Source organism: Ochotona curzoniae, unplaced genomic scaffold (genome assembly GCF_017591425.1).
Source record: "Ochotona curzoniae isolate NIBS_2020 unplaced genomic scaffold, NIBS_Ocur_1.0 contig_3819, whole genome shotgun sequence".
In the NCBI taxonomy this organism is placed as follows: Eukaryota; Metazoa; Chordata; class Mammalia; order Lagomorpha; family Ochotonidae; genus Ochotona; species Ochotona curzoniae.
In genome coordinates, this window is record NW_024466004.1 from 31,891,327 (window position 1) to 32,179,684 (window position 288,358).

Here is a 288,358-nt window from a genome sequence, read left to right on the forward strand (position 1 = left end):
AGTGTATCTTATACTGACAAAATGTTTGTCTTAAAGCAATCACCACTTTGGGAGATTGGGTGTTTTCCTGTAGAAGTGATTTCTGGATCTGGAAATGGAGGTGAATAAACAGCACAAGAGAGGCAGAAATTCAGGATACAATAGGAGACTAGGAAAATCCCCAGGGGTTTCCTCCCAGCCAGAGCAGAGTCTAGCAAACAGGCTTTCTGTTAGGATGATAGTTCCCAGGGAAACCTTATTTAGGAACCTAAAGGGATTTGTGGAGCCAAGAATTCTGGAGTTTTAGGGAGTTTTGAGTTTCCAGGTGGACTCTTGTTTGGGAGTTTAATGGTGGCACATTGCGTTAGCAGACTTCATATCATAATGGAAAGAGACAACTGAAGTCAACAGAGCATCTGATTGTAACAGGTGTTATGTTGGCAGTTTGCAGAATTTCCTCACAGGAAAAATTTGTCTTGGGATGTAGGGGCGGGAAAAAAAGGTATATTTTGTTTACTCTAGTGAGCTGACTTTAGACCCATGAATTATTGACACATCTTTTTGTTGTTGAATGTTTGTACCTCAATCCAGATCAAATAATGTTGTCAGCAGTTAGTGCTGTGTCAGACCGTTCTGAATTTCAATCTGCAGAATCATGTTTGGTCAGAACAACCGAAAAAATTCCCAAATTTGCTCATTTCAACTTATTTCAATGTACTGTAAAAATGTATTCTAATCACAAAGGTGTTTTCTTAGGAATCGTATAACTCTCATTTCAAACTACCAAAGCAAAATACTTGATATGTTTTAAGTGGCTAAGGGGTGAGAATATATATTTTAAAAATAATCTGCCTTTGTGTATATGTGAAATATCTTTATGATTTTATAAAATATATTTGAATTGAACCAAGTTATTTTACTAGGAATATCAGAGATGCAGGCTTGGTTCAATTTTTTTCTTAGCAATAGCAATCATAATATATATTTCTGTTAAATAGACAATTATCATCACTGGGAAAGTAAACGTTTGGGTAAAGTACTAAATAAATTATTAAACAAAATTTTTCCTAATCATTCAGTAGCTGCATTTTGGATTCAGTGTATCAAGGAAATATTAGTCAGTTAATGATTGAGTGAATAAAGGGCAGAGATCATAAAATGAGGATTATTTGGTCCAGGGAAGTTCCAAGACTCATTTCTCCCACTCCTTCTCCAAATATATATTCTAAGAGAATAGCTAAAACACTAAAACTAGTGTTGATAATTAATAACAAACATGTCTTAAATGCTCACTATTTGTCAGATATTTTATAAGAGCTATTTAACAATGATGAGCATTAGTCTTTTTAACAATCCTTTGAGGCTATTACTAATCTGTTTTGCAAGTCTTGGATGAAGTAAAATGTGGATTACTATGAGTCACTCATTGGGAAGACATAGCAGGATTGAGCCTGCAGGATTCTCTGCTCTGAATTCTGGGGGCTTAGCTCCCTGCTACTCAGTTCGCTTGAAGTGTGTCTGTTTATTCAGGCCATCAGGGCCTTTTAGGTGGAGGCTGGAATAAGAGAATATGACCCTCAAAAAACTTAGTTCTACTGGAAAGCAAAGACAAAATGGTATAGTGGTCTGGCGTTGGGTACTCCAGCTGGAGCTGGGAGAAAAGAAAATTGCAGTGGATTAAGACAGAGGCCTGTGGGGAGAGATGGATTTTCATTTATGCCTTGTTTTCAGAGTCTTGCCACAAAATACAGTTCAGGTTCTGATAAGAATTTTATGAATGGCACCTTCATAGGGTGACTTGCTTATGTTTAAGGATGTTCTTTGTAAAAATAGTTAAAATAAATGTTTACTTCTGATGTTGTAGGTCGCCTCTGAAAACAGAATTAACTGCTTATCTCCTCCAAAATGTGGAAGCAATTAATACTGATTTATGAATATTGTCTTTTGTATATTTGTAGAAGAAGCAGTTGAGAAAGGTGTTTTAGGTAGAACTGAAAGGTGGTATTTGTAGAACACAGAACAATACTTTTGAAAGATAACTTTCTGCACTGTAATTATAGTGAATGCTTCATTTCTTTGGCTATTGGGTTGGTTGAACTATAATAACTACATTAATTACTTAGTAAAATCATCTTGACCATTGTTTTTCAATCTTATCTAAGATCAGTCAAGTATACAAAATAAAATCCTTAAAAACACATGTATTTACATGTAATACTAAAAAAAAAAGTTTACTTACTTTTAGAATGGCAGAGTTAGAAGGAAAGAATCTTCCATTCACTTCCCAAATTGCCATAGTCCCTATTGATTCAGGTTCCCAGTGTGTGTGGTAGGCTCTAGGCACTTGGGCTATTTTTTGCTACATTCACAGCCATATAAGCAGGTAGTAGATTGAAAACAAGACATCTTTGACTGGAACAAGTGCTCCTCTGGGATGCCAGTATGACAGGTGGCATCTTTACCTGGTGTACTGAATTTTTGTTGCAATTTTTTTTTTCAAATCATGAAAGAGGGAGAGAGGGAGACAGACAGAAGTCTTAGACCCACTGGTCCTCTCCCTGCTACAATGTCTGGAGTTGGCCAGGCTGAAGTGAAGAGCCAGCAGCTTCTTTAGGTCTCCTATAATGGTGTACCTGAGCATGTGAGCCACCCTCTTTTGCTTTTCCAGCTACACCAGGGAGATGTATCAGAACTAGAGCAGCTAGAATCTATGGTCGTACCTGCCTGAACGCGCCCAATCTTGTCTTATCTCGGAAGCTAAGCAGGGTCGGGCCTGGTTAGTACTTGGATGAGAGAAGTAGAGCAGCTAGAACCAGTCTGGCACCCATATGGGATGTTGGTCTACAGGTGGTAACTTACCAGCCATACCACAGCCTTGGCCCATTGCGTATTTCCCTACTCTTTATGTGAATGTCTAGTTTATACATATCTCCTTCCTTTTTTTAGCTAATGAATTTTCTTCTGTTGACCTATAGATACTGCTTAGTTACCATAAAAATTTACTATTTTATGTATGTGTTAAAATATCTCTGTGTAGGATATAGCTTTTTTTTTTTTTTTTTTTTTTTTTGCTTTTTCTGGTGTCTTTTGATGAATAGAAAATTTTAATTGTGTTTGCGTTAAGTTTATAATTTTTGCTTTTTCTTTTATATCATGTATTATAGTTTTAAAAGTTTCATATTAAGGTAATGAAATTCATTTACAAGTGCTTTTAAAAGGCGTTTCAGATGCTACTGGTGAAAAGCTTAATAAACATTTAGAAATTCAGAATTAGCTCACATGTAGTCAGAATGTCCTGTAGCTGCTATTTTATTCTAAATTGACACTAGTACCATACCATAAATAATCTATATACATACAAATCTTTATATAAATTTACTGCTCAAAATAATATGAATTTTTAAGGATGGGAAGGTATGGATAGGATACAGTTTTTCACAATAGTTGTTTATGGGTTGATTTAATAATTAAAAACCACAGGAAAATAATCATTCAGACATACCCATGTTCCTTCCTGAACAAAAAGCTCCTAGTAAAGATAAGAATTTAAATAGATCATTGCCAAATATAACAAAGGAAGACTCAGAGCCATTGAATACAATTGTAGTGAGTATAGTTCTTCTCTTGGCCTTTGCAAGCTTCTCCTTTTTTTTTTTTTTTTTGATAGGTTTGATCTTAGTTATACAATTATTTAGTGACCTCAGCTGTATAAATGTGGCTTAACTAGACAAGGTAAAATTTACCAGCTACTCACCTTAGATGATAAATTACCTTAACAGCTTGGGTGTTCAGATTGTAGAAAGAATACATTTTGTTGTGCTTCCTGCAATTACTTATCAGGAAGAGATGTTATGCAATGAGATCTTTATAAAAAAGCATTGGTTTATCTCTTGATGTGTTTTGATTCATCAGTCTGCTTTCAACTATTTACTGTCCATTTTATAATCACTATTCTTAAATCATACTTGTATTTTACTATTAATTTGTTGTATTCATTACAATGTATAATAGTAATAGTTAAATTACCACTGGATTTCAGAAGAGGACAGTGGACCCCAGTGAAGTCATCAGTAAGGTCACAAGTGACACTTGCATGCTTTGTAGAAAAGCAGTGAGTAATGTGGGTCATGACTTTTGGGCACCTTGTTATTCTCTTTCTTAGAAACATTTGAGTCTGAGTGTCATTCTTTGTACTTTGTTCATCTCTGTGATCAGATTCAATTATGCTTAAATCTCTACTTTTTTCTGACCATCACTTCCCAGCTACATTATCATGAGTTTAAGAAAATGGCGACGAATAAGTCTCACATTTTTCTGTTCACATTCTTTTTTTTTTTTTTCTTTTAACTAAATTTTTTTTTTCTTTTCTTTTTTTTTTTAATTAATAAATTTTATTTTGACATTCTTTACATAGTTAATTAGGGTAAGAAGGTTCAAGGGCTACAGGAAAGTGGATAATACTAATATGTTTTCCATATTGTTACCTTCATGTTTAAAAGGGGGGTATTAAGGGAGAAGGCCCACCCAATTTCCCACCCTCCCCAAGTCCCGGGTGTAGGGCATGCTCTGAGGTTCTTGCTCAAGTGGTTTTGATATTGCAACAGTTATGAATCGCTGTCAATCTTGCCGCTCCAAGCACTATGAGGTCTTTGAAAAATCCACTGATTGACATAGTCCATCATAGCTTAGATGGTTGGTTGACCTGTTCTGTCTTCTCTCTTTTCTTTGTTATGGTTCTGAGTCCAGCATTTAGATTAGGAAGATCTCCAAAGAAACTTCTTGTATGTGCTAACAAGTACAGGGCCTGGCACCGTCCATCGCTCCAATCAGCTGGTGGTTGCAATTCCTGGGTTGGTTCTGTTTTCACTCCCGACTTCCACTGGAACCAATGGGTGTTGCAGTCCAGTCTGGTTCTGCCCAGCACATACTTGGCCCTCACATAGACCAGCGGGAGCTGTAGCCTAGGTTGGAGCGACCCACAATAACCCCAACCAGGCCCACCCCCTACCCTGGTTTGCCAGTAAGTGTAGCAGTAATCCAGTCTGTCCCACATCCCATTCCACCCCAGCCGCTGTCTTAGTTTTATGTCCTCCCGTGGAAGTGGTAACCCAAGAGGGATGAGCCCACTATTTCCCTCCCAGGCCTCTCCCACTCCCAGATTCCAGTTGATGCTGCCCAAACAAACCTCGCCCACTTTAATTTTGTTTGCACCAGTAGGAATAATCCGCCCAGCCTGGCTTTTCCCTGATCTAGTCCACATGAGGCGCACAGGTGTGGTAGCTCTGCCTAGTCTGGTCTGCCCCCATCCCAGCCCATGCTCTCCTGCGGAAGTAGCTGTCCAGCAAAGGAACCCTCCCTTATTCCCCTGCCAGCTCTGCCCACTTCCTTTCTTGTTCTCAGGCTGGTTGGGCGCTGCGGTCCCTTCTGGTACAGGCAACCTCACCTCGGCATTCCATAATGTGCACTAGTCTTTGTTGCGACCGACCCTGGGTCGACCCACACTGGTGCCTGGATTTGCCGGTGGATGATGTGGACAGATTCAGCCTGGTCTTGCCCCCACGTCTGCCAACTGTATGCCAGTGGGTAGGTTTCCATGGCCTTTTCTGGGCTGTTTCCTATCATGTTTCTTGCGTTTACCTGCTGGGTCTGTGTCCTGCCAGAGGAGTTGCCCAGGCTCCTCCATCAGAACCTCTCCCAATGCCAGGTTTCACACTTACCAGTGGGTCCATGAGCCAACCCTACTCAGTCCACCTCCTGTCATAGCAGGAACTGTGGCTTTTCCTGACTGGCCTTCCACCCAATCTGGTTCTTGCTGTTGGATGTTCCAGCCCAGCCATGGTTTGTCCATACCCACGTATGGCTCACACATGGCTCAGTAGGGGTTTGAGACCCTGCCTAGTCCATCCCACATCTGCCCTGGTCCTCCAGAACACCAGGGGGAGTCGGGGTCCGGCCCAGTTCGGTGCATCCAATCCCAGTCCACACTTGTGCCAAGGGAGACTACAACTGTTTCCAGATCAGAACGCAGCCCCCTTCCAGGCCACGCGCCTCTTGGTGGGAACCTCAGCCCAGCTAGGGTTGTCCCCTTTGCTCCCCAACCGGGTCCGTTCCCAGGCATAGATCACATGCCTGCCAATGGATGCTCTGACTCAGCTTGGCACAGCCCCTCCCCTGTCCCGAACTCTGCCTTAGACACTGTGGCTTAGCGTCCCAGGCTCCCACAGACCACCAGGTACAAGAGCCTAGCTTGGCATGACCTCTGTTCCCTCCTGGTTTCTAGTTTTACTTGTGGGCTAAGGTTTGCTCAGTCGTGCCTAATCTACTCTGTTCCATTACCAGTTGACACATTGGCCAACTGTTGGAGCTACTTGTGCAGGGCAAGCCAAGCCATAGCTTCTGCATGACTGGTATTTGGTGCTCAGCATTATTAGTGATTACAAGTTTTACTAAGGAAGAGTTACTGCCTGTTTCAGGTACAAGAAGCACAATGGGTTCAACCTGGAGCTAATTAAGCAGCAACTCAAAGAACCAAATCCCCAGAGCTCCCCAGCCGGGCGGCCAGCAGGCGGAGCCTGGCACCAATGGCGCACTGGCCGCCCGGGGAGGACGGCTCACCATGTGCCCATGGCGGCCGTCCGGGATCCAGGCATGAGACGCCCCGTCCTGAGACCCACCAGCTCCCAGGAGGCTGCTGGAGGTTTAAATAACCCAGGCCCAAGGTCGCGCCCCTCCCAAATCCCATTCACCGCCCCATGAAGGCGGCGGGTGGGCCCCGGACCTGCCCAGTCCCGGAGGCCTCCCCCCCTCGGTCTACTCACCCCGAAGGAAGCGGCCCCCGAAACCCAGCAGGCCCGGGGAGGACGGCTCACCATGTGCCCATGGCGGCCGTCCGGGATCCAGGCATGAGACGCCCCGTCCTGAGACCCACCTCTGTTCACATTCTACCATTCTACCTTGGCTTTGGCTTTGAATGTTTTGTGAATTCCAGTGTGATTGTGAAAGTGTTGCTGTACAAAATAAGTATTGGACTGAGGAATACGATGCTTACGCTAAATGGATAAAAATGTAAGGTCCCTGAGGTTGGTGCCATGGTATAGCAGGCACCTGTGGCAACAGTGTTACATACGGATTGTAGCCTGATGGCTCCACTTCCAATCCAATTCTATTTTAATGACCTGGGGAGGCAACGGAGGATAGCCCAAATCCTTGGGCCCGTGTACACATATGGGAGACCCAGAAGAAATTCCTAGCTTCTGGTTTTGGATCAATTCAACTCCTCAGGTCATTGTGGACATTTGGGAACTGACCCAATGGATAGAAAATCTCTCTCTCTCCCTGTCTCTCTCCTCTTTGTAACTCACCTTTTCCAACAAAAATAAAATAAATCTTATTGTGAGGCCATCTTTTATTTGGAAGTAGAGATGCATATAGCAGTGTATTTCTACTTCTTGGTATGTCAACCTGTGTTATACAATTCCCCTGGATGAATATATGCATATACATGATTACCTATATATCTGTTGATTTTGAATTTTACATGAAAGGTGCCTTATGTCAGAGAGAACATATGATATTTGTCCTTTTGAGATTGACTTGTTTCACTGAGCACAATGGACTCTAGTTGGGACTATTTGGTTACAAATGATAGAATTTCATTCTTTTTAATGGCTGAGTAGTAGTCCGTAGAGTAGATGTATCAGAATTTCTTTAGCCATTCCTCTTTCAAGGGGTATCTTGGTTGCTTCTGTGTCTTTGCTATGGTAGATTGTGTTCTATAATTATAGGACTACAGGTCATTTTCTCATATGCAGATTTCATTTGCTTTTGGATATATTCCCAGAAGTGTGGTAACTGGGTCATATAGTAGATCAGTTTTCAGTTTTCTTAACACTCTCCATACTGAGTTCCAGTTCTGATCTCTCTACAGAAATGGTTTAGATACTATTATTACTAAGCTTTGTCTTCTAAACAAAACAATGCAATTAAGCCTTTTTTTTTTTTTTTTGAAGTTTCATTTCTTTTAGGTCAACCCAGTTAGACTAGAGCCAGGGCCAGGTATTATTTGGGCCAGGCCAATACAATGACTGGTGCACAGGTCAGGTCTGAGGACCTATCAGATGGGATCTTTTGGTGAATTCCCCAATTAGACCACTGCATTTGATTCCTAGACTCAGGGAAAAATCATGTGGACATGTGGTTTGACTCCAGAGCACATGTTAGAGGACTGAACTCTCTCAGTTGCCAACTCCTAAATAAGGAGAGGGAACTTACCCAGATGTATATGAAGGACAAGACAGCTGGCTCATCTAATTCAACAGACGACTTTGAGTACTTCAGAGGGTAGAGGGAAAAACAAGTTGAACAACATCCCAGGACAAGTTTTGCAACGTGCACCTACCTAACCCTATGAACAACCAACAGGATTTGGGACCCGGGGGAGCTTCCAGCTGTTTGGCAGGGCCTGGTGTATTTCTCTCTGACCACCCTGATGCTGTTTCACCCCCTGGCTGCATGGGCATTCAAGCACCCCATTAAGAATTCTGTAATCTATTGAGGCATTGTTGTTTGCCCCTGTGAGACAGTTTTTGCAACTGATGTGAGCTTGAGAGTTAATGTCACTAATAATGTCTTGGTGAGTGGGCCTTTGACAATTTACACACAGGAGCACAATTAAGCCCATGCCATTTCTGGACACCTTATTGTGTACCTACCCATTGCCCTGAAATCGGGCCCAGACATATACCATGCCTTCTGGGAAATGGCTTAATAAGAATTTTACAAAGTAATGGAAGTGATGGGAGTGAGAGCTGAAACTGCTATGGCAATAAATATAGCTATTGTTATCTCAAAGGCTAGCTTGTCTTTGCAATTTTTAGGAGTGTAGGAAATGTAATTGTTTTAACTGCTTTTATAATTTTTAGCTAGAGGAATTAAGGATGCTTTTATTTAAGAAAATGCATTTCATTGTTTGTCTTTTCACTCTAGAAAAGTTCTATAAGATTTATTATATGTTTATAAGTTTCCTTGAATGAGGATAAAAATTGACACCAGGTTGTTTTCAGAAAATTATCTTCACATTCTTCTCACTGAAAAAAGTGAATTTATAGTTTTTATTCCAATATATCTCATGGCTTAAACATCTATTTGCCCAGTTCCTTCCTAAGATCCAGGATCATTTTCCCAATTATGTTCTGTCTTGTGATACAGGCTTTTCGGAGACTTATATCATTGCCTGGCCTTTCTTTCCAGACCCTGTGTTTTTGTTTTTAACTTTCTCTGTTTATGCTAACACTATCAATGAGCTGTGCAAGGTACAAGTTTAGGGGATATTCTTGTTGTCTTCCCTTCTCTAGTGTATTGAATCTGTTGGACCACAAAGATCATTTGTTTCAACTTCAGATGTCCCTTTCTTGTCCTGACACCTCTCTCCTACCACTAATTCCACATTTACTGCTTAAATGAAAGTGGAATTATGGCAGTATTAACTTATATAGTCTTCAGTTTTGGCCTCTTTATTTCTCCATATTTCCTTACCTCAGCCTCAGTAGATTGTTTTTGAAAAGTCGAGATCAAATGCTGTATACGTGTGTGTGTGAAAAACAATTAAACTTATAATGATACAGGAAGAATAACTTTTGCCAGGAGAATATTCATGTGAGTTTCTTTTGTGAAAAAATTGACACATTAAGCAAAGTCATCAGGTCAGCCGTATTAGATGCAGATAAGCAGAGGTTAGTAGCTGGTCTTTGTTTTTATCTCAATGGCATTCCCCGCTGAGAGTGAGAGGCCATTTACTCAAGAGGTGGCTTGGTATGTTGAAGATATTAGGATGAAAGTGTGGCATTTTCAAAAGAGGATGCTATAGGACAGGTCTGTGCAGATAGAATCAAAAAGTATGACAGCAAGAGCATCAATGGACAGTTTAGAGTGAAAATTGAGATCTTAGCTCTCCAGCAAAACTGAATTCAGATCCTAGCTGTTACTTTCCTAGCTGGAGGGAAGACTTAACGTTTACAATTTTTGTTCCTGAACAGTTGAAAGGAATAATAATGTCTACTTCATCGTAATGGTGTTAAATGATAGTGAGTTAATGTCAATAATGAGTCAGATATAAGTAACATTTGTCAAATATTCACTGGTAGAATCCCTTAGGTAGAAAAAGGAATTAGTGCTTGAAGTATATTTTTACAAAGATGTGCATTGTATGAAGTGAGAGAATCTTTCTTTCTCAGTAGTTTATAAAGTCTGTATTGTTCAAAGGTTACAGTGGAATTGAGGCTTTTTTATCACAGTACACTACTGGAAATTAGTTCAAGGTGGATGGGATATCAACAGCTAAGGCAGTGTCCCAAAGGAATGTGCTTATTGAGCTGTCCAGGTGATTCCAAGATAGACCCGAATGTGATTACTACTGGAGGATGAAACAGGAGAAAGTGCTGATTCTGTTATTGCTTTGGACAGCTTTGGGATCCCTGAATTCATGAAGTGTAAATTTCCATGGTTTACCATTTTAAAATTTTTCAATTATTTATTTGAGTTAAAGCAAGTTAAAGAGACAGATTTTTTTTTCTTTTTAATTTGAAAGGCAGAGTTATAACAAAGAGAAGAGAGTCAGAGAAGATCTCTATCTCTGTTCATTCCACAAATGGCTGCAATGGCTGGAACTGAGTCAGTCTTAAATTAGGAGCTTCTGGATTTCCCATATTTGTACTTGTGCCATCATTTGCCACTTTCCCAGGTCAATAACAGGGAGCTGGATCAGTTAGGTAGAAGTCTAAAATAACAACCCAGCCCTAGAAGTCACTGGAGGGAGTGGCACACATGACTGCAAACAAGAGTCATGTGCCTAGCACAATAAATAAAATCGAATTGTAGAGCTGTATGTGACACACTTAGCAACCTACCCCAAGGAGAAGAATCTGCTAACAGAAAGTACAGTGACCAAGAGCAAAAGAAGAGACAGGCATGATGAATATTACTGAAGACTCTCCAAAAAAGGAGCAAAAGCCTTGCCAACCTCAGAGTTAATTGAGGAATACATCAAGAGAATGAGGGATGCAGAATTCAGAAAACTCATTATAAAGCTTCTTATCAACATTGAGAAACACATATAGGAGTTCGAGGAACTTAAGGAGCACGACACACAATAAATAGCAACTGGAACGAAATCAAGCCAAATTGTTGGAAATGAAGGACACAATAGAGCAAATTAAATATTCAGTGCAAAATATAATAGAATGATTGAGGCAGAAGAAAGAATCTCAGAGTTGGAAGATAGTCCTTATCACAATAAGGAAACAATCAAAAAGCTGGATTAGAGCTGGGTCAAGCTAAAAAAAGTATTCAAGAATTAAGAGACACTATTAAAAGGCCAAATATGAGTTATGGGAGTCTAGAAGGTGCCGAGAAAGAGAAGCTGATTTTAAAGTTTTATCTTATGAAATAATAAGTGAAAATTTCCCTAATCTGGAGGAAGAACTGGGAAACAAAATCTAATAGGGACACAGCATTCCAAACAGCTTTGACCAAAAGTGATCTTCACCATGACATATGATAATCAAGCTCTGTTTAATTGAACACAAGGAAGAGATCCTTAAATGTGCATGTGAAAAAAAGTCAACTGACCTATGGAGGAATGGCAATCAAGCTCACAGCTGATGTCTCAGAGGAAACACTATAGGCCAGAAGGGAATGGAGTGACATATTCCAGATTCTAAAAATAAAAATTGCCGTCCCAGAAAAACAGCTTTCCTTTGTCTTTGAAAATGAAATAAAATTCTTCCACAGTAAAGAAAAGTTCAAATAATGTGCCTCTTGCAAACCTGCCCTACAAACAATCTTAAAGATGTTCCCTTGACAGAGAAATGGAATACCATCCACCAAAACCAAAGGCAAATGTGAAGTATATCCTAGTAAAATAGCAACAGAAGACTAAATCACTGAACAACCCATTGCTAAAATGACAGGATCAAATAACCACCTATTTATATTAACCTTGCATATACATGGCTTAAACTCATCACTCAAACATCATAGATTATTAGATTAGATTATTAGATTAGATTATTGTTTAAAATAAAAAAGTCATCTGTTATTATGTACAAGAGACACATCTCACCAAGAAGTTTAGCAAAAACTATGTCTCATGGATTTTGATGTTTTTATTTTTATTTTTACTTCTTCAATAGGGTTTTTTTCTCATATTAAATTTTTCACTGACTCATAGATCATACAGTAGCATCATTTTCTTCAAGAAGGTTCTTGATTTTCTTTTTCATTTCTTCGATGACACATTAGTTATTCAGCAGCATGTTGTTTAACTTCATGGTGTTGTAAATTTCTATTTTTATCCTGTTATTGATTTTGCTTTATGGCTTTTCATTTAACAGGATGTATAGTAACTGTGTAATGGAGATTCTCATATCCACATGTGACCATAGAATGCAGTATTCATCTCTACTTCCAATCAAAAATGGACTCCCAATAAAACTGTTTACTAAACTTTGACAATAGGATGCTGGACTCTCTGCCATTGTCCATGCCTGCAATAACAGACATATGACTGTTTATGAATAACTATACTGTGGTAATAATATAGGGGAACTCAGTTGGGGAAGAGGGAATATGAGAAGGGGATTGGAAAATTCCAGGGCTTTTGGAACTGCATCATAAAATGACAATAATAATTAAAAAAAAGTGAAAAATGAAAGGTCTTCCATATAGCAAAGAAGATAGCAGAAACAGTTATCTTCTTTTTTCCCATTATCAATAGAAAATATACAATGAAAAAATTTCATAGATTTTTATAACTACAGTTCCAAGAAGACCATACATCCCTCCCACTCCCCCTCAGTTCTCCTCCCTCCTCCTTCCTTTTCTTTCTTTAATTTTTCAAAGACATAATTTTAGCTCACTCTGAATGGGTTCAGCCCAGTCATTCAGTAAGTAAAAAGTAGGAGTGCACAGTTCTGCAGAAGTGTAAGCAAAGTATGAAAGAGGATTTTTGTTTGTTTTTTTTTTAATCACAACATGTCTGTTTCATTCCTATAAATTTTTATAGTAACTGCCACATATCAGAGAAAAATATGTCTGGCTTTTATGGAATTGGCCTATTTGGACTATTTCATGAGGCATTATGATTTGCAGTTGCATCCATTTTGTTGTACAATACATGATTTCATTCTTTTTTTTTGTGCTGAATAATATTCCATAATAGTGTGTATCTACCACATTTTGCTATCCAGTCATGAGTTCATGGACATATAAATTGATTATATATCTTCATAAGTGTGAATTGACTTGTAATAGACATGCACGTTCAGATAACTTTTATATGCTGACTTTGTACCATTTGGGTAAATTCTCAGGGGTAGGATTGCTGGTCTTATGATGGATCTGTTTTCAGATTTCTGAGGCATCTCCATTCTGCCTTTCATTCTTAGTAGTTTACATTCAGAAGCAGTGTTTCTTATGTGTGGTAAGGTTTGAACAGCCAGGAGGTAAGTGTAGCCTTTTCCATCTGAGAATTATCAAAGTAGGGGAAAGCAAATACCCATCAGGGGTATTTGGTTTAACTATCTCCCCAGCGAGTACATTTTTAAAATGTGGATGAAGGATTGATTTTCTGAGCAGGGAAAGCATCTAATAAATTGGGCAGGCCAAAACATCTTTTTAGAAAGTAGATTAATTATGCATGATGATATTAGTGAATTCACTAATTAATTAGATTTGGCTGATGGTGGCTGCAAGGTCATGTGCAAAACCATGGTGCATGGGCCAACTCTGAAACTGTCCTATTCACAGTGATTGATTCTACCACAGAAACATCAAAGCTTTATATATGCGCAACATGAATTTTGCATCATTTTATTGTCATAGATTTAACCCTCTGGTCAAAAATACTAATTCATTTTATCTCAGAGCATTTAACAAAGTTTCAAAGCTACATCTAATTAGAGTTAAACTGATCATTCAAACCATTCAAAATAGGCAGAAAATACTTGCTCCTTTATGACTCAGTTAACATGTGATATTAGCATATGCACCTGTTACTTAAGACAGTTAAACAGTTGAATACATCATCGAACAAAGAGGCAAAGAGTCAGGCAGTCTTATTTTCTGGAATTTATAGATATAGGAGCTAACTGTGAAACAATTTCCTTTAATTCACATCATCTTGATCTATAGCATTTAAATTCCACAAACCTTTTACAATGTGCTTCTTCCTTATTTCATGGATTTCTTTTTCTCGTTAAGAATTCCCATAACTTTCTCTACAACTGTTTCTTCCCAGCCTCCTGCTATTCTTAGCTCTTGTTAGTACACCTCTAGAACTGTGATCTGTCTATTTTTTTACTTGTTGACTTTTATGATTAGTGGTATGTTAATCCTGTGATTATAGAAAGGATTGAAATTATTTTTAATTAAGTGCAGTTATGAAAGGAAGGAAGAGGGGGACTCATTAAGGGTGAAGGTGAGGAAGAGAAGCGAGGTTGTTGGCTTAGAATTATATCTTTGAAATACATGAAATCTGTTCTCATTGCATTAACCATTTTTTAATCCAAGAAATAAGGAAAAAGCAATTTGTGAAAGAACTGTGGAGGTTAACTGCTATGGAAGATAGTGAAGAAAGTTGTAAGTATAAAAACATACTATTGATTTTGAAAAAAGCTAAAGACAGAATGTTTTGACGGAGAATATGTTTGATAAAAAAGGAACTGAAGGGCTAAGCATGTTGTAGATTTATAGAACTTTCAGCCCCTATAATTATATTTATGAGCCAATTTAATAATGTAAAGTTTTTCAGCTTATAGATTCAGTTAATCTCTTTGTTTATTTAGACTTAATTTTTTCTGGTTTTATACTTTTTAAGGTAAAATTCTGTGATAGCAATTGTTAAATTCATCTAAAGTATTTTTATTTACATTTAGATGAAATTTTATCTGGACACATATTATGTTTTTGCAGATTACCATGTGAAATTTCTATTGTTTTTTTTTTAATTTTTTTTAAAAGATTACTTTTTTATTTTTGTTAGAAAGGCAAATATACAGAGAGGAGGAGAGACAGAGAGGATGATCTTCTGTCCGATGATTCACTCTCCAAGTGACTGCAATGGCTGGAGTTGTGCCGATCTGAAGCCAGGAACCAGGAACTTTCCTCCAGGTTTCCTATATGGGTGCAGGTCCCAAAGCTTTGGACCATTCTCAGCTGCTTTCCCAGGCCACAAGCAGAGAGCTGGATGGGAAGTGGAACAGCTGGAGTACGAACTGGTGCTCATATGAGATCCTGGCACATGCATGGAGAGGACTTTAGCCACTAGGCTACTGCACCTGGCCCCTTGGGAAATTTCTTAATGCACAGTGACTGAGAGAGAGGGAGAAGCAGAAATTTTTGATCTTCATCTTCTGTTTTACTCTCCAAATATTTGCAATATCCAGGTTTGGGTCAGGCCAAATCCAGGATCCAGGAAATCTGAGTCTTCTGTGGGGGTAGCAGAGGTCCAGGTATGTAAGCCAGCTTCTGCTGCTTTCCCAGGTGCTTCAGGAGGAAGCTCAGATCAGAAAAAGACAGGCCGGATTTGAACTTGTGCTTACTTATGGGGGATGCTTGCCTCACAGGAAGATGCTTAATGTTCCTCACGGGAAGACATCTGTCTGTCTCTCTTTCTTGCTCTCTATGTAAACTATGCCTTTCAATTAAAACTGAATAAATCCTTTAAAAATTACTTTATAATCTGGAGAGAATGTTTATATGACCAAAGAAGTAGTGAGAAAGTATAAGATAAAGATATAAATAAAAGAGTCTCTATGGATAGTTAAAAAATCTAATTATCTCTATTTCAACAAGAAGAAAATGAGAACTTTCCTGTTTTGATGAGAATAAAACAGAATTTAAAAATCAGTCTTGTTTTATCATTACCAGCCTCCCGTCATGCACAGACACTTTGCTAGAAAGTCTTTTACAGACCTCTTAATAATTAAATCTCGGTGATTCCTGATTCTGTCATGTAAAATTTCATTTGACATTAATCTGCTGAACACATCACTGTATAGAATATGCTAAAACTATAACAATAATTAGGGAAATTGTCAGCTGTATCTAATCCAAAAATTACATGTTAGATCCCATCCGCACTTTACTGAAAGTAACTGTCTTCAGAATTCTCGAGATAGCTCCCTGTTCTGGCAGAGCTGGTGCTCTGCTGTACCTGTACCTGATGAATGCAGAGGTCACCATCATGGCACATGTGGACTTCCTGCAACATTCATGCTTGGTTTGATAATCATTGTCTCAGTCATTTTCGAGGTGTTTTCCAGTGTCCTTCAGTTTCTTGCTTTACTTGTAAGGCAAGTATTTATTGCATGATTCATAGGATATTAAAATTTTATATTCTTCCTTGTACTTTACCTTTTGACTTAAAATTATACAATTTTAAGCTAGGTTTTACTTTTCTTCTACTTTCTTCACGCAGAAATTTTACTATTGTAAGTTGATGAGTGCACTACAGAGAGTGTAAATTTGGAGGATGTAGAATCACTCAAATTAGCCAAGAATTGATGCTTGCTCCCAATGAGGAGAGACATGATCTTCAGGTACCTCAGTTCTCCTCCGTTCGTCATAGTGGCATTGGGAATACAGTGATTGCTAAATATGGTTTGATCATACTGGAGAGTTTTTCTGGATACTTACAAACACCATCGTGTCATTTTAATTAGTATAACAAACAGTAAGCACCTGGATAAAGATATGTGTTTGTGTGTTTGTGTGTGTGTGTGTGTGTGCTGTAAATATATTCAAAATATTGTGTATATTCAAAGTACAATTCTTGCATTAGTATCCCACTCCTTTTACACTGTTGTTGAATTTTATTGATGTTTTGGTTTACAGTTGAAGCTGTTTCAGCTTCTGCAGCCTGGGCTTCTCATCACAGTCACCAATGATTGGTGATGGCTTCTGAGGCGTTACTCAAGACTGTTTCGCATTTCATTTACCAAAATTGAATATATCTGCAGTATTCACAGTGTGTTTTTATGTTTGTACACATTTGGAAATGATTAAAATAAGCTAATTAACATATCTATTGCCTTGTATACTGATTTTAATAGAACATTTAAAATCTACCATCAATATTCACACACACAATATTGTATTAATTATGGTCACAATATTATGCCATAGATTTCCAAAGTATTCCAGTTTTTCTAAATGAATCTGTTAGTTAACATCTTCCACTGCTTCTTACCCTAAGAACCAGGATTCTACTCTGCTTCTCCTTGTTTGGCTTTTTGGGATTTCCCAAAAAGGGGAGATATGCAGTCATATTTTTCTGTGTCTGGCTTATTTCACAGAGCATACTGCCCTCTACATTTCTTCTCAATATGACAAATGATAGAATTTTCTTTTTTAAAAAAATAAAGAATTTAAAGTACTCCATAATGCATACAAACTGCAATTTTTTAATAGGTTTGATCATATAACTCTAATTGGTTTTATTCATATGTATATGTATGTATACCAATGAAAGTTTTATTTTTATTGATTTTTATAAATTTATTTATTTTATTATTACCTGGTGCAGTTCCATAGACTCCAGGATTTCCTTTTCACCCTTCTGAAATCCGCACCCCCATGCTATGTCATTACAATGGTATAGTCCTTAACAATCAATCAGTCCCAAGACCGTCATTCTACTATTTCAGTATGTCCTGACATTGCTGGCACAGACGATGGAGACAGCCTGCACCTATTGTCAAGATACATTCAACAGTTTCATTGGGAGTCGATCTTTGATTTGAAGTGGAGATACATACTGCATTGCATCTTCACATCTGTATGTGACTTATTTTACTGAGCATAATGGTTTCTAGTTAGGATAATATGGTTGCAAATGGTAAAGTTTCATTCTTTTTAATGGCTGAATAGTATTCCATGGAGTAAATGTACCAAGGTTTCTTTAACCATTCCACTTTGGACAGGCATCTAGACTGTTTCCATATCTTTGCTATTGTAGATTGTGCTGTTGTAAATATAGGATTACAGATCCATTTTTCATATGCAGATTTCATTTCCTTTGGATATATTCCTGTAATTGTAATAGTTGGGTCATACGGCAGATCAGCTTTCAGTTTTATTGGTGTTCTCCATACCAACTTCTAAAGTGGTTGTATTAGCGTGCACTCCCACCAAAAGTGAAGGAGGGTACCTTTCTCACCCAATCCATACCAGCAGGTGTTGTTAGGAAAGGTTAGATTGTAGGAGAATCTCACTGGAGTTAGGTGGAACCTCAGTGTGGTTTTCATTTGTATCTCCCTGACAGATTCAGAACCTGAATGTTTTTTTCATGTCTGTTAGCCATTTGAATCTGTTCTTTTGAAAAATGTCTGCTCATTTTCTTTTCCATTTCTTCACAGGGTTCTTTGTTTTGCAGTTGTTGAGTTTCTGAATCTCCTTGTAAGTTCTGGATATTAGTACCTTATTGCTTGTGTAGTTCGCAAAGATCTTCTCCCTTTCCATTTGTTGTTCACCTCTTGTGCTCTACTGAAGCTTTTTAGTTTGATGTAGTCCCATTTGTTTATTTTGGCTTTGACTGCCTATTTGTTTGTTTATTTTGGCTTGTGGTGACTTTTCTAAATCTTTCCTTTGAGGGTTTTTTGAGGAATGGCTCTTAGTATTTGACCTAATGGTTAAATTAATTTGCATTCCCACCAACAGTGTGCAAGACAGATTACTTTTCTTCAATTCTTGCCAACACTTATCATTGTTTGTCTTTATTTTCTTTGCAATTGAGGAGCAAAGAGAGACCAGTGGTAGAAGGCTCCCATCAGTTGGTTCACTACTCAAATGCAGGCAATAATCCACAGCTGAGGCCAAAGCCAAGAGCCAGCATTTCAGTCCAGGTCTCCCAAGTGTCTTGGATAGTAAGAACCCAAGTCACTTGAACTCCTATCTCTGTCTCCTAGGATTCACAAGAACCAGAATCTAGCATTCGGAGTTGAGTTTACAGTCAAACTCAAACAGTCTCCCAATAAGGTATGTGAACATTTTAATTCAAATGTTAGCCATTTTTGTCTTTTTGATGATAAACGTAACAGGTATGAAACAATAGTTCATGGCAATTTTAATTTTAATTTTCCTGGTGATTAGTGTTGTTGAGCATTTTTTTATACCTGTGTTTTTTTTTTTTTTGAGAAATGTCCATTCTCCTATTTTGCCCATTAAAAAAATATTTATTTGCAAGTCGGACTGATGTAGAGACAGAGAGAAAGAAAGAGTGGGGAGAGGGATATATATGTCATCCACTGCTTTACCCCCCAGATCATTCACATCTGGGCAAGGCCAAAGCCTGGAACCTTAGTGCTCATGCAGATCCCCCCTGTGGATTGCAAGGGTTCAAATCCTTGTGCCATTATCTGCTGCTCTTCAAAGCACATTGGAAAGGAACTGGAGTAGAAGCAGAATAGCTAGAACTTGACGTGATGTTCTGATGTGAGATGCTGTCATTGTCCATAGCTGCTTCACCCAATGCACCACAGTGCCATCTCAATTTTTATGCATTTTAAATTGAGTTCTTTTCTTGCTATTGAATTTTTTTGGTTTCTTTATGTATTTTGAATGTCAGTCTGTTATCAGATGTATGATTTGAAACAATTTTGTAGTGTTGTAGGCCTTGACTCTGTTAAATGTTTGCTTTGCTTTACAGAAGTTTTTGAAAGTCAGGTATAATTCTATTTGTCTATTGTTACTTATGTTGCCAGTGCTTTGGGGATCACAGCCAAAATATCCTTGCCAGGATCAATGTCAAGAATTTCTTCTCTCATGTTTTCTTATTTTTCTTGCATAGATTCATTTATCACATTTAAGCCAATACTCTCTTTTGGGGTAATTTTTTTTACATGGGATTAGGGAAAATATCATAAAGAGAATATTTCTGTAGAGTAATACAACTCTTTTTTGCTGTCATATGATGTTGATTGTTAAAATATGGGAACTACAGAAATGTATAAGCAGTGCTTCATTCCTCAGCTCTTGCTCAGTAGGTGTTGTTAGTAAGTCCTTCTCTCCCTTCCTGTTTCTCTCCTCTTTCTTTTTGTTGTCTCCCTCTTCTTTCCTCATCTCTCATCTCTAAGTATCTGAGTAAATAGTGTCCATATGTTCATGTTGTTTTTTAAATTTATAATTTTACTACATTTGCAGTTTGTTTGTCTTTGCATTTGATAAAAGTGGGAAGAATTTTCTGTTGATTTCACTATTTTCTATTCAATTCTGTGATGTCACAACTGAATCTCAATTATTATATTTTCAATGTGGTGACAGGTTTTGTCTGTTGGTATTTGTAAACAATTTCATAAAGCTTTTTAAAGAGTGTATTATATAGGCCTGTGATAATTCTTGAAGATAAAATGTTAGAACTTCTATTTGGGGAGAAGAGAAAGCAGATGTTTTGAGGATGTTTAATTCATATAAAGAAAATATTTTCAAGAGTGATTATTTGATTTAAACATTTGCAGATGTATTATAGGAATGATCTGGGACTCTTTGAGCATAGAATATTTATAAGTTTTATGAGAGATGACCTGTAGAATCTGAGATTGCATTTTAAAATCATTTTAACAGTTTAGAGAATTTTCTAGCTAATAGAAAATCAAGGTTCAGCTCGGTTAAATGAAAGCTGAAGAAGTACAGTAGAACAAATTTTTTCCTATAGCCTTGCACCATGTCTTTCTCTGGTAAAAATACTCTCAAATGCAAAGAAAGTGAAATGCTGCTTGAACTGGTCCTTGAAAAAGACTGTTACATTTTATATTTTAAGTGATTACTAATTTAGACACTAAATACCTTCTTGGGGAAACATTAAGTCCACACTTTAATTATTTACTATAATGACTTGAACATAAAATGAATTTAGAAAAGCTTTCTGAAAATTATTACTGATTTTCTTGTTAATTAAACAGTCTAGGAAGCTGGGTGTTTTCTGGTAATAATAACTGCTCCTCTGATTTTCCAATATAAACTGGGTGTTGAACAATCTAGTTGAATTCTGACACTGACTACCTGGAGAAAGCAACATATTCCACAGGTTAAAAGGCTCAGTTTCACTAGATCATCCTTACTTCTGATGGCAGTTGCAGGTGTGGGGTCCCCAGTGAACTCAATCTTTAATCTCTCTCCCTGTCCCAAGGCTTAGGAATTGAGACTGAAAACCGTACTCTTTTGATTATGGTTTGGTTATTCTAGGAGCGGGTATCCATCCTGAAACTGTCTATGGGATTTGCTGAAAGCATGCTTGTGTGAACAAAAGAATTTCCTACCACTCATGAAATTCCAAGGGATTTAGGAGCTTTATGTCAGGAACTTAGAATAAAACTCATATATATTTTTATTATGACAGAAGCCTGGGTTTTCCTTCATGTAATTTTAGTGAGAATAGTCAGTTTTATCTTATTAATAGCAATTTGTGGAGAGAAATGCAACCTTAAAATTTAAAAAGGTTTATATTTTGTGATATGTGTATTAGGCGTATGTGTGTGTGTGTGGTCGTGTGCACACACACACACAAAGAAGTGGTTTAAAAATTGTGTTCTGTTTTGTTGTAGGTTGTGGTTCTCTGTATTTTGACTGTGGCTTATACCTTGTAGGCCATGGGAGCAGCATATCTATTAACAATTGTTTCTTCTCATTTGTGGTGCAATTCTGACATCCAAATGAGTGGCCCTGAGATAGTTATTAGAATCCGGTAGGATTTTGCAATTTGACTTTCCCTGATAGCTGGTTTTCAGCCAGATTGTAAGACTACTAACAATAACATACAATGACTTGAAAAACAGGGAACATTTAATTAATTTGATGACATCAGTTAATTAAATATCTCTGCAGAGGTCAGGGAATTTGCTGTATTTTCACTATCCAAATTACCTTGTCCTCTTGAACTACTAAACTGTAATTGAATCTGAGAATCTTTTTTGTCTGGAACATCTCTAAATAACTTATTGCCTTTGTCCTTTTCTCTTTGGATCACCAGCTTCCTTTTTTGAGGGAGGGTCATCCTTTGTCTGAGCCCTGCATACAATCCTCTTCTCTGAGAGTAACCAGTGTCAGAGTTTGCTGCTCCCGTTGTTGACACGACAGATGGAGGATGAACCAGCAAGCCAAAATAAATGGAGCTGTAATTTTAATTAGTTTGTCTATCTTACAGTATCTAGTACATGGTGTTTGCAACAGCTGGGGAAGGTTAAAAATATAGCAGCTGTACTGTTGTACTTTGATTTTGGAAGTGCCTTTTCTTTATACATTTGTAAAATTATGATTTGATGTATCATTTTAGAAAATCAGAAAATACATAAAAATCAAAGTAAGAAGCTAAAATAGCTAATAATTTTGTGCTTAGAGATAAATCCTACTTTTTTTTTTTTTACCTTTCTAGCCTTTATGTAATTAGGATTCTACTACTGTTGTACATATGAGTGTACTTGAAAAGGTAAATGGAAAATGGAATTAGAGGAAATTTATTTTGGTGCCCTCCACACAAAATTCTGAAAGCTGGTAGAAGGGTGTTGTAATGCAATGGATTAAGCCACTGCTCACTGAGTTATGATCCAGTTTCCTGCTAATGATCACCCTTGGAGGCAGCAGATGATTTCCCAAGTACATAGAACCCTTTAGTCCATGTGGGAAAAGCAGGTGAAGTTCTTGGCTCCTAACTTTGGACTTAGTCAGTTCTAGCTTCTCGGGCCTTTGAGAAGTAGGCTAATGGGTGAAAGGTCCCTCTCTCTTTTTCTTTCTGTCATTCTGCTTTTTGAAAAATTTCATGTCCTCATTTGTCTACTCAACATTTCATGAAAATTTCCCAATGAACATAAAATTTAATGATTAGATGATTTTTGTAGTCATAATATATAATTTATTATAAAATAGTGCAGCAAACAGTTGTGCACTCTTTTTTGTGTTCATCATTGCTTATAATGAAGTGGTTATACTACCTACTATATACTTTCTGTGCTAAATTATTGGATATCAGATAGGTACACACTTGCAAATGGGAATCAATCAGAAGGTTTTATGTGTTAGTGTATTTGTACTTTGTGGGGTGCATACACCGGGCTGTGACAGCTGTGATAAAGTAAGGACTGTAATAACAGCAGGCTGGGGAGGAGGGTGCAGAACCCATGAGCAAAGTTATGACTGTGAACAAGTTCAAGCTGTGAGTATCTGAGTGTTATCTAACCATGATGGAAGAATAGGCTTGAGAAAGGGGAGGAAATAAAGTTTGGAATAAAGGGTGTTAGTTAGTGTGGCAACCAAAGATTCTGAATTTTCTGGGCCACTGAACTTTAAGCTATTTTTTATTTTTTTTTTATTATTTATTGCATTTTATGTGCACAGCTCCTGTGATAATCCAGCAAAGCATTGCAGCGGCTGTAGGGGCTTCAGGAGGGATGATGCTGTTAAACCAATGAAGTGATCTGTCATATTGTCCTTGTAACTACATTCAGATTGTGAGATTGCAGTAATAAAAGTGTTCTTATAGTGGCAGTTGGAAGTCATTGAAAGCATAGAATCATAGCTGAGTCACAATTTAATTAATATAAATATTTTAAAATATTGTTTCCTGCACAGGCTGGGGGCTGGTAGAAGCAGGCATAGGAAATAAAACATTTAAGATTTAGTAGAATGAATTGGAAAAGAGAAGGTATTCAGATTGAAATGGATGATTTAATTTTGTGGTTCTGTTTATTTTGTGGACTCTTTTCAAAATATAAAACCTAGATATGCTGAATCAGAATTCTGCCAGGATGGGACTTGAAATATGTAGGAAGTTATTTTAAAAAGTTAGTGGGAAGTGGAATTAAAAAGATGTATTCATTTTGGTGTAAAATGTTATTGAGATCTATTTATGTGAATGCCTATTTACGAAGTTCTCTCAGAGAATCTGATGTGTGTGTCTGATAAGAAACGACAAAATGAATTAATGTGTGGTTTTCCCACCCTAAGAGGTTGTCAGGTTGTCTAAGCTTACTATTTTGAATCTTAAAATACTTAATATGCATTTTTCTTTGGCTCACTTTTTTTTACACTGTTTTCAATTCCTGAGAATTCTTTTTTTATTCCTTGATACCAAATTATATTATAAATGAACTAATTAGTGTTGCTCTACAAAATCAAGTTTGAACACATGAAATGCACTTTGAAGGCTAAGAGGAATTTTTGTAACTTTTTTTCTTACTAAATAGACACAGAAAAGCCACGATGGATGTGCAGGCATGGTATTTAAGAACCTCAAAGTTGGCTCTGGCCTTGGCAATTATTCGTTCGAAACCAGCAGACAAAACCAGCAAAGAATATGCAGAGCACCTTGCAATGTTGGTGTCTGAGAAGGAATCAACATGGAAATCAAAAATTGAAGTCTTAGAAGCTGAAGTTCTAGAATTACGCCAAAAACTTCTTCTAAGCAAAATTTGTTTAAGATCATGTAATGGTGGTGAGTATGTGAAACTGTCTTTGATATTGATCAATCTGTGTGTTTTTTTTTGCCAAAGTTATCTCAAAATGTATTACCAAAAATGTACAATTGTTTGGTTTCCTTGAAAATTAAAATTCTTGCTATATGATTTTTTTCTAAATCCTTAAATGTATGCTATTTTCTAATGATTAGGTCTGGTTTAGACTTTGAAATGAAACTAGAGAATAAAAGTAAACTAGATTTGAAGAAAACAGTGTTTTAAGCTTGTGGATGACTTCATTTTAAATTGTTATTCACCTTTATCATTGTACTATGTGTTTTATTTTTCTTTTTATTAAATAATTTGTCTAGTTGTCATGTACCAGCTGTGGGCCAAGATTTTAGTGGCTGGTAAAGATCCCATAAGAGTTAAAACAGATGCTGTCATGGCCATTAAGTACCTGGAATCATAGCAGGGTAATGAGTTATAAGTGATTAACCAAACTATGATAAATGTTGTATTTGAGAAATTCCTTTGGTTTGGGCATTAAAGGTCTATCCGCTTATTAAGGACGTGTAGTAAAGCATTCATCAGGAGGCACTGTTGTGCACAAAGGCACATTCTATTTGGAACACTGCCAGCATAACATTTCAAAGTGACCAGAATTCTTCTAAAGGAGAGCTGTAATGGGATTGGGAAAAAGGAAGAAATTTAGGTTTGGGATCGTCTATGGAAGAGCCTTAAATGTCTTCCTATGGAATATTTTTCTGTCTTAATAGATTGAGCTTCTTTACAATTATGTTCTCCAATAGGATCCTTGAAAGCATTGTGAATAATTGTACTAGAACAACAGGGACCATCCAGGACTCAGTTAAGCACTCTGGAACATGTGTTCACTGTGTTCTTCAGTACTCAGTGGACATTTCTGAAGGAGAAGACTGACATTGTGATTTGGAACCCTAAGTCTGGCAGTTCTATATAACTGAAATCATGTGACTCGTTTGTATAAAACTCTTCCTTGGCTGCTAATTTTGCTTCTTATTAGATTCAGACTTCTCATAGTAGCTCAAAGTGCTGCACCTGATGTCATCTCTACTCATCACTGAATTGTATCGCATTCACCATCCCTAAGATAAATGAGATGCTAACCACCATGGCTTCCTTTCAGCTCTTGAAGGATCTCTCTTACCATGGATCTCTGATGTGCTCTTTTTGATTCTCGTTGATGGTAGTGTTCTGACCCCTTAAATATAGGTTGTATCCTAAATGAGAATCGCATCAGTGAGGCCTTCCTTGACTATCCCACATATATGTCATCTTCCACTAGTTATTCCTGATAGTTATTTCTGTAGTGGATAGTACATTTATTTACATATTGACATTGTTGCTGTGACATCTCTTGAACTAGAAATAGACAGAGGAAGTATTTTTGGAATTCAGCAGGTTTTTGCTCCAAGCTGAACTGAAAGCTTGGCATGTACAAGGTATCCAGGAACATTTGTCAAATGGAAGTGTTATGAGAAGATTTTGTGGCTTTAGCAATGCTTATGGAGAGACCTGCTTTAAGACATAAATTCAAAGCCCATATGAAGCATTATGTGTTGAATTACATCTATGATAGAACTAAAATGAGAGACAATTTTGAGTCATTTCATAGACACTGTGGATGCTTGTGAATAGTTTCAGAAAGTGATTATGAGAAATATGAGTATTTAAGATGACTGAGGGTTACAGATTTGCTTATTAAGTGAATTGCTATAATTTGAAGACAATGAATATAGATGAAAACTTTAAAGGAAGAATTTTCCTGATTGTAGGCTAATCTCTGGATTATACAACAATGGCACCAATGTGATAAATGAAAGATTTATAACCATAAGTTAAGTTGTGGCAGAATTGAACTGTAAGATGTGGGGATGAGAAGTTTGTATATTCCACAATTTTAGAGGTGGGCAGATGAAGTGGAGGTATTACCACATTGGGGCTATCAGTATAGTGCATACACATGCATGCATGTAATAGAGGGCTCACTGACTTCTAAGCATGATTAGGAAAAATCAATTATTTTAAACCCAGCTATTACTAAAATCTGGTTTTACATGAGTAAAATTGGAGTCGCATAATTTGTAGCTGTATTTCAGTCTTTCAAGAATTCTTGGTAATGGTCACTTTGGTGTACTTAGTGTTTTTTTAGTATCCCTGGAAAAGCAACAGGTTCAACTTTGTTCACTTTTTCCCCCTCCACAGTTGTACTGTTAATATAATTGTGCAAATGTAAAAAATTACAGTAACCAAAAACTATGGCTATGATAAACCCCGTGATATTAAAAGTGCTGTTTGCCTTTAGGTGATTATTTGTGATGCTGATTTTATATACATATGAGAGTGACAAACAGCGCATGAGTGATAACTTGTTTTTACACTGAATACTTTTATTTACAATGCTCATAACCAAGATTTTAAAAAAATCTAACAATTAAAATAAATTTTGCTCATGTCTGGAGTTGCAGGTAAATTGTTTCAGCACAGATGTTTGCGAGTTACCTGGTTCTCCATTAAATTTAATTCCAAAAGTTAGGAATAAATGGGTAGACTCAGATAAATGAGATAACTGTCAAGCAGGAAAAAAATGTGACAACAGTTGTTAAAAGAAGAACAAAACAGCCATATTTGGAGATTTAATTTAAATATTTTTCAAACCTTGCTCTAATGAATTCCATACTTAGAAAATCAAAATATATTATAAATGTATCTGTATTATTAACCTTTTCTTACTGGAATTTTTTGGGTTTCTTTACATGTGTAGCTATTCTTGAGTGCTCAGAGACAGCAGATCCTCAATAAATGTTGAATTGAATGCTTCTTGACAGATTGAGAGGCTGGGGAACTTAATTTACAGCATCAGCTATCCATTGAAGCAATGGAGAAACCCAGAATTAAATGAAGCAGAAGTGAAATGGCAAAGTAAACAAATAAGGAACCATGATAAGGTTTATACAGCATTTTAGGAGCTCAGCTATTTCTTTACACTGATTTATTTTGTCTATAGCTTCTTAAAGTGGAATGAACCTTTTTATTGTATTTTTCAAGAAATTATATAGAAAAAGGACAAATAGAATGTGATTTTAGAATTACAGCATATTCTTATCCAAAGTAACTGGTCATTACTGGTGAAAGGAAGCCAAGGAAGAAGAGAGAAATGTTGAAAGAAAGAGGGTAGGGAATTGGCAGGGCAGGAGTGTCCAGATATTCAGCCACACATTTCAAAAAAAAAATTTTGATTACAGGTGATAGCACAGTTAATTGTCTTAGTAGGCAACCCCTTTTCTTATTATATAAACATTCAGGGTATTTTCTGGAGGGTGGGGTTGGGGCAGAAATTTTCTCATTCATGGGGGAAGGGTTAATTTGTAGTAAACAACCCTGTTTTTCCAGCATTAATCTAGGGTTAGATAGGGTCCAAATTATGGCCATTAAAGGTGAAAGTCAGTACTGGATATTTAAAAATATATTGTTTCTTATTTAGATGATGAGATGAAGGCCTATGGAAGAGAATATCTTTAAATCTATTTTACCTGTATCCTTTATTTTGTAAAACAAGACACTGCCACCTGAAGATTGATGCTTAGGACATTAATGACTATTTTGCACCAAAGAAACAATGTTGAATTTTCAATACCATTATGTAAGATAATACAATAGAAGAATGAGAAGATCTTTGGTCCTTGATGATATTGTTAAGTCTCCAGAGCAACTCTAGGATTAAAGAGCTGTAGTGGCTGAAGGCAGATGTCAGGAACTACCTCTGGGTTTTCCATGTGTGTGGCCAGGGCCCAAACATTGCAATCGTCTCTTGCTGTATTTCAAGGCACCTTTGTAGGGAGTTGGGGTGGAAGTAGAGCAGTCAGGATTTGTGCTGGTTTTACAGGTTGCCACCTATTGCACCACAATGTTGGCTTTCCAAGCCATATCTTAACATCCCTTTGTTCCTCTTCTCTGAGTGTGTTTTCCTAACTCTCATGGCAGAGGAAGGAGGAAGGGCCATTAGTGGGTTGGAATGCTACTCTTTCCCTGGACTTTCCATGTTTTAAAGCGAAGAAAAATAAAAATAAATTATTTAATGTAAAATTGCTTCCTCTTAAAGATGACTAGTAGTGTTGAAAAGGATTTAGTTTAGGTCTGAGTAGATGGGTAAAGGCGACTTTAAGTCATAGAGATTGTTAGGAAGACATTAATGGAAGCATAGCATGGGACTTTCATAAGCAGAGTGAGAATTACAATTTTGTGTGTGTTTGTAGAGGTAGAAAGAGAACAGGCAGGCAATAATGGGAATCTGAGCAGTTACTCTTGTACTTACACAATAACTTGGCATTCCCTGGAGGTAAATAGATGGATGAAATGCCTGGCATGTGATTTTTCTCTCTATAATTCTGAGTACTCAATGTTTTCCTACATGATAGAAAAGCCATTAGTTGAATAATCATCGTGTAAAGAAGATAAGAGGAAAATCAATCCAAAAAATTCTCTGATTTACATGGTAATTTAGTACATATCCATTGAGCATACAATGTTCCCAGTGCACAGTGAGATATGTTGAAACCTGGTTCTTAGATTGGGCCCAGGGAGGAACCAACCCAATAAATGGCTTTGGGAGTTTTTTTTAACCTTTGAACTGACATTGTTTAGGTCTTCCCCTGTTCTCCTTTCCTATTTGTATCCTGAAGATGGATCCATGATGTACTATTGCTCTCCAGGATGCTATCTCATCTTGTGTAAGTTTACGTTCATGAAGGTAATGGTTTTAGCTTGACGAATGGTGACACAGGAATAGAATAGAGGCTGGGTATCATAGCAGCCTGTGTCTACTTCACCAGGCTCTTTAGCCCCCTGACTACCATTTTTTTTGGTGGGTCCAGTCAGCCTCATTCCCACCTTTCTGTTCTCACTCTTATTTTGCAGATATATTGAGGAAGCATTGCAAATAACTGCCTCATAGTCATACTGTGGAGCTCAGCATTTAAAAAAGTTATAGCATTTCTTATTTTATAGATGCTAAAAAAGCATTGAAAAATTAATGCATAAGCATTTCTGTCTCAGTTTTCATATAAGCTCTTGTAACATGAATTGTCAAAAATAATAGCAATGGAAATTTGCTTAAGATTGTGTTTGATTTAAAACATATGCATAATGTACATAACCGTTGGAAAGCGTATACTCAGGAGAGATTCTAATGTTTTAAATAAGTTTAAATTTAAATAAATTTATAATTATATCATATGTAATATATTGCATAAAATAGTATTAATCTGATTAATACTAGTCTCCATCAAAAGAATTTAAAGGTTAAAAATTTCATAATATCAAATGGCTTTAATGTTTACAATGTAGTAATTTTAAATGTAAATGCCTTGATTATCATAACAAGAGGTGTCTATGCAATCTGCTGGTTTCCTAATAGAAACCACCTTCCCTCCCAGATCAGTTCTCCTGTGGCTTTGCTTCTCAGCATATGATATAACCGTCTTCTTTGTCTAACCTGTGTTCTAGGAAGATTGTTTGAAATTGCAAGTAATCCTTAAAGCTAGATGAATTTTACTTTCTGTGAATCTATGGGATCTCTCCACTTTTTTTTTTTTCCATTCCCAATGCCAGTTCCTTGATTTTGTCTAATTTAATCTATATTTGGCTGCACAACTATAGTGATAGCCTTGTCAATTTCCACTCCAGATTGTAGCCCAATATGAAAACTTAGCATTTACTTTAAGATAAAATTGAAAAGCATAAGCATGATTACATGCTATTGGTGCTGCCTTATTTGTGTAACCCAATTTCTACACAAACATGTCCTTTGCCTTCTGTGCCATGCACCACTAGACTTCCTTTAGGTACTCACACGACTGTGTTTACAGTCGGTTACAGGTTTTGCACATAGTGTTCCCTCAACCTCTGTGGTTGTGTGCTGTTCTTTTTGCTGATGTAGTTACAATCTCACTTTCGCCTTCACTGACTACTTCTAGAGATAGGATCATATTTTCCGCCTGTGAATCCATATAAATTATATAGTTTTCACAGCATATGTGAATCAATTGTTTAAGCAGTCTCTTTTCTTCATTGGACCCAAGGTTTAGTACTTGTAATGATTACATTCTTTTTTTTCTTTAAAAAAGATTAATCTTATTTTCATTGGAAAGTCAGATCTTCAGAGAAAAGGAAAGACAGAGAGAATAATCTTCCATCTGCTAGTTCACTCTGCAGATGTTTACAATTGCCAGAGCTGAGCTCATTCAAAGCCAGGAGTTTCTTCCTCGTATCCCATGTGGGTAGAGCCCCATTGAGTTGGGCCATCCTCTAATGTTTTCCCAGGAACTAGATAGGAAGTGGAATGCCTGGAACATGAACTGGCTCCCATATGAGATCCCAGTGGATGCAAGGCGAGGATTTACCAGTAGGCTACTGAACTGGGCCCCGACTATTGTGTTTGTAGTTTTGATTTCAGCATAGTGCCAATCAAAGAGGTGGTACTTGGTGAATATTTTTTGAGTACATAACTTTACTTTTGATATAAGTGTTAGTTAATACTTGGAACAAAATGGCCTCACTAGTCTGGTTTCTAGAGACAAGTAAGGGAGGTTACAAAGAGCTTGATCCAGCATCTTGGGGCGGGATGAATCTCAGGGTTATGGATAGATACAGTGTTCTAATTCAAAGAGAATAAATAATGGCCAATATTGTCAGCTTCCTATCTGTGCAACAAGTAGCAGAGCTATCCATGAGGCTGTTGCAGCTCAGTGTAGTTTTTGTTTGTTCTGTTTTGTTTTTAAAGGTTGTCGAGGAAATAATATAACACGAAGATTTTGGATTAAACATTTAAGCTCTACACATTGTGGAGTTTGTGTTTTTAGAATAAATTGGAGGTGTGGTGAATAAAATCCAAACGGATAGTTCTGAACATCACTTTAGTTTGGGGAAAAAAATATGTAATAAAAATCTGATATCCAAATTAATTTTCTCTCTTTCTTTATTTGGGAGAGGGAGGGACACGCCTCATTTTCTTACATCAACTTCAAGCAATTTTAAAGACATCTTGTGGAATAAACATTTTGAATAGGAAATCAGCACAAAAAATTCACATTCTGACTAAGTTATATAATTTTATGTTCTAAGATAATATACTAAATAACATAGCTAAAAAAATCCTTTGCTCTAAATGAATGCTAGCACATAGCAAATAAAATTTACCTGTAAGTAGTTTCATATCTCACATGTGGAACTATAAACACACTTATTTAGGTTATATTCTAAAGTAGCTAGCCTTGGTATGGTGTGAATTTGAATGAATTCTTAAGTAGAATATGCATACAGAGGTTTTATATCAGAACATTGCACTAATACAGTGTGTTTTGTGTTAGTGCTGTGGTATAAAACCAGCAGAAATTACATTGTGCATGGGAATGAATCTCTGTAGAAGGACCCCCATGTCACCTTTTCTTGATTTGTGCGGTAACACATCCTAAAGAGAAGGAATTGCTATCTTTTTCATATACAGTAAGTGTAAGTAATGATGTTTTGGAAACATAATTTATGTGAAAGTTGAGAAAGAGTTTTACTTGAAAGGGAGAGTGGGAGTGGGGGAGGGTTGAGAGAGAGATAGAACTGCCATATTCTGTCTCCTCATCGATTTCCCAAATACTCCAAACAGGCAGAGCTCAGCCAAAGCCTGGAATCAGGAATTCTTCTGAGTCTCTCATGTGGGTGGCAGGGACTGCAGTAGTCGAGCCATTTACTCTGCTTTTCTAAACCCATCAGTAGGGAATATTAATAGGGAAATAGATGGGAGGGGGAGGCAGACCAGCTTGGACTCAAAACCACACTCTGATATGGGATATCAGTGTCACAAGATGTGGCTTAAGCTGCATTGCAACACATCTGTCCCCAGGATTCTTAAAATTTTCATTGCTTGTGAATATTTTTTTAGAATTAGCATGTTAATTGAGTACTTAGAGAGTACCTCGCTGTGGCATGTTGGACATACTGTGAAGGGAACATTGTGGTGCTATGAGCTGCCGTCAGCTATGGAACAGGTCCATTGTTTCCCATCATGAATTATTTTAAAGTAAATGTGTGATAATTTTTTCTTGTACTTAGTTTCTTGAATTTTTCTCACAGCTGGGGAGAAATGCTGCTTATATATCTTTGATACATTCAGAATACATCTGCCGGTTTTGTACTTTAAAATCCAGCAGAAAAAAAGCTCATCCAAAGTAAATTGTTTCTTATGTTTTCAAAAGCCTCACTTTAAGATCTCTCATTTGTTCTTCTTGAAAATTAATATATTGCATGAATAAAACTAAATTGCTGTTGTCCATTTTGTGATACCCGTAAGGTCTGGTGTAGTAGTTTCTCAAAGATGTTTCTGGGCTTTAGTTTAAATTATTATTTTTTATTAAGCTTGTATATATAAAACAATAGATTGTTTTCAGCAGGTGTGGGAAGTTTCTTATGTAATACATACAAAATGGTAAGACTTTACATCAATGAAAAAAATATCGTTTGGTGAAAAATGACTGGTAGTAATTTAAGTAATGCTGATTCTTTTAGATACTTTCCCAATACTTGGAGATATCTAACACCTTTTTGCCCATTGTTTTTCTGACACTTTCCTCCCATTGAATTTAATGGAATTTGTACATGACTTGGTTCTTTGACCTAGTTCATATAATAAAAATAACTGGCACTTTGTATATTTAAATACCCAGTTTTGTTTTTAATGGTTTTTCTTTTTTGTGAAATATCAGTCTTTTTGTCTGATTATTTTTTATTCCATGAACCATGCAGTTCTCATGCTATCTGTAATTTCCAAGCAGAGGTTGGTCCAAAGTAGGTCAAGTCAATGCTGATTGGCTGGTGTGTGTAATTGTGTGTCTTTCTGATGTCTGACAGGAGTCAGTGGGAGCTGGACTTGGAGCACTGTGTGCCCAGTGGTTTGTCCCTTCTCAGTCCCTCGAACACTTTTCTTTTAAAATACATTGGCCCTGTACAGTCAGCTACGCTGTTAAAGACAGGTAGGCCTGACTTAGGTGCACATTGCTTTTTTTTTTTTTTTTACAGTGTATCACTTATGAATCCATGCCTTTTGAGCTTCCAAGTCTGTGTTGCTGTTAAGGACTCCGCTAAGTATGGGAGTTCAGGGAAAGCACCAATTGTAAGATTTACTTATTAATATTTTTTTTAATTTTGCAATATAAACTTTCTTCTTCAGTGTAGAAATAGACTAGAGTTATAGGAATTGTCCCTTTGCCCATTCTGTGTATTAGACTTTCTTGAAAAGTGTCAAAAGGTCTGATGCTCATGTGCACCAAGACTACCAATTTCAAAATCTCTGGGATTTGGGTGTAGGAATCAGTACTGCTTTTTGAATTTTAATTGTATTATTTTCTATATTTTTTACATGCTTTATTCTCTTTATTCAACTCAAATACCCTATTTGTCAGTTTTGATCTTTTCTGTTAAAATGTTTTAAAATTTTATTAATATAAAAAGAATGGATTTGTGCACTCTGTAGATACACTTCTGCTAAGACAACCCTACATCCCTTACTTCCTTGCTCTTTAAAAATCTCCCTCCCTGTCCTCTCTTCACTAGTTTTTGCTAAGACATGATTTTTTTGGTAATTATTTTATTTTGATAATCTTAATATAGTTGATTAGGGCACAAAGGGTCAAGGGCTAAAGGAAAGTGGATAAGACCATTGTTTCCACATTATTATGTTTTTCTGTATCTGGAATAAATCGGGAAATAAAGGGAGAAGCCCCAGCCAACCTCCCACCCATTCCAGGTCCTCAATGTGGGGCGTGCTCCAAGAGTCCTGCTCAAGTGGTTTTGATATTTCAACAGTTCTGAATTGCTGCCACTCTTTCCATTCCGATCATGATGAAAACTCTCCAGAATTTACTGGCTGACATAGTTCACCTTAGAGTCTCCATTTGCTCAGATCTTCACTATTAACACATAGCTGGGGGTAGTTGATTGATTTGTTCTGTTCTCTGTGTCCTCTGTTGTGATACCAGGTGTCCTTTGCAGGTTCTGATGGACTGCCATATCCTCCATGTGCACCTGGATATGCTGTCCACTGCTCTGTCTGAGCCTCTGAGGAGATTCAGTTTTGACATTTGCACTCCATGGTCAGACCTGGAACCTGCACTTCTTTTCATGTTTGGAGTTCTGATATCAGCAGTTCAGTTGGAGGGATCCCCAAAGAAACTTCGTCTGAGGTGATCCTAGACCTGATTCTTGTGTGTGCATGCCAGTACAGGGTCCGGCAGAGTCTGTCGACCCAATCAGCTTATGCATATGTTGGCGGTTGCAATTTCTGGATCCGTTCTGTTTCCAGCCCTGTCTTCTACATGAACCAATGGGTGTTGCAACCCAGCCCAATTCTGCCCTCCACACACTGAGCCCACACACAAACCAGTGGGAGCTGCAGCCTAGTCAGAGTGACCAGCAATATCCCCCACCATTCACTCTATACTCAGAGACTTAGTTTACCACTAAACATGCTTTTAAGAAAGTAAAAAATAGGAAGACCCCAGTTCCGTAGGAGTCTAAACAGGGACTAAACATGACAGTAATATCCCCAAATGATTATTTTCATCCTATGCATTGTTGCATTCCATCTTAGCATTGCAGAAAAAACTTGATATTTGGTCCTGGCATGATGACTCTGGTAAATCCTAGCATTGTATGAGCTAGGATGCCATGTGGGTACCAGTTCATTTCCTGGGTTCTCCACTTTCTGTGAAACTCCCTGTTTGTGGCCTGGAAAAGCAGTAGTGGATGACCCAAAGCTTTGGAGCCCTGCACTGACGTGGAAGTCTCAGAGCAAGCTCCTTGCTCCTGGCTTCAGAATGGCTCATCTTCAGCCATTGTTACCACTTGGGGTGTGAACTAACAGATGAAAGATCTTTCTCTGTTTCTCCTTTTTGTAAATCTGCCTTTCCAATAAAAAGAAAATCTTTAACCACTACAACAACAAAAAACCCAAAACAAACAACCAAAAAAATGATATTTGGGTTTTTGAAACTGGCTTATTTCGCTAAGAATAAAGGTTTTCCATTTATATCCATTTTGTTGCAGAAAACAGAAGCTAGCATTTTTATGGCTGATTATCATACTACTGTGTATCTATGCCATATTTTCTTGGGCCATCAGTTGTTGGATATATGGGTTGATTCCATATCTTAGTCATTATGATATGAGCTGCAGTGTAAGTGGGGGCATAAATGCTTTTTCATGTGCTGATTTCATGTAGATTGGAGAGATATTCCAGGGCTTAGCATCAGAAGGTGGTCATTGATCAGTTTATGAATGATCATGTGTAAATGATTAAAGAAAGGACCAGAAAAGGGAGATGGAAGCTTTATCAATGGAGGAGAAGAGTTATTGTTGAAGACATAATCTCTACACATAGGACTTACTAGATAGAGCAGGGGTTTTGTAGATAAATTTAATTTGGGTTGTACATTAGCATTAAATTCTTTTAGAAATGTCACTTACCTCTCATAATACTTTTCTGTTGTTAAAAGTGAGAAAGGAAGTGATAATGAAGATAGCAAAGTACAACAGTGAGGTTTAATGAGGAATGTTTACTACAATGCTTCCTGTCACATAAACAACAAATAGCTAGTTTTTTTTTTCATTTTGGCCTTTGTGGTCTAAAGAAGGGTGGGAGACCTTTTTTCCCCATGCTAATGGCCATTTGGATATTTATGACATCCTTCTTGGATTGTACAGTTATCAACTTAAAGTTAGCCTGCTATAGACTTAGTGAATGTTGAATGAACTTTCCTGTGGTTGCCTTGGCAGAATTAGGCCAAATGATTTCATGGGACCTTACATAGTTTGCAGGCTGCACATGCCTCATCCTAGGCCTAATAAGAAATCTTCATCAACTCTTTATACTAGAGATTTTCATAGGGATTGAGAACTTTATGGTTCAATTCTTCTTGAAAAAAAATCTCATTGTCACAAATTATATTAGTGGCATAAAGAAGAACAGGCTTAAAAATACGTGAATTTCTTCCTTTCAACAATACAGTTGAATGAGGGACATCACTGAGTTCCATCCCAGTAGAGCAAGTGTACGATCCTTAGAGTGTGATATGCGTAATAATCTGTTTCTTTGGGACAATAAAGCATGAAAATTTTGTAGAAACTTAGCTCTTATCCTGTTCAACTCTTTGGGCAATTACATTAATGGCATTTGATTTCCATTCTTTATTCTATTTCTATATTTTTTTTAAGATTTATTTTTATTATTTTTTTACTGGAAAGGCGGATATACAGAGAGGAGAGACAGAGAGGAAGATCTTCCGTCCGATGATTCACTCCCCAAGTGAGCGCAATGACCGATGCTATGCCGATCTGAAGCCAGGAGCCTCTTCTGGGTCTCCCACGCGGGTGCAGGGTCCCAAAGCTTTGGGCCGTCCTCGACTGCTTTCCCAGGCCACAGGCAGGGAGCTGGAAGGGAAGCGGGGCTGCTGGGATAGAACTGGCGCCCACATGGGATCCCGGGCGTGCAAGGCGAGGACCTTAACCACTTGCGCCATCGTGCCGGGTCCCTATTTCTATATTGTTATAAAAAGTTCTCATGTGTGTTCTATTCTTTCACATATCCCAATTATATAATTCTCTGTGCTCTTCCACTTCTACAGTGAGCCATTTGATATAATCTGTTAAACACCATCACTCCATACCCTGTTTTATGATCTCCCTATACTAAGTCCTCTGTCACTTTATTTTGTTTCTGTGGTTTCTCCCAAGACAGTTCAAGATCACCTTTTAAGTAGCAAATAGCTTTCCATTACCTTGTAGCAAACTGCACTGAAGTTCCCCTCCACCTTGAGCCTAATCTCTGATGATGCATTTCAACCTCGGATTTTTTTTTTTTGCCTTCCTAGTATGAAAGACCTTCCTAAATAATGGTCAGTGATCCCACAACATGCATATAAAATGCTAGATCTTTATAGCTTTTCCCTAGTTTGAAGTAATTCCTCTATACTCCTGTGGCATTTTACCTGTGCTTGACATAAGCACTTTTCCACCTTGTAGTAGTGGGAATTGTTGGTCTGTTATTTTCTGAGTTCCTGGATGGTAGAAGGCCATGCTTTTTTTTTTTTTTTAATCATTTGAGTCCTTTCAGCTCCTATTTCAGTGCCTTTATGTTGTAACATGGATTTGATAAATTAAATTGAAAAATGTGTAAACAATGTGAAATCATCTATTGTGAGTCAGAATATATTTAGCTTGGTTTGTTTTATCGCTGAAAATGTGTATTAATTTTATTTTACTGGTAAGAGATTATGCTGCTCTTTGGTCAAGTTTATTTAATTTCTCAGATCACTGATTTTTTCAATGAATGATAGATGAATGAACCATAATGTCACAGCTATGTTGAACAAGTTTTAAACTCATTTTTGCACATTTTAAAAGCCAAAACCTCTAAAAATTTCCAGGACTGTATTTCCAGGATCAGCACAATAGTAATTCATTAGAAATGAGTTCTATTTCTTTAGCAAAAAGCTAACTGCTAGCTTTCCTGTTTACTATTCTCATATTATTAATCATAATATAATGATTTTCTGCTAGCATCTACTCAGAGACCAGAATATTTTTCTTTTCTTTTTAGTATTTATGTTTTTCTTTTCTTATGTTAGAGGCTTTATCGGCATGTAGACTATAGTTTAAAAGAATGTTAGTTATGGAAATAAATGTATCCTGACTATAATGCATGAATGATTTTGATCTTCACAGTGAACCTGTAGTTAATTGATTCATATGTTAATGGCATATGAGGAGTTATTATACTGTCTTTCAAATGTAATATTTCATGGTGATATAAAAACATCTATATCCTGGGCTTGGTGCGGTGGCGCAAGTGGTTAAAGGTCCTCGCCTTGCACTCCCGGGATCCCATATGGGCGCCAGTTCTAATCCTGGCAGCCCCGCTTCCCTTCCAGCTCCCTGCCTGTGGCCTGGGAAAGCAGTCGAGGACAGCCCAAAGCTTTGGGACCCTGCACCCGCGTGGGAGACCCGGAGGAGGCTCCTGGCTTCGGATCGGCACAGCTCTGGCCATTGTGGTCACTTGGGGAGTGAATCATCAGACGGAAGATCTTCCTCTCTATCTCTCCTCTCTGTATATCCGCCTTTCCAATAAAAAAATAATAAAAATAAATCTTTAAAAAAAAATCTATATCCTATATTTACAAAATTAGCCAATTACATTCACCTTTTTTTTTTTCTTTCTCAGTTTCTTGTTAGTCTAGGAGTTTTGCCAATATTTCTTTTTTTTTTTAAAGATTTATTTTTATTATTATTTTTTTTTTTTGGAAAGGCAGATATACAGAGAGGAGAGACAGAGAGGAAGATCTTCCCTCTGATGATTCACTCCCCAAGTGAGCGCATCGGCCAATGCTATGCCGAGCCAAAGCCAGGAGCCTCTTCCGGGTCTCCCACGCGGGTGCAGGGTGCCAAGGCTTTGGGCCGTCCTTGACTGCTTTCCCGGGCCACAGGCAGGGAGCTGGAAGGGAAGCGGGGCTGCCAGGATTAGAACCGGCACCCATATGGGGTCCTGGGCGTGCAAGGCGAGGACCTTAACCACTTGCGCCACCGCGCTGGGCCCGCCAATATTTTCAAATATTCCATGAAGTTTTTTTTTTTTTGAAAAGTTAATTACAAGATTCCACAATAAAATAATACTTTTTCCTATAATATTTAGAGATACTTTTTTTTATTGCTTCTTGGCCTTTTGGCTCAGATCAAGTATAGAAATGCTTTATTTTATGTTAATGTAATCTAACACTCATTTAGCAGAAATGGCTGAGCTCCTATCTACAACTGGTACCATATTAAATATTTGGGATGTATTACTAAAATAAGCTTTCTCTTTGTCAGTAAAAGGCAAAGGCATAAAGTTAATGAAAACCATTAAAACCTGTTGTAGTGGAGTTTCATTTAATCTAGAAGTCCTTTTTAAAAAGAAGCATCTAAAATTAACTCAAAATTTTAATCTTTATCAACAATGATACATATGTGTATGCTACTTGTTTTAGCCTTTTATTTCAGAATAATTTTAATTTTACAAAAATTTGAGGTAGTATACAAATAGTTCCACTCAGCCTGTTTCCTATATTAACATCTTATTACTTAGTTGTAAGTTCTCAAAATATTTCACACTTTTGGAAAAAATGGATCATGTATTGAATAAGCAAACATTTAAATTTTTTTTTGGAAAATCAGATTTACACAGAGAAGGAAAGGAGAGAAATATCTACCTCTGTCTCATTTCCCCAAGTGGCCGCAGTGGCTGGAGTCAAACCAGTCTGACACCAGCAGCCAGGAGCTTCTTCCAAGTCTCCCAACCAAGTGCAAGGTCCTAAGGCTTTGTGCCATTCTTTGCTGCTTTTCCAGGCTGCACGGAAAGAGCTTCCAGGAAATGAGTTGGTCCTCATATGAGATTCCAGCACATGCAACGTGAGGACTTTGGCCACTAGACTACTGCACCGGATACTAATAAGCTAACATTTAATAGCTTATTTTTGACACTGGCAAGATGTAATGACATGTTTATCTTCCAGTGGCCTCTCCATATAAAAGAGAGAAGACCTCTAAGGTACGAGTGGTTATTTTGTAACCTCCAGGGTCAGTGAAGATCAGAGCAGAATCCCCTCACCTGAGTTGAGTTAAAAATTTATTGTGACTGCCATCATTCTGAGAGTAAATAGCAATGCATCAAGACTCTGAGAGACATTAACAGGATGCTCTGTATCGGATTAAGGCTTAACATGTAATCTTTACCATGTGGAAAATACACTATGGTTATTTGCCAGAAATTAATGGTAAGGGGTATTTTGTGAATGTTCTGTGTATTCTAGGACTCTGTGATTATTTCCTTAGAGAAATGGAGTGTCCGGGGTATGACAAGTTTGCTTGCTTAAACTGGACGTTCAGTAAGCACTCATTCCAAAGGGAACATTTGAAGTGATGCTGGAAGAGTACAGATGTCCACATTGGAAAGACAGGGCAGTGTATTGTGGAACAGAATAACGAACATTAGTTGAAATATAATATTAAGAGGAGGCAAGGGCACAGATTTAAGTAGGGCTTGTTCTAGTAAAGTAGGACTTTCCATCTAACAAAAATCGCTTGATGAATGTTAATCAGGAACTTTAAACTTGTTGCTGTATGGAAAATGTCATGTTAGTGGGAGTGTAAACAGTAATACTAAATGTGCTGATAATGGCTTAGGATAAAGTTGAACAGGACAGCTGGAATACATAAGGCTCTACTCCTGCAAAGAAGAAAATAAGAGGCTACTGTGAGCCAGCCATACAAAGAAGCGGAGCACCAGTTAGACATTGCAAGATCGAATAAGAATTAGCTTGAGCACACAGAGGAATAGGAAGATATTATGGGATTGATGAGTGTGAGGGTAGGGATGGCTTAAAGGGGGCACAACCCATATCTCTTCTATCCAAAGAGCAGCAGAATGTTTTAAGTTAATATAAGATTGTGGCTCTCTATCTGAAATTGTTATGGAGTAGACCCTAGACTCGACTTGATCCAAGTCCTTGGCTCCATATGAGAAAAGCATTCAAGGAGGAGACATATCAACGCCATGATTCTTAACTGAGCCAGGAACCTATATTCATTTAAAGGATAGTCCATAGGGAAAGCTGCAATTAACAAAGTCTGGAGTCTCCCTTTTATAGGGCAGATTGGCACCTGGGGCAATGATTAATCGAATAATCAAATGTGGCAGACTTGGGCACATGACTAGGGTACCACCCACTTCTGTGCCCACTTTCTGGAAATTTCTGAAGTTTTATGGAATCTGATTCATGATACAGGTGAAGCTCATGTGTATAATGAGGCATGGATTTGTGGAACCTACAGCAAGTGGCTCTGACTCTTAATCAGCAAATCCCAGCAGCCCCATCCACATGGAAGCGGTACTTTTTAAGTAGCACAGGGCTGTGGGCCAGATACTGCTGGAAGTTTTTGATTCCTTACTACCTGCCTACATCAAAACACCTGGCAGCTTAAAAAAAAAAAAGTTGTTGTACGGGTTTCTTAATCAAAGATTCTGAAATATTTGCTTTATGGTGTGCGCTGTATTCTGTTATTCAATTTATTAAATTTATGTTATCTATTGGAAAGCAAATTCATTTCCCAAATGCCCAATGGGTGAGGCAGAATCTGGGAACTAGTAACACAGTTGCATGTCCTATATGATTGAAAGGGACTCAGCTATGTGAATTGTCTCTCATCTCCTAACTACTTGCTACCTCCACCATGTGCCTTAGCATGAAATTGGAATAGGGTGTTATTTGTTATTTTTAAAGATATTTATTTATTGATGACTTATGAGAGAGAGAATCTGCCATTCCAAGAGCTGGAAGCTTCATCCTGTTTTTCCAGATAGGTCAGGGGCCCAAGCACTTTCCAGTGCTCTTCTAGGTACCTTTAGTAGGAACCCGGATGGGAAATTCAAGTCAGGACTTGAACAGGTGACCATATGAGATGTGCATGCTCCAGGCTGCAGCTTAACCTGCAGAGCTATGGAACTGGCTCCAATTTATTCTTGAAAGGAGTTGCTTATTTTAAAGGCTGAGTGATGATAGTGGGGTGGGAATTGAGTGGTTGGTGCCCAGAACATTGATTTTAATAAAGAGACAGAAGTGGATAAAATTGGTAGAAATCAACCCTAGTTGCCTAGTAGTGGGGCTTAAAGATTAGGTCAACCTAAAGACATATCTCAGGAGTAAGAATGGTTAGTTAGGTCTGATCCAGAACTAAGCTCCAGCCTTGGCTTCAATGGATTAGTAGCAAAGAGGCGATTTCTGTAGGACAGTGGATTATCAAAGGGAGAGTGGAGTTCTTTGGGTATCTCCACAAGGATAATAGTTGAGATTCCATTGTGGAGAATGTAATGTGGTTTGACATTCATAGCACAAACGGGGCCCTGAATGTACTTTGTTACTGGCTTTAGGGATTTTTATTGTTTTACCAATTCTTTGTGTTATTGATAGGATCTGTGCACTCAAAAATGGAATTTATGTGAGCTGATTATAGTTCACATTGTAATAGGTTGTATATCCATGGTTTGATACTGGTTTTTCAGGGTCACACAATTGGCAGCACATGGTTAAGTATTTGTCTTTTACCAATTAATTACTTCTTGTTAGGAAATGAAATGGAAATTTTCTTTTTTGGAAAGCTATTCTGCACACTTCTGCTTCTTAAATAGCAGAACATACAGTGACTTTAAGTTTTACAAATCTGTTTAGATTATGAATAGGTATTCTGGAAAATAAAGTGAAAAACTAGGTTGGAACATATTAATGTGTGTGGCAGGGGATGGAATGCGTGCTTTATTTTACATTTAGTGAAAGTGTTTACAAATTTTGTAGTATGAAAGTAGAGTTGAGAGTTGGTATTTATTAGATGTTTCCTGTAAGCTAAATATTTATGAGCTTTGAAGGACAAGATTATTTAGGTAGATTGATTGGATAATAGTTAAAAATTGTTTCGAAAGATAAGAGATTGGAGAAATGAATACCTTAGGTCTTACATTAATTACTTTGGCTTGGAAATAAAAGAGGCAATGACATTTTTTACATATCAGCTTTTATTTGTTGAGTAAATATTTGTTGAGCTCCAACTCCACATTACAAGCTCTGGGATACAGCAGTCAGCTAGAAAATGCGGAGCTTTCATCGAGCACGCATTCCTGTGGAGGAGGTCACCATATATCAATAGGAAATAATCAGCAGCGATAAGTGGTATTTACAGAATGAAAGCAGAATGAGGTGACAAAAACAGATTTGGTGGCTTTTTTAGACTGAATGGTCAAAGAAGACCTCCCCGAAGAGTTTCTGTTTAAACAGATACTTGAATTATGCAAATCTCTTTGGAGAAACAAGTTGACAGAGTATCCAAGTAGATGGAATTTTAATGCAAAATGTGAACAGACTTAGCTAATCCAAGAAACTGGATGGACAAGACAGGATCCGTGTTATAGATGGCATCCAGGAAGAGATCAATGTTGATTTTTAGGCATGAATCCCTGGAAACTAGAGGTGGAGGCATGATTATCAGGAGAATTTTCCATGTATAAGTGAACATTTGTTTTGAGAATGTGAGATTATAGGTATTGAAGTCAAATCATGTTGAAATAGAAGTAAAGCAGGAAGCTTGGTCACTTCGAGCTTAAGAGAGTGGTTGGGGTTAGAAGTACAGATTTAGGGCCTGACACGATGGCTCAGTGGCTGCATCCTCATCTTGCAAGCACTGAGATTTTGCCAAACACCAGTTAGGGTCCCAGCTGCTCCACTTCCCATTCAGCTCCCTATTTATAGCTTGGGAATGCAGTAGAGCATGGCTCAAAGCCTTGGGACCCTGCACCCTCATGCAAGACCCAGAAGAAGCTTCTGGCTCCTGGATCCTAGTTTCTGGCTTTGGATCAGCTCAACTCTGGCCATTGTAGCCTTTTGGGGATTGACCAGCAGATGGAGGAGCTTGCTGCATGTCTCTCCTTTTCTCTGCAAATCTAATCTGCCTTCCATTAAAAATAAATAAATATGTATTTGTAAAGATACAGAATGGACAATCATTTATTTCAAGGGATCATTTGATGTTGAGGGAAAGAGGAATATCTAGGAACCTGGAAAAGGGGAAGAAAGCGAAAGGTGCAAAGGTGAGGAGGTGTTATGCCACCTACAGAGAAACACACCCATCAGTCATGAAAGTCTGGAATGACTGAAACAAAATCATGCCATGGAATAATCATTCTATTAATTTGATGTTGCTGGTTCTTTTGGTGTCTTCAAACTTAGAATTGTGATCCAGACTTTGAGTGTAGTATTAAATGCAATTGAAGGATTTTCTCTGTCAACATTTTTCAGACACAGTTTTCAGTGTACTAAAACATATCATTGTAGACGTAAAAGACCAATGATTGCATTCAAGTGAAACACTCATATCAGGTTCTGTTATTTCAAACCAGCATTTCTTGTTTGACCACCAGGTGGCGAAAACATTACTTTTAAATTGGCTTGGAGAATTGGTTACATGTGAATGAGAATTAATGCTAGGAAATCATAGGTGGTAGATGTTAAGACAAAGTGTATATGTTTTTGGTGATAATTCAATGCATTTGAAGAGATGCTATTAGTCTTCATCTTTTGTTAATATATACAGGATATTTATTTATACTGACCAATATTTTCAGTACCAGCTGTGTAGAAGGGGACATTTAGGGACAGAAATACCCATGTAAGTAAACTTTGTGTCTACATTCAAAACTTTCTTTTCCATTGTGGAGCCACTACATTAAGAATGTCAAGATGAGTATAATAATACCAGACAACATAGGTCTGATTTTCTTGACTTGGGGAGATCACTAAATACAGAAGATTTGAAGCAACATTTGATTATTCAGTACATCTCTATTACAGCATAACATACCAGACAGGACAATCAATTTGTACAGATGCACAGCTGTTTGAATTACTGGGACATATTTTGATGAATTGCAAATGGTTTAGTATTATTTGCATGTATTTAGGGTTAAGGTAAGTTTGGAGAACTAGGTAGAAGTCACAACAATGAACAATATTGCAGAATGAGCTGAGAAACTCAGAAACCTCTGTCCTATAAAGGAAGGCCATGAATAATTTTAAGGATAAATGTCCTACAGTCAAGCTAATATTTTAGCAGAATGATTTGTAGGTCATTGCAGAATGTGGCATGAAGGAGTACAGAAGTAGGCTCAAATAGGTCAGCCAGATGAAATATCACATTAATCAATTCCATAAGATATTAACAATGTGAGCTAGTGTTGTAGAAGGGACTAGAGCAAATAGATTCAGACCTGTGTTGTAATACCTAATTTATATGTTTTCTTTATGGTATCATAGGGCACTCAGGTGTCAAAATAAGCATCGTTCTATATGTCTGTGACTGCATTTCAGAGGATATTAAATTGGTAGGATAATAGTGACTTCTATTGCATGTGGGGGTTAGACTTACCTTTTAGGGGTCTGATTCACCAAAAACAATAATCCTGTCTCAGATAAATGGGAATTCTTCCTGCCTGACTGAGCTGGATAGTAGCCTTCATGGTCAGAGCTGAGCTGATCCAAAGTGGCCCACTTGGCTGCAGTTGCAGGAACTGAATCTCTCTGAAGCCAGAAGCTACAAGTTTCTTCTGAGTTTCACATGCAGTTTCAGGATCCCAAGGCTTGGGACCATCCTCTGCTGCTTTTATAGACCACAAACAGGAAACTGAATGGCATGTGGAACAGCCGGGATACCAACCATCACCAATATAGGATCCCAGAGCTTGCGAGGTGAAGATGTAGCCATTGAACCAGCATGCCAGACCCAATAAATAGAACTTTCATAGGACTTGCAGTGAGTACAGCATAGAATGAACTTGGGTTGCCAAATATAGTTTTATGGGAAAGGTAGGGACTGCAGAAAAAAATAAGAAAAGACTTGAGGAATTTGTGTGGAAGTGAATGTTTTTGAGGAAAACATTAAGTGAATTTAGTATTGACTCATAGGTAGAAATTTTTAGGACAGGATGTGTGTCAGTAGGATAGAAAATTATATTTTGTCAAGGATGTTTGAGATGTACTCTGAAATGATAAATGGTTTCAAGATATAAGAAAAAGTATTTGTATTATAAACTGCAAAAATGGAATAGAGTATGTGGGATCCCAAACGTGAGGAACACATAGAACATTATGAGTAGAATCTATAGGTCTTATCAATTACAATATTTAATTTGTACGGTATGTACTTTTTCATTTAATTTCACATTTGAGCAAAATTAAGATTTATGTCATCTGTATTTCATAACAATTTATGATATTTCCTGAATACTTAAAATATTAGACTGCTTGATTTTTTGTTTATATGTGCGTGCATTTTATCTCTATTAAATCTAATGACAAATCAGTTATGTAATAAGTGAGTTTGAGACATGCTACAACTCCTTCAGCTTCATGGACAATGAAGAGAGAAATTTCAGCCTACCTATGCAAATGACGAATTAGAGAGGTTGCAGTAGTAGTATGGTTTCTTTTCCTTTTCTGTTCTTTGGGTGAGATGCTTAGTTATTCATGCTTTAGAATCTGTGTTGAAAGCAATCATCTAGGTGAATGAGTAGAATCTGACTATATTGTTGTAAGACTCTTTTAAAGCAGGAGGTATATATTATAGCACATTTCTATGCTAACTATATATTAACCTAATAAGGAAGTATTTTTAAAATCATATTTTATGATTATCTTATTTAGGTTGTGTTATCTGAGATTTCAATGCATTAATAGTCTCACTGAAAAATTTTCACCATCTCTAAGAATGCTTTTCAGAATCTTCCTTTTTCATCTTATAAGTGCTTATATCAGTCACATTTGTCCAATATTATTTACCCTATTAGACAGTGAGTGGTTTCCATTATAAGAGTATTGGTATACTCTTCCTATACTATTTGTAGTCATCAAAGCTTTCAAGTAGTGAGGACAGAGAGGGGAGAAAGTAAATTGGTTATTGATTGCAAGAGGGCCAAGGAACTGTGGAAAATTATATTATTAGCCTTTTCCTAGCAAGGTTTTATTTTTTAAAAAAGATTTATTCACTTCCTATTTGAAATACAGTGAGAGAAAGGTGATGTTAGTTAGGAGGGAGGGAGGGGGAAAGAGAGAGAGAGAGAGAGAGAGATACCTGCAACAGTAAGAGGGATCAGGCTGAAACCAGGATCTAGGAATTCCATCAGTGATTCCTCTTGGGGTGGTAAGGACCCAGATAACTTGGGCCATCATTGGATGCGTTATGATCAGAGACAGAGAGGCTGAGACTCAAACCAGTACTCTGATATGTGGTGGCCATGTTGCAACCTGTGGTTTAACCCACTTTGCAACAATGACCCCTAAATAGTTTTTTAATGTTTAAAATCATTATTGCAATAGCCATATTTCTCCTGCTTATTTACACACGCATCTATCTGTCTTTATATCTAATCTCTTAAACCTATAAAGTTGTTGTGATTTAGTGTAAGTTGTCAAGAAGTTGACCGTAGTGCTTTATAAACATTAAGATGAGAGATGATGTTTCATGGCAAGCAGCAAGTTTCAATATTAAGTGTTTTTTTTTTTTGGGGGGGGGGATAAGATATCTTCTATAGGTGATAATGTTTTCCAGTGAAAGAACTACAGAATAAATGGAGGCTTATTCTGAAGCTGCTCATAAGCACACGGATAATTAATAGAAATTGGCGGGTGATATAACAGAAAAATTACAGAAGCTGGTCGGGAAACACAGGGACTCTGGCTGTAAGGTGATTAGACTTGAAACTGAAGAATCAATTTCATGTACTGGCCATGTGTATTTTCTCAGGTCTGTGAAACAAGTTGAGCCTACATGTTGTTATGTTCAGTATCATAACAACATATATTCCATGTTTCAGTTTTGTTTATTCCATAGTTTGATTTAAATACTTTTGTGTAAAATGTCAGCCTGGTCTTCTTTTGTGAAGTTGATACATTTCAGCACTGGTGAATTTTTTCTCTGTAGGTTTTCCATATTGGCATTTTCAATAAATGACTTCATTAGATTTTTCTAAAGATGTAAGAACAAACTAGCCTTGAAGAATGGTAATCAGTGCCAAATATTCTTTCTAATGAAATATGTGGGTAGGATTACTCCTCTCAAATTTGTTCCTGTGGCACATGAAGGATGCACTAGTAATCATGGTTTGCCAAAAGATTCACTTGTGGATGTGGCTTATGGGACTATAAACCAGATATCAGCTTTTAGCTGCCAAGTGTATTAATTTACATAATTCATTTTACATTTATCATTGTATCATCACAATGAGTTTTAGCTTACTTTTATGGAAATTTAATAAAAGTATTTACTTGTTTGTACAAACCAATTATGACTTCCATGAAAGAAAAGTACAAATTTGCCTAAATACATATTACTATTTATTGTTTGTATGAAAATGGGAATGACTGACTTGAGTCACTTCGAATGTTTATTATTGCTCATGAAAGGTGTGTTGGTTTAAAATGATGTGGCATCTGGATGTTTTATATAGATGTGCCTATATGCAGCTAGTTGCTTTGCTGATAGACATGTGCATTTTAATTTTCTTGAATTATTTCCCTAAGCTTGGCATTCAGATAATTTATTTGTGATTAGCAAGTACATATCTGCACGTTTGCAGTGGTTAAAAGTGGGTACCTTTTGTACTACAGAACTCTGAAACAATACTGTATTCTATGATTCTATTTTATCATCATCTACCAATTTGTTGGGGGACAAAAGAGTAACAATTCAAGTAGCTGAACAAATATATGGTAGAGAACATAAAAAAAAATGTCACCTTTACCCTTCTTATGCTGTCTCTAGTTTTAATACAACTATGAGTCATGAGTGAATTCTCCCTAATCTTTTTGAATGATTGTGTTAGTTTTTGCCATTCTATACATTATCTTCCCATTTCCATCAGCTTCAGATGAAAATATTGATTTTCACATTACTAAAAGACCATCCATTGATTGACTCAGTCTTATGCTGTCTCTGAAACCAAGTGATGTGGCCCACTTTTCACACTTTTTTTTTTTTCAGTGAAAGACGGAATGATTGAGAAAGAGGAAGAGGCAGTGAGGGATATCCTCCATTCACTAGTTAGCTACAATTGCTACCACAGAAAAGTATGAATGAGATCAAAGCCAAAAGCTAGAAATTCTATTCTGGTTTCCTTTGTAGGGGGTAGGGACCCAAGTACTTGGATTCTCTGCTGGTGCTTTCCCGGGCACATAAGCAGGAACCTGTATTCGAAACACAGCGGCCATCGCTTAAACCAGTACTGCCATAAGGGCTGTCTGCATTGCAAGTGGCATTTTAACCAGCTGCACTAGAAGGCTTGCCCCACACCACTTTTACTTTTATAACCCCTGTTTTTCTTTTCTTTTCTTTTTTGTCTTTTCAAACTTCTTTCACTTTCTATTTGTCATGTTACATTTCTCTGTAGTTATTTCTCAAGTCCTGGGAAGAATTGGCCACTATTTGCTTATTTTCTTCCTGTTTACTCAACAGACCATTGAATTTACTCCCTTATGTGCCACCTTTTTTAAACAAAGCTGTTGTGAATAAAACTGCTATGGATTTGTTCCTGCTGATTTTCTAATTGGAAAACCTCGGTGATCTCTTTTCTGTGTTTGGTTTTATCCCACTTCTTCACTGCATTTATTTCTCCTTGAAACTGCCTCCTTGACCTTCATGACAGGTTTTTATTTTTCCTGTACCACTTTAATGTTCTTTTTTTTCCTCCTTAGTACTGTTCCCTCTATACTAGCTCTCAAATATTGGCATCCCCGAGTCTCACTTGGATTATTTGTTTTACTCACTGGTTATCGTCTTCACAAGTGATCGTAAGCATTTTCAAAGCCTGAGATATACCCTACACACTGTTGACTCTCAAAATGTGCTTTCAGTCTAGGCCAATTTTTATGTGAACTTCTCTGTATAGATATTTTCAGCAGTTACATGACCAAATATGAACTTGCTTTCATCTCTCCTAAGCAAGTTCTTTGTATTTTCAGCATTTCAGTTGCTAGCACTGTCATTTATCCAGTCACTTGAGTCAGAGCCATGGGATACATTTATTCCTACTTCTGCTACTTTACTCATATATAACCAGTAAACTGTCCTCTAGTATATATTTTGATATTTAATGCATTTCCATTCCCTAGAATAGATTGAATTCTCAATCTTCATCACATTTCCCCTGAATTTTCACTTCCTATGGACAGCTAACACGGTGATTTTTCAAATTAAATAAAAACGGTCCTGCAATACAAAATTTCACACCTAATTTCTGCCCTTGTTGCTAACAGCAACATTCCTCATGTATTTTGTATTTTTGTGTATTTGTATATTCTTTAAAATGCTGTTTGATAGCTTTTATGTTTGGTATATATGGCAACCACTTAAAAAGCACAACTTCTTTTTCCTGTTTATATATTATCTATGAATTTATGACCTAAAGTTACTAGAATTTAGCTTCCAATGCAGTGTTTCTCAAACAGTCTCAGAATATTGTAGAGGTTATGGATCCAGTTTTAGCAATTTATATTCCTACCTCTATTTGTATTTATACCACATAAATGTACACAGAAAAAAAATGAAGATTTTGTTATCTCTGTTTATTCTTACATATCAGGTACTCTTTGTATGTGTAATTTTTCCAAAGGGACTTTAATTTTTCAATTTGGGAATTCATTCTACAACCTATAGGATACATTTCAAGATTCTTAATATGTACTGTTAGATCTTTCATGATCTAGCCTCTCTATATTTTTTTCATCTTAATCTCTTGCTGTAGTCATTTGAACCACTTGTCACTTCAATAGATGCAGTTAGAGTTTCTATTTCTGAACTTTAACTTTGAACTTCTCCTTTACTTCACAAAGTAATTGAGCCATTACCTTTTCTTAGGCAATAACCTAACAAGTTGGTCTGGGCTGTCCAATGGTCTATCTTCATACTTCCCAAGGAAATATGCCTTTAAATATTCCTTATTGTTTGTTGTCACTTGCTGCTACTGTTACCAATACCAACCAATGATCTCCTTTGGTCCTGTGGCTTTACCCTCTGTATCTGTCATTAATGGCAGACATTGGACACAGTGGCTGGAAAGTAGATGGGTGACTCAGCTGTGAATTCTAGCTGTGAAGACAGGCTTTTACTATGGTCATGGTGAGCAGTTTATTTTTCACTACTGCTTGTTCAATGTTTAATATATGTTTATAATGCTTCATGTAGTGTTTTAAGTTAGAAAAATTGACACTAATTTTTAACATGTTAAAATCATGTTAGCAGATAACTGTTTTGTTCCTTTCTGTTTCAGAAAACCTGTCTTCCCAGTTGCAGGCTCAGGAACCTAACTCTGAGAATACACTAACTCCGATGGAAGATTCTGGATGTGACTTATCAAATGAACAGAGAACTGAACCTTCAGAACTATCCCAGAATTTTGTTGAAAGCTGCAACCCCACAGCTTTTCTACCACTGCCTCTTGTGAAAAGACCTTATATTACCTCAGGAAATCCTCTGTCTTCTCACATGCAGTTCTTTCAACATCTACTTGAATTAAAGAATTTGACAGAATCAGGTAGTCTGAAAACAGACTTAACCCCTTTTCAGAAAGACTCTTCCATAGTCTGTGACTCTGTTCTTCAGCTGCTAAATGGCTTGATTGCTTTTTATCGTAATCCCAAACTTCCCCTTTCAAGCTTTTGGGCAGAAGCTGTTGGCATTTTAGCTAAGCTGATCACTGATAGTAATTTATCTAAACAAATCCTTAAAAAATGTTCTGAGAAGTTGGAAGAATTTGAGAAAACTCTGATACAGGCTATTTTAGGAAACAACAATTTAAATCGGGTAAGTAGTAAATCTCTCCTATTCATGAAATAAGATGTCAGTAATATTAATAGACATTCATTCACTTTAGGTAATAATAATTTCTGTTATTTTTATTTAACCTTGTGGCCCAAGGAAGCTTTATGAAGTTATTATTTGCTGTTACATTTCCACTGTGGCTTCTCTCGCTGTGGTAAAATTCTTTCCATAGATATCTCCATTTCAAGCTAATACGTATCTACGTGAATTACTTTGTGCAGTTTCTAAAAGATATTTACTTGGAATTCAGAGTTACAGAGAGAGTGAGAGATAGAGGGAGAAGGTTCTATCCACTGCCTTACTGCCCAAATGGATGTGACCACCGGGTTGGGCCAGGGTGAAGCCAGGAGCCAACAACACCATCTGGGTCTTCTACGTGGGTGCCAGGCATTCAAGTAGTTGGGCCATCTTCAGCGGTCTTCCCAAGGTCAGCAGCAGGGAACTGAAATGAAAATGGAGCAACTGTGACTCAAACTAGTACTCATCTGTGATTCCAGCATTCACAGGCAGCAGTTTAACACACAACACTTGCCCCTAGTTTCCCCTGTTTTGTTAGTTACTTTTTTTTTTAATTAGTGTCTTCAGATTCTTTTGTTTTTTATATTTTGCCTTTATTTATTTCTGAAAGTCACTAACTTTGGTTGTTTTTCAGACTGTAGCACTTGTGAGTTCTTCATGATGGCTTGATTGCCCACGTTGCATTGATTCTGTTCTTGTTTTGTGATTGGTTAGCTAATACTTGGGGCAAAGAGAATTTTTCCTTCTTTGACTTTTGCCTTATAAATGACATACATGGCTACTTTGCAAAGATATAGGCCAGTTTAATAGTTTGGCTGAGGAATACATACTGTAAGGCTTTTTCGTTTGTTTGGCCTGGCTTAGTAAAGTTGACTCAAGGATTCTGCTTCAACAAGTGACATCAGGGTGACCTGAAGTTTTTTTGTTGTTGTTTGACTCCTGATACTACTAGGGCTTCCTTTTTTACGTTACTTTATTTCTTCCTTACAGTATTATCCTTTAGAAAACTTCAAGTGCCTTCACATTTTTAAGCCTTTATAATGGACTATTAAAAATATCACAGGCACCCAAAAGGCCTAACTTACTCTATGTTGCTATAATAAAAGAGTTGTTGGACTTGCTTTGGGGGGTGCAGGGGCATTTCATTATTAAAGATTTATCTTCAGTGCCATTCGATTTTTGTACAATGGGTTATTTTCTCCCAATTTTCAAAACTCTGATAAAATTTGAAATTGATAAAATTACTTGCTTCACATACATTTGTTCTATTCTCTATTAAGGATGATCTGATCAATATTATAGAAGGATTCTTTTTTTACTATGTTTGTAGCATTTGTGAAAGATATTGATTTTTCTCTGAGAAACTGAAATGTTTTCTGCTGGACACAGTCAATCAGGAACAACGTATTAGATTTAATAGTTGTACCTGAGGTATTGTCTTAGTCTGTTTTTTGTTGCTATATGGGTATCCTAAAGTGCATTGTTTGGCTCACTCTTTTGGAGCATGAGAACCTCAAGCGCATGGCACTGGCATCTCTCCTGGACATCTGCTGAGGTCTTTCTGGTTGGACCATAACCTGGCACAGAGCACCAACAAGATAGCAAGTGTGCTAGAACAGCTCTCTCATATTTTCTTTAAAAAAAAAAAACTGCTAATGAAAATTTCATTCTTATCCTGTATTTTACAACAAAATGGATGAGACTGGAGGCAATTATGGTTAGTGAATTAAGTTACTCCCCAAAGGGCATGTTTTCTCTGATATTTGATAGTTAATATAGAATGCAAAAAGTAAGAGAGTAAAAATGCTGTATTATAGTTTGGTCCATGTGTATAGCTTTCATCAAAATTGCTGTTGAACAGTGATCTTTGTTTTTTACTTGCTGACATTGTTGTGGCTGGTGGATTATGATTGTGATTATAAAGTAAATTGAAATTATACTACTGCAAAAATTAAATAAAAACATAAAAGGGGAATCAAGAAGTGTTGAGGGATGGAGGGAAGGAAATATGGTTATTTTAGAATAGTATACGTAAAACACATGAAACCTGTTTTTTTTTTAAATATTTATATATTTTCTAAAGCAGCTAGTGTTATTCTGGAGTCTGAATCCTCATTACATCATTTGGTCCTAAATACTTTCCAAGCATGCCTTCAGCAAAACTAGTGTCATGATAATAACAGGGAATTAGGTGGCATATTCAAATCATAGCATGCAAATACTGTTAACCATCAATTAATATCTCAAATAATTAATATTTCTTTATAGCATATAATTTTGTGTTATGCTTTTAAGAACTACCTTAAGAAGATTTTCTGAGACTTGAAACCATGCAGATAATGTCCTTTGTATTGCTTATTGCAGTTACCAGGTGATAACTGTATGTTTTCATTCTAGTCTTGGTCTGATTTAAGGTTTGCACATTGAAATGATATTTATTCAGTGGAAGCTGGAGCATGTACAGAAGTGTGCATTAATTCAGATGATTTTGAAGTGTGCATTTTTCCTATGGTTTTCTGTTGCTACAGACATTGCTTAATAATTGGTCAGCAGAGAAATATCGGACAAATGAAGTACTTTCATGTAGAAGTAGTTGTTGCATTCAGAAAAAGAATCATACTATAATTCATAAATATCACAGTTAGGATGACAATTCATAAATACATGTTAATACTATTCTGTCTGAGGATCTTTATCTCCCCCAGAAAAATCATCTTTGAATAAGTATACAAGTTTTTCTTATTGTTCTTGTCACCATTGTCAAGATATGATCACAAAACTTCTCTTTATTGGAGAAAAAGGATCAATGACAACTTTTTATAAATGCTCTATGACATTTTCCAGTTCTTGAATTAAAGTCTCAGGAGAGAATATAGTATTATATTAACTACTGTTTTTAATGATACCACACTAGATAGATTATAAAAGAAAAGACCATAGTTTTAAAAACATTACTTCTAATTAAACCCTTTGTTTATCAGATTGGGAATTTTCTAAACTGTTTTACTTAAAAACTTGAAAATTCTTATTGTTTTCCTTAAAATTAGCTTATACATACTAATATTGACAGGAAAAGTTATGGGCCTGCAAGTGGAGCGGCACTAAATTCCAAGTTAAGCAACACTGCTTCCTAACTGCTTAGAGCAGACTTTGTGCAGATCTCTATCAGCCATCTGCTTTGAAGTCATATCTTCTGTGTCCTAGAAGTATGCTACTCTAGGTTATAGTTTTCAGACCTACTCTAGTGGTAATACTCTGAAAATCTGAAATAGAGGATTTATCACATCATACAAGGACAGGCTAGCACTGTTATTTCAGTCATGTTTATTGTGCGATATATATAAAAAACCGTTGGGCTGGCTGTTTTGGCACAACTTGCAGCACTATATCCCTGGGAGTGAATCAGTGGATAAAAGACTTTTTTTTTAATTCTCTATCTCTTACTCCCTGTAACTATCTTTCAAATAAAATGAAATAGATACTTTTAAAAAAGAATTAAAAGAAAATCCAAAAGGCTGGTTGGGTTGTATAGCAAGCTGATACTCCACCTTCAGCCCTGCCATCCCATTTGGGCACTAGTTCTAGTTCCAACTGCTTCAGTTTGAATCCAGCTTCCTGTCATGGCCTACAAAAGCAGTAGAGGATGGCTTGAGTTCTTGGGCCTCTGCACATATATGGAGAGATGTGGAGGAAGCTCTTGGCTCCAGCTCAGGGTTGGCCTTTCAGCCATTTAAGGAGTTAGCTAATAGGTAAAAGACCTTTCTCTATGTCAGGATGTGAACTGTCCCATTTGGGATTCTGGCACCACAGGCAGGGGTTAGCTTGATAAGGTACCACAGTGACCCCTGTTCTTTCTTTTTTTATTGATGTAGGTGAGATTTGTACTTTTAAAATTGTTTTAAAAGTAATCACATTTACTGTCTTGTTTTTCCCTAATTTTGGTTGGTTCTATTCCTTTGTTTCTGTGATCATCTTTATTATATCCTTCCTTTTACTTACTTAGGGCATTAATTCACCAATTTTAATGTGTTTTCATTTACAATAATGGGTAGGAAATCAAGACAAAATAAATAAGAAAACTAGATCAAATGAATTTATCAGGCATATACTGACTGAGTTTTGTGCGCAAAAGCAGAATAGTGTACTTTTTGTTAAGTGTACGTGAGCTGCTCTACTGGAGAGCTCACATTTGAGTTCACAAAAAAAGCCTTAATAATTTTAGAAGTTTAAAATTATTCAAAATCTCTTTCTGACCACAGTGGGATGAAAATAGTATTCAATAGCAATGAATAAATGGGAAAATTCATAAACATATGAGCATATAGCAGCACACCATCACACAACCATTAAGTCATAGAGAAAACTGAAAGAGAACTTCAAAGATATCTCAAAGCAAATGAAAATGAGAGAAAAATTTGCTAAAACCTATGAAATGCAGCATAGTACTAACCTGCAAGGAAATAAAGACAAAACCTATGTCAAAATGGGAGAAAAATCTCAAGTGAACTACATTTCTGGTGCATTGTTTTTAAATTTCTGTCACTTATTTTTATATTTAAAATGTATGTTGTGTGAGTAGATTTCACATTTTTCACAATACAGGTTTAGATGCATAACGGCTTCCCCCTTTCTCTCCCTTTCCCTATATTTGTCTCTTACTTTTCCCCAAATTACTGTGACATCACATTCATTCACTTCACAGTAAAAAGTTTAATTTATAACTGATGATCTTATCCCTTTGTTGTATCTTGAAGTCTTTGATGTCATAACTGTATCAACCGGGGATACACATTGATGTTTAAATTTAATTCTGTCTAGGTTTCAATATTTGTTACACAGTTCTTCAATATGAATTAGGACATCATCAATAATAGCTTTCTCCCTCTTGTACTTTCCACAAAAACTGTCTTTATGCTTGTTGTTGTTTATTGTTTTTATAGCTCCCTATTCATTTCTTAAAGTTTATTTCAAGATTTTTTTAAGTTTATGAAATTATTTGAGAGGCAAAGTTACCCAGAGAAAAAGATAGGGTCCGTGTGTGTGTGTGTGTGTATGAGAGAGAGAGAGTGAGAGAGAGAAAGAAAAAGAGAGAGAGAAGACAGGGGGTGGGTGTGTGAAAGAGAGTGAGGGAGATTGAGATATTCATTGTTTCACTCCTCTAATGGCTGTAGCAGCCAGAGCTCTGGAGGCTAAAGCCAGAAGCTGAAAGCTTTGTCTGGCACTCCTGTGTTAGAGCAGTGGCCCAAATGTTTGGGCCATATTCTACTGCTTCCCAAGGTGTATTAGCAGGGAGCTGAATAAGCGTTGAAGCAATTGTTAGTCAAACTGGCACCCACATGGGATACTAGCATTGCAAGTGCCAGCTTAGCCTGATAAACAATGACGCTAGGCCATACGTTGTAACCCAATTCCATATATGTTGAGGGTACTTTTGTTTTAGAATATGTCTGTGGAAATATAAAAGTAGTCTGTGCTTAAATCCCTGTGTCCCATACACACTGTACATAGACATGTTTTGGGATAGAAAATATGAAAGAGAAATATCCCAAAGTACCCATCTCAGTCCCAGTCTTGCTCTTGTGTGTGGTGTGTGTGTGTGTGTCCTGTTTTAGCTGCCATACATTAGAATATGGAATACTTTTTGATAATGGCTTATTTTACTAAGCATAAATGGTTATTTTTAACCCAAGGTTATGCTCCAATGGAATTATGCTCTTACGGTCTTTTTACTTTTTACTTATTGAATGCTATGATTAGTGATAAATTGATTCTGTCAATATAAATGAGATAGAATTTTGACTGTGCAAATACTGATGAAGAGGGGAGGAAGGGAGGAATAACAGAGGGAAGCTAGTATGAGGGAGTGTGGTTGTCTTCTTGGAGCGGTGTCCACGGAATTAATGGAATCTCTCACTTAAAAATAAATGAGAAACAAAATAAAAAAGGAAAATCTGGGTTAATACTCCCGTAGTTTTACTGCAATTTGGTCAAAATTTACTAAACAAGTTATATACTAAACTAAAATTTGAATACTCCTTAAAATCACTGTGTCGTGAGGTAGCTCAGTCATTTCTTGGATTTCAAAAACAGTTTTTCAACTTTCAGTGCTCATGCAGAGGAAGAAGGAATATACAGAAGTAAAATTATGTAAAATTAAAATTAAGTAAAATATGAGACCTGGGTCTCATACATGCTATGTATAAGACTGTAAATATTTTTCTTTGCTAATATAATATATTTCATCATTATTTTTTTAAAAATGATCTACATATATTTCCTAAATTCAAAAGAATATAACTTCTGTTTATGAGTAAAAGTATTCATTGGAAAACAAAGACCTTAGTAATATTTCATATTTCTAAGGAGAATATTTAGAATTTGCTGAAGTATATTGGTCTTTTTTGTTCTGTGAAGAGGATTTATGCTTGTAAACAGAAAAAGGAGAAAAAATACTCTCCTATATTATAATATAGGAAAACCTTGTCTTCTTTGTTGGTTGTAAATACAAATCTGTTGGCGACTATAATTGCATCTAGAGCTAGAGAGCATTATTTTGTAACGGAGTATAAATTATGTGGTTTTGCTTTTGTCCACGTAAAAATAAAAATGTCTCCTTCTCTGATTTAACAAGTTTTTAAAGAAGCATTTTTATATTTTATAGAAACATTTTAGATGAGATTTTGAACATATCATATTTTGTTCACTTTTTCCCATTGACTTCGTAATCTTCTTAAAGTACTCCATCTCCTTCCAACGCGTAGTATTTAATAGTTTGGAAACAAGTCACATCCATCAAATGTGAATGCTGCACTATGGAAAACCAAACATTTTTATGAATATAAAGTTGCTTCTGATTTATTCTTAGGTAATAATGATGATAAAGCAGAGCATTTGCTTCAAGCATACAGCAGTTAACTATTAACCCATTTTGATTTGTTTTTTTTCTAAGGTATTTTTTTAGTCCGTAACACAAAACATGGGAGTTCTCTCATGGGTATATATTGTAACAGACTCTGTATGTGCTAAGGGTAATTAATGATGTAGTGTCCCTGAAAATGAAAATAATCTAGGTATCCATGTCATAAACAAGAAAACTTGAGATCAGCCAGTGTAAAATCAGAAAAGAACAATGTACAGTTAAGAGAGGCTTATTTTGGACTACTGTGACCTCAACCAAAGTCCTGTTATACGAAGTAGTTTTTACATAGGACAAAGTCAGGTAAGTTAAGTAAAAAAGTGAAGAGTCAAAACCTTTCAGTGATCTTACTGTACATTGCTGAGATAGACTATATCTGAGTAGTTGAAAGAAATCAGTGTGTTCGTATTGAGAGACAGTGTCAGGTTTCAGTGGTGGCTGTGACAAATTATAACAAATTCATTAGCTTGAAAACAGAAAAATGTTCTCAGTTTTGATGTCAGAATTCTGAAATAGCGTGTATACAGGTCACCATTTACACAGAGTTTGGAGGGGATGATTTTCTCTTTCCTGTTTTAGAAGAACGTAGATTGTGTAAACATTCCAGAGCTCTCCGGCTAAGGGGTAATTGTAGTCTTCTTTGCTAGAAAAGGAAATGAGGTACATTTCAGAGCGGTGGCTCTCCAAAAATGACTTCCTCTAAGCTAATTGGATTTTTTGTTCATTTTGGGGGATCATTTTTTTGGATATCATGTTATGAAATGTAAAGCTGAATTTTTTCTTCTTAAAGATTCATTTATTTTTCTTGGGAGGGCAGATTTACAGAAAGGAGACCCAGAGAAAAAGATTTTCCATCTGCTGGTTCACTCCCCAAGTGGCCGCAACGGCCAGAGCTGAGTTGCAATGAAGCCAGGAGCCAGCAGCTTTTTCAGGGTCTCCCACGTGGGGACAGGATACCAAGGATTTAAGCCATTCTCTACTGTTTTCCTAGGCCAGAAGCAGGGAACTGGAAGGGAATTAGGGTAGCCAGGATGTAGCTGGGATATGAACTGGAGCCCATATGGGATCTGGTGCATGCAAAGTGAAATCTTTAGCCTCAAGGCTAGTGTGCTAGGCGCAAAGCTAAAATTATTACTGACATTTTGTTGGCATTTATTTATTTAAGTAGTTGTATAATAAGGATAAAACTCAATGTGTCAAATCCAAAGTAGAGTAAGTTGAAGTCAACCTTGAAGCCTTTTCAATTTCTGTATTTCAAATTATATAAGAGACTTTATTTTGTTAGCATTTAAGGTTGTTTATGTGGGCTGTGTGTGGTTTGTAGCACAAAACATCTTAACTGAGTAGGTCATAACACAGGTTTGAGTTTTGCTTTATATTTGATGGAACATCATTGATCATGTTAGGTTTTGTGACATCACTTTGGATGTCATTAGGATAAACAATTTATCATGTAATAGCCAAGATGAGAAAGACAGTAACTTTCTTCAGGGGTGTTAGACGGAAGTGCAAACAACTACAAATACATTACATACAAACTGGGGAAAAATGCATATTAGCAGATTTCTCATCAAAATTGGTAGCTTAAGGATATGTTCTAATTTTTCCCCTTAAACAGTAAATATCTTTTTTTAACAAAAAGTTAAAATAGATGGAGAAAATGAGATACATTATAATGATATATTAGCAGCAAAGTATTAGAAGCTAGAAAGGACTTAGAGATAATTGGTAAATGCTTTAGAATTATAAGAAAGGAGAGGTTGATGATTTTCACAGTTCAATCTGTCATTCAGAAATGCAAGAGAGAATGGAGGTCAGGGAATGAGGCATAATGAAGGACAGTTCAGAAATGTGCATTGGGAGTGCTTGCAGCCGTTAACTCCTCTCGTACCACTTGTCCTTCTCGACTCATGGAAAGGACTGGACATTTATTATGTGAAAATTAAAAAGAAATTATCTTATGGAGGAAATTACACAGATTTGAGAAGGAAGCATCTTCACCAGCATTTGTTATTTTCTGTCTTGGATAATATGCTTTCCGAAGGGCTAAGATGATATCCCCTGATATTTTTTATATTTGAACTCCCTTATGTAGAGAATGTTACTGTGTACTTGTCTGTATTTCTCTGGTTGAAAACTGCTTGTTGATGCACTTTCCAAAGTAGATTTTCATTTTTCTGTCGTTTTGAGTTGCTTATCTATTGTGGGTATTAATCATATGACAGACAGGTAGCTTGAAAAAAATTTCCCATTGGTTGAATGTCTCTTCTATATTTGTCATTTGTATTGCTGGGCAGAAACTTTTGAATTTGATATAATTGCATTTGTCTAATTACGCTTTGTTGTTTGTGCTCTGGGATCTTACATAAGGAATCACCTACACAAACGTCTCAAACCTTCCTAGATTTCCTTCCAAGAAACTTATAGAAACATGTTTATTTCTTTCTTTATTGCTTTAATTAATTAATTAATTAATTAATTTTATGTACAGTTCCAAAAGCTCTGGGATTTCCCCTCTCCCAGAGATTTCCCTTATTTTATTACAATAATATAGTTTAACAGTATCTGTTGTCCATATCTGGAAAGACTTGTAATGAGTGTATATATATTCATGACTCCTCCTTTATATTTTTTATAAATTATTTTTTTCTGCAATTCAGTTTTGTAAGGGTAGAAATTTCCCCTTTCCGTCTTCTTTCTTCCTGATCATTTTCCCTCTCCACCATTCTCCCCATGTTATTTTAGCAGTATAGTCCTTTAGTCACATTTACAGGCTTAACATTTTGCTCTTTAGGTACATCATGGTATTGTAGTTATAGACAAAGATAGAAAATGTAGTATCATATTTTCAAGGTATATTTAACTGTTTCACCGGGAGTCCTCCTTTTATTCTGGAGTAGAGATGCATACTGCAGTGTATCTTTACTTCCCAGGATGCTAGCCTCCATTATTATGCAGTTCATCTATAAGAATATATGTATATTAATACAGTGTAAGCAACAATAAAAAATAAAAAAAAAATCAGGAAAAAAGCAAAAAAAAAAGAATATATGTATATAATTGTTTACCTGTTTATCTATTTGTTTTGTATTTGCATAATGATTTTCATAATCAAAGAGAATATATGATATTTGTCATTTTGGGATTGGCTTATTTCACTAAGCATAATGGTCTCCAGTTAAGGCCATTTTGTTGCATATGACAGATTTTCATTCTTTTTTGAATGGCTGGGTAGTATTCTGTGGTATAGATGTACCTCAGTGACTTTATCCATTCCTTTTTCGAGGTGTATCTGCATTATTTCAATTTCTTTGCTCTTGTGGATTATACTACTGTAGATATAGGACTGCAGGTCACTATCTCATATGTTAATTTCATTTCCTTTGGATATATTCCCAGGAGTGGGATAGCTGGGTCATATGGCAGAACAATTTTCAATTGTTTTAGCACTCACCATACATCCATTGTGGCTTTTTCCATACTAGTCTACATAGTATATATCACCAGCAACAGTGAAGTACGGTAACTTTCTCTCCACATCCACAAGTATTGTTTCTAGATTTCTGAATGTAGGCCACTGTTTGATTTAGTCTGTTTTATCTATAACTATTATTGCATTTTTTTGTGTTTTTTTTTTTTTTTGCAGGGGGGGTTCCATTTGCCTGGTATTCTGGTGTATATTCTTCCATTTTTTCACTTTCATTTAATGTATATTTTTATTTCTGAAGTGAGTTCTGATAGGCTGCATATAGTTGAGTCATTTTTTCTTCTTTATTTTATTCCATTCAGGCAAATGGATATTTTCACTGGTGAATTTAATCTATGTACATTCAAGGTCTGTATTGATAGTAAGAATTTTTATCTTTTTTTTTTTTAAGTTTTGTGTTGTTGAATAGTTACTGATTATACCTACTTTTATAGTCATTTTATTATTTTCCTGTGTTTTCATGATGTTTACTTCCAAATGTAGAACTTTTTATGATTTCTTGTAAGGCTGCTTTTGAATTGCTTTTGTTCCCGTGAAAAATATTATTTCTCCACTTTTTTTTTTGGATTTATTTATTTTTATTGGAAAGTCAGATTTACAGAGAGGAGAGACAGGGGAAGGTTTTTGATTGTTTGTTTTAGAGAATTATTTTATTTTTATTGTAAAGGCAGATATACAGAGAGGAGGAGAGACAGAGAGGAAAATCTTCCATCTGATGATTCACTCTCCAAGTGACTGCAATGGCCGGTGCTGTGCCCATCTGAAGCCAAGAGCCAGAAACTTCTTCCAGGTCTCCCACGTAGGTTCAGGGTGACTGTCCTCAACTGCTTTCCCAGGCCACAAGCAGGGAGCTGGAGGGGAAGTGGAGCTGCCGGGATTAGAACCTCTTCCCATATGGGATTGTGGTGCATTCAAGGTGAGGACTTTAGCCACTAGGCCACAGTGCTGGGCCCTTTCCTTCACTTCTAAAAGGCTTACTGAAAGTGGTATTCTTGGTTGGAAGTTGTTTTTGTTTTGCTTTAGGAGATTGCATGTATGATCCTACTCTGTTCTGACTGGTAGAGTTTCTGCTGACAAATTTGTTGTTAGTGTAATTGATATTCTTTCATATGTGACTCTACTGTTTTCTTGTGTTTCGTATTCTCTCCTTGTCCTTGACTTTTGAACATTTGTTGATAATACTCATTGGAAATTTTTTTTATTTATTTAGTGTGCTTTAAATTCCTTTGAGCCTCCTGTCGATAAATAGATAAATTGTCCATATTGTTAATTTTAAGACCTGGAATATTTTCAGCTATTTTCATTTAGCAGGCTCTTAAGACTGGTAGAGCTGCATGCTACCAGTTCCTTCATATCTTGTTTTCCTACATTTATGTCTGCCATTGTTTTTTCTTATTTATGGAATAGATTTTCTTGAAAAAAAATATGGCTTAACTGGGATATAGAGTGTGACTTTACTTTTTCTTGTTTTTGGTTCTAGGTAAGTGCTGAGTATAACCACTCATTAATTTGTCTTATCTTAATCAATGTTAACTATCTATACGTGGCATAGTAATCTAGTCTGTAGAAGTTCACAAGGGAAGAAGTGTTTTTGAGGTGAATTTGGGCTTCTTAGGATGTATATATTCATTCTCTGGAAGGTTATGTCTGTTAAAGTAGCAGTTGTGATTGTCATGGCTTTGTTCTTCATTCCGAGGGACAGAAAGCAGTTGGATTAAAGAGTGAGTGTGCACAGTTCTAGGGTGTACACCCCAGACTCCCACAGCTGCAAGATGTAGCAGGTCTGCTCTCTTCCTGGCCAGGAGCCCTGACTCTGACTCTGGTTGTTTCTGCTAAAGACAGAACAGATATTATAGCGTGGTGGCAGTGGTTAAGAAGTGGGGAGGTGATATGGCTCCCTTTTCCCCAGCAAATGTGTTCTTTAGACCACATATGGAAATTAAACTCAGTCCTGGAATGTAGAATTCTCCTTTAGTTTAAGCTTCTATCAGCAGGGTGTTGAGCAAGTTCTTTGTGCCTTGCCTTTTGAAAATGTCATTTTACAGTTGGCAATTGACCATACAGTTTGGTTGGTTACAGCAATGTGTCTGTCCTATTATTGCTTTCTCACGAATTCTGTCTTTATTCTGTCACTGAATGCGTGATCCTCCCTTTCTTTTCTGGTGGTTCTGCTTTTATTTTTCAAAGTTTTGTTCATGCAGAACAGTGTAATGACAGAGAGTGCAGAAAAGATAGATATTTAATTTGCTGCCTCATTCTGCAAACACAATAGCACAGGCTGGGCCAAGCTGCACTTAGGAGCTTGAAATTCCAGCATGGTCTCATACATTGGTGGTAGTTCTCCAGAGAACTGTGCTATTTTCTGCATTTCTGGGAATGTCAGAGGGCAGATGGATCAGAAATGAAACAGAAGGACTTGAACTGTTGATCTGTTATGAAATGCCAGTGTCACAAAACAAGGGGGTGTATCAAATGATTATCACATCCATAACCCCTCTTTTTGCTATAAAATGTATGTAAGCATTCATTAGCATTAAATATCTTCTTATTGTAGCTGTTGTTGTGTCTCATAGATTTTTTTGTATGCTGAGTTTCCATTTTCATTCATTTTAGGAAATATTTTGAATTCCTACTCAATTTATTCCTTGAGTTGTTATTTAGGAGTAAGTTTTTTTTTTTTTTAATATCCCTGAATTAATGTGCTTTTCAATGCTTTTTGTTAATTTTTAAAAAAGGTTTATGTATTTTATTGCAAAGTAAGATACATGTATATAGAGAAAGGAGGAGAGACAGGGAGGAAGATCTTCTGTCTGATGATTCACTCCCCAAGTGACCACAATGGCCAGAGCTGTGCTGATACAAAGCCAGGAGCCAGGAGCTTCTTCCAGGTCTCCCAGGCGGGTGCAGGGTCCCAAGACCTTGGGCCATCCTCAACTGCTTTCTCGGGCCACAAACAGGGGGCTGGATGGGAAGTGGGGCTGCCAGGATTAGAACCAGTGCACATATGGGATCCCGGTGAGTTCAAGGCGAGGACTTTGGCAGCTAGGCCATCGTGCCAGGCCCTCTTTTTGTTATTTATTTCTAGTTTTATCGTACTCTCATCACAAAAGATTCTATGTAGGATTTCTGTTTTTAAAATTTGTGGAGACTTGTACATAGAGAACATTCATTGTTTTTTAGAAGAATGTATGTTCTTCAGTTGTTTAATGGAATGTTCTGAAGCTATCTTTAATGTTCACTTAAACATATTTGGTAGTGCCTGTGTTTAATATAACAATATGCTTGTGATTGTGGTAATTACTTTTTAAGTTTATGAAATAGCAATATGAAGTTTTGTGTACCATTCATGTTAGAACCTTCTGTATGTTTATAATTTCTTTTACAAGTAAGCTTTCTATTTTCTGATATTCTCTTCCTAAGTACACATTTGTTTGAGTTTGAAAATTCCCTTTTTTAAAGGTTATTATTATTTTTTTAAGGTTTATTTATTTTTATTGGAAAGGTAGATATACAGAGAGGAGGAGAGACAGAGAGGAAAATCTTCTGTCAGATGATTCACTCCTCAAGTGGCCACAACAGCTGGAGCTGAGCCAATCGAAGCCAGGAGCTAGGAACTTCTTCCAGGTCTCCCACGTGCGGGTGCAGGGTCCTAAAGCTTTGGGCCGTCATCGACTGCTTTCCCAGGCCACAGGCAGGGAGCTGGATGGGAAACTGGGCCGCACGGATTAGAACCTCTGCCCATATGGGATCTCGGGCGTGTTCAAGGAGAGGACTTTAACTGCTACACTATTGCGCGGGGCCCGGTTATTATTTTTTTAATTTGAAAGATTTAGAAAAAGAGATGTTTGAGCTGCTGTTCACTCCACATCATGGTCTCTTGGTCATAGCATTTTGGCTGGGGAAGCCTGAATCCGGAAACCAGCATATTTTTCCAGGACTTCCATCTATATATCTATATCTATATCTATATCTATATCTATATCTATATCTATATCTATATCTATATCTATATCTATATCTATATCTATATCTATATCTATATCTACCTATATATCAGAGGCCCAAAATACTTGGCCCATCTCCTGCTGCTTTTCCAAGTCATCTGCAGGGAGCTTGATTGGAAGTGGATCATCCAGGACAGGAGATGATGCCATACATTTTAGATGCTGGCATTGCAGTTTTACTGGCTACAATATTGTGAGATGTTTTGTCTTTGTTTTGTTTTCTTTGTTCTTCCAGTTCTGTGAAAAGGAGTTATCTCCCTCTCTTTTTTGGTTTATACACATATTGTTAGTGTTTCAGTCAGGTGAATTGGGATACTTTTACATATTTTTGTGTTTTCTATTACAGATTAGAGAATTTTTTTTTATAATAATATGTCTTTTGGCTCTCTGAGTTGAATCTAACAACTTCTGACATTTCTGTGCCTGGATAGTGGTAACTTTATACTGGATTGTATAACATTGCCTTATTTCCACTGTAAATATGATTTCTATGCCTTTGGGATTTTTCATTCTCTCTTGAAAACCCCAAGTCACTTGGATGTTTGCTCATTTAGCAGTGCAGCAAATTTCTGCCCACCTGATTGTTCAAAATACTTTCATATTTTTAAAGTTTTCTTAGTGTTTTAACTCATTTCCTCTGTATTCTCTTGACGTTCAGTAGCTTAAAGTGCCATTTTGTAGTCTTCATGTGATGATTTTGCAAATATCTGTTCTTTGATTTCTGGCACTTTATTTTGTCCATTAGGTAAGGCAATGGATTACTGAATGTTCTTCATACTTTTGATGTATGATGTTGTTGGCATATTGAAGAATCAGTTATTTTTACAGAATTTGTAATCTTTCTTTGTTTGTGACTCTCTTTCAAGAAATTCTAAGACATTCAGTATTATCCCTGAATCTATAGGCATTCCTCCTCTTTCAGTACTTGATGATGCCATGGTTGGAGTTTTGCTGCAAGTTTATTTTTGGTGTGTTACTTGCTTTTTCAATCCTAACAGATGCTCCAAGCCATATTTATCCCAAGTCCATAATTGGTGTTTTATTAAAAATAAGTAGATCACACATGTTGAAAAGAGTAGTCCATTCATAAAAGCTTCCTTTTGGGCTTGTGTTAGACCAGTAGCCCTGACCAGTGGCCTGTACAATGCTGGATCACACCTGTACCCTGTGATTTAATAAAAAACAACAGCAGGAGGATAACATTGGAACTCTTACTTATATGGGCTCCCCAATGTTGATATGCGTCTACAGGCCAAGACAACTGCAGTCATTTACCATTGATGCTGACGGATGGATGTCAAGTCAATCTAGTGCATGAAACTCCAGTTTGCATCACAGCAGGTTCAGATGCTCTACGTGTAAGCTTCATGTACATGAATCACGTTGGATTTAACAGCCAGAAACTGAGTCCCAAACACAGTCTTGCAGTTTCCCAGTGTCTTCCAGATATTTTGGGGAAGGGTAGTAAAGGCAGCACCTAGGCCACTCAGGATAGCACTAAGATAGGCCACATCTGGATCTCAATAGCTATCAGGCACTGAATGTTATAGGAGGTAATGCAGTGCTGACATGGGTTTTTGGTTCTGATATGTGGACAAATAATTTTGTCCTTCCAGATTGAAGGTCTCCATATGATGTTAAGGTAAATTTACCCTCTCTTTTTGTGAGCACTGAGTTTGGGTAGATGCCCTTTGGGTTCTATCATGTGTTGGGTCTCATCATACCAAACCTGGGTTTGAATTCCAGCTGGCTTGTTTAGCTCCTTGTGAAGGTGTTTTGTGTATGTGAATAGCTGTTCAAATGTGTATTTCTGTGGGAAATGACTTCAAGAGCATATTGCCTATCCTATCCTCTAAGTACTTCTGTTTTTCTGCTTTTAGTTAAAGAGTCAACAATTTTGTAAATATAGCATTATATGAATGCGTGTTCTAATAAATGTATTGTTAGGCTCTCATTTAAACTATTTGTTTTTAGAGCTAGTTTTTTTCCCTGAAATTCAGATGGGATCATTCTTTTTCTTTGTAATTCTCTTGCTGTTTCTCTCCATTATTTATACGTGTGATCAACAATATCTTATTTTGACTATGGGAAAACATGGTGAATATTTCTCAGGGAAATGAAAAAAAGGTAAGCCTCATATCCCAATAATCATTGTCTAAAAAAAATGGAAAATTTCCTGCTTACTATTCTTAGAAGTCACAAAATCCAAGGAATTTTGGCTTATCTGATAATAGAAAGCTGGTTAAATTGTATGCATCTCTCTGCTTTACTTCAATTATTTCAGATGTTTATAGAGCGTATGAACTGTAACAATCACATTGTTTCATTCTTGATGTTTTAATAATTGACGCCCAAACTGCATTTCCTTTATTGGGAGTTTTACTGGTTGCTTTTAGAAGTGATTTATTCTGAGATATGATTGACACTCAAATTAAGAAGCTCCTTTTATTTTAATGATTCACTTTAGTATTTGTTATTTTATGGTAAGCATTTTTTTCATGAGGAAAAACACCAGACTGAATACAATAGTAAGAATTAAATGTCACCAGTATCTTTTTATTAATATATGATAAAATAATGAAATCAAATCATTACATTCAATCCATTATTCATGACACACTTAAAGCAAGCATTTTGTATGCTCACCCAAAAATAAAAATTTATTAATGATTAGTTTTTACCTTAGGCCCAGAGATGTGCTTGCCAGAAAGGAATATTATGAGTTCTTTCAAAAATAAATTTAAACATTGATAGGAGAAACAAAATAGAAAAAGGTAGAGAAAACTTTCATGTAGAATTATCTTTTACATTCTTGGCACTAACTAATATGAAATTAGCAGTGAAGCTTTGCCTGTGTTTTGCTCTTATGTAAATCCCTACCATACTCATTGCATCTCTGAGGCTTCTGAGAATTTCACAAATGATTCTGATATTCAGTTCTGATTTAGAATTACTGTGCTACTACAAAGTATATTTGAAAATAACACCTCCTCCAACACACATTTTTAAAGTAAATAGAAATACAGGTATGTTTTGTACTTTTTATAGATGGTTTGGTATGGTCCTAATTGTCATTTCTAGACTCTGGAATAAGCACCAGTATCTTAATGTTGTACTTGTGCCATCCCCGTTAAGCTGTTACTAAGGAGACATTGAACTGAGTAGCCATTATTTGCTGCCTGTTTTGGCAGCTATTGGATTGACACAGCCTGACTCAGCAGCCAGAAGAGCCTTGATAATGTTGATCGAAAAATGCTATTTAAAAATAGATTAATGTATCTCTTCTGATGCATTTCACATTTGTGAATATGCTGCCTCATTCTCCATGAGTTAATTAAATATCAAGGGAATTAATATTGAAGAAATAGTATACATTTTAGGCGTAAAGAGTGTCAATTAAAACTGGCAGAAAATAATTTAATCACAGACGTTAAGAACTCCTTTTAAAATTTGCAGTCTGAAGAGTTACAGCAAATGCATGATTGCTGAGCATTGTTAAATGTAAATGTCAAATTAAATTGAATTGCCCTTGGTTGGTTTTGTAGAATACCACATTGCTGACATAATCTCTCTTTTCCTGTCCCATGGCAAAAGGAAGAAAGAATATAATCAGCTCTCTGGGCTCTGTCCATTCACAAACTCAGGCAGCCCTTTGATGTTTTTATTTCCTCCCCCTACATGCTCAAGAACCACTTTTCCAGAGTTCCCAAGAAGTTAGTTGAAGATCACATAGCAAACTCCATGACTGAGACTTATTGGAAACTGCTCTTCTCATCCCACTTTTTTCATGTAACATACTGTTACTATGGTTTCTCCATCAGATAAGCCTTTGAGCCAAGACAATGTGTAATTTGGGAAACTTCTAGAAATTTAAATAACAGAGTATCTCTGAGATAGTATTTTATTATTTGACAAGGAGTAGAAGGTGATGAAGTGACTGTGAAGGTACTTTGTAACTTTGTGAATCTTTATGTAATACTGTTATTTTTACTGTCAAATGCAGCTGTTTCTACAGTGAGAGATCTTAAATGCAGGCTGTAGTCACTGTTTAAGTCCCTGTGAAGATTTTCTTTTGAATAAATTCCAACTAGACATTATTCTTGAGGATAAAAGGCATAGTTTGGAACTGAGAAATATTCTGTTTTCCATATTTGCCATAAATTCTTGGGAATGGTAGATAACATTGGGAGAAGTCAATGATAGGACACAAACTAGACATTTGTCACTTTATTACTATACTTCTCTAGACTGGTAAGGTAAATCAAGACACACAGGAGATCATATGTGTGTCACTGGGAATTTATTAGTTCATATTTGTGAGCATATGTGGTAAATTGCTATCACTGTTCTGTTTTGAGGAGAAAAGGTCAGTAGAGCTTCCCCTTTTCTTTGTGCAGAAGGCTTTGACCCCTGGAACAGATTAACCTAACAAATAAAACCCGTAAACATGGCATTAGGAAAAAGTGTGGTAAAAAGCAACTAGATAGCAGGAATTTGAGCAAGGAGTATGTTTGGATGTAAAGCCATCATCGGTTTTGCAGGCCAAACCATTTGGCCTGCTGGTCTGCTAGTTTCCTGGAAATACAGTCATAGATGTAATCACCCAGGTGCATTATGTGGCAGTGGGAAGGTAGATGAGGTTGAGCTGCACAACCATTCTCTGAGGGCCCTCTGCAAGCCACAGTGATCAAAATTGCTATCTAGTGTTCTTCCTGGGGTTACGGGAGGGTTTGGGGGGATTTCCTAGTTGGATCCTTGAAGAACTAGCCTGATTGATTGAGTGGACAACGCGACCCAGGGTCTTTCTTTCTTCAGGGTAAATAATATGGAGAGAGCCCAAGTTTCTTCAGGCTAACTGCCTCACTGTCAGTGGTGTCAAGAGACTGCATACCACCTTTCCACCAAATGAAATTCCTCTTGGTTTAGGGTTGACCTCAAGACACAATAGTAGATGCTACTTGCTTCATTCCTTTCTGCACAAAGCCATTGAGCATCTCTTTGTTCTGTGGCACCCAGCCCTGTGCCATGTTCCTGTCCCACTCTGCAGGGGGCATGGTCTTCCTCCATACTAAGCTACACAGTGTTGGAGGAAGGGTGCTAGAAGTGGTCCCTTATCTGCATAGCTAAGGGTTCCAGACGCTCACCCTCACTTTTGTCATACAGACTCTTGTTTTTTTCTGCATCTTTATTCCTTTTTCACATACTTTCCTGTAAATAAAATTTGATTATTACTGGAGTGGTAAATGGTTTCTTCTTTTGTAATGCCAAACTTTCCCTAAGATGGAAGAAATATAGCCATCTCAGTATATGCTAAATTTGAGAAAAACACTTCATTTCTTTTTGGCTTCAGGAGCAGCTCAGTTTTGCTGTGTGTCAGAATCATTTGATAAGCCTTTAAGCATGCCCAGGTCCAGGACTCTTCCCAGAAACACTGACAAAGTATTTTATCAGTGGGTGATAATGGGTGATGAGATTTTGTAAATGGTATAGCAATCTAACATATTTTGTGGGGCACTAACTTCTTTTTCAGATTTTATCTACTAGTCTGAATTATAGTCTGGCACATATCATCTCAGATTATATTTAATACTCCACTGTTTTTAACTCATATTATTTTATACTGTATAAGTTGGCATTTTTTTCTCTATCACCAGTATGTACCTAAAAGGCTAAGCCACTTATATGGACCACTGCTTTATTTTGGCTCATGGTTTTGGATGTGCACATTCTAAGATCATGTGGTTCTAGCTATTGGATAGTTGGTGAGAGTAACAGATGCAGAATACAGTGGGCTAGATAATAGATAATCGGCAGGGTGGAACAGAGAAGCACGCTTATACTGTGTCTTTGATCTGCCTATGTAAAGGTACCATAATTTGATACTAGGTTCTTCATCCTAGTAACTTCATGCTGTCTAAAGGCCTCACTTGCAGATTCCACAATAGGATGAAATCATTAACATAAAACTTTGATGACCAAGCCTCTTACTCATGATCCTGTGGTAGATGGTCAAGTAATATTAAAATCATAGCATATAACAAAATACAGTAAAATGATAGAAATATTTAACAGTTCAGTGGTGTTCTGAGTATGAATGAAACAGTATTTTGTGAACTATCACCATTCTCAGCTAAACATTTTTTTTTAATTCAAGGTTACTCATTAAAATTTCACAAATTCTCCAGCCTTCTACTTTAGATAATGTGCCTATTTATTTACAGATATCATTATATTACATAAAAACATATTTGAAGTATCCTCTATGCAAGATCAGTTTAAAAGGAACTCTGCTGGAGAAACATTACTGCTGGAGAAAAATTACTGCTCAGAAGATAAAGAATTACAATTGAATTTCAAATTTTTTTTTTTGCTTAAATAATGACTAGAACTCTTTATTAAATTTGAGGCAAAAGAGCTACTACAATTGGTTATTTAGTTTTAATGATTCATACAAGACAAATAAATGTTTGGTATTATTCTTCAAATACTTTATAATTTGAAAACTGGAATTATTGCTTCATTACTTCTCAGCCTTTTGGCTAAGATCAAGTGCAGAATTATTGCTTCATGGAAGGAAAATCCTTCAAGGATAATGGCAGCTATGCTATAATTTCTTAACATTTTAAAATATATATAATTTTTAGCACAGGTATTTGGTGCTGTTTCCCATCTCTGTTGAGATAAGAACAAAAAAGAAAAATATGTTTCTGTAATATGAAATTTTTTTTTGAGTAGATAAATCTGTTAAGCCTTTGAACAGATTAACAGAGGCAATTGTATAATCTCTTGAGTTTGCTAAATATTCATCATTTCCCATGTCTTGGGATGTTAATGTTTTTTCTGTGAAGAGAATTGAAACAAACTGACCAGTCACTGTCACTTTCATTTGGTATTTTTTAAGGTTGTTATGGTAGGAGAAAATATGGCTTAAGTCTTTTCCTGCCTTGACTATAGCAAAAAAGATTAAAGTATATACACAAATGCCTAAGAAGCATGATGTTGGTTTCCAGGAGGCCTTGATTTTCACATTTCTTTCTTTGGATTTTAACAAAAACTGATAGGACTCAGTTTCATTTTTACAATTCAGTAGTTTTAATCCAAGAAGATATAAATCATAAAAATTATCAAATCTCTATTCTAGTTTTTCGCAATCTGGAAGGAGGAGAAAGAAAAACATGTAGATAGAGATTTCACATGGACTTGTCTAATTCTAAAATATTATTATAACCATAATGGAGGTATTTAAAACTGCAGGTATAAAAGCACTTGATCCATTAATACAGTTTTACTGGTAGTCAAAAGAAGCCGCAGATGCCTGAGTTGGATCCTTTGTGTATAAGATATCAGGAGCAGTGATGTTGAACAGATAGAATATAGAAAAACTGTGATAAGTAATAGGAGCTTTCATAGCATATCAATGCATTACCCTGGGATTGTGTTAACTGTCAAATTTCAGCTCTGGCTTACAGTATAGGGAAAGCTTTGCCTAGAAAGTGGTAGGTGCTCAATGAAAAGGCAAAATACTACAAAAGCTATGAAGAAAATGCCAGATCATATGCCAGGTGTAAGAGCTGTCTAGAAAAAATCTTGGAAAAAATGTATTATGAAAAAATTATGCATAGATTTCAATTTCTATGTTAACATAATTCAAATTTTCTGTGAACTTATTGAAGTGCTCTCATTTTATTGTTTCAGATCAGGTTTATGAAGGCCCTTGATTTATTATTGTAAAGAGATTAGGTAATTATTGTCTTCACGTCGTTATTTTAAGGAATTTTGTTTAGAGGTTGGCCGGTTATGTTAGTGAATCAAAAAAAAAAGCATATATTTTGTAAATTGGACTTTATAGATACAAATGCAAAGCCATTTGTTAGTGTGTTGTCTATAGCTGCTTTCACATGTGGGGTTCGGTAGTTCCTAAATTTTAGGGTCTGAAAATTCTAATATGTTTATTATCACAACTTTCCACAACTTTCACAGGAAAAGAAAGTATTAAAAGTTACTGTTATAGAAATAACTTTTCTTTGCTTACCCTATGGAATGACCTGATCAGATATATAACTTTTTTTTTTCATTTTTTAAATTTTATTTTGGACAAGAGTTAACAACTTTTTTTTTTTTTTCAATTTGGTCATTGATTTAATTTGTGTGTGTGTGTGTGTGTGTGTTATTAATTACATTGCATTATGTGACAGTTTTATAGGTACTGGGATTTCCCCCTCCCCTCCCATAACCTTCTCCCCATGGTGGATTCCTCCACCTTGCTGCATTGCCACAGTTCAAGTTCAGTTGAGATTCTTTCATTGCAAGCATATACCAAGCATAGAGTCCAGCATCTTATTGCCCAAATAAGTTCAACGACTTCTTGGGGAGACCATCTCTGGTCTGAAGGTAGAGCCGGCAGAGTATCATCCCGATCAATTAACAGCCCCAACATAACATCAGCAACAATTTATAACGTTATGGAATTAGTGGACATAGTATTGAGTAACCAATATGTTAAAAAACATGCAAGTTCTTAACCACATCCTGTCACTTCTTCATTGACATTTCAATTTTAGTTTATATACAGCTGGGTTCTATACACTTTAAAATGGCTATGGATCACTATTCAGCTGTCTTGTGTCTATTTTCATCATAGTATTTAGTTTTTTTTATAGCGTTGAAGCGTAATTTTGCTGAACCTGGCTTTTTTTTTTTCGGGCTTGGCTTATAATTCTACCAAGACATATGTCAACAGTTTAGGTGCAGAACAGTTTTAAGGAGGGGTTTGCAGAGAAATCTTCAATACCTTAGTGAGGAGTAACTAATCTTTGTGTCCAACCTAGTAAGATATAAGTGAGTCCACGCTGACCGCTTCCTGTCTGATTCTAAGCTTTCCCTGTTGTTCTCTGTCCATCTATTCTAGATTTTTTGTTTGTTTGGTTATTTGTTTGTTTTGATGGGGTTTCCAGAGCGATCCTGATGGTCATTGCCAGAGAAGGTATGGATGGACCCAAAGTTGGAACCAAGCTAGAACCAGAGAAAGCTCCCCTCCCTAGTCCTGAAGGAAGTTTACTGTTCTGTATCTGTGGACTGCTCAGGGCTCTTGGCTATTGTTCTGATACTCTTGGATCCTGCGAGGGAGAATTTGGACTTCTTCCATCCCTTGTGGTAGATTCAGGCGGGAGTGGATGACCTCAGACTTCTTGGCCTCCGAGGGCGCTCCAATTCCCCGTGGTCTTCTTGGTAGTTGCGATGTAGCCCTTGGTGCTCCTACTGATAGTCCTTGGTGAGGATCTGGGAGTCTTCAGGGTTGGGATACAAGCCTCCTCCTGTCCCCCTGCCCCACTCTGGGGTCCCCCCCTACTCTTTGCATATTACCTCCTGTTAAGCGGTTGTCAGGATCGCTCTTGAACCCCCTATATTTATTCATAGTTTAACTGTTGTCTAATTCTGATTCGAGTCTGTTGTCTATGAGTTACCAGTTACGATCATGGCAGGTTGTATTTCATGTCTACCTCACACATTCTAGGAAGATGGAAGATTGCTCTACTCTCCCGCTCCATTATGGAATAACATAGGGTATTCAAAGTATATTAGGTTTCACATTTGTTCTACATCAAATGTAAAACCTAATATAGAACATCTACATTTTGATGTAGAACATAAGCAGTCTGACTCACATTGATTGTTGGTTCATTGGTTATTTCACACTATCTTATTGCATGTGGGATAGGCTGCTTGAGGTTGAAATAATATTGCATTTTACATGTACTACTTTTCATATTGACATCATTTCCTCTTAAATTAAGACAAATTATAATGGTTATTGGCAGCACTGAAAGGTTACCAGCTACTTGACATGTCCTTGTTCTGTGTCAAATAAATGTGCTTGATAAAGATTTTTTTTTAATCATTGAGTGATTTAATTAATTCATTAACAGTTCATTAACAAACATTCAGGTACTAATAATTAAATTCATTTTTTAAGACAGATATTAAAGGTCTGAAATAAAAATTATGGAGAGACAGAGAGGAAGATCTTTGTCCAGTGATTCACTCCCCAGGTGGCCGCAACAGCTGGAGCTGAGCCAATCCGAAGCCAGGAGCCTCTTCCCGGTCTCCCACTCATGTGCAGGGTCTTAAAGATTTGGGCCGTCCTGGACTGCTTTCCCGGGCCACAGGAAGGGAGCTGGATGGGAAGTAGAGCTGCTGGAATTAGAACCGGCGCCCATATGGGATCCCGGGCATGCAAGGCGAGGACCTTAACCACTACGCCATTGCTCTCTGCCCGAAAACTGAATATTGATTGTTGATTATGAAAACTAATTTGAAGTTTATCTAAAATAAAATGGAAATGCATTGAAATCTAGTCACCACTGAATTGTCTTTTGGACAAAAAGACTAGAATCCACTGTGTGGTGATGGGATTGAAGGCTAGCAAGGATATCCGTGATTACATCTTTGTGGTTTTATTTGCATTACCCTGGTGACTATTGATCCAGAACATTTTTTCCTATATATGTACTTATCATTTGAATTTCATTCACCCTTTGCTGTGATCACTAGTAGTATGTTCAGTTGGCAACAATGGAAAGAAATTTAAGACCTGCCAAATATAAGACATGTTGATGGGCATGACTAAGTGAATGTAAATTGGAATGAATTTAATCAATGCATGTTGTACAAGGATTGCTTATGTATGTTACCCAGCAGTAAGATGAGGAATCTCATTAGTATCCAACCTGTCTTCCCTGGTGAGGAGATACATGACAACATAGTTTCAATACGGTAAAGGTATACCTGGTAGATGGACCAGCATTTTCTAGTGCAGAAAAAAAAAAATCTGTAGCTACACTTGAATGGCTCTCAATCTCCACACCACCTGCTGGGGACTATCATTGCCTCTGTTCTCAAGATGGTGAATGTTCTGGAGAAAAGGAAATGGAGCAGATTGTCTCATTTTTCAATGATCAGTTTCTAATTTAGACCACCTACTGTTGAACAGTATTATGAAAGTATAATTTCATGAACTTTAAAGAAGGTGAAAAGGCATCTGCCACATCCCAAGAATAAATGGGGAGAGTGATTAAATCATTGTTTTCATGGCATTAATTTGAATCTCAGTGAATTTATACCAAAACCCTATGTTAAAATTCTTGTAACACTAAAAGCAATTAAAGCTTAAATTCTGAGGAGTTTTTTAGTATTTGCATAATATTTCTAGTAAAGGGAAAATGCATGTTATATACTTCCAAATTCTTAGAAGTAAAGAATATATATATGTCATAAAATAAGGAAGGAAAATATCCATAAATAACATACATGTTTTCAGTTATGCACACAAATATATCAGTCCTTATTTGTGTATTTGTGTTTTGCATGTTGTGTTTCCTTTGTATATTGTGAGACTTCATGATCTGTTTACAGATTAATGAATTTGAATATATCTTCTTGATTAGATCTCTTGCTGTGAGAAGGGAAGAAATCTATTTAGAACTGCTTATAATGAAAATGAATACGTGGTTGGCTATTTAAGAGTATTTAATTAAAACTCAGTTGTATTCTAATTTTCTTTTAACAATCAACTAACGCAGGGTAAATAGACATGAGAGATACCGTTTCATGGTTCCTGGTGCATCTTTAATATTGGAAACCTAATTTATGTAAAGGTTTGCTGATGCTTAGTAGTTTTCATGTAACGGAGTTTAGTATCAGACTGTCAGTTGGTCCGGGTTGCAGTGTTGGCCTCACCATGTTCTTGTTATGTGATTTTGACAAAGTCTTTGGATTCTCTGAACTGCAGCTCTCAAAATTTTGTAAAACAGTGGGAGGAATCATAGCTACTCCATAAAGTGCTTGTGAAAATTAAAAAAAAAAAAGAGAGATTCCTCCAGAGAAAAAGTGTGGGATGCTGCCTAGCATAGTCAACTCCATAAAACTCAATATTTTGGTTACTATTTCATTACAGAAATGTTAATTTACCTACTGATGATAAAAAAACATTTTTACTGTTAATTTTATATCTCACCAATTGTATTTCTTACTTGAACAGCTGTTGTTTAGTTTGGGATTATTATTTGTGAATATTGTTTGAGATGTTCAACATTATAACATATATTTTAGATATTGTGAACTCATATTAATTACTATTCCTTTGTGTATACACAAACACATTTCGTATATTCCTAATTATCAGCTTTAATACTCAAAATTTCAACTATTTATTATGGTAACATAGCTTACATTTACATTTTCAAAGTTTATTAATATAATTATTTACACTGAAGAAAAATATTAAGTGCGTAAAAATTTTAAGAGAAAGTACAAAGACTTAATATTATGTATAGGGTTACTGTAGGGATTAAGGTCCTTGATCTCACCTGTAATCAGAAAATGAGGAAATGGCCCCATTATTGAGGAAGGCAATCTGAATCCGACTCCCTAGGGATGGAGGATTGAGAAGTAAGGTCAGCATTAAGACACTGAGCTTGATCAAATCTTTTGTAATTTTCCCAGGACACTAAGTAAATGAAGTTTTATATCTTCCAGTTTATGGGCATTTCCGATTAAACAAATCTAGAAGCATGTTGATTGTTAACTTCCTGAAAGACTACGAGGCAGGATATCTATTGATTTCACAAGCTTAATTTATACAATAGCTACTTGTCAAAATTGTAGGAGTATCTCTAGCTAAAAAAAGGAAAAAAAAACAAGAGAGAGAATGATATATTTTGAATATTAAGAACTTAGGCAAATTAATTTTAAACTGGAACTTACCAAGCAGGAGCAAGAGTTTGATTAGAAAAGCTTGTGATTTAATATGTTTAATTTATGACAATTGCTAGGTGAAGATGCTGATACAAGTCTGGATGATCAATTTATTTTCATTAAACTGCAATCGTACGATCTCTGAAGCAGATATATCCTGTGATAAGCAACCACGATTTTTAACACCTGGTACCTTTTTATTTTTTAAATCATTATACTTATACAAGCTGAACCAAATTAATGTATTTCACAGTACAGATTTAGTAGCATAACGATGCTTTCTGCCATACCCTCCCTGATGCCCTTGTCCTCTACCCACTCTTGTCCTTCTTCGTTTCTTTTTTAAAATTTTTGTTCACTTCACAATCACAGTTATAAAGCTCCATTAAGCAAAAAATTCAACAAATAACAGATAGAGGAAAAATCACTGTTCCTAAGAGTATAGACAAAAGCTAAAAATTATAATCAAATTTCAAAATGTCAATTTCATTCATATAGATTACAGTATTTATTATCTTTGTATCACTTTATATATCTTAGTTATCTCAGATCAGAAAAACATGGTTTTTGTCTTGACTTTTACTAAAAATACTGATTTCTAATTGCATCCATTTTGTTGAAAAAGACATCTCCTTCTAATGTCTTATTTGAGAAATGCCTATTTCAGCCTTTTGCACATTTTTATACAGAATTGTTTGAGTTACTATTATGAGGTAGCAAGGGTTTCATATGTTTTGTATACTGATCCTATATTCAATGTATGATTTGCAAATGTGTACTTTCATTGTGTAGGTTGTCTCTCAACTCTGACAGCTGTATCCTTTGCTGGATACAGGAGTTGTTAAGTTTGGTGAAATCTTGTTCTATTTCTCCTTCACTGTCTGTTTTGGGGGAGAGGGGTAATATTTAGCAATTTTCTACTAAGACCAATGTCATGGTGATTTTCTCCTGAGTTCTAGTAATTTTAAATCTTCAATCCATTCATTGCAAAAGCTGCCTCACACATTGTATATGTTTTGGCACCTTTGTCAATTAATTATAGATGTCTGGTTCATTCTGTGTTCTTTATATATTGCATTGGTCAGTATATTTGATTTTATACCTGTACTCTCTTGTTTTGATTATTAGTAATAATATGTTTCAAAATATATAATACTGTGATGCTTCCAATTTTATTCTTTCTTGTCAAGCTGTGGCTATTTAAGATCTATTGTGGCTCCATTTAATTTTTAGGTTTTTTCTTTTTCTGTGAAAAATGATATTGTAATTTTGATAACAATTACAATCTGTGCCTTGGTTAAATGAAAATATTAACACTATTAATGCTTCAAATCTTTAAAACAGTATATCCTTCAATATACGTATGTGTTCACTTTCCTTCTTCAGTGTCGTCTTATCTGTAGCATATTAATCTTTGTTTCTTTGGCTAAATTCACTTGCAAGCATTTTTTTTTCTGTTGAAAGCCTGTATCTCCATAAATAAGATAGCTTTTTGCTCTCTTTTTCATCCATTATTAGTATATAAGCAATTACTGATGTCTGTATATTGATGTTTGTATTCTGCAATTTTCCTGGACATCCTTATTAGTTTAACACTTTTTGGTTGAATCTGTAACATTTTCTATATATATGAGTATGTCATCAGTCTCTTTGTGCCATTTCATTTTAACCAACTTGTTACTAAACTTTTCCATTCATCCTGGTAGAAGAGATTTTCATTTGTTTTGTTTGTGTAGTCTTAAAATGCCACTGGACCTACTGGTGTATTTTATTTTTCATATGGAAAGCTGTCTTCCAATTGTATTCCCAGTCACATTAGCAGAGAGTGGGATGAGAGATTGAATATCTGGAATACAAACTGATGATTATATATGGGAGTGTGCCATTTTAATCCCCTTTGCCATAATGCTGGTACCTAACATGACTTTTATTTTAATAATAATATTTTGAGTAAAATGATGAAGTAATTTCTTCATTTGGGGATTTTTAAATCTTAGAAGATCTGTCAAAAGATTTTCAAATTAAGTGTTTAAACCTGTTACCCCTAAACCACCTGAATTTATATTCAAAGTTCAATATATTTAGCTTGTTATAGATTAAACCAAGGGGATGTTAAAAGTATCTTAGTAGGGACAGTTGGGAGGAACTTTTTAAATTGATTTGGGCATAGATTGCCTAACATTAAAAAGATATAAAGAGTTGCGAAGGGCTCTGGGTTTAGTTACTATCAAGATGTAGATGCAGATTAACAAATGAATTTATTTCCTAAATTTTTATTTTTTTTAATTTAATTTTCCCAAGCTTAATACTCCACTGGGTAAGTAGGCTTAATGCTCCACATGGCAAGTTGAAAATAATACTAATAAAAATAATAATAGTCAAAAACCCCACAAACAAACAAAAAAGCAAAAAGCTTACTTTTCCTTGGTAGGAAAGGAAAGTCGGTACATAATAATCAAGTCCCAGAATGTCACTCTTGCAACTAAAAATTACTTTTTTTTTACATCCTGAGTATTTATCCAGCTTAAAAAAAAACATGATGTTTGTGTTTTGGAAATTACCTTGTTTCTCTAAGCATAATGGCTTCCAATTTCATCTATGTAATTGGAAAATGCACGAGTTTTTTTTTTTATTGTGAAGTAGTATTCTGTAGCGTGTATGTATAATATTTTCTTTATCCAGTCATCCATTGATTGGAATTTGGCCTATTCCATTTCTCAGCTGTTAAGAATTGTGATATTATAAACCTGGAAGTACACATAAGGTTAGGCTGATTTCATTTCATTTGGACAAAGTCCTAGGAGTAGGATGGTTGGGTCATACGGCAGATGTATTTTCATATTGTCTGAGGAATCCTCATACAGCCTTCCGCAAGACTGCACTAGTTTACATTCCCACAGATAGTGAATTTGAGTAACATTTTCCCCACATCTTCAGCAACACTTTTTTTCACATGATAACCATTCTCAAATGAATTTCTACATAGTGAGTTCAGGAGATGATAAAAATAAATTGGCAGTCAAGATTCGCAGGTGAGAAAAGAGCAATTGTGTAAAGGAGCGTTTGTTAATCATTTCTGTACTATAGCTCTAGTAAAGGCTGACTACATCCTGTTAGAAAGTTGTTTATATTCTGTTAGTGGCATAATACTTTGGCCTTTGGTTTATTTTTGCTTTTTCAGAGTGTGCTGTTACCTGTTTATACATATGTCATGTGGACTGTGACAACTGAATTAAGAACTTCTAGAAGTTCACTTCTTTTTGTTCCTGTGTCTGCTGTTTGAGCCTGGCTGGTCTCTTGATGTCATTTTTATTTTTCACAGTCTCCTAAGATGTCCTTTAAACCTTCCAAGAGAGCCTGTTGATAGGAATACTGTTTCTAGCCAAAGAAATCTAAAGTCCTGGCAATCACACAGACTTTCTAGTATTATTACTCTGAGGCTTATTTGTTCATTATTATGAAAAGCTAGAAGTTAAGAGAAAAATCATAAGCAAAATGTAAGCCATCATTCAGATTCGTCTCTAATTAAAGAATTGTGTTTATCCTTATGACTTGTCAGCATTAATAGTGTTCAACTGATGATATGTTCTGGATTCTGGCTGGTCAAGGATATACTATTATATCATACTCAGTGAAAACACTTTGGAGGCAAAGTAACTAACATATATCAAACGTATTGTTTAGGAGTGATCTAGGGTGACATGCCTGGAAAACTAAAAATGCCTGAATTATGGCTAGTTGACTTATTATTTTTTGTTAAGTATTGGTTTTACAAACTTTGTTTTTAATAAGATATTTAATGATATGTGGCCATTTATGTATCAAATACTCTGTATGTGACCATCTTAATTATAAAAGAAAAGAGGGGGTATGACACTGTTCAAGGATAAGGAGATGCAATTTGAGTATGTAATTACAGTGAAGCCTGAGAAGTGCTGTAATGACATTGAATACTGGAATATCAGGAGAGTTAGTAACTGGCCCTGCTGCTCTCAGAGCTTTAGGAATCGTTTAACTCCCTGCTAGATGTCTGAGATGCTAAGGTTGGTTAACACTAGCTGAAGCTCACATAATTTGTCTAACTCCTGATTAAGCTAAAGAATTCATACTCATCTGTGTAAGAGCATGACTTTAAGACAAAGGAACAGAACAGAATCATGTTACCTTTACAGTATGGATGAAGGTAGCATGAGTGTTTTTAAGAGAAAGCCAAGTTCTTTTTCATTCAAAAAAAGAATGTAGATTTTTTTTTTCCCTAGAAAATTGAGAGCAAGCCCCAATATATCCATAAATTTCAGGAATATAGTTAATCCCTGTTGGACATTTAACTTTGAGGAAATTTCTCTCCTCATGAGGAAGGAAATTACTGTAAAAGTTACCTGTGGCTTGCTGAAGTCACTGCCTTTTGACAAAATAATTGACGGTCATTTGTTTGTGTTCCAGGTAGCATTTACTTGAGTTATAATTTTAATTTTAATTCAAATGTGTTGTTTATAACTGTCTAATGTCATAGACTTCTTTTATTTGACCTACAGAGAGACAGAATCATTAAACAGAAAATTGATGATATGTTTCAAATCATACCAGGGTACATATATTGCAGTCTAACTATCTGATTGATTTGTTCGGAAGCTCTGACTTGGTCTTTCTGGGTAACAGAATCAAACTGGATTGCATTGTGTTAGATGTGGAGCAAAACATTCTGACGTGGTAAATTTTAAGCCTGTAATTGTCAATAATTGTTTTAGCATCTATCTTCTACCATATATGCATTATTAATAATAATAATTAAAAATATCTGCTCATGAAAAAATGAATGATCTGAATTTTTTTTTGGTTGGCTATGTTATAGCATCTAAGCAAAGTGGTTTTTTTTAGCTTAATTCAGCTGCTTATCTATTGTATTTACTGTTATGACCCAGTAGTAATAATCCACATCACCACGTAAAAGTCAGAGAAAAAATGAAACTGAAACTATTGAGATGAGGATGGCAAGACTGTGGAAATTTTAAGAAACAAAGGCATTAAATAGTAATTCGTTACTCTGCAGTGTATAGAAATTGAGCAAAACAAAGCAACAATTTACAGTTACAGAGACGAATGAGCTGCTTAGTCCAGAAAGTCAGTAAGAGAAGAAGTGGTAACCCTTTTGTGTTAATAAAAATGTCTTCATTATAAAATATTAGCTCTGTACTTCAGGTGTTCAACAGAAGTGACAAGGAAGGTATGATGGAGATGCCGTACAGGGCTGTGTGCCAGGGCTGTGTGCCAGGGCTGTGTGCCAGGGCTGTGTGCCAGGGCTGTGCACAGTGAGGGCATGTGTTGAAATTAGCTTTGGCCCCTACTGGGCGATAAATGTGTCTCAGCTCAATAGAAATAAACGCACAAGCCAAAGGAAAATGACGACTCAGATGAAGTGAAACAAAATCAGATAAAGTCCTGAGTCAAAGGACACGGCTCGAGGCATGTCCAGCTATCCTCCCTCACAGTTCCCCAGGCCATCCTGCGGCATGTTGGTACACTGTGAAAGCCCCGACTCCAATCTGATTTTGCTGTGTGTGTGCAATAATTAAAAGATGTTATCGACAGTTTAGACAAGCAAACATAGCTTTCTCATCCTGTAATTTCTCTCTCTCTCTCTCTCTCTCAAAATAAGGACAAAGTCCATATACAAAAAATGTGGAGTACAAGAATTCTGAACGTAGATGAACACTGAAGTATCACTTAACAAATTCCCATTTGCTATCTTTCTCCAGGGCTGTTAAAGAGGTAACAAAGTGTCTAAGGAAACAGAGCTTGCCAAAATTCCACATTAAAACACAATGTAAAACTTACTGAAAGTGTCAAAAAATGTGCCTCAAGTCTGTTCTTTTGTCCTGTGTGTGTGTCTTGTCACATGGTTTACATTTGACTTTTTTTCTTAGGATTCTCATTTTTATTTCCCCAATGGAAACAGTATACTGGAAAAGCCATTGTTTACACATACTAGAAGCCTGAATTGTCCACCAACCTTCTTGTTACACCTCCCTTTCTGGACCTTTCTGGGCTCAATCTCTGTCGTGTCAACCCTGCATTTATAAGAGTGAGATGGCTGAGTTGTTAATTTTTAAACCTCTTCCTTCATTGGTTTCATTGGTAGGAGAGAGATAGAAAGAGAGAGAGAGAGAACAGAGTGAGCACATGTTAGCTACAGTCTGCTAATTAGCTCCCCCCAAATTCTTGGAATGTGTATGCAATCCTTCTGGACAGAATTATGCATCCTTCTGAAAGATGTATGCCTTTGAAGAGAAGGACAATTAAGTTCCCTGAATGTAGGGGTCATCCTTGAGCCCAGTAGTGATCATGTGATGCTAAAGGAACTCAACCGTAAATAACCTAGCAAGTATTAGGATTTATAAAGTATTTCTTCTAATTTGAATAGAAAATATAAGATGCTTCTTAGTGTTTGTTTCACTTCCACTTCATCAGTTTTATTTGGACCCTGAAATATTTTCTTGTATCTGTCAAATCTATCCTTGGGTCTTCAAGGAGGCCTTCCCTTAAAACTTGAAGGATTGGTTTTCATGAATTTTATGTTTTTCTTCAGGAAACTTGATTTTCTCAATATCTAAATTTATGTGTAGCCACTTCATTTATTATTATTATTTTTAATATATTTCTTGGGCCTGGCACGATAACCTAGTGGCTAAATACTCATCTTACTTTCACTGGGATCCATACGGGTGCTGGTTCATATCCCAGCTGCTCTACTTTCCTTTTAGCTCCCCGATTGTGGCCTGGAAAGCAGTTGAGGATGGCCCAAAGCGTTGAGACCCTGTATCCATATGGGAAACATGGAAGAAGCTCCTGGCTCCTGGCTTTGTATTTCAGTTCTAGCCATTGCAGCCACTTGCAGAGTGAACCAGCAGATGTATCTCCTCCTCTCCATTAATCTGCCTTTCAAATAAAAATAAATAAATCTTTTTCAAACTGTGTTTCTTTCTGAATTAATTGTGTTTGTTTTAATTGTGAAATTCTTGAGGCCAAAATCTTTTCTTTTTAATTTTTATTTTTACAATTTTTCTTTTTCATTGTAAACTCTGTAATTTTACTGACACATCCCACAAATGTCAGTATCATGACATGCTTTTCATGTAAAGTAAAATAAATATAAAAGTAAGTGCAAAGAAATGTTAAACATAACAAAAGCAGTTCTATTCAGTGTACCAGAAAAAAGACTGGTGGGCCTATTTATAAGTCCCTTCAGTATAATTCTGTCAGTGTTAAACTGTCTCATACTTTTATACATGAACTATGCCTTGTTTTTTGTTGTTCTGGAAGGAGTGTTCTCTGAGGTGCAGAATTATACATTAATACTTATTTTGTCACAGTAGTTTGAATAGACCAAAGGCTTTTTGCTTTTCTGGCTGCTATTGAATGATTATGTTGTCAGTCTAATTTTTCTTTCCTTTGAATATATCAGGCTTCTTATATTTATGAAATGGTGTTTCTTATGTCTGGAAAGCCTTACTTTATCTCCTAGATTTTCTCCTTTTTTTGTACCTCTTTGTCCTTTTTATTTTAAAAACCATATGACCATATTATGCCTTGTATTTTATTGTCTGTCATTTGTGGTACTTTTCTGTCTTACCTAACTTTTTCTCAAATGTATTCCTGATGATTTCTTTATAACTGTTTTCTGGATTACTGCTTTTCCCTTTTAATAAATATTATTAATATTCTTTGCTGTTTTAAATTATAATTCTTTTATCTTTCAGTATAGATATATATATTATTCTAAAGACAAAGAGAAGGAAAGGCAGAGAAATCTTCCATTTCTTATTTATTTCCAAGTAGCCATAGCAGAAGAACAGGGACATGTAAAAGTCAGCAACTAGGAACATCCACGTGAGTCTTTCCCATATGGTTAGTAGATGCCCATGCCCTTAGACTGTTATTAGTTGCTTTCCCAGGCAGGTTGATATGGAACTGGATTATAAGCAGAGCAGCTTGATCTTGAACCATAGCTCCACATTTGAAAGTGAACACTACAAGCAATAATTTAATGTGGGTATTTTTAAAAATTTTGTCATGTTTTTAATATTTATTTTTACTTATTGGTAGCTCAAAGTTTCAGAGAGAGAGAGAGGAAGAGACAGAGTGAAAGAGATCTTCCATCTGCTGTTTCACTCCCCAAATGGCTATAGTGGCCCTGATTCTGCCAGGCTGATGCTAGTACCCTGGAGCTTCTTCCAGGCCTGTCAGGGGTACAGGGCCCTAAACACTTAGACAATATTCTGCTGCTTCCCTAGGCATTAGTAGGGACCATGATCAAAAACGGAGAAGCTAGGTTTTGAACAATGTCCATTGAACAATGTCCATTGCGACTGAAACTTAACCTAACCTGCTATGCCATAATGTCAGCTACCATTTAATTTTTTGAAGACTTATTTATTGAAGTGCAGAGTTACATTGAAAGAGGAGAAGAAACAGAGAGGTATATTCTATCCACTGATTTACTCCCCGAATAGCCTCCAAAAGCTATGACTGGCCCAGATCAAAGCCAGTAGCCAGGAGCTTCTTATGTATCGCCCATGTGAATGCAGGAGGGCTTGGCCAAATTTCCCTGCTTTCTAGCTATATTAGCATACAGATGAATTGGAAGCATGGCAACAGGAACTCAACCTGCACCTGTGTTTGATGCCAGCACTGCATGCTGTGGATTAATTAACTATACCACAATACTCATCCCTAGAATTGATTTTTGTACAGGGAGTAATTTAGGTGACTTCTATCTTATTCTTTCACATGGAGACTCAGTTTTCCCAAAATTATTTTTTGAAGAGGTTCTCCTTTCTCAAGAGTATGATTTTTAGTTAGTTTGACAAAGATTATTTCATTGTAAATACCTGGAATAATTTCTGAAGTTTCTGTTCTATGTCATTGGTCAACATGCCAAATTTTCTGCTGTCAGTCTTTTTTTTTTAAGATTTATTTTATTTTTATTGGAAAAGCAGATATACAGAGAGGAGGAGAGACAGAGAGAAAGATCTTCCGTCCAATGATTCATTCTCCAAGTGACTGCAACGGCTGGTACTCGGCTATCCGAAACCAGAAGCCAAGAGCTCTTCCGGGTCTCCCACTCATGTGCAGGGTCTTCAAGATTTGGGCCATGCTCGACTGCTTTCCCAGGCCACAAGTGGGGAGCTGGATGAGAAGTGGGGCCTTCGGGATTAGAACCGGCGCCCATATGTGATCCTGGTGTGTGCGAGGCGAGAACTTTAACCATTAGGATATCTCTCCGGGCCCTGCTAGTCTGTTTTGACATAGTAGCCTTGTTGTGAAATATGGTATTGTAATGCTGCCAACTTTATTTTTAAAGGTTTATTTATTTACTTGTTTGTTTGTATTAGAAAAGCAAATATACAGAAAGAAGGAGATATGAGGAACAAGATCTTTTTGTCCACTGGTTCACTCTCCATATGCCTGCAGCAGCTGAGCTGAAGCCAAGAGCCAGGAGCTTCTTCTACATTTCCCATGTGGGTGCAGGGTTCCAAGGCTTTGGGCCATTCTCTGCCACTTTCCTAGATCACAAGCAGGGAGCTGGGTGGGAAATGGTGTAGCCAGGATATGAACCAGTGTCTATGTGGCATCCTCATGCATGCTAGTCCAGGATTTATCCACTAAGCTATCACATAGGGCCCTGATTGTTCTTTATATATCTCTCTCCTTTAGAAATTCTTTTCCCTGTCATGCAAAGAATTTTTGATTTCATATAACTCTCTCTCATTTTTTAAATTTTTTTCTGTGTTGACTATTATACATCTGGGGAATCCCTGACCCCTGGCTCCTTTGAAGATTTTGCTCTCAGAAATGTGCCACTGTTATTTACTAAAATCCCTGAGATTGAGAGGTTTGTGCTCAGTGGGACCAGAGAGTTCTGGCTTGATTTGAGAGCCCAAAGCCTCATAACATGGGCATACTGAATCCTCTCTGATAATAGTCAGTATGATTAGGGGATATTGATAGTGGTGGATGTCATCACAGTTATGCCAATGTAAGCCAATTGATTTGTTGTCTAGAGTGAGCTCACAGTATTTGGTCACTGCATAAAACAAGGCACAGGAAGAAAAGATTAACTATCACTCTGTAGAGTAATCTCCAGCCCTCCATGCGTCTCCAATAATCAGCGACATCTGAATGTCTGGGTTCAAGACAGGCTGGCACCTACAGTCCGACTGCATATCATTCTTAGTTCTAAAATCTTGGTTCAGAACTTTCACAAGGGTTAGGATTCCCACAGTTACAAGCTACAGGGGATCTGCTGTCTACCCTGCTAGCCTCCCCATCCTTTGTGAGAGTCACCCACCATTTTTAGAATCAGGACACAGTTTGGTTAGTGATCTACTTCAGCAGGTCAGTCTGGTGCTTTGGTAGGAAAAGGGATAGGAAAATGTCTGACTGTTGTTTAAACCCAGTTCAAGTGAGTAGTTTTACGTGTATTTTGTCTGCTATATCCAGGTTGGCATTCATGGGGCATTCATGGGGACAAATAGTACTGTAAAAACTTGTGCTGTGTTCCATAAGGAATACTGTTTTCTTTTTAAGAGGGAAATGATTTTATTTCAGACCCAGAACTCTTTCTTTGAGATTTTGTTATTAACACCAGCTACAAATTTGAGTAGCGTGCTGATTAGCTTCAAGGACATTGGCTTTCACTGCTTACGTGGTCTCAGTGGCGGGACTTCTTATTCCCCTATTTAAACCAAGAGCAGATCTTTATGTAATGCTCTGGATCCTTGTACTTTACTGGAGATATGCATACAAATATTAAAACAAATAGAATAAGTTGCCTCAACTAGCAGGCAACCTATACAGATCCTGTCTCTTTCTTCATTGATAGGAAATGCCGACCAATGCATTTTTTTCCTATTGGGATGAATAATCAAGCATGTTACCACTATCAGGAAATTTCCAAGTACTTCATGCTACTAAATTCTGTGATTTATCTTCTACTCTTTGTTGTCCATGTGTGTTATTATGGTTTTCAAATATCTACTATAACATTATGAGAGTATCAGCACAGCACAGGAGCCCAATGTCTTTTGCACTACTTCAATGATGAGGATCCTGGCAAACTGAATAATAGCACAGGGTCATCAGGTCAATCAGGATAGAATAAGTACACTGTTTTCTATGAAGTAAATGGAAGCTGCTTCATTTTTATGCACACTTTGAAATAGTGAAAAAAAAATCTCCAGATCAAAACAGCTTAACAAGTATCAGGACAGTGTTGATCCTTTCAGAAAAGGAGTTACATCTGGAACAACAGCACTGTGTAATTGGAAATACCACCTGGCTAAATTTATGATAATTCAGTACCATTCCCCATGGTTCTTCTATTCTCCGTGTTGTTCATACAGTCAATTAATTGGAGACTCTTGCATGTTTCAAGATTTTAATGTAGCACTGTACTTTATGAGTCCTGCAGTTGATGTTTATTAAAGCACCTTAAGAAGACTTAATTCACAGTATTTCTAATACTCATTAAACAATAGCTCTACCAAAGTAGAAGCCACTTCTGCCATGATTAAGAAAGTGCATAAGGTACACTTTGAACCAACTTCACGGTAATCCAGAATCATGCCGCACCAGGCTATACCAATCAAATGGACACCTTGTGCCTCCTTCTTTTTCTAATTCATGTGTAAATTCAAGGAGAAATCTGATGGCTCCTCCATTCCATATCTGAACTCCTCCATTCCATATCTGAGTGTTTGGCATCATTGTACTTGCCTGAGCTTCTATTCAGCTTCCTGCCAGCCTACCTTGTAGCAGGTGATAATGCCTCAAGCAGTTGCCTTCCTGCCACCCATATGAGGAAACTGAGTAGAGGAATAGAGTTCCACTTTTACTAGAGTCATTTAGATAAATGAAGGAGGCATTGGAATATCTTTCTCCTTCCCTCCCTGCCTCCCTCATTCCATTTCCTTCCCACCTTACCTCTTTCTCTCTCTCTTTCTCCCTCTCTCTCTCTCTCCCTCCCTCCCTTGCCTGTTGTCTTTGTCACTCTGCCTTGCAAATGAATTGATGGATAAGCAAATAGAAATCAAGCGCTCATGTAATATTGGAAAAAAGCTCCACTCATATTTAAGGTCTTAACTGCAGAGGAATCCAGGAAAGGTTATATCTAATTCTCTAGTCTCTCAAATATTCTACACTTTAGAAAAGATCTCTGTGGAAAAATTTTCCTCTTTCTAGCAGTGTTCTGCAATAGCATTGTACTAAAAGGACTGTATTGACTTAAGAAAAATAGATTTTATGCATTTATTTCATTTTTCCAGCATTAAAATATTAGATTTATATCATATAACCTTCAATGATTTTATGTTGGAATCCTAAATTATGTTATAGTAAATTATTGGGCATTTACTTGGGTGATGTTAAACATTTTTAACTGTTTAACTTAAGACACACAACAATTCTATGAAGACTGTCAAAAATGACTATTTTATAATTATGGAAACAGATTTAGAAGGTTAAGTCGCTTCTTAAGCAAATAATTATTGGAGTTGAGAATTCACTCATGGAGTGTTAGACTCTGCAAATCCAACTCCATTGTTACCATCATCATTTTATTCCCACTTAAATTTTTTAAAGATTTATTTTTATTTATTTTTTTTTTATTGGAAAGGTGGATATACAGAGAGGAGAGACAGAGAGAAAGATCTTCCGTCCAATGATTCACTCCCCAAGTGAGCGCAACGGCCGATGCTATGCCTATCCAAAGCCAGGAGACTCCTCCGGGTCTCCCATGCAGGTGCAGGGTCCCAAAGCTTTGGGCCGTCCTCCACTGCTCTCCCGGGCCACAGGCAGGGAGCTGGAAGGGAAGCGGGGCTGCTGGGATAGAACCAGCACCCATATGGGATCCCGGGTGTGCAAGGCGAGGACCTTAACCACTGCGCCAAAGCGCCGGGCCCTCCCACTTAAATTTTTTTATCTTACTCTCACTTTTCACTTTATTTCAAGTGATAGCCTAGGAATTAAATGTTAAAAAATTAAATAAGCACATAATTAAAGCAACAATAAGACACTGAAACTTTAGCCTGGTAAGAAAAGTGTTTCTCTTAGATACAACCATAAAAATATTGTAAAAATTTGATATCAAGGAAGTGGTTTAGGAGAGTTATGAAAGATATGCATTTCAGGCAGTCATATGCTCAGATGCTAAATACACATCTGGGATATTTTATGTATTTTTATCATGTTAATAAATTTACTTAAGATGTTATTACAACTAGTTGTATATGTTAAAATGTGTAAGAACCACTTCTCTTAGCACTGCTGGTGTCATTAAATTTTAAAATAGTTGCTTATCATTGAAATACGCTTTTAAGAATAATCTATCCAGAAGTGTTTTTCCTAAGGGAAAGATGTGACCTATGTTAGTTTCGCTTGGCATTATTAATTTATTCCCAGAAGCAACGTTCCCCTATTATGATACTTAACATATACAGAGCAATAACCAAGTACATGTTAATTTCTGTATTTTCAGACCTTTCTTGAACCTCCCTTTCACCAAGTTATCTTAGCGGGTATGATTAGAAAATGCCAGCTCAGTTATAAACTCGCTAATATGAGCAATAATCAAATGGTTTCTCTCCTAATATCTGCTGAATGTAGTTTGCTATTGCTTGCTCACATTAAATTTACTTAATAATAAGTACTACTGTTACTTCTACATGAAAATTCCCAGGGTCAGATTTTATTTTTCTCATTAATCTAAAGCTCCTCTCCATTAACTTGTATCAAACATGAGTGCCCTTCTCAACTGTATCTCCACAGTGGTGGTTTTATTTAGAGAGTACTAACAGATGTCCTCAAATTCGTCTTCGTATTTCTCTTTAAAATTTTGAAGTTCAAATGCTACACAAAATCATAATGCCAATATTACAATTTGTCTATTCCACAATTTTGCTTCAGATTCACCCAGAATAATGTTGATATTTTTTGTATTCCTTGCGGCATTTAGTTCAGTAGTAAAGTCTTAGACCAGTTCCATCAAATATATTTTGGCTTGATCCTTACTCATTTTTATCTTTAGTTTCAGATGCAACATTGTATCTCTCAGAATTTGGTAACTCTAGGAAGATGCAGCATTTTGAGAAAATCTATTATTTCTCTGCTTCTATCAGAAGTGAACCACTTTGCTGATGACCTTGTAGCCATCAATCAGGTATCTAGAAGTTGACAATGTCATTTATGGATAATTTATGGATAATTCTTTTACCTGTCTTTCTTCGTACCAGAGTGCTATTTTAGTTATTATTTTATTTCTAATGAAAATGATGATTATTATTGCCTACTGCTGAAAATTCTGAAGTTACTTTCAGGAAAGAGTTTTCCAAAAAAAAAAAAAAAAAAAAACATTGTCATTGATAACAGCAAAGGAGTGTTTAGATAAATGATCTTAAATCTGTTAGGAAGGCAGTAAGTGTCCAAAGTAGAGAAGTATGTAAAAATGAACAAGAGAAGATACTCAATGGAGAATAGGCTGTAAAATTACTCATGAGCTTTATTTGACTATCTCAAATATCCTGTGGTCATGCCATGTTCCAGTCCACAAATGTGAGATCTCTGGGTTTATAATTAAGATACTGATGTTACTAAATTATCCATGGGATTCCAGTATGCAGCCAAGGGTGAAAACCAACTTTTTTTCAGCCCTTTCATTTGTACAAATATTATGAGTGCAGCTTTGCTGAAACCTGTACGAAAGTATCCTGAGACTCTTCCAAACAAACATTGTTTTGTTAAATAGATTCAATTGGTTTACATTTGATATTCATATCACTGCTATGTATAGATGAAAACACCCTTAAAGGGAATCAGAGATAGTTAGAAATGTCTTAGTAAACAGAAAGAGGTTTAATAGGAAAAAAAAAAAACAGTGTTTGTGATTTTGCAAATCTTTTACTTGAGTAATTAAATTTAAATTCTGTACATTTAATGATCTATTCTAGAATCGCTGTGATCTAATTGAACTCACTAGTTTCCTTCACATAGTTCTTTAGGAAATGGAATTAAAAGATATATTTATTTTGGTGCAAAAAAATGGAACCCTTGCACAGTTTTCTTGTTAATATTTGTTTTGTATGAACGTCTAGGCTCCTCATTTATCATCTCTCATCTGGTATTGAAGTGTTTACTAAGTGCTATATTCCTGTTAGAGCTTTGATAGATATACCTTGGAATGACCTCATGCAACTGATGATAGGAGATATAAATTACCACACTACAAGAAGTAATAAAGAGTGAAAATTTATGATGCTGCATGGGGGAGAACCCAGATAAGGAAGTAATTCTGGTAGGTTGTACATCAAAGAAAAGACTTCATGGGAAAAAGAGTATCTTAAAAGAACTGATTTGAATTAAGTCGGCGAGTGATAATATAATGTCAGGTTTTTAGGGTGCTATTTAACAAGAGTTGTCCCAAGTATTTTGATGGAACAAGGTAAAGTCTTGACTTTTAACAACAGAAAGTGAGTTAGGAAGTGAATTTGGCTAAATTATATATTTTTTGGAGAATAAACACAGGAAAGCATCTGTTTATATTTTTCATTTTTTTATAATAGTTCTGTGATATAGCTATAATTCTTTACCCAGCTTATAAATGAAGAAACTGGATCTTTGAGTGATTGTTCAGCAGGAATAATATTGCAGAAAGAGCATATATTCACCACATAGTCCAAACCTAAGTGTTACGCCATTGCTTTACCATAAGAAAAATAAGAATAATGGTAATGTCAGTAGTTTTTCACATCCATATATGTTAAGTGTTTTAATTATTCAAATCAGCTCTTTTAATATCTTTAAGATTTAATATTGTTTAAAGACAAGAAACAATTCTCATTCATAGCAGTAGATAACAGAATGCACTTAGCCGACTGAAGCAGAAAAAGCACAAATAGCCACAGGGTCATTGGGAGGGTTGAAGAAAGAGACTGCAGGCTGTACTCTCATGAGTGACACTCAGAATTGCGCAGCCTAAATAGGCAGCTTGAGCAACTATCTATAACTGAGTACTTGGGTCACACTTCTGGAAACAGAAAATCTAAGACTGAAGAGCCACATCTGGTGATAGCCTTCCTGCTTTCTGACGCTTGAGCTTTGGGGAACACATTTAAGCCATGATCAACTGGATTGCTGAAAACAGTCAGTTAAGTAAAAGAATGCTTGTTTTTCACAGAAATAATTTGTCTGCTGATATATTGAAATGGGGGGAAACTATTGCAGTACTCTGTAGACAGATATAATTATAAACAATCTTGAAAGAATCTTGCTTATACACAACTGTATGAACTGCTTGCTGGAAGGAATAATGCAGAAAAACAAAAATATTATATTGTTAATGTCTGGTGTTCATTTAGAAATTACTAACTTGGAGGAAAAGCAAGATTATATAAAATATAACCTTGAGAAAATATAGAATCAGAAATGACAGAATAATGAAATTAACAGGCATGCATCAAGGCAGCTCTTACAAATATGTTAAAATTTTAAAGAAAACAAGAATAGTAGGTGAATATTTGAGATATCAACATTGAAATGAAAGGAATGTATATCATTAAGGAGAAGTAATATATAGCGATCAAGCTTAAAGCCTTTTGTAGGTATAAATCTTGGCAAACAAACCCTGTAATTTAGATAAAACATGCAGTCCTTAAAGAAAAAAGTCAGTAATCAAAAGTGACAAAGTAATACAAGATCTAAATTGCCCTGTGATAGTTAAGTAAATTATATTTACCATTACAACCATTGCATAAAGAAAATTCCAAGCCCAAATGCATTAGCTGATACATTTAAATCAGAAATAACACTCTCATTCAAAGTATCTAGAAAACATAGACGTGTAGAAGTAAAGAATATTGTCTCACTTATTTTATGATACCAGTATTACACCAGGTAAGTATTAAACCAGGTAAACTAAAACAAAACAAAAAAAACTACCAAACATTTTGAGATGGAACCCAACAATATAAAAATATATATTTGATAATGAAATAGCATTTACCCAAGGGGTGCACCATTACTTTCACATTCATAAGATGAGTGATTTTTTTCACTATATCATCAGACTGATCAAGAAAACTAATCTGTTCTTAATATATATATAGAGAGAGGGCATTTGCCAACATTCACCTGTGGGAGACTTGGCTGGAGTTTCTGACTTCAGCTTGTCCCCGCCCAGGCTCTTGTGGCTATTTGTTGCGTGAAACAACAAACAAAAGACGTCTCCTTCTGTGTGTCTCTCTCCCTTATGTGTGTTTGATGCTGGTCTTCAAATAAGTAAATTAATCATTTAATTGAAAAAAAATAGAACAATAGGAGCTGGTGCTATGGTACACTGGATTAATCCAGTGTTTGGGACATTTTGGGAGATCCACATCCCATATTGCTGTGCTGAATTAATTCCCTGCTTTTCCACTTACAACAAGCTTCCCACTCTTGTATCTGGGAAGCAACAGATGATGGCTCAAATACTTAAGTTCCTGTCACCTACAGGGGAGATCCAGATGAGTACCTGGTTCCTGGATTCCGCCTGGCTCAGTCTGAGCTGTTATAGCCATTTAGGAAGTAAATGAGCAGACAGAAGAAATATCTGTGTGTGTGTGTGTGTGTGTGTGTGTGTGTGTGTGTGTGTATGTTGTTTTTGTCCCTATTTTTCTGTTCTTCAATAAATAGGTTTTTTTTTTTAAAGAAAAGAAGACCCTGTAGATATATACCCAGTAGTACAAAGCTCAACACGTTTCCCCTAAGAGTCAGACCAGAACAACTGTCTCTCTGTCATGGCTATTGCACTTTTGGGAAGAAAGAAGTAAAACTGTATTTGTTTAGAGTCAATATGATCAGGAACATACTCAAATCTTTCTAAAATCCTAGACAGTTTACCAAAAAGTTTCAAAACAGATATGCCTAAATTACACATATAATGAATGTGGCTAATTGATTTGAAAAAAGTTTTAAAGTATTTCAACCAGAAAAGAAGGTATTAAGTGCTCAACATGAAACACACAACACGGTTGAGCATGCTCTTCATAAAAGATTTGAGAATGACCAGGAAGGCCATTATTAATACTGAGTAGCAGAAATCAAGTGTTCTAATATTATTTATATATCCTAGTAAATTCAGCAGTTATACTGATACGATCAAAAATCAATACTCATGGCTTCGCTTTTAAGAATACCTGTGTTAAAAGAACTTTTTTTTCCTAAGATAGGTGAATGAATAAACAGGCTGTCAGAAAGATATAGAGTAGAATACTAATCCACTACAAAAACTGAGCTAGTATTAAAGCATCAGATACGAATCTTTAAAAAGTCAATGCTTAACAAAATAAACTACAACCAAAAGGACATACATGGTATGATTCCATTTCTATGAAGCCTTCAAGTGCACAGAACTAACAATGTGAAAGAACAGTGATTAGTGAGAAAATGATTGATCTTTAATTACATGAGTGTATGAAATTGTAAAAATTCATCAAAATGTGTGCTTAAAGTTCTTGTGGATTTTCTGACCAGCAGGCTCCAAAACCACTGATGGGGTGAGGCAATGGTGCTTCTCAACAGAAAGAAGCACTCGAGACAGTGTGATAGAGCATGTTCATATATTGTAAAGCAATCATAACCTAACATAAGCTAAGAAAGAGGGAAGGCAGAATGGTGTCTCCTGACAGTCCTCCCATCCAGACACTGTAATTGGTTAACAAGCATGTCTATCTTTCTGAGCTCTCCAATCACGTAGTAGGTCAAGTACAACATGCATGGCTGATAGGTATGCCACAGGTCGCAGGCAGGTAGGCCATACGTCAATATATAGCACAGAGGCTGGTAGGTAACGTGGACCACACCTGATTTCTCAGAGTTGCTTATCGAGGGAGTGCCAGCACTGATCGTCCAAGGACAGAGAAGAAAGTGGAGTGCAGCCCACTGCTCTCCCTGTATGGCCAATCATCAGGCCAGTTAGAGGTCTCAGTGTGCTAAGATCATTGTCAGGGTGGGGACATGGTATGCCACATCTCTGTACTTCCCATATAAGGCCATGCAGGTAGAGATCCAGGGACGATCTCCCACATAAAATCTGCTGTGTAAACTGTTTTCTGATTTAAATTATATTCATGAAATATTTTGAACTTAGCCTAAACACTTTTATCATTGCTTTTATAACATTTTTGTCTCACTTCAAGTGTTTAGTCTTTATATGATGAATGCCAATAAGTTACTAATAACCCAAGTACAAATTTAGTTATTAATGACTCAAATCTTTCTAAACAGGCATTAAGTTAATAATTCAAAGCATGATAGATAATATATACTGCATATTAATTTGATTTGATTTTAATGTTTTTTGTAAGTCAAGCATAGAAGATATTCTGTTTTATAAAAATTAATGGGGAAATATGAGAAATTCAATATTAATTTATCTATAAATTATTTAGTGAGCAACCTATGTGCCAAACAGTATTAGAAACATTTCATACCTCTTCAATCTTTTAATATACATCATTATTTGTAAAAAGATAGCTACGTATTTTAAATTCTTCATTTTTTTACATTGTATTATATCTAACTCTTCCAGCTAGACTAGTAATGCATATATTCCCATTTTTAAATCAGTGCTATTCGAACCATAGCATTTGAATACCTTGGGCATATCTATAGGAAACAGAACATTTGAACCCAGGAAGTATGACCCCAGAACCCATAAAATAATTATGATTCATTTTCTGTCACTGATTGATCACCATAATTCTTTGTATTTCACTGAAATGACCATATATTGATTTGTCTTATCTAGTGAATATGTACACTCTTTCACTTGCTATCTAACAGAGGGATTAAAGTATCTGTGCCAGTTTTAACATTCTTTATATGTACTTTAGTGTTTTACCTTGAACTAGATTTTTGGAAAGTTTGTTTCTTCTTATCCTATTTGGGAAACAGAATTTTGAATACCTTGACCAACATTGATTTCAAGCTTGAGATTTTTCTTTGTCTGTTTCCTAAATTAAAACTATAGTATATTTTAGAATTACAGAATGTTCTTCTCATGCTATATTATGTTTACCATCTTATGACATATTCTGCCTGTTATTCTACTTACTTTGACAATAAGTTTGAAAGAGCAGATCCTCTAGCATTGCATATGGCTACCATTGATTTCCTAAGGACCTAGATTTTTGTTACTAAAATAAAAACAGAATCAAAATATTCATTTTACTATCTGAACCATTTTGTCACTAGGACTTGTGTTGGAGAATTGAATGAAACCTCCAGGTTTAAATGACTTCCTTTCTCTTTTCATCTAGGATCTAAGCAGCTGACCTATTACAAAAATCAATCTTTAAGCTAATATTAGTGAGCATATATGGGATCGATAGATCATTAAAAAGCTATAGATATGGTTTTAATGAGATTTGCATTTTATTAGAAATTCGTTAGTAACGATATGTGATTTCTTAGAATTTCTAGATGACATGGTATTTTGCGAGGATGAAAAATTAGTAAAAATTTCTACTACTAAAGCATATTCATTAGTATATTTTAAGATTTTAACCGAGGTAAATGTGTTTTTAAATTTATAAAGATAATATAAAAATATACATCTTTTTAGTTTTCATTAATGAAAAGGGAAATAACTCATGTTATTCATAAATGCAGTTTTAATAGCATAATGTTATTTTCCACACCACCCTTTTCCCCTTCTCATTCTCACACTTCCTTTTTTCTTGTTTTTTATTTGTTTGCAATTAATCACAAGATTAATACTCCACTAAATAAAAGAAACAAGAAATGATAATTAGAAAACCCAGTCTCTCCAGAGTATAAAGAAAGGTTACAAACAAAAATTAAATCTCAAAATGTCAATTTTGCTCTTACATATATTCGTATTTGTATGTTAGTTAAAAAATTAAGGAAAAATATGGAATTTTTCTTTCTTGGTACTGGCTTATTTCACTAAGCATAATGGTTCCAGTTGTATGCTTTTTATTGTCAAAACAGGATTTTGTTCTTTTTTATGGCTGAGTGCTATTGTAATATGTATATTCCAATCAATTTCTTTGTCCACTCATCAACTGATGGACATCTGAATCCAGCAAGTTAGCTTTTGTGAGTTGAGCTGCTATAAATATGGGGGTACAGATTACACTTTCCTGTGCTGAATTTATTTGCTTTGGATAAATCCCCAGGACTGAAATGAGTTCGTCTTATGACAGATCTGTTATCAGATCTCTGAGGAGTCTCTATTTTGTTTTCAATAAATGTTATACTAGTTTACATTCTCAACAATTTTGGAAATTAGGAAATTTTGGTTCTATATCCTTACCGGCATTTATTGTTGTTATTATTATTTCAGTATTGAATGGTGTGAGTGACCTGGGCAGGGGGGAGGTGAAACCTCATTGTAAATTTTATTTGCATTTTTTATGGGTAGTGATCCTGTGGAATTTTTTTTAATTTTTGTTTTTCATGCTACAGTTCCACAGTCTCAGGGACTCCCTTTCACCCTCCTCATTTGGTTTCCTTTCCACTTTTCCCCATACTATTTCAATAGTAAAGTCCTTCACCAACAGTCACAATTGATCCTTTAATGTGTCTTGTTGGCCTTTTTTATTTCCTCCTTTGAAAAATGTTTGTTCATATCATTAACCCATTTTCCCCTTATATTACTTTCACTATTCTGCTTGCATTAACCTGCCAATGAATAATTTATATATGATCAGAGAAAACTAGAACCTGACACTAACAGGGAAATCAAAGGCACTTTCTTTGCCTTGATAGGGTTCTAGAGGAAGCCCTTAGCAAATTTCTTAACTGAATATATTGTTTTATTATTCAGTCTTGAGCTCCTTATAGATTCTTTGTATTAGTCCTTTATCAGATCTGTAGTTTGCGAGTATCTTGTATTATTCTTTCACTCATTCAGCTGTCTCTACACTTTTTAAAGTGCTTCCTTCACTTTACAGAATTTTCTTGTATATCTTTGTTGTTATTGCTTTTGCTACTGAGTCCTTAGCCAAGAAATATTTACAGTGCCAATATCTTGCAGTAGTTTTTGCATTTTCCTCTGGTTCTTTGATGGTTTCACCTGTTAGATTTATTTTTTATATAATCGTAAAAGAAAATGCACTCAGTTTCTACTGGTCTGTGTGAAAGTAAGAAGCAAAATGGACAAGAACCCTCAGTGATTATCTCCTCAAAGGGGCATAAATTTTAACAAGTATCCATGCACCAGGCTGCTTTCACAAGAATTAAGGAAACTAAATGAGAGATCATAGTGCAGGTTTAAACTAAAAACAAAATACATGTTGAAAAAAACTGGGATGAGAAAATAAAAGAGTTTCCTGCATCATCTCTACTGCACAGCTTTAAGCAATATAGAGATGCTTCCTGCTTGTGGGGTGGATGAGTAATGAGTCCGGGTGTCAATCTGGAGCCCCATAGTACCAGGGTTGCTATGGTCAAATCCAGCGTCTAGCAAAGTCCTGTGACTCCTGCACCCAAAACTGTCTAGATACTTAGACTCCGACCTCCATTAGCCCAAGAACCGCTTTCTACCATACCCCATAACTCCCTCAACCTTGAACACCAAAGCATAGAGTAAGAATGTGTTTTTTGTCAGGAACCACAGGAAAATAAGCACAGAAGTTTGCTTTGGGACCTGGATTGGGTCTAGTGAAGCCAATTCTGGGAAGATTGCACTTTCTCCTGTCCTCAGAGGTTTGGTCACAGACACAGATTCTAATCTTGCTTCGGTTGCCAGACATACCTACAAGTTCCTGATAAGAACAGTCAGCATCACTTCTGGCTGCCTGTGGCAGTTTCAGAACATGCATATGTATAGCAGGCAAACCATAATCTGTGAGCTGCGTGCTCTGACTACAACTCAGGATCATGTTGTCAAAATTGTAGGGAGAGGGGACCAGTGTGATGGCCTAATGGCTAATTCTTGCTTTGTACCTTCTGGGATCTCATATGGGCACTGGTTCGTGTCCTGGCTGCTCCACTTCCAGCTTGTGGCTTGGGAGAGCATTCGAGTACGGCCCAAAGTCGTGGGACCGTGCACCCACATGAGAGACTCAGAAGAAGCTCCTCGCTACTTGCTTTGAATCAACTCAGCTATGGCCATTGCGGCCACTTGGGCAAGTGAACCAGCAGAGGAAAAATCTTTCTGTCTGCATCTCCTTCTCTTTGTAAATCTGCCTTTCCAACAAAAATAAATAAATCTTTTAAAAATTGTAATTAAGTCCCCACCAAAATTAAAGAGAGGCTATCATACAATCCTGCATTTCACCCATTTCGGTATATCCAAAGACAATGAGATCTATTAAATAACTAGGCACTCTCATGTTCATCACAACACTGTTTATGAGGTCCAGAAATGTAAAAAACTAGTGCCAGTACTTGCTAGAGGCTACAGATACATTTACCTTGATTTGAATATTAAAATGATGCATATATCATAATGCCATCTGTCCCCCACTAGTATCCAGAATGTTATGTCAATTTAATAAACTGAAATAAGGGAAAGTATAATCCTATCTCATTCAGATGTACCCCTTTTATAGTTAAAATCCAATTTTTTAAAGTCACTGGACAAAGTGGAACACTTCAAAATCATTTTCTAGGAAAGTAGAGTATAAGTTAACTGAGTTGAAATAAGGATAAGCATGAAAATGGAAAAGAAAACTTTCTTTCAGAAAGTTAAATCAGTAGAAAGTTTGTATGGGATATAAGGTAAAATAGCATAGAAAGTGAGAGAAACAAGATCTGAACATTGAGCAGACACTGGAAAGTATACAGGTCAAGCAAGTTCTATTGGCTCAAACCTGGTGACACTTCTGCTGAGCCTCTGAGAAAATATTTATATGACTGTCAGGTTGAATCCCAAGGATCAGAGATCCTACTCAACACCAAATTTACTGGTAATTACAAAAATACTCAAAATTCAAAGTTATTCAAAGTGCACAAATGAAGCAAAAAAGAGATGTGGAAAATACTGTGTGCATTGCCAAATTTTTGTTTTTCTTGTGAGAAGTATATTTCTGATACAGAGCAATATATGAGTTCCCCAGGTAAATCTTCATAGAGTTACTTACATAGAAGGATCTATAAGCTTTTTAACCTATCTCTTTTATATAATTCAGAGAATTTTATACTTTATAACACAAATTTCAAGAGACCATGTCTCATGGAGTCTCAGACCATTTAGTATAATTATTTAACCAAAACCTTCTGCTAAAAACGTTCAAAATTTAAGGTTTTCTTCTACTAGCAAATACTAAATCCACTTAAAAAGAAATAGGCAGGATAATCAGCCTTTTTTGTTGTTGTTTGTTTCTTAATATGCATCCTTTTAGGTGGCATCAGCTTTACTTTCATGTAACTTTATATCACATTTCTGAGGCAGTAGTGGTAAAGTATTATCAATAGAACAGAGCCAGCTGAGAGGAAAAATTCTTTATAAAGTTGTATTTCAGTTTTTAAGACATAGCTGTAAATTGTTTTTGTAAGCATAGAGAATTTATAATGAATGAAAGTTTAGTATAGTAATACAGTGAAACTTTGCAAAATTTGAGGACAAGGGAATTAAATAATGTTTATACTGTTCCCTTGGAAATTTATAAGCAGATTTTTCATAAGAGACATTTTCAAAGAACCTGGTTCAGGATATCTCTTATATGAAATAAAATTACTACCTATAGGAAAAACAATTAAGTAGTTCAATAAAATAGTGGGATTACTGATAGGAAATATAGCTTAATAGGAGAGGAAATATAAAAGACAACTTAACAATAATTATGTTCAACCTCAGTGGTACCAGGGAAATGCAAATTACCACAAAGTATGTTGTTTCATTGTGATCATACTGACATGGTATTTAAAGTTTATTTGAAGGTTGAGGAGTAGCAAATCTTCTGATCCATTCCCCAGTGCCTGCAGTAGCCCCTCTTGGATGATTGAGGACTTCCACGTGGAAGTCAAAAATTCAGGTACTTGGGCTGTTACCACTGCATTTAAGGGTCAGCGTTATCAGAAAACTGGAATAAGGAACCAGAGCCATAAATTAATTCTAGGATCTTAATTTGGGACATGAGCATCTGAACTGCTGTGCTAAATATCTGCTGGGCTCATACAGTAGTTTCAATAATAAATAGCTTGACCACATTATCAATGCCAGTGATTATATGGCTAAATGAAATCATTAGCTGATTAATTAATGATGTATATCCTATTTTATGTTGTAATTCCATGGTGCGGGCAAGATCTGTGCACAATGCTTATTTCAGCACTTTTAACAGTTTAAATAGTTTAAAACTAAAAATAACAATATACTTTTAAAAATTGCTCAATGTATTAATTCAGAAATGAATATGCTATAGCAGCTGAAAAGGACACAATAGAACTTCATGTATCAATATTGACATATTTTGAAGACATAATGTTCAATCAAAAGTAAAGATGAAATATCAGAATAAGGATACCAAAATATATAAGCAAAATTATACACACACACACACACATAAACATAGGGAGAATAGGTATTTCTTTGATATACTGATTTCCTTTCCTTCCAACAAGCAAAAGTAAATAGATGAATCATATGAGAACCCCCTATCCTGTTACCACTAGTATCTATGTTAATTTGCCTCTGACAACACTATATATGGATTATATTTTGTCTCTTTGCCCATAGAAAATCTACTACATAGATACGATATCTTGCTGTAGTTTTGATGTGTGCTCCCCTGTTAAATAGTAATATGAAGGGTTTTCTTGTTTTTTTGGCTAATTATATTCCTTTATGAGAAATATCTATTCTAATCTTTTACATTTCTGAATTTCATTTTTAAAATTATTTTTTATTAGAAAGTCAGACAGATTTACAGGGCAGAGAAACAAAGAAATCTTCCATCCACTGGCTTAGCCCCCAAGTGGCTGCAACAGCAGGAGCTGAGTCAGTCTGAAGCTAGAAGCCAGGAGCTTCTTCTGGGTCTCCCACATGGGTACAGGGACCTAAGGCTTTGGGCCGTCCTCAACTGCTCCCCCAGGCCACAAGCAGAAAGCTGGATGGGAAGTTGAGCAGTGCAGCTGGGGCAGGAACTGGCACCCATATGGGATTTCAGCTCATTCAAGGAGAGATTTAGCCATCAGGCTATCACACTGTGTCCATTGCTTTTTGTTGGTGAATGTTTTGAGTTCCTCATATATTCTGCATGTTCAATTTTTTTTCTAATGAATGGCTTATATACATCTCTTATATTGTAAATTGTTTTTTCCCTCTATTTTCTTAGTTGACTACTTATAGTTATTTTTTTTTAAAGAATAAAACTAGAGCTGGAAGAATCACAGTTACAGACCTGAAGACATACTAGAGGATAGTGATCCTCCAAACCGCCTGGTACTGCTACAAAAACAGAGAGGATCAATGGAACAGGACAGAAACCCCAGAAGTGAGAGCACACATGTACAGCAAAATAATCTTCAACAAAATAACTAAAAATAACTCAGAGAAAAAGCTTAGTATCTTCAACAGATGTCATTTGGACAATTGGATATCAGCTTGTAGAAGCAAGTTACAAGATGCCCAACTTTCATCTTAAGGAAAATCAGCTCTAAAGGAACCAAGGACTTGCATTTGTACTCAGAAACTATCAAACTGTTAGAGGAAAACATAAGAAGCATTCTTTTTAGACTTCTTGGAAAAGACACCAAAAGTACAGGCAGTTAAAGCCAAAATAAACAAATAGGACTTCATTAAACTAAAAAGTTTCTAAACAGCATAGAAAATAATCAGCGAAGTGCAAAGGCAACCAACAGAATGGGAAAAAGCACTTTGCACACTATGCTTAAGATAGGGGATTAACAACCAGGGTTACAAAAGCTTCTTAAATTCAATAACAACAAAACAAACAACCCTCTTAAAATGGGAAAAGGAGATGAGCAAGTATTTTTCAAAAGAATAAATCCAAATGGCTAATGGACATATGAAGAGAACACTTACTTGCCCTAGCTTTTAGGGAAATGCAAATAAAAACCACAGTGAAGTTCCATTTAACTCCAGTGAGGATGGCCTGAATACAGAATTGATTAACAACAACTGATGGCCAAGATGTTAGAAAAATGTACCCTAAACTATTGTTGGTGAAAGTGTAGACTAGTGCAGCCACTGTGGAGACTTCTCAATGGAAAGGTAATGTAATCTATGATAAAAATATCCTGCTAATGGGAATATATTCAAAGGAAGTAAACTCCGCCAGTAAGAGTGTGACTTGCAACTGCTGTAAATATAGCAGCACAATCCATGATAGCAAACACATGGAGGCAACAAGGATGCCCATTGATAGATAGATGGATAAGGAAAATGTGATACATCCACTTTATGGAGTTCTACTCAGCCATAAAAAAGAATGAATGCTTGTAGATGAACTGTATAATGGACATTAGCACATCAAGAAGTGAAGATGTGTTTCAGTACACCTCTACTCCCAAATAAAACTCCCCACAAAGCAGTTCAGTATACATTGACAGTATGTTACTAGATTTTCTACTGTTTTCTATTCCTACCATGCCGCGAGATCCTTAAATACCAAAATGTGAAACTTGTAACTGTCACTAACTGACTACATTATCGTGATGAGAGGAAATGGTGTGAGGAAAATGAAGAGGGAGGAAGGGGAAAATAATTAAAAACATTAACAATCTTGGTTATTGTTATTATTGGTGCACTATTCAGAGTAACCAAAACATGAAATCAGTCTAGGTATTTATCCATAGATCAATGTATATGAAACTGTAAAATACATGTATTATAGAATATTATTCAACCAAAATGAATGAAACTGGAGGTCATTATATTAACTGAAGTAAGTCATACACAGAAAGACAAGTCAATTGTCATCTGAGATATTTGCAAATAAAATCTAGTTGAACTTAGAATAGTGGTTTAGGGAGTCTGGATAGGACAGGGATAGGAGAAGATAGTACAAGGTTGCATGGCAAGTACTGAAACAAAGTCATATAGAATTAACATGTTCTAGTGTTACAGAGCACAGGATTAGACTGCCTCTCGCATTATGCTATTTGCTGCATAAATAACTGGAAAAGAAGAGCTGGTAGTCCCCCCCAAAAAAGTTTAGGTAAATGAAAGATCTACTTTTCTGGTTTGATAACTATATACATGTTCAAATACCACACTCTAACATAAAAATGTGCAAGTGTTAATTTTAAAAAATTAAAAATTAAAAATTAAAAATTATACAAATAATTTTTAACAATGTGTGATTCTTCCAGTGTATCCATGCTTTAAAAAAATCTTATGAAATATGGAATCTGAGTTAGGTAGGACAAATATCAGTGTGTTTCAAATTTTTGTGTTGTGTGTGAGATCTGTGCTTTTGTATAATAAATTAATTTTAAAAAAGGAAAATCTCCTTGGATATTGGAATGTATTTATTTAAATTATATTTCAATTTTTCTTCACAAATTTATTTTTCTCCTAGAATGTAGTTCATATTTAGTTTTAGGTATGATATTCACCTTATTAAAATATATAATGCATTTAAAGTTTGAAATGGCAGAATGAAATCTGATCTATAGTGTTATATACTTAATTACATTAAATACTTCAGAGACCCAATGTTTACTAATTAAATGAAACTTCTTAATGAAAATGGATTTTTAAACTTATATTAGCAGCAGAAAGCAAAAATTCTGCTATCTCTTGCAAAGCATTTATATTTTTCACATATACATTTTCCTTGCAAAATAAAATGAAAGTTCAATAATTTATTAAGAAATTTGCATACTAATGATTAAGAATCTGGAACAAGTTTATGCACACAGTTATCTAAAGTAAACCGATGTTCAATATTTGGACAAAGCGTAACAACAAAATAAGCATTTTTATTAGCAAGGAGAAAAATAATCCTAACTCTGAATAGTGAGTTTGACCTATTCTAATAGAGAGGCAAACTGTGATATTTCCTGAAATTAGGCACATTTTGGTTTTTTTAAGGAGTATATGCCAATTAGTCATGACTCCATCAATTAGAATATAAATTCCATTAAATTGTGCTTAAATGGACAACATATTTTTATAAAATATTTCTGAAATGCATACAGTAAGACTGTAAGTAGTCAAATCTCAAAAATTCAGCTTTGTTCATCTAGAATTGTTCTATATTTCAAGCAACTGAACATATAAGAGAATATTTAAGCCATTTCTGATTTAGATAAAATGGGGAAGTTTAAATGTATTTACTTTACTTTCTATTTATGTACAATTAACAAACATAATATAATTTATTAACCAGGTTGAGGAGCATAGTGATATTTCACACCCTGTTCTCCCTTCTGCATTCATTCCCTACCTACCCTCCTCTTTCATTAGAGCACCTTACATCCCTGTATCCAGGGTTGCACACAGCTGTGTGAACGTTTCCAACACTAGTGTGACACATTGTGGGCTTCACTACCTTCATAAGAGTCCTCTCTGCAGCTCCACTTTCATACTTTGGCTAGAGATTACCCCACCATTGGGGAACTTCTTGCAGAAACTTCTGCTCTACTTCACACCTCTGCTGACCTCCAGCCACCATACTGCATAACTGAAAGATGAGAATAATGTGGGTAACAGTAAGGTTCGTTGCCAACGTGAGCTAATCCTGGAGATGCTTGAGCCATGGCTGTAGCCATAGACTGCTTTATTACATAAATGCAAGGGAATGAGTCCTGAACTGATCTTGGGCAAGGCTACAGGGAAATTGTGAGAGTTTCATAAATCAGCTCTGCTGATTTGCCTGTGCACCTGTGACAGAAAAGGAAATCTCTGAGTCTTCAGAGAGGGTCTCAAGACTGTTGTTTTATTTCCTTGCCAGTTAGGACAGGGATCCATTTTTATCCAATCTCTTTGGCAAGTGGCCTCTCCCCACACTCTGTGGTCCCCAAAACATGTATTTAATTGTTTAATTCCTTTTCTAATCAGCTTGTAAAATTTCCATTTCTCCCAATTTTTCTCCTTTGTTCCTGAATCCCACTATAAAATTAATTAAGTTAGCCAATAAGACCCATAACACAATTTGAATGCTTTGCTGTTTGGAGATCTTTTATGCCAAATAAATGTACTAGCTTTAAGTTCATTCTCCAAGAAAGTTTCAAGGCATGGATGCAACAAAGACATATTATTATTTCACTGATCATAATGGTTATCTAGTTGGGACTATTGTGCTGTAAATGGTAGAATATCATTTTTTTAGGGGTGGAATAGTATTATGTAGATTACATGTACTACAGGTTTTTTTTTTCAATCTATTTCTCTCTCATTGGGCAACTGAGTTGTTTCCTTGTCTTTGCTAGTGTTGATTTCTGAAGAACTGTTGTGTGCTTTTGCTGCCATACTTTTTCGTGCCTGCTGTGATAATACACTTATATTTGTGTATCTGATGAAAAAGTTCCTTCTTATTTATGAAGAAGCCTTAACAGAAAAAGATACTTTTTGTTCAGATAGAATTCAGATTGTTAGTTGGGTAGTTCTTTTGATTTCTAGGTGAGTCCAGAGATGTATCCTCTTCTGTAATCTGCCAGTGTTGAATAAATTCCACAGCTCTCTAGTGTGCAGAAGCTGGTGAAATCAGTGATTTTTAAATGATTGGGGATTTCCAAATCTGCCTGTCTTCAGCCTCTGGAAAGATGAATGCTACTAACATCAGGATTTGTCGTAACAATAGCTACATATTGCTTGTGCTGGGGTATACTGGGGGATACTGGGAGAGGAGGGTGGGGGCTGTTCCCTTTCGCAGCAGGAAAGCCTGAATGGGATGCTAGGGTTAATAGCACCTATAGCTATGACCTGAAACTGTGGAATGCACACAGGACACAGGATCACCTTCCGTTTCTTCTGGTTGGATATGGATCATTATATTCTTACAGTACTGAAAGTCCTTATCCCAACTCAGGAGGGATATAAAAGGGTCCTTCCCAGAGTCCCATAAGATGAATACTGATTATGTTGGTGATTGTGAACTGTCAGGTATAAAGCTGGATGAGTGAATGCCAGTATGTTGTTCTCAGGTGACATAAGGTAGGTTCTAATGACAGAAATACACAAATAATCACAGTTCCAGAGCTTCAGGGCAGGGATGGTACTTTGACCAGGTCCTACAGGAAAATTATACTTTATATTGAGGATACTTATTTGCCAATCATGTGCTGTGAACAAGGTATATATAGCTTTCCTCAGGTCTCAGAAACAATCATCACTTACAGAGGTAACAGTTGCAGTCCCAGACCTACAGGTTATACTGTAAAATTTACCCACAGTCTATGTTCACATGCATGTTTTCATGTCAGTTGTGCAGTCAGAGGCATGACTCTTGGAAAATGGCTTATAGATAGTTTTTTTTTTTTTCAGATCTTATACAGGCACCTAATTTCATGATCCCATGAAAAATATTACATGACCATTCTCATCCAGAGAGCTGCAAGACTGAGGATTTTTTTTTCCCACACTGCACAGTTTGACCACACTTTGCGCTGGGAAAAGGTCACTAGCCTAGATCTCTGAGGGATGCAGATAGAGCTGCTGCTATCCTGCATAAGTGACCACAGTCATTCGTGGGGTTGAGGAAACAAACTGTCAAAGACCTGAAACTATAGGATGCAGTGCAATCTTTACCCAGGTCATTTGGGATGAATGCAGGTGACTCTTGCAGAGTACAACTGTAATAGTTATAGTCCTAGAGCTGGAGGACTTAGTGCCTTACACAAATGCCATCATAAGAAGACTGTGCTGGGGATTGTGCATTGCTGGTGTAAGCCTGGATTAGTGGATTCAGATAGAGCCCTCCACTGATCCAGAGATAATCCTGAGCTACACAAAATAAACAGTAACAGACAGTGGGAGTGTGCAGTGGAGTCTGTAACTAGTTTCCTCAGTATTAATTCAAGTGACCCTGAAATACAGCAAAGAAATTTTCATTGAGGTGTTTGATCCATGGAGCACAAGAATTATTCATTATTACAGAACATTAGTGATAGATTACAAAGCAGATATGAACAGACCCAGGAATCATTTTGTTCAGTGCCTGGAACAGTGATAGATACATGATATTTTATTAAATGAAAAGAAATTTTTAAATGAATGCTCTTTGGAAAAATAGAGAAGGAAGAGGAGTAAGGAAGTATAAGGTTTTTGCTGTGGGCTTGACTGCTTTGGGACATTTGGGAAAACTTATGTTGATTGTGAAATAGAGCCCCCCAGAACTTCTGTTACATAGTAAGACGCTTGTCAACTAGCCTATAACACTCTATGCTGTTTTTCAAAGAAACTTTGCAGTTGCTGTAGTTATTAAAGAGCTAGATTTCTGTGATGTCAAGGAGGCAAAGAAATATCATCTCAATTTACATGTTTCTTTAAAAAGTAACTGTTGCTTCTGTTAAAGCTGTGTTTTTGGAGGCAAGTGTATTTCTGAATTTCCTTTGTTAAAGCACATGAAACACATTTCAATTGTGAAGAGATGTCTTTATTGCAGCATCCCAACCAAAGTGCATTATCTGTTATTGCTTTAAACCAGTATAGACATTAAGTGATTGTTGAAGAAATAGGCCTGTAGATGAATAGTTAATACATATGAATATATATACAGAATAGATACTAAATAATATAATAAATAATTCATTTACATATATATACACACGCACACACACACACACAGAAAGAGATGGGGTGGGGGCAGAATATCAGTGTTTTGGTTTAGAGACTAAGTGCAGAATGATTTAAGAGAAAAGAAAGCTTATGTGGTGCCCGAGCATGTTCGTGACGATCATGAAAGAAGAAGGATTTAAATCTCTCAGGATTAAGGTCATCACTGTAGGAAAGCATTCTAAGTCAGCTAAAGCACTGTTAATGCAGCACAAACCTGGTGTGTGTGAGAAAGGTGGATTGAATGATGTGTATCTTCCTTCCTGTTTACTCCTGTTCTTGCTGTTCAAAAATCAAATTCTGTAGTTTTACAAAAGCTTTCTTTTACAGATTACATTTTCATTTATAATGGTTTGTGGCTCTATATGGGCATTATTGTTTTGTTTGTTGATTTTTGCGAAGTCCTTAGATACTTATGAATGCAAATAACGGAAAATGAGATTTTTAAGGAAATGTTCTAAAAAGCTTCTTTATCTTATATAGGTGTCATAACTATAGTCTGTAGTGCCGATCACAGAGTAGACTAGGTATTACAGTGGTACCTAGAGTGCCAAGATAGTAACTTCATATGATGAATATGAACAATATAGGAAAAGCTCCTTGGCTCAGGTAGTGGAAGTTTACTCCTGAGAATAATGCTTTTTATGATAGTTCTATTTTATGCCATATTATGTCAACATTTGTTGCAGCATTTCCATAAATCTTTCCATGTGGCTGATTGGTTTTAAATGCTTATTGATAAGTACACTTAGTGGTGAAGCATAAAGAAGGTGACAGTAGTTGGTAAAAATGAGATGCCATTTTTATTTTCATTTTATCCTTGATGTGGGAAAATAGTTAAGCACGTGAAAGAATGACTGTCGTGCTTTCTCTTTCATTTAGTTTGTAAAGGCTGGTTTATTAAATAGCCCCTTGCTTCTTGTTGAAGAAAGAATTTGAAGGAGAAAAATAGTAAAAGCACCTAAAAGGACAAATGTTCATCACCATTACAAGATATCTGATTAGTTCTTTGAAGCAATAGAAATGCATTCTAATTCAAACAGAACTTAACTTGTTTCCTTGTAACTGAGCCTAGAAAATCATTTGAAAAATATAATGAACATCTATGGATATAGGGATATATATATACTGTTTACCATGATATATTTTGTAAATAAGGGTTCTTCTCTCTTCCTCCCATTCCTGCTCCTCATACCTTGCCCGCTATTATTCCCCAAATTATCACAGTAGTACTAATCTCACATAAAAATCATAACAGTAACTTTCTGTTACTTCTTTATTATTTTTAATGTTTCATACTTTTTATTGATTTTTTTTCACCTAGAAGTACTGAAATAGATTCATTGTAAGAGATAGACCTAAATTTTCTGGAAAAAGAGTGGAATTCACAAAGTAAATAGGATACCCTTCACACAGTTGGTGGCATTCAGAACATTCCCATGGCAATGTGTTGTTCACCAATGCAGAGAAACAAATTCAATCCAAGATTTTATGCCTATCAAAGAGCAGTGGGTATATTTTTGAGTTCTTAGTGATTTAGGATGATTTTCTACTTGTGTCTTTTATTTGAAAGGCAGAATTACAGATCGGAGAAAAAGAGAGAGAGCTAGTGAGGGAGAGATCTTCCTCCATTGATTTACTCCCCAAATTAGCAAAGCAGCAACATGAAAATCTGCACTACCTGATGAAAAGAAAAAGAAGTTACATCTGTTTTTACCATAGTAAAATTTTCTTCTTTTGCCCCTGGAAATAATTTCTTCCAAAACTGCCATAAATTGTCATCAAAAACACGTTTTAGGGCCCGGTGGTGTGGCCTAGTGGCTAAAGTCCTTGTCTTGAACACCCGGGATCCCATATGGGCTCCAGTTCTAATCCCCAGCAGCAATACTTCCCATCCAGCTCTCTGCTTGTGGCCTGAGAAAGCAGTCCAGGATGGCCCAAAGCTTTGGGACCCTGCACCCATGTGGGAGACCTGGAAGAGGTTCCTGGTTCCAGGCTTTGGATCGACATAGCATCGGCAGTTGCGCTCACTTGGGGAGTGAATACTCTGTCTCTCCTCCTCTTTGCATATCTGACTTTGTAATAAAAATAAATAAATCTTTAAAAACAAAACAAAACACGTTTTCTTCTACTCACATTCCTTTTCTGGCACCCTGTTAGTTACAAGGTAAAATCCAAGTTGCCTAGCACAGTGGGCAAGCTGCAGACTAACAGCACCTACTTTTGCAGTTTCAGCTCTCAGTGTGCATTTAGCCCCATCCTGTTCTCTTCCTTTTGTCCTAGCCATAGTTAATGCTACCCATCTACCTAAAACATCATACCTGAATCCAGTGATTTTTCATTTTACTATCCCTTACTCTTCCTACAACGCAAGTCACATTAGTAACTTAAAAAACAAATTCTGTTGGGTATCTCTGTATCTCTGTTAGTTCTCTATAAAACCTGATGTTTTTATGCCATTGTATTTCAACACATTAAGAGTTGCCTTAATTTGCCTAAAAAGAGTTCATGAAATCAGTATTGCCAAAAATTGGTCAGTGGAGAAATGAGAAAAGGAAGCAAATGGTTGATAACTCATTTAGCAAAGAAGTACGTGAGTGTGTTGCATGGTTTTGGGCATACACATTTGATTTCCAACTATGAACCAAGTAAACCCCTCAGTTCTACTACAAGTACATTGCAAGAGCATTGGCATTGCCTGGAATCAAGGCCCAGCCCTGGTACTTTGCGTACACTAGTTTGGATCATGTGAACTTTAGAGAAGTTTATTTATAATGTAAGATGATATTAATGCTCCTATGAAAAGATATTGGAAAACATACATTGTGATTCAAATGAATGCTATTAGGTATAAAGAGAAAAAACAGGACAAATACAGTTCAGTGAGTGATTGCATTTGTTAATGAAATCAAATTGACCTTAAAATTTTAATATTTTATAAAATCTAAATATTTAAGTTGTGAAAAGCAGCTTACAGATCATTATTATGGCTTTTGTGGAGTCATTGTGTCTGAAGCTGAATCCTAAGTGACATGCAGCTTCTTTGATATACTGTTGATTTATCATGTGTCTGATGGAACCAAGAGTCTGTGGAAATACTTTCTGTCATCTGAATATGATTCTTTTAGAAATACAGCCATGCGTGATTCAACAGTAATGATATGTTGTAAGATGTAAGTATGCAATCTTGTCATTGTGCAAACATTATATATTGTATTTACACAATCAGTTTGTTATGACATAAGGCTATAAAATCTTATAGGACCGATATTGTATATATGATCTTTCATTGATCAAATTCCAACATGTTGCATACAACAGTATTTCATTTATTGATAAATAATTGTCTTCCTGTTAAATTTACAATTGATCTGATAAATGAAGTAAATGTCTATATTTTCACTCAAAATACAATTATGCTGTAAGAAAGTTATATTTTAATTTGTATTTTTAATATTTTTTGATAATAGAGTTCCATAGGTTCATGGAGTTCCCCTTCCCCCTCCCCATCTCTATGCCCCTGTGCTCCCCATATTATTACAGTTGTCTTTCAGCATTAGTCACAAGTCCATCCTTCTGATATTTAAGTGTATCGTGAACTTGTAGGCACAGGCAGTGGTAGAAAATCCAGTCCTTTTTGAAGATCTAATTAATAGTTTCATTTGGATTCCATCTTTTATGCGAGAGTAGAGGTACATACTGCACTGTACTACTCAGCCATTAAAAAGGATGAGATTCTACCATTTGCAACAAAATGGTCCCATCATGCTCAGTGTAATAAGCCAATCCCAAAGGGACAGATAACAAAGGCAATCTTCATGCAAAATACAAGATCGATAGATATGCAGGCAAAAATGTATATAGATATATTCACTTACAAGTAATGTATAATGAAAACTAGCATACTGAGAAGTTAAAAATCAGATTTTTTTTTTTGCACGATAGTAACTTTCTTCCACTACAGATTAGGCTTGTCTACCTCATAGTGTTTGGATTCTCTAAGTGTTTGGATTTAATGCAATCATTTATATCTTTGCTTTTAAAATTTTAACGTATTTGTGTTGCAGTCAAATGTTCCTATTACTTAGATGTTTTGGTGTCTAGTCATGTTGTTTGTAAGTATTAACCTGTTCCATTATAATTGTGGATAGATCTGCTGCTTCACTTTTGATAGATTTTTAAATTTAGTTTTCAATTGTTAAGATTTTTTTATTTATTGTTGGAAAGGCAAATTTAATTTACAGAAAGAAGGAGATACAGACAGAGGGATCATTCATCCACTGCTTCACTACTTTAAGTGGCCACAATGACCAGAGCTGAGCCAATCTGAAGCCAGGAGCCAGAAATTCTTTCTAGATCTCCCTCACAGGTGCGGAGTTCCAAAGCCTTGGGGAATCCTCAATTGCTCTGCCATGCCACAAGCAGGGAATGGAAGGGAAGTGGAACAGCCAGGACATGAACCAGCACCTATATGGGATCCTAGTGCATGCAAGGCAAGGACTTTAGCCACTAGGCTACTGTACCAAGCCCTTTTCTCTTTGCTGAATTAAAACTTGTTAGTATGAGAGAACATTTTCTGACTTAGTAATTTTCACCTCAGTTTATATTTTTTCTTCTTATACGTTCATTCTGTTTTTTGTGAAATCAGTGTTTGCCTATACTTTCTGCAATGTATTCATTTATGTGTATTTTTTACTGTATGTTTATCCAAAGCAAAAAGAATATAGCACTGTACAGATAATTTAAAATATTAGTAAATATAGAAGAGATAGTTTCTTCCCTTATCATTGCTCGTATTTTGCTGAGGTGGATTCTGAATTATCTTACATTTAACATATAACACCTGCCATTTTTATTTTTCACTTACCATGATAAATTTTAAATTCTTCCTTTCTGGTTTATAGAGGATCTTTCCCTCTATTTGTGGAAAGCAGTGTGTTTTATTTAGTATTTGCCTCAAATCTAAGCCTGGAGCAAACACATGTCATCTTCAATTTTCTGCCTGCCTAATATTTTAAATAAACATTAGAACTTTTTATATTACACACAAATAGTTATTTAGACTAAGGTTTGCACTTTGCTGATCTCTTTGATTATCAAATGTTTGATTTTTTTTCTATGCAAATGAATGACATCAATGCATAGTTACTGTATGGTTATATATATGTATATTCCATTTTTATCACATCTGATTTTCTTATCTCATCTGACTTTTATCTCATCTGATTTTCTTTCTACCAAACTTTTGTTCATTTACTGAAAAATATATTTCTTTTTTTTAAAGATTTATTTATCTTTATTGCAAAGTCAGATACATAGAGAAGAGAGAGAGGAAGAGCTTCCATTCGTTGATTCACTCCCCTAGCGGCCACCATGGCTGGAGATGAGCCAATCCGAGGCCTGGAGCTTCTTCTGGGTCTTCCACACAGGTATAGGGTCCTAAGCTTTTCAGCCGTCTTCAACTGCTTTCTCAGTTCACAAGCAGGGAGCTGGATGGGAAGTGGGACTGCTGGGATTAGTACCAGCGCCCATGTGGAATCCGAGTGCGTTCAAGGCGAGGACTTTAGCTGGTAGGTTACTGTGCTGGGCCCAAGAATACATTTCAATACTTGCTTTAGGGTTTCAGAGTGAGATGTTTAGATTATGTGTTGGCAGTTTTGAATGTCTGCATATTTACGTTACATTTCTTAAGCTGCGTTTTGTTGAGTCATATGACTTCCAGGACAAAGTTTCCTGCTTGGTAATTAGTAATTTATTTAAAAAGCTACAGAGGAGAAAAAAATTAATATGTAATTAGTAAAACTTTGTTCTAAAATGAATACTTTGGAAGAATTAGTAGTTTTTACTAATGAATGACTGGACTAAGTAGATTGCTCTAAACAAGATATTAGCTTTCTATCAAAGAATGATATCTAATGTCTAGAATAAATTCTATGTCATATAGGAAGTAGTCTGAAAAGCTTCATGACAATTTTATAGAAGTGAAAAATCCAGATTCCATGCTGTAATTTATCACCCATCTTTACCCTCTTCTCCATGAAAGCAGAACCTTAGTGCAGGAGTTATCATGGAATACTTCCCTTCACACAGTTTCCTGGCTGCAGTTGTCTTGCAGGTCCCTCCAATGTCATCACTTTTGGTTATTAGGACCACTTTGATCATGCAATCTGTGTGGTCATCTGCCAGATTTGGCCATGTGCCAAATTTATTAGCTGAAGTGCATGAAGTTCTTCTCTAAGAGTAGAATCTGCTTTGTTAAATGACAGTATTTCTTCCATAATTTCAAAATACAGCAGTTGGTTAATGAAAGCCTTACTTGGAAAGATATTTTATTTTGGCGATTTTTCTCTTTCATAATTTTCTTTTTTCAAATTTGCGCTAGAGTTCTACTTTCTCTCCGGGCATAGAAGACTTCAGTTAAGAAATCTACTGTCAATCTAATGTTACTTAAGTAATACTCAATCTTGTTCTATTGTAAATTTTAGGATACCCTCTTTAAGTTTTATTGGAGGGTTTTTGTTTTGTTTTAGGATTCCTCTAGGACTTTGTATTTATGTGGTAGAAAGAAGGAGACAGAGAGGCAAGTAGAATGATTTTCTACTTACTGATTTACTTCTAAATCACCAGGCCTGGTTTAGGTTGAAACCAGGAGCCCAGAATACTGTCAAATTCATAGTGGATGGCAGGATCCAAGTACTTGTGCCACCATCTACTGCTTTCCTAGGTGCATTACAAGGAACTGGATTGGACGAAGAAACGCTAGTACTTGAACCAGTACTCTCATAGAATGCTGGAAGCAAAAGTGTTGGCTTAACTAGCTGCAGCACACACACACACACACACACACACACACACACACACATATCAGTATTTTTCAGAGTTTGAATGTAGTACATCTTGGTAATCATACATTCTTGGGGTTCTATGTGCTTTCTGAGTTTGGATATCAATTTCTGTATGGTACCAATTTATTTATTTTTATTGAAAAAGCAGATTTACAGAGAGAAGGAGAGACAGAGAGAAAGATCTTCCATCTACTGTTTCCCTTCCCAAGTGACCACAACTGCTGAAGCTGAACTGATCTGAAGCCAGGAACCAGGAGCTTCTTTTGGGTATTCCACATGGATGCAGGTTTCTGAGGCTTTGGGCCATCCACCACTGCTTTCTAGGCCACAAACAGGAAGCTGGGAGGCAAGTGGAGTAGCTGGGACATGAACTGGCACCATATAGGGTTTAGTGTATGCAAAGGAAGGATTTAGTCACTAGGCTATTACATTAGGCCCCTATGGTGCCATTTCTTTATGGAAAAGAGTATACATATTCCTCAAAAACTAAAAATACATCTTACCATATGATCAAGCTGTCCCACTTTTGGAAATGATGGGACACTCGATCATATGGAAAGGATGTGAAAGCAGCATATGAACTGAATACCTGATCTCCCACATTTATAGCAGCTCAATACACAAATAAAATACCATCAACAAGATGTCTGTCATTCATAACGCAATTGAATATTACTCATCCATAAAAAAATGGCAAAATCCTGACTTATACAACATGATGAATGGAACTGAGGTAGCTCTGCGAAGTGAGATAAGATACACAGAAAATAAAATATGTTAACTGTGTACTTGTGGCTCACATTGATTCTTAGACTAGAAGTCTTCCATTGATCAAAAGCCAAGTGAAGGCTTGTTCTAGACTGACTCTTGATTTTGGCTGTATTTGAATTTAGAGCATTATTAAACTCATGTACTTTTAATAACTTGAATTACTATAGGATAACTTGGTTAACTCTAGGATCTTACATCCTCTAGTTTCCAGAATTCCTTAATATGGGTCTGGATTTTTTTAAAAAACATTTCATGCCTCTGTGTATTATAAATATGTGATTTTCTAAGTTGTTATGAAAAATTTGAAATGAATTCAGATGGAAGCATTTATAGCAGCTTCTATTTGTACTTAATTCTGATAATTTAGCTCATTTGTGATTTCCATAGAAAATGGAACCATGATATATATTTTTTTTAATTAGGAATCTTTTTCCACACTCAGATAAATAGTGACAGGGATAATGAAGACTGAAATTCTAGAAAATGATTTTGCTTCATTAAGAAAAATCATTGTTATTACTAAACTACATTTCCCACTCTAAACTCAAAGTTTCTGAAAGAAATTTTATCAGATTTCAGGGCCATAAAACATACAACTTACAAAATGCGAGTTTTACTTTGTATTTAGTTTTCTCCCCTAGAATCCCTTAACAGTCAAATGGGTATGTTCGTACACTGGATAATGATGCTTAGTCAACATTGGGCAACGCATATGATTCCAAATGATAAAGTTATACTGGAACTGAAAAATTCCTGCTTCCTGTTGCCATCATATTGATTGTATCAGCAGAAACATCACTCACTCATTTGTAGTCAAATTGATGCAAGCAAGCCTATATATTGCTAGTTGTATGAAAGAGTAGCACAGAGGAGAATCAAGGTGGTGGAACAATGTAACAACACATGTTAAGAAGACATAGAAACATTAGTCAGGGTGAAGCAGAGAGGGTACATTCCAGGAAATAGGAAAATGCAGGTCAGTGGCTGAGGGGCACCTGGAGCCTAACAGTCATTGGAAACCAGTGAAAACAACAATGTGCCATCGTGATTCTTTTTGAAAATGAAATAAAATTCTTCCACAGTAAAGAAAAGATAAAAGAATTTACCTCTTCCAAACCTGCCCTACAAATGATACTTCAAGATGTTCTCTTGACAAAGAGGAATAGCACCAAGCTAAACCAAAGGCAAACTAAACATCCCGGTAAAATGACAACAGAAGACTAAACCAATGAAAAACCCATTCCTAAAATGACAGAACCAAAGTACCACCCATGTATATTTAACTCTGAATGTAAATGGCTTAAGCTCAATCAAACGTTATACATTAGTAGATTGTATTAAAAACAAAACTCATCTTGAATCTGTCACCTACTTTATCTAGCCAGGTATCTTGTGCAGAGACAGTCCTCAGAAAAGTCACTCACTCCCGCCTTCATTACTTTTGGACTAAATATCGACTCTGTGCTAGGGGATGATTTATATTGTGCAAATAGTTTATGAACAAAATGGAAAAATCCCAGAATCTTACATTCCAATGGAAGGAACCAGAGAATAGAAACAATTACATATATCTTAGGTCAGATATAATAACTACAAAGAAAAATAAGTTGGTAGTTAGGGGACAGAACATTATGAACCATATTATTTATTAGGAAAGTCAGTTATGGGCAGAATTGTGTTCGTTCAATATCTGTCTGCTGAAACCCCAACCTTTAGTGTCTCAGGCTATTTTTACATGTGGAGATACAGACTTTAAAGATGAAGATAATTATGTTAAAATTAGTCTGTTAACAAGGGTCTAATCCAAACTGATAGTTTCTTTATAAGAGGAACTTTGGACACAAGAATAGATACTAAGGGTGCAGATACACACAGGAATGACTGTGCAGACACACACAGAGAAATGATCATGTAAAGAAGCATCATCTTCAAACCAAGAGCAGCCATTTGTGAGGGAGCCGTACACAAGCCAAGACCAGAACCTCAGGAAACCGACAGTGCTGGCACATTCATGTTAGACTGCTGTTCCTTAGAACTACACGGTAGAAAAGTGTCTATTGTTGAAGCTAATGGTGATTTTTTTTATAGCTGTCCCAGCACAATAAAACTGTCAGATGACCTTCTGTAAAAGTCACATTTGAACATTAGCCTCTTTAAAATGATATCATGGATACTTAGGGAAAAGAATATCAAGTAATGGGGAGACAATTCACAACAAGGTTGAGGCTGTAGAATTCTTGGACTAAATGTTTGATGATATAAGAGAATGATTGCGTGGATTTAGTTGGTACCCAAAATGGATTTTTTGTATATGGAGATACAGTCATGGACAGAATTTCCAACTTCTCTCTACCTTTCCTGACACACCCCTTCTTTCCAGAATCCTAGAGAAGGTGGGCAAAGACAAATATTATCCTATGTTTGTAAGAGGCAAGTGGGGGAAATATATGAGATGAGGAGAGAAAAAAGTATCTAGATAAACTTTGCCTGTGCATGTGTAAACTTTTTAATAATACGTGTTTGAATCTCACATTTAGAATATGGAGGAAAATGAACAGAATAACTCTCAGTTACATAATAGTAAAATATCCAGATTTGCTGAATGTTACCTCACTCTTTGTAAAATGATCTGTCCACACTAAGAAGTAATATTGAATATGTCTTTCACTTGACTGTTGTTTAGTCTAGATCAATTTTTTAAGGCAGATAACAGAGATGATTAGAGACTGTATTGGAAGAGAAGAGATACTTTTATGTTATTCATAAACTGTTTACAGACATGAATATTACATAGCTAGCATATCTATAATTATGTCACATAGTTACATTCTTGAAAGTTTTAATTTTTTTTAGATTATAGGTTCAAGCAATTTTGTATCTTGAATTTGTGATGAACATCTCAGAATATTGCTTTCTCGCAATAAATTCTTGAAGACACATTCTTTTTGTTAATTTATGTAAGCAAAAATAGAACTTTAGGAACATGATGATACACCCTCCATCATTTCCTATATTTTTGTTTTCATTCTTTGAAAGATGTATTTTTAGTACGCATTCTAATCATAAGCTTAACCCTCTACTAAAAAAAAAAAGCAAATCAGCAAGTGGTATTACCCTTGTCTATACTTCTAAGAAACATTTTTTACTTACTTTTAAAAAATATTTATAATGATACAGCTGTTTCCTGTTAATCACCACTGTAGTTTTGGGCTAAGAGATTACATTTGTTGATTTTGCATTTGGAGAGAAAACATTTATGAATTTTTGAAGCAGCATGTATGTGAATGATATTAAGGATATATCTTATATTTCCCGTATTTGTTTATTCCACTTCGTAATTTAATTTCTTAACATGCATAGAAATCTTTAAAATAGTTTTGGTCTCCAGGAAATTTCATAGTCGGGAGCTATTTGGACGTTGAAGCATGTCGTAGCAAGCCTGAATGCACCAAAGAGAGCAAGAGATCAGGAGAAAACCAGGTCTTTTGTTGGGTTATGGAAGGATTCAAAGTCAAATATGTGACCAAAATATCTTCCTGTTCATGCCCTTCTTGCTTTTTAAAAGCACTGAAGAATAGCAATCCATTGAAAAAGATGTGTGAGGAATTGTAGTCATGGACTGAAATGAATTAATTTTAATTTAAATTTTATGTTACAGACCAAAATATAGGTGTCATAATTTACCATAAAATTGTTTTCTGCCAAAGTGTTTGTGGAGGGAGATGAAATCATTTTTGTGAGCCATGAAGAAAGCATGAAGGGAGAGAATGTCTTTGGTGTTTCAATTCACTTAGTTTTAAAGCTAAAGTATCCTAAGTGAAAGGACTTGAACGTTTTGAATGTATCCAAGGATTCTGTTTTCCAGCCAACTTCATGTTCATCTGTCAGATTGAAGAGCTCTGACTGCCTACCTCTCTCTGATTTAAGGCAACTTTCATGCAAAATACAGGAGCAACAGCCCTTTCAATACCGTTTGTGCCACATCTCATGGGTTTTCACACCTTTTTTTCATTTTTTCAAGAATTTTTTCTGTGATTAATTTCTTCAATGACATGTGGGATTTTTTCCCAAGATGTTTCTTTATTCTCTTTTTCATTTCTTCAGTGACACATTGATCATTCAGTAGCATGCTATTTAACTTCATGTTGTTGTAAATTTTCTATTTTTTCCTGTTTTGATATTGTCTTATGGCTTTTAATTTAAGGGGATGTGTAGTAGCTGTGTGATAGAGACTGTCATATCCAGATGTGAAGACAGAATATAGCATGCATCTCAACTTAAAAATCAAAGATTGACTCCCAATGAAATTGTTAGATATATCTTAACAAAAGGATGCTGGACTCTGCCATTATCCATATCTACAATGTCAGGATACACATACAGACAGAATGATGGATTCATGACTGTTTGTGAATGACTGTGCTATTATAACACTATAAGGAAAATCAGTGGGTGGGGAGGCAGTTTAGGGGGAGGGAGTGAAATCCCAGAGCCTATGGAACTGTGTCATAAGATAGTAAAATAAATATTTTTTTAAAGAAAAATGTTTTCTCCCTATGTCTTCAGCTTCCCTTTAGTCTTAATTCTTGGTAGATCCCCATGTTGTTCTATCTCAGCCTCATATTCACTTTCTTATGACTCTTCACTGTGTATATGTGTCTATGTGTCTATGTGTGTGCATAGGCAGCTGTTTGTTTCCCATCTTTCTCACTAGACTGTGAACTCTAAATCATAGTTTACATTTTTTTTATTTTTTTTATTATTTTTTTTATTGTTGTTAACATTGTATTATGTGATACAGTTTTATAGGTACTGGGGATTCCCCCCACCCCTCCCATACCCCTCCCCCCATGGTGGATTCCTCCACCTTGATGCATAACCACAGTTCAAGTTCAGTTGAGATTCATTGCTTGCAAACACATATCTAGCATAAAGTCCAGCGTCTTATTGTCCAGATAAGTTCAGTGGCCTCTTGGGGAGACCTTCTCTAGTCTGAAGATAGGTCTAACAGAGTAAAGATCCGGTCAGTTAAAAGCCCCAACAAAACCTCAGTATCAATATACAACATTATGGAATTAATTGACATAGTATTGGGTAAACAATATGTTAAAAATAATGCAAGTTCCATTCTTCGAAACATCTGGGTTGAGACAGTATCAATGACAGGTTCAAAAAAATAACAAACAACCAAACAAAAATTACAAGTTTTAAGATTTACTTATTTTTATTATAAAGCCAGATATGCAAAGAGGAGGAGAGACAGAGAGGAAGATCTTCCATCTGATGATTCTCTCCCCAAGAGGCCACAGCAGCAGGAGCTGCGCCAATCCGAAGCCAGGAGCCAGGAGCCTCTTCCGGGACTCCCATGTAGGTGCATGGACCCAAGGCTTTGAGCCATCCTCAACTGCTTTCCCAGGCCACAAGCAGGGAGCTGGATGGGAGGTGGGGCTGCTCAGATTAGAAAGGTCACCCATATGGGATCCGGGCATGTTCAAGGCAAGGACTTTAGCCACTAGGCTACTGTGCTGGCTCCTGAGGCATACCATGTAGAAAACCACTGAAACCAAATAAGAATCTGAGGAATCTATATTAACCAGTTGGCAATTGCCCCCACTCAGAACAGGTCTGAGGGAGACAGTCCCGACCTGTCAGGGCAGTGAGCTTCTAAAGGAAAATCCCACATCATGGTGACCTTTACACTGGGAAGCAAGCAAGGGTACAGAAGCTACAATAAGCATGTTAGAGCCAAGATGAGCAATTTTATAGTTATAGTTACAGTTTAATGGGTTCTATAGTTCATGTGGCTCAGTTCCCAGGATCTAGCTCCTCCTTAGGGAAGGAGAGCCAATCTGACCAGACTGGTGACCTGTGGATACACTCACTCTGTAATTGTACACTCTGTCACAGAGAAGCATAAAGAGAGAGACACAGAGAGAGAGGTAGGGGGGGGGGAGGGTTGGGGAGAGAGAGAGAGAGAGAGAGAGAGAGAGAGAGAGAGAGATGCCTTTCAACTACTTGCTTGCTGCCCAACGGCTGCATTGGGGGCAACTGGGCTGGCCTGCAGCCTCAAGCAAGCAGTTTCTTCCAAGCCTTGCATGGTGATTTCCCAGGTCATTAGCAGAGGGTCCAGCTTGAAGTGAAGCAGTCAGGACTTAAACTGGACCCTCTGCTAATGAGGGATGATCGTCTATAGGAGTGCAAGATGTGATCACAGGTTCTCTTAGAATTTATAACATAAAACTCAAATATGAATGAATGATAAAATCTCAGATCATGAATAGCCACTTATTTTATAATGAATCTTTAATTGCACATGACCTACACACATATTCTCAGAACTTTTTGTTCAAGTTTTATATTACATTCTGTTTTCAATCAAATGAATCACTAAAACTGTGAATTCTATTTAGTGGTTTATAGGACTATCTAGTATTAAATTGAACTTTAAAATTTAAACAAGCTATACTTTTTACTCTGTTAAACTTTATGTCTAGTGATTATAGAATTAAGCTTATAATTATAGAGTGGATTATAGTTAAGTCTTTGCAAAAATTAAAGAAAAAAGAAAGGATGGAATTAGGGAATTGAGTCAGGGAGAAGAGTTTGAAGGGTTACTGTTATATTCTTAGAACTGTATCTATGAAATACATGAAACTTGCTATGTTAGTGAACATTTTAAAAGAATGTTTTATTCCAAAATTTAAAAATAACATCAAAAGAAGAAATTTCTAAAAATTAAAAAGAAGAAATTAAGTATATGTGGCTTCTTTCCCCTTCAAGTCATTTTCGTAGTTAGTCTTTGAAGCTGTATGAAAAGGCTGAATTTAGAACATATAGGTCACAGTTATTTACATCTTCAATTTCGTGTGGTATTGCCAACAGCACAGTTTTCTAAATATAAAGGTTGGGAAATACCTTTCTACATGCTACTGTGTTCCACTATTAGTTGAAGTGATAAAATGTCCCCAGTGACTTACTGGCCATCCTCAGTATCGACCCCTGCTGTCCCGGAAGTTGTGTGAGATGATATTTGAACATTGAGAACACTGCACTAGCAGCGTCCTCTTAGTGTACACAAGACCGGAGGCCGTACCACATCTCTTTCCCTCAGTGTCCTCAGGGCTCTCAAGAAGTCCTGAGGTTTTGGGCTTCACATTCTATCTTAAGAATACACATTTTGTTCCCCCATGTTTCTGGAGTATATCCAAGACCAAAGGGAATAAACTGCTGGCTAGACTTATTTATTCTGTAAATAAGCTGTTCTTCCTTAGGCAGCTGTACTATAAAATGAGCTTTCTTTTTTTTAATAGAAAACTAAAAAATTATTGAGAAATGTCCTAATAAGCAGAAAGAAATGACCTTGAGAGTTAGTATTGCTCTCTGGATTCTCTGCATGTCTCCACCATAACATCTCAATTGGAATAATACTTGATTTGCAAAATAACTCAAGTAATGTGCGACAGTACTGCTGAACTATAAAGCGCTGGAAGCAAGGACTATTGTTTGTCTCTAGGTGGTATATGTGTGTATATTTTTAAAACACTTTTGTGAGTTTTTATCCCTTTCTGCATGAAGAATATGTTCATTTTAAGCTTGGAGGAAATCAATGCAAAAAGCTGCATCTTTCACAAAAACTCCTGTTCCAAATGAAATATTAAGAGAAAGACCAAACATCCGCTTTTGTGCTTATTCTGTGAGATTCAGCAAAACACTTAAAAGCGCTCTTGACCTTCTTAGTGACACTGTGACCAGAGAAGCCGTGTCCATCCTTCCACTGCTTCTGCACAAACACACTGCCTGTGGAGGAATGCAGTGTCTTTGCAACACATAGAATGCTCAAGAGCTCACTTGAGCATTTGTCTTCAACAAATAGTTCCACTGCATTGAAATAGTCCTTTAAATCGTAAGATGTGTGTCCTTCACATAAATAATCAGGCAGATTGATAGGGCTTTAATTAAAATTGAAAATGCAGTCCATGGTAGTGACTTCCTATTTCATCAGAGTGCATATTTAATAACATCAGATACATATGACCCTGAGGTTTTAATATCTGAAGGTAATTTTGTTGTTTTTCTATCTGACTGCTTACTATCTTTAAAAGCTTGTTTTGACCACATGTTATTTTCAGCAGTGTATTCTGTAGAATATTAATTCTTTACAAATAAACAAAAAGGAATTATATGATCAAAATATTGTATTAAATGAATTGAATTTGCTGATTAATTTCCCAACATTTCCCGATGAGTAAGTATCTCCAAGAGGAGAATTACAGCATCTGTTTGTTTTTTGCATCTCACACAACCACAGACATACTTTTTTTTTTCTTTCTGAAATAATGTCCCCAAAATGCACTATTTCCTTTAGTTTTATTTTATTGTGTGAAGTTGGAAAAAATTAAGAATTTCTTTTTATAATGCCTTCTCTCTGATTCATTGGGTATTTTGAATGAATGCCTAGATCAAACTTATAGAAAAACATGAATACAAAGCATGTTGGGAGGGGATTACCACTACTTATACACTTTCTTTTAATAGGACAGTTTGGGATCCTTTTGGGTATGTGTAGACCTGAAACTTGGATTTTGTCTCTCCATTTCTCTTACCACTGTTACCGTATCTACTATAAGGACTTCATAGACTATCCTCTGTTCTAATTGGGAGATCTTATGCTAAAGGAATTAAAGATGTTTTAAGCAACAAGGAGACCAAAATTACGTAGTAATATTTAAAGTTATGAAGGTGTGAAATTCATGCAAAATTTATTTTATTTTCTTGAGACTTCCTTAAGTCTTGTAAAGGTCAATTGCATTGCTTTACATAATTTGGCTCAACTTCAAGGTATTCTAGTGTAACTAAATACCTAAACAAGATGAATTTTACTTATGTTAATTATACTCAAAAGTCTGGCTTACCAACAGAAAAAAAAAAAGAAAGTATCTTCATCAGTTATATAATGAAACATAAATGCTAATAAGAACACCTTCAACTATTATCTGCTTTTTGTTTCCAAAATTTGCCATGTTTTGTTTTGTTTCATTTAACCTTATTTATCAAATTCTGATAAACTGACTTCATTGAATAAGTGGTGATGCATTTTGAATATATGAAGAACAAGGAACAAAATGCTGTCTTTTAATTTCTTAATTTCATCTTGTTTGGATTGCCTTTGGGAGATAATTGGTGTATTATCTGAGGCCAACTAACATTTGTTTCAATTTCCAAATAAATTTATGGAAAGGATCAGATCATTTATGGACCATATCCTCATTGCCGCTAATCAAAGCCTTTGAATTGATCCAATGCTTTTTAAAAAGTATACATCTATTGCTCATTCTGGAACGTTTTTCAAAACTTAGCTAAACAGCCTCTGGGAAACAATTTCAGCCTGTGACTTTTGCATTGATGGGCAGTCATTTTTTCTACTCCCCAAAAATGTGATTTCTGCCTTTCACCTGGTTGGCTAGGTTGTGATGCTATCTTTAATAACCTTTATTTAGATTCCTAAAGAAGATGCATATTATTGATTTTATTCTCACTGGAAAGCAATACATTTTTTTTTCCACCAGTAGTGGTCATATGGACTTCTATGTGTTTCTGATGTGTAAGAGAAATTTCACTACTTCATATCTTTTTGTTAGGATCTGTCAAGTGGCTTAACTTAGAAAAACAGTGCAGTCTGTCCAGAGAATGCTGTTTCCATCCTTTCTCTTCCCTATATATGCCTTTCTTCAAAGACATCAGCAGCAAAAATTGGAATGACTACAATTTTCACAAAATGAAGTACTTTGAGCTTTTATCTACACATAAAAATAATTTGGCTCATGATTGCACCCACCAGTCTAGACCTGTTTCATTGGCCTGGAAAAGGCTGCGGAGTAAAGATTGCATTGAGTGAATTCAGAGATGAGTGGCGTCTCTGCCATCTCCCTCTAAGGTCTCTGCCTCTGCCCCAGTGAGCCTCACTGAGTACTCTCCAGGCAGCATCAAATCTTCCTGTGATTGTAGCAAAACAGATGCTTTCCCCATAGTCCCATCATCTTTCTTGATGTATTCTGCCATGCTATTAAGGAGGAATATCACTTGAAGGCATATGATTCACAGTTAAACTCACTTCCTGCCTGCTAACATCATCTCTCACCAGTTCGTTTTAACTGTCACAGTATGTGCTCCATACTTTGTTGTCTCTCTAGATATACATTAGCAACTCTCATAGGTATAAAAGCTATACTAATCATCTCTGTATGCCCAGTACCAACAATTAACATCGACACTTGAGGGTACCCAATAAATATTTGTGATAGAACAGATTGGAGAGGGAAAAAGAAAGGTAGTTAGACATAGAGACAGAGTCTTCAAAATTTTCATGAGAAATGTGAATTATGAAATAAGTCAGTATAGATGTCTAAAAATGCACCAAAATAAAATGATATTTCACATTCATTTGCCATGGACCTTAAGAATTATTTGTTTATTCAATTTAAAAGGCAGACAAAGAGAGATCTTTTATCTCTCCTTCATTACTCCCCAAATGTCCATGGAGGCCAGGGCAGAACCAAACCAAATCTGGGAGCCCAGAACTCAATTCTGTTTTCTCACATGGGTGGCAGAGATGAGGCTCCTGTGCCTCCCAGAGTGTTCAATAATGGAAAGCTGGATTGCAAGTGGAGGCGGCTGAACTCAGGCTGGCAATGTGAGTATTGTGACAACCCAACAATGCTCCTGCACAGGGTTGCTATGTATCCCCCCAGGAGTGTCTCTGCACAGAATTTAGTTGCTTTTATTCCTAATTCTGAACCCTGATCTTTCACCTAGTAGACTTTATTATAAACAACCAAATCATCTGATTTGTATTGTTTTGTCAAGAACTGCCATGACAGAACATCAAACACACTTGTAGGTATTTCGTTTTCTTCTGAAACATACAAGAGATTTCACATCGTGCACCATTGTACCATTGCAGAATAAAATGATGCCTGTGAGTAGGGTTGGTGGCAGCATAGTTAAGAATACACATATTTAAAAAGTAGTGACAATGCAGAGTAAAGCTACTTGAAGGTGATTCAGGAGGCTTATGTGAAAAGAGAGATGGAATATCTGTGTGTCAGTAACTTTATTCTTTTTGTGAAGAAATGTAAGCTGAAATAGTTGTAGCATCTATTTCATCATATATCCACCAGTGGGCTTAATTAAAACAAGAAATGTGAAAAAAATGGGTGTCAAAACACAGGATATCCTCCTAGAGAAATGTGTCAATATAAATTTTTAAGCACTTGGGTTTTAATCTATGGTATGAGCAGGGTGGGCACAAAAAGACAACACAGCGGGGTTTAGAAACTCATTTCACCAGCTCCCCTCAAGAATAGGCTTGACTTAATGTTCCCTTGTCATATTATTCAGACAACCAAGAAATACAATGTTTTTAGAAAAAGAAACCTAGCTGTTTAAACAGTATGTCTTGTTAGAGAACTGGAATAGGGAATTGGAGAATAAAGGTTTTTAAGCTAGTATGTCTGATATGTCAGTATATAATATGTTTCACCTGCTCCATGCAATTCCATTGTGCTATTGAGTACTGCTGCAAGTGCAGTCAGAAGCTGTTTCAGACCTGTCCGCTTGCCATGCCCCTGCTTTTTTGTCATTTCTCAGTTCTTTCTTCTACCAGTCAGATGCTGCAAGCTCTTTTGTAAATAGCTCATTGAGAGTTAATCTAATTTCTCTAGATTCTTTGATTAAAATATATCATGTTCAGGCCTCCTACTAAAATAAAAAGGATAACACTAAAAACCAAGGACAAGATTTCCACTCAGTTGTGATGGTGACAACTGATCTTTTCCTGTGAAGTGTTGTGTTGAATTCATTCTTTTAGCTACAAACAGTTTCATTGCTATCCTACTTGTTGTTTCTAATAAAATTTTATATGTAGAATTCTGAGCCATTTCTTTATTATATTCTGTGAACAATGGAATTACCATTTAAGTTATGTGAGCAGGCCTATTTCTACATGTGTCAGACAACATCTATGCATGCTCCTGGCTAGCACACAAAGATAAATTTTTGGATTTGACTAGCTGATTTTCCCATTTTACAGAACTAAATGTAAGCATCCAAAATTGCATGCCTCAAATTGCCATAGCATTCATTACAAATCTACTTACAATAGGACATTTTTCCCCTTCAGATATGCTGCTTTTCCTGTGGTGGAAATAGCAGAAGGCAACACCTATCAAGACTAAGTAAACTTAGGAAGTTCCTTCCAAACCTAGATGAAGCCTCAAGGCTTCAATGTAAAAATAATGAATCAGAATACAAAAAACCCAGCCAAAGCAACCTTACACAGTTGTATTGGGAAGTGTAGGGACCTCATGTAACGCAGTGTGTAACTCATGCCATGTTCTGTGGATCCATAAGTGTCCTCAACAGCAGAGCACTTTACCTCTGAGCTTTGCTTCTCTATTACGAATCATGAATAATGATGAAGGGGAAAAAGATAAAATGTCCATTTCAATGTTGAAGGACTTTCCCAGAAACCTACTCTGTAACATATACTTACATCTCCTACTATAATTAGCTTAAGTAGACGGGAGAATGCAAATTTTTAGCTGATCCATTTTCACCTTAAATACAACTGGGGTTCTGTTGACAAGAGAGTAGGAGGAATGGATATGGCTTAAGCAATTAACAGTGTCTTCTTCAAAGATAATCTTCACAGAAATGCCATGATACACTTCACTGTACTGTAGCTAGCACAGTAATTAGGAAACTGTAACTTGAACATTAGAATCTAAGCTTTGAAATGTAATTTAGCAACATGTAAAGAAATATCAGCTTTTTCAGCATCTAAAACCATGTTTTTCTCCCTTGATTTACTCTATCCCAGGTAAAAAAATAAAATATATTAAAAAACATGTTTATATTTTCCAACTTCTATACAAAAATAGCTGATGATTTTCTAATAGGAATGTATATTTCCGTTTGAATATTGCCATTATATAAAATGGATTAGATGATGAGACATAGCATGGAATTATAACAGTTTTCTCTTGCGAATCCTTCAAACTAAAGAACTTAAATAGGAGCTGATAGCATCATGTAGGCATCCACAGCCATTCTATTATCAATTTCTGGACAGAGTGTTCTGGCAAAACATTTGGGTATTTTCCAGCTGCTTATGTTCCATCTGTGGTGTATGCCTTTCAACACTAATGTAGAAAAGTCCAGTTTGACACTGAGGATATTAAACTTCCACCGGAATTAAGTGAAAGAGAATAGGCTGCCATCATATTATCATTTTAGTATGTATTCAGTTATGGCATTAATTCTGAAACTGTCTGAACATATGATTAGGCAGACCAGGTGGCTGCCGGCATGATGACATTTGGTAACTGGAGGAAAGACTTCCCCCACATATGTGCCGTTGTGGTCATGTTGAAAGGGAGAACTCACAAAGCTTGCAGCTAACCACATACTGTCCCTACAGAATGGAGTTAGTTTCAGAGTAATATTCTGTGAGCTAAATGCATTCTGGGCATAGCAGGTTTAGCTGATACTTGAATGCCCATATGAAATCCTGGGCATTCAAGGTGAGGACTTTAGCTGCTAGGCCACGCTGCTGGGCCCTGATTACTTACTTTTTTAATCATTTGCATATCTTCTACAGAATTTTGCTTTATTATTATCACTAAATTTACATAGAACTTCTTAGAGCAATGCATTTTTTTTTCTAGTCTAGTGATCTTATTTTTTCTGCTGTTTTTAGTATATCCTATTTCTTTATTTTTGAGCATTCACGTATAATTTTTCCTAAGACAAGCTGATTCAGATTGGGTGTGGCTGCAGATGCTTTACATGCCTGTGCTTGGATATCTATATACTTCCTCTTACCCAGGATAAACATTTCTGTCAAAAACGTTTCTGCCCCTATGTCTCTTTTTCTTTCTCTTTCTTTTCCTTTTTTAACTCCTGCAATTAGAATACTTGTTTCTTTGAAGCTTCCCCATAAATCTTTTATGCTTTCTTGCATCAGTTTCCTTTGTTTTTCCTTGTTAAAATCTATCTATACATTTTCATTGAACATGCATTCAGATTGTCTCTTTGATGAATGCCATTGACAATATCAATTGAATTGTTTATTTCATTCTTCACATTTTTAGTTTTGGAACTTCCCTTTGATTCTTTCCATAATTTAAGTATATTAGTTAAACTGTCATATGGAACCTTTATATGTTCAGCTGATTTTTGTTGAATTGTTTTTCTGTATTTTATTTAAGTTCATTAAACTGCTTTAAAAGGTTTTTTTTTAAAATCAATTGTTAGGAAGTTTGTATACTTTTAGTTCTTTGAAGTAAATATAAAAAACTATAATTTGGGAGTTATACATCTTTGTGATTTTTCATGTTTTCTCTAATATTGATGTCTATGCATTTAATGAAAACAATCACCCCTTCCAGATTTGATAGGCTAGTATTGGTGTGCAAAATTCTCCACTGAGGTGGCACTTTGATACATGATGCTTCCTGGATGGCTTGCAACAGCTTTGGCATCAATGGGGGAGCAGTTTTTCAGTTCCTGTGTAGATCTCTCAGCTGAGATCAATTTCGATGAAAAATGTGAGGAGGTGCCCAGCATAATAGTTAAGTCCTTACAAGTGCCAGTATCCCATATTGACATTGGTTCATGTTCTTGCTGCCCTGCTTTTCATCCAATTCCCTGCTTATGGCCTCGGAAAGCAGTAGAAGATGGCCCAAGGTTAGACCCTGTACACACATGGGAGACACAGAGGAAGCTTCTGGCTCCTGGCTTTGGATCAGCTCAGCTCCGGATATTAGAGGCTTTTAAGGAGTGAACCAGTGGCCAGAAGATCTCTCTCCGTCTCTCTTTCTCTCTGTAAATCTGATCTGCTTTTCCAATAAAAACAAATAAATTTAAGAAAAAATGAATGTAGGAAATCTTAACAGCCAAGACCAAATTATTGAGTTTTGTTAAGGTTATTGTGGTTATGAATGCTAATAATCTTCTAAAGAAGTTGTGACAGATACAATACCTTTTGACACTGTTTGGTATTTGAGGTCTTCTCTGGTGGCTCATGAGTGTACCAGCCACAGAGCTGAGGTCAGAGCACAGGCCTGTATGGAGGATGATGGCTGTGGTTTACAGAATTGTAATGGTGCAGGGCCTGAGCCTCAGATATGCTTGTCACTGCATTACTAATGGTATGAAAAGCACAGTACTTGTGAAAAAGTTGGGGAGCTGAGAATAGGAGTGAGGCATACTGAGAATTACTAACTCAGGCTAATCCTCCACCTACACGTGTCAGCATCCTATAATGGTGCTGGTTCATGTGCTTATGACCTGGGAAAGCAGTGAAGGGTGACCCAAAGCCCTGGGATCCTGCATCCTTGTGACAAACCTGGGAGAAGCTCCTGGCTTCAGGCTTTAACTCAGTTCTGACCACTGTGGCCATAGGAAGAGTGAACTAGAGGATGAAAGTTCTTTCTGTCTGTTTCTAGTCCACGCTGTAAATACGTCTTTACAGTGCTTAGCTAATCCAAAGCCAGAAGCCAGGACTCAGGAATTTCTTCCTGGTCTCCCACACAGGTGTAGGGTTCCAATTATTTGGGCAATCCTCTGCTGCTTTCCCAGGCCATGAGCAGGGAGCAGGATGGGAAGTGGAGCACCTGGGATATAAACCGGCACCCATATAGGTTCTTGGCAGTTACAAGGTAAGGATTTAGCCACAGGGCCATCGTGCCAGGACCTAAAAGTAAATAAATCTTTTAAAAATATGTATATTGTAACTCTAGGATCAGTTTACACCCACACTTTCTTTGTAAGGCAAGTTTAGATCTAGATTGCATGCATACTCAGAGAACTCACGGCCCATGACTCCAGGGAAAAGTAGTCTGAATGGTGCTATCTTCACTGGCTGGTATGTGCAGTCATAGAATCCACATCTGGAGTTTGGACTTTCACTGGTGACCACAGTTTGATAGACTGCAGCAAACATGGAGCTGGGAGAGGTGGTGCTTCAGTTCCTGCAGCAGCACATTGGAAGCTGAATCTCAGGTGTGGTAGAACAGCATTCAGTTAAGTCTCAGAGAGGTCTTTCTTATCACAAGCCTTAAAGGAAAGCTTGACGGAAAATATTTGCTTATTTCAGTTATCTGTATGTACTTGACTCTTTCATTATGCAAATTAGTTGAAGAATAAATCCCTTTGCCAGTGAGAAAGCATTTTCCATTTATGTCATTAAACACTAAATAAATTTTGCTATGTGTTTTCAACACATTTCTTTTCATTCCATTTATAATAAACTTGTTTAAAATGTATTTGGAAAAACATTCCTGGTTAGGATCTGGCTCATGTATAATTGTTTGGCAAGTGTTCTCACGTTTATCTGAGTAATGAATTACCAATTAACTATCTATTATTCAGGGCCTGGCGTGGTAGACTAGTGTCTGAAGTCCTTGCTTTGCACATGTCAGGATATGAGCGCTGGTTCATGCTGTTGCGGCCACTAGGGAAGTAAATCAGCAGAAGGAAAATTTTCCTCTCTGTCTCTCCTCATCTTGGTATATCTGACTTTCCAATAAAAGCAAATAAAGCTTTTTTAAAAAGTATCTGTTATTCAAAATGCTTGAGAGTTAAATTCCTTTGGATATCAGAGTTTTCAGGTAATGGAGTATTTGCATGTACACAATGCAATATTTTAACATGACCCAAATTCATACAATAAATTCACTAATGTTTCTTATACCAATAGTTAGGAGTTTTATATAATATTTTTAATGTGCCTACATTTTGTAACTCATCACGTAAGATCAAGAGTAGAGTATTACACTTATATCAGTGCTTGGAGATTTTAGATTTCATATGGATTTCTTCTTTTCGTGTTACGGAATACTCATCTTGTATTTTAAGAGTGCAGAAACGGAATTTGGAGCTTTGTGAGTCATATAAGATAATCTATCAACCTTATTCTTGAAAATGTATTTTTTGAAAGCTTTTTCTTTTTTCTCTGAAAATGTAGTTTCTTTATTAAGCATTTTGCTGAAATAACCTAGACACTTGTTTATTTGTTTTTGTAGGCACAATCCAGTTATGATGCGACCCACTATGAAAATATTTTCTCCTTATTCTGGGTTCTGGAACAGCTTCTTCAAAAAAAAATTGAAGAAGCAAATACCTCAAGTACAGGGCACAATGAAGAAGAAATCAAGAAATTTCTAAATAAGCAAGATGAAATTATATTCCAGCTTTCTGATACATTTCCTCTATTTACTTGTTATTTATGGAGAATAGGCATTCTTTTAAATTCAGCAGAGGCAGAAGTTATTGAAAATAACTAGCTTTCTTAACATTTCACAAACATCAGAAGCTTATCTACATTCAATTCTAATGCTTATAAGATTGTCAAGAATATTTTAAATGTTTTTTTTTATTTATTGTTGCTTACATTGTATTATGTAGTACAGTTTTATAGGCTCTGGGGATTCCCCCCACCCCTCCCATACCCCTTCCCCCATGGTGGATTCCTCCACCTTGTTGCATAACCATAGTTCAAGTTCAGTTGAGATTCATTGCTTGCAAACACATGCCTAGCATAAAGTTCAGCGTCTTATTGTCCAGATAAGTTCAGTGGCCTCTTGGGGAGACCTTCTATGGTCTGAAGATAGGTCTAACAGAGTAAAGATCCGGTCAGTTAAAAGCCCCAACAAGGCCTCAGTATCAATATACAACATTATGGAATTAATTGACATAGTATTGGGTAAACAATATGTTAAAAATAATGCAAGTTCCATTCTTCGAAACATCTGGGTTGAGACAGTATCAATGACAGGTTCAAAAAATAACAAACAACCAAACAAAAAATTACAGGTTAAATCAAGGCAAACATGTGGTATCTAATCTTTTGGGATTCGCTCATTTCCCTTAGCATTATAGTTTCCAGTTGTGCCCATTTAGCCACAAAGAACTGCATTTTGTTTTTTTTTAATAGCTGAGTAGTATTCCATGGAGTAGATGAACCAAGTTATTTTAAAATGATTCTCTAAAGATAATCATTAACACAAGTCAATTACTAGTCTGCAATTATATGTAAGATTGTGAGTCATATTTCTCCATTGAAATCAGTCAGCTTCAGTTGAGAATGCTCTCCTCATTTCCATGTAATTTATTCCATAGTATGTTATATACTTTGACTCTGTGACTCTCTAAACTGGACCATTAATATGTCTGAAGCCTGATCTCTATTTAATGAAACACAGTTAAAGTGTAAAAGGTTTCCATGTAGAGCATGTGCAGTGGAAATGAATGCGGTGTTAACATTCTGTTGCTTTATCAACACAAACTGTACAAAATATATGCCTCTCAATGCAATTTTTAAAACTTTTTTTCTTACATCATTGTGCCTGTATTATAATTGGTCATCTTAGAGGGGATTCATATAGAAAGAGTCAAAATTTTTTTAACGTTTCTAAACATATTTTTTGATTGTCGTACAGCCAACATAGTTGTATTATTTGAAAGTGCTGTTTAGTTGTTTGAAATGCAATCTTTCAGCAAATATTGCTGTGATCTGTTGAATAAATATGTTATAATACCTCTAAGAGTATTGAAATAGACTTGGTATGCATAACAACATATTAAAGATAGTTTATAACTTCTAGCATTATCAAGAAATACACTTCATTGTAATATTAAAATTTGGTGGTAAATTTCCCATTTATAAAACTTCTAGGATTTCATTCAAATTAACGTAATAACGAAAGACTTATTGAACAAACATTATATAGTTTTCTATAAAATGTCATCTATGATATAAATACAATTAGGTCATCTACCATGGCTCTTTTTGAAGTTATTTACAGCTTTCTTGAAAGTGTAATACACTTTTTAATACTAAGACTCAGCATATGTCAGTCGGGTATTGTTGGGTAACAAATGCAGGATGTCAGTGGCTTACAAGAGCAAATAATTATTTCTCAGAAGTGTTCATGTCTAAGGACTGGCTGATCTGGACTAGAATTTGCTGGAAAGAACTCTGCTTCACTTTCAGATTCTACTGGGTAGGGTTCTCGCTACAGGTCAGGTTTTGGTCTTTTCCTTATGTAAAGGTCATTCAGGAGAAGCTTTTTTGATACTAATGACTGCTGAGCAACATGAAAAGAGATTGGCCTAAAATACCATATTACTACTTTTCATCTATATGCATTGGTCATTTTACATCAAATGAGTCAGCTTAAATAAAAGGAACAGTGAAACATGTTCTACTTTTAGTGGTAATATTTGCCAAATTAATATAAAATGGTATGGATGCAGAAAGCTATGGAGACTTGCAGCCAATAAATTCTTCCACCACAAGTACTTATTGAATGTAAATATATTCCCAACCCTGGATTATAAGAAACATATCTAGCATTTATTATCTTTCAACATCTCTGAATATTCCTAAAAGTTACTTAGGTGGATGATATTTCACTTAAATACACTTCCCGTGGTATCTTCATCTTCTCCTCTGTCTTAACAGTTTTAAAAGATTGGTAAACATGTGAGCATCATCCATGGCTCCTTTTGTATTGTAGCTCACCATAGCCTTGATCAGTTAAAAGCTAGTTTAACCAGAGTGATTCTTTTAGTTACAATAATGTTCAAAGTATCCAGCACTAAAACTGGCCTATGAAATAAATGTATTGGACCTGGCATGGTGACCTAAAGGCTAAATAATCTCCTTGCACCCACAGTATCCCATATGGGTAATGGTTTGTGTCCCAACTGTTCCACTTCCCTTCCAGCTCGCTGCTTGTGGTCTGAGAAAGCAGTACAGGATGGCCTTAGGACATTGCACCCTTGTGGGAGGCCTGAAAAAAGGTTCTGGCTTCTGGCATCAGATCAGCTTCAGATCAACCCAGCTCCTGCCCTTGCGGACACATAGGGAGTAAGTGAGAGGATGAAAGAGCTTTCTCTCTGTCTCTCTCTGTAAATCTGTCCTTCCAATAAAAGTAAAGAAATCTTTAAAAATCGAAATTGAAGAAAGTTAATATAATGCAAGATACAAATGCTAGGATTGTTATTGCACAAATTTAGTCCTCTTTTTAGGTAAACATCTCCATCAAGTTCATAGTGCATAACTTCATGATACTCGGTGTTAGTACATATTAGAATTAATAGCAAAGTAAATTTAATATTGCCTTGAGGACTAAATCACCTGGTGAAAAGGTTTAAATGAGGTGTTTGTGTCTGTATTTCAGCAAAGCCATAAAAGAAATAATGAATTGTTAAAACTAATATATCCATATTTAAGAATATGGAATTTAATTCAGGTAGTAGAAATTAGACATCACTTAAATGAAACCTAGGAGAAGATGAAAAATAAGGATTATCCTAAAAATAGAGGAAATAATAGAATTGCTTGTAGATACTATCACTTAAATAATGTATATCATATAAATATATGTGGTGATAATACTGTATATCAAATATTTATATAGCTGAAAGCATAAATATTACACATATATTATAAAATAATCATGTGCTGTTCTATGCATTTTACTTATGATAGTTAATTTGATTATCCTAATATCTCTTCAGACATATAAAATTATTAACTCCTTTTTAGACATGAAGAATTCAGGCAGAAAAAATGTGAAACAACTGGCGCACATTCACTCAACCAGGAAATGGCCATCAGGTTTCAGCCACTTGAGTTGAGTTTTCAAGAGCACATCCCTACTGTGCCACACTGCCTGTTAGGTGCAAACCATCTGGCACTTCATGACACGTGTGGTTGCCTTGTGATTGTCATCAAAGCTTGATAGTCTCTGAACCACAAGTCTTATGAAACAGCATTTTAAATTACTAGCTAATTGTTAGCATTGTGCTCATGATAGAACAGTTCTACTCTCTGCCGTGACATTCAGGGAACAAGAGGCTTTGAGTTTTTTGGGGTTACAGCATGTTGCCGGTCAAGATTCTATTCAATATATAGTCTTCAAAGAAAAACTACAAAGTCTATGAATAAATGTGGTTGTTTTGTAAACTATTTTCCTTGTCAGTGATATTGGTGAATATAACTAAGGGAAGTATATTTTTAGATATGTAGGAGAAAAAAACAGTAGCTTCCAAATGTCTGTGCCCATGTGTAGATTTTCTTTTTTTAAAAAAACATTTATTTTATTGGAAAGTCAGATATACAGAGAGGAGGAGAGACAGAGAGGAAGATTTTCTGTCCAATGATTCATTTTCCAAGTGACCAGGAGCCAGGAACTTCTTTCCGGGTCTACCACACAGGTACAGAGTCCCAAGGCTTTGGACCATCCTCAACTGCTTTCCTAGGCCACAAGCAGGGAGCTGGATGGGAAGTGGAGCTGCCGGGATTAAAACCGGCATCCGTATGTGATCCCGGCAAGTTCAAGGTGAGGACCTTAACCATTACGCTTTTGCACTGGGTCCTATTTGTAGATTTTCTGCAAACAGGGGCCCAGTGCAACGGCACAATGACTAAATCCTCACCTTGCACCGGAATCCCACATGCGCATTGCTTTATGTATCAGCTGCTTCACTGTCCATCCAGCTCTCTCTTTATAGTCCAGGAAATCAGTAGAGGATGGCCCAAAACCTTGAAACTCTGAGTTCACTTGAGAGACCTGAAAGAAGCTTTTGGCTCCTGACTTTGGTTCAGCTAGTTTTAGCCGTTGTGACCATTTGGGAAGTGAGGCAGTAGACAGAAGATTCATTATCTCTGTGTCTCCTTCTTTCTGTAAATCTAATTTGCATTCCCAATAAAAATAGATAAATCTTATCAAAAAGTCACATTGTGGACGGCTTTGGTTCTTAATAATTTGATTTTACATAAGCAACTATTTTGTATCAGCTTTATGTGTAAGCCAATTATTTGCACAAATAAGGAAAACAAACTAGACTTCATAATTTGTCACATTTACAGAACAAAATTTTCTTTTAAACAATAAAATGACTCATGTGCATCACTTTGCTACAGTAGTGAAATATGATGATAACGATAAAGTTTATCTAATATTTGAAAGGTGTGCACGAATACTATCATTATTAAAAGTTAATTGCTTTCTAATTGTTTATAGACTTATAGGCTCAAAATTTATCTGATCAATGTTTGCATTACTCTCAAAACTTCCAACTATTAGAATACCTTTTACCCACAGGAAATAACTGCAATGGCCAGAGCTGAGCCAATCCAATGTCAGGAACCAGAATTTTCTTCCAGATCTCCCACCTGGGTGTAGGAAGCCAAGCACTTGAGCCATCCTCCTCTGTTTTTCCAGTCATCTGCTGGGAGCTAGAAGAGAAATGGAGCAGCTAGGGAGAGAATCGTCACCCAGATGCCAACACTGTAGGCAGAGGATTAGCCTTGTGGAGCCACCACACCAGCCCCCAATCTGTGTTTCTCAAGTTACCCAAGTATTTCTGATATCCAGCCATATAGAAGTGATTATTCTTTTCTTTTTATCAAACTACTGGGTGTAACAATTATCAAGCTTCAGGAAATACAAGTTCAGTCATTCTGAATTACTTAATTTTAAAACTTCTTTTGTATGCTTTAACTTTTGTATGCTTCTTTTGTATGCTTGTTTGTTTTGGCAGAGGTTGAGGGGAGGATAATAATGCTCCACTTCAGTTAAGTAGTAAATTTATAAATAGATCAGTCTATCTTAATGGCACCCTAAAAATTAATGTGTTTTAATTTAAATTTTAGTTACTTCACCAGCATATACTGTCATTGCCCCTTGGTGATAATTAACAGCTATTACAATAATATGAATTTGAGAGATATCTATGTTACTCACAGCACTTTACTTTTGCTTTTACAATGATAAACATGTAGGGAATTGCAGAAACAATATTATTTTACACCTAAGTGGAAGTGTTAGGTTTCCCAAATAATATCAGACTATGCCTCTCATTCTAGGGCATCTGTTTTTAGACACTTGGTAAATATCTTAGTTATAAATATATAATTCTGTTTGTAAACTCCAGAGATGAAATTTAGCTGCCTAAAATCTTGGAACATTGTTTGGAATAAGTAAACAGTTAACTCAGCTCTTGTACTTAATTTCATCTGACTGCTTCAGTCTTTACCATGTTATTCTGAACTCTAGAGTAGCTGAGGGACAGCATCCCTTGGAGATGAAGAGAGAACGGAGAGATTGCAGCTCCTAGCTTTAACAAGGTAACTACTAGGAAATTTTCATGAATTATGGATCATTTCAGACACAGTAGACAATCATCAGGGAAAGGGAAAGGAGATGTTTATTGTTTGTTTTTGATAAAAATAAGATCCACAAATCTTTAAACTAATCATTTGAAGCAAAAAAAAAATCTTCAAAGGGTGCTACCTGAAGACATTCCCAAGTAAAAATCTTAAAATTTAATGAATTCTAAGGATTGTATGATGCTTCATTTTGTGCTGGATTGCTTTTAAATAGAATGTTTTTCACATATGTATACTAGAATCCCTGTGTGAATTTTGCACCATGTGTGGTTTGTATCACCACTTTATTGAAGGTAGATTTGAAAATCCAGCATTTATTGAGCCAATTGTATGTCCTAGGAATTCCTGAAAGTTTGTTATGTTTGTTCATTTAATCCTAGAAATCTTATGGGGGACATATATTATTTTAGATAATTAGATAACAAATCAAGAATATTTAAGAATTTTAAGTAAGAATTCAATTAAGAATATTTAATAATTTGTTCAAGGTCACAAGGCTAGGAAAAAATATCAGACCCAGCCTTCAAGCAGATAGCAAGTTACTGAGCCAATACAGAGTCGCTCAGTGTCTTCAGTCATCTACCACCAGCTGCCTTGGTCTTCCACTGCAGAAGCAGAAGCTGAGTATAGAAATGTAAAGTTACTCTAAAGATAAAACTATAGTTTTCGGGCCTGGCGCAGTGGCGCAAGTGGTTAAGGTCCTTGCCTTGCACACCCGGGATCCCATATGGGTGCCGGTTCTATCCCGGTGGCCCCACTTCCCATCCAGTTACCTGCCTGTGGCCCGGGAGAGCAGTGGAGGACGGCCCAAAGCTTTGGGACCCTGCACCCATGTGGGAGACCCGGAAGAGGCTCCTGGCTTTGGATCGGCATAGCATCGGCCGTTGAGCTCACTTGGGGAGCGAATCGTGGGACGGAAGATATTCCTCTCTGTCTCTCCTCTCTGTATATTCGCCTTTCCAATAAAAAAATAATAAAAATAAATCTTTAAAAAAAAAAACCTATAGTTTTCATACCCCTGAAGTGTTCTTTTTATATGTGTGTAGTCTGCGTCAGTGATAAATATAACTGTGAGAACTTTAAACTCTATTAAGTAATATTTGGTGATTGAAATATTCCTTTATATTTGCAGGAATAAAACACTGCAGTTAATAGACTAGAGTTTTCCAACTGGTATCATTTGTTTAAATAAAATAAACGTAAATTCCACTTTAGTATCTGACTATTTTGTAAGCCAGTATAAATCACATTTTTGAGAAGAAAGTTATTTGAATCTCTCAAAATGCAAGGATTAAGATCAGACAAGCATACATAGATTAGAATTAATTCCTAAGTCTTAAGACATGGAAATAAATAATACATTTGAAACTTTGCTTCTCTAAATTGTCTCCAAAATCGTACATTTTTAGTATGAGGAAAGTGTCTTTATTACATTGTTAAAACTGATCAATATGCTCTCCACAGTGTTTGATATTTCTAAATCATAGAAAATAAAGGGAACAACATTATGACTATATCACAAGGAAAAAGCATAAAGATTAGTTTAAAATCTCTATGAAATGTTTCTGAGAAGATTTATTTATATATCTTTTGGTGCATTTTTCTTAGATATGAGGAAAGAAAGATGAAGACTTACTTGTGCTCCATCTGTCAGTTGGTATTGCAGTTAGAGTTTCATTCACAAATTGAGCTTCCCGTTTTTCCTAAACAATGTGGAAGTATAGAACAGAATGTGTTATAGAAATATAAATAGAAGGATGGTGGGGAGCCCTGCCCAGGCAGAGAGGGACAAACCGGATGCAGGACCCTCCATCATTGCCTAGTGACCTAGGTCTTGGAACCAGTATTTTAACTCTTCTTTTCTCATTGTGTTATAAAGCATCTACTTTAGCTTTAAAGTTAAATAACAGAAAGAATCTGCATTTTTGCTTGGAAAATATGTTTCTTTTCAATGTATGCATAAATGAGTAGGTGGAAATTTTCCAATCACGATTATTATTACATATTATTACTATCGTGGATTTTGTGATTTTCCTATCTTACTGGTATCTTCCTACAGGTCCTTCAGCAAGGTATTTTTTATACAACTTTTCAATTTACAATTTACTTTTGGGCCTGGCGTGGTAGCCTAGCAGCTAGTCCTTACCTTGCATGCATCAGGATCTCATATGTCCTCCAATTCTAATTCTGGCAGCCCCGCTTCCCATCCAGCTCCCTGCTTGTGACGTGGGAAAGCAGTCGAAGATGGCCCAAATACTTAGAACCCTGCACCCGTGTGGGAGACCTATAATAGGTTCTGGACTCCTGGCTTCAGGTTGGCTCAGCACCAGCCATTGCAATTACTTGAGGAGTGAATCAGCACATGGAAGATCTTCCTTTCTGTTTCTCCTCCTCTCTGTATATCTTACTTCCAATAAAAATAAATATAAAAAAATTATTTGTTTTCATTGGAAAGGTAGATCCGCTGTCAGAAGGACATACAGAGACGGAGACCTTCTGTTTGTCAATTCACTCCCCAAGTGGCCTCAGCAGCCAGAGCTGAGTTTGTCCAAAGCTGGAAACCAAGAACTTGCTATGGGTCTCCCACGTGGGTGCATGGTCCCAAGGTTTGGAGCCATTCTCAACTGCTTTCCCAGGCCACAAGCAGGGAGCTGGATGGGAAGTGGAGCTTCTGGGACACAAACAGGTGCCCATATGGGATCCTGTCACATGCCGTGCAAGGACTTAGCCACTAGACTACAATGCCAGATACCTCTTGTACATATTCTTATACATCTGTCATGGTCTATTAGAAGAATACAGTAGTTAACAGTGAGTATATGAGAGTGTCACTCTTTCTCTGTCACATGAAACCTGCATGTCTTCATATATAAGAATGGTATTTTCACCACAGGATATTTTTTGAGCCAAGATGTAAATCCCAGGTTATACAGAGCTGTTTCTTTCTTATAAGGGACTGGGTTCAATTATCTAGCTTTTGTAAATTGCACCATATCTATACCTGATTTGTATTAAACCTATTATTGCCAGATTTTGTCACCAAAGGTAGGCACCTTAAAAACGTTGGCTTCAGGTTAGAGTAACCTTCTCACCTAGATGGTAATAATAGCCATTCTGACTCTGACTACCTGAGCAAAGGGTTTGTTGAATATGTAAACAGGCAAAAGTACCTTTTATCAGTGTGTCAAGTGAAAGATGATTAGAGAATAAATAAATGTACTTTTCAATTAATATTAAATAAATAAAGGTTCCTGTGAAGCAGTTTCATAAAGCAAACTTGAATTCCTTTTTAACTTTTGTTTTCAATTAGACCCTTCTTTCTCCTGAAGGCAAAATAGAAATCCGACATTCAATCACGAATTTGAAAAGTTCACAAAACTTTAATATTATCTTTAAAATAACCCTTTAACGTTTAAGATCCTAAAATAGACCTATCATCTGGCCCAACCATCCCACTCTCGGAATTTATGCAAAAATGAAATGAAATCAGCATTTGCATTATGCATCCATGTTTATTGCAGCTTAATTTACAATAGCTAATGTATGAAATTCACCAGGAAATATACCAACAGATACTGTATACAGAACATATGATACACACACCACACACACACACACACACACACACACACACACACACACACACACACGTGACTACTACCCAGCCAGTGGGAAAAAAAGAATGAAATTCTGTCTTTTACAACAAAATGGATGCAGCTGGAAAACAATATATTTAGTGACATAAGCCAGTACCAAAAAGACAAGTGTTTTCCTTGATCTGTGGAAATCAATACCCAGAGTATAAAATGTAATTTGTCTGAGGAAGATTGACACAATAAGTTTGATTATTGTTTATAGCCTTTGTGTGTACTCCTGAGGACTAGTAGGTTTTTTTTTTCTTCCTTGCTATGTGTTGAAATCTTTACCCAATACTGTTAAGCCTGTGATTGTAAAGTTCACTTCAGTAAAAACATTTAATTATAAAATTTTAGGAAGAAAAGGAGGTAAGGGAGGAGAGAGGAGGGTGGGGAATGCAGACGGCAGGATGGGTAGAGCAGAACGTGTCACTGTGCTCCTAAATATGTGTTGTGAAATATGTAAAATCTGTTCACATTGTCTAAATAAAATAGTGTTAGAACCACAAAGTGTTTAGATTTCATTAATTTTTGTTGAAACACTGAAAGTATTTCTTAAAGTACAATAGAAATTCTATATTCTAAATATTTCAAGAAAGTGTGGAATACAGGAACCATAAGAAACAATATAGATGGAAATACTCAGATATTAATTTTTAGCCAATGAAAGTTTCAGTAAATTTAACTAATATCCATGGAAGATCCTTTTACTATCCCTGTTAATCCTGTAATAGACCACTCTCCAAGCTGATAACCTTTTGCCATAATATTTCTATAATGAGAAGAATCATATAGAAGTAAAACACCAGTGCTCAGCAACAACCCAGCTTTGGAAAGTGAAATCAACATGTTGTTAGAAACGTATTTTTGTTTGTTTGTTTGTTTTGTATTTGTTTGGTTTGTATCCCAATTTTCTTTTAAATATTTAGTTTATTTGTAATGCATAGTGACAGAGATAAAGAGATTTTCTGCTCAGCCTTCAAGCAGAAACAACTGAGGCTGGAACAGGCTGAAACCAGGGACCAGGAACTATGCTTTCCTCCCATGAACATGGCAGGGACCTCAGTATTTGAGCCACCAATTGTTGCTTTCTAAAGGGCATGAGCAAGGAAACTGGATCACAAGTGGAGTCTTTAGGACATGAATTCCAAATGTTGTCGATGGTTTTGAATGTGAGCCAGTGAATGAGAGCACTCTCACTCTTTCTCTTTGCTTTGAGTTATGTATTTACACTAGAGAGTATTTTATAAACTTCACAAAGATGACAAGCGCTTTGTGAAACACATCAATTGCACTGAACACAAACTTATCTAAGTCTGTTAAACATGTCATATACATATTGAAAAAGTACATGAAGTGGACTTATGTCTTAATATATACAGAAAACAAAAAATTCCAAGAATCTCAAAAATTGACCGCAACAGATGGACTCTACATTGAGTATGTCCAACTTGCACTGCATATGAAAGTCTCCCCAGAGTAGCCTGTCTTGTATTTTATACTCCAGGATCATGCAGAGCTAGTGGGTTAAAGGACATCCTTTTTTTCTGGCAGGGACTAAAATAGTCCCAGGCTGTTTGAATTACTCCTTCCCCTCTCACAATTGTATATTCCTAGCACATTCTACAGTTTTCCCTAAGAACTAGAGGCAAGAAAAGACGAAAATTACTCGTTTGGTCCAAGGGCATCCAGAACACTGTGTTATGTATTGTGCAAGTTTTAGTGCACATGTTTGAGTTAGCAAGAATGTCTAGACTTCCTAGCCAATTCATTTTCTCATCATGTTGTGAATAATAGTAAATCTGAATGATGGTCTCGGACTGAGAATATTACAGTAGCTCTGGAATAATTACAGCACACAATTTTACATTGAATACATTTCTCAGACAAGATAATAAAGATGACTACATTAAGTTGTAATAAACTGTTAATGGCTCTCTGGTTAATACTTAATCTAAAATATTGCAGATCTTTTCTGATTCTTCCACTTCCTTGTTACTAATATGCTGTCAATTTCTAAGCATGTGGTTTTCTTTTCCTTCTGTTTATATGATCCTGGTGTCCCCTTCCAACAGCCTACTGAATAATGTTGTATTTAATGGCAAAGTCTCTTAGCTAGTTACCCACACTTTACCAGCTAGCATGCATCCAACATGACTCATTATATCTTGTACTGCTCCTTAAATTAAATCTTGTGACTCTCCTCCAAAAAGCCATTAATGGTTTCTCATTTTACATCACGAAAATTAAGATTCCTACTTGAACTCTTTCAAGCTCTGAATGACACAGACTTCTGTGCATTTTATGTTCACTTTAAAAGTGCTGACTGGCATTCAGTTGTTAGAGCCTGCTATCCTCTTCCCCACCTCAAAACCACTTCTTCAATTGCACCACTACCATTACACCACTTCCATTGCACCACTCCTTTCTACTGCTCATCCACTCTGTATATTGATGCTGACAATTTTTCTTCCTGAGCAGAGAGACTACATCTACCAGCCTCTCTTTTATTAATTGTAATTAACCGCATAATTGAATGCTGAGTATCAGAATATTAGTACTAGTGATTATAGACTCAAAAAACTCTCACTAATGTCCATCTGAGTTTTTTTTCCATATTGCTAAGAATGGTTTTATTAATGGTAGTAAATAATAGTCCATCAGTGATTTTTAAATAAGGGTTTGAAATTGTGTAAGTTAATGACTTAATTAATAAGTCCTAAAAGATGATTTAGGATTATTGAAATACTTAAGGCTTCTTTATTTCTACAATTGTGTTAGTTGAATAATTGCAATTCTCAATTTATTTTAAAATATGAACATTTCCAACACAATAAAAATATTTACATGAGCCTACAATGCTTAAGTCTTTGCTAAAATAAAACTTGCATTTCTGTAAACTGAGCCTCAAAAAAAAAAAGTGAATGTCATGATGGAGTGGTGTATTCTGTTTACAACTTTGGGCTGGAGACCTTGCTGACACTGAGCAATTGTGGTTGTGGATTTCCTGCTCATCTGTAACAGTCACAATTTTTGGACCCATTTCCATTGGTATTTTACTTCCTAGACCTGACCCTGATGATCAAAAATGGTGTGGAAATGAGTCTTTATTCTATCCTTCCAGACACTCTTGTCATTTGGACTGGAAACAGAGTGAAAGTTATTGGGATGAAAAATCTGTGCTCATTTCCTAGGAGATTAGAGTTGCAGTATAGTGAGTAAAGCTGCTGCTTTTGAGCTTGGCATCCCATATTGGCACTAGTTCAATTGTCAATTGCTCTACTTCTGTTCCATCTACCTGCTAACATGACTGGAAAAAGCAACAGACATTTGCCCAAGTGTTTGGAGCCTGGTCACCCACGTGGGAAACCTGGATGAGGTTCCTTGCTCCTGTCTTCTGGATTCAGGCTGACTCAGCCTTAGTCGGCAGCTACTTGAGGGTTGAATCAGCAGATGGAAGGTCTTCCTTATCTCTCTCTCTCTCACTGTGTAACACTGACTTCAGTGAAATGATAGACATACCTTAAAAAAACAACAACAAAAAGAAAATGGTATTGCAGAAACTACTCAATATTCTCCGCATATGGCAAAGAGCAAAATGAGGACAAAAAACTGTGCTACTCTGATTTTCCCTCAGGCTGAAAGAAATTCTGTTTTTGCAAAAAACAATGTACAGGTTCATCTATTCAAATATTTTCCCTTACATCCAAAGAAATTTTAGAAATTACTCAGACATTAAATAACATCTGTTTAAAAACAGTCATTAGGGGCCCGGCGTGGTGGCGCAGTGGTTAAGGTCCTCGCTTTGCACACCCAGGATCCCATATGGGTACCGGTTCTATCCCGGCAGCCCCGCTTCCCTTCCAGCTCCCTGCCTGTGGTCTGGGAAAGCAGTCCAGGACAGCCCAAAGCCTTGGGACTCTGCACCCGCGTGGGAGACCCGGAAGAGGCTCCTGGCTTTGGATTGGCATAGTATCGGCCCGTTGTGCTCACTTGGGGAGCGAATCATCGGAAGGAAGATCTTCCACTCTGTCTCTCCTCTCTGTATATCTGCCTTTCCAATAAAAAAAAAAAACAGTTATTAATATGTATTTGTTTAAGATTTAGGGTGAGATAACGTGACAGAAAAAGGAGGGGGATCTTAATAAGCTATGAGCTAATGGGATCTTGAAATGAACTCCATATTTGGATAGACAGAAATTTGGCAATTCTAATGCTTGATTGCTTAACACTAATCCATATTCTTCTGAGTTATCTATCTTCCATCACAGTGTTTCTTTGACGAGTTCATGGAAGTTGTCATTATGTTTACTTCCATATTGTGCTGAAAAGTAGAGAAAATGCATAAACATGCAAATTTTTCTCTTAGAGATTCCTGGTTTCATTCAGGAAAATAATAAACATTTGTGGCAAATGCAAGGAAACTTAAAGCACAGTTAGATCATGTGCTTTTCTGGCACAGTTTTAGACACCATTTTGTGATAACTCTATGATTTGCAGTGCAAGGGCTTTAGAAAAGATGTAACATGGGGCCTGGTGCAGTAGCCTAATGGCAAAAGTACCCATCTTGCATGTGCCAGGATTCCATATGGGTGCCAGTCTGTATCATCAACTCTGCTTCTCATCCAGCTCCCTGCTTGGGGCCTGGGAAAGCAATCAAGCACAGTGCAAAAGCTTGGGACCCTGCACCTGTGTGGGAGACTGAGAATAAGCTCCTGGTCCCTGGCTTCAGATCGGCTCAGCTCTGGGTATTGTGGCCACTTGGGGAGTGAATTAGTAAATGGAAGATCTTTCTGTCTCTCCTCCTTCTGAATATCTGCCTTTCCAACCAAAATAAACAATTTTTTAAAAATGTGGAAAAGTTGTGACATACATAGGAAATGTGTGAGTCAGAAATTATATGCAATTTTACTAGGGTCACCACAGCTTATCTACCAACATGTCCAGTCAAAGATCATTTTAAGAATTTCACCTGAGAAGGGAAGTCTGAAGTCTAGTAGGTCCCAAGGTATTCTAATTATAATCTAAGTGTTCTTTCATAATATCTTTTCTGTTATTTGGATTTTTTGTTGTTTTTCCTATAATTCCGTTTTTAAATATTATTTTTTATCTTTGATGATGTTTACATTGTAGATCAGGTGGGAAGGATTGAGGATTAGGTGAAAGTGGATATGATCATTGTTTCCAAATGTTCCGTTTCTTGTTCCTGTATCTGGAGGAGGTGGGGGAGATAAGAGGAGAAGCCATATCCAGCCTCTCAACAGCCCCAGTTCTCGGGAATGGGGAATGGCCACCCGATATCAACCCAGGGTCCCGATGTGGCATATACTCCTAGGGTTCTGCCCAAGTGGCTTTGATGGTTCTAAAATGCTGTCGATCTCATTGATCAAAGGATAAGGAAATCTTTCCAAAGTCCATTGGCTGACACAGTTGATCATAGAATCTCCATTTGCCCCAATTTTTGCTGTTATTGTTTGGCTGGAGTTCAATTGCTCTGTTCTTCTTCTGCCATTGTACCAGATGTTGTCTGAAGGCTCTAAAGGACTGTCATATCCTCCATGTGTATCAGGGCCTGCCATCCACTGTTCCATCTTTTCCACTGAGGAGGACAAGTTTTTGCAGGTGAACCCAAGGACCCAGACCACGTATCCTGGGACTTACCAGATCCCCCAACCTCAGGGCTCATGGACATGGTACCCAGGCTCTACTGGACCCTCTGTCCCTGGGGCTCATGGACCTGGCAACCACTGTGCTCAGATTGGCATGGGTTGCCTCATCTCAGCATTCACCATTGGGTGCTTCAAACTGTCTCTCTTCAGCCTGCTCCCAATTTCAGCTCCTGCTGTGGATGCTGCAGCCTAATCTAGTCCATCCAGCCCCAAGTCCCAGCCTTAATGTGGACTGACTGGTGTTGTGGTCCAACTTGGCTTTCCTTCCATAGAAAGAGGAATACTGGCAAAGTCAAAGATGCATTATCAATCTGACATATAATTCACTATAATTTGGCTTGCAAGACAGGCTGAATACTCTGGTGATTTGAAATAAATAGGAGGGCCTGACATGGTAGTTTAGTGGCTAAAGTCCTTACCTTACATGCACCAGGATCCCTATGGGCACCAGCTCATGTCCCAATTGCCCCACTTCCCATCCAGCTCCATGCTCCCTGCTTGTGGCCTGGGAAAGCAGCCAAGAACAGCCCAAAGCATTGTGCTATGTGGGAGACCTGCAAGAAGCTCCTGGCTCCTGGCTTTGGATCAGCTCAGCTCCAGCCATTGCAGCCAGTTGGGGAGTGAATCAGTGGATGAAATAACTTTCTCTGTCTCTCCTCTCTGTATATCTGCCTTTCCAGTAAAAATAAATACATATTTTTAAAATGATCCAAGAATTTAAAAATAAAATAAATGGGAATCTCATGGTCCAGAAGACAAAACAGAATAGTTCTGGAACTAAGACACTGATAACAAAGCCAATTCTGATTTGTCCTCCTTTTTTTCCCCCACAGTCTTTGTTGAGTGCCTCCTAAATTTATTAGCATTCCATGAACCCTTCATATGCTTTGTCCTGCCTGAACACTGCTTTGTTATAACTGAGTGAGATGCTAAACTTCACCTACTGAACTTCAGTACAAATATGCTACTATCCAGAGGTGGGCCACTTACATGATCAGGCATGAAGAATCTACTGTCACAGATGGAATTAGAGCCCTAATAAAACATGTCCAGGGCAGCGTTGGACAGTTTTGCACTATTAACATACCTATTACATGCTAATTATAAGCAAAAACCCTCACCATATTGCAAATCATCTACTATCTTGATCTTTGGCTTTCCAACCTCCAAATATTTGAACAAAAATGCAAGGTATTTTTATTAAATATAAAATATATTATAAAGTGATTATAAAGTGCTCCATTCTTCAATTTTTTGATTCCATGTCTTTTTACTCACTTGCTCCATTGTAGCTATTTTGTGCTTCTAGAACCCTTTTAGAAATTTCCAGAAACACCACCACCTCCAGTTTCCCACACCTTTTCTTTCCTGTACCTAGAATCCTGAGCACCCATGTGTATCTGGGCCACTGAAAATGACTGAAAAAAAACCATGCACTCTCATGGATATTTTAAAGATTTATTTATTATTTATTTGAAATGCAGAGTTATAAGAAGGAGTTACAGAAGGTGGGGGAGTGAAGAGAGAAAAAGAGACAGAGACACAGAGAAAGAGAGAGAGAGAGACAATGAATATATTCTATTCATGGATTCGTGGGTTCACACACCAACAAGAAACCAGGACCTACATAGGAGTTTCTCACCACATGGGACCCCAAACTCTTGGGCAATCTTCTCTTTCACCCATAGAAGTTATCAGAGAACTTGTTTGGAAGAAGAGCAGCCAGAACTCAACTGATACCCAAAGGTAATATGAGTATTGCCTGGAGAAGCTTTATTCACTGTTTTACAATGACATCCCCAACAATCTCATATTCTTGAAGTTTTTTGACAGGGAATGTGTTTCCTCCGAAATCTGTTCTGGCCGTCTGATTTTAGTTTGCAAGGATCCTTTGGACAAATATTCTGACTTTCTTCTCTGCTTCATTATTTAATTCCTTATATCTTTCAAAAGTTCATGGAAATGCATATTAAAATCTATGCATGGATTTCAAATAATTTTTGCATCAATACATTTTTTTGTTTTCCATAGACCTTTGGAAATATTCATATGTATTATTCCTTTTATTTCTTGGTTTATTTCCTATCTACCTTTTTAAGAGACTGAGGCAAGAGTCTTATCCTTTTGTTCTTTATTTTATCTCATGCTTTGTGTTATATAGGGCACAGAATTATGTTTTAATTTAATAAATGAAAGACTATGATGTAGATATCTGAGATATACTTAGTATATGAGTAGCTATACCTATAGTTGATTCTAAAGTTAGGGGATGGATTTGGAATGACAGTGATATGTCTTAGTAACTTCCACATTTTTTAAAAAAGATTTTTTTGTTTGTTTGTTTGAAAGGTTAATTTTACACAGAGAGGAGAGACAAATGGCCACAACAGAGATGAGCTGATCCAAAACCCGGAGCCAGGAATTTCTTCCCTATTTCCCACATAGGTACAGGGTTCCAAGCCCTTTAGCCATCCTCTGCTGCTTTCCCAGACCATACACAGTGAGCTGGATGGGAAGTGAAACAGGGGAGACATGAACTGTGTACCAAATGGGATGCCAATGCTAGCAAGTGGAGGACCAGGCTGGCCGCAGTAACTTCTACATTGTAAAAGAAGGTATGGGGACTATACCAAAATAGTGGTGCTGATGACAGGTTTCCAAGCATCCAGAATAAAGATGTCACTCACATATAGGGAACTCGCATACAGCCCTTTCTGCTCACTGAAGGGTGGCAAAGATATGCAGATCTACAAATATGAACAATAAGCATCTTGACCACCATCCCATTTTAAGCACTACCGAAAACTGAAATTTAGATAAACAAATATAAGAAGATACTCTGCTGAAAAGTTCTGGACAAATTCATTAAATAATGCTCCTGGTTCATTTTAAACACATAGATTTTAAATTTGAAAAATATAAAACCACCTGCTCTAATCATGATTCATTGAGCTGCTAACCTCATGTCAGGCACTGTATCTAGAACAGAGAAAGATAAAAAAATTAAAAGGCTGTAATCTATCTTCAGGAGTCAAGAGTGCACCTGTTTGCTCATGTTAGCAATAGAATGACAAAAGTGCTTGTCTCTTAAAACTGCTGTATTAGCATAAACTCATTTGAATGCAGAGATTTTGTGAAGGTATTTGCTACAAGAATGAAATTTAAGATGAAATAAAAATTACTCAAGGGGAATGTTCTTCTTTACAATCTCTCTCATATTTTTCCTTTGATTTGCCTTTAAAGAAATTCATTTGCTGCTGTTTACTATTCCATTCTTAATCACTACTTTTTAGGCAGATTAACAATCTTATATTTCCTCATACCTTAGGTTATTTCAATCACTACAGTATAGGGTACCTACCTTCTACAACTATGTCTTTCTTTTTTTCTCTCTTTTTTTTCTATTTTTAGTTTTTATTTCTCATGAAATAGTTCTGTAAACACAAGGATTTCGCCCTCCCACACACCCTATTATTCCAATAGTACTGTCCTTCAGCAACGTCACAAGTGTCTTATTCTGCTATTTACATGTATCATGACATTGTAAGTATAGAAAATGGTAGAAAGCCCAACATCTCATCTTGACAGTCTCTTTCTTTCTTTCTTAATCAAATATCTACCCATCTTTTAATTTCCTATTAATATATTATCTCATTGAATTATTTTGTAAATTCTGCTTGTCGGTTACTCAGCTTATCTTTTTGTGTTTTCATACTTTATGAAATAATTTCACACGGAAAATTTGAATGAGCGCTTCCTCCATGGCACCCCATCAGGAGCTGGAAACGCAAACATAAAGGAAGCAGGAGGGAAAAAAAATCCCTCCCTGCATGTGAGCTACAACCTGAGGGATAGATGGATGCAAGAAATAAGAGTGTTTCAATCAATAATTCTACAAAAATAGAGTCAGGAAGTGGTACAGATCCTTCACCAACTCTCTTATTACTGTCAAAGGGGATCAGAGAGAACTAAAAAATGACTGTAATGTGGGATGCCATTCTAGCAGAGTCCTGAATGGACTGGATCAATAAGACTACTGTGGAAAATCCTTCTAAGCAATTGGAAATTTTTTGCAAAATCCCGAAACAGGAACAAAGTTGGTTAGTCTAAGAACAGCTGGAACATAGTGAAGACAAACAGAATAGCTGGTTAGGACAAAGTATGTGGAGTCCTCTTTGTCATGACCTTACTGTGATAAGAATTTAGGATTCATTATCTTAAATTTGTATGTATTTATTGCTATTTTTATCTGGAAGTTAGAGAGAAGAGGGTGTACGTGGTGGGGAAGGGGACACAGAGAAATTTCTTCCATATGCTGTTTCACTCCCCAAATGCCCCCTGCATCAGAGGCTGGGCCAGGCCAAAGCCAGGATGAAGGGACTCAATTCAAGCCTGACACACAGGAAGGGATACATGTGCATGAGCCATCACTCCTGCAACCCAGGGTGCACATTAACCCTGGCTGCATCAGAAGTGGAGGAGCCAGGCCTTGAATCAGACACTTCCAAATAGGATGTGGGTGTCTTAATCAATTCACCAAACAATTGCCCTAAGTTTAGGGTTTGTTTTGAGTGTGTCAAAAACCCATTCAAGTGTAGTGTTAATAACTGTGTGTTCTAGTCTATATTTACAATCCATCTGGTAGATAGTTTTATAATAGGCTCCCAAGATTAGGAATGAAAACAGGGGGACAAATCGGGAGCTTTATAATAATAATCCTGTGAGAGATGGTGATGACATTTATTTTTTATAGAGGCATTTATAATATTTTAGTATAAGTTGCTTAATATAAATTTTAATTTATTTATTTTGTACTTCTAGTAGGTAAAAAATGCCTAACACAAAAATTCAGTGCTTCTCAATAAATGTTAAAGAAGAAAAGACAGAAGGAAAAACAAAGAAAGGATCAGACAAAGAGAAAAAAATACCCATGCATGGAGAAGACTTCCTAACCAGTGATTTTAAGGGTTACAGTAAACAAATACTGGCTTATGTGTTGGGAAGTAGGCAGTGCCTTTAAACAGGAAATGATTTAGCTATCTCTGTCTTCTCTGGGGTGGAAATAAGGGTGACTGTGTTCTTTAGGGCTTAAAAAAAGTCAAAGTCAGTGAACAGATGGTGTATTACTGGGGCAGAGTAAGACAAAGTAAATCTCTCATCTGAAATCAAGTTTCTTTGGGGGGAGAAAGTATCACTCTCACAGATTGTACTTGCACTTGGCACAGAAATGAGAACATGTTGAATTTGAAGCAATTGCTCTGATTCCTTATGTTTTCTGTTAACTGTTAGTCAAATGCTCTTCTGTTACATTTGGCAAAATAATAATAAAGACTAAACTTTAATCCTAAACACAATGATTAGTCATCCAAGAAGCATTTGTAACAAAATTGTACTGGAACTGCACTAAACATTAAATCAAGCCATGCAACTGAAATGTAGTTTCAAGCAGTTTCACTCACCAATGATTTGATAGGAAAATCAGGTAGTTGTTAATATGCATGGTTCACCTGAATATATTGGAAAATTTTAAATGTATTAAGCCACACAATTCACCTCTCAGAGAAGGATAGTAATGACATCCTGATGAGCCATTCCAGATGGCTATAGCATTGCTCAAGTTTGAACTGAAACCACAGCCACATTCAGGAATAGCTTCAATGTGCACATTTAGAAATATCCAAGCATATGACAGAAAATAGGGAAAATGTTGCTTGGAACATCTTTAACTCCTGCCACTGCATATCACAGTTTTATTTTTACAAAACTTGTAGGATCTATTTTAACTTTAGGTTATTCATTGGCAAATCACAACCCAATTTTTGATCCATTCATATGAAAAGCAACAGAGGTCTCCTTGATTCCTGGTTATCTCAAAGACTCCATATCTAATTTATAAATGATCTCATCAGTTCTATCTTTAAAAGTATGTAAAAAGTCTTTGCATGTGTCATCCCTTCGGGGTCTTCATCATCTCTCTCCTAGTGACTGCAAATGTTTCATCTCTCTCTTTTTCCCATAAGGTCTCCTCAAACCTCATGGATGGCTTATATTAAATCACAGGTCTTTTATCTCTACCCTTTTCTCAAATTCCTGCATCAATTTCCTATAAAGGTAAAATGCAATGTCAACAATAAAAACCGGATTGCAAAACAGATTTAAAAAAAAAAACCAGACATGGGATCACTAGCAAGCAGAGAAATGCAAATAAAATCACAATGAGGTTTTACTCCACCCAGCTATATTGGCTATCATGTAAAAATCAATAAAAATGAATGCTGGCAGGATGTATGGAAAAAGGTTAGTGGTAATGTAAACTAGTGTAACCATTGTGAAAGACAGTAAAGAAATTCTTCAAAAATCTGGTAACAGATCTACCGTATGACCTAGTCATCCCATGCTGGGAATTTACTAAAACAAAATGAAATTAGCAATCAGTATAGGGAAGGATATATGTATCCTGCCATGTCCATTGCAGCTCAGTTTGCAATACCTAAGTTTTTTAGTAACCCAGATATATATCAATAGGTGCCTGGTAAGCATATTACATAAGAAAATTGCTTAGTCAAATAGAGATAGAAGGTTCAGATCTTATGTCTTAAAATAAAATGAATGCAACTGGAAATCACTGTGCTTAATGAACCAAGCCTTCCCCCCAAAGACAAATATAATATGTTTTATTGGATTTGTGATGATTAACATAAAGGTTCTAAAACAAGTTAAGCATATGAAAGAGGTTGACATTTGGAGATTTGATTGTTGTTGTCAGTGCTCATCTATACTCTTGAGGAATGGTGGTTCTTCTACTTACTACTTTTTGAGTTATTTATTTAGTGGAGAGTTATGCTGTGGGTACAAAATGAACTAAAAGAATGCCAGTGTAAAATATAGAAAAAGGGAGGAAAATTGGGAATGTGAGAGGAAGGGAGAATAGGGTAGGAAACACCACTATGCTCTTAAATTTGCATATATGAAATTTGTTCACCATATAAAATGCATTTTATAAAAGCTGTATGGTATACATGTCACGTCTTTTCTTGCCCTTACATATCTGACCACATGTCCAATGACTTTTTCCTTTAATTCATTCTGGAGTGCTTGTTTTCAAAAATATGCACAGTCCACTGCTTCCAGATGCTTACTGAAATGAAATGCTCTTAATGAGGATTCTGTCTCTAAAATTAGAATATTACACTACTCACACCCATCTCAATTCCATTCTATATTTTTGTTCTTAGCACTCCAATGAAATAAACTGTATTTTATATTCGCTTCTAATTTTCTTCCCACTAGAACAGAAAATACAAGAGGATATTGTTTTCTGTTTTATGTTCACTGTTACATTCCCCAGCAAATGCAAGCACGTTTATGAAATTCTTAGTGTAATTGACATATTTGCATTTGTTTTTGAATTTTTCCTACTGAAAGGCATTTTATTTATAACAATTCATAAGAGTTGAATTTGGGACTTTAGTCAGATGAGCATGTGTGGAACCATCTACAGCCGTTTTGTTTGATTTCTGAAGTGAAAATAATCATATAAGCAGAATAATATGAAAATGAGAAATTTAACATCAATGAAAAGAAACATAATGCACAGGTAACTTTCTATTCCAACAGGCCTATGTTCATGAGCTTTCACTGTAAGTAAGCATTGATAATTACAAGTCATTCTCAGCAAAATAAGACAGTTTCCTTCCCACATCTCTACTTTTTTTATATGTTAAACGACTGACTCAAATTCTGTCAGTGTATAGCTCTTCATCTGTAACAGAGGAGTTGAGCTGGATTCCATCTTTCTAAGGTCATGATTCTTTTTAGCAGAAATTTGTGTGCAATAATAGAATCAACATACAAAAACTGCAAAACATCAAAAAGGAATTTAATCTAAGGATATTGGATGTTTATAGAATTTTTAAAACAGTAAATAACTTGAAAGTGTGGAACAAAAGCTAAGCAATCTTAACATAAACAATTTCTGGCACTTTTACTAGAATTAGGTGTTTAAATGAACCACAACTAAGTCTCAAGTTCCTTTGGTTCACAATTTTGAAGGAAAATACAACTGAGGCTTGTATTGTGGTGTACTTGGTTAAGCTTCCACCTATAACACCAGCATCCTCAATGGGTGCCAGTTTAAGTTCCAGCTCCTCTTCTGATCCAGGTCTGTGCTAGAGGCCTGAGAACAGCAACAGATGATCAAAATGCTTGGGCTCCTGCTACCAGCGTAAGAACCCCAAGAGACGCTCCTGGCTCCTTGCCTGGATTAGCCCTAGCTGTTGCAACCATCTGGAGATTGAATCAGAGAATAAGAAATATCCCTACCTCTCTGTTTCTCCTTTTTTCTGTAACTCTGACTTTCAAATAAACAAATATATTTTTAAAAATATATGGAATATATGATTGACCGAGTGTGAATCAAATGAAATTCTTCCTCAAAACTGTCAGTTACTGATAGAAATCCAGGGTGCAATGCTAAATCTTGGGTCCCAGTGGATCCATCATTATAAGTGAAGAAAGATTTCTTTAAAAAATGCATACTGAAACTCTAATTTTCCATATGTCTGAAAAAAGGATTTTAACATTACGATATGCTATGATTTCACACAGTGGAAATCATTCTGTTCAGACAATGCATTTTTTTCTCTAACCGTTAATATTAAAGTCAGTAATTCCTGCTTGATTTCAAATGGATGGTTAGTTACCAACATGATAATTTATATTAAGTAGTCTTCAAAATGTTATCTGTTGTAACAATAATTCTTAGTACTTTCACGACTTAACTTTGTAAGTTGGAAGTTCCACTGTTTTCTCCTGTCCTCTATACATCTCAGACCCTATATTAAATAAAATTCTCATCCACTCCTTGAGTCTTTCCTAGACCAACCAAGATTAACAATATAGATTGTTGGCTTCTTTGATTGCTTGTCCTTTTGTGTGACCACAGTACTTCATTGGATTACTTATTTTAAGATTGGCAGTGATAAAATTGTTCTGGTCCTTGTGATTCATCAATCTTCTTTGCCATACCATCTGTCTAGTTTCAAAATTTATGTTCAAAAAATGTTTGTATGTGTGTATATATACACATGACCATATGTGTGATTAAACAATTACACATTTTTGTCCTCATTGAAAATAGATGAGTCTACACTTAATTGACATCTTAAAATGATACTTAATCTCTACTTTATGTTCATTATTTTAGCCATTTTATGACATTTTCATAGATATTGCCCAATTTATGTACTGCCTTGTAAATCTTGGATTAGATTTGAATTCACAAATATCTTTGAATGCTTGAAAATTCTGCAAGTTGTTTAATTTGTAAATAATGGAGAAAAAACTACTCAGTACTATTTGTAAATAGGTGTTTCTACTCTGATATTCCTGAAAGATATTTTTAGAGTTTCTAAAGACTGATTATGCTAGTTTATAAGAATGCTCAAGTGATGTTTTTACCACCCACCACGGATAATATTAGTGGAAACTAAATGGTTCATTGATTTGGGAAAATTTTACTCTCAACTTGATTATTTAAATTTAATATACCCTTTTCCTTTTTCCCCCTTGCTTTACTCCCCTTTGACAAGCTTCAGGCAGAATTTACACCAAGAATCCAAATTCTGTAAATATTAAAGTTGTAACACGGGAATGGGCTTTCTACAGAATATTTTCTTAAAACTTATTGCCCACCAGTGCCCTCTCTTATTCCAATAAATTTAATTAGAAAGTTGAAGTAGTCTTTCACAAAAAGAAGGCTTCAAACAATAGAATTTTTAGAATATATGAAATTATACTTGAATGTATACTGAATATCAGTTGCCAATCAGTGCTCTGCAAACAATACATGTAAGATGAAATACTTAAATACATACTTAGTGAAATGTCAATACACTTAAAAGACTATTTTTCAAAAGAAGTAATAGTTAAGAATCATTAATACATTGTATCATCAAAAGTAAAGTATAGTTTTTCTTTGTTCAAACGCTTGTCTTTCACTTTTCTAGAGCTTTAAAATTGTAAGCATTTCTCATGGGAATTACAAAGCTAATGAAAGGATAGGAAAGCTTCTAAGAGCTGAGGCAAAAAAAAACAGTAGTTTGATTTAGCTCTGAGAAGAGCCTGAGGGCTTGATTTACTTTCAAAAACAACTGGAGAACTGTTCTCTGTGCCATTGACCAGCTGTCCTTCAAAGCCACAAAGGGCAAATCGCGACACAGTATTCTAAAATTCCGATTATAAGATGCAAACCCATGTTTAAATGTGGCAGACTATGGTTTACAGTCCCAAGGTAATATCTGTTTGGCTGGGAGCTAACAAAAGGCAAATACAAACAAACAAAAATCCTACCAATTCCCAGATCAGTTGTTCTGAAAGATTTCAAGAGATTGTTAATATACAGCCAAGGCTGAGAATCACTGACATGAGGCCAAAGGATTCTTCAAAACATACTTCATCGAACCATATTAAAAATTGAACAAATAAGTTGCATAGCTTTCTCTGAATATGTTTTTCCTAAGTCTCTATCCTTCTGGGAAGCTCTACATTGCTCCATATTTGCGATTTTTAAGAAAACAAAGGTGTAACTATAATTTACACATTGGTCATTTTCAAAATTTTCAAAACCAATCCTGTATCTACAATGAACAGAAATAGAATTTTTGTGGTGCTAATTAGCTCCAATTCTGCCAATGTCCTGTTCCTTAACACCATTTCACTTTTGTTACAATGCTAATGCCACTTGGCTGGGTCCCAGAGCACACTAGCTTGATTTCACCTCCAGCATTTTGGCTTAAACATATATCCTTTCAGTTGGACATTGTGCTGGAATTAATAGAAGTAAGAATAGCAAGACAAAAAATCCTTTTAAAAGGAACAGCTATGATAGTAGAAGCAAGAAGAGGAAGAACTAATTTTACCAATATTATGCATGATCTGTTTTGTAAATTAGTTACATATTATTACAATCTTCAAAGTATTCATGAGTCATGAATATTATTTTTTAAAGTACAAAGATAAAGTTCATGGAGTTGAAATAACTCTTCCCAAAACACAAAACAAAGGAAACAGACTGAAATCCATGTGCAGCTTAATCTAGCACAAGCTCCTTCCACTTTCCTTGCTTTCCTTCCCAAGTCATGTTTATGAGCAAAGGCAGTCATATATCCCCAGACTTACCACAAATCCAGTTCATACACAATTGCATGATAATCAATACCATGCAACAAGTTTACAATAAATTTATTAGAATTATATATGCTGAGGCCAGTGTAATGGCTCAACTTGAAAATCCTCCACCTGCAAGCACAGGCATCCTTGGTTACTCCATTTCCCATCCAGCTCACTGCTTATGGGCTGAGAAAGGAGCAGAGAATGACCCAAAGCCTTGGGAACCTGCTCCCTGGCTTCAAAGAGTTCCTGCCTTCCAAGTCTTATGAATTATACAAAATTTACTTTAAAAAACTGCAAAAATGATCAATGCAATTATTTTATTCCTTCAGGAGCAGATTTTTATATAATAACATGCAGGTAAAAAGGATTGGCATAATTTTCTCATTTCACAATTTTTTTGTTATTGTTGAGAAAGCTGTGGTAATACAGTTTGAAAGATCCTTAATATAAACAATGGCTAGTGTCATAATTTCAAAGGGGTTATTTTGGCACCAAACTAAACTCATACTAACTTGTTAGTCATGTGAAAATAAGATCTAGTTTGAGGCACTAAGGAGCACAGGCATCTCTGAAAAGAATTCCTATCAGAACAGTATGAGTTCTGTTAAATTAAAGCAAGAGCAAATATATGTAATTTATGGTGAATTTTGGGTAAATTAAAGGTAAAGTCATTAATATTTTATAAAAAGTTTGATAGGGATAGTGCCCCCCCCAAAATAACTATCAACTAATGAAGAGGAACCGACAATATTGAAGACTAAGTCTGCGATTGTAGATCATTCACAAATTGTGAATAAAAAATTATTCTTCATGAAGAAATTTTTCTACCAAGTATTATTTGGATGTTTATTATTCCTTTGCAGACCACAGTCAAATTTTTCAATTTCATTTAGCCTGCTACAGTTTATTGAATTTTTAGTCCCATCTGTTTTTGCTGCATGCTGGATATTTCCCAACCATGTAAGATTACTGAGGATATTACTCACCAACAGGAGAAATAGTAGCCAACGGAACGGACATCTACACAAGTTTATATAATTCTGACAAATATATTATATATATATAATTATATGTGTTGTGTATTATATATAATATATGTTTATTATATATTATTACATGTTATATATAAGCATGATATCATATCATACATAATATAATATATGATATTATATTTACATATAGCATTATATGATATGCACAATAATATATAATATCTTGTGTCATATTATATATAATGTGTTATGTATTATAACTATATTTATATATTTATTAACCCTTATATAATAGAGAATAATATAATATATAATTACTTAATAATTATATAGAATATTAATACATAATATGTATCAAGACATATTATATATTGTATGCATATGTCACAATATATTAAAATATATAATTAGTATGTGACATATAGTTAATATTAAATATATATTAATTTTAATAAATAAATGATTAAATATTATTGGATGATAGAATAAACTATTCAATACTTTAAATAAATATCATTAGTATGTTAATTCAATAAGTATTAAATAATATATAATTACTGTATTATATATTTATATTTAGATATTATATGCTATGAATGTTATATAATATACAAGTATATGTTATGTACTATATTATGCATCCACATATGTGTATTTTTTTAAAAATGTGGATTTTAGAGAAAGTGTTTTAATTTTGACACTAGGCTGTGAAAAAGTATTAATTTAATTCTTGAAGTCTTTAGTTTTGTTATGAAAGGATTTGGAATTTTATCAACTGATTTCTCTGCACCTATTGAGCTGACCATGTGATTTTTGTTCCTTATCTGATGATTTGATTTATGATGTCTATGGATTGTTGAAGGTTGAATCTTGTATGCCAGGGTTAAATCTCATTGATTGCGATATGTGATCTTTTGCTGTGGGGTTGAAATCATTTACTGCTACTTGACTGTAAACTTTTGCATTTATGGACATCAAGGATATAGGGGTGTAGCTTTTCTGTAGTGTCTGTTCATTTTTAGTATCAGAGTGATGCTGATCTCATGAGAAAAGTCTGACAGAGTTCCATCCTGTTCCATATCTTGGAATATTATTTCAAAAGTGTTGGGGTGCATTTCTCTTTCAATGTTTTGTAGGTTCTGAATTTTTTCCTTGATGGGAAACTTAATCACAGCTCTTTAAAGATTTATTGATTTTTGTTGGAAAATCTGTTCTACAAAGAGAAGGAGAAACAGAGAGAAGAAATCCTCCATCCCATGGTTCACTCTCCAAGTAGCCACAATGGTCAGAGCTGAGCGGATCTGAAGACAGGAGCCAGGAGCTTCTTCTGGATCTCCCACTGGGGTGCAGGGTCATAAGCAGAGAGCTGGATAGGAAGTGGAGCATCTGGGACATGATTGGCACCCATATGGGATCCCAGTGTATGCAAGACAACATCAACCACAAGTCTACTTCACCAGATTTTAACCATAACTTTATTGCACCAGGCCCAATCACTGTTTTTAATCTCTGCTTATTATTGGCCTGTTTAGATTTTCTATATGTTATTCACTTTTCCTTTTTTTAAAGATTTTTTTAAATTTTTTATTGCAAAGTCAGATATGCAGAGGAGGAGAGAGAGAAGATCTTCCATCCATTGATTTAATCCCCAAGTGACCACAACGACCAGAGCTGTGCAGATCTGAATCCAGGAGCCCAGAGATTCTTCCAGGTCTCCCACACAGGTGCAGGGTCCCAAGGCTTTGGGCCGACCTTGACTGCTTTCCCAGGCTACAAGCAGGGAGCTGGAAGGGAAGTGGGGCTGCAGGGGTTAGAACTAGCACCAATATGTGATCCTGGTGCGTTTAAAGCAAGGACTTTAGCTGCTAGGCCACCGCGCCAGGGTCCACTCATTCTTGGTAGACTATATGTGTATTCATTTCTTTAAGATTTTCTAATTTGTTAGCATGTTGTTTTTCATAGTAGCTTCTTTGCATATCAGTACTGTCATTGGAGCTGAATCAATGTCCCATTGGCAAATCTGAGTGATATAAGATCTTCTGGCACCAACAGCTTCAGCTCTTCCACTTTGTGAGTTAGATAGGACCTTCCCAGTTCTTGCTGTGAGGGTGCAACGTTATTGGTTCTTGAGAAACTCACATCCTTAGTCCCTGGTTTGTAGATTATCTGTCAATGATTCCTCGGTTGTAGGTAGATAAATTAATCTCTATTGTGTTCCATTAGTCTACATGTCTATTTGTATGCTAATAACAGCCTGTTTTGATCTTAATAATCCTGTGGAGTCTGTATAATATAATGCTACTCAGTGGTTTTTTTTTAATATTAATTTCTTCATGTTTCTTTGGCTATTGAACATGCTTTGTGTTTCCATATGAATTATATATATATTTTTATGAATCTTAGGATGATTATTATAATTTGATTGGACTCACACAGAATCTATGAATTCTATGGGTAATATGCACATTTTATTGATAAAATTATTTTTATCATGAACATATTTTATATGTTTTTAGTCATAATTTTATATTTATTATGATTTTTATTTATATAAAGAGGACAATTTTCTGTATATCCTAAAACAGATTTAGGAGTTTAGTGATACTCATGTTTTCTATTAATTCATTAATATTTCATAGTTTTCACTGTACAAATATTTCACAAATATTTCACATCTTTGGTTAAATTTATCCCAACATGTTTAAATTTCTTGGTAGCTTTTATGAATTGGACTGAATCTACAAATTCTTTGTTAACTAGAGTACTCTTGATAGATAATAACACTTGATTTTGCAAGTTAATTTTGTATTCTGCAATTGCCGAATTCTCTTATGAGTTCTAATATTCTCTTACTAGAATCTTTTGTTTCCCCTGTATAAAGCATCACGTCATCTTGAAAAAGAAATAGTTTGATTTAGTTTGCTTTTTCTCATTTGTTTCCTTGTTTCTTTTCTTGTTTGATGAAATTTACAGATCAATATTGAATAATACTGATGAGCGTAGCACCCTTTCCAGCTCTGTATCTTAGTGGAAATGTCATGCTGACTATGGGTTCTTCGTATGTTGAGTTATGTTCCTTTTATATCCAATCTTTGAAAGTTTGTGTTTAACATAAAGAATGTTGTATTTTATTAAATGGTTCCTCTGTATCTGTTAAAATAATCACATGGATATTATCCTTCAGTTTGTTGGAGTGATGTATTATATTTACTGTTTGTGTATGTTAGACCATACCTGCATCACTAGGTCAAATCTCACTCCCCCGGGTAGATTATATACTTGATGTATTGTTGATTTTGATTTGCTAGTATATTGTTAAGAATATTTGCATTTGTATTCATCAGGGATATTGATCTGTAGTCCCTTCTCCTTTTCTTTCCTGTACATTTGTCTGGTTTGGCGATTAAGGTAATGCTAGCTCGTGGAATGAATGTCAATGCATTCTCTACTTGAAGGTTATCTTAAATAGTCTAAGAAGAAATTAAATTAGTTCTTCCTTATAATTTTCGTGGAATCCATCAATGAAGTCACTAGTCCTGGAATCTTCTTTGTCAGAAGGCTCTTAATGATTCAGAGCCTATCTTGGCTATTGGTCTATTTAGGTTTTCTATGTCTTCATGCCTAAATTTTGGTGAAATATCCTTTCACAGATCCATAGGATTTCAACTGTAACTCTCCATTCTCTACTAGCTTGTGGGGTTTCTCTAGAGAAATTTGCCATTAATAAGAGATACTTATGAAAGATACTTTAAAAGGAATCTAGTGTTTCTTTGCTGCAGACATTATAACATTAAATTTCCTAAAGTTCAAATATAACATGTCATTGAGAGAATATTTTCTGAGCATACATGCCTATTTGGGGTTCTGTGTGCTTCTTATATGTGGATGCCCATGTCTTTTTCCACATTGAAAGAAAAAATAAACCCTCTGCTATATTTCACTGGATATTCTTTCTTTTTTATGTTTGCTCTGTTTTTCTGTTTAGTTTTATAAGTATTGGATATTATGTTTTTCAATCTCTTTTAGAAGACTTTTTTTTCCCACTGTAACACAATGCAGATCCCCGTTTATTTTTTTTTTATAGGAAAGTGGGTATGATTATTATTTCCATGTTGTTTTCTTCATGTTGAAAGGGGGGTATTAAGGGAGAAGGCCCACCCAATTTCCTACCCTCCCCAGGTCCCGGATGTAGGGTATGCTCCGAGATTCTTGCTCAAGTGGTTTTGATATTTCAACAGTTATGAATCGCTGCCAATCTTGCCACTCCAAGCACTATGAGGTCGCCAAAGAATTCACTGATTGACATAGTCCATCATATAGACTCTGTTTGCCCAGTTTTTCAATGCCAACATATAGCTGAGTTGGTTGGTTGACCTGTTCTGTCCTCTCTCTTTTCTTGGTTAGGGTTCTGAGTCCAGCATTTTGATGGGGAGATCTCCAAAGAAACTTTGTCTTAGGTGTTCTCAAACTAGATTCTTGTATGTGCTAGAGAGTATAGGGCCCGGCACAGTCCATCGCCCTGATCAGCTGGTAGTTGCAATCGCTGGGTTGGTTCTGTTTTCAGTCCCGAATTACTCTGGAACCAATAGATGTTGCAGTCCAGCCTGGTTCTGCCCAGCACAAACTCAGCCCTCACATAAACCAGTGGGAGCTGCAGCCTAGTTGGAGCGACCCACAATAACCCCGACCAGGCCCACCCACTACCCTGGTTTGCCAGTATGTGCAGCAGACTAGTCCAGTCTGTCCCACACCCCATTCCACCCCAGCCGCTGTCCTAGTTTTTGTGCCCTCCCATGGAAGTGGTAACCCAAGAGGGGGGAACCCATTATTTCCCTCCCAGACCTCTCCCACACCCGATTATGCACTCTCCAGGTAGTTCTGTGGTTTGACTTGACAGAACTAGCCCCCATTGTCAGCTTCTTCTAGCTGATGCTGTGGCTAAGCCCAAACAACTCTCACCCACTCTAATTTTGTTTGCACCAATAGGAATAATCAACCCAGCCTGGCTTTTCCCTGATCTGGCCCACCTGAGGCGTACAGGTGTTGCAGCCCTGCTTGGTCTGGTCTGCCCCAATCCCAGCTCAAGCTCTCCAGCGGGAGTAGCTGTCCAGCAGGGGAAGCACACCTTATTCCCCTACCGGCTCTGCCCCCTCCCTTCCTGATTCTCACGTGTGCTGGTTGGGTGCTGTGGTCACTTCTGGTACAGGCAACCTCACCTTGGCATTCTGTATTGTGCACTAGTCTTTGTTGTGCCCGAACCTTGCTTGACCCACACTGTTCTGGTGCTTGGATTTGCCAGTGGATGACGTGGACAGATTCAGCCTGATCTTTCCCCAACCCCTGCCAATTGTATGCCAGTGGGCAACTTTCCATGGCCTGTTCTGGGCTGTTTCCTATCATGTTTCTTGCGCTTACCTGCTGGGTCTGTGTCCTGACAGAGGAGTTGCCCAGGCTCCTCCATCAGAACCTCTCCCAATGCCAGGTTTCGCACATACCAGTGAGTCCATGAGCCAGCCCTACTCAGTTCACCTCCTATCTTAGCAGGAACAGTGGCTTTTCCTGACTGGCCTTCAAACCAAACTGGTCCTTGCTGTTGGATATTTCAGCCCAGCCATGGCTTGTCCATACCCACATATGGCTCACACATGGCTCAGTAGGGGTTCAGACCTTGCCTAGTCCATTGCACATCTGTCCCAGTCCTCCAGGACACCAGAGGGTGTTGGAGTCCTGGCCCAGCTTGGTGCATCCAATCCCAGTCCACACTAGTGTCAAGACTTTTTTTTTTAATTAAAAGTGCATTTATGTATTTGAAATGTAGAGTCACCGAGTGGGCACCGACTGCCCACCGAGTGGGCAGTGGGGAAAGAGAGAGGTCTTCCATCCACTGATTGCTTCTCAAATGGCTGCTAAAAGCCAGGAACAGGTGTCCCACATGGATTTAGGGCCCAAGGACTCTGTTTTTGGTTTTTTGTTTTATTTTTCTCAACCACAATAAGAGATGTGGATCACAAATGGAGCTGCCCAGACTTTAAAAAGAACACATAAGAGATGCCAATGCCGCAAGCAACAACTTAATCCATTCCACAATTGTGATGCCTGGAAGTTTTTGATTAATTAATTAGTTGTTTTTTATAATTTTTATAATTGATTAAAGTACAAAGGGTCAAGGACTACAGGAAAGTGGGTAAGACCATTGTTTCCACCCTATTATCATCATTTCCCGCTCCTGTATCTGGGGTCAGGGAAAAAACAAAGGGAAAAGCCCCATCCAGCCTCCCACCCATTCCAGGTCCTCAATGTGGGGCTTGCTCCATGAGACCTCCTCAAGCAGTTTTGATAGTTCAACTGTTCTGAATTGCTGCCAGTCTCGCCATTCCAAGCATGATTAAATCTTCAGAATCCACTGGCTGACATACTCTCTTCAGAGTTAGGGTTCTAAGATTAGCAGTTCAGTTGGCGAGGTCTCCAAAGAAACTTCGACTGAGGTGATCCCAGACCTGATTCTTGTGTGTGCTTGCCAGTATAGGGTCCGGCACTGTCCGTCGCTCCAATCAGTTTATGCACATGCTGGTCATTGCAATTGCTGGGTCAGTTCTGTTTCCAGCCCTGTCTTCCACTTGAACCAATGGGTGTTGCAGTCCAGCCCGATCCTGCCCACTTCATACTTGGCCATCACGCAAACCAGTGGGAGCTGTAGCCTAGTTGGGGCAACTTCTCATAACCCCCACTAGGCCTGCCGCCTACCCTGGTTCTCATGCTTGCCAATATGTACCGCAGACTTGTTCAATCTGTCCCACAACCCATTTAGCTATCATACATGTCAATGGGCATTGAAGCCTAGTTCAATTGAACCAGCCCTACTATCCAGCCCACACACATACTGGCAGGTGCCTTTCTGTCTAGCCACCCCTGCCCATAAAAGATGCTAATAGTGCAAGCAACAACTTAATCCATTACACAGTTGTGATGTCTGGAAGTTTTTTTTTTCTTTTTTACTAATAATTGTTTTGTCACTGGAGTAGTGCCCGCACAGATCAATGAAATGCCCTAGACTTTGTAGTTCAGAAGAGTCAAAGAGCTCTCATCATCATTTGTGGTTGGGACCACAGTCTAGGGTGCCAGACCAAGTTGAGCCTTGTGCAGCATCTCTGGCTACCATCATTTGGGTGTGTAATGTTGGACCTTGCTAATATGTTAACAGTGTCTATCATTCTCTGTGTCAAAGCGAACCAGCTAATTCACAGCCTAATGTTTTTAAAAAGTGGTAAAAAATTTAAAATTATTAGGACACTAATAAACGCAGGCCAAATATGCTTAGTAACCAAGTAAACATACTAACACTTTGCATTTTTGACAATATTTTCAAAGAGAGCCATTACAATAAAATCACTAACCATCGCACTTTTAATTATTCAAGAGAAAGCACATGTTGTGAGTTCAGAAATGTAAAACAAGAATTTGCTTTGTTGAATACATTAGAGAGTAAATTACACCAAGGCTGACAATTAAAGTGTTTTTCTAAATGCAAGCACAACAAGACTGCTAACTGGTAGCTCAGTAATTAAATTTCTCACAGAAACACTTTCATCATCTGCAACATTAGGATATTTTCATTTGCCAGTGTCAGAAGCACAATTTCAACTAAAGAAATAGAATTTAATGACTTGAGTATTCCGAAATCCCATAGGTAATACTGTGGTTAGTGCACAGCTAGTTTCAGAGGCTTCGTGATATTTTTTTCTTTGCATTTCCTCTCTTTTTTCTTTCCATTCACACCTTTCTCCCCTCTCCTTGTTTCTCTTCCTCTCTCTTCACTCTCACTCAGTCCCTCTTCTCTCTTCCTCCCCTTACTGCTGTTTCCTTTCTTTCCCTCCCCTCCTTTTCTTTTCCCTGCTTCTCTCACTTCTCCGTTCTTTCTTTAACCTCTTGGCTCCAATTTTCTTTATTTTGGGTATTTCTTTAAGCAGATGCTCTTTATTTTCTGAAAAAGTCAGTCCATAGAAAAAAGGAATCTAGTTCTGAAAGCTAACCAACCTTTAGAGAAAGCTGGTCACTGTATGACGCGAAATGAACACAGTACCAGTTAGTCCCAAAGTAAGCATCTCATTAGACACGAAGGAATAGTGGTATAATACGCGTGGTGCTTCTTAAACTGGTGCGTATAGAGAATCAAACAGGACATTGGCAAAAATGCACGCCCTGCTTTGTTAAATCAACAATAGAACCAGAAATTCTGAACTCAACAATCTTTCAGGTGCTGCTTATGCTGCTGTTCTGGTATTCATACCTTGAAAATCATTTCTGCATAGTGAAACATACCAGATGAATGGCATTATTATAAAGTTGGAAACATCCTTGACTAAAATTAGAATTTTGAACTTCATCAAGAAAACATTTCACAATTTCACATATAACAAAAAAAATTGGGGAGAGCGTAAAAAAATAAAAACAAAGACAAGCATGATTTATGTATGAGTTTGTTTGGAAGCATGTTATTCCACAAAAACTGTAGATTGTGAAATGTCCCATGTTACATTGTGAGTTCTCCCATTTATGCCAATATGTATTTTTGTAAAAACATAACATTAGTTCATTCAAGTGTATTTTTACTTACCAGTACATAACATGGATGCTATGTTTTCAAATTCTATGGAAATATTCCCATACTGCAGGATGAAAAGGTGAACTAAAATCATTAGGCCATAAAAGAAACTTTGCTAATTTTAAATCATAGGTTATAAAATGTTCCTATACACAACAAAATCTGAAGTCTTTTTATCAAATTTCACTCAATTAGAAAGAAGGGGTCCCAAAATCTGTTCAGTGTCATAGCACCCTCTGGTGGTTGCTGTGCCAGGGTTATTTGCATCCTCCGGGTTGTTTGCCATTGAAGGGGACCTGTTAGCTGACTACAGGTCAAGTACAATAAACTTGAGTCATTGCCAAAGTTATTTGAGAACCACAAACAGGAGCATATGTTGTAAACTATGTGTGAAAATATTGTGTAGTTACTTTTTCCGATTCCAAATAGCCTAAAAGCTAAACTGATGTTGAAACATTGAGTCCACATTTCATTTTCGATCATACTAAGGAAGATAACATAAATAACCTTGTTCATATACAGCTAGAGTCACAAAATCAAGTAATAATCTGTGCAGAGAATTGAGAAACTTGAACATGAAGATTTAATGGGAACAGTTAAATGAATCCACACAGAGGTAACTGTTTTGGTTGAAAGGTGAAAATATCCTGGAAGTCATTACAGAATTTTCCTAAATGCTTTAAAGGGTTACTTTATGATACTAATTAAACCTCCATATTCTTATTGTTAACATGAAATGTTGCTGCTATCAGTCAAAGTCATGGCCGTGTTTTAGTGCTATTACGATATTGGCACGATCATTCACACTGCATGATCACAACACATGAGTAACACATTGTGTTGAATTTGTTGCCTATTCTCAAGGGAATTACTAGTCTTGCTTTTCACTGTCATGTAAAAATATGCTATTTCATGGGGCAGCATATTTCCTTAAGCTTTCATCATCTCCTCATAGTGAAAGCACTCAAAATTCTATTTTCTAATTTTTTATTAGAAATTTGCCTTTGGGGGCTGGTACAGTAGCCTAGTGGCAAAGTCCTCGTCTTACATGCACCAAGATTCTATATGCGTGCCAGTTCCTATCCCCGCTGCTCCACTTCCCTTCCAGCCTCCTGCTTGTGGCCTGGAAAAGCAGTAGAGGATGCCCTAGAATCTCAGATCCTGCACCCATGTGGGAGACTCGGAAGAGGCTTCTGGCTCCTGGCTTCAGAGCGGCTCAGCTCTGACCATTGCAACCACTTGGGGAGTGAACCAGCAGATGAAATATCCTTCTCTCTGTCTCTCCTTCTCTCTGTAGATCTGATTTTTCAATAAACCAAATTTTTTAAAAATATTTATTTTTATTATAGGCAGAAAGGCGGTTATACAGAGAGGAGAGACAGAGAGGAAGATCTTCCATCCGATGATTCACTCCCCAAGTGAGCGCAACGGCCGATACTATGCCGATCCGAAGCCAGGAGCCTCTTCCAGGTCTCCCACGCGGGTGCAGGGTCCCAAAGCTTTGGGCCGTCCTCGACTGCTTTCCCAGGTCACAGGCAGGGAGCTGGAAGGGAAGCGGGGCTGCCGGGATTAGAACTGGCACCCATATGGGATCCCGGGCGTGCAAGGCGAGGACCTTAACCACTGTGCCACCGCACTGGGCCCAATAAACAAATTTTTAAAGAAATTTGTTTTTGTGGTTACTCTAACTGGGCTACTTTAAGCCTTTAATATCTTACTGATTAGCAGCTCTTTCTTCACTGAAAATTTTCTTCAGTAATTCTATGGAGTAGGTCTAACGGTAATAGCTTCATTCTGCTTTGGTCTGTTCGGGGATATCTTTATCACTCATATCTAAAGGAAACTTTTCTTAGTTGACAACTTTTTTTCAACTCAATATTATGAAAAAGTTAAGACCTTGTAAGATTTCCTCTGAGATGTCTCCAGTCAGGTAAATGTGGACCACTTTCTGTGTTATTACTTACTTTTCCCTTGCACTTTTGAGAATCCTTTCTGTATATTTACCCCAGAGAGACTGATAACATATTTAGTGTCTTTATCTTCATGTTCTACATAGTTATACCTGTTTCTGTGTGGGGGACATTTCTGTTATTAACTTTTTAATTGTTTTCTAATCTTAGCCTTAATCTTAAGTCCCTCTTAACTAAGACATTGCTTCTTTTAATACATCCTAAAGTGACCATGAGCCTTCCTCCTTCGAGATTAGTTTGCCTTCTACAACAGTGTGTTTTCAGATAGTCTTTTTCTATTCTATTCTGTGATCTATTGTGCAATTGATGATATTGCTGCATATTTTTTTAATTGCTACACTCCCCATAGCAAGGATTTTTAAATTGTTGAAACATAACTTTTAAAAAAATGCTTATTTTATTTTTATTTGTAAGGAAGTGTTACACAATGAGAAGAGAGACACACAGAGAGAGCAAGTTCTTCTAGCCATGGTTAATCCCACAAATGGCCATAGGCTGGAGCTGAGCTAATCCAGTTCCAGGTGACAGGAGCTTCTTCCAGATCTCCCATATGGGTGCAGAGGCCCAAGAAATTGAACAATGCTCTGGTGCTTTCCCAGGTCATAAGCAGAGAGCTGGATCAGAAACTGTGTAACTGGGACACAAATTGATAACAAAATGGATGCTGGCACAGCAGACGAGGGCCCAGCCTACTACTATTTCAAGCTTCTGTTATAATAATGAATCGTGTATCTCTGTTTTCTTGAATGTGACTAAGCTTTCTACAAAAGGATATTTGGAATTCTGAATTTGAATTTTGCAGACACCAGTTGGTAAATGGTCAGTTTCTGATGCTAATATGTATCTGTTTTTGTTATTTTCTTTTTGTTTCTGATTTCATAATGTTGCTTTATTGACCTTTCATTTGAGACATTCTAAGGCAGTTTGTCTAACCAAGATCCTATTGAGGCCTTTGTATCATCAATAGGTGGCACCCTGTGTCCAGGTTTGTCCTCAATCTTTAGTTGATGGGTTCTCCAGATGAACTGTAGGGTTGTCTAGGGTGTGTAGCCCATCCCTGCCAGCCTTTGCCTGGGATCACAGGACACCGACATCCTATCCACAGCCGCTGGCCTGAGTCCAGCAGCACAGGCTTCTACATGGTTCTGGACTTCTCCAACCCTAGGCTTCTGTGCGGTGATATGATCTCCATATCTCTCTTGATTCCCCAAATTGACCAACTAACCTTTCCACGTTTTATTCCTTGCAATTAGGGCAGGGATGCAACGGCCAATCCCTTGGCTAGAACACACTCAACATCACAACATCAGTAGCAGCAGCACACATGGGTAGGAGCAAGGCCCGTGCTTCTCTGGGCATCTGAGGCCGCGCAGTGGATTCACAGCCCAAGTATTGTACAACCAGCCACAAGTAATACTAACTGGAATTAAGTCCAGTCAACCAAGGTCACGTGTCTTGACTTGGCACTGGGGAGTGCCCAGAAGCTCTTTTTGTAGTCCCTTGAATAGGGAAGGGGATTATTAGGATCTGTGAAGTGTTAACAGTGACCACTGGGTTGCAGAACACATTGCTTTCCTGCCTACTCCCAGTTCTCACTGCCCTTGCAAGTGCATCAGGAGCGCGCCAGAGAAGTGCAGCGACCAGGATGCAAATCAGTGTTCATTTGAGATGCTGTGCTGCAAATGGAAGAGTTAACCGCTATGCCACAGTGCTGGCCCTCATGTCATCTTAAAAGCAGCATGGCATAATTGATTATCATGCCTTCAAAAATTTATTAGTTATTATTTATTAAATGATTGCTAATATAACCAATATGTACCCATGTATAGTTATATATTATAGCTTATGTAAATTATATATGATAGCTGTAATTTTTTCACTTTTTAAAAAGATTTATTTATTTTTATTGGAAAGTCAGATATACAGAGAGGAGCAGAGACAGAGAAGATCTTCTGGCTGCTGATTCACTCTTCAAGTGAATGCAACAGTTGGAACTGTGCCAATCTGAAGCCAGGAGCCCGGAGCCTTTTCTGGGTCTCCCACATGAGTGTAGGGTCCCAACACTCCTTGAGTCCCAGCCGTCCTTGTCTGCTTTCCCAGGCCACAAGCAGGGAGCAGGGAGCTGGAAGGGAAGCAGACTGCCGGGATTAGAACTGGTGCCCATATGGGATCCCAGCATGTTCAAGGTGAGGCTTTAGTCACTAGGCTACCGTGCCTGGCACTATATTTTCACCTTTTAAAGAACATAGATGGGATTTTCCCCAAAAATGTGGAAAAATATGTTTTATTCTTATTGGTTCATTAAACATGAGTTGAAATGTACAATAAAGTTAAAACAGAGTAGATTACATTATTTAAAGTTTCTTTCAAAACAAAGTGCTGAAGTGGCATGTTAGATAATTTCCTCCCTCTGTATAGGTAGAATCCTCTTAATATAAAGTGGGATACTTTTAGAAATAAAATCTTGAGGGTTTTTTTGTTTTGTTTTGTTTTTGTTTTTGTTTTTTATTAAAAGTGCTATGAGGACCCAGCGCAATAGCATAGTGGTTAAGGTCCTCCCCTTGCACATGCTGGGATCCCATATGGTTGCTGGTTCTAATCCCAGCAGCCTTGCTTCCCATCCAGCTCCCTGCTTGTGGCCTGGGAAAGCAGTCAAGGATAGCCCAAGGCTTTGGAACCCTGCACCCGCACGTGGGAGACCTGGAAGAGCTCCTGGCTCCTGGCTTCAGACTAGCTCAGTTCCAGCCGTTGTGGTCACTTGGAGAGTGAACCATTGGACAGAAGATCTTCCTCTCTGTCTCTCCTCCTCTCTATATATCTGCCTTTCCAATCAATAAATCTTTTTAAAAAAAAGTACTATGGGTTTTATTTCAAAGAACATTCATGAAGGTGTAAAGTTGGATCAAAATGCAATCCTCTTATGGGAAAACATATAAAAAATATTCTTTTTTTAAGCTTGCATTTAGCCAAAATATTCTTTTTAATAGCAGGTCATGTCCTGCTGCTGAACATACGCTGTCATAAATGGCTTCTTGCCAAATCCTCGACGACTTCTTCTCAGGAAATTAGAGACGGAGGCACAGAAAGTCAGGCATCAATGAACTTCGTATTTTGTGTTTACGATGGGTTGGGAGGCATGCAGGTGTAAATTAAAAACAAAAACCACTGTCAGGTGGAATTTACAGGATTAAATCTTACGTAGCATATCCTGCATGAAAATGTTCTATCTTTGGCCTTTAAAATAACACTTAGTGATTAATCTAAATATCAGCTGAAATCAAATAGTCAAATTAAATTTCACTGAAAATCATTTTCTTTACCGAGGCAAAGCCAAAATGGTTACTACTTCTCCTGGATTGTTTACCCTCGTTTACTCTAACAGCTCTAGGCAGCAAAACAAATGAACTTACAGCTGCCTGTTTATAATGAAGAGCGTATTACAACAATTGGCTGCTAATCGCTATCTCAGGAGATTAATTAAGAGCTAATTACTTCTTTTATTACCATATTGGCTTAATCCATCTGCTAAAGATGTTAACATTAGATAAATTCAGTGGTAGTCCAGTCACCCATATCCTTCTGAACATGGTTTGCAATTATTGTCATTATATATTTTATGTATATATGACAATTCGGTAGCTAACTAGAGTCAAGCAAATTAGCACATCTATTTTCTCATATAGTTATACCACTTATGTAATTAATTTTATTGTAACAGTACTGAAAATCCCCCCTATTAGCAAATCCCTAGTGTAAAATGTAGTGTTGTTCGGTCTAGCACTCATATTGTTCATTAGATCACTAGTTATTCATCTGACATGTCTGCATGCTTCAGTTTATCTGTCCCGACAAACACTTGTTCTATTCTCTGCTTCTATTCATTCAACTTCTTTGGCACAGTCCATATATGAGATCATGTAACATTTTCTTTCAGCATCTGACTTACATTTCTTAGTATCATGTCATCCAGTTTTATTCATGTTCTATAAAGACAGTGCCATTCAAATATTTTAATGAATTCTTGCTGCTGAGCCAAGTTCTTTTTTAATGTTCTCTTGTCTTTTATTAATACAAAAAAGACTGGATTTTATGAATTCCATAGTTGAAGTTCTACAAAGACAACCCCACTTTCCTCACTCCCCTTCTTTCCCACCCCCAGTGTGCCTCACTTCTTTCTCTCTCCATTTTCAGAGACATCATTTTAATTCACACTATAGTCCCAGGCTTAATTTGCACTAATTATAATATGCAACAAGTAAAATGAAAGGAGATTGCAAGAGCACATTTCCAGTTGAGTAAAAAGCACAGCTTATGGAAAATTGTCATTTTGGACCATGTTTTATGTATGTTTTTGTAGGAAACTCTTCATGAAATATATCATTTGAGTTCATTTTATACCAATTTATATGTTGCCTTTTCATTTGTTGATTGTTACAATTGTTATGCCATTGCTTTTAGGTTTTCTGTAGTCCTATAGGTTTATTTGTGCCTTTGATTTCAGAGCCTTAGCTTTGATATCCAACAGGTCATTACCTAACGGCTTTATCAGAACCCTTTCATTTATATACAGTTTATATATTTTCCTCTGTGACTCCACGTCTCATTTAGGAGTTCAAGTCATTTTGAGTTAGTATTTGTATATGTTGTAAGTTATACAATTTCACTTTGTATATGGACAGCCAGTTCTCCACATCATTATGTAAGATAGAATTTTTTTCCTGTGTTATCTTTTTGACAAAAATTAGTTGACTATGACTGCTTGAGGTAGTTTCTGAGATCTTTTGAATAATGGTCAAAGCACAAATTGTAAATTTATCTTTCAGAAGTAACATTTTACTGGAATTAAGTTCTTGTGTCTGTCAATTACTCAGGTCCGTCCACACTGAAATATAGAAGACATTTTTTAGACACTAATCTTTATAGCTAAAAATGCTGGAATGTGCAGATAAATGTAGCTAAATGTGCACTTTCATTTCTACAATATGTCAGCTCAAGAAGATGATTATTGTTTCTTGATATATGTGTCAAAAAAATTCAGCCATGAATTTTTCTTACTGGGATATAGAGAAAGTATGCATGGATAAAATAACACTATTAATAGGTTATTCGTTATCTCATTAGGAGTAAAAAATTCCATGGGACACTAAGAGAATTCTGGAGCAAAGAAATAGCCTCATCTGTACTCCACCCTTAAGGACACATGTCTCAAGAACAGTGGTCACAGGCAATAATTGTCATAAAATAAAAAATTGTTTTTAAAGATTTATTTATTTTATTGCACAGTCAGATATATAGAGAGGAGGAGAGACAGAGAGGAAGATCTTCCGTCCAATGATTCACTCCCCAAGTGAGCACAACGGCCGGTGCCGCGCCGATCCAAAGCCAGGATCCAGGAACTTCTTCCGGGTCTCCCACACGAGTGCAGGGTCCCAAGGCTTTGGGCCGTCCTCGACTGCTTTCCTGGGCCACAAGCAGGGAGCTGGATGGGAAGTGGAGCTGCTGGGATTAGAACCGGCGTCCATATGGGATCCCGGGGTGTTCAAGGTGAGGACTTTAGCCGCTAGGCCAGGCTGCCGGGCCCCATAAAATAAATTTAAAGCATATAGTTTATATAGGTAAATTGGACCTTCATTATTTTTTCAAATTCATTCTATTTTTCTTGATAGGTTTAACAAAAGCCCCCGATAATCCGTGAGAGTTTGAATTTAGATTTTGCAAAAAAAAAAAAAATTTAAACAGTCATTCAAGATAATAGAGCTTACGTATATAATTTGATATTGACAGATTAATGATTTTGAGGCTCTCTAGCATAATTTTCATTGCGTAGGGGAAAATAGACAAAATGAGGATTAAGAAAAGGACAACAATTTAGAATCATACATCATTATTAGTAAAATTGAAAATAATGATTTCTCGTATAACCAAGAATCACAAGTATTATTTTCCTGTCAACACTAAATAAATCACAAAAAAAAAAAGCATGGAACATTTCACAATCTTAAAATAGCAAATTTAGAGGCAATGTTGCGGGACAGGAAGTGAAAGGCCATTCATGACACCCACATCTCATATTGGAATGCCAGTTCAAATCTGGGCTCACCTGCGTCTAATCCAGGTTCCTATTAATACGTCTTAGAAGACAGCAAATGACAGTCCACGTACTTTTGCCCCTTCCTCCCATTCAGGCATTTAGGAAAATTGCATGGAGCGCCATGCTCTCAGCTTCTGCCTGAACAGCCTTGTCTGCTGTCAGCCATTGGGAAGTGAACCAGCATATATAAAATGTTTTTTCTTTGAGCCTGTATCAGTCTCATTATTATTCTTTCTTTAAACCAATCAATAAATAAATCTTTACAAAAAATAAAGAGCATGTGTGACTAAGAACTGTCTACTTTGTAGTATTTTTTTTACATACATTAATATACTGTGTCAAGTAATCAAGTGATCTCAGTTTAGGTATGCTGTATACACTGCAATAGTTCTAAACTGTGATATGCTTCATTCCAAAAGTGACTTGAAATATGAAGGTTCTTTTTACTCACGTAAACTTCATTGAAGTTTATGCGACTAGCCATGTTGTTGAACTCACTATAACTTTTGGGTGATTCAAGCTATTCGAACATGTAGCACTACCATTAGCATCATGTGACTTCATTTTGGGGTAAGAATAGGAAAAGTGAGAAGGGACTTTTACATGTTCAAGCAGGCTTTTCACTGACAAAGGACTGGGGAATGTTTCAAATGTTGCCTCTTTGTTCTGGACCACAGTCTTTGTGGAATTACATTATGAAACACTTTTAAAAGAATCTCTGAAAAAAATTTTTTAAATATTCTCTTTCCCAAATACTCTTTTCCAGAATTGATACAAATTAAGATAAGATTTTGTTATGTTGATTTTGAATTTTTGGTGGGAAAACAGGAAAAGAGAACTTAATTGCAATTATAACTACTATATTAGTCGCACCAAAGCTGTGATCCCATCTCTGCTCCTTTCTGCTCTTTTAGTCAGTTCTTACTGTGCTGGGAGCAAAGACAAACATTTCCTTCTAGATTTCTGGAAGAGATACAACAGCAGCAAGTCACTCTCTCTCTCTCTGTCTCTCTCTCCTCGCCCCTCTCTTCCACCCCCTTACTCTCCTCTCCCTCTCCTATTTCTCTGTCCCTAATTTGTTTCTTTCTCTCCTCAACTCTCCTTTCTGCCTTACGGTCTCTGCTTGCTCTCTTTCCCTCTCCTTTCGTTTCCCTCCCTCTCTTTCACTTTCTCCACTTCAATGGAAAATGTCTAAATAAAAGAAAATAAGGATGCAATGGTGATCCCCTTTCTGCTACCCTTTTAAAATTATGTTTCTGCTTCCTATCCAGGAAATCAATAATGTATGTATGTGTGTATGTATTTATTTAAAGGTAGAGTTTTACACACATACACACCCAGGGGAGAGAGAAAGAGAGAGAGAGAGAGAGAGAGAGAGAGAGAGAGAGAGATACAATTTCTTTTCATTCATTCCTCCAAATGGCTGCAACTGCCACGCCTGGGCCAGGCTGAAGGCATGATCCAGAAACTCTATCCAAGTCTTCTTCTTCTTTTTTCTTCTTCTTCTTTCTAAAAGAAAAATGTTTTATTTTATGATATAATTCCATAGGCTCTGGGATTTCCCTTTTCCCTTTCTCCAAATTCCCTCCAATACCCACTGATTTCCCCTATATTATTACAATAATATAGTCCATCATAAGCAGTCATAAGTCTGTCATTCTGTATTTAAGTATATCCTGACAATGCAGGTATAAGCAATGGCAAAGAGTCCATCATCCTATTGCGAAGATAGATTTACAGTTTCATTGGGAGTCCATCTTTGATTTGGAAGTAGTGATGCATACTGCATTGTATCTTCACATCTGGCTATGATAATCTCTATTACACAGTTACTATACATTCTCTTAAATGAAAAGCCACAAACATAAAATTCACAAACAAAAAGAAAGTTAGAAAAAATTAGAGTGGCATGAAGTTAAATAACATGGTACTGAATGACCAGTTTGTCACTGAAGAAAGGGTAAGGAAAACAAAAAAAAAAAACCTTCTTGGAGGAAGTGATGTAACTATATGACCTATGAATCAGTAAAAAAAATTAATAAGAGAAAAAAACCTATTTTTAAAGAAATGAAAATAAAAACAAACATATCACTCCCATGAGATGTAGAATAAATAGTATTAGAAGGGTTATTGATCTTATATTTCATATGAAGGTTGCCTTCTATCAGAGAGAACATATGTTGTTCTTGAGGTGAAATCCAGTAATAAATGATTGTCATTTCTGTGGGACTCTACTGTTCAACAACTTCCAAACAAAAACCCCATGATTAAAAGAGCTCCAACATTTGTCTTCTACACAAGTGGCAAGGGGGCCTCAGCACTCTGGCTGTTTGATGCTGATGCTGCTTCCCCAGGTGCATTGATCAGGAACAGAATCCGAAGTGGAGCACCCAGCACTTGAACAAGCATTCATAAAGGATGCTGGCATCACAGGCCACAGATTAATCTTCTGCACCTCAATGCTAGCTCCCCTACTCAATAATTATAATAAACAATCTTCAACTTAATAAATATTTTCTTTAGGGGTAGAAAATTCAATTTGTTTTTAAGTTTTCCTTGTTTTGTTTTATATTTATAGGCCATAAATAAGGAACAGAACTAGTTTAACCAAATAGGGACAATGTATCAGTATTTTTAAATAACAGAGCAAGTATGACCCAGTGTTTAGTCATTTCGCTAAAATATTACATAAATGAGCCTCACATATATTCTTACTTTGTTTTTATTGCTTGGGTGCATGGTTACAGCTATAACATGCTGAAAAATTAAATGTAATTTTAATGCCTAATCCACAAATCTGAAGCACTTGATTGTGCAATAGAATTTCTTAAACAAAATCTATTTATGATAATAAAATTGTGTATTTAATTTTGATATGTACATGATAAGATATAGATGATATATAACATTTTCCTCTTAACAAATTTTCAAGTATATAAACAATCTTTCCTAATAGCCATAGATCAGTCTCAATTGAGTCCTGACCTCAGAAAGATTAACATACCAGGAATCTGTGAATATAACCTCATCTATAAGAATAGAGAACTGCTTCAAGCCAATATTGGTGGAAGCAGTAAGGAAAGAGTTTCCTCTTAAGTCTGCTTACACTTGGAATTCAGACTTCTAGCCTTCAGATCTGTGATAAGTTTTCATTGTTTTAATTCATGAAGTTCATAGAAATATATTGTATAGCCTTAGCAAACTAACAGAATATTCTAGAAATTCTGCTATTCATGCTACACGTTTTTGAAGGAAAATCTTTCAGGTTGGATGTTCCAAAACAGCTACCTTGTCTTAGAATCACACACTGTGAAAGACTTGGCCATCAGCTAAGACTTAAGGCTCCTAACTCTGACATTTACCCACCAGATGAAGCTAACATTTTTTCTGCAGTGTATTTTCATAAAAAAAAATGATCTTTTTAAAATTCCATGTTAGAATACTGTGTTTCTCCTCTTTGCACAAATTATTCCTCCTTTAGAAAATGAAAAAGGAAATTATAACAAATATCTGCAAATGGATTGGATTTTAAAATGGCAAGGTGCAAAATTCCAGCAGTGATTATGTATAAAATGAAGAAAACATGGCAACTAATAACAGCATCAGTTTTGAAGTCTGCTAGATGACAACCTACACAGACTGTTTTGCATATCATAGCAAACATCATTACATCACATTTTTATTTCCAACCATTTTTATGACCTATTTTTAAAAACTATGAGAAGACACAAATTATGAACTTCTCTTATAAAGGTTCTTACTACATTTTGGAAACAAAGCTACCACTGAAGTAAGAACTACATTTATTTGGTTAAAAAAAATGACACTAGCCTGTTCTCCCAAACATAGATCACCTAAGCAGAGTGGATTTTCCAGGGCAGCCTCCGCTGCACGTACCTTGGCCATCTGGAGGAACAGCTGCACTGCAAATTTCCTGAAAGCATCAGAGTTTGAAGGTAGAGAGCAGCTCTCAGGATTTAAGGTGAAAACAGCTAGCTATATCTTTAATTTCAGGGGGAGGCCACAGCTACAGTCATGAGGTCCAACATAAGAAAGCAAATGGGAGCTTACAGATTTATATGTCACTATTGTGAAAATTTAAATCAAGTTAACAAAGTAATGTGAATTATCTGTAGTAGAGGTCGCTGACCTAAGGAGCAGTAGTGTGTTAGTTTGGACAGTTCATAGATCCAGGTATCTATTTCCATTTTTAGATTGTCACTTTACCTTTGTGTTGGTGAGTCTGGCTTGTTTTTGTGTGGGTGGGGCATGTTGCTCCTCCATCTTCATCCTTATCATTCTAATACATAGTCACTGGTATATTAATACATTGGTCTCCTGCAGTGATATTTTGGATTCATGAAAATTTACTTTTGCTTTATATATATACACACTCACATTGGGTTTTTAGTTTTCTAAATCATTGCCCTATCATCTTTGGAGAGTAAACAGAATAGTTGAAAGAATCCAGTAACATATCTTACTCATCTGAGCCAAATTTATCTATCTACACAATAACAGTAACAATACTGTCTATTTTATAGAGTTGAGATTAATAATCAAGTATGACATGATTCTTAATATAGAACAAAATGATTCCACTATGAGAATCTTCAGGGTATATAAACAACTCATTAGCCCAGCAGCGTGGCCAAGTGGCTAAAGTCCTCGTCTTGAATGCACTGAGATCCTAAATGGGCGCTAGTTCTAATCCCAGCAGCTCCACTTCCCATCCAGCTCCCTGCTTGTGGCCTGGGAGGGTAGTCTAGGATGGCCCAGATCCTTGGGACCCTGCACCCATGTGGGAGACCCGGAAGAGGTTCTTGATTCCTGGCTTTGGAGTGGCTCAGCACCGGCCGTTGTGGTCACTTGGGGAGTGAGTCACCGGACGGAAGAACTTCCTCTTTGTCTCTCCTCTCTGTATATCTGATTTTGTAATAAATAAATAAATCTTTTAAAAAATAATTTCTACAAATTTCAAAGCATTAAAAAATAGCAAAATATTAAAGAAAGAATGTCAAAATGTCTATATGATCCAAATTAAAGAAAGTTCAAAAACTCAACAACAAAATGAACAATCTGGGGAAATAAGGGATTGGGAAAAGAACATGAAGAAGCAATTTTCAAAGGATGAACTACAAAGAGCCAACACACATATAAAATATTCTCAGTATACTTAACCATGGGGAAATGCAAATATAACCACAATGCGAATTCACCTCACCTAGTTACAATGATAACCATCTAAATTTTAAAAAATGATAACAAACGTTGATGAGGATGTGGGAAGAAGATTGACTGGCATCATGGAATTTTGGCTCTGTCTCATGCAAACAGACATTGCATTCTAGCCCAGCCTGATCAACCCCCAGACTGCTCTGCTCTCAGTCCCAACTCTTATGCTCACTAGTGGATGCAGCGACCCAGCAAGGGAGTCCCTGTAGTTCCCCTACCAAGCCTGCTCTATAATACGAAGTTTATAACTATAGAAAATATGTTAAAATTATTTGTTATTCAGTTATAGTGAAAGAAAATCATGTGCCCCTAGTCACTGAAGACATCTCTCCCACTACAGTGAAAATAATTAATCATAATACATGTTGTTTTTTCTCCTATCCTTGAATAGCATCATTTTTAGGAAGTGAAAACTCCCTCAGTTATCTGAAAAATAGAGTAATTTCCTTGCACATTCATATTATCAGAAAGAAAAAGAAATTGGTCTCAAAGGATTCAGTAAAATTAAATTCTAAATCTACTTCCGTTACACTTTACAACATATGGCACTTGAGAGACTAGGCATCTTTCAGTGTAATCCTGAGGCTGTTCATCTTCTGACCTTTTTTTTAATTTCCCCACAGTATAAGTAACTGAGCACTGGAAGCTGACAGGTGAGTTCTCGTGATCAGAGCAGGGACATTGGAATGCCATGCATCACATTGAAGCTACAAATCATATTTGCCTAATTCCCAATTGCCTATGTTTGTGAGTTTGAAGAACTCACATAGATTGTGTCTTAATGGTACCATCTCTGAACAATCAGAATTTGGTTTAGACAAAGATTTACCACTTGGTATTGAGGAAAACAGATAAGCAATATGATTCAAGGGCTTCCAGAGCAAAGAATTTGACAATTGTTCCTTGTAAGTAGTGTGAAGTGTTGGAAAGCATGAATCTGATGAAAAAAAAAAGTAAATTAAGAAAAGGCATGTGTTTAAATGTTTAATTCCTTTCTCTCAACTTTTTAACTATTTGATACTAATTCAGAAAAGTTCATTTTTATAGTAAGATTTGCAAATGATACTTGCATGTCCTCAGTGTACATCCTTAAGTACAAACATTAAAAACATAATTTCTAATTATTTTACGGAACTTTTAAAACCTCACAAATTTAATAAACACACCTAAGGATTAAGTTGATAAACCAAAGATTATTTACCATAAAGAAATCCATAAGGTGCATTGCATGACAGTTGATTCTCTTTCCAAAGAATTTTCCTTTGTCTAAAAATATTAAAATATCATATATTTTATGGTTTAAAGAGCAAGAAGCAATCCTTTAAAGCATATTTTTACTTTGAAAATTCTTTTTCCATTGAAAATATGGGCATTTATGTACCATTAACACATGCAAAGTAAGTGGCCTAACACTGCAAATGGGATCATAGGGCTTATTAGAAAAGATATAGTAGACATTGGGAAATATTTTTCCCCAAGGAACTGATGTGGCAACATCATCTGAAAAATGGGATTAATAACCTATCATCTTCAATACTCAGGATGAATTAAATAGACTAATGATAACATAATGAAATATTTCTGTTGATGAAAGGAGCAGATGCCACTAACGATGAGAGGTTGACTATAATCTTTAGAAAATATTACATTTTATTTTATTACTCAGAAACCCATTAAGGAAACAATAGTCATACTTCATGAAGCTGTAAATAACGAGACATCTGTGAAAAAAAAGGACAATTGCTGTGTATCGATGCTGAGGAGTGTTGCTGCTTGAAGGCCTGCCACTCAGTCCCTCCTGAAAGGTCATGGCTTAATCAACCTTTCTGCTCATTTTTGAAGCCTTATCACTAGCACCAAACTGAGTGCTCTTACCTTTTGCATTGTAGTTGTTTAACTGAACAGGATGTGACCACACGTTTAATTAGCACAACACAGATTTTAGTATTTAAAATGTGTGTGGTGCTCTCCTCTCTAATAAATTTACTTGAACAACTGATATATATATATATATAGATCACCAGAAAACTGAACTCTCCAAATTGTATAATACCAATGATCAATGAAGCTGAATGTTTCTATTCTATATTGCATATTATGCTGGTCTAATGCTTTTGGTTTAACTGTTAATGAAAAAGGATCACCAACTCCGAAAATATCCATATCACTTGGTATTTTGAGCATAGGAGATACACATAGGAGCTGTTAAAGTGACACTGTAGTAACACTGAAAAATCGCTGGCCTCTGAGGAGGCTCTGGAGTCTGTAGCAGGTCACAGGTATAGTGCTTCTCTCAGAGCAGCCACTTTTCAGTTATTAACACCTGAGCATTTGCCAAGACAGACAGACTATTCCCAGGAATTTGAAATGTGGGAAAGATACACCATCTGGATCTGCAGGTGTGGAATTCACAGGAAAATTATCTGCCACTCTGGCACAGAGGAAATGTTCACATAGCTTCTAGCAATTTTTTGTACAGTCAAGAAAAAAGAGTTTGCTTGAAGACAGAAATGTTAGCAATTTCAGGAAACTTCCTGGCCTCTGCCATCTCCACCAACTACAGTACTAACTGAATTCTGGAATGTAAGAAGCTTATCATTTAGTTAAAAACTTAGTAGGATGTATTGAAGTAGAAAGGACTACCATGCCAATAGTGATTATATGATCATCATTATCATCATCACTGTCTTTGTCGTCATTATTGTCATTATGATCATAATTCTGTGCAATAATAAATAGTCATGACAAAATTCCAGGAAAACGTATAAGTATATATCATGTGGGCAAGTTGATGGAGGGAGCAAATGACCTACAGCACTAGAAATGACAATTGAGCTATGACTGAAAAGAAATTAATCCATTGGTCTGACAAATCCTCTAAGCACACAATTTTTAATTCATTATTCTTTATGTCACCCTCCAACTTTGTATAAAGTCCTGTATTTCCCTTTCCGTGTGCTTTTACCCTCTTTCACTTTCTCCCTGGCATTAAGACCCAATTGCCAGTAACAGCAGTGTTGTTCAGTGACTGGCTATCGCTGCCTTTTTGGAGATATTCCTACCTCTAGCACTGTTTTCTCAGTATTTTGTGCTGACAGCAGTTTGAAAAATAGTGAACCTCTTCTCCCCTTTTTTTCTGCCTGAGTATTTAAAACATTTTCCCTTCTGAACTTCTTATATCAACTTAGAAGATTCTTAAAACTGCACCAACATCCTTTTTTTTTTTTTTTTTTGGCAAGCCTTTCCATTGCAGTAGCCACACATACCTTGAGGACATAGAACTGTCCACACTAGATATCAGAAGAAATGAGCTGTTAATCCAAGAGGATCAGATGATGTTTTCCTACACTTCATCCTGCTTAGAAAAGTTTAGACTTTAGCTACTACTCACACACCTACTTCAAATTATTCACAGAAACTTTTGTGTCTGTTCCTAGAAGTATTGCCAGACCTCTTTTAGACTGTCAAGTTCATTCCCTTCTAATTTTCAACAATTTTCTGAAATTTCCCTGTTGGTTTATAAATAATTGTCCTGTATTTGACAGCCTGATCTCTTAAATATTTCCAAGTATTCCCTGGTAAGTCTGGATTTGACTTTTTTTTAAGTGAATTGAAATATGAATGCCTCCTTTTACTGGATCTGATACCCCAGGAAAGGTAGTTTGCTTCTTTGAGCCTAGTCTTCTTTTGGATACAATTAGATGGCTAACCTCAGGTGGGAGTATAGTATTGAGGATCACATGAAGTAGGTTTCACACAGGGATAAATATTACACAATTTGCTATAAACATTATAAATCAGTATTGTACTGACATACTGAATATACCAATATATACAAAAGCCACATAATGTACAACAATAAAAATTTGACTCACAACCTCTACAACAACAATTTGGAAAATCAAACCAGTTGTTTAGCTATTGGCCCCAAACAGCCAAAATGTAGTCAAAAGCTGCCAATTTCACTAATTATTTTGTCGGTCTGTACACCTACTTCTAATTCAGAACCTTTCTTATTAGACTGTTAACTTTCCTGTGCCAATAGCTTTCGATCAGAACACTTTTAAAGCCTTATCTTTCCTATCTTTAATTAACTATAGGTTTTTCAACTTCCCTGGCTACTTTGGAATCTGCAGAAGGCAAGGGACGGTGACTGACTCCCTTGCTACATTCAGCTAGAAATAAGTAGTCATTATTCTTGTTTTAGTAGTCTTCATTGATTTTTAAGCCTCAATTTACATTAATATTACTTTTCATTGATACTCTTTCTTTGCTAAGAGAAATTTAGTCATTCATTGATGTAACCTGTTCAACATACATATAGTAATAGAGGCATGGGTCCTCTAAGGAAGATTAATTTATGCAAAATCATAAGCATTTTTGAAACATGTACCCATGTTGGAAGATATGATACAGCTTATATAATTTATATGCTGTAATTTAAATAAATTTCAAAAGAGAGTCTGTGATTCAAGACAAATTGAGGAAGTATGTGTGTGGATATTGAGTCAATGGTACAAGAAATAAATGTGGCAACTCAAAAAAAAAAGTAAACATCATCTTTACTTAAATGGAATCCAGAAAAGCTTTAGTTAGGAAATTAAATATCAACTTGGAAGTGCAGGAAGATGACAAATGCAGAATGAGGGAAGAAAATGAAGAATGCTCAGACAGGGAAATGCCTTTTCATATTGTCCATGACAAAAATGTGCAAAACCTAGAAAAGAGCCAGGTATAGATTACAAACTAAAAATTATTTGTCTCAAGACCTGGATCAATTAAGTGAGACAGGGAAAGTTTTTTGAACGTGGAATATGTAAGATCAACGCCTGTAAAAAGCTGGAAGTGGTTATAGAAGATATGATGAATCTACGTGCTTCAGCAACCCTTGAAATTGAGAGATGAAAATCTCTTGGCCAGAGAGTGGGGAATGAAATAAAATAGGGATTTAGTTAGCTTGGCAAAATTAAATGGAAATCACACCTCTTCTATGTAATTCTAATCTATCAATCAAATAATTCCTTCTCTATGATATAGTTCTTCTTAGCTGGGACCTGGGGGTGGTATCATGCAAATATTCCTTTTCCGGGCTCATTAGAATCATGGCAATTGGTAAGGGTGACCTCTCTGATCATGGGCACAGGAGGGAGGGTCTTTACCATCTGTGGAACATGGAATCCAACTAGAATATGCTGGCATAACAGGTTTGTCAAATCCTGCTCTGTAGATTTGGAGCACCTCAGACTAGTCTGCTTTCAAGACAAGTTGAACATGCTACAACAGCTGCTCAGATCTGCAAGACATTTATAGGCTTTCTGCTCATTTCTGGGAAAGCCAGCAGAACATGGTCAGAGCAACTGATGGAGCTGCCATGCATGTGGGAAACCTGGATAAAGTTCCTGACTTCTGGCTTCAGCCTGATTCATCCTTTGCCATTGTGATCATCTCTTTCCCTCTCTCTTTGTAACTCTGACTCTCAACTAAATAAATAAATCTTTAAGAGTCTGTATTGAAGGAACCACAGCACAGTAAAGTGGTGGAAATTAAGGCTATACAATCTTGCACAAACCTGAAAAGCTCTTGTAAGTTTATATTTAGAGAAGTAATACCTACAGATATAATGCCAGATTTTTAGAAGATTGCGATTCAGCTTTATATTAATATCTCAGTTTGTGTTGGGGAACACTTGCTAGTATTTGACGTCTGCTTGTAACATTTTAGCAAAGTATAAATTTTAATGCAACTGATTTTAAAATATTTTAAATTATCACAGAACTTGTCGATGTCAAAATTATGGTGTATAATTAATGAATTTTGAGGGGAAATTTCTTTTAATGATCCCCTTGTTAAAAACCATGCAGAGAAATGTCTATGGGAGTGAAAGGATATTGTAAATATTTGTTCATTATGAAATCTTCATTAGCTTTATTTGAAGACCCTCATTCCATGAAATATTCATTAATAATTTTAGCATGTTGCAGATTGTGCATTAATATATTTTAAAGCTCTCTGATAAGCAATTATCACAAACAGCAAACCTAAATAAGGAAATAAAAGCAGAACAAACAAAAACCTATGAACTGATCAAGTTTTGAGAAATGCTATAATTTTTATCTTTCTGAAGCAGAAATAGTACACTATTCAATAGTTTGTAAGGTAAAACTTAACAGTCTGGTAGTTACACAGTGATTTAAAAAAAATAAATGAAAAACTTAGGAAAATGGTTGAGGCATTTTTGCGCTGAGTGGGTCCTTTTCTGGCCATCATCCCATCCTCCCTCAGCACTGCACATCACCAGAGCTCAGTCTGTCTTTGAGGCTTTCTCTTAGATGTAACAGTGTGTCATTTTGTCTCGTAAAACTCTTGAAGCTGATTTTTAAAGGGTTCATATTACATGTTCAAGGTTATGTTTCATTGGGATATTGAGTATGTTTCAAACTGCTCTGCAGGTGTTCAACTTGAGGAATTTAAGGACAAAATCAGTCTTGTTGCTCTGAAGAACCAGCCTGGATATATTGCTACCATACTTCCTATCATCCTAAGGCCCAAATAATAAAGGTGTTGAATAATTTCATTGTAGTTACCTTTAGGGGATGATTTTATCTGCATCTGGGAAATTATCCCAGAAGTAAATTCTTGATGCTAAACAAAATTACTTGCAACCATATTAAACCTAGTATCTAGAAATTCAAGATACACTAATCTTTCAAAAACTGAAAAAGAAGAAGCAGTACTTGCAAAATTGAGTAACTTTCCCTACTGAACATGAAAAGTGAGAGTGGATGAGGTAATCAAGGGCTACAGGAAAGTTCGTAGGACCATTGTTTCCACATTCTTTTTTTCCCTTCCTATATCTGGGGGAAGGGGAGAGAAAAAGGGAGAAGCACACCCACCTTCCCAATCATCCCAGGGTCCCCAATGCGGGGCATGCTCTGAGGGCACTGCTCAAGTGTTTTCAATAGTTCAGCTGTTCTGAATTGCTGCCAATCTCGCCATTCCAAGCACGATGAAATCTCTCCAGAATCCACTGGCTGACATAGTCCACCTTAGGGTCTTCGTTTGCCAAGATTTTCACTGCCAACACATGGCTGGGGTAGTTGGGCTGATTTGTTCTGTCCTCTATTGTGGTACCAGGTGTCCTCTGCAAGCTCCAATGTACTTCCATATCCTCCGTGTGCACCTGGATATGCTTTCTACTGCTCCATCTGAACCCCTGAGGAGGTTCAGCTTTGATACTTGTATTCCACAGTTAGACCATGGAACCTGTACTTCTTTTCATGGCTGGGGTCTGAGTCCAGCAGTTCAATTAGAGGGATCCCCAAAGACATGATTCCAGTGTGTGCTTGCCAATACTGGGTCCGGTCAACCCAATCAGCTTATGCATATGCTGGACGTGGCAATTGTTGGAATGGTTCTATTTCCAGTCCTGTGTTCTACACAAACCAATGGGTGTTATAGTCCAGCCCGATCCTGCCCCCTCCCACACTCAGCCCTCACACAAACCAGTGGGAGATGCAGCCTAGTTGGAGCAACCCACAATAATCCTGCCAGGCCCACCCTTCCCTGGTTTCTGTGACTGCCAGTATGAACAGCAGACTGGTCCAGTCTGTTTCATATCCCATTCAGTTCTCATTCATGTCAATGGGCATTGAAGCCTAGTTCAACACGACCAGCCCCAATATTCTAACTATTCACAGGCTAATGGGTGCTACTGTCTGTCTAGCCATGCCTGCCCAAGTCCTGGTTCTCAAGCTCACCAGTCAGAGTGGCAACCCAAGGGCAGGGGGTGTCCACTATTTACCTTCTGGGCCAACTCCTTCTCCCAGATCTTGCACTTCCCAGGAGGTTATGCAGTTTAACTTGACAGAATTAGCCAGAAGATTTAGATGCAGCGGCAAAGCCCAACCGACCCTCACCCACTTTGACTTCTGCTTGCATCAGTAGGAACAGTCAACCCAGCCCAGCTTTCCCCTTATCCAACTCACATGAGACCAATAGGTAAAACTATATAAATTTGAAAAAGTATTTCAGACCACCCTTTGCAACACAGTCCCATGGTTATTATAATATGGCTTAAAAAGTATAAGTCAAATTTGGCTCAAACAGTAAGTGACTTTGTATACTCTTTTGCAATTTTCATACTAATCAAATGTAAAAATTTAATTTGTTAATTCAATCATATTGTCTTGAATGATTTAATGAATTATTAGGGTAAAGGCTATAAATTTTGAAGTGAATCTTTTGTAACAATTATTAAATATCAGTAAGCTCAGTATTTTTTTCTCTCATGGGGAGAAGTAAAAGTTGACAGGAGAAAAATGTGTTTAGAAATAGCATGTTACAAGGCTAGGGATAATAAACTAGTATGTGACACAGATACAATAGAATGTTTTGCTTTCAAAATGTGCAAATTGCAAAATTAATGCACATTTTATGAAATCAATAAATATATGTAAGTAAAATGCTTAAAGGAATAAATTGGCAAAATATGAAATATAGTAATGTAGGAATAGTTTAAAAGTTGAAAAAATGGGACCCAGGACAGTCCTCAGTTTGCATGCAACAGAATTTCACAGGGACACCGGTTTGTGTCTAGGCTTCTCCACTTCCCATCCAACTTCCTGTTTGTGGCCTGGGAAAATAGTGGAAGACCGCCCAAAGCTTTGGGGGCCAGCACCTGCGTGGGAGAACCCGGGGGGCTCCTGGTTCCTGGCTTTGGATCAGCTCCGTCTGGCTGTTGGGGCCACTTATGGAGTCAATCAGCAGACAGATCTTTCTCTGTGCATCTCCTTCTTTGTAAATGTGACTTTCCAATAAGTATAACTAAATCATTAAGAAAAATAAATTGAAAAAAAAATGAGTTATACATTCCTTCAAATGATCTATGCTGGAAAAAGAAAAGGCATCAGTAATGAGAGGGGAAATGTAAACAAGAAGAGTGTCAATCACAGTTTATTCAAAGAGAAATTAGAGAATTAGATCTAGAAAACCATAACAGATAAATCGTTCTAGAATGAGAAGCCTTCAGAAATTAGTCACCTGAAGAGAAAAAGATAAAAGGAACATACAAAGGAAGGATGGGAGCCTGGCATGACAGCCTAGAGGCTAAACTCCTCTCCTTGCATCTGCCAGGATCTCATATTGGCACCAGTTGGTCTTGCCACTGCTCTACTCTCCATCTAGCTCCCTGCTTATGGTCTGGGAAAGTAGTGGAGGAGGGCACCAAATCTTGGTAGCCAGAACACATGTGGGAGACCTAGAAGAAGCTCCTGGCTGCTAGCTAAACTGATCTGAATCAGTTCAGTGAATCAGGACAGAGGATCTTTTTTTTATCCCCTTCTCTCTGTATATTTTCCTTTTCAATAAAAATAACAAATCTCTTGAAAAAGGATGGATATTCAGATAGAAAATTCAATATATATGAACTTTTGTCCCAGAAAATCTTTGAAAACAAAATTATTTTGGCTGTGGATTATGAGTGATTCATCTGCCCAGCAAACTAATCTTTTTATTCTCTTCACAAACTAAATGTTTATGATGTGATAAAAACATGAAGTATGTTTTAAAATCAGCACCAATGTACTGATTTTGAGAGCTTGTTTGGAGGTTCTAGCAGGGGAGCGCAGCTACTCCTACACGCTTGACCGAAGACAGGTCCTCCTCTAGTGGGGATGGGTGTCCTCTTCGACAGAGTGTGCAGCTTCGGGAGGGACGCACATGGAGCGGTGAGGGAGGAAGGGGACACCCGTCTAGCCAGCCAGATCAGCCGAATCAACCCTGGCGATCAATGGGGTGACAGATGTCGCAGCCAGATTGCCCTCACATCCCAACGTACTGATTTTGAAACCAAGGGAATTGTGTTTTCCTCTATGAAAGAATATAAACTATTTGCAATCAATGAATTTCAGGACTGAAATAATCTGAAGATCATGAATTGTCTGAATCACTTCTGCAAATTATCTCCCCGAAACTTACCTTGTATCTCAGTGCCTTCATTCAGTGATAAAGAAGTGATCATTGAGTTGTAAGCAGTTTACTCAGTTCAGACCACACTATAGGACACATTTGTTGGGCCCAGCGGCCTGGCCTAGCAGCTTAAGTCCTCTTCAACGCCCCGGGATCCCATATGGGCGCCGGTTGTAATCCCAGCAGCTCCACTTCCCATCCAGCTCCCTGCTTGTGGCCTGGGAAAGCAGTTAAGGATGGCCCAAGGCTTTGGGACCCTGCACCTGTGTGGGAGACCTGGAAGAAGTTCCTGGCTCCTGACTTTGGATCGGCATAGCATTGACTGTTGCACTCACTTGGGGAGTGAATCATCAGACGGAAGATCTTCCTCTCTGTCTCTCCTCCTCTCTGTATATCTGACTTTGCAATAAATGAAATAAATCTTTTTTTAAAAAAATTGTTTGCGTGTATATGTTTTGCATATGTTTGTGTATTTGTAACTCAATGGTTCCATTAACTTATAACCACACCAAAACTCTATTGTATAAAAACTTTACCCTCCCTCTTTCTCCTTCTTGCCTGATGATTTTCTTTAAGCACAAAGACACGTCTTCCATTGTCACCAACAGGCGACTCCTCTTTGAAAATGCTCCATCTGGGCCTGGCGCAATGATCTAACTGCTAAAGTCCTTGCCTTGAATGTGCCAGGATCCCATATGGGTGCCAGTTCTCGTCTTGGTGGCCCCACATTCCATCCAGCTCCCTGCTTGCAGCCTGGGAAAGCAGTCCAGCATGGCCCAAAGCCTTGGGACCCAGCACCTGCATGGGAGACCCAGAAGAGGATCCTGACTCCTGGTTTCGGATTGGCTCAACTCCAGCTATTGCAGCCGTTTGGGGAGCGAATCAATGGGCAAAGATCTTCTTCGACTCTCCTCCTTAGCAGATTATGCTGCCCACATTGATTGCAGCTTTGGTTTTCCACTTCTGATCAGCTGATGTGCTGGGGAATGGAATGGAAGATGGCCCAAGTGTTTGTCCCCTTTACCAGTGTGGGAGACCTGGAACAAGTTTCTAGCTGCTGACTGGTTTGGCTCAGGCCTAGCAATTATAACATTTGGGGGGGGTGAAACAACGGATAGAAGATCTCTATTTCTCCACCTCTCTATAACTCTTCTTTCAAATAATGAATATATATTTAAAAATAATTATTTTGTGAATGTAGAATAAATCAACTGCCTTGATTCATTGGTCTGTTATTACACTTATTAATTTTCTGAGCTGTTCACTAATCTGTTGGGTAACATGTTTTGCCCAAGTGTGCCTTTACTTGTATCGTTTAGTAACTAGTTGTAAGTAACTAATATAAAAATGCTCAAATTAAGTTCTAGGAAAGAAGCACAGGGCTGACCATTACAAATGTTACGGAGGTTTTGGGTCCACCCATTCCTAGGTGTTTATGATCAGCTAAAAAATATTTCTTACCTTGCCCTCAATGATTTCCTGTGAAATTATCATATATCTTCCTTCTAATTTTCTCCCATCTCCATGATTATATATATATGTGATATATATATATGTTATATTTTATTTAAGTTTGGATGCAAATGACTATTGTTTAGCTGGAATACAGGTTATTGCTTGATTTCTTGCTTTGGCTTTGGTTCTAGTTTGGTTTGGAAGTGTATAAGTGTATTTTCTGGGTGATTCTTTGGTTTTTGTTTTAACCTCTGCTACCAGTATGTATAAGTGATACAACACTCTATTCTACAGAAGTCCATGGTGGTAAAATTACAACTTTAGGGTGAGGTAGACACGGGTCTCCTTTAGCATGAGGTGTGTTATCTGCCGTCCTCAGAGATTTTGGTATCAATTGCACTAGGGTGTGCGATAGCCAGAACCTTATAATTTTGTGCCAGATATCACCAATTGGTCTGTGCTGTGTCCACTGGCAAGAGAGAGCAATGGTTGGGCTTGAGATACCAGTATCTGTGGCTCTAGGACTATGTGATGTGAATGGGCTTTTATTCAATTGGTAGAGTGTGACTGGTGCTGAGACTTGGGTTACGAAAGTTACCAGAACTTGGTGATGTGAAAGGTATCATGCTTCAGTCCTAGAAAGTGACAGCAAAATATACATACTTTGAGGTATGGATCTAGAGAGGTGGAATACAGGAAGGTTCAAACCTAGGTCCCAGCACATACACCTGTTATGATAGGCTTGATGCTGTAGGAAGCAGTAGTCATTATTCAAATTTCCCATGTTGAGAGTGGGATGTTGGGAGAGAGGGTAACTAAAACACAGAAAATTCAGTGAAATTTCTCTATATGCATCAAAATATGATGAATTCTCTAAAAATTGCAATACAACTATCAGTAGTTTTCCTCTGCAAGGCAAAAATGGAATATCCCCTAGTTTCCATTCAACAGGCAAGGATGATACAGGACCTCTGCCTGAGGCTCCCAAACTGTGAAATCCAGGTTACAGAGGGATGATGCTCAAAGTAGAGGCTTCTTGGGTTGTTTTCTGGGTTGATATTGGTGTTAGCCTCAAGAAGTTGAGTGGACTTCTAGAACATAATCGACTCTTGTACCCAGAATTCCACAATTATGGCCTGTTAGGGTTTCAGCTGTCTTCCCTCAAAAATGTCCTTACTGGGGTCACTTGTGATAATTGTGGGACTGTTTGCAGTCCCCTAAGTCAGAACACAGCTCAGCAGTAATTCTACCAATGCAAATTGAATCTAGTGCTTTGGTGGAGAGAGATAAAGGAGGCTGGCAACTTTATTTTCTGAGCAATATAGTCACTTGGGACCAAGTAAGTTCATTGAGCTCTACTTGAAGTCAGTGGGCTCTATGGGATCATCCCACAGTTAGGGCTGCTGCTAATGGTAGCATGGCACCTTCTTACTATCTTATTCCAGAAAAATAGCATTTCCCAGCTTGGAGCTGGTGGTTGAAAAGCAGTAGTGATTGGTAGTGGTGCCCAGCAGTGTTGACATACATGACCTCTCTCCTCACTGCCTCCCAAAGAGTCTTGGTCTGTTTTGTCATTTCTACACAGAATCAACCCTCTGGGAATGTGATTTTAATGTAATATAATCATTTTTGTAACATTTGTCTGTGGCTGATGCTAGTGTGATGACTCATTTCTCAGCCATTTAAAAAATCCTCTTTTTCTTTCTGTTGTTTTTGTATTATGACTTTTCATTTAAGGGGATGTACAATAGCTGTGAAATGGAGACTAACATCCAGATGTGAGGATACAATGCGGTATGCATTTCTACTTCCAGACAAAGATGGACTTGCAATGAAACTGTTTACTATATCTTGACAACAGGATTCTGGACTCTCTGCCATTGTTCATGCCTGCAATGATGGACATATGACTGTGTATGAAGAACTATATTTTAGTAATGATATAGAGGAACTAAGTGGGGGGAGCGAAATTGGGGCTGGGATAAGGGAAATGCCAGGAGCCTATGGTACTGTATCATAAAATGATAATAATAATAATAAAATATAAAAATAAATAAATAGAGTTTAAACAATAAATAAATAAAAATCCTGTTAGAAGTTTCATAGTTTTAGTATGTTTATATGTGATTTGAGGAAGAAAGTTCATTAAGGAATAATGAGCTTTATATGTGCTTCATATGCAGCTCAGTTATTTGAGTGTTATTGATCGACATTTTTAAAGATTTTGTTTGTTTGAATATCACAGTTACAAGGGTGAAGGGGGGAAATCTTCCATCTGCTCCTTCATTCTCTGATGTTTAAATGACTAGGGCTGGGCTGGGCAAAAGCCTGGGTCAGGAGCTTCTGCAGAGCCTGTCACATGCGTGCCAGAGGCCCAAACAGCCCATCCTCTCTGCTTTTTCTCAAGCTATTAACTGTGAACCAAACTCAAGTAGGGGAGGCATGGGGGATGCAGGTTTTCCAGGTTCATTAGCAAGCAGCTAAATTGGAAGTGGAGAAGCCAGAGCATGAATCTGCATGCACATGGGATGTAAGGATCATAGGGAGCCATCCAACGCACTGTGCTACAATGCTGGCCCCACCTGTTTGTTTGTTTGTTTTACCATGGAATGCATATGGACGAATGTATGTTAAAACTGGAAGTTCCTTTTCTCTTTCCTGTGGATCTGTTTTTGTTGATGGTTCTTTATTGTGAATCTAATTTTCTTTTGCTTTCAAGAATTCAATTTCTTTTTAGTTGACTTTTCTACTGACCTATGAAAATGATATAAGTAGAGTAGATTTTATTATTATTTTCCTGTGAATGATGGTGAACTGGGTTCTAGTCAATTTTCACATTACTCATTGTTCTGTAAGCTCATTGTTCTGCTATTAGGGAAATAAGCCGAGGATTTGTCTTCGTATGTGAGATATGTCACTCAGTTCTCCAAGAGTACAATCTTTCTAAAGCATTTATGAAGACTCTAGACTGTTCACTAAACCTCTTTAAATTCCTAATTTAATTTAAATTCCTCTTCTCCTCGCTGAGATGCTGTTATCAATATATTCTTTCCCAGCAGTTTCAGTGTTCTAGATTGTGGTTTTCTTCTTGACTCCTTTGAGTCTCACAAATGACTTTCTACAACTTACGAATGGGAAGAGAATTTGATAAAGTTTAGGCACACATGTCTGTGATCCTCCTTTTGGGAATACCGCTCCTCTCGTTCTCCAGCCTGTGTGACAGTCCTGAAATCCAAACTCCAACACTTTAAGCCAATTAGATTAGAACTTGTTCTTGAGTGTACATTTGGTATTCTATGGAGTGTGGAAAATTCCACAGAGGAAAAATAAATACAGACTTCAAAAGACACGTGCTCTCTAACTGCTGCCTGCTCTATGTTCCTTCAAATAGTTCCTTCTGTATTTTGCTCACAGTTTGTTACTATTATCAGAAGTGGACTTAATCTTAGCAAGCTACTTCACTCTTCCAAGAAGCCAGAACTTAATATTTGACCTTTTGAAAATGTCAGTACTTCAGGATTTATATAAATCAATTGAAATGTGGTTGTGAACACTGTAACATTTTTCCCACATTTTTGTAAGTGAAGCAACCAAGGGTATCTAGAGCTAAATTTGTTTTTATTTTATATTTTTACTTTTAAAATTCACCAATTTATCATGTTTTTCCACATTCACTCTATGTGAAGACACTCTATATGCATATACTATTTTTAACAGAAAACAGAGATAGTGATTCTTTTGAGGCATGTCAATTTATTTTTTATTATTTGTGATGATAAAATGGAAATGCATATTAAAAAACACATAAATTTTACTTGCCAAGCATTTATGCTATTATAACAATTATTATACACTTAATAAAGCATACTTATTTTCTCTCATTATTTTTTAAAGATTTATTATTTATTTTTATTAGAAAAGCAGATTTACAGAGAGAAGGAGATACAGAGAGAAAGAGCTTCTGTTGGCTGGTTCATTCCCCAAATGGTCACAATGGCCGGAGCTAAATCTATCCAAAACTAGGAACCAGAAGCTGCTTCTTCTCTTACACAGTTGCAGGGTCCCGAGTATTTGAGCTATCTTCTACTGCTTTCCCAGCTCATATGCAAGGAACTGGATGGGAAGTAGAGCAGGGATATGAATCAGAACCTATATGGGATCCCAGAAGCCCTTCTCTGAAATTCTTAAATAAAATTCAGCAGTACAGATGTAGATTTACTGAGCTCTAGTGTGATGTTTTAAGAATGATTGAAACATTTCATGCAGGTACTCAGTGTTTGGGGAAAATTGCTGTTCAGTGGTGAGGCTTGTGAAGATATCTTTAGTGAGGATCCTGTTTTCTGAAAGTGGTTAAGATTAATCCATATGTGCTTTTATCCTACCCAAATTACCCATTTATGTTCACATCATCTATGAAGAAAAGATTTATTTAAAAAAAAAACAGTTTTAAAGAGATTAGAGTGGGTACTTAATTTAATAGTGGAAGAAACATATATAACCACACTTTATTATTATTGTTTATTTTAATTATTCCTTTCTATGCACAGAGATAATGAGAGAAAGAGAGAAAGCTCTTCCATTCTCTGGTTCACTCCACAAATGGCTGCAATGGCTGGAACTGAGCTGATCTGAAGACAGGAGCCAGGAACTTCTTCCAGGTCTCCCAAAGTTGCAAGACCCCAACATTTGAGGCAGCCTTCAGTGCTTTTCCAGGTTACAACCAGGGAGCTGAATGGAAAGTGGAGCAGCCAGGACACAATCTGGAGTCCATTTGGGATACCATGGTTACAGATGGAGCCAACTGAGTCATCACGCCAGTCCAGGTACATTTTGCAGTTTAAAAGTACACATTTAAAACCATCCAATTAAAGGACTAGTTAGAAATTATCCTAATCTTTTACCGATGCATGAAAAACTAATATGAGTGCTTCATGATTTTATTAACGTATTTGTAATTTCATATTTAGCATTTTAAATATGCTTTCCTTCTTGTGTAAATCCAAGGCTAATGTGAATATCACAGTATGCTGTAATTATTGGCTTGCAAATTTGTTCCCTCTCACTGCTACTCTCATATTCAGATTTCCTGGTCACTTTACTCATCATGTTACCTTTGATGTAGCTACTGTTAAAATTTATGTGTATATTTATTTTTAATGACTGGCACTGCAAATTTTCAGTGACATTTTATTAAAATTATAAAAGGAAACATTATGAAAACTTTTATTCCACAAAAGTTTGAAGAAATATGACACAGAAGAAGGTAAGTTACTGAAATTCTGAAAAGAAAATTTCATGAGAGGTCAGAGTTACAATCAGAGTTTAATGCAAAATTGCTTTCCATCTATCTTTCGAAGCTGTCTCACAAGCTTACTGATTTTGTCAAATTCAGGTGTGGTGTACTGGGCCAGCCATCCAGGAGTTTGATTTGTTGTCAGTTACTCTAATAAATGATCAAAATTATGTTCTGTACAATGTTACAAGACGAGTTTGTGAAATCTGCGCAACCCACAAAGATGGATTACTTCTCTCCTTTTTTTGTGTTAAGCCTTTCTTCTGTGAAGGCGCACTAAGTTACAGCTTAATAAATAACATATAAAATGAGTTAAACATATAAAATAACATAAAATGAGTTGCAATAAATTTGTACAGTGATAACAATAATGAAAATTTGTGCATGAATAATAAATGAAAGCTACTTTTTATAGAGGACCTAATGTAGCTCAACCTCATTTCTGAATGCCATGATTGCAAATAAACTTATATTAAGAATATGTATACTACCAGAAAAGAAGAAATTCATATTCTTCAAACAAGAATTGTTAAAATTGTCTTGTAAGAGCAACTAACACCCCCCAAAAGTCTAATTGTAATTGATCTACTTTATTTTGTTTTATTTTATTTATCTATTACACTTAAATCAAATGAGCCTCTGATTTGTTTACCCATTTCTTCATTACTTGTGCGTGGATTTCAGGTTGAATTTTCAGAGGCATAATATGCTCATATTACCAAATTCTTTGTGGGGAAGGTGCCATAATATTATGACATCGCACAGGCTCCTATGTATATATATGAATATTACATATATGAATATATCTATACACCCATATATATGCATATGTTTATTTGCTTTTTATTTTATTTTTATATATACATTTGGTTTTTTTAAATCTAATTTTTATGATATTTACATAGTTAATTAGGGTGGGAAGGGTCAAGGATTAAGGGAAAGTAGATGAGAGCATTATTTCAAAATTTTCTTTTCCTCTTCCTGTATCTGGGGCGAAGCCACATCCAGCCTCCCAACTGCCTCAGTACCCAGAGATGAGGAATGGCCACCAAATGTTATCCCGATGTCCCCAATGTGGGACCTTCTCCGAGGGCTCAACTCCAGTAGTTTCGATAGTTCTGAAACGCTGTCGATTTTCCTGCTCAAAGATGAAGAAATCTTTCCAAGATCCATTGGTTGACATAGTCTACCTTAGAGTCTCTATTTGCCTATTATTTGCTGTCAGTGCTTGGCAGGGGAAGTTGATCAATTCGTTCTGCCCTCCTTCCTCTGCTTTGGTACCAGATATCGTCTGCAGACTCCATTGGATCGCCATATCTTCCAAGTACATCAAGGTATGCCATCCACTGCTCTATCTAAGCTGCTGAGGAGACCCAATTCTGACACATGCACTCCATGTTCAGACCAAAGATCCTGCAACTTCCTGCATGGTTGGAGTTTTGACTCCAGCTGTTCAACCGGGGGATCCCCGAAGAAACCTTGTCCCAGACCTAACTCTTCGTGTACTTGCCAGTAAGGTCTGACTCTGTGCCTTACCTACATCACCCTACGCACAACCTGGTAAGTGCAATCACTGGGTCATTTCTCCATGAATCATGAATAGTACCAAAAATGAGAAATTTATCAGGGAAAAATGGAGGTATTCTGTAAAATGAAATATAAATAAACATAATAAATATCATAAGATTATGATTTTTACCAACAATTTGTATAAGTATATTTGAAAACAAAAAACATTTTAAGTTTCTGCCCTTGATTTGAAAAACACCCTGAGATTTAAATTTTTAAGATTTTACTTATGTTACACTTAACTGACCATATATCCATCCTCTCAGCAAATTATGCATTCAGGATCAACTAAACATAAACAAATATTAATATTTGAATAATATGAATGGAAAAATACAATGAGCTAATCTTACAGATGGAACTTTCCATAAAGATTCACTTGTTAATTTATTAAATAGCTTCTTTTATTGAGGAAAATTTTATTTCAATGAAATAGAAAACTCTTCTTCAGCCTATTGAGATTTTTGCAGCTTAATAATGATACTTTAAATGGTAATGATAATTTGAATATAATAAAATTTAGTTTTTAAGTACAAAGCAATCTTGAGAAATGTCATGAGGTCCACGATGTGGATAAAGAACCATTCTCTTATCTCAAAACATTTATTTGAAATTTTCTTTTATAATCAAATGTACTTTTGTGATAATCCCTGGAAACCAGTAATGCATCCTTTATCCTCACTCCTACCATTTTACCTGTACAACATGGCTTAAGTAAAACTGACAATCCTTGAGTTTGGCTTCTTTCACTTGTCATAACATAATTAAATTTATTATGTTGTTTGGATAATATTTCAGATATTTTAACTTTTTACTATTTATTTGAAAGAGAGTAAGTGTGAGAGCAAGAGTGGGAGCAAGACAGAGAGAGGGATATACAGACAGATAGAAGAGATTTCCAGGCAGGCCATGCATGAGCCAAGTTGAAGTCAAGAAGGTGGTCATAGGTCCAAGCACTAGCTAGACGGTGACCCAAGTAATTGAGCCATCATTGCTGCCTTCACAGGGTGCAAATTGGCAGGAAGCTGTCAACAAAAAGAGCCCAGTCTCAAAGACACTGATATGCATTGTTGGTGCCTGAAGTAGTGTTTTAGGAACTGTGACAAACACCACGCCAAGGAATTTCCTTTCTTTTTTTTTTTTTTAATTATTGAACAGTGATTCATTGCTTTATATACCGTGGTTTGTTTATCCACTCACCAATTAAAGGAAATACAGATTGTTCCCAATTTGGGGCAGTTAAGAAAAATTTTACCAACATTTCACTATAGGTATCTCACTAGGGGGGTGGATTGCTCTATGTAAAAAAAAAAGGACAACCATTTTTCAATCTTAAATATTACATTTTAATAGTAATATTATATACTAAAATATTTTTCTAGAAGCCTTATTATTTCAGGTATTTGTAAATTTTTAGTATGTTTAGCTGATTTTATGCATTGCATGAGGTATAGATTGATGTTATTTATTGTTTTCCTATGAATATGTAATTGTACAATAATATTCAATCGTGATAGTGTCATTTTTGGAAAAGAGTTTTCTATCATCATTAAATTATTTCACCGCTTTTTAAAAAATCAGGTAATCATATCTTCATATGTGTATGTCTGGAGTCTTCATTGATTTTTATTGCTTTCCATGTTGTCTTCTGCTTTTTAGGAATTTGTTGACTTGTGAGGCAGAGTGATAGAGATAAATCTTTCCTCTGCTGGTTCACTTTCCAAGGGCTTACAACAGCCACGTTTTGTCCAGTAAGAGGTCTGCATTACTATTACTGTAATTCTTTTAGATTAAGAAAGTGAGATTTGGGTGGGAGCAAAGATGGCCGACGTAGGAGGAAGGCTGTGAGGGAGCGTCTAGTGAGAGAGGGATAGAACGCTACAGAAGCAGCAAAGAGGAACAGCAGGGAACCGCAGGGAGAGGTCCGTGAAGCTCCCTGGGACAGTGTGGAGCCAAAAAGATCCACACAACTCGGAAGAACAACGAGAACGGAGCAGGGCAAAGTCAGAGAAACCGACATCCCACTCTAGACCTGCTGAGTCACTTTTGAAAACGGCCTGACGGGAGACGCAGCCAGCTCGGAGGCAGGAGATCAGGGGGATCGTCGCTGGCGGGAGGCCTTCGGCAGCGGTGGAGGCAGACTGCAGCAGCCGGACGTTTGGTTAGCTCGGGGTTGACGTGGCAGCCTCCGCATTTCTCGCCCCCTGCTGAGATTCCAGCCTCTGAGAAGGCGGAGCAGGCGGCCGAAACTGTTGGGTCTGTGTGGAACTACGCACAGTGGTGTTGTGTTGGTGGCTGAGGGGGCCCGCGGGAAGGCGCCTCGGAAGTTCCTGCGCTGAGGGGACCAGTGCGGCTCGGTGCGCAGAGGCAGCTGGCGAGGGTCTGGAGTCCCCCACATCCTACCTGGTGAGTGCACGAAACCACCGAGCGCACTGGTGAGTGCGCGCCGCACCGAGCGGGCTGGGCGCCCCGCCTGCAGCAGCAGCACCTCCGCAGCGCAGGTGTCAGGTGTCAGGAGAGCTCAGATTTGGGAAGTGTAGCGCTGTGTGTCCCTGACACGCAGGTACCACTCCCATAGAGTGAACTGCTCACTTCTCGCCTCACACCCTGCAGTTCTGAGCGTGGGCGACCCACCAGGAGAGCCCTGAAAACTCCTGCACCAAACTGACACGGTGCGAACCTGCTGTGAAGTCATTATAACAGGGCGCCTGGGTCACTCCTCCGCTAAGGGCCTGTGTGGGGGAGCCACACGGGAGCAGGGGCTCTGAACACCCACACACCACGAGTGGTGGATTCACTGCACAAGAGCCACGCCTGGAAAGTGCCTCACCCACAGTCCCGTGTGTGGGAGACGCACCAAGTGGGCTCTGAAAAACCCTGCAGTCCCTGACACGGAGAACGCAGGGAGAAAGCACATAAAACCTTCTACGCCCTGCGGATTCCCGTGAAGGGGGCACACCCAGAGAGCGCCTCCATCCCTCCACGCCCTGGGCTGTCACACCTGTAGAAGAGGTGCCCAGAGTGTGCCTGGAATCCACTGGGCCCCCAAGGTGGCGCTCTACAGCCCCGGGCCCTGAGAACGCACCAACGGTGCCTTGAAAATAACCACGCCCGGTAACACCACGCCTGCAGGCTCCAATCTCTACAGGAAAGCACCTGACAGCCCCTCAACACACGGGTCCATTTGCCTCACCAGAATACACCAACGCAATGGGAAAAACCACCAGAAAGAGTTGTGCTCCAGATGAAAGAGCCAGCACCCCACCAAACAAGGGCCAAAAGCCATTATCAATATCGACGATACGAGATGAAGACATGGAAGTGTTACCAGCAAAGGAATTGATGAAAATAATGCTAAAATTTCTCAGAGACGTGGACACAAAGCTGGAAGACTACCAGAACCGCATAATCACCGAAATACAACAAATCAAAACCAAACTGGACGCCCAAGATAATAAGATTGAAAGCCTCATCAACAGAATAAATGCGGCAGAGGAAAGGATCTCTGAAACAGAAGACACACAAAATGAAAGTGCCCAGCGAATCAAATAGCTGGAGACAAACCTCAGCAAAACTAATAAAATGATGCAAGAGATGAAGGATTACCTTAGAAAATCGAATATTCGGATCATCGGCCTCCCCGAGGGAGTAGAAAGAGAATCTGGGATGCAAGCAGTGCTCGATGAAATTATACAGGAAAACTTCCAAAACACTTGGAACACGAATCCACCCCGCATACAGGATGGACAGAGAACTCCCAACAGACATGATCCAAAGAGATCTTCACCCAGACACACGGTGCTCAAGTTCTACTCCAATGAAGACAAAGAAGGAATCCTGAGACAAGTACGAAGTAGAGAAAAGATCACATACAGGGGAAAACCCATCAGAATCACTGCTGACTTCTCCGAAGAGACCCTACAAGCAAGGAGAGAATGGACAAAGATCTTCCAAGTCCTGAAACAAAACAACTGTCAACCAAAAATAATCTACCCAGCAAAGATCTCATTTGTATATGAGAACGAAATCAGATACTTCAATAGCAAAGAAAAACTAGAAGAATATGTCTACACAAAACCAGCTCTGCAAAGTCTCCTTAGAAATGCGCTAGTCCCGGACAAAAAGGAGGCAAATCACAAACAAAGTTGGCAAATAAGAAGGTCTCCAAACTAAAGGCCGCACAAACAAGACAATTACATAGGCAACAACACACACACAACACAATCACATGGCAGGGCAAAATTGCAACCTCTCAATTTTAACTCTCAACACAAATGGTCTAAATTCACCAATCAAACGACAGAGATTAATAGAATGGATCATCAAACAAGACCCAACCATCTGTTGCCTACAAGAAACGCATCTAACCAGAAAGGATGCAAAGAAACTGAAAGTGAAGGGATGGAAAAAGATATTCCACGCCAATAGACGAGAAAAAAAAGCTGGGGTAGCTATCCTAATTTCAGACGAGATAGATTTCATTCTAACTAACATCAAAAGAGACAGGGAAGGCCATTTTATACTGGTGAAAGGAATGATCCATCAAGAAGCAATCACCATCATTAATGTTTATGCACCGAATCTTAATGCACCTACTTACGTAAAGCAATTACTTACAGACTTAAGGGAAGACATAGACACCCGCACAATTCTTGTAGGCGATCTCAACACACCTCTAACAACAATGGACCGGTCTACGAAACAAAAACTCAACAAAGAAACAACAGAGCTCACACAAACAATAGAACAACTGGACTTAGTAGACATATATAGAACTTTTTATCCTAAGGCCACAGACTATACATTCTTCTCAGCGGTGCATGGCACCTTCTCCAGAATCGACCACATGATAGGACATAAAGCGAATCTAAACAACTTCCAAAACATTAGTATCATACCATGTACCCTCTCAGACCACCATGGGATGAAACTGGTAATCAACAACTCAAAACTCCCCAGGAAGTATAGGCACTCTTGGAAATTGAACAATATGCTATTAAACGAACAATGGGTCAGAGAAGAAATTAAAGATGAGATCAAAAAATTCATGGAAACCAATGAAAACTCTGATACAACATTCCAAAACTTGTGGGACACCGCCAAAGCAGTGCTACGAGGTAGATTCATCGCAATCGGAGCGCATGTCAAGGCCCAAGAAAGACGCCAAATACAGGAACTAACCTCACACCTCCAGGATCTGGAAAAACAGCAGCAGAAGAGTCCCACGCACAATAGGAAACAAGAAATCATCAAAACAAGGGAGGAGATAAACCAAATAGAAATCAAAAAAACTATACATAAAATCAACAAATCAAAAAGTTGGTTTTTTGAGAAAATAAACAAAATAGATACTCCACTGGCCCGATTGACCAAAAAAAAAAACAAGAGAAAGTGAGAATCAACAGCATTAAAGATGAAAAAGGCAACATAACAACAGACACTGCAATCATTAAGAAAATAATTAGAAATTACTACAAAGAACTGTACTCCCACAAATTTGAGGACCACCAAGAAATAGAAAAGCTCTTGGACTCCCACCATTTACCAAAACTCAGTCCGGAGGCAACTGCAGAATTAAATAAACCCATAACCGAGGTAGAGATTGAAACAGTCATCAAGGATCTCCCAACGAAAAAAAGCCCAGGCCCAGACGGCTTCACTACAGAATTCTACAAAACATTCCAAACAGAACTAACCCCAATTCTCTACAAGCTCTTCAAAACAATAGAGGAGGAAGCAACCCTCCCAAACTCATTCTATGAAGCCAACATCACCTTAATCCCAAAACCGGATAGAGAACCATCAGAGAAGGAAAACTACAGACCTATTTCTCTGATGAACATTGATGCTAAAATTCTCAACAAAATCCTAGCCAATAGAATTCAAAAAATCATCAGACAGATCATTCATCCGGATCAAGTAGGATTCATCCCTGGAATGCAGGGATGGTTCAACATTCGGAAATCCATAAATGTTATAAACCATATCCAAAAACTGCAAAACAAGAACCACATAATAGTTTCAATAGATGCAGAAAAAGCTTTCGACAAAATCCAACACCTCTTCATGCTAAAAACTCTAGCCAAAGTAGGCATAGATGGGAAAATCCACAACATAATTAAAGCAATTTATGAAAAACCCAACGCCAGTATCATACTGAATGGAGAAAAGCTAGAACCCTTCCCACTGAGATCTGGAACAAGACAAGGGTGCCCACTATCACCACTGCTATTCAACATAGTCCTAGAGGTACTTGCAGAGGCCATAAGACAAGAAAAAGAAATCAAAGGCATACGTATAGGAAACGAAGAAGTCAAGCTTTCACTATATGCAGATGACATAATCCTATACATAGAAAAACCAGGAGACTCAATACAGAAACTGCTAGAACTTATACGAGAGTTTGGCAGAGTGGCGGGGTACAAAATTAACGAACGAAAATCAACAGCCATAGTGTACGCAAATAACACCAAGATGGAAGAAGATCTAACCAACAGGATACCATTCAAAATAGCAGAGAGAAGTATGAAGTATTTGGGAATAAATCTAACCAAAAGTGTAGGAGACCTATTCGAAGAAAACTACAAACTATTTAAAAAGGAAATTGAACAAAACCTCAAAAGATGGAATAACATCCCGTGCTCCTGGATAGGCAAAATCAATATCATTAAAATGTCTATACTACCACAAGCAATATACATTTTCAACGCAATTCCAATCAAATTGCCCAAAACATTCTTCACGGAACTGGATACAATGATTCAAGAGTTCATCTGGAAACACAAAAAACCACGAATAGCTAGAACCATCCTGAAAAATAAGAAATTAGCAGGGGGAATCACAATCCCGGACCTCTGGACATACTATAGAGCAGTGGTAATCAAAACAGCCTGGTACTGGCACAAAGACAGAAAGGAAGATCAATGGAATAGAATAGAAGCACCAAAAGGGAATCCACACAGATACAGCCAATTAATCTTTGACAAAAAGACCAATGACAGCTTAAGCAAGTGGGAAGGACTCTTTAGTAAATGTTGTTGGGACAACTGGCTGATAGCCTGTAGAAACAAAAAGATAGACCCACATCTATCACCATACACTAAGATCCAATCTACATGGATAAAAGACCTAAACCTACATCCAGAAACCTTCAAACTCTTGCAAGAAAATGTAGGAAATACCCTGCAAGACCTAGGAGTAGGTTCCGACTTTCTAAGAAGGACACCAAAAGCAATAGCAGTTGAGAACAGAATAAACAAATGGGACCTCATCAAACTAAGAAGCTTCTGTACAGCAAGGGAAACAATCAACAAAGTAAAAAAGCAACCCACAGAGTGGGAGAAGATCTTTGCACACGATATAGGCGATAGGGGGCTAATTTCCAGGATATACAAAGAACTTCAAAACAACCAAAAAACCAAAACAAACAAGCCACTCAAGAAATGGGCACGGGAAATGGGCAAACATTTCACAAAGGAACAAGTCCAAATGGCAAACAAACATATGAAAAAATGTTCCAGCTCCCTAGCAATAAGGGAAATCCAAATTAAAACATCGATGAGGTACCACCTAACACCAGTAAGATTGGCCCACATAAACAAGAACACCAACGACGCTTGCTGGCGAGGATGCGGGGAAAAGGGAACCCTACTCCACTGCTGGTGGAGCTGCAAATTGGTACAGCCTTTATGGAAATCAGTCTGGAGAACACTCAAACAACTCAAAATCTGCATACCATATGACCCAGCAATAGCACTCCTAGGAATATATCCAAAACACCTGTTTTACGACAAACCAACATGCATCCCTATGTTCATTGCAGCACAATCAGTAATTGCGAAAACATGGAAGCAACCGAAATGCCCATCAGCAGAAGATTGGATAAGAAAGCTTTGGTTCATCTACTCCATGGAATACTACTCAGCTATTAAAAAAAACAAAATGCAGTTCTTTGTGGCTAAATGGGCACAACTGGAAAATATAATGCTAAGGGAAATGAGCGAATCCCAAAAGATTAGATACCACATGTTTGCCTTGATTTAACCTGTAATTTTTTGTTTGGTGGTTTGTTATTTTTTGAACCTGTCATTGATACTGTCTCAACCCAGATGTTTCGAAGAATGGAACTTGCATTATTTTTAACATATTGTTTACCCAATACTATGTCAATTAATTCCATAATGTTGTATAATGATACTGAGGCCTTGTTGGGGCTTTTAACTGACTGGATCTTTACTCTGTTAGACCTATCTTCAGACCATAGAAGGTCTCCCCAAGAGGCCACTGAACTTATCTGGACAATAAGACGCTGAACTTTATGCTAGGCAGGTGTTTGCAAGCAATGAATCTCAACTGAACTTGAACTATGGTTATGCAACAAGGTGGAGGAATCCACCATGGGGGGAGGGGTATGGGAGGGGTGGGGGGGATCCCCAGCGCCTATAAAACTGTACTACATAATATAATGTAAGCAACAATAAAAAAAAAAAAGAAAGTGAGATTTATGGAGATTAAATGCTTTTCTCAGGGCTACACAACCAGTCAAGTAGAAACCAAGATTTTGTTTAATGCCATTTTTTTAAAGACTGATTTTTATTACAGGCGGAAAGGCGGATATACAGAGAGGAGAGACAGAGAGGAAGATCTTCCGTCCCATGATTCACTCCCCAAGTGAGCGCAACGGCCAATGCTATGCCAATCCGAAGCCAGGAGCCTCTTCCAGGTCTCCCACGCAGGTGCAGGGTCCCAAAGCCTTGGGTCGTCCTCGACTGCCTTCCCAGGCCACAGGCAGGGAGCTGGAAGGGAAGCGGGGCTGCTGGGAATAGAACCAGTGCCCATATGGGATCCCGGGTGTGCAAGGGGAGGACCTTAACCTCTGCGCCACTGCACCTGGCCCTAATGCCATTTTTTTAATCCATTTTAAGTACTCTTAGTTATGCCATAATGCTCTCATTCTTGAACTTTCCCTCTTTCAAGGTAACATAACATTAACCTGGATTCTAAGTTTTTACTTTTCAACAAAAATAACATAATTTCAATATTCAATTGTTAAATTTATCACATGCATTCATATACATATGCATATATTTTTTATATCATAAAGAGGTACTATACAGTATTTTAAATATCTCATTTAATCATTGTAACACCATAGCATTATTTACTAATATTCTGTGATATAAATGAAAACAAGGGCAAAAATCAAGTGAAGTTGTCCCTAAGTAAACATGTTGTGACTGCTTTCAGAGAAAGTAAAATATTGTAGGAACAGACATTGTGGCACTGCAATTCAGGCTACCACATAAGGTGTCTGCATCCCATATTCAAGAGCACAATTTTAAATCTCTTCTATGTTTCTGATCCAGCTACATGCTAATACCCACCCAGGGAGGCAGCCAATAATTAGGTATCTGCATCCCTGCCAGTCATGTGAGATACATGGATAGATTTCCTTGCTCCTGAATTTGGCCTGAGCCAGCCTTGGAATTGAATTATTTGTTGAGTGAGCCAGCACATAAAAGACCTCTGTCATTATGCTTTAAATATGTAGAAATAAAATTAATAAATAGCATTTACTTTTTAATTATAGCACTTTATTGTGAACTATATGCATCCTCCTGAACACTTTAAATCATCTCTGGCTTACTAATAATACTAACAGTGCCATTACTAGTATGTTGACTATACATCACTTCGTTCATGGGAGGTTAGTGTAGGATCTGGTGTATGGTAAATTTTATTTTGTTTTCCATGACATTTTCACAAATGCTTTTCCTAAACTTGACTGAATCCACACATACCAAAGTCACCAAAACACAAAGCTGATTATTTCATCCAAGTTTACATAATTAATAATTAGCTGAGTTAGGATAACATTCAGAAATTTAACCAACAAATCTGCCCTCAGTTACATAACTCTCTTTTTTCTCCGTGTTTATTTATATCTTTGTTACAAACTATTACTCTCTGATGTTACTCTTAACTAAATATTTTAATAATGTAGCTTAAGATGCTGTAAGTGGGCCCAGCGCAGTGGCGCAGTGGTTAAGGTCCTCGCCTTGCACGCCCGGGATCCCATATGAGCGCTGGTTCTAATCCCGGCGGCCCCTCTTCCTATTCAGCTCCCTGCTTGTGGCCCGGGAAAGCAGTTGAGGATGGCCCAGGGCTTTGGGACCCTGCACCCGCATGGGGGACCTGGAAGAGGCTCCTGGCTTTGGATCAGCTTAGCATCGACCGTTGCGCTCACTTGGGGAGTGAATCATGGGACGGAAGATCTTCCTCTCTGTCTCTCCTCTCTGTATATCTGCCTTTCCAATAAAAAATAAAAATAAATCTTTAAAAAAAAAGATGCTGTAAGTGAGAGTTTTTTCTCTCAGCACTTACAAGATTTTACTTCAATAATTTCTAAATTATCTTAAAAGAGAATAAATGTTGTCTATTTTATTATCTTTGCAGTTAGATCATTTCTATTTTCCTCTGGTAGTCTTTCAGATTATTATTCCTTGGCCATATGATTTTTAGGTTCAGCACAGAGTATCTAGGATGCAGTTTCAGTTTTGATATTGTTTAATGCTTTTTATAACAGCTCTTTAAAATAATTTTTCTACTACTGTTTCACTTGTTACACAATCCATGCATGTTTTTGTATGGATATATACATGAATATTATATTATGCATTTATTTGTGGCATGTGCATTTTACATGTACTTTATGAGTATATATTATTCTATCTGTGCAATCTGACATGTATATATCTTTATATATCATATAATTAGTACATGTATTTAACAATTATTTTGTACCAATCCATGCCTTATAGGATTCCTAGCAGTTTCCTATCATGTCTACCAGATATTGTTTCACTTCATACCTACCTATCATTGCATAAAGAAGACTCAATCAATCTTAAAGAACCTATTTCTTCCTTGGTTTTCACCAGAGTGAGAGAATCCTAAAATGCCATGAAGCATAGTGTGTGGCATTCAACTTTTCCCTATTTCCTCTCCCCCATTATTTCCTTTCCTCTGGTAACCATATTTATATTTTAACTTCTAATATGTCACTTCAGCATGAGCAATTCTTGAGCAAAAATATATGATCATCTCAATATATACATGAAAAACATTTGACAATATTCAACGTTTCCCCATGAAAACAACTCCTAGTAGTATAAGAGGCAAGATTCCTCGATATAATAAGGGCTATATATGAGAAGTCAATAAATACTATCCTGAATGGGGAAAATCTGAAAGCTTTCTCTGATACAAGATCTGGTACAAGACAAGGATGCCAAATTTCACCACTTTATGTAGCATAGAATTGGATTTCCTGGCCAGAGCAATTGCCCTAAGGAAAGAAATAAAGAACATTCAGAATAGAAAAAGGAATCAAATTGTTACTTTGAGTATGTTATGATTTTACACAGAGGAAAACCCAAAGAATACTAAAGAGCAATTCAAACTAATAAATCTATCACAGTTGAAGAGTGTAATGTCAACATACACAATTCAATACTATTGTCATACATCAATAGTAAAACATTTGAAAATATATTAAGAAACTAATTCATTTATTAATAGCTATGAATAATAAAATGCCAAGGAATAAATTCAGCCAAGTATGCACAACTACAATATAGCAAGTTTATAATTGACTGTAGCAAAAGCCTTTGTTTCACCACTTTTGTACATAGCCTAGAAATTATCTAAATTACTGTGTGGAGACTGGATTTTGCAGAATGAGATCACATTTTCATTGAATATAAAGATGCATGGGGACAGCATGACCATAGAGCAAACTAATCCTCCACTTGCAATGCCTTTATTCCATTTCGGTTGATTCATGTCTCAGCTGCTCCACTTGCCATCCAGCTCCCTGCTAAGGTCTGAGAAAACAGCAGAAGATGGCTCAAGTCCTTAGGCCCCTGTACTTGGGAGGGAGACCCAAAAGAAGCTCAAGACTCCTGGCTTCAGATCGGCTCAGTTCTGGCCATAGTGGTCATTTGAGTATTAAACAGTTGCTTTCTCTGTAAAATTTGCCTTTCAAATGAAAACAAACAAATGTTTTTAAAAAGGAGTAGTTTTAATTAAAAATAAACAAATTTTGCCATAAAAATATTCCAGTCAGGCCTGGTAGAGTAGCATAGTGGCTATAGGCATACATTGCATGAGCCAGGCATATTGGTGCCAGCTCATATCCAGGCTGCTTTACTTCCTTTCCAGCTCCCTACTTGTGGCCTGGGAAAACAGTAGAGGATGGTCCAAAGCCTTGGGACCTGCACACACGGGAGACCAAGAAGAAGCTCCTGGCTTTATATTGACTAAGCTCTGGCCATTGTAGCCACTTGGGGAGTGAACCAGTAGACAAAACATCTTTCGGTCTCTCCTTCTCTCTGTAAATCTGATTTTCCAATAAAAAAATAAGTTAAAAAAATTCTACTCAGCTAAACATTTCATTTAACTTTAAATAATTTGGCGTAGTTTTTACTTCTCAAAGTTTTAAACATAAATAAAAATTTTGTATTTATTTGATGTCTCACCGCATGTATTCATTCTGTGACATCTAATTGATGCAAACATATTAATCCCTTCAAAAATTTAATGTAACTTTACAGTAAAAGTATCCAAAATGCTATCTGCTAAGCATCTTTCTGAGCTTGGTTCAGCTATTATGTTAACCTCGTAACATAATAGCCTCCAGTTTCTTCAATGTCCCAAAGGACAAACTTTTACCCTGTTTTGCTTCTCATTGGCCCATTGCTATTCTAGAAAATTTGAAGAGCAAATTGGAATACATCGACTTGAGGGTGTGGTGGTAGTTAAAAATAGCAGTTTTAAAACAAATCAAGTTATTGAAAAGGCAGCGAAAGAGGTAAGGGTAGTGAAGCACTCTTTAGTAGAGCAGGCCAACCAAGCCCCAGCACTGGGCGTTGACTGCAGGACTCAATATTTCCACCACTTCCCAATATTTGAGACAAAGGAGAAAGTGACCATGGACTGGCCAGGTAGGGCTGAGTAATATTCTATTGTGTTTATACCAAGATATGCATTATGGTAGCTAGTATCCCCATGCCTAACATAGTCCTCTGCACCTCTTGAGCACCAACAAAAATGTGTTCCCTGACTGTGTCTGTGTGGCTTTTTAGTCCTTCTTAAACAAGGTGAGAAGAATATTGTACTTTATTGTTTAACATTGTTGTGGACAGGAAGCATTTTCCTGCCAAGGAGTATGATTTTTCCTCTGCTTATTCTGGCAATTCAGCATTGAGTTCAATTAACAACCTGCTCTTTTCCTGTTAGTTTAAGAAGTCAGCACCTGCTCACTGCAGTCTTCAGCTCTTAGTTATTAATAGCTCTCTTGACATCTTATTAAATTGGAAACGCTTTCCGACCCGAAATTAAATGGCATGTATGAATCTCCTTATATTGCTTGAAATATATATTAAATTCACATAGACTGAATTTCTATTAACTACATTTTGTCTAGCAAATTAATTTGGTGAAGTGTTATTAGCAGAATCTCACACATCACCATTTTCTATAAATAAAGCAGTCTGATAATTTGAGGTCAAAAACCAAATGACAAAAAAACTATCTTTAATAATAATAATAAAAATATTTTTCTCAAGGAAGATGAAGAGAATTAGTCATCAATTATTTTCTACCAAAACCTAATTTCTGGAAGAAAGAATAAGTATCTCCCCAATTTTACAAGATAATTTTTTCATCACAGTTGCAGATATAGGGGAGCAATTAAAAATAAATGTTTATATTTCAATGATGTGCATAAGAGTGAATCACAAGATGTTGAAAACTCTTTTTTTTTTGTTCAATTGGCAGAATGAAATAGAAAATTACGCTTTAAGAGTTCTAAACAGATTTTGTAAAATGGTCCTTAGTCTAGGTGCCATTAGTCTAGGTGCAGCTGAGAGCTACACATCAAAAAATGCAGTGCCCATGTGCAGAAAAATATTCATAAAACTTCACTCTACTTTAAAAATGTTTTGAAAATTTTTATTTATCTTAGAAAGCCATGTGATACATAATGAAATGTGAGATTTGATGAAATTTGGAAACAGCACACATGCAGGCACTCACTTGTCAATGTCATAATCTTTTAGGTTTTTTTTTTTAAATCTCTCCTCAAATTCTCTTACAGGTGAATATCTCATGAACTATACCCCTGTCTTTCACCGCATAAATTGCTATTTTCAGTTATATAACTTTTATTAAAAAATGACTAGAGTATGTATCCTGTATCAAACTTCTTTATTCCATGTTGTATTATAATATAATGTTATGTTGTTCATTTTTTTGGATCAAATTGTTACAGCTTCATTCATCTGAAACGCTGAATCTCTACTTTGTCCTACAGCTATACTTCAGTTAAAACAGTGTTTTTGTTTCTTTCTGTGCTTTTTGGTACTTTGGTTTAGAGCATTACAAGACACTTTCTCTTATCTTACATATTGTTGAATTCCTCTATCAGTCAAATCACAAATGAATGTTCGTTCCTCTTGTTAAAGTGTGATATTCATTGCCATAGGTTACCATCACTTTTCAGTTCTTTTGATTTGGGAGAGAATGAATAATTCTATGTGTCTATACTGTGTCACATATAAACATGACTATATTTATTTCATGTGCCTCCCTCTGTAAATTGTTAAAGTATAATTTCATATTAGTAAATCAAACCCTGCTTTATTATCTTTTGCATCTTCTAAACTTTCTCTCATTTTTCTGCAAACTTGCAATTGAACCATAAGAAATTTGATCTCTCTTTGTCATCTCCTCTCCCTTAGTCGAATCAGTTCTGATGCTTCACTATAGATTCAGCACAGGAGTTTCGTAGACATAACCCGTTCTCCACTGATAAACAACCTTACCAGTTAAACTGCTATGTACTTCTCCCTCACTTTTCGGTTTTATACTGTCTATTGATTTGTGGGATTGCTCATTCTAGCAGCTTTCTGCATCTATTCCCTTCCATGAGGTTATATCTTCACTTTTTCCAAGATACTATAGAAACAGAATAATAACTTTTACAAAATTTTAAGGCAGATATCTATCATTTAGAAATGTACATTTAAGATTTTTCAGTGTCTTTGCATGGCTAAGAGTTCATTCTTGTTTGCTACTAAAATACACTTCAGACATAGATGTATCAAGACGTGTTTGTGCATTCACTTGTATGCAAAATGTATTGGGTACCATTTCTCTAACCATAAATCTGTCATAAGTTCTTTGTATACATACCTTTATAAAACATTTGAGCAAATGCAAAGAGGTATAATTGTCATGCCATTTGATAATACAATTTTTAACTTTAAGAAATGTCAAAAATATGTCTTCCAAAAATGACTCTTCATCCCCATGCACAATGCATGAGAATTCCTCCTACTTCATATATCACAAGCAATTACATTGCCCACTTGTTTGAATCTAACCATTTAAATATGTGCACAGTGGTATCTCAATGTTGCTTAATTTGTGTTTCTGCATGACATAAAATTTTGAGCATCCTTTTCTTATTTGTTTTCAGTTAACATTTTTTTTTTCGTTTTGTTCCTTCAAGATGAGACAGACATAGTGACAACCAGAGATCTCCAATCACTGTTTGCTTCTCAAATGCCTGCAGTGACTAAGTTTAAGCCAAGCTTAAAATGGTTGTCAGGAACTCAACCCAGATTGCCCACATTGAGGGCAGTGACCAGGTCACTTAAGCAATCACCTTCTGCCACTGCCTGTCTTTATTAGCAGATAGGTGCAATTGAAAAATGGAGCTAGCAACTAAAACCATGCACTCTGATAAGGCGTAGAGATATCTCAACCAGCATCTCATTCATTTGGCCAAATATTTTAGCCTATCTACCAACACTTTAGATATACCCAGATTTTTTTTTTTTTGACTCACCCTAAATGTTTGTTTATTCATTTTATTCTTATGGTTTAGTATTGTATCTAAAAACTGAACCAAAATGCCAAAACTGATAAAACTCCCAGAGATACATTTTCTAAAACTTTGTTCATTTATTTTTATTTCTAAAAAGAGAGTATATTTTATGCATTCCATTGGTACAGTCTCAATAAAACAACCACTCTTCCCATAGTGCCCCATCCTTCCAACCCCATTTCCATCTTCCTTCTTCATCAGTTTTTACAAAGACATGATTTCAGTTCACTCTATATTCATGGGCTAATTCATGATTAATCATAGTATTCAACAGATCAAAAACCATAGTTTTTGAGAACTATAAATAAAGGCTAAAAATGATTACCATAACCCAAAATGATCATTTCATTTTTGTACTTTTGTATTCTATTTTAATTGCCATATGTTTGAGAAAACATATATTTGTGTTTTTAGGATTGGCTCATTTCACACAGCTTGTTAGTTTTCAGTGGCACCCATTTTGTCAAAAAAAGACAGGATTTCACTCTTTTTTGCGGCTGGATGAATGGTATTACACACCATATATGTGGCATATATTCTTTACCTAGTCATCAGTTTATGGGCATCTGGTTTGATTCAAAAAGTTAGCTATGGTGAATTAATTTGCAATAAACATGGAGATACGAAAAACTCCATATTGTGATTTAATTTCATTTTACTCAGTGTCCAGGAGTTGACTCATTAGGTTATATAAAAGTTTTGCTTTTAGATGTCTAGAAAAAGTCCATATGGTTGCACCAGTTTACATTTCCACCAACAGTGGATTTGGATACCCTTTTGCCCATATCTTCATAAGCACCTACTGGTTTTTATATTTGGGTCATAATTTTTGATTTTTGTAATTAGAGTGAGCTTAAAATGCCATTGCAGTTTTTTTCTTCTCTGGTCTCCTTTTTTTTTTTTTTTTTTAAATTTTGATGATCTTTACACAGTTGTTTAGGGCTCAAAGGGTCAAGGGCTATAGGAAAGTGGGCAAAAACCATTGGTTCCACATTCTCTTTTTCCCTTCCTGTATTTGGTAGAAAAGAAGAGACAGAGGGAGAAGCCACACCCACCCTCCCAATAATTCCAGGACCCCAATGTGGGGCATGCTCTGAGGGCAATGTTCAAACAGATTGATAGTTCAACTGTTCTGAATTGCTAGCAATCTCGTTATTCTCAAGCATGATGAAATCTCTCCAGAATCCACTGGCTGACATGGTCCACCTTAGCATCTCCACTTGCCCAGATTTTCACTGCCAAGACATGGCCGGGGTAGTTGGTCAATTTGTTCTTTCTTTGGTTGCAGTACCAGCTGTCCTCTGCAGGCCTTAATGTACTTCCATATTCTCCATGTGCACCTGGATATGTTGTCGACTGCTCTGAGTCACTGAGGAGGCATTTTTGATTTATATTTTCCTGTTGGCTAGTGTTCTTGGGCATTTATCTATGTTTATTGGGCATTTGTATTACATCCTTTGGCGATTGCCTGGACATGTGATGTGAGGGCAATTGCCTCCAAGTCTCTGCCTGTTGCCTAGTGGGCTTGGCTTACAGTTTACCTGCCCTGGCCTGAGGCACAACTTCCAGCCCAACATATGGAATGGAACCTCTGATATGACTGGAAGGTCAACAAAATTCGGCATGCTCTTTAGCTAATCACAATGTCATTATTGCGTGGGGGGTGGAATCTGCCTGCAAAACACCCTCCTACCCACACTTTCCTTAACCTTGAAAACCCTAGGGCCTGGCGTGATAGCATAGCAGTTAAGGTCGTCACCTTGAACGCACCAGGATCCCATATGGTCGCCAGTTCTAATCTAATCCCGGCAGCTCCACTTCCCATCCAGCTTCCTGCCTGTGGCCTGGGAAAGCAGCTTTGGGACCCTACACTTGAGTGGGAGACCTGGAAGAGCTCTTGGCTCCTGGATTCGGATCAGTGCAGCACCGGCCACTGCGGCCACTTGGGGGGTGAATCACCAGATGGGAGATCTTCCTCTGTCTCTCTTCCTCTCTGTATATCTGCCTTTCCAATAAAAATAAATAAATCTTTTTTTGTTTTAAAAAAAAAAGAAAAACTCTGGAGCTTTTTCTGAATACAAACATTCCTCACCAGTTTGTCTGCTGTGGTTCCTCTAAGGAAGTTCACCATGGCCTTACTCTCAGTGACCTCGGGGCCTGATGGAAGGACTGAGCTGTGAGAGTGAAGGAAAGGGGATGGCACCAGCCCTGGAACTGAAGTTGTCACCAAATTACTCTGATCTAATTTTTTTCTTTTTGCATTTAAATTATTATTTTTTTAAAGATTTATTTTTATTATTTTTTATTGGAAAGGTGGTTATACAGAGAGGAGAGACAGAGAGGAAGATCTTCTGTTTGATGATTCACTCCCCAAGTGAGCACAACGGCCAATGCTATGCCAATCCAAAGCCAGGAGCCTCTTCCGGGTCTCCTACACGGGTGCAGGGTCCCAAAGCTGTCCTTGACTGCCTTCCCGGGCCACAGGCAGGGAGCTGGAAGGGAAGAGGGGCCGCTGGGATAGAACTGGCGCCCATATGGGATCCCGGGCGTGCAAGGCGAGGACCTTAACCACTGCGCCAATGCGGCGGGCCCTAAATTATTATTTTTTTTAACAAATTGTTTAAGAATTTATTTTTAATTTTATTTGTGTTTATTGCAAAGTCAGATATACAGAGAGGAGGAGAGACAGAGAGGAAGATCTTGCATCTGTTGATTCACTCCTCAAGCAGTTGCAACAGCTAGAGCTGCACTGATCCAAAGCCAGGAACCCAGAGCCTCTTCTGGTTCTCCCACGCAGGTGCAGGGTCCCAAGGTTTTGGGCCATCCTCAACTGCTTTCCCAGGCTGCAAGCATGGAGCTGGATGGGAAGTGGGGCTGCCTGGATTAGAACCGGCGCCCATATGGGATCCTGGTGTGTGCAAGGCTAGGACTTATTTTTATTGGGAAGGCAAATCAGTTTTTCACAGAAAGAAGACAGAAAAGTCTTCCTTCTGCTGGTTCACTCCTCAGAATAGCCACAATGGCTGGCGCTGAGTCCTTCTGAAGCCAGAAGCCTCTTCCAGGTCTCCTACATGGGAGCAGGGTCCCAAAGCTTTGGGCCACATTCCACTGCTTTGCCAGACCATGAGCAGGGAGCTGGATGAGAAGTGGAAATGTGGAACAGCAGGGAAACAAACCAGCACCCATATGGGATCCCAGTGCTTGCAACATGAGGATTTAGCCATTGAGTCATCATGCCAAAGCTCCAGTCTGATCTATTTTTTGCATGAAGCTGAGCATGGCACAAATAGGAATGCAATAAATATGAAGAGGGGTTATAAAGCAATAAGTTAATCTGCTCAGTAAGGTTATTTTACAGACAGCTAGCAATGTCCTTAATTCTACTTTTAATGCCATTAACTTTTGCAACACTGTGAATTTCAAAGTCAGACAGAGCCAGGTCCCTGCTCTTTTGCTCTAAGCCTATGTCCTTGGGAAAACAGCCTGCAGTCTATAGACCTCAGAATCGTTAGAAAAAGGAAAAATAAAACTAAATTCATAAGGCTTAGATGGGAGTTAAATGAAATAATGTGGGTGGAACAGGGCCTAACATGTTAAATGATTGATGGATGCTACCTGCTATTATCTTTGAAATTAATTCATACTTTGTCCCTGAGAGCTGGTATTACAAGCAAGAGTAAAATGTGAAGATTACACATTTACGATCTGAAATCAGATGGCCTTAGGTTTAAGTACCCTCGTTCTTTTGTTGTGCAGTCTGGTCAAGTCACTGAGTTTCCTGGCGTCTCAGAATCTGACTCTAATTGGTTGGTGAAACACTTTACACACAGAGTTTTTCTGAGCATTATTTAGAGAATTTATGTAAGTTTCAGAGTGCCATAGGTTTGTTGTGTATTAAGTGTTATGATTAGCACTGATCTCTTATTGATAAGGCATTGTCCTTACTAATTGATCCAAATCAGGTTTATTGTTGTGCAGTCTCTAAAAGCTTTGCTCAGTTGAGATGACTTGTCTAATTACCCAGAATTATTCAGAATTGCACTTCAGTGATGAGTTCATTGATATTCTCTTTTCACCATACTCATAATGTCATCATTCTGCTCATCTAACAGCACCTGCTGCTCTGTATATATTGTTTGCACATTTATTCGGTATGATGTGTCTTTAAGTTTTATCTTTACCATTGTGGGGACAAAAGCAAAAAAAAAAAAAATTGAAAGTACACATACTCTCATAAAGTACTAATGGTCATTATTTTTGTCTTTAAAAATCAAGTTAGAATTTAATTTCCTGGTTTTCTTCTTAGATCATCTTCTAAATCAGATATTAGAGCAACACAAGACCACAAATCTGCACTCTTTTCCCCTTCTTGTCTATATAATTCCATGGATTCCAACTCGCAGTGTCACCTCTTTGGTCTGTGAAAATAAACAATTGGTGATTACTAAGGGAATTGAAGTAGTATGTAATTGAACATTCCCAAGGGCAGTGTTTCATACGCACATAATCTCCAATCCTTGACAAGGCCTGTGGGGCGGATATCTCAAGTCGCATTGAGTTATATAGAAATTGTGTTTCAGGCAGTAAAGGGGCTTGGTAAATGGAAAAGGATAAAAATAGGCTGTGATCACTATGTGCCAGGCTATCACTCAACAAATGGTCTAAACCATCAGCTAAAACTCTTGAAGTAACACAATACACAGGAAAAACATGACCGCTCATGACTCCTTGCAATTTCCAGAATGTTAATTCTATCACATTTGTTCCTCATGTTTGCAAAATAGAGCTGTGTAACATGTTGAAAATCCTAAAATGTATTTTTCCTATGAAATAATGCTCCTGTCTACAAAAGATTAGTAACATAATGAATCACACCAAATCTGAAGAATACTATTTGATCACTCCAGTCTTATTGTACATTCACTGATTTTTTTTTATAATCTTGTAGTTTTCTGAATATAGATCTGGGCATATTTTTATCATGTTATTACATCCAACTTTTGGTGGTAATGGAAATGGTTTTTGCTTTTAATTTGAAATCTCAATCATTAGCTGTTACATTATAAAGCAAACTTTGAATAATAATGTTGAGTTCTCAAACTTTTCTGTAATCGCTAATTTTTCCAAAATTTCTTCTTGTCAAGTGCTTACATATGTAATCATTATATTCTGTGGAGAAACATTTTATCTAGTCTATTCTAAGCTGTGAAACTTTTATTTTTATGATATTTTTACATTAACAGGACTCTTATAATGTTATATAAATATGGAGAGAGGAAGCATTTTCATGCTGAATTGATCTTTTGGGAAATTCAAACAGTTTCTGACCTTCAAGTAAAATATTAGCTTATAAATACATATATATCAACTAAGTACAATCCTATCTAGTCCTAGATCTCTATCAGATTTTACCTTGAATGTGTCCTGGATTTGTTTGAAAGTTTTTGTGTATATTGACATGGTCATTGGGTTTTCATTGTTGGCATTTGATAAGGTAGATTACATTTCATGATTTTGTTGTTGTTGGACCAGCCTTACATACCTGAAACAATCTGACTTAATGGTGATATACAATTCTTTTTATGCACTTTATTGAATTTACCAATGCTTTGTGGGGGATTGCTACTTCGATCTTCATGAGAGACACTGGTCTATATGTTTCTGCACTGTTTGTTTATTTATTTATTTATTTAAATCTTTTATTCTTGATTAGGCTACAAAGGGTCGAGGGCTACTGGAAAATGGGTAAGACCATTGTTTCCACAGTAATATTATCGCTTTTCCCCTGTATCTAGGGTCAGGGAAAAAACAAAGGGAGAAGTCACACCCACCCATCCCAGGGACCCCAATGTGGGGCATGCTCTGAGGGCAATGTTCAAGCGGTTTGATAGTTCAACTGTTCTGAATTTCTGCCATTCTCACCATTCCAAGCATGATGAAATCTCTTCAGAATCTACTGGCTGACATAGTCTTTTCATGGTTAGGGTTCTGAGACCAGCAATTCAGTTGGAGGGATCCCCAGAGAAACTTTGTCTCAGGTGATCCCAGACCTGATTCATGTGTATGCTTGCCAGTACAGGATCCAACACAGTCTGATGCCCCAATCAGTTTATGCACATGCTGGTCATTGCGATTGCTGAGTCAGTTCTTTTTCTAGCCCTGTCTTCCACGCGAATCAATGGTTGTTGCAGTCCAGCCTGATCCTGCCCACTTCATACTTGGCCATCATGCAAATCAGAGGGACCTGCAGCCTAGTTGGGGCAAATTCCATAACACCCACCAGGCCTACTACTTATCCTGGTTCCCATGCTTGCCAGTATGTACCGCAGACTTGTTCAATCTGTCCCACATCCCATTTAGCTATCGTACATGTCAATCGGCATTGAAGCCTAGTTCAAGCCAATCAACCCTACTATCCAGCCCACATGCATACTGGCAGGTGCCTTTCCATCTAGCCACCCCGTCCCTGTTCCAGTTTTCATGCTCTCCAATGGGAGTGGTAACCAAAGAGGGAGGTGCCCACGATTTCCATACTAGACCACTGCCACTCCCTGATTATGCACTCTCCAAGTGTTTCTGGAGTTTAACTTAGCAGATTTAATCCCCAGTGCCAACCTCTGCCAGTTGATTCTGTGGCAAATTCCAACCCACCTTCACCCACGCTAAGTTTTGCTTGCACCAATTGAAACAGTCAGCCCAACCTGGATTTTCCCTGATCTATTTCACATGAGGCCCACAGGTGTTGTAGCCCTGCTTGGTCTGGTCTGCTCCCATCCCAACATCCCAGTGGGAGTGTTTGTCCAGCAGGGAAGCCCACATTCTCCCTGCTGGCTTTGCCCCATCCCTCCCCGGTTCTCACGTGTGCTGTTTGGGTGCTGTGGCCTCATCTGGTTCACCTCACCTTGGCATTCCATAATGTGCACTGGTTTGTGTTGCAACCAAACTGGCCCAAACTCACACTTTATTTGATGCTTAGATTGGCCAGCAGGAGGTGTGAACTGCTTCAGTCTGTTCTGCCTCTGATCTATGCCAAATGTATGCCGGTGGGTATCTTTCTCTGGCCTGGTCTGGTTTGCTCCCTTTCATGGTTCTTGCACTCACCTGCAGGGACTGTGTCCCAACAGAGGAGTTTCCCAACCTACTCCATCAGAAACTTTCCCTATGCCAGATCTTGCAGATACTGGTGGGTCCATGGGCCAGCCCTCTTTACTCGTCTTCAATCCATTCCAGTTCTTACTGTTGGATATTTCAACCAGCTAAGGCTTGTCCATACCCAGACAGTGTTCACATATGGCTCAGTAGGGGCAGAGACCTAGCCTAGCCCATACATCTTCCCAGGTTCTCCAGAGCACCAGATGGTGCTGGCATTTAACCTGGCTAGGTGTACCCAGCCTCAGTTCACACTTGTGCCAAGGGAGATTGCAGCCATATCCAGACCAGAATGCAGCCCCACTCTGGACCCCACACGCTCCAGTGGGAACCCCAACCCAGAAAAGGTGTACTGTCACAGCTGCCCAACTAAGCCTATTCCCAGCCCTAGATTACACACATGCCAGTGGTTGCACTGACCCAGTTTGACATAGCCCCTTACCTGTCTTGGCATTTGCCTTTGATGCTGTGGCCTAGTATCCCTGCCTCATGAAGACCAGTCGTTGTAAGAGCCTAGTTCAGCATGACCTGTGTTCCATCTTGATTTCTGTTCTTTCTTCTGAGTTGAGTTTTGCTTGGCCCTGCCAAGTCTGCCCCCTTCCAGTTGAAGCTCGGCCCACCCCACATCTTATTTTAGGATGCACATTCGCGTGCTGCTGCCTTGACCTGCCCAGACTATTGTCAGTTCCTTTACCCATAAGTGATGGTAGGTTCCATGGTCACACCTAGATCAGCCCATCACCACCCCAACTCTTAAGCTAACCAGCGGGACTTGTTTTTCCACAGGGCTGGGACCACACTTCCCCCACAGAATCTGCCCCTGGACCTGGTTCTCTTGCGTGCTGGTTGGTGTCTTGATCCTGCCAAGTGTGACCTCTCCACTGTCCCACCACTCTGTCAGGTACCTAGCCCTGCCAGACAAGCCCCCATCCAAACCTTTTGTGTGGACTGGTGTGTGGCAGTCAGTGATGCTCTACGTTAACAGCCCATCTTAGGATTCCCATTTGGGGTGATGAATCAGTCTGGCCCAAATAGATCTGATGGACTCTCCCCTCCAAACCACCAGGTCTCAGTCCCTACGCTTGCCATAAAGTTCCGTGGCCCGATTGCTGGGAATAACCCAGAATTCCTCCCTCACCTACATTCACACTGGCCTTACCAATGGATGTCTTTAGGCAGCAGTTACATACCCTAAAAACCCCAGAGCTCACCAAGATTTCTACATTGTAATTAGTTGATTTTCTTATTAAAGTGAATAGAGTGAGTCAGTAAATATTCCTTATTTTTCAGGAAAAGGATTTGCAAAGTGCTATCACTTGTCTATAAAAAATTTACTAGGATTTGCCATTTAAGTATGGGTGCTAGATGGCTTCTATGGTAAGAAGACATTGTTCAGTACTCATTCTTTAGATACAGACGTATGCAGATTGTTTCTCCTCAATGAGCTGGAATATTTGTATACTTAGAGGAAATGACCATCTCGTCCAATCTTAAAACTTGGTAATAGAATTGTTTATAATATTTCCCTACACTCTTTTTAATGTCCACGGGATCAATATTGATAACACTACTTTCATTTTTGATGTAGGTTAGTGTGTCTTCTTTCTTTTTTCTTTGCTGCTCTTGCTAGACATTAATCAATTGTACTCATCTTTTGTGTTTTAGACTTTTTTCTATTGGATTCTGTTTCACTTTCATTTAATCCCGAAGCTAATTTTTACTATTTCTATTTTTGTCATGATTTAGGCTTAAATTAGCATCCTGTGGTAGAAGGCGGAATACTTGATTTATGACTTTCTTCTTTTCTAATATATTAGAAACTATAAATACTAATCTAATGAAAGATCACTATTTTCATCTCACAACATTTGCTGAGTTGTGTTTTTCATTTTTATTTTCGTAATACCAACTCATTTTGTATAGCTCTTGATGGGATTCCAGTGTTACAGGTATTCTGATTCATCGTAATCCTATGTTCATCAACATATTTCTTTGTAGTTGAATTTTGCTATAGTGTGTGAATATATATCTACATAATTTATATTATTTTAAACTAGTTAAGATGTGTTTCATGAAATATTTTCCTTCCCTTCATCTTTCCTCTTTTTAAATGATTTTATTTATTTATATTGGAATTGCAGATTTATAGAGAGGAGACAAACAGAAAAAAATCCTCTGTCCACTAGTTACTCCCCAGGTGGCCACAATGGCTGAAGCTGAGCCCATTTGAAGGCAGGAACAGGAGCATCCTCAGCATCTCCCGTGAGGGTATAGGACCCAAGGCTTTCTCAAGACCTAAGCTGGGAGCTGCATGGAAAGTAGAGCAGCTGGGAAATGAACCTGCTCCCATATGGGATCCCATGTGTGCAAAGATATGGTTTAATTGAGCCATCTTGCTGGGCCTCTCTTTTTCTAACTTAATTCTTATTAATAAAGTTATTTTCTTTTTTTAAGATTTGTTTTTTATTTTTATTGCAAAGTCAAATATACAGAGAGGAGAGGAGACAGAGAGGAAGAGCTTCCGTCAGATGATTCACTCCCCAAGTGACGGCAATGGCTGGTGCTGAGGCAATCCTAAGCTAGGGGCCAGGAACTTCTTCCAGGTCTCCCATGCAGGTGCAGGATCTCAAGGCTTTGAGCTGTCCTTGGCTGCTTTCCCAGGACACAAGTAGGGAGCTGGATGGGAAGTGGAGCTGCCAGGATTAGAACCAGCACCGATATGGGATCCTGGTGCGTTCAAGGTGAGGACTTTAGCCACTAGGCCACCACGTCGGGCCAATAAAATTATTTTTATTATCTTTAATTCTTTTTTTTTAAGATTTATTTTTATTATTTTTTTATTGGAAAGGCGGATATACAGAGAGGAGAGACAGAGAGGAAGATCTTCCATCCGATGATTCACTCCCCGAGTGAGCACAACGGCCAATGCTATGCCAATCCGAAGCCAGGAGCCTCTTCCAGGTCTCCCACGCAGATGCAGGGTCCCAAAGCTTTGGGCCATCCTTGACTGCTTTCCCGGGCCACAGGCAGGGAGCTGGAAGAGAAGCGGGGCCGCCGGGATTAGAACCAGCGCCCATATGGGATCCCGGGCGTGCAAGGCGAGGACCTTTAACCACTTGCGCCACCGCGCCGGGCCCTATCTTTAATTCTTATTACTTAACTTTTCTCTCAAAATGAGACCTTATAATTGCATATTTTAAAATATAACCAAAGCATGTTTTAACTAAAATTATGGATAAATGGTAAAATATAAATATGACTTCTCATATTTTGACATTAGGTAATATAGGTATTAAGTAGTAATAAAACCTCAAATTTAAAGACAGGTGTCTTTATATTTGATTTTATTTCTTATCTAAAAATATGGACTATATATACTGTATTTATAATATTTATTTGATAGGCAGAATTACAGCCAGAGGGGGTGAAACATGCAGCAAAATCTTCTAACTGCTTTATCTTTCCCCCAAATTATGTAACAGTTGGAGTTGGGAGGGAACAAAGCAAAAGTCACAAACTTCTTTTCTGTACCTCACATAGATACAGGGCTCCAAAGCTCTTGGACCATTATTCTCTGCTGCTTTCCAAGCACATTAGTAGGAAGCTAGGTAAGAAACACAGTAGCCAGAATATCAACTGGTGCTCATATAGGGTGCTAACATTGCTATACCACAGTAACAGCCCTGGCTATTATATATATTGTTAGCTGATTATTCCCCCCCAAAAAATCAATTCTTTGACAAATTAATTAACAATTATTATTTTTGGTCATTATGCAGCTGATAAAATTCTTATTTTTCCCTACATAAGATTGTAGGTCTACAATATTTCCTGCTTTCTGTTGGGGTTAATATTTTAATATAATATGTGTTACTTCTCTTATAAGTAATACATGCATGTGTTCTTTAACATATATAATTTTGCATTTTATTTGTAGAGAATATGTTTACATAATTCAATGCCATAGTTAGTATTTAAGCACAAACACCAAGCATGTTCAACATTCGCTTACAGATTGAATTTCATTTTGGCTTGACCATTAAAATTGCAATTCTGCAATTGAGAGATTTGTAGGGAAAGCTTAAAAATTCCACTTTTGACTTTGAAGTCTTACATTCCTGTGATGTGCATGGGAATACAGGCTGAAGAAGCAGTCAGAAATATGGATACGGAGTTCATCATCAGAGGAATGGAAACATACATGTGTGAGTCATAATAGATTTCAAATTCTTGGTGGCTACGTGATTATAAGAAATCACAAAGACTGATGCAAAGGCCTGTGAGAAATAAGCCCTGAGACACAGAAAATGTAGTATTTAGTCATTGGGAGCATGAGCAACAACTGTGAAGGACAATGAGATGGAGTGAAGTGGGAAAGAATTAATTAACTAGCATCATTATTAAATTAATTTTATAATTATTGATTACATTTACTAATTCAGTTGAAAAGATTGGTCATCTAGATCGCATGCCACTAAAAGGTCATATGAGAGGAAAAGGTATTAATTGATCCGGAAATATTGAAGAACTTAGTGATATTAATAAAAAAAAAAAAGCCTTTTACTGCAAATCAAGATATAAGTCTTTCTGGAGTAGAATCAAGAGACTAGAAGCCATAGAAATGGAGATGCCGAGCTCAGTTCTTATTATCACAACATTGTCTTCTGTCTGCCAATTCCTCTTCGGTGAGCGACTGCCCTGCTTGAAATGGTGAGAGGCTCATGGTGAGAATCTGCTTTGATAGAATCCTCTATGATGGGCCTGGCAAGGTAGCCTGGTGGCTAAAGCATGTACTGGGATCCCATATGGGCACTGGTTCATGTCCAGGTGGTCCCCCTTCCCATCCAGCTCCCTGCTTGTGGCCTAATAAAACAGTCTAGGACGGCCTAAGCTTTGGGACCCTGTGCCCCTGTGAGACCTGGAAGAGCTCCTAGCTCCTGGTTATGGATGGGCACAGCTTGCAGCTGCTGTGGCTGCTTGGGGAATGAATCAACAGACGGAAGATCTTTCTGTCTGTCCTCCTCTCTGTGTATCTCACTTTCCAATGAAAATAAATCTTAAAAAGAATCCTCTATATTTATTCAAATTTTTGACTCTAAAATATTTTCTATGTTTAATCATCTACGCAAAGTGGTTTCCTCCCCTGCAGGACTGTGTCCCTGTTTGTCCTACGGAGTGCACAGCCTTCTACATCGGGATAATATCCAGTATTCTCTTCTCTCAGGATTACCTTTATTTGTTTTTAGCAATAAGTTCTACTTTCACCAAAAAAGATAGTGTGATTCTATTCTCAATGACTTCTCCTTAGTTATGCCTGCATCATCTCTAGAACTTAATCATCATAGGTATCATAATAATGCCAGTTTCTCAGCATTGTGCAAGACTTGTGTAAACTTTCTCACTTTCTTAAATACTTTTTTAATCATTTCAATTTACTTGTAGGAGAAAAATAATAGAAGGGATGATTATTTGCATTCGTTGCACATTTCCTGTATTTCAGCTATCAGCCGAATGGCATTACAAATTCTGCTAAGCCTTTATATGACTGTTTACCTGTATGTTTTATGATTGATGAAACATGAACGTTTGCTAAGAGACTTGCAGTGCTTTGTACAAGTTGAATTCTATTTAGGATTTTGATATTTTGAAAGTGCGTGAGGATCTACATGATGAATGAGCATCAGTGCTTGTCTGTTATTAGTAATCCTAAAGGCATGTTTAAACACCAGCAGGAGACAAGTTAACTGAACGTATAATGCAAAAAGTATATATTTATTACTTCAGAGAAGTGTTGGGAGAAGGAAGAAAGAGATTGATATTATTGCCAAGATTAGAGAAAATTTCCCTTGGAAAAACCGGAAGAACTTTTGTATAAATAAGACACATCGCAAAGTCACATTAGGAAGATTAAATACATGATAGCAGAGCACGAAGGGACAGGATGCTCTTGGATTCTATGATTAAAGGAAACATAGTTATGCAGCCTCTAAAATTAATTTAAAACACTTTCAGGGTGCTTATAGCATGTGACAGGATAATGTAAGGGCACCAAATTTAAGTCATCACCCAACCTAATCTTTCACGGTTGGTTACAATTTAGTTGTTTTTCCTTCAAGAGCTATTCTAATTAGTGGAAGCGATAACCAGAGCTTTGTAGGAAAATGTCCATGCCATACTAATTACACTGCAATCTTTTGGTGATTGTGATATAGTAGTAAATTTTTTAAAATATTAAAACTCAAATATTGGAGAAAGGCAAATGGTATCACTTTTAAAAAATTTTAAGCTTGTGATGATCAGTAGAATTATGATTTTTGTTTTATTCACTGTGTCAATTTATCTTTAGGTAATGTTTACAAAGAAGTTTTTGAGTTTATTTTCTTTTAGGTCATCAAATAGTTTTAAAATCAAAATGAAATATGCTTTCTAGTACTTTAAAATATTAGCCCACATGGGTTATGATATTTTATTTCTAAAATATAGTGTATTTCTAAAGTTTTAAAATAGTTAGGTGTGAAAATATTAGGAAAAAAGAAAATAGTATTAAGATTAATTTTTTATTATTCATCAAACATTTATCGAATAGCAACTCTTTGTAACTCCCAATACAATACAAAACAGCTTATTATTTTGTCTAAGTGCTAAAACCTAAAAAGATAATAAGACAATTTAAAAGTTAATCCCACCAATGAAATGCATGGGAGCAAAGAGGAAGGACTGGGAACCTAAACAAGGGAAAGAAAATTGTGGGTGGAGAGAGGTGATTTTCCAAGCATGTGTATTTGATATGCTTGCTGTTGGATTGTGGGAAAGACCTTCTAGAAAAGAGGAGTAACATTTGCAAAAGCCTGGAGATTTAAAAATTGGGCATGATCAGAGCAAGGGATAAGAACTGATAAAGAAGGAGAGTTGAAGCTTTGTTTAAATTTCCTTTGTTACTCTGTGATGGACTATGTCAATCAGTGGATTCTTCAACGACTTCATCATGCTTGGAGTGGCGAGACTGGCAGCAATTCAGAACTGGTGAACTATCAAAACCACTTGAGCAAGTATCTCAGAGCATGCCCCATATCCGGGACCCGGGACCTGGGGTGAGTGGGAGACTGGGTGGGGCTTGTCCCGTAATATCCCCCTTTACCTCAGATACATGAAGGAAACAATATGGAAATAAGAGTCTTACCCACTTTCCTATAGCCCTTGAACCTTTTTAGCCTAATTAACTATGTAAAGATTGTCAAAAATATGATAAAAAATGAAAAAAAAATCCAAATTTCCTTTGTTACAATATTGAATTCTTGACCAGTAAAGGTTAACCTGTCCATGTCTGAATACCGAGAGCTGCAGCTTTTCAGAGATGAAAGCTTTCTTATTCTCAAGGAAAAGAGGTGTGATAGCTCAAGTGGGATAAAATGAGCACTGAACTGTGATCTCTTGATTGAACAATGCAAGGTTATTTATGACAAGTGTTTAGGCCCCTTCCATGTGCATGGGAGACCCACATGGAGCTCCTGGCTACTGGCTTCCAGTTGGCCCAGCCTTACACTCTGCGGCCATGTGCTAGTAAACCAGTAGATAGACAACTTCCTTCTTTATCTGTCTCTCCTTCTGTCTCTGTAACTGTGCTTTTCAAATAAATAAATAAGTCTTTTAAAAAATTAGAAATAAATGGAGACAGTGGAAACTAGGCGATTGCAATGCTCTGCTTTAATCTGCGTGTCAGGTAGGAGCAGGCTCAGATTACAGAAAGCTAATTGTTCTGAAAAGAAGCAAACACGTGTGTTAAATAAAGTACTGAAAGCAAAATGGCGAGCCATTTAAAATTATTGATTTTTAATTAGATAATATTTATCTTAAAAGAGCCATTTCAAGTTACTTAAACAATTTATAATGCCAGTAATGAGTTCAATCTTCGAATTACATGCTTAACTCAGTTTAAAACTTTTCAAATCGCTTAATATCTGGTGACTACAATTCCTTAGAGAGTTTTTTTTTAAGAAAGCAAGTATTTACAATGAAAACAGAAGATACTGTTATTTGTTACCACAGAGACAGCTTAATTTATTGTGGTATTTTATTTATTATTTCAAGTTCATGATTATTTACAAAATCAAATTATTTTCATGAGGCAATGAGCAATTCCTCAAATGAAGGCAAATTTTATTATGTTCACACAATACTGGATTACAGTTAACTGCAGGGAGAGAGATGAAGGTGGTGAAGAATGTAGTCAGTAATTAATCATAGGGCCCTAGCACAATGGCTCAGTGGCTTAATCCTCACCTTGCATATGCTGAAGTCCCACATGGGTGCCAGTTTGTATTCTGGCTGCTCCACTTGCAATCAGATCATCTCCCTGCTTGTGGCCTGAGAGAGCAGTAGAGGATGCCCAAAACATTGGGACCCTGCACATGTGAGGCAGATCTGGAAGAAGCTCCTGGCTCCTGGCTTTAGATCAGATCGACTCAGTTCTGATTATTGTGGTTTCTCAGGAAGTAAATCAGCATATGGAAGATATTGCTGTCTGTTATCTGATTCTCTCTTAGGAAAACATACAATCTTAAGAATTTGATAACTAATTCACTCTGTTTTTAATCATAGTTATTCAAATCATTCAGCAATAATCTCTAGTTTTACCAGAAAGAACAGGGAATGAGTGCAGGCACAGAAGATACTTTGAGAAAAAAATTAATCCCTCCCTTAATGGAATTTACTTTCTAATAAAGGGCAAAAAGAAAGGACATATTGAAGCAGGAATAAAGTAATGTCAATAGAAATTAGTAAATAACTGTCATATGTTTAATGAATGATTTTGATGATTAAAAAATGATAGTAAAGAAATATACACCTCAATTGTAGGAAACTACCTAAGTTGCCTTGAACTTAGGCAAATGTTACACGGCTGGGAGAAAAGCAGCTGGTAGGCACTCCAGGCCTGGTTATTGCCAAATTTGTGTTAACTATGCCAGTGTGTCAATATAGTTGCCTATTCTATTCTGTTCTATTTTTTAAAAATATCTTAGGGATGTAGACACTGGCATACCAGCAGAATGGGTTTAAGGATCCATGCAATAATGTCTGTAGGCCCTGAACAGGCAGGCAGGCCCCCAAGTCAACATGCTACACTACTGAAAGACCAAGCTTGGGGATCTGCACACTTACAGACATGGGGAATTGTGGATTGCTCATGCGATAGGGTATGGGGATGTGTGGGAGGAAGGACTAATGAGACAGTACATTACAGATGAGGAATGACTTTTGAGGCTCTTCCATCAATCAGGCTACTGAATTTGCAGGTAAAGGAGGGTGCTGAGACAGGGTAGTTTGGAGGAGATTTAGAGAAAAGAAACCAGAGGACCAAATCAATACACCTATCCACGTGGGAAATCCTGAGCTGGTATTGTTGGTATCAGCCACAGCCTACTGGTACACATGAAAGCTGAAGCTGGGACCTGACTGGCAAAGCTTAACCATAGTAACAACCAGTGAGTATTATCAGGGCAGGGGGTAAACCACATTTGTTTGCATGGAATGTAGTGGCTGGGAATAAAATTGACCAGGCAATCACACAATCATCAGGGCGTGCCTAGGTCGATATGAGTAATGGACTAAGCTGAACCCTACACTAGTTGGTACATGAAAGAGTCAGGTCTGAGGTCACCACAGGTGAAGTTTATTGGAGGACTCCCCAACTAGAACAATATGTTCATAACTGCAGCCACAGGGCGAATCATATGCTTTGTAGTTCAACCGTGGATTAAATGTATTGGGATTGGGCCTCCTCAAATGCTTAGGCTATAGCAGTGAATAGCATGCAAAGGTGCCTAAGGGAGGCTTGATAGCCAGCTTATTTGGACCTGAAGACAACATTAAATGCCATGTCAGAAGGTAGAGAGCAAAACAAATTGGACAATTCTCCTAGCCAAGCTTTGACAGAAAGTGTCTGCATGAGTGACTACACTGTGGTAGGCTGTCAGCCAATGGACCTTGGAAGGATTTTCTCAACCTTAGAACAGAAAAACCAGTATCTTGCAAGGACTAAACTATTTTATAGGGGAAATCAGGTGGGAGGGGACTTGGGGAGAAGGGAAAGGAAATCCTAGAGCCAATGAACTGTATCATTAAAATAAAAACACTCAAGCAATACCCTCAGAACTTTCTTCTTCTTATAGGGGTTTCTAACATGGGGATATCAAATGGACATCCCCATCCTCAGAGGATGATAATAGTTGGGTATGGTAGCTTATTGCTGAAGTCCTCACCTTGCATGCACTGGGATCCCATATGGGCGCCAGTTCATATCCCAGCTTCTCACTTCCCATTCAGCTCCCTACTTGTGGCCTGGGAAAGCAGTAGAAGCTGGCCCAAAGCCTTGGGGCCATGCACTTGCATGGGACACCCAGAAGAAACTTCTGGCTTCTGGCTTCAGACAGGCTCAGCTCTGTTCTTGTGGTTACTTCCCAGCAGATGAGAGATATTTCTCTCTGTATCTCCTTCTCTCTGTAATTCTGATCTTCCAATAAAAATAAGTAAACCTTTAAAAAAATAGTTGGGCAGCTGGGAGCAGCTCTCTACCATCTCCTGGTGCCTCAGTCGCATACAGGAGAAAAGGGAAGAAAAGGCAAATATGAAACATTTGTCTCACCCATCTTCTCCCACAATTTGACTTTCCCAACCCTATTCACTAGTCCTCATGGGCGTGCATTCTTGTCAATTATGTAAACAACATCAAAAATCAAATTATTTTCAAAAATAAGCATACAAAAGAAAAAAATAAAGTATTTCCTCACAGTAATTGCCCCTCTGAGTTCACTTATCCAAATATTTTGATAACTTTCTTTTTGCTCAACTTAAATTTGAGTTTACATGGAGAAAATGGTTGTAGGGAATAGAGATTAGCTAATCTGACACATTACAAACTTTCTTAACATGCATCATAAAAATAAGTACCATTTGAAGAGTGAACTCATGGATGATGAGTTCACTCATAGTGAACTCTCCTATCTCTCCTCTTTCTGTAAACCTGCAAATAAAAGAAAATAAAATTTTCAAAGGGGTTGGGGTAGCATAGTGTAGTAGGCTGACTCTACCCGTGGTGCGAGCATCCCATATGGATGCTGGCCCATGTACGGGCTTCTCCATTTCTGATCTGGTTACCCGCTTATGTCCTGGCAAAGCAACAAAGGATGGTCCAAGTCTTTGGGGCTCTGCACCCACATGGTTGAACCAGAAGAAGCTCCTGGCTCATGGATTTAAACTAGCTGTTATGCTCATTTGGGAGATAAAGAGTGAACCAGCAGATTGGAAGATCTGTTCACTCTCTCTTTCTGTAAAACTGCTTTTCCAATATCAATCAATCAATCAATCACTCTAAAATGTATTTGAGTATATACAAGTTGATGTTCATGCTAGATATTCTTATTCTATTAGAAATACATTAGTAATTATACACTATTTCAAAGAGAGCCATAAATATAAATAATTTCTTTTGGAAATTTTGTTATCAACCAAAATCAGTTAGGACATAGCTATACAAGTTTTCCATTTCTTGTAAGTTACCTATTGGTGATTCTGCATTTTGCTTTGCTTATTTACCTAGACCTTTCCATTTGAAAACATCATTTTAAATTTTTATGAGGCCCCCACAGAGAGTGGCAATTTTCCAGAGCACTTCACTGTTATGTTTCTATAGAGAATGAAGGAAGTGAGGAGAATATTTCTTCTGCAACATCCGTATCCGAGCAATCTCAGAAGATGCTAGCCAGATGAATGTTCCACTCACTGGGTTATGCAGGGAGGACTAGCATTTTTGATGCAGGATGTCAAAACAAGATCAGTTGATCTGAAAGTGTAATGTTTATTCTCATCTTTAAATGCATAGACAGACTCTTGAAATTCTTATCATTTTTTTTCCAGAGGGTGCTAAGAACTGACAACCACATCACAAACCTCTGCCATTCTTCATGGGATGAAAATAAATCACTGCTCACTTTGTAGAGATTGAGGGAGGTATGCCATACCTGATTTAATAAACATGATTTAAATGTCCAAGTATGAATTTATCCGTCTATAAGCTCATCTGTGTCACTAGCATCATTTCATTCTTTAGATCAAGAGAGAAATGCTATGATTTGTTATTTGTATTTAGAATGTAATTATTAAAAAACACAAGAATTAGAATTATTTGACATTTAAAGTAGAGTCTAAAACTGGCTTATTGTTAATATATCTAGATATTTTTATATTTAAACTCAAACATCTTCAGAATCCTATAAAGTAACACTCACATCATTAGAACATGTCAAATTGACAATTTAGCATAAAACTGAAATGGAAAAATGTACTTTTTGCTCTAATGATATTACTACCCAAAGTCCTATTGAGTGATTTTTCTTTCCTCTCCACTTGGATTTAGTGTATCAGTTTTTAGTTAGAAACATTTAATAGACATATAAAGTTGGATATGTTTATTCAATAATATGAAACGTTTTGCTATATGTGTATACTGTATGATGTCCAATATGATTAATTTTATTATTTTGAGCATTTAACATGATTAAGGTAAAAGTAGAAGCTACATACAGTTTTTGTAGCTATAAAGAAAAATTCCTTAAAAAGAATTAAACTACATATTAAAGCAACAATTTTACTAAAATGCGGGGCTTCAAATAAAAACATTTCAGCAATCCTGCTATCTAAGTGCCTACTGGCATATTGTTTATAAAATTAAAAGTAAATATCCATTGTCCCAGAATTAAAAGTGCCACTAGGCAATGGGCAGTACTTTGCCATTGCCTTGCCATTGGAGTATACGGGTTTGATTCCCATTTTCAGTTCAGTTTCCAGCTTCCTACTAAAGAATACTCCAACTGTCTTAAGTGATAAGTGCTGAGTTCCATAACACAAAGGGCAGACAGGTATTGAGTTCTGGCCTCCTAATCATGGCCCAACGCAGCTCTGGCTGCTGAATGTACATATTCTCTTCGCAACTTAAAAATTCCTTTCTGGTAAGTACAACTCTTGTGTGTAAATCTCATCAGAGGTGAAATTTTTATCATTTATGATCCTCATGTTGTTAATTAGATTTCTCGATATGTTTATGCTTCATTCTTGGTACTTTGTATCTTAAGACAAATGTCTTTTCTAGTTCTCACCTTCTCTCTACTTCTAGTAGCCACTGTTATTAACCTCTTCCATGCATGTTTGATGTTTTAAAATTCAACAAGTAAGATCTTATTTTTTTTGTTGGTTTTGCTCATTTCACTTATATTAAACCTCTTCGTATCCTGGAATTTGGCAAGGCCTTATTATTTTCCAAAATATAAATAATATTCCATCATACATACAGTTTTTGCCACATGAGCCAGATTTATACCAGAGATTCCATTAAATCATATGTAGATAGACACATAAGTTATTGGTTATTATAAACAATGCTCCAATAAAACAGAACATGAGAAAGTAGACCTTTTCCTGAGTAATGATCCCATTATCACTGGGTAGATGCCCAGAAGAGGAATTTCTGGGTAGGGTGGTGATTAGATTTTAATTCTCTTAGAAAATTCATAATGGCTGGATTAATCTGCATTCCCATCAATAGCATACAAGGATGGTCCCCTTTTCCTCACATCTTTGCCAATATTTGCTGTCTTTTAAACTTTCTGATAATAGGCATATTAGCAAATGCAGGAGGTGGTGCATAGTGGTTTGATTTGCATTTTCATTTGACTAATGGTATTAAGAATATTTTCATACATTTGCTGTTTATTCTTGTGTCTTCTTTGGAAAGGTATCTATTTCCAGTCTCAGGATCAGAAAAATATATTTGCAAACCATTGCTCTAACAAAAAAATTAAATCTCATATTTATCAGAACTCATGCAATTCAACAGAAAAAGAAAACTTGATTAATAAATGGCCAAGAATTCTGAATCACTTAACTGCCTCTTACCTCCATTGCATCAGATACATAAACCTCTGAGAATATGTAGTTTGCCTTTTATAGAATTGTGAACAAATATACCACAAATGTGGATACACAGGTGTATTTCCACCTCAATTTCTGCCCATCAGTTATATTCAGGCCCTATGTACATAAATACATATTACTGGTGCTATATGTCAAGAAATACTCGCTATTGCAACAACCTGATTTTTGAAATCCAGAAATGTGGGGTGAGGAAGTACATATTAATTGAAACTTTACAATTTGTTTTTGGTAGACTTTTACTAAATATTACTGCCCCTTGGTTCTTTAGTCAAATGCGGGTCTAGATACATCTCTGAAAGAACTTGGAATGTAAAATTAAGACTGATAATCAACTAACCTTAAGGTAAGATAGCCTAGCGGCTGAAGTCCTCACCTTGCATGTGCAGGGATCCCATTTGGGCGCCAGTTCTTGTCCCAGCAACTCCACTTCCCATCTAGTTACCTGCTTGTGGCCTGGGAAAGCAGTCTAGGAAAGCCCAAAACCTTGTGACCCTGCACCCACGTGGAGACCCAGAAGTGGTTCCTGGCTACTGGTTTTGGATTGGCTCAGCTCCAGCCATTGCAGCTGCTTGAGGAGTGAGCAATTGGATGGAAGATCTTCCTCTCTGTCTATCCTCCTCTCTGTATATCTGACTTTCCAATAAAAATAAATAAATCTTAAGATAAGGAGCATAACCTGAGTTATAATGGTGACCTCGGTATAACACAAAAGTCTGTAAAAGTAGTAGATGAGGCAGACATTTAGCTAGGGTTTTAAAAAATGTCTCTAACGTGCTTTTTTCTCATATCTCAGTGCATGGATTAAACAGCCACCTGTGGTTCTTGACACCTGCTTCCTGCTAATGTGGACAAGGGATGGTAACTTTAGTGCTTTAAGGAACTGAATGTTGCCACGTACATTAAGGAGATGTAAGATGAGTCCCTGGTTGCTAGTTTTGGTCCCCACTGGGGGCTGTTGTAGGTATTTGAGGAGTGAACCAGCAGAGGATTGTTTTTTTCTCTCCCTCTGTCTCTCAAATAAGTAAATAAAAATTTTAGAATTAGTAATAGTAATAAAGTCAGTCCAAAAAATATGCTAGAAAAATGAAAACAATGAAGCAAAAAGGAGGTCAGGACATGTCGAGTGTGAGGACTCCAGTCCCATTCCTGTTGTTGAAGATGGAGGAAGCAGGCAAGGTGGTAAGGAATGGGGAGATCTTCTAGACACTGAAAAAGGAGTACTTAGCCAGCAGCCAGTAAAACAATAGGAAGCGGGGAATGGCATGACAATATAGGAGGTAAAGTTACTATTTGTGACACTAGCACCCCATATGGACATGGGTTCAGGATCAGGCTGCTCCACTTCTGATGTCCTAGAAAAATCAGCAGAAGATGGCCCTAGTGTTTAGATCCTTGCTGCTACTGACATGAACAAACTAGATGAAGCTCCTAGCTCCTGGCTTCGGCCTGGCCTAACTAGGCTGATGGGGTCCATTTGGAGAGTGTATCAGTGGGGGAAAGTAAGAGTCTTTCACCATAAGTTTAATTTTCAAATAAAAAAATCATTATTATAAAACAAATGGAAATCTAAGCACTGTAACTGTGAGGTGCTGATTTGCACATAAAACCTAAATTATTCTGAGGAAGAGATTCACCCCTCTGAGTCTTCAGAAAAGAGTGTGACCCTTTGTGAAATCAAGACAGTTAGCTGAGCTGTGCCAGGACTTCTGACTTACAAAACTGTGAGATAAAAAACAGGTGATGTTTTAAGCTGCTATTTATGGCAATCTGTTAGATCAGCGAGCGAAAACAAATTTTCACCTACATTGGCCAAGAAAGCCACTATTTTAACATTAGATAGCATAAACTAGTGGAGTAGAAATGACCCAGTGGTACTCCCTGAATTCTTACAAAATCAGTTTACCAAATGAGGCTTTTAAAATGTTCACTAGAAAGTGTATAGACAATTATCTGAGGGCAATGTTGCAACTTCAAAGTGTCTATGATTGATGTGTCTGAACAATATCTGCAATGTATACACAATTCTCATTATTTCATAGTGACAACACAGCAATTTCTAATCATTTTAGGCTGGATTGAGAATGCATGTTTTCAGCATTTGCAGACCTGATGAGTTTGATTTGTATTTGCATCATCTCAAAGATTCAATTATGTTTTACTTTCCATATAAAAGCTTCCCATTTTTCACATTATGTTGTATTGGCCAGACTGCCTCCAACCACAGGGCACTCCATTGGAGACAACACTAGGTTCATGTTAGAAAACACTTCCTGAAGAGACATCTGGTATAGAAAGGTGCTTTAAAAATCAATAAACTTTTAGGAAATAGTGGCAAAGTATTAAATCAGCAGCTTCAAAGTTGTAGTGCTTTTATTAAATAGAAACCATTCCTCTACTATGAATTTACTGTATGCCTAGTATTTGTGAAGTTACTAATAAGATGGAAAAATAAAATGAAGTCAGATAGGCAGATGTAGATTTGAATAAAATCTCACTCATTATATTTGTATATATTTTTGTGTTAGTAATTTTGCCCGTCTGATCACAACAACAGTAACTACTTTGCAGTTTAGATGGAGTAAAGCCAATCACTGTACCATGTCTGGATAGTGCTTGTTGCAAATGAAATAATCTTCTCCAGTAATTCGAGATGATAACCTCTGGAAACTATGGATGCAGCCATTCATGGGAAACCTATTTTATAGATATAATTGTTATATATCTATGCAATCTAGATATATATGTATCTACATAAAATCTAGATATAATCTATATCTACATCTATATATGTGGAGAGATTTATCTTGATAGATATAATTAAATATCTTAAGTTGAAAGATTATCATGGGTGGGGCTTGAGTGAAATGTAAACAGCCTTATGAGAAAAAGGAAGATGGAGACTTCACACCAGAATGAAGGCAAACTGATGTATGGATGTAGAGAATGTCAAGAAATGGAAACATCCTCTGGAAGCTAGAAAAGCCCATAGCCTCTGGGAAGGATACAGTCTACAGATACCTTGCTTTCAGCCTACTGAAACGGATTTCAGATTTCTGGTACCTAGAACTAAGAAAGAACATATTTTTGTTATTTCTTTTTTAAATATCCAAGTTTATGATAACATATTACAAAAGCCACAAGAAATAAATACTGCACCAAAAATGTTAGTTAATTCATGTTTGTGTCATTTGGCAATTTCTTTTTCATCTTAATGTTAATAACTCACTAAGACTTTTATTGTCTTCATTTTTAGAATTATGGTGTCATATTCTGAGCCATGTCCCTCTGTGACATAACTACTTTGTATAGTTGTTACTGTTATTTAAAGTTATCCCTACTTTGGATGGAAACCAAAGTGTTACCATTTTTCTGCATATTCCTTCTATTGTGTTCTCATATAAAATCCCTATAACTTTAAATAATGTGCAGTATTATCTTGTTCTCTTGAAAAGATGATGTACAGTCCAGACTAGCAATTCAGACAATTTTAATATAAATGTCTGTGAACAAAGGCTATAAGCAAACAGCTGAAGACTGCTCAGTCAAACACGGATTGAAGGCTTTTCAGTGTGATTGCTGAATTTTCTTTTCTTTCTTTTTTTTTTTTTAAATAAATCTACTTTTAGTGATATTTATAGAGTTAAAAAGGCTGAATGCCCATGTAGACCACTGATTAGGGTGGGGGGAAAGTAAATGAAGCAATTGCCTTCATTTATTTTTTTCTTGTATCTGGGGGAAGTGAGGAGAGAAGAGGAAAGGGTTGTTCCTGGCAGACTAACCACATCAGGGCCTGGGGATATGGGAGATGTTCTGAGGGTACAAGTGGTTTCAATAGTTTTGAGATGCTGTTGACTTCATCGCTCCAAGATTGAGAAAAATCCTTCCAGGGTCCATTAGCTGACATAGTCCAGCTTAAAGTCTCCACTCAACCAGATCCTCGCTGTGAAAACTTGGCTGGGCAAGTTGTTCAATTCATTCTTCCTCCATCTTCTGCCATGGTATTAGATGTCATGCTCTGATATTAGAGTGCTTACTGTCCACTGAATAAGCTTCAGCAACCGGGCAGGCCCAGTTCTGACACATGCACTCACTCCATGGTCAGACCACAGACCCTGTGATTTTCCCCATGGCTGGAGGTTTGAGTCCAGTCATCCAGTTGAGTGGGTCTCTGAAGAAATCTCATCTGGCTTCTGTGTGTGCTAGCCAGTGTGAGGTCCAGCTCAGTCTGTCACCCACATGAGCCTACACATACACATAGGTGGTTGCAGTTGCCCCTATCAGTTCTGTCCCAAGCCCCATCTCATATATAAGTCAAGGATGCTGCTGCCCAGCCTAATCCTGCCTAACACATACTCAGACCTTATGCACACCAGCAGGAACTGTAGCCTAATCAGAGTGACCCCCAATAATATCCACCAGACCTGTCTTCAGCTCCAGTTCTTGCACATCCCGGTATGTGTAGAAGACAGGTCCAATCCATTCCGCATCCCATTTAACTCTTGTATACAGCATGGATTCTGCAGCCTAGTTCAGCCTGACTGACCCTACTATCCAGCTCCCACTCATTAGGGCATGGGCACAACCTGTCTAGCCAGCTAGCTGGAGATAACTACAGCTGATCAGATAGGTGCCTCCTGAAAGGAGTTTCCCAAGCTCCTCTATCAGGCCACCTCCCAGTCACAGAACTTGCACACACTGAGGTGTATGGTTAGAAAAGGAGGTGACGATGATAACATTGTGGTATGGTGGGTAAATCTCTGCCAGCAATTCCAGCAACCCATATGGGATGGGGTTGGGGTTTTGGCTGCTCCAGTTCTAATTCAGCTGTCTCACAAAGAAACCAGGAAAGCCCAAGACAATACACCAAGTGCTTGGGACCCTGACACCACTGTAGAAGTTCCAGCTGAAGTTCTAGGCTCCCGGTTTCAGCCTGGCCCAGACATGGCTATTGTGGCAGTTGGAGGAGTGATGGACCAGAAGGAAGATCTCTGTCTCTGTCTTGTTCCTCTCTTACTCATTTTTCTCTCTCATTCTGCTTTTTTTTTTTTTTTTAACAATCCGAAGGCAGGAGCCAGGAGCTTCTTCCAGGTATCCCACACGGGTGCAGGGTCCCAAAGCCTTGCGCCATCATCGACTGCTTTCCCAGGCCCCAGGCAGGGAGCTGCATGGGAAGTGGGGCTGCCAAGATTAGAACCGGCGCCCATATGGGATCCCGGCATGTGCAAGGCGAGGACTTTAGCTGGAACACCATCACACCGGGACCCATTCTGCCTATTAAACAAACAAATAAATTATTTAAAAGAATAGGAAAGAAAACGAAGAACAACCAAGTAGGTTTAGAAGAAAAAAATTGATTAGACCCTGGAAACAGAGAGAACATCAGAAAATTGACTACCATAGCTTATATACATTAACAGTGAAGGGGAAAAAACATGATGAAAGTTGAAGGGTTCAGGAAGAATTGTGGAGAAACCTTGCTGCAGTTAAATATTATGTTCTTCTATTGCTGGTCATTTATCAGAAAGAAAAATAAACCCTTATATACCTGAAGTTATTATAGATATTATCATGTTTACTTTTCTGTGCATTTTCTTTGGCTGATGGTGATGGAATATCAGCTATAGAATCTGTAGTCTTAATTGTTTTGAAGTTAAGTGATGAAATGAATAGATAGCAGTTCCTCATAGTTGTTTATGATTTTATGCTTGTATTCAGTAAATACACTCTTGCCTGTTTATCATAATGATACACCCATGCTAGGTTTCAAGCTTCTTTTCTAGGTCAGAAATCATACGGTGATTTGCTAATGTTACCCAACCTTTAAATTGTGGATTCAGTACTCAAAATTAAACGGGTTATTTTCATCAACCAGCTAAATGAATGCTATACAGAAAAACTGATGCAGCTGTCATCTGATCTAGCACTGATAGGAGCCAAACATTATTTATTAACAACGATTATTATTTTAATTGTTCCATATGTTATTATATGTTCTTTATTCTCGTGGGTATCATATAAATTGTTGACAATTTCCATTTTAGAGCCATATCTGTGGCACAGTGGGTTAGGCTGCTGGTTGTAATGCTGCCATCTCATATAGGAGCACTGGTTCATGTTCTGGCTTCTCAGCTTGTATCCAGCTCCCTGACAAAGGAGGTGATACTTGAAGTGTGTGGGTCCCTCTAATTAATGTGGGAGATAAGAATGAAGTTCCAAGTTCCTATCTTTGGCATGGCCCCATTCCACAGCTGAGTCCCTAGTCATTGCAGCCATCTGGGAAGTGAGGCAGTGGATGTAATATCTCTCTCTCTCCTTTGTCCCTCCCCTGACCCCTGTCATTCTGTCTTTTAAACAAATACATGTTTAAATTTTTTTTTCTGTTTTTATATGTGGACAAATTAAAGCACATGGAAGTTTCATGAAATTGCTGATGTCATACGATTAATGGGAAGCCAGGATTTGAATCCAGATCATCACCAAGACATCAGAGTCTGAAGGCTTAGCCACTATGCACATTTCTGAAAATTCAGGTATGTAATAAAACAAAATGAACTTTGATCTGGTTTCTATTAACAAACTAATTAACAGTCACTTTTACATTCTGTGCTTGATTTAAACTGGCCATGATTACATTTTTCCCTTGCCAATCAGTGACCAGAAATGCTTTTCTAAATTAGAATAGGAAGATGATATTAATTTCTACAAGCAGCTAATTCAAATAGTAGACTGTCTGGCTCCCTGCTGTTGTGGATGTGGAAGACCTGTTCTTTGAACTACATACAGGGCCAATTGAAAGGCATTTAGAAGTACTGCTTTTACTCAGGTTACTTAAATTCATGGATAAATGCAAAACATAATAATTAAATAGCACAATTTGGCTAGAGTTGTTTACTTAATGTTAAACATTTAATTATTTATGAATTTAATATAATACAGAGAGGAAATAATTTGTGTAAATTAAGTAAAATGAATAAAAAGATGTAATTTTGTATGTATTATCAATATTTTTTTCATTATCTCTGGCATCTATTCAGCTTACTTTAGTTATGCCATAACTAAATAAATAAATCTGCTAGATAAATGCTCAACTTCTACATTTTCTTAGGATGAATTACCCAATGCCGGTTATTTACACTCAATACTAGAGTTTTACAACAGTTTCAGACATATCACTTGCTCATTAAAATTAAACAAAGGAATTGGCAAGATCATGTATATAGCTGTGATCAGTAAGATGTGAGCCTTGAGCTATCAGTGGTCAAGTTCCCATGAGGAAACTTAAAGGAAGTAGGACAACCCTTTCTCTGTCTAACTAAGTGAGGAGCTTACTTCTGTGTGTGTTTTTTTTTATTTGTTTGTTTTAATGAAGATTCATTTATTTTATTGAAAAGGCAGATTTATGGAAAGAAGGACAGATAGAGAGAAACATCTTTCATCTGCTGATTCAATCTCCAAATGGCTGCAATGCCTGGAGCTGAGCCAATCTGAAGTCAGGAGTCAAGAGCTTCTTCTGGGTCTTCCATACAAGTACAGGGTTCCAAGGACTTGGGCCACCCTCTACTGCTTTCCCAAGCCAGAAGCAGTGAGCTGGATTTGAAGTAGAGCAGCTCAGATGCAAATTGGCACCCACATGGGAAGACAGTGTGTGCAGGCAGAGGACTAGCTTGTTCAGCCCTCTATTAGTTTTAATATTTATGCCACCAAAACTCATGGTAAAATTTAATTTCCACTGAAACATTGTTAAAAGGCAGTATCTGTAGTCTTGAGTCTGCTCATGGATACAATTAATGCCGTCTTAAAAGAAAGAGTTTGATCCTTTTTGCTTTTCTTGGCCTTCCACCTCTGCCTTGTGAGGATATAGCCCTCCACCCTTTCAGAAAACCCAGCTGCTCTCTTTCAGTTACTCTCCTTTCACACAAACTGCCCATTGGCTTTTTTTTTCTAAGACGTATTTAAAATTTTTTTAAATTTATTATTTTTTTTATTATTACAAAGTCAGATATACAGACAGGAGGAGAGACAGAGAGATCTTCCGTCCAGCGATTCACTCCCCAAGTGACCACAACGGCCAGTGCTGCGCCGATCTGAAGCCAGGAGCCTGGAACTTCTTCCGGCTATCCCATGCAGGTGCAGGGTCCCAAGGCCTTGGGCCATCCTGACTGCTTTCCCAGGCCACAAAGACGGAGCTGGATGGGAAGTGGAGCTGCTGCGATTAGAACCAACACCCGGCACATTTAAGGCGAGGACTTTAGCCATTATGCCACAGCGCCGGGCCCAAGATTATTTTTATTTTTATTGAAAGTCAGATCTACAGAGAGGAAAGACAAAAAGATCTTCCATCCGATGGTTCATGCTCTAAGTAGCCACAATGGCTGGAGCTGGGCTGATCCGAAGCCAGGAGCCAGTAGCTTCTTCTGGGTCTCTCATGCAAGTGCAGGATTTCAAGGATTTGGGCCATTCTTGACTGCTTTCCCAGGCCACAAGCAGGGAGCTGGATGGGAAGTGGAGCAGCCAGGGCATGAACCAACATCCAGGGATTTTAGCATGTGCAAGGCAAGGGCATTAACCACTAGGCTAGTACATTGAGCCCATGTACATTGACTTTATAATTAAATCAATGAAACCCATAAATAAACAAGTAAATATTTATTTTCATGAACTTTAAAAAAAGTTATTCTTTTCCATGATATGTCTTACTGGTATTTCCAGCATGAAATAGGAGGGATTTTCCCTTCATCTGCCCTTTCTCCCCCACCGTTCTCCCACCCATCCACTATTTCTTTCATGTTATTACAATAGTATGTTCCCTTAGCAACGGTTACAAGTCCAACATTCTGCCATTCATGTGTATCATGACATTGTAAGTATAGGCAATGGTAGAAAATGTAGAAAATGTAGTATATTATCAAGTTATATTTAACAGTTTCATTGAGAGTCTCCTTTTTATTTGGGAATAGAGATGCTTACTGTAACATATCTTCATTTCCCAGTTTGCTAGACTCCATTAAACAGTTTCTCTATGAGAATTATATATTATGAGAATTATGTTTATCTACATATCCACCTGCTTTTTATTTTGAAAAAATAAACATTAAACAAAAAAAGGAACCTATAACTTTTAATGTTTTTAAACTATGGCTCACTTATTTTAAGCTCAGAGTGACAGAGAAAGCAAAGGAGGGTCGGAGGGAGAGAGGAGAGAATTTTGCTCCACTAGTTCATTCTCCAAAAGGCAGAAAAGATCATGGCCTGATCTTGGAAGCTTGTGGGTGACAACGAGCCAAGCATTTGGGCCATATCTTACTGATTTTCCCAAGCCATTAGTAGGGAGTTGGACAAGAAGTGGAGCAGACAGGACACGAACTGGTGCCTGTTTGTGATAGTAACATTGCAGACAATTTATTCACTACACTGCAACATCAACCAATGTTTTTCTTTTGTGTAATGTAACTAGTCTATTGTGTTCTAGTAGCACAAAATTGAAACACCTTCCTACTCTTTCTGAATTACATCAAGATCATTTCCCCCTCAGTGGTTTTGTTAATTGCCATTTCCTCTCCTTGGCATGTTCTTTCTCTAGGTTTCCGAATGCATTTTTCCTTACCATTCATCCCAGACAGCATACTTCAAAATGTTCTCATGTAATCATTTCTTTCTTTCCCATTCTGGTCATTTATTTCCAAGGGATACACTGCAATTTCATTATTGAGTTTGTCTCTGTTTGAAATTATGTCATTCGTTTTTGTTGTTGTTGATTGTCTAGCTTCTCTTCCTACTACTACCAGCTTCATTCCATTTCAGGGAGGTAGCTTTGAGATTCTGACCTACTCACCTATTTTGTCCTGAAGCCTAGAAAAATGCATGCTAATTGGTAGGTATATAATTGGTAGGTATATTGAATAAAAAAAAATGGCAAGATTCCATTCTGGAAAAGTAGAAAATATGATATTAGTCACTCCTGAAAGAGAATAAATACAAAAATAACGAAGGTAACCAATTCGATCAATCAATATGGAGATATATTTTAAATATCATTGAAAATACTTCTGTGTCATCTAAGTCTTCTATTTAAATTTTTGCAGAGCATTTTTTTGTGTACTGCAGGATTATTTACTAATTGAACAAGAATCTTTGATATAAGCTTATCAGAACCTGCATAGCAAGGCTAAACTGATAGAAAATGTTGCAATGAGAACATTATATTTTGATTGCCTCTATTTTCATTTTCTGACATTTTCATGAACATTTTTGATAGTGTAATTGTTCTTTTTTTTTCAGTAGAAAATCTTCCTAATAAATCCAGTGTAAAATCTTCCTAATAAATTCAGTGTAAAATATTGCATATGGAATGTTATTCCTTGTAGGAAAGTGCGAAATTGATCCTCTGAGAACAATACACTCATATACAAATGTACAATATTTATATTTTTTCTGTGTATTTCTCTGAGTAAATGTTAAATTTGTGAGATAGTTCAATGATGTTGGGAATGACCGAACTTTGTTAATTCCCATTCTCTTGTATAATTAAATCAGAATTTTTTCATTCACATTGAAATAATGGCATTAGGTTGTTTCAATTTAATGAGCCTTTCTGGAAAAAAGCTTCCATGAAAATTCATGCACAAGTATTTTGATATAAATGTCTGTTCTTTGTTTCTGGGTATAAACACAGGAATGAAAATGGAACGCCAATGAGCAGCTGCAGTGGCCCCAAGTCTCGGATAAACCACAACTCAGTCCAACAATATGGCTACATGTGGCAGGTGCAAAACTAAATAACAAATTTGTGTTTCACAGAGGTTTCAACAATCTAAAAGGGGATTAGTGATTCTAGTTTATATGCCATGAGATAAAATGTAGCGTATGCATTTTTAAAGAAAGAGCTTATTGTATGAGTAAAGAAAAACTTGGTGAGAGCTGCACTTCATTCATAACTGAACAATTTCTGCCGTTGACTTTTACATGCTTAAGTCCTAGGTGAAACTGTGGGAGCTACTCTGGGCAGGGAGGTAGGTGAGCAGCCTGCTCACTTTATCAATGCTAGCAACTACTGCTACATGCTGACACCTGTTCTTTTAAGCTCTCTGGAACTTGGTTTACTCATAAATAAAATGAAACTTCTAGACCATATTTTCGTTACATTAATTTCAGCCTTAAAGTGAATTTCAATATTATTTTCAACACAGCATTCATCTCTCCCTAATATTACTTATAGGCTATATTGAGTTATGAAGAATTGGTAAATGGTAAATATTTCCAACCAGTTTAATTACAACAAATCACCACTTGGTATTAGAAAAACCCAGAATTGGTCTGATTGTTTTCTAGCACAGATAATTATTCTTCATTTGGAGAAGGCATTTTTATCTGAGCATTTATCCTCAGTCTCCATTATTGTGATTTAAATAAGTTAGACTTAGAGCCAACTACTAATTTGGGGGCATTCAATTAGAGGGGCAGCATTTTGAGGACACACAACAAGTTTTCTATTGGAAAACACTTTTTTACGATCTCAGAAGATGCAAGATGCTTTTCTCTATGAAAACCCAGTTCAGGATTTTTAAATGAAGTACAAATGTATTAGTTGGAGAGGGAACAGAGAACATTCAAACAGCACATAAGATTTCAGAGTTAGTTCATCTGAATGTTTTTTCCATTTTTGTTTTGAAATGAGTTTAGCTTCAACCTATAGATACAGAATATACTCCTTAGATGGTCCAACAAAATGGAGTCTAAGAAAACATGAGTGTATTTTTAAAATACAGGAGGGATGTGTTTTATACCCTTAGAGCATTGTAAAAAGACAAAAAAACAAAAAAACACAGAGATTTCTAGATGACTGAATACTAATATTCTGAGTGCAAATGTTCTTTGAAGAAAAAAGAATCAAAGTTTTACTTTGTTTTGCTTTTTAATTGTAACCTAAGAAAAATATAATTGTTTCATTTCACACATAACTTAGTTGAATTCTTAGCAACATGTGCAATTACATATATAAGGGCCTTCAAAAAGTTTAGAGTAAATGCATGTTATAAACAAACTATAAATAGTTTCAAAAATTTTGCATGAAAACAAATTAGTTCCTTAATTCTATTTTCACCAACATTTTTGAAGTTCCCACATATGCACATTTGTCTAAATTTCTTATATATACATATGTGCATATATATATGTAAATAAATGTATGTATGTATGGGTTCCAGTAAAACCTAAGACATTCGACTTTTTTAAAGGCAAAATTTTATGGAGAGAAAGATAGAACAGGAGACAGAGAACAAGCAAATGTGCATAAAAAATGTTTCATTGTTTTAATGCCTACCTATGAGTAGTCATCTTCCCATAGAATAACTGCTCAAATGAGTCTTTTTGGTTCTCCATATAGCTGTTGCTGCAATTTTTAAATGATGATTAGGACATGCTTTTAAACTCCGCTTAACCATATTTTATACAATTCTGGCCCTGTACAGATTTGAAATGTATAGCTTATTTTGTTTCAAGCACATAAATAGACAAAGGACATCTTGAAAACAGTGAGAAAATAAAGGTTGACAATATATACTTCAGTGATAGAAATATTATTGTCATTAAAAGACAATGAATATCTACATAACTTAAAATAGATACATTTGGGGCCGGGCACAATAGCGTAGTGGTTAAAGTCCTCGCCTTTCATGCACTTCCCGGGATTCCATATGGGCGCCGGTTCTAATCCCAGCAGCCCTGCTTCCCATCCAGCTCCCTGTCTGCGGCCTGGGAAAGCAGTCAAGGACAGCCCAAAGCTTTGGGACCTGCACCAGAGTGGGAGACGTAGAAGAAGTTCCTGGCTCCTGGCTTCGGATTGGCTCAGCTCCAGACGTTGCTGCCGCTTAGGGAGTGAATCAATGGATGGAAGATTTTCCTTTCTGTCTCTCCTTCTCTCTGTATATACAGCTTTCCAATAAAAACAAAATAAATCTTTAAGATAGATAGATAGATAGATAGATAGATACAGATAGATACATTTGAGAAGCAATGTGCTATTATTTTCAGTAGATTACTAGGTGAGCGCAGCACCATGATGGCATGCCATTCCAACAGAATGCAATGCACATCTCTTTGTATTTTTTATGTAAAAATCAAGTTTGTATTTCAATAATTTTTTTGTACCAGAATAACACTATTGTTCAGTTTTTCTCATGAACTCTTTTAAGTAACTTCACAGATCTTTCAATGATTTAAAAGCCTCTTATACCTTTGTAAATCCACAAAAGTCCTACTTGGCTATGCATTTACTGCATGTAGAAGAAAGTAATACACATAGAAGAAGCATGGGAAGGCATATCCACCCACTTCATTTATTTGACTTTTTCCGGACATAGAAAAATGAAGGTGATGTTTTAATTAATGTAAATATAAAATATGTGCTATTAAAATACATACATGCTGGTTTAATGAACTCTTCAGACCACACTGGGAAGTAATTGAATAAATGGAAAAACAAATGGAAGATTTTTGAATAACTGTTGTTAATTATATGGCAATGGGCTTATTCAAAGGTGAATACAATTATATATAATTCATTTTGTGCAACATGGCAAGAAAAGAATGAAGGAGAACAACTTTTTTCATGTAAGGTACTCTTTCACTAAAATTCTGTAGCATGTGCTTTTTAATAATTTCTGAGTTTTAATTACCATTCTGATTTTAAGATATATTCAGCAAACCATTTTCTTCTTTCAGAATAATTTCAGTAGTTTGAGTATATTTGCAATAATTTTTGTGAAATCTATCAGATATATACAAAATTTGGATTTTCTGCAAACCAATTTCTACTGCTTATACCTAATCCTGTTTTTATTTCTTTGTCTAAAGAGTCTTGACTAGAGTATTTTGTTGAAACCTGCTTCCTCTTTGGTTTGCCCCTCTAGTGTTCTTCCTCGTGTGCCCAGTCATGTCCACATGGCAGTGCTGCTGGGAAAGCTGCCTTTGTCCCCTTTCTCTGATTTCCCTGTTAAACTGACAGCTGTCACACCTGTTGTTGGCACCCACTAGTTGCTCATTTCTCTACTATTTTTAACAATGCTGGGAGCATCAATCTGTTTATACTTTGATTAACTTGGGCTCATTTGCATGAGACAAATCTCTTGACATTTGATCTTTCTTAAAATGACTCTTCTTACATGATTCCTTCTGGCAAACTTGATCTTCAGTTTTTGAATGTTCATCTTTTGGGATTACCAGAACCTCCTTAATTATTTCTCATCATTTTTTCACTGTATATAACCATGCCTTCTTTAAATTGGGTGAAGTTACTATCTGAGAAAAGAGCTTCAGAACTCTGTTTTCACGTTATCCCTTGGCACCCTTGGCAACACCACTCTGACTGCTCAGGAGCTTGGGGGAAGCAGTAATTCTCTCATCTCTGAGGAACACCCTTATTTTATGAGGAAAATGTAGGTCAGTCATTCCTTGTTTTCTTTCATTGGACCTTCCAAGCTGGAATTCACATCTTAAGGGGAGCTGGAAGGACAGTCTGTTAAGGTGTCAATATTCTTGATTTACTACAGTTGCAATAAAGTTTGCTTCTATGAATTGGAGGTTGAGTAGAGGAAAGGAATAACTAGACCTCTGTTGCTCAGAAAGAAAGAAAGAAAGAAAGAAAGAAAGAAAGAAAGAAAGAAAGAAAGAGAAAGAAAGAAAGAAAGAAAGAAAGAGAAAGAAAGAAAGAAAGAAAGAAAGAAAGAGAAAGAAAGAAAGAGAAAGAAAGAAAGAAAGAAAGAAAGAAAGAAAGAAAGAGAGAAAGAAAGAAAGAAGAGATTTGCTATTTTGAAGGTTACAGTTACAACAGAATCAAGATGGCAGAAAGGGTAAGGACACATTTAAACGGACAGAAAAACATTTGATCAGGATGAAGCAGAAAGGACATATTTCAGGAAACAGGAAAGGACAGAACAACAGCAGAGGGGTACCTGGAGACTGACAGACACAGGAAAGCAGAGGACACAATGGTGTGGTGTTGCAGTGACTGATACTCCAGTGGCATTCAGCTAACCAGTGATCTGACCTCCACCAGCAGCCAGAACTCCACCAGCAACCAGGTGGGAAACGACTTTCACTGGGAGCTTATGAGGTAAACCCAGAAAAAGAACCATCCATCCTGCTGGTCTGTTTGATTTGACCAGGAACAGAGAGAGAGCAGCAGATCCCAGATGGGCACTGTGAGAACAGGGTGGATTTCACAGCCCAATCAGCCCTCTAGAACTGAATTGGGCACCATTTTGCATAAGGAGGCAAAAAAAGGGAAAGGACTGAGCATACACTGAGCTGGGAGTGAACTCATCTCTGACTCAGTGAACTGCAGCAACATGGCATTCTACAGGTTCCACCCAAAACAGGTCTGGGTAGCCCTCAGACATGATGGCCAGCAGATCAAGAACTCTAGTAGTGGTACGTCAGGCACCATTTTGTACACTGTGGCAATAGCTTTAGGGCTGCAGGGGACAACAGTGAACTGCACATGTGCTGAGCTTGCAAGATCTCACTGAGTTCCATGGATTGCACTGGTTCCGCAGGATAATAATACCAACTGTGGCATCATACAGATCAAAATAGGTCTGTGTGGCACCCAGAACTAACATCCAACAGGTTCCAACAAGATCAGGACCACCAACAACCTAATTAAATAGGACACCTGGTGTCTCTCTAATCCTGGGACCTACTCCAACCAGAAGTGGGAGAAAAGTTGCAGAGACAACAGTGCAGCCTCAGCACGGTATCACAGGAGGTGGAGAGTGGTGAGCCAAGAGCTGGGGCTGTGGAGACCACGGTGGAAATCTACCACATTGGTGACAGATTCCCAAACAATTGGGCTCTTTATTCTTTTCCCACATACTTAGCAGGGAACTGAATTGAAAGTAAAGCAGGCAGGATGTGAGCTGTCCAGTCTGCAATTTCACTTGTTATGACACACTGACCCCTTCATTGCTACCATGTGGAATACATTTTCAGAATCAAAGCAAGGTTTAGAAATTTGAGTGGCTTCTCCCTTCTGTGTAGATACAACATCTCTTGACTGAGAACAGGGGGCAGCAGGGATGGGGTAGGGAGCAATTTCCTCCAGCCTATTCAGCTGTATGCCATGTATGCTCACTCATCTTATTGAGATTTAGCACATATTCATGAACAAATTGTTTTCCATAAAGATAAATTTGCCTTTTATTAAAAAATTTGGTGAAACCTATATTTTATTAAATATAATTGTGTCACTGGAGAGGCAGACCATGGAGCTCCTTAGTCTGTAAACCTGGAATCTCTTTGTAATTTAAGAGTTTTATTTGCTAAGGGTTAGCATGCTAATAAAGTCTTTACGAATAGTGTGCAAAATTAATGAAACTTTTTAATATATATTATAAGGAAAGAAGTGGGCCATATAATCTTTTGCTTTTGAATGATTACTATTTAATCAATGATAAAACATCCTATATAATAAAATATCTTGGGATATATGGAAGACAGAATTAGTGTGCCTACAAATTTGCAATGAAATAACTGATATGCAAAATGTACCAAACGATTTATTTTTCGTTTTATGTTACTTTAAGAACTGTAGAAGTTAGCATTGTTTATGTTGATAGGTTGCTTGCTTCTAACAAAAATCCCATGAAATTTAGCCTGTCTAGCTACCGTGAGGCCATCAGTAGCAACATTCCAAGAAGAACAACACATGCCTGGGCATGGGAGGAACCATGTGAAAAACAACACAAGCGAAACTGAAGCAGCTGCCGCTTAGTCAGGACACTTCAAGGAAAACAGGTAAGAGACCTGGGATTACAGAAGGCTTTCTGTGCAACATAGCATGCTAAATGTGGTGGTAGTTTGTTCTTAAACATTTTGTTTTTTCAAATTGAATTAATTTCCCAAGCCTTGGCTTATCTACTTAAGCATAACACCCATATACACAAAGCATCTGATCATATGAGCACAAATACACAGGCAAACCCCTAAGACAGAGGCAAGAGCTGCCTAATACATTTAGTTTCTCTGAAATAGTGTCTGTATTTTCTATTTTCAGTAAAATATGCATAGCTGGGGATTTCTCCCTATCCAACAGGCCTCATTTTATACATATTTCTTCATTTTGAATACAAATGTCTTTCATTTATTCTGGAAAATTCTCAATCTTTGTCTCTTCCTTGTTTCTTCTTAATTTGAGCATACCCTTTCTCTCATTTCCATATTTGGGTTCTTTTCAAAATAGTTACATTTGTAAATAACTCAAATCTATATTCCATCATATATCTATTCTTATATATAGTGTGTGTGTATATATATGTATATACATATATATATATATATATATTTCTTTTGAGGCTAATTTGGTTTTTAACCCATCTATGGAGCTTTTAATGTCAAGAGTTCTATTTCTCATTTTCACTTGTATTGACTTACAGTTAATGTCACATTTTATAATGTGTTTTTTTCTTCATTTTTCTCATACTTGCTATTCACATTTTCCCCTGGTTATGTCATTATAAGTTCTTGAGATACAGATTCTCCCATTGTTAGATATACTTACTATCAACTCATATTTTTGTCTCTTTATGACTCTAGAATGGAGGTGTGAACTTTTGTTTGAAATGTGAAAATAAATATTTGAACATTAAGAATTTAAAACTAAGGCAGACACCTAGCATTGTGGTTAAGATACCAGCTAAGATAGCTATTTCCAGCACCAATGGGTCTTGGTTTGATTCTCTTCCCCAGTTCCCAACTCTGATTTTCTACTTATGAAGCCACTGGGACACAGCAATGATGACTTAAATTCTGGGTTTTCTATCTACCCACTTGAAAGACTAGATCTAGTTTCTAGTTTATACTTTCAGCCTTAGCACAGACCCAGATGTTTGGGCATTTGGGGAGTGAAGCAACACCTGGAAGCTCTCTCTCTCTCTTCCTGTGTGTCTCCCATTTTTCCTTCAAAATCAATTTAGTAATAAATTGAAAGTAAAAGAAAAAAAAATAACAATTTACATCTATTAAGGAACTTGCTAACAGAAAAAAACTATCTTTTTGTAGGTTATATATATTTTTTTATTTGAAAGGCATATTTACAGAGAGGATAAAAGAGCCAGAGGGAAAGAGATCTATCAATTGATTCACTCCCCAAATGGCTGCAACACCCAGAGCTGAGCTGATCCAAAATGAGGAGCCAGGAGTTTCTTCTGGGTTTCCCAGCTGGGTACAGGGCCCAAGGACTTGTCCTATTCTCTGCTGATTTTTCAAGTCACAAGCAAGGAGCTGGACTGGAAATGGAGCAGACAGGACATGAGCCATCATCCCTCTTGATGCTAATATAGGAGGTGGAGCTTTAGACTAACATACCACAATGCTAGCCCTGAAACCAGGTATCTTTTTTCTTGTCAACTCTTATTACATAAGGTGAACAAATGTCATGTATTACACAATACAGATTTAGGAGCATGATGATACTCCCTACCCTACTCTTCCTCCTACCACATTCCCCACACGCCCTCCTCCTTTGTTAACTCTCTGTGTTTTTTCCTTCTTTCAATGGCATGCTTTCATTTCACTGCACAATCACAGGGTTAGCCCTATGATAGGTAAAGATATTAACACAGAGAAAATAGATTAAAGAAAAACTGCTACCCAGAATGGCATTCTTCAAAGTTTATCCAAATAAAATGAAAGCATACCCATGTGTTTACAAAGCTACATTCACTTTAGCTAAGATAAAGAATCAATCCACATGCTCATCAACTGATAAAAGCAACCATCTTAATCAGAAATCTTTACCACTAATGCTTCTACTACACTAGCTTTGAAATCTAAAAGCCTTTGAAAGTATGTGGAAGGTAGTGTCTCTGCTTTTGTGCAAATACATATATACCTTGTATTTTCACTATATATATATACATATAATTAAATGTGTATTTATTACCATATATAAATGTGTGCATATATACTTATGTGTGTATATATGTACATATGTGTATATGAGTATACACATGTGTATGTGTGTGTGTGTGTGTGTATATATTAAGATACAGAGTGTAAGGAGTTATTCGAATATCCCTCCCTGGACCCAGCACCATTTCTTCTTCCTCACAGCTCATGAAATTTGCACCAGTCCAGCCATGCACCAATCAGACATTTCACCTGAGAATCCCACCCCCAATCTCCCAGCCCCATCTCCAACTCCACTCACTCACCAATCATTTTTAGGCAATCACCTGTGAGAGTCTCAGGCACGAATCCCCTGGGGCCTGCCCTCACTCCCTCCCAATCACCACCCCACACCTTACAAACTCACCTGAATGACATAAAAGCCTCCCAGTGCAGCTCTGTCTCTCTTCTCCTTCTGGGCTGCCCCTCCTCAACCTCCTTTCCCCTGGCATTCCCACCACCCAGTCCTGTTCCTGCCTCAGTGGAATAAACCTCCTAAGATACCTTGTTGTGTCTGGTGTTTTCAGCTCACGGTAAAGAACCAGGTTGCTGGAATTAACTGCCCATAATAATATCATAAGAACCAGAACTTTAACTGTTTTAAATAACTAACAGAGTATTCTATAAACTTCTGGAAGAACTATGACTATTTATGGAGAAGCTCTGATTGCATTTTATCAAATGACTTTGGGAAACTTGTTTTTGGCTAGTAAAGAAAAAATAAAGGAAATAAGCTATCTGCAAGCTGTTTGGTGATACCCTAAAAGGGAGCAATTTTCTGAAAATCTGTCATTTTCTAGCACATAAAATTGGAATTTGGCCTAAATATGAAAGCTAAGAAATAGAGATACATATTTAAAAAAAGAAAAAGCTATATGAAAAATATTTAAATCACAGATTTGGATCAAGTTATAAGATATATCCTCAGTTTATACTACATAAAATGGTCTAGGTGCTTTCACATTAATTAATTAATTCATTAAACAAATGGAAAAGACTTTAAAATTTTTTCTTGATTTTTTTTTCCATTCATGTACAGAAAAATACTTTAATTCCTTCTTTCATTTGGAGGAGGGCTTAGAATCACGTGAAAAAAATTATAAAGCATCTACTAACATTGGTTACAAAAAATAAAATCAATTACAAATATTTAAATATTATGATTAACCTTTTATGATTTCTTAGTATGCATTTTGTGAGTTGATCCATAAAATAATTCAAAGAGACATTGTACCACAGATTACATATGAGAAGCCAGAGGGCAAAGGATAGTTGCCATTGCTACTGAGTGAGAGGCATTGAGATCACCATATATAGGCTGAATAGAGGACTGCCATTTGTAGCAAATTTGGAATAATTAACAACAGAAGAATAAACAAGATAGAAAGTTGTATAGCAGATAGAGCAAACTAGGACTGGGAAAAATTGTTGTAAGAGTGTATGAAGAAGCCTGTAAATGAAAACAGAAAAGACAAACCTATTTGGAGACTTTAAAGTAGTTTAGTCTGGATTATCAAAATGTATACAGCTAGGGAGAGCAAATGGGAAGTGTTCAAAAGCCATAACATCATGAAAGAGATTCTGCTTTGATAAGCCAGTTATTTTTTCAGCATCTAGTCTACAAATGTAAATGTAAGAGAGAGGAGGGGCAGAAACAGAGAGACAGATGAAGAAAGAGATAGGTGGAGATCTTACAATTGCTGGCTTATTTTGCAAATTATCACAATGGCCAAGACTGGGTCAAACGAAAGCCAGGAGTCAGAAGCTTCTTGCAGGTGTCATAAATGGGTAACAGGGGCCGGGCCCACAAACTTGAGTCACCTTCACTGATTTTCTTAGGCCATTAACAGGCAGCAGGAGAATTGGGATTCAAACTGGTGTCTGTTGGATGCCTGCATTACAGGTGGCAACTTACTTGCTATGCCACAATACCAGTATTGATAATAGAGGTACTTAAATATCAACACAAGATCAAGTGTAAATTTTAAGCTGAGGAATTATATAATCAGAGAATGGACAATATACTAAAACGTACCCAGGTTAATTTGGTTAATCTTGCAATAATTACAGTAGGAACTAAAAATGATTTAAACTGGGATCACTGTTGTGGTGGAAAGGTTGTTCAGAGTTGAGACTTTTTTGAAAGAGCTTGATTGGGCAAGACTGGTTACTTTTTGGCTTTAGTAAGCAGAACAGTAAATGATTTTAACTTATATTTAAATTTTTGTTTGAACAGAGAAGACAGTGGTGTTATCAGTGGTGTTCTTGATCACAAGCCCAGAATTACACCCTGATCAGTTTGATGGTTTTACTCACATTATAAGCATGCTTCCAGACTCACGAGGGAAGCGCTGTGCCACAGAAAGTCAGTTATTAGCATCTGAATTTCACTGTTGAGTGGAAACCAAGACACTGATTGAAGATTCAGCAAACCAGATATAACAAAGGGAATGAGATGGCAAAGCAGAGAATGAGATGAAAATTGCATCCAGAACAGATACCAGGGAAAAGCCAATTCAAATGATAAGAGAAAGAAGAGCTTTTGAGATAAAAGGGGCCTGGAAACAGAAAATGGAAAAGTAATTTCAGATTTGTTATTGGAGTTGTAGCAAATGCAACAGTCAGAATGAACAAACTGAGAAGAGTGATACTTTGAAGTTACTTTCCTTTTTACTTATTGTAAAAAGCAATAGAGTGTTGAATCTTGATCTAAGCTTCAGTATAAAGCCTGAATCTACAACGTAAATTGCTACCAGCAGGGACAGGCTTTGGGAATATGATATACCAGCGAATACAGTATTTTCTTTATGTAAAAAGAAAAAATCAGAGCAGGAAAGAGAAAATAAATGCAACTTAGTAAGATCTCTGAAATAAATCAAATTCTTAAGTTGGAAAAGGGTGGATTAAAGGATTCTCTTTATGATGTCACTTGCATAAGTGTAATCCCAAATGAAAAGGCAGGTATAATAAAGATACAAACAAGTACACCATCAACATATAAGATAAATACCTAAAAGAAAAAAAAAAACTAGTGATAGCTGCTATTACTTTGGTTTAAAGGTCAATTGTAGCTTTGAGATTTTCATCACTATTAAGCATATTAAATTTATTAAAATTTATTCGTAAATTTCTATTGACTAAAGAGTTTGGGGTGAAGACATGGCTAGGACTCTGGTGTCAGACAGCATTAGCACTGATAGCAACAAAAATGTTCGTTCACTAGTACTGACCATACCAACAAGTTCATGACCCACATAAAGGGCAAAACCTTGGCACCGATTCTCTTTCGTCTCTAGTTTTAAGTGATTGTCCCCTGGTAATGCTCAATGCTAATGTGACTAGTGGTTGTTTTGCTCATCTTCTTAGGGTATGGCCCTTTCTTGTTTCAATTGATAGTTTTGCCGGGTCAAATCTAATTATTTTTGCTGTGACTTTTATCTTGGTGCACTTCTTAGTTATTTGTATCTTTTTCATTAAGTTCGTGTGACTCATTAATTGATCATTCATAAGAGACTATTTGATTGCTTGTAAACACCCGAGGTTGTAAATGTGTCTTTCAACACTGTTTTGTCTACATCTCATGGGTAATGATGTTCAAGTTTTTATTGTAATTTCTTCAGTACCGTATGGATAATGTAGTAGCATCAATTTCTACAAGGCTTTTGATTTTTTCATCATTGTAGTGATTCATAGGTATTTTTGTTGCATGTTCTTTAACTTCATGTTGATAAAAATGTACTATTTTTTTCCCCTGTTGTGCACTACATTTGCTGGCTCTGTATTTAAGGAGATGTATAATAGAAGTGTAGTGAAGACTGGTATGTTCTGATAGTGAGTCAAAGTGCAGTATGTCTCTGTGCAACCAAATCAAAGATGAACTCCCAGTGACACCATTGAAAATATCCTGAAAGTAGGATGCTGGACTCTCCGATGTCTTTCATACCTACAATATTGGGAAATAGTTCAAGAACAGCATGATGCACCTATGACTGTTCATGAAGGGTACCCATTGTAATACTAGAGGGGAAAGCAATGGGGTGGGGGAAGGGGAGGGGACTTGGGGGAGGGAAAAGGAAATCCTGCAGTGTATGGAATTGTATTATAAAACAATAAAAATAATTTAAGTAAAGTAATAATAATAGCAATAATTTTTAAAATCATACACTGGCAACCATGTGGAGACATTAAAAAAATTGAACATGGTTAGTAGGAATGTAATTCGGTATAATCATTGCTGAAAATACAAGGTAATTCCTCAGGAAAAAGAAAAAACAAAACCAAACCTATCTTATGATCCAGGAATCATTAATGGATATATATTAAAATTAAGCAAGATAATTATGTCAAAGAGGCAACCAAACTCTTTTGTTCACTGCAGCCCTACTCACAATCTTCAACATAGGAAATCAGTGTGGTGCCCATCAGTGCATGAGTAAATGAGGAAAATTGGCATATTTATATAATAGAGCATTATTTAGTATTGAATAAGAATAAAATTCTATTATTTACAATATCATGGATACAACCATAAGACACTCTACTAAGGGAAATTAAGTCAGGTAGAAAATGGTAATAATACCACAGGTTATTATTCACCTGTTGAATCCAAAAAGCTAATTTCCTAAAAAGGAAGAATAGCAGTCACTAGGGACTAGGTGGAGTGGGGAGGAAAGGAGACAGAGAATATCAACAATGATACTTAAATAGAATTGCATGGGGATAATTAGTTCTAGTCTTCCACAATACCAAAAAGTAACTGCAGACCACAATAAGTATATACATTTCAAAATAACAAAAATGCAGGAGTCCAAAGATTCCTAACACAAAGGAATAATAAATATTTGAGGCAATAAAACTTATACTTTCTCTAATTTGATAATTATAGCCATGTACTTAATTATCAGAGTATGCACAATTAATGCATACAAATTAGAATTTTTTAAAGATTTATTTTTATTTAAAAGGCAGGTAAGCAGAGAGCACAAGAGGCAGAGAGGAAGATCTTCTGTCCAATGATTCACTCCCCAAGGGACCACAATGGCCAGAGCTATGCCAGTCCAAAGCCAGGAGCCAGGAGCTTCTTCTGCATCTCCCATGTGGGTCAGGGTCCCAAGGCTTTGGGCCATCCTCTACAGCTTTGGGCCATCCTCTACAGCTTTCCCAGGCCACAAGCAGGGAGCTGGATGGGAAATGGAGCCGCCAGGATTAGAACCGGTGTCCATATGGGATCCCGACACGTTCAAGGCGATGACTTTAGCCACTATGCTCTCACGCCAGGCCCACATTTTTTCTTTTAATAGAAAACTTTATTTTAAAATGAAATAAAATGTAAATCATTAAAATTGAAAGTGTGGAGTTAGCATATATCATAATATCTATTAAGTAAGCTTTATGGTAATCACAAGCAAAAATCTACAGTAAATGCACAATGCACTGATAAAAAAGATGTAGACAAGCTACTACAGAAATACATTAAATCACAAAGGGAGAGCACATGAAAGAGAAAAAGGAAAAATATCCAAAACAGGAAACAAATTACAAAATCTAAATAAATCTTATAATTAGGTATTTTAGAGGTTAACAATTAAATTATCCAGTAAAAAGGACAAAAAAGTCATGTAATGACAAAGGGGTCAATTCATCAAGACGATGCCACAGTTATACATATATTGCACCCAATCTGAAACTCCAAGAAATGCGGCCCAGACAGCTCTGTTAAGTAGCAAGGTTTATTGAGGAGGCAAGTGAACAGACCAGTAGACCAGTCAGCTGGGTTCAGCTCTCCTTTTCTTCAGAGAATGACCCGAGGGTGAGAGTTAGACAGGTTTTATAAAAAGAGTGAGTTACACAGCTATGGCAACCAGATGAGTTGGACAACCACAGGAGGTTGCCATGGGAACAATTGCTGGGCTGGAGCAGTCAGTCACAGGAGGCAGTCATAAGGACAATGAGTGCATAAATCATACAATATTGATTTTTGAAACCAAGGGTTGCTCTCAGGGCATGTTACCCCTGGTGATTTGGCCCAAAAAGCAGGAAACTGGCAAAGCACTTTGCACAGAAGCGTAAAAAGCAAGTGAGCAAACTTATGCAGGCCTGAACCAAAGTGACTCTATTTTGTGACTGAATTTTACACATACACCCAATATTACAGCCTTTAAATATATAAAGTAAATAATCGGAAGGTAGATTAATAGATCTAAAGCAAGAGATACACTGTGATACAACGAAAGTAGGTAATCAGTGAAACAACTTCACCAATGTATTCATTGTTCATCCAGGCAGAAAATCAATTGTAAAATAGTGGACTTAAAGGGCACTTTAGAAAAATGTACCTAATAAACATATACGGAACATTCCATCCAACAGCAGCAGAATATACTTTCTTCTCAAGTGTGCATTAATCTTTCTCCAGTACAAATTGTGTGACACAAAATGCACTGGAACCAACTTAGGATGATTAAATTATTCAAAATTGTATTTCTGATTATAGTAATATAAACATTAGAAATAAATACCAATTGAAATCTTGAAAATTTCTAAATACATGGAATTAAAATGATGTGCTCTCAAACAATCAGCAAGCAAAAGAATAAATAATAAGGGAAACTGAAAAATATCTTCAGACCAATAAAACAAAGAACTATTTCCAAGAGGGATATTTATAGTAGTAAATGTCTACATCAAGAAAGACGAGATATCTCTAACAGCATTCCAAGGAACTCGACATTTCAAGGGACTAGAAAACGGACAAGCTAAGCTCATTGAAAAAAGAAAAGAAACAATAATGATCAGAGCAAAAATAGAGACTAGAAAAATGATGTAAAATACCAGAAAAGCAAGAATTATTTCCTTGAAAAGTGAGTGGTCCTGTGACACACCTCTTTAAGCTGCCTCCTGGGATTTCTGCATCTCATATCAATGTGCCTTGGATTCAGAGCTGTCTCTATTCCCCTTTGTGTCTAGCTAAAGTGCACCCTGTTATGTCCAGAGCTGGGTCCCTGCCACCCACTTGATTGGCCTGGATGGAATGTTTTGGCTCCATGCTTCAATCTGGACCACTTTTTTCTGTTATAGGCATTGGGGGAATGAAATAAGAGATGGAAGATATGTTTTTCTCTCTCCTCTCTGTCTCATTCTCTCTGCCTTTCAAATAAAAATAATAAACAGAATCTATTTTAAAAATCAGAAAATTCTTCATAGATTAACTAACAAAATGAAATATTGAAGTAAATAAAAAATGAAACAGAAGAAAACAGATTTGGTAGAAATAGAGATGCACAAGAGTATTCTGAACAATTCTTACAACTACTAATAGGATTTCTCTATATTTCTCTGCAATTTAAATATTTCTTCTAGTAATTGTCCAAGGTATGGGTGGGATCATGGAGGCAGTAAGTTGGCTACCCAAGCTGACGCTAAACTGAGTCGCACTGGGATCTTAGCAGTCTCAAGAGCCAGCAGAGTTTCGTAGAGTACATATCAGGCCCACAATGGCCAGAAGTTATGTAGAGCAAACTGAGTTCACCCAAGATGCAGGTTGTGGCCTGAAGCTGGTCAAATCTAGAGTTTACATCTGAAAGCACTTTGGGGATCAGGTCCTTTGGGCTCTTTTTAACGTTAGAACTGAACAAGACAGGCTCAGTACAGAATTCCAAGACAACATCTTTTTTCACTTTCCCATGCTCCTCTACTAGCTGGCCAGGGTTAGAGGGATAGTAGGGACAATCCCTTGGCCATCTGCATAAGGAGACTGCACAGGTTCAGTTCACAGACATTGGCTTGGGGCCAGAACCCAGGGACAGCTGATCTGGTATTGGGTTTTAAAATCTGTATTGGGCACAATGACTCAATGATTAAATCATCTCCTTGCAAGCACTGAGATCAAATATGGGTGCTGGTTCTTGCCCCTACTTCTCCACTTTACATTCTGCTCCATAGTTATGGCTTGGAAACGTGGCCCAAAGCCTTGGAACCCGAATGCACTCTCATGGGAGATTCTGAAAAAGCCCCTGGCTCCTGGCTTTGGATCAGCTCAGCTCGGGTTGCTGTGGCCATTTAGGGAGTGAACCAGTGGTTGGAAGATCATTCTCTCTGATCCTCTTCTCTACCTAAATCTAGTCTGCCTTTCCAATACAAATAAATAAATCTAAAAACAAAACAAAACAAAACAAAACAAAAAAACACCTAAAATCTGGAATTAGTTCTTTCCCTCCCTTTAGCAGGAGGCACAGTTCTTTACATCTATTGCAACTTGGAGCTTCACTTCTTCAGTGCATCATCTTTTCTTACTATTGTATGATAAACAGATGTTATATTCTCTCATCTGACTATTTTAGTGCTTGTGAAGGTGGATTTTGGTGTGTGAATAGCTATCCAAGTCAGTGTCTCTGTGGAGGACAATCCTCAAAGCAGCTGACACAACTATTCTTGATTCACCTTCTTTAATCAAAAGAAAGAAAAGTGATAGAAAATAAGAGTAGTTTAAGAGCAGGTGTCTGGGAGAGCAGTTAGTATAACAGATCATATTCAAGTGTCTGGTTTCAAATCTTGCCTCTTCTTCTCATCAGCTTCGTGGTGATGCAGGAGAACAACAGATGATGTGTTTAAGATGTTCTTGTGTTTAACTTGCTGCTTCCTACATCAGAGACTCAGAAGAAGAGATTTCAGCATCCTGGCTTTAGTCTGGCCCACTCCTAATTATTACAGGAATATGGGAAAGTGAATCAGAAAAGAACTCTCTCTCTCTCTCTCTCTCTCTCTCTCTCTCTCTCTCTCTCATGTTGACTTACACTAATAAACAAAGAACTAGGGGCCAGCACTGTGGGGTTAACATCCCACACTGGTGTTGTTTGATTACCAACTGCTCTGCTTATGATCCAGTTGCTTTCTAGTAGGCCTGGGAAAGCAACCAAAGGAGCTCAAATGCTCAGGACCCTGAACTCACATGGGAGACATAAGGAAGGTGCTGGTTCCTGGCTTCAGTTTCTGCCAACACTGCAGCCAATTTGTGGAATGAACCAGGAGATAGAAGACCTCTCTTTCTGTCTAACTTTTGTCTTTCAAATAGAACAAATATTTTTAAATATATAAGCAAATATATACATATATTATAAATATGTATATGTATAAATATGTATATATATAAATATATATATATTTATCTTTTTAAAAAATGAATGTGTGTCTCTCACACAGTGGTAGCCCTGAATTGAGTTCTAGGTTTCTCAGTTCAGCATGGTCCAGTCCTGGCTGTATAGGCATTTGGAGAATGAGGCAACAAATGACAATCTTTTCTCTGTATTTCAAAAGAAATAATAAATTAAAACAACTTTTAATAGAATAAACATAATGTGTGTGTGTGTGTGTTTCTTCAGATCAAGAGAAGAACCTCCCATATCATTCAGGTTTTTCACAAAGTGATTGAGTTTACTTCCATAGCAAAGATGCAGAAGTGTACAATCATTCAGTACTAAAGATACTTGGCTTCCATAATTCAAATGAGCCAAATGATCTCTAAAGTCCTTTCAGGTTTTCTTGAAATTCCATATTTCTGAATGGCTTTCATCAGTGTAGCATTTACCTTGACACAATAATAACAAAATAATATGTAGCTACTGGTTACTGTGCATGTGTTTCTTGGCATCATTTCAGTTGTTCTCTTGCAAAGCAGTTACTATGCCAGACAGGTATCTGTGAGATCATTTCAACTCAAGTGACTAACTCAAAGAACTCGGGAAAACTTGTCACAAAATGTTGTAATGCTTAAAAAATAATGGCTTCTACTGAGTAAAGTAATGCTTACAAATTAATGGCTTATAATATAATGAGTCCTTTGTTTAAAATTTTTTGTTGTTGTTGTTGTTGGAAAGTCAGATATACAGAGAAGAGACAGAGTGAAGATGCAATAGCTGGAGCTGAGCCACTCCAAAGCCAGGAGCCCAAAGCCTCCCTGGGATCTCCAATGCAGGTGCAGGGCTCCAAGGCTTTAGGCCATTCTCGACTGCTTTCCCAGGCCACAACCGGGGAGCTGGATGGGAAGCAGGGCCACCAGGATTAGAATCAGCGCCCACATGAAATCAAGATAAGGACTTTAGTCACTAGGCTACTGTGCAGGGCCCAGCAAGAGTACTTCTAAAAATCAATTCTGAGGATTGGCATTATGGAGTAGGTAAAGCTGACACCAAAAATGCCAGAAAGGCATGCAAGCAATGATTCTGTGCTAGCTGCCCTACTTCCAACCCAGCTCACCAGTAACCTTCAATAGTAACTGAGGTAGTTTCTGCTTTCAAAATGAATCTTCTTTTATTCTTTTCTTCTTGTTTATTTTTTTAATTTTTAGTTTACTTTAGAAAAACAATCTTCTGATAACACCATTTATCAGCTATACCAGGTTTACATAAACATCTTTCATAAAACCTATTTGCTTTGTTATAGTTAATCCTCTACTCTTTTGATATCTATGCATTTAATATTTTTTTCCTTTTTTCTTACTTTTCATCAAGTGATTATCTGAAGGCATGATCATTCTTAGCAGGTGGGATTCATTTGCAAAAAAAAAAAAAAAGAATAGCAAAGGTTTTCTGCAGGCAGCATCCTCAGCTGCCATGGATCTCACTCTCCTTCATTGTTTTGACTCTCTTTGGACCATGTAGAGAGATTTGATCCGTGGGATTTGATCTGTGTTCTTCGTGAGACTGAACTTTGACATGACTTTACACTTGTGTTGTCTCAATCCCTCCCTGTTGTATTTCCTTCACTTCATTGGGACTTTCTTCCTTCTTGATGCCACCAGAGAACATTCCATCTATATTTAACTCATGACAGACTCCTATCAGGCTAAATAAGGCTTGAATGCCTCACTGAGGAAAAAGTCAAATCAGATAATTGAAAAAAAGAGAGAAAAAAATCCCCCGAACTCCTAAAGAAAAAGTAGGAACTCCTTATGGAAATAATTCCTTAACAAAGATCTCTGGCTTAATTTTTAGGGCTTATTTTTAGGAATCATGATCTACAGATAGATTCAGCCAAAGGTTACAGACGAATATTGTGGCTTATGAGGACATGGTAATGATTCTTTCAGGTACTACATTGGTAAACAGGGGAGAAAAGATAACTTTGGGTAACAGTGAACTAATCTGAGATTCACAGTTGGCCCATATTGTGTTTTCATAATCTGAAATTATAATGAAAAAGTAAGACAAGGGCATTACGAAATCATCAAAACAATAAATATCTCCCTATTAAATTTTTATTACCTAGCTGTTGACTGCCAACTCACTAATCTCAAAGACAGAAGAGTTTAAATAATAATTTAATTTTGTGTGTTTTTTATACTAACAGTATAATTAACATAAACAGTATTCATGTTTATAAACAAGCATCACAAAAATAATTTTTGGTGATATTTTAAAATTTTCACTTAATAAATATACAACGATTTAATAACTGTCTGCCACTGAACATTTGAATTTGAATTTTGATATGAAACATGAAGATCTAAGAATATTTCTTAGAAGATGCCACATAAACCCACTTTTTCATATATTGTGTTGAACTAATGAGTTAATATTAATTTGGTAGGTACTTCAGGCAGAGCAACGCAAGTTTCAGACCTTATCATTTGAAATGATTGCCTTCTAACACACTAGTCCTGCTCAGAAACAAATTTGTTTCCACAAACCTGGAATATTTCATCATTCAATGATTGACTTGTAAACCAACTTGTTAGCAGTGATTGTACCATAAGTTGGAGGAAAGAAAAGAAAAAAAGGCAGGGATGGGATGGGAGAGGAGATCAGGGGAGGGCACAAACCAGATATTTTCAAGTAGTTAACTAATTAAATTCTCCAGTTTACCTTTTTTCCCCATTTTTAAAACTATGTTTTTGACAATCTTTACATAGTTAATTTGGGTAAAAATGTTCAAGGACTACAGGAAAATGGGCAAGACTATTATTTCCATACTGTTTCCTTCATATATCTGAGGTAAAGGGGATATTGAGGGAGAAGCCCCACCCAGTCTCCCACCCACCCCAGGTCCCGGATGTGGGGCATGCTCCGAGGGTCTTGCTGAAGTGGTTTTGATAGTTCAACAGTTATGAATTGCTGCCAATCTTGCCACTCCAAGCATGATGAGGTCGCTGAAGAATCCACTGATCGACATAGTCCATCTTAGAGTCTCTGTTTGCCCAGTTTTTCACTGCCAACATATAGCTGAGGTGGTTGATTGACTTGTTCTGTCCTCTGTCTTTTCATGGTTAGTCTGAGTCTGGAAGCTCTATTGCAGGGGTCCCCAAAGAAATTTTGTCTGAGGTGTTCCCAGACCATATTCTTGTAAGTATTAGCAAGTACAAGGGCCAGCACAGTCCATCGCCCTAATCAGCTGGTGGTTGCAATTGCTGGGTCGCTTCTGTTTTTAGCCTTGTCTTCTACTGGAACCAATGGGTGTTGTAGCCTAGCCTGGTTCTGCCCAGCACACACTTGGCCCTCACATAAGCCAGTGGGAGCTGCAGCCTAGTTAGAGCGACCCACAATAACCCCCACCAGGCTCGCCCCCTACCCAGGTTTGTTAGTATGTGTAGCAGACTAGTCCAGTCTGTCCCACATCCCATTTGGCTCTCATACATGTCAATAAGTATTAAAGCCTAGTTACATCTTAACCAGCTCAACCCTCCAGCCCTCATGGATGTTGTTGGGTGTCTGTCTAGCCACCCCAGCCCCTGTCCTAGTTTTTGTGCCTTCCCATGGGAGTGGTAACCCAAGAGGGAGGTGCTCACTATTATCCTCCCAGCCCATTCCCACTCCCAGATTATGCACTCTCCAGGTAGTTCTGTGGTTTAACTTCACAGAATTAGCCCCCAGTGCCAGCTTCTGCCAGCTGACGCTGCAGCTAAACCCTAAACAACCCTCACCCACTCTAATTTTTGTTTGCAACAGTAGGAACAATCAGCCTAGCTTGGCTTTTCTTTGATCTAGTCCACATGAGGCCCAGGTGTTGTAGCCCTGCCTAGTCTGGTCTGCCCCCATCCCAGCTCATGCTCTCCAGTGGGAGTAGCTGTCCAAAAGAACCCCTCCCCCATATTCCCCCTGCTGGCCCCACTCCCTCCCTTCCTGGTTCTCATGTGTGCTGTTGGGCGCTGTGGTCAAAAATGGAGTGCTGGCCACCCGGGGACATCTCACCATGTGCATGTGGAGGCTGGAGTCAGGGATCCAAACATAGAGATGCCCTGGCCTGGAATCTACCAACATCCAGCAGGCTGCCAGAAGTTTCAACCCACAGGTCCAAGGTCGTGGCCCTCCCCAATCCCATCCCCCGCCTAATGATGGCAGCAGGTGGGCCCTGTGCCTGCTGCCCCCCCCCACCCCCGAGACTTCCCCCCTTGGTATACTCACCCTGAAGGGAGCAACTCCTGGAGCCCAGGCAAACCTGGGGACAGCTTGCCACATGCACACAGTGGCTGGAGTCAGGGATCCTAGCCCAGTTAACTTTTTATTTTTTTGTGTTTAAGTATTAGAATTAAGTCAGTTTTCCTTGCGTTACATTTTGTCTTTCTTACAATCCGGCAGTTGCATTTATACATTTTATTCCTTATAGTTTTTCTTTTGAACCCAAAATTTCTTAAATTTAAAATTGCTCAACTCCATTTAAATATAATCATACTGAGTAAATGAGTATTTAATGAACTGCTTTAATAAACTCTCCTTTTATCAAATAGCAATATAATTTGGCAAATTTTAAAAAAAGGTATCTTCCTCTAAGGTATTTTAAATCATATCTTTGAACACATCCCAGACATTCTATATTCATATGTTTAAGTTGTTTGTAGCTTTAACTTTCTGTGGCATTAAAAATCCAGATAGAGCACCTTCCCAGTACAGGAGAGGATGGTAACAGGATTTTTAGTTCCAAATCATGAAGTGGAGGTGTTAAACACTTCTCTTTATCTCCTGCACATGGGCGGACTTTACTTTGAGTTGTTGCCAATTATTAAAGCAGTGCCACTGTTCACCAATTTTTATTAATTACATTTTTAAACTATTCTGAACGTACAACAGAAACCTAATTGACAGATTTGGATAAATCTTGACATTGATTATAGCTTGTAAGCCTTGGAACTTTCTTTCACAGTCTCTTAAAAAGTCAAATGCTAATCTCTCCAGCTAACTTGATTTCTGCTAAGTTGTTATCAATCAATCATACTTGCAATAGACATTTGCGTTTATAACAGCACTAATATTGCCATGGTTCTAAAGATGGTTGAGCCTGGATTAGTTCTAGCTTCCTCACTGAATACCAGATAACCTAGAAAGAATCTGTCATAATCTTATGAACCTCAAATGAAATACCATCTAAATTTAAAATATTAAAATTTATACAGTATATGATCTTTTTTGTTTTCTTTGTATTAAATTTTTATTTTGAATTTTTGAATTTTTTGATACAATTTCATAAAGACTGGGATTCACCTCCCCCAAAGTCCTACGACAGACAGATTTTCCCCATGTTGCTGCAATTGTATAGTCCTTCATAAGGAGTCATGATTCTAGCAATATGTTATTTAAGTGTACCTCGACATGGCTGATGCAGACAATGTCAGACAGTCCAGCATCCTATTGTCTACACATTTCCAACAGCTTCATTGCAAGTTTATTTTTGATTTGGAAGTAGTGATTCATATTGCATTGTATCCCCACATCTGAATATGGTAGTCTCTATTACTCTATGACTATATATTTCCATAAATCAGAGGCCATGAAATAGGGTCAAAAACTGATATGAATTAAAACAACAATAAAATTACAGCACCATGAAAAAACGCACCACTGAGTAACCAACACATGGGTGTAAAAAGAAACACAAAATCTCCTGAGCAAAATGATGCCACCATGTAATCCATGAGCTAGTGATGAATTCGACAAAAGAAAGTATTTAGAAAAAATGAGACTGAAATCAAAGCACATGAGAAGCAGCCTTAAAAAAAAATGAATGGAACTGGCTATTGAAGTTACACTTTGCATGATGGTTTCCTTGTATTAGAAAATATATATAGGTCCCAGTGCAATAGTGTAGTGGTTAAAGTCCTCACCTTGGACACACCAGGATTCCATATGGGCGCCGGTTCCAATCCTGGCAGCTCCACTTCCCATCCAACACCGTGCCTGTGGCCTGGGAATGTAGTCAAGGAAGGCCCAAAGCTTTGGGACCCTGCACCAGTGTGGGAGATCTGGAGGAGGCTCCTGGCTCCTGGCTTTGAATTGGTTCTGCTGCAGCCATTGCAGCCATTTGGAGAGTGAGCCATTGGATGGAGATCTTCCTCTCTGTTTCTCCTCCTCTCTGCATATCTGACTTTGCAATAAAAATAAATAAATCTTAAAAAAAGGAAGAATATATGATATTTGTTCTTTTGGAGTTGACTTATTTCACTGAGCATAATGGTCTCTAGTTGGGACCACCTAAGTGGTCTCTTCTTGCTGAATGGATCCTTGGATCATTATGTAGTGTCCTTTTTCATATTTTTTAAATGGTTTTCACATCAAAGTCTATATCATCTGATATAAGAATGACTACTCGTGTATGTTTTTTCTTACCATTTGCTTGGGATATCTTTTTCCATCCTTTCACTTTCAGTTTTCTCTGATTTTTATTGGTGAGATGTGTCTCTTGTAAGCAGCAGATAACTGGGTTTTTGTTTTTGTTTTTGTTTTTGCTTTTGTTGTTTTGATCCAGACCTCTAATTTATGACGTTTGACTGATGAGTTTAAGCCATTCACATTCAGAGTTATTATGGATAAGGGGATTTTGGTTGTGTCATTTTAGCAAAGGGGGTTGTTCTTTGATTCTTCTGTTAGCCTTTTAGCAGGATGTTCTCCACATTGGCCTTTGTTTTTGGTAGCTGCTATCCCTATTTTCTTTCATGAGAACATCTTTGAGTATCATTTATAGCACAGGTTTAGAAGAGGCAAATTCTTGAAGAAGTTTGGGCTAATGTGTTATTAATTTCTGTTATATCAGCTTTCATCTGATCCATTGCTGCTGTTTGCTATGCAACGGTCCTTAAATTCTTTGAACTCTTGTGTGTGCGTCTTACTGTTGTTTAGAAGCTTTATAATGAGTTATTTTGAATTGTGTGTCACCCATTTCTTCAATGTCTTCCTCAGTTAACTCTGAGTGTGGTCAAGGCTTTTGTTCCTTTGCTGGAGAGGCTTTCATAGTGTGTTTTTTCCTCTTATCTTTTGTCATTGGTTGGCAGATTCTTCTCTTTAGTGCAGATTTCTAAGATGTATTACCTACAGGTCTATAACTTGATTTTTATGCTCAATCAGTGCCCTGGATTAGGAAAACACCAGGTGTCCTGAATAACTGTTTTGTAGGTGGCACTGGTTTTGTCAATATTTGCTGGCCATTATTTCTGAATGCCTCCTGGAGTTACTTTTGGTGGAACTGGTAGCGTGCCATGATGGGACTCTTTCTTCTGTGGCCTGTATAGTGCTCTAAGATGGAGGTGATTTTGTTCTCAGCGTAGTTCTTGGGCAGCTCAGCTGTCCTCCCTTCAGTCTAACAGTGCCTGGTCCTGTGACACTGACATTTGAGCTCTACTGATTTAGCGCATGCACAGATTACTACTGCTCCTCCTGCAGTTTGCCAATGCTCTGAGCCCTTGTGCCTCTGTGCAAGATAGTGCCCATAGGGGCACCCACAGAGATCTGGGGCTGTTGGCTGTTAGCTCCAGGGACCACATAAACTCCATACAATGCATGGCTGGCACTGCTTTCTCTGTGAGCTCAACTTAGTGCAACTAGCCAGAAACAAGCCCACTCTGGGCCATCAGTTGAAAGCCACACTCACTGCCCCACTACACAAGATGGAGCCCGGTGTGGTGCTGCTAGATACTTGGAGCTGCTGGCTTTCAGCTCCACACAGACCCTGCAGGGTTCAAATCTTGCACTATCCTCCCCTCAATCTTGTGTGATCAGCCGGAACAGAGCCCCCTCTGGTCCATTTCATCATTCTACTCTGCTTCTCTACACAAGATGGCACCCGAAGTCCCCTATTTTTGCTCTGCTTCTGGCTGGTCCAAACTGTTCAGGGAGACTGACAGATCTCAGACTGCATTTATTTCCTGAGATCTCCATCCAAATCAAGGTTCCCAACTGCCTGCCACAAGAGCCAAAAGGAGGCTATTGTTGGATGTCTGACTGGTGCTAGAGCCAGGATCGCTGAAGTCCAGATTGCTACTCACCTACCACTGGTGGTTTTTTCTGTTCACTGCAACATTGCTCTGCTGTCGCCATCACTTCCCTGTGCCCAGGGGGGTCTCCAGGTACTCCCCTGCCTCCTGTCTGACCCCTGTTTTATCCCCTGTAATCTGTTTCTTGTGCTTTACCCTGTCTAAAGATTCTCTGTCATACCAAATGTGTTTCTACCCTATGCCGCCATCTTGACACAGTGTATATATCTTTAAATCATAATAATTTAAACATAATGTGAATCATATTAATAAATGATGTCTGTAATAAATAAAGTCTGTAACTTTACTGAGCACACACATAACAAAATAAGTTTTAAAGATTTATTTATTTCAAATAATGACCAAAGGATATATAGATAAATGACAGAGAGATAGGTAATGTTCTTTCTGCTGGTTCGCTCCCCAAATGGCTGCAACTTCCAGAGGTGGGCCAGGCTGGAGCGAATAAGCAAGAGCTTTATCTGGGTCTTCCAGGTATGTGGTGGGGACTCAGGTACTTACATCACCATCTAGTACTTTCCCAGGCCCTTTGGTAGAAAGCTAAATCCTTAACAAAGCAGACAGCATTTTAATCAGCACTCTGATATGTGACGCAGACAGTACAACAGGCAGCTGAACTCTCCTCACCACAAGGCCAGCCCCAGATTCGTTGTTACATTAGCAGCTAGTTTTAACAACAACAACAACATATGTTAATTAAAATGTCTTTTGGGCCTGGCATAGTAGCCTAGAACTAAAGTCCTCATCTTGCACCCCTTGAGACCCCACATGGGCACGGGTTCTAATCCCAGCAGCTCCAGTTCCCTGTTCATAGCCTGGGAAAGCAGTTGAGAATGGACCACGTCCTTGAGACCCTGCACCCACATGGGAGACTCTGGAAGAAGCTCCGGGCTCCTGGCTTTGAACTAGCTCAGCTCCAGCTGTTGTGGCTGCTTGGGGAGTGAATCAGCAGATGGAAGATCTTCCTCTCTGTTCTTCCTCCTCTCCTTTCCAATAAAAATAACTGTTGCAGGCATTTGGGAAGTGATCCAATGAATGAAAATGCTTTTCCTTTCAAATAAATGAAAGATAAGCATTTAACAATTTAAAAATAAAGAAGAAATGTTGGCAAAAATTAATTTTAAAAAGTGTTTTGCCAAATATTTGATGATTAACTCATTGCATACTCCTTATGATTTTAAGAAGCTCATTTCATAGCAACAGATTTCTGTCACAGAATATTAATATTTTGTTCAGTAGCTCTTTATAAGCTTGAGAAACAACTCATTCTTACATTATTTCAAGTGAATCAAATTTCTAATTATAACAGAGGGACAGATATAATTAAATGTATAAGTATATAATAATTTTATAAAGTTAATGTTTAATATAAAACTTTAAGGCTTTAAAAAAATAACCATTTTTAATAGCAAATTTGTAAAGATGGCTGATTCCAATGAATCTGGGGAATGACATAATTTTCCTGATCATAATTTCTCAAGGAAATGAAAACTAAAATAAGTAATATTTATCTTTGGAAAAGATATAGCATTTAGGAAAATAAATTATTAAAATATTTTATCTATTCATTCCTTTAATCTACGTAGTAAAAGTGTTTGTAAGAGCTTGTCATGATTTGAATTACTTGTATACATTCCTTTTTGCCTGTTAATATGTAATCATAAACTATTTGTGCATAACCAAGAGGAAATCTATGCTTTTTAAATTAAGAAAATTAGTCAAAAATACAAGAGTTCATCCAAGGGTTATAGATGTACTTAATTGTGATGATCATATAAATTCAGAGTCAGAGGTACATATAATTATTCCCTCTGCCCCTTGTGACTATTTAATTGAAGGAAGTATATGTGAGCTGCTTAAGAACAAAAGATGAAATAAGAGAGAAAAATGAAAATTGGGACTTCTGAATGGAAATATTAACAATATTCTCTGGAGGAAAAATTATTTTGGGGCCTGAGGCAATAGCCTAGTTGCTAAAGTCCTCATCTGGCACACACCAGGATCCCATATGGGCACTGGTTCTAACCCCAGCAACCCCACTTCCCATCCAGCTCCCTGCTTGTGGCCTGGGAAGGCAGTCAAGGATATACCAAATTCCCAGTACCCTCATGGGAGCCTCAGAAGAAGCACCTGGATCCTGGCTTCACTTTGGTGCAGCTCTGGATGCTGCAGCCACTTAACGAGTGGATCAGCAGACAGAAGCTCTTCCTCTCTATCTCTCCTCTTCTCTGCATACCTAACTTTCCAATAAAAAATAATTTTAGTAACTGAGATAAATCAGTACCAACAAGATCCATACTCTCTCACATGTAGAATTTCCTTTTACTGAAAGTTTTCTGAGATTGGCTAACATAAAGTTATACTCCTAGATAGGTTCAGTGGAAATATCAGCTTTACTTCTTAGCTACTCTGAGTCACAACTTCTTGGATACTCTCAAAACATAACTGACAACTTGAAAATAATCTGTTGATATCATTGAATTCTCGAATTTTACTCATTTGATAAAATTGATAAGTTTAAAATAAAAATTTATTTGTAAATGGAACCATTTGTCATTAATGCACATATATAGTAAATTATTAATCATTAAGTACCATAAACATATTTTACTGTGTGTCACTGTATTAGACAATTTTATGACAGCTAGTATTAGCACATGTCAACAAAGACATAAAAATATAAGTATCAACAAAACATAATTAAACAAACAAATGTGACAAGTGTTGATAACAATAGCAAAATTCAACAAAAAATTAAGCTGGGCCTGGCGGCGTGGCCTAGTGGCTAAAGTCCTCACCTTGAACGCGCCAGCTCCGGCGGCGGTTCTAATCCCGCCAGCTCCACTTCCCATCCAGCTCTCTGCTTGTGGCCTGGGAAAGCAGTTGAGGATGGCCGAAGGCTTTGGGACCCTGCACCCATGTGGGAGACCCAGAGGAAGAAGTTCCTGGATCCTGGCTTCGGGTCGGCATAGCACCGGGCCGTTGTGCTCACTTGGGGAGTGAATCATTGGACAGAAGATCTTCCTCTCTGTCTCTCCTCCTCTCTGTATATCTGAATTTCTAATAAATAAATAAATCTTTTAAAAAAAGAATTAAGCAATGATAGGTTTTTAACCTCAGTTGTTACACTGTTCTTGTTGATAGGGAAATATACATTAGTGAGTTACAGACAGTCACCTTAGAGAAAAGGTCTTACAGTGATGGTAAGGCAGCACAGTAGGTTATTGGCTCAGGGCATAGCTGCCTAGTGGATCTGTATCTAGTCATGGTACTCAGGGATATGCACTGTGTCACAGACATGTCAGTCTTACCTTTGCTCAGGCAGGCAATGCAGATACAGTTCCGTCACTGTGATATACAGGTTCTGCTGAGCTCTGAGTGACAGCGCAGTTGTTTTAGTACAGTCACATTACCTCTTCCACAGCAAAGGGCAGCAGAAACGTGGCATGGGCATCCTTCTCAGTCGCAACAGGTGTACATAGTTCTCCCAGGTCAGAGCCTAGGGTTAGAGGACACTGTCTCAAGCCACTACGACTGGGGTTGTGACAGCATCAGTCTAGAGTCCACAAGCCTCGTGTTCATGCTGATGGGGGCTTGACTGGATTGTGGTAGCACTGAGCCAGTCTAGCAGTGGCACAAAAATCCCTGATACAATGGTTCTAGATTTCTATGCAGCGTAGTTCTTTCCAACTTATGAACATGAGGTATTTCCATTTTTCATTTTCTCTTAAATTTAGTTTACCAATGTGTTTATATGTTCCATGTTAGAGGCGCTGACCTCATGGTTGAATGCATGAGTAGATTCTGGGATGTGGACAGGATAAAGATCAGTGGCTTGAGTGCTTGGGCTTTCGTGAAGTATGAACAGAGATGTGCTTAGATTGCAGAGTGCTGTTTTCGCTAGCGCACTATTCTTCATTGGTAGAGGCTCTAGAGTTGTCTATTCAATACTTGTGATTGCAAACATGACAAGCTGACAATTCCGTGTACTTCTGAGTGTCCTCGCGATTTCGACTTACTTTCATCTGTCTGAGTAGCATTTAGTACCTTGTTGCCATACAACTCTGAAGAAAGCAGATATCTTACCTTATTCTTCATCCAAGAGGAAGAAATTCCAACTGTTCAGTATTTAGTATGATTATAGCTATTGATTTGCCATACATGACTTTTACATTAATTAGGATTGTTATTTTAAAGTAAATGCTTATCAATTAAAACCTGACTCTATTCACTTAATGGCAACTGATGTCTAGCATTATAAGGAAATAATGTTTTAATGTGTATGTAAACTAGTTTGAACTTTTGGATTGTGATATGATTTTAATTTATTTTATTCATAAAACTATTTACATTGCATACACTAAATACAATTTCATTTCTTTTTAGTGTTCTATTAGTTGGTGTTCTATGTAGAGTCATAATAAACAGGATATGAAGAGATATTTGGGAAAGATTTATTAGGGTAACTGGCTTACATTTCTGGAAGCTAGGTCTTACAATGGGTCCAGGTTAGAGACCCTGGTATTCAGTTAGTATGGCATAGAGTTCAAAGGTGTTAGAACCAGGGAAGCCAGTGAAGTAGGTATCAGTCCAAGAACTAGAGCTCCACTACTAACCAGAAGCAGCTCCTTATGCTGAGACCCGTGGATCAATGGTTGACGACCCTATAGATTAATGAGTGCCCAAGCCATGTGGGAGTTGAAAGAGACAAGGCAGTGAAAGACTTTCTCTGGGCTCAAGGCAATTGGTGGTACTCATCCACACTGAGGTATAATACTAATCTCTTGGAGGCATACTCATAGACAAGAGAAACAATGCTTTTCTAGGTTGAAGCATTTTAATTACAAAACAAAGAATAATGATTTGCTCTTCCGTTCCAATGTTCTGATGTGATGATACGTTATTAGAACATTTTAGTCCCTGTGTTTTCTTCACACTCAAGTGTTCTACGCCACTCCTCACTGATACTTTTCCAAAATAAACCATTAAAAACTGCCTTTTTTTATTGGCATCCTTTCACATTCATTAAGTGTAAGAAACTCTACAATGGGTAAAATCTAATGGGAATATAAAGTTGAAAACAGGTTTTAGCGCAGTAGCCTAACAGCTAAAGTCCTCATGTTGAACATGCAGGGATCCCATATGGGCCCGGTTCTAATCCTGATGGCCCCACTTCCCATCCAGCTCCCTGCTTGCGGTCTGAGGAAGCAGTCCAGGACAGCCCAAAGTCTTGATACCCTGCACCCTCATGGGAGACCTAGAAGAAATTCCTGGCTCCTGGCTTCAGATCAGCTCAGCTCAGGCTGTTGCAGTCACTTGAGGAGTAAAGCATTAGACAAAAGATCTTCCTCTCTCTCTCTCCTCTTCTCTTTATATCTGACTTTGCAACAAAAATAAATAAATCTTTAAAAAAAAACAACACTGAAAACAAAAGTTCAATATAATTATAAGATAAACAGGACAAACCTGTAAACGAAATAGAAAAGGCAGTGGTGGTGGTGGGATTCAAGGTAGAGAATTATTTGCATGGTCTACAATAACATTAATGAAAGAAAAGGACCTAGGGGAACGGGTATCTATATAGAGCAAAGGTTTGGCAGGCAGGATTAAAGACTGTTAAGTCATTTGATAACTGATATTTAGACTGTGTTTCAAAAATGACACTTCTATTTTTTTTTTATTCTGTATTTCAGAAAAATAGCACAGGTATAAATTAGAATGAATGAAATTTAAAATTTGTTTTATTTATTAATTATACTTTCAGGAAAGTGGGTGTATTAGCATGAGTAAATGAAAGCATGGAACATAACTATTATAATATGATCTACCAAAGTGGTTTAGGAAGTCCAACCAGTTTAGGGGCAGGGATTTGACCTAGTGGTTAAAAGGCCTGCGTCTAATATCAGAGTGCCTGGGTTTGATACCCACCTCTTCCATTAACACAAACTGTAAGACACAATTGTGATGACTCAAGCAATGAGTTACCTACTATCCAAACAGATTCCTGGATTCAGTTTCCAGCTCCCAGCTTTGGCCTCAACACATTCACTGACAACTGTAAACATTCGGGTAATGAACCGTTGAATGTGAACACAAAGTCTCTCTCCCTTCTCAAATAAATAAGATATAAAATAACATTTCTAAAGCAAAAAGCAGAGCCAATTTTTAGTTCTTTGCTTTTTAAGGATCAGGAAGTTATAACTAATCCACTATTTTCCATTTGGGGGTCCTAGATGTTTTATGTTTTATAATTGAAAACATTTAATTAACAGTGTGAGTCTGTTTAAACTTGAGGTTACTTAGGTTAATGACATCAAGGTAACTATACTTCACTATCTCTCCCTTCTCCTGTTATGGGAGGATATAACGCTCAATTCACAGATGAAACATCACAGACACTTCATCCAATCCATCCATTTACCAATACAGTATTTGCTTGTTCTCTCTTCTAGCTCTGGTATCCTTGTTCATACGTTTCTCATCAATATTTTCATTGTTGATCCTCCAAAGTGCATTCATTGCCTCTCTCCCACATATCCTGCAAAATTAGAACAAAGTAGTGATTTGTATTATTTCAGCCCCATCTTCTTTACTGGTACCTTCACATTTCTATGTGAGGGCTAGAGACCCGTATGCCTCATTACATTTTCAGACCCTGAAGAATGGTAATTCTGCCAGCACCACCACATTTGATGCACTTTATAAAGTATTGCTGCGTTTGCTGATGTTTCCTCATACCTGGCACTTTGCCTCTACCCTAGAGATTTCTACTGCTGATGCACTGAGATCTTCAACTACCAAATTGATGATTTGTTCCCAGGAGTTCTTCAGCATCTAAAGCAATTAACTTTGCTTTCCTTACAAAAAAAAAAAAAGCCAAAAAAAAAAAAAACTCCAAAAATAATGCCTTTCAGCCCATTTTAAATTATATTTTGTACTTGGATTTTTTTTTTTAGCAAAAAAAAAAAAAAATGGCCTTCAACCCTTATAGAACAATATTCCAAGGATTCAGACCTCAACTTTTGGAAAAAAGAATGTGTTTATGTCCATATGCATGCACAAGAGTCTTTTCCAGATGAATAGAACACCGCATTTAAAAACAAACTTAATGTGCTATAGACTTCTGTTTTAAATTGATTCTGCATTAATTTAAGAAGATGTCTTCTTTTACATTAAAATTGTGTGCCTTCCTATTCCGTTATGGCTCACCCATAAAATCTAGAATTAGTATCCAGGTTTCTGAATCTACATGGAAACACACTACATTTAAACTCAAGTCACACACTCCTGTGTCTTCCAAGGGCAGAACAAAAGAGCACATCAGGATATTTCAGCCGTTCTGCGTGGCCTGTAACTTGTGTAGTGTGCTTTCATCATCATGTCATTTGTGCAGTATAATACCTGTGTAATTCTCTACTTCGTTACAGGCTCTTTGAAACTGATTTGAAATCAAAACATGCATTAGAATTAGAAAAAAATATTTAATGCAGCATTTAGTCTTAAGGCACCAAAAAACCCAGAACTGGAGAACATGAGTATCACCATTCTTGACTCTGATCTAGGAATTACTCAATCTTTGTCACCCTAAACTAAGAAACTTGTCTAATTATGAGAAAGACCATGAACTGTTCTTAGGTTCATATTCAATTTTTAAAAACCAGTCAATTATTTTATAATGATACTCATGCCATGTACTATTCATTATATACTTTAGTATGTAAAAATATAAAGGAGGAGCTAGTGTGATGGATCAATTGACTAATCCTCCACTTTCAAGTGTCAGCATGCTGTAAGGGCACCTGTGCAAATCCTGGCTATTCTATCTTCTTCCAGCTCCCGGCTTATGGCCTGGAAAAGCAGTGAATCATGGTCCAAACCCTTGGCACCCTGCACCCACCTGGGAGATCTGGAAGAGTCTCCTGGCTTGCAGCTTTGGATTATCCCAGATCAGGGCATTGAACCAGGGAGTGAACCAGGGAGTGAACCAGCAGATAGAAGATCTCTCTCTCTCTCTCTCTCTCTCTCTCTCTCTCTCTCTCTCCTTCTCTCTGTAAATCTTCCATTCTAGTAAGAATAAATAATTTTTTTTAAAAAAAATAAAGAAATAGATAAAAGCACCTATTCAAATCTGCTATCATTTGTCTAATTTGTTAATATTCTTTTCTCTCTCTCTTTTTTACATTTATCATTATTTTTACTTCATGATATAGGTCCGTAGGCTCTGGAATTTCCCTTACCGTCTCCCCAAATCCTCTCCCCGCACACACTGATTTCTCCTATGCTATTACAGCAGTATAGTTCTTCACAAACAGTCATAAGTCCATCATTGCAGCATGGACAATGGCAGAGAGTCCAGCATCCCATTGTCAAGATATATTTAACAGTTTAATTGGGAGTGTATCATTGTATCCTCACATTTGGATATGACAATCTCCATTACACAGTTACTATACATCCTCTTAAATAAAAAGCCACAAAACAAAAACCAACAACAGGAAGAAAAATAGAAACTTATAATGCCATAAAGTTAACTAACATGCTATCAAATGTACTAATATGTTGCTGGAGAAATGAAAAAGAAAACAAAGAACCTTCTTGAAGAAACCGGTATTACTATATGACATATGAGTCAATGAAGAATTTAATATGAGAAAATAATTGTTTTGATGAAATTAAAGCAAAAACATCAAATTCCGTGACATATAGTTTCTGCTCATCTTTGTTAGTAAGATCTGTCTCCTATAGGCAACAGATTCTTTATACATGTGTTCTGAAAAAACCTTTCTTTTTAATTTTGCAAGCCTTAGTTTGTGTTTTATAACTTTTTTATTATTCAGATTTAAATTTTGCATAATTTTTCTTTATTTGGAAAATAGAGAGATAAAGAGAACAAGAGGAAGACATACAATTAGACATCTGCTTTGCATCTGCTAGGTCACCATCCAAATACCCACAACAAAAGCCAGTCAAAACTCAGTTGAGGCACTCACCATTAATGTGGGTGTCATATGTAGCAAGTTTTTCGCTATACCAAATACCTACTCCTTTTTTGATTTGTAAAATTAAAGTCAGTAATAGAGTAAATTAGGAATCCCAGACACTCATGCATAATTATTGTAGGAATCTATTATAGAGTAATGCAAGTAATCCCAGCTAATAACATTTGATTTGTATCAAGATCTTCCCACATGCCAGGCTATGCTGTTAGTTTTCATACATTATTTTACATAAGCCATACTATAATCTTTTAAGGTATACCTTTAATATTATTCTCATTTTGTAAACAAAATTTTGCAAGTAACTTGGAAAAATAGAATTATCAATGAGCACAAATATCCAGCAGACATATGAAAATTTCACAAGATGAATGAGTTTTGATGTCATCCCAGTTAAAGTCACTATCACCCAAAAATCCAAAAACAATAAACCCTGAGGAGTATTTGGAGAAAGGATACCCTAATTCGCTATTGGTGGGAAGATACAAAGCTACAAACTTTATGAAAGATAATATGGAGATTCCTCAGAGATCTGAAAATAAGTCTACCATAGGCCCAACACTCATAATCCTGAGAATTTACCCAAATAAAATGAAATCAGAATGAATATGAATTATTTGTACCCCCATATTTATTGCAACTCAACTCACAATCACTAAGAAATGAAATCATTTCAGATGCTCAGTCAACTGGTGACTAGATAAGGAAAAGGTGGTACAAGTACACTATGGAATATTATTCATCCAAAAAAATAATAAAACCCAGTCTTTTGCAACAAAATGGATGCAACTGGAGCATCATTACACCTAGAGAAATAAGCCAGGATGGGTGAATATATTTCCAAAACATATCCACTAGGACTTGATTAAATATAGGCAGATTCATCTCACAAATATGAAGGGCTGATTGCCTATTTTAGAAATGTCACCACTCTCTAAAGAAACCAGACTTTGCCATTTCCCTCCAGAAAAATCCTCAGATGTAAGATCTGGATATTGTAGTAAGAGAGATATCTAAAGACAAATTGTGCTTCAAAAATCTTCTTGCACTAACTGGTTTCATGACTAGATGGATAGCCTTTTGTGGAAAATGTGAATAAGAAAGTTCGTATTAACTTATTGAATTTTTATTGACACTGTTAGCAGAAATAAAGGCTTATTTCTTACATGAAGCGTTTTATATTCTACTAATTTAACAGAAACTATTAAGTCAATTCAATGTTTCACATTACTACTAATAGTAATAGTAATATACGTCACTATTTTTAGCAGTACATTTCTATTTCTGTACCTTCATATGTTGCTTGGGAAGGACAATGAGATATTGACACTTTAAGCTTGATGAACATGAGGCTAAGGATTCATTGTGTGACAATTATTGGGCTCTTAATTACAATGGTGAACACAAGAACAGAAACAATGAGGGTCTCTGCAAAGTGGTGCTGATGAGACAGAGAAGCACTGAGGTGTCCGGGTGGATGAGGAACTTTCTGGAAAATTATGAGCACATTTAAGTAACATTTCCTAAGTCCTGATGTGGGAGGGATAATGAGAGTCCCTGTCTTCATGACCTTATGGGACCTGTAGGAAAATAACTACTTCATTTTAATATATGCTGGATTAAATCTGGTTTTGGAGTTGTTTTGAAATGCAAAGCTCACTTTCAAGGTGAGTGTAGAAAAAGAAGAGAAACTTTCTGCCA

The 288,358-nt window shown here is 37.1% G+C and overlaps 1 protein-coding gene across 1 annotated transcript; it reads left to right on the forward strand.

The window, feature by feature from the left end:
- Nucleotides 1-24,225: 24,225 nt before the first annotated feature.
- Nucleotides 24,226-136,835, forward strand: MEI4 (meiotic double-stranded break formation protein 4). Its single transcript, XM_040983160.1, has 4 exons — nucleotides 24,226-24,457; nucleotides 51,400-51,932; nucleotides 93,212-93,343; nucleotides 136,575-136,835. Exons 1-4 carry the CDS (start codon nucleotides 24,226-24,228, stop codon nucleotides 136,833-136,835), a joined length of 1,158 nt encoding a protein of 385 aa, XP_040839094.1.
- The last annotated feature ends 151,523 nt before the right edge of the window (nucleotides 136,836-288,358 follow it).

What these genes read in the sequence shown, in the direction of transcription:
- MEI4 (XM_040983160.1), top strand. Translation starts at nt 24,226, where the DNA reads ATGGATGTGCAGGCATGGTATTTAAGAACCTCAAAGTTGGCTCTGGCC. An exon ending in TTTAAGATCATGTAATGGTG is followed by an intron (nt 24,458 to 51,399) that starts GTGAGTATGTGA and finishes TTTCTGTTTCAG; the next exon opens with AAAACCTGTCTTCCCAGTTG. An exon ending in GAAACAACAATTTAAATCGG is followed by an intron (nt 51,933 to 93,211) that starts GTAAGTAGTAAA and finishes TTTTATCTTTAG; the next exon opens with TTTCAGATGCAACATTGTAT.